Source organism: Emydura macquarii, unplaced genomic scaffold (assembly GCF_026122565.2).
Source record: "Emydura macquarii macquarii isolate MOO-44397 ecotype Brisbane River unplaced genomic scaffold, CSIRO-AGI_Emac_v2 contig_1876, whole genome shotgun sequence".
Taxonomy (NCBI): domain Eukaryota; kingdom Metazoa; phylum Chordata; order Testudines; family Chelidae; genus Emydura; species Emydura macquarii.
In genome coordinates, this window is record NW_027132013.1 from 10882968 (window position 1) to 11171325 (window position 288358).

Here is a 288358-nt window from a genome sequence, read left to right on the forward strand (position 1 = left end):
GAAGGGGCTGCATCCCACTTTCTCTTTGTTTACCTCCTGTGGGAAAGCAACTAAAGAAACAGTCCTGCTGTATATGTACTGGGAAACAGTGGGCTAATGGGCTAGCATACTAATGAGGGAGAGTGGTACTAGAGCAAGATGAGAGGGGGAAACACAGTCCTGAAAGTCCCAGTCCACTCAGTTATAGCTACGGGTGTTCATTCATTCTGGGGTTGCATGCTTTTGCTGAAGGACGCTGGAAGTAGAGTAGCTGGAAGCTCCCTCTCCTGTCATTGCTTTTGCTCCATTCCTTCCAGGTAGGGGAGGCTGGCACTGGAATAACTGGGAGTTCCCCTACAGCCTGCCTCAGAGATGCCCTCCCCATGGACATTGGGCAGATCCCATTAAAGCAATAAGGCAACATATTCAAAATCGTCATCTGCTCCCATCAGAATTTGGCCCAGCAGCACATACAGTCTGAAGTGCTGGAACTCCTCAAATTTGTAGAGTTACCCTATTCATGCAGATCAGCAGATGTACTATATGCACTTCTAATGCCTCCTGCCCCAAGAGTCAGTACTGATATAATGAGGCAAAAATGGAACAAAGAACTGGTAATAGTTACCCCTCCCGCCGCCCTTACAACACACGCACACAAGCACTTCCATAGTGGAAGAGAGCAATAGAAAAGGTTAGGGACGGAATCTCCAATTATGTATCATTCAACAAAAAATCATCTGGATCGATCACTTCAAAGGCTTTTACAAAACTAAAGCTACACCCAGTGATCGATAGTGTAAGGGTGGGGGGAAAGGAGCCACATTTCCACATACATTTTGGTCATGCCCTATTGTTGCAGGCTTCTGGGCTGGTATCAAAACCAGAATTACCATGATCCTAGAGACTTCACTTGACCTTCAGGGAGATACTTAAGTACTTGGGTCATATACCCAGCAAAGGGAGGCTATTGCCATGCCAAAGGGGATGGCCATATAGAGCCTAATTGGTTGTGAAACATCAAATATTGCTACATTGGAAAAGTAAATCGCCCTCCCTCCCATCCCCCAGGCATGAAGGCAAATATAATAGACTGGTGAAACTGGCTGTGAAAGAGGTAATCACATACAATAGACAACCGACATTGGAAAAATTTGGGTCCATTTATGACTGTTTCCTAGAACTGGACAACTACAGATCCCTGCAGGAGGCTTGGATGACAAGGCAGGAGACAAATCCACACACTCTCTCCCCATTCCTTCTTGTCTCTGTCTCTTCCCTCTGTCCTTTTCAACCCCAGACATACGCTGCCAGCAGCACGCAGCAGCTCCTACAGATGCCCTTCTCAGTGGCACATAATAAATTCCACAGATGTTCTCCCCAGGGGCACACAGAAGCTCCCCATGCTGTTCTTCCCATGGTGACCAGTGATTGATCACCTACAGGATGTGCTGCACTCTACCTATTCCTTGAAGGCCAGATGGGGATGCTGGTGTTCTCCTAACTGTCGTCGTGGCTAGGCTGATGCTGAGGCTGAGGGGAAATGTGCAGAGGACAATTTCTGAGCAGATTGGAGTTGGTTTTAATCCGTTTATTTTCAAGTCATAGTGTTTAGTTTGGGCCATGTGGGGTTTGATATGGGAAGAACATCTCTAATTGAATTTCCTGGGTCAGCTCCAGTTCACCCAGAGGGAAGGGCAGGGAGTCTGCCAAAGTGAAAGGTAGAGGCCATGGCTGTTTGTATGCACTGTGGAGGCTTTGGATTCCACCCCAAAAAAATAAAACCACAAACAAATAAAACATACACACACACACATACATCACTTGGGTCTTGATGAACTCAACATGAGTTCAGGGATACACCTACACAGGGCTCATTGCCAGGTTAGGCCTCTGTTTTATAAAGAAAGGCATGAAATGAACTCAGTCTGTCCCTCTGAGCTGCTATTCCACTTTACCACTGATGATGAGCAAGGGCCCAGGGCAGCTGGGAAAAGCTCCTAATAATTTCAGAGCTAGCTTTTTTCCAGAGAGAGACACTGTAGACAGCAGAGTAGCAGCAATGGCTGCTAGATGTCCTTTCCATTATTCCGTCCCCGGTAGGCCCCAGCACAACGGTTTTACCTTCCTCCCCTACCCTGGGGTCATGTGAACCTTTGACTGGGATGTGTGGAATATCTAGCACAGATGGGGAGCACAAGAGGAGACTGAGCTTGCACTGAGGAGTGAAGACGTGATAGCTAGGCCTGGAGGCAAAGAACAGAGCAAATTATTATTACAAAAATCAATAAAGAGCGAGCCTTTCGTTTATCTGCTGGAAACTGCCTCAGGCTACAATTGAGGGTGAAAGCTACAACAGTGTATGTGTTCTAATGGGGGATATTTCATCTGCCCCAGTTACCTCTCTTAATAATCCATGTTGGCTTCAGGGGAAACCAGCATTGCCTTCCTGTACAACGCAGAGCTAGCAGCTTTGCTCTAGCCTGATGCGATCGCCCTACAAAAGGGAAGCAAGCTGAGGAGCCACGGGAAGCCCCTAATTGCTTCCCCAGAATGCAAATCCATGATTGCTTTGACAGCTTGTGGGGCTGAGAAAAGCAGGGACATCCCATTGCCTGATGTGGCTCTCACTTCAAATAACAGCTGGCTGCAGCCCCACCTCCGCCAGCAAGAGAGAGGGAGAGAAACAGGCGCACATGAAAAGCATGCCTTGAATGGAGGTGCCATGGCAGCAACCTAAGGGCTGGCCTGAAGGGTCATGCTACTCTGAGTGAGCCTGAATTTCACTGTGCCTTGTGGGAGATGTGGCAGGCCTGAATAAGGCTGCCCTTTCTCCTGAATTTCACAATCTGGGCATGACTTTCCACGTCAGGTGTGCCACTTGAGCCAGGCTCACTTTCAGGACACAGACAGAGCTGTAGAACCAGTGGGGCTAGGGGGACATCACACTATTGCAGCGGCACAGCAGGGTGTTAAGCTGTCATCAAGTAGTGACGTAACTTCATGGGGTGCTGAATTTATCCCTCAGGACAAACGATGGGCAGTGGCAACCCCTGCCTGTAGACTCATCTTCCTCCCCCTATAATTGCCTTTTGCAGGTATCCCTCCAGTTGACGTGGGTGGAAGTTGGTATAGATGAATATGCATGGTGGGGGAAAAGGACCCATATATATATACACACAAATCCTCCTGCCTTCCTCCGGAGCTGTTTTATACTTCTTGTCTACTCTGAGATTTCAGCCTCAGGTGGAGTGCTCCTATGCAAATCTCTAGCGTAGATATACTTTGCATTGGTATCATTTATCCTGGTTTCAAGTGAGATTAAAATAAATGGCACAATGGTTAATATGTCTGAGCTCTGTCTTCTTTAGTGCTTCCACTGTTATTACTATTACTCGGCTGCGCTGGTATTAGTGCAGCCATAGGAGATTTACAAAAGAAAAAAAAGCTAGTTTAGCCATAGCTCAATGTCTGTTACTGATAAGGGATAGTGGAAGCTAGCTGGTGCCAGCTGCTTCAAGAACACTTTACAAGCCCATTACGTGACTTTGTGCGTCAGTACAAAGCTGACTGCGAAGAGTTACAAAGGGATCTGACAAAACTGGGTGACTGGGCAACAAAATGGCAGATGAAATTCAATGTTGATAAATGCAAAGTAATGCTCATTGGAAAACATCATCCTAATTATACATACAAAATGACAGGGTCTAAATTACCTGCTACCACTCAAGAAAGAGATCTTAAGATCATTGTGGATAGTTTTCTGAAAACATTTGCTCAGTGTGCATGCAGCAGCAGTCAAAAAAGCTAACAGAATGTTAGAAACCACTAGGACAGGGATAAAAAATAAGACAGAAAATATCATAATGTCACTATATAAATACATGGTTCACCCACACCTTGAATACTGCATGCAGTTCTGGTCACCCCATCTCAAAAAAGATATATTAGAATTGGAAAAAATACAGAGAAGGAAACAAAAATTATTAGGCATATGGAACAGCTTCCACATAAGGAAAGATTAAAAAGACTGGGACTATTCTTCTTAGAAAAGAGGTATCTAAGGGGGTGATATGATAAAGGTCTATACAATCATGAGTGGTGTGACATAAGTGAATTTACCCCCTACACATAACACAAGAACCAGTGGTCACCCAATGAAATTAATATACAGTAGGTTTAAAACAAACATAAGGAAGTACTTCTTCACACAATGCACAGTCAACATGTGGAACTCATTGCCAGGGGCTGTTGTGAAAGCCAAAACTGGCTTAAAAAAACAATTAGATAAGTTCATGGAGGACAGGTCCCTCAATGGCTATTAGCCACAATGGTCAGGGATGCAACTCCATCCTCTGGGTGTTCCTAAGGGTATGTCTACACTGCCGAGTGAAGTAGACTTACTTAAAGTCAACTTTCAGCAGTCGATTTAGAAGTCTCAGCAGCGCATACACACTACGCTGCTTGCACAGGTCTTGTGCGTCCACACTCACCAGCTTATTTCGACTTTCAACATAGTGCACTGTGATTTGCTATCCCACAGTGCAACTAGCCGCTGTGGCTGTTGGGACGAGTGTCATCATCCCATGATGCAACGCTGCTTTCCCCCTCCCTTCTTCCCCCAAACAAACAGGAAAACTGTTTTCGCACTGTTTTTTTACCCCGAGCGTTCACTATTGCTGCGGACACATGGAGCCAGCTCAACTCTGCACTATTATTGTGAGCGTCACAAATACATCAGAGCTTATCATCGAGTATTTTCGAAGTAGAGCAAGAAGCTGAAGCACAGGCAACAGCGATGCCACCAAGGTTGCACTGCTACAAGCCATCGAGCAGAACAATTCCCAATTGCTGCAGGCCATAACACGTCATCTGCAGTCCGTGGAGCACAGGTTCTGGTCCAGGGAAACAAGCACAGACTGGTGGGACCGCATTGTTATGCAGCTGTGGGATGATGACTAGTGGCTGCAAAACTTTCATATGCGAAAGGCAACTTTCCTCGAACTGTGCACTGAGCTGGCCCTGTCCCTGAAGCGTGTGAACACTCGCTTGAGACAAGCTCTGATGGTGGAGAAGAGAGTTGCCATCGCTCTGTGGAAGCTGGCAACCCCCGACTGTTACTGCTCGGTTGGGAATCAATTCGGAGTTGGTAAATCTACAGTGGGCACCGCCATGATTCAAGTATACAGGACCATCAATAGACTTTTACGAAGGATAGTGACTTTGGGAAATGTGCAGGACATAGTGGATGGGTTTGCCACAATGGGGTTCCCAGACTGCGGGGGGGAGCAATTGATGGGACGCACATCCCTATCTTAGCACCTGCCCACCTAGCAACCTGCATAAATTGCAAGAGGTACTTTTCCATGGTCCTGCAGGACCTTGTGGATCACAGGGGTCGTTTCACTGACATCTATGTGGGGTGGTCTGGGAAGGTGCATGACGCGCTTGTATTTTGTAATTCAGGGCTGTTCTCTAGTATGCAGGCGGGCACTTTTTTCCCTGACCAAAAAATTCACATTGGGGATGTGGAAATGCCCATAGTGATCCTGGGGGATCTTGCTTACCCCTTGCTCCCTTGGCTAATGAAGCCGTACACTGGGCACCTTGACAGTGACAAGGAGTGTTTTAATAACAAGTTAAGCAGTTGCCGAATGGTTGTAGAATGTGCCTTTGGGCATTTAAAGGGTAGATGGAGGAGTCTCCTCACTAGGCTGGACATGAGTGAAAAGAACCTCCCTTCTGTGATATCTGCGTGCTGTTTCTTCATAATGTGTGTGAAGCGAAGGATGAAAGGTTCCCCCAGGGTTGGGCTGTGGAGGCAGAAACACTGGCCGCCAATTATGAGCAGCCAGATGCCAGCAGTACGCTGAGAGCTAACTGCAGAGCATTTTGCATTCGGGAAGCTTTGAAAACCAGGTTTTGCAATGAGATGCAGGACTGATTTCTGTTCCTGTATGTTGTTTGCCTTTGGTGAACATCCCTCCCAATTGATATCTGTACCCTCCAAATCCCTCCAGAACAAGATATGATTTAATAAAGAAACATGTTGAAATGATGCAAACTTTTATTTATGAACATTCAGGTCTGTCCTGCCTCCGCTCCTCCTGAAGCTCCACAAGCCGCCGGAGCATGTCTGCCTGGTCCCGCATGATTCGCAGCATTTCCTGCGTGGTACTGCGATCATGCTCCTGCATTTCTCTGCGACTCTCCCTGTCCATGTCCATATTCTGGGACAAGGTGAGCCGCCTCACTCTGAGCTCGGTCTCTGAGTCTGCTGAGGCGTTCATGAGCTCGCCAAACATGTCATCTCTTGGGTTTTTTTTCCTCTTTCTAATGTGTGATAGTCTTTCCGCCGCATTTCTTGAGGGTGAGGCCAAGGCCGAGGTGTCTACAGAATGAAAAAAGTTCCACAAGGTAGCCATTGTTAGCAGAGTGAAGAAAATGATACAACTGCTACAATGTAGACCAGCGGCTCTCAACCTTTTTTTCCCGAGTACCAGTCGGGTCAGGTCAAGAACCACTGGTCCTGACCCGAGTGGTACTCCAGTAAAAAAAGGGGGGAGGAGGCAGTACTCTCCGCCGAATCCTGCCCGCCGTTACCCAAATTTCGGCGGCAGGGTTTCTACCATCAGCCGGAACCCTACAGCTGTTTGCGGCTTTTCGCCGGCAGGGTTTGCAGCAGGAGAGATTTCCGCGGCAGCAGAGGGGAAGCCGGCGGCAGGTTACGCGTTTTCGGCGGGGGATTTGGCGGCATTAGAGAATGCATATTCAGCGGCGGGGGGGATTTCGGCGGCAGCAGGGGTGCAGCCGGCGGTGGGATACTCGTCTTAGGCGGGGGGGAGGGGGGTTTCGGCGGCGGCGGGGGGGAATTCGGCGGCGGCAGCAGGGTACGCCTCACGTACCACCAACACGTCCTCCGCGTACCACAAGTGGTACGCGTACCACCGGTTGAGAACCCCTGATGTAGACAATACTCCCCATGCAGTGCACAGGGCAAACACAGACCCTCATTCCATTCCTGACATCCCAGAGGGGTCTGCTCACTATGCCCTTACATAGGGGGCTCTGCGGACAGCGCAGGGGAGGGGGAGATATAGTCTCTGCTTAAACCAAATAAAAGTGACTTGGTAGGACACAACAATGGGGAATACAAAGGTACAGGGCATCTGCTGTATAGCTCAGGTATTTTCAACATGCGCCGTCTTCCCTAGGTGACCATGAGCGATATCAGTCTCCTGAGGGTCACACACGAGGAAAGAAAAGATTTGCTGCACACAGCGGGGTAGCAGCTGTGTTCCACCATGATGCAGGCTCCCTTGATTGCAGCATGGTGCGGCAAAGTATCCTACCGTGGAGGGAAGAACAAGGCAGCCCTCCCCAGAAAACCTTTGCAAAGGATAACAGATTACCTACATGAAAGTTTCCGTGAGATATAAACTGATGATTATCGGAGCATATCTCATCACAGAAATAAACTGTTCCCTGGGTAACCCCCCAGTACAGTCACCGAAACGCCTGAAATCCCCTTCCTGCCCTCGCCCCTCTCCAATGTAAAAGGACAGAACTGCTAAGAAGAAAAAAGACTCACCAGATGTGCCTTTCCCAGGATCATTAGTGCTGTCCCGTGTGCTGCTGGACTGCTCTGGGGTCAGGAATAAGTCCTGATTTTCAGGGAGAATGGACACCCCACTCTCATGCACCCTGCTCTCCTCAGTCTCCTCCTCCTCCATGGATTCCTCATCATTGTCCATGGACTGTGACCTAGTGGAAGTATCGATGCTACGGGGTGGCACCGTGATGGGATCACCACCGAGAATTGCATGCACCTCATCATAGAAGCGGCATGTTTTGAGCGAGGAGCTAGAATGGCTGTTAGCTTCCCTGGCTTTCTGATATGACTAATGTAGCTCCTTGATCTTCACGTGGCACTGCTGCACGTCCCTCTTGTGTCCCTTCTCCAGCTGCCCTGGGATATCTTCCCATAAATGTCCAGATTCTTTTTGCTAGCTCCGAGCTGAGCCAGAACGGACTCCTCACCCCACAGCCCGATGAGATCTAAGACCTTTGGTTGACTCCGTGCTGGAGCACGTTTGGGCTTTGCAGTAGCCATGCAGAGTACAGCGACAAAGCTTTCTCCACGCTGGCAGCACAGGAAATTAAAATTCAAATCTTCCCGGGGTTTGAGAGGAGGGGACACTTCCTGATAGCATGACCACAGAGCAGCACAGCACGACTGTCCAGAGTGGTCAAAACAGGGCATTGTGGGATGCCTCCCAGAGGCCAATAAATTCGATTTAAGTGAAGTTGTGTCTACACTGACACTAAATCGAATTAACAAATTCGAATTAGGCGCTATGCCACTTGCAGAGGTGGTCTTATTAAGTCGACTTTTGCCGTGACTTAAGTCGACTTAACAATAGTGCCAATGGAGACGCAGGTGTTTGGAGATTGACGTAAGTGACTTTACGTCGACCTCTGTCACCAGTGTAGACCAGGCCTAAATCTCTGACTGCCAGAAGCAGGGTCTTAATGAAAGGGGATGGATCGCTCGATAAATTGCCGTTCTGTTCATTCCCTTTTGAAGCACCTGGCACCAGCCACTGTCTGCAGACAGGATACTGGGCAAGATGGACCTCTGCTCTGACCCAGAATGGCCATTCTTATGTTCTTATGTAATATTAGCTTTATGGGTGGCATTTGTTTTCAGGTGTTGGGCTTTCAGATGGCTGGAAGATGAGAGAAGGGAGGCAGAGGTGAAGATCTTAAAATTATTCTGAAAAAATAATCTTACAAAGCACTGCTTATTGGATCCAAAGAGGAATGATAATGATAGTAACGTGTATGTGTATTTAGATGTCTTTCATCCAAAATGATCCCAAAGAGTTTTGCAAACTTCACTAACGACTGAAAACAGAGGTAGGAGCAAACTAAGACTCTGGATTCAAACAGCCCCTTGAATGTTGGAAAAGTCTGGATCTGGATACAGTTTGGGCCTGTCTCTCTCTAATATATTGGAATTGGTTCACTAATTATTGAAATGCAGTCACTTCTGGGTGGACCATGGTAAGCATGGAAAAGCAATATTAAATGACAGCTTAGCAGGAAATGAAGAAAATAACATTCCATTGAAAGAACATTACAGGAAGTCAGTAGAATGTCTATAATCTTAGCTGGAGATGGAATTTGGCTGGTTAATGAAGTTAGCACCCCTTATGTTTCAAAGCCTGTATGGGATCTTTAATGACCATGAGTAGTGAGGATCCTGGTTTTACATCTCATTCAGAAAATGGTACCTCCAGCTGGAGAGCACCACTAGCATAGCACTAAAGCAGTGGTTTCTTTTTTGCCTTAAAGGGAAGAGGGAGACCTACTGAGTCACCAATACCACTTCCTATTGTGCTTTAGCTTTTCCTTGGAGGTCTCCCTCCAATCCACGTACTAGGCAGGCCTAGATTCTGCTTTAACTTACAGGAGCTAAGAAGATCACAGCCTGAAGTGATAGTGTGTAGTAATGAGGCATTTCTGATCACTCTGTCAGAAACAGGGGGATCTTGATTTCTTTTAGAGCCCCTTTGGGGTGTGCTTGCGAGTTGTATCTTGGCACTGCACTGGATACTGAGAAACCATCACTTTTGCTCAGGACAGGGCTGGGAGGATGACCAGGGAGAGTAACTGTCAGGGCTGCATGTTTATACTGCAGCATGAAAGGTAATGAGTTTACTTCTCAGCATGGTATTCTTGCAAATCAATTTGGGTCTGAATACTTTAACAGGTCATGGCACAGAATCTACCAACGTCTGTAGAGCTCACAACTTCTCCTGGTGTCTGCTGGAGCTAGTCTCACCACAAAGGTCCAGACTGTTGTGAGTTTTCAAAGCAGCCTACCCTGGGTTCTGGAATTCAAAGAGCTGGAGAGCCAGCTGTTGTGCTCCACTGGCATTTTTTCACACCCCTCTCGTAATTTCCCTCCCTGGAGTCCTTGAAATGCTCTCTCTGCATGTTGTCAAAACATTGTGTTCAACTGGGAGGGATTCCAAAGTGCAATTGAAGAAGTGGGTCACTCCTCACACAAACATACTCCTAGGCTCTTTCAGTTGCCCAGATTCTTACTGCAACATCATCAAAGCCTAGGAAGTCCAATCTCAGTCTGTTGCTTTCAAAGATGCCTGGAATAGCCAGCCCACATTAGCTTTAACAATTATTCTGTGTCTGTCCATCTGTCTACACAGAGAGATCTAGCACTGATCACCTTAGCTAAGGGTTAGTTATTAATTGGAAAATGCTGACAGAGATTTGTGTGAGAGCCCAGCTCTGGATGGGGGACTTGAACCGAGCTTGAAAACATCTTCAGCTCATCTCCCTGCCTCATTCTGCATTCCATGCCCATTTCTCTCGCTGCCCGGGGCCAGAATGTTTCAGAGACGTGGAGTGGGAATATTTTTTACTCATCCTGTTACATAAAGTTAATCACATATAGCAAAGCAGCTGTGTAATGTTTCGTATTTAAATCTCATGTCATCCATTGGGTGTAATTAAAATTCAGGTGATGATTTTTTTTATTACATTTTATTCCCCACCCTGCCCCATGCTCTCAAGGGGCCATTAGGATTTTGTCTTAATAGCTCTCCTACCTCCTCAGGCCCCACTGCACAGAGCTCTGCTCCTCTGATTGATGAAGGGTGAAGACTCTTTAGTGACTCACGCACACTGCAGATTAGTGAACTGATGCTGGCTCAGGTGATGGAGAGGCTGCTCTTTGGCCTGTGGCACAGGGTCTTGGTTTGGAGAGTCCCATCTTTCTTTGGATGGTTATTCCTCTGAAACACGCTGAAGCTCAGATGGAAGGGGACCACCTTCTCCGTCAACACTGCGGGCTTCTCAGCTCCTCTTGCTTTATTTTCATTTCACTGTCTGGCTTCCACAGATGCCAGAGTTCCCATTTCCACCCTCTCTAATGTGCCGCTGTTTGTGCCAGAGACATTTGCCGGCATTTTGTCAGGTTAAAGCGTGAGGTCTTGCCTGTCAGCCCCCATCCCTCCATGCCACACCCACACTGCCTGGCAGGCGGGTGAGAAACAAGCAGAGTGGAAAGAGCTGCTGATTGGACGTGAGCATCTCCTAAGAGACCCCAGCTTCTTCATCTCCTCCTATCCTGCCCTGCTGAGAGGCCCCGCTGCTCCCTAGCCCCTGCCACGACAGCCAGGTTCCCACCGGCATTCTATCCCATCCACCTTCTTTTTGTTTAAAAATGAAAACACCCTCGTGGGCTGATGTCCCAAACTCCCCTCAGCCCTGGATGGAGCTTTGCCTCCCCTCAGGCCCATGATCAGATCTTGGGTCCCCTGTGGACACCTGTGGAACCAGAACCTGGGGCAGATAAAGAGAATGTCAGAGGGAAGAGAGAGAGATACCCCTGATCTCTGACAGACACAGGGAGGCACTATCAGTGTAGCATAATGGTCTGTGGCCTCCGCAGCAACAGGGGCTGGGAGAGTTTGCTAGAGCTCCCCCAGCTTGACCTCTGACCACTGCATCTGGGCCCTGGCGAGTTCTGAATCCACAGGAGAACTGGATGATGATATCCTTTCCAGATGAAAGCAAAAGGTAACCATGGCAACTAGACAACAGTATAAATAAAAGGGACACATGGAGGGCAGTGACAGCGTCCCCAGGAGCTGCCCACTCTAAGGCCTTGGACAGGTGTGTGCTTAGTGTCCCCAAGAGGCACACAGCCTGGGGCCCTGTGCAGGCCTGAGCTCAGTGCTTCAGGGCCCAGATGTAGGTCAGGCGGGAAAACCATTATTAACCATTTGTATGGCAAGGCTCCTGCTATTCTCCCCTCCCCTCTCTGCCTTCTGGAAAGGAGCATCTCCAGCTCTGTTCCCAGGCTACTGGTCATCCCCTAAGGCCACTATGTTCAGCACTTCATGTTCTGACCTATGGAAAGGGAGTGAGGTCAGTGGGCTAGAGAATGAGAGAAAGAGAGTGAGCCAGAAAGGGTCAGAGAGGGGAATGGGGGTGGGGAGTGAGTCATGGGGAGAAAAAGTAACAGAGAGAAAAGGGAGTGAGAAAGTGAGGGTCACAGCATGAGGAAGAGAGGAGAAAGCAGATGAGAGAGAGGTCCTGTGAGAGAGACATGCACACAAAGCAGGAGAAAGGGAGAGCCTATACAGTGAATTAGAGACAGAAAAGATTAAGGGAGGGGATGAGCTAATCCAAGAGACGATCCTATTATTTCCCTCTCTCCTAAACTGTGCAAGGGTGATTGAGGCCGTGCTACCATTAGGGTTGGAAAAGTGGTTTGGATAGAATATCCACCCCTTTCCAAGTCTTTTGCTTGTTACTTGACTGAACCTTTCTTGATGTTCAAAACGGTTCAATCAATATTTCCCCTGGGTGTCTTTAATTTTCACAACAACCTCTGTGGGTCCTCGTTCAGGCCAAGGCCAGAAGCCTAAGTGTCGAAATATGTCATAAAAGGCTGCTCAGAGGTGCTGTTTCCAGCAAGACGGGAAGCAGAAAGTCCTGGGATTTCCCTGCCAGAAAGCCCACACAAGGCTCCAAATTTGTCAAGTGATTGATACACTCAACCATTTTAGAGTTCGAAAAAGGACTGGAGAAACAAACAGCTAGGGGTGTGTACGGGACTAGAACATGAGAACCTTTGAGGTTCACCTGCTATAATCTAAAACTGCTCTGATTCTATTCTGAGGATGTCTCAGAGAAAGTGAGAGGCAGGAAGACAGGTTTTTTTTCTCTTGCTTTGTTTCTTTAGTGATGAGTGTGCACCATACTTTAATCCCAGATAGGGACTAAGAGCTAAATGTATCTCTGGCATTATTTCATTGAAATCAGCATTGTTACACTGGGCATGAAGTTGGCTCTATCGCTCAATGCATCTATCTCTTCCTGATAGGAAACAGAGCCTTGTAACTTACAACTGTAGTTTAAAACATTCACAGCAAGTGTTGATCAGATAAGAGGATCTTCAGGGCTCAGATCTGTATTGTGCACTAGTCTATATGAATATACTTCTGACTGTAAACAAAACATATTGATGTATCAGTCAATACAACTCATCGATGTCCAGCCAGCAAAGCAGGCCTCATATTTAGGTGAGGGAGCCTTATTCTTAAAAGCATTGAGAGGGAGGAATCTTGTGGCTTGATCATAGGCCTGGAAGGCAGGAGCGCCTGAGTTCTAAACCTGATACCGACTCCTTCTGTAGCTTGGGCCAGTCATTTCACATCTCTGGGTTTCATTCAGTTCCCCTCACTGTAAAAATGGGCAATACTACCTACTTTGCAGGGATGTTGGTTAAGCAATAGCAGGTATATAGGATTCACTGAGAATGCTAACTTATTAATAACACAAATTAAAAAATAAGTCTTCAGATAGTGTATTGTAACATTGACCTCGAATCACAGGACAAGCGTGTATCGTCATTCATACCACAGTGCCAGAACCTCACAGCTTCATTTCCCAAGACATATGCCCTAAGCCTAAGTATATGCAAGACACCCTTTTGCAACCAGAAACACAACCCTTTTTATGTACATAGGGCATATTAAGGGCCTTTGTTATCAAAAAAAAAGAAATGGAGCTTCTGCACTTTTATTAATGTCCAGGAGATACGTGTGCTGCAAAGCAGTGTTGAATCATGGCAGCTGTGTCAGTGTTACAACTCCACTAGCAGCACTGTCACTGGAGGTGGAGTCAGACCTCAAAAGCTGGATCCAGATCTGGATCAGCTTGATTTTGAACTTGCAACACTCTGGGGGGTATTTGCATATAGTGTGTTGATTGATGCCCAGCCAGATTTAGCCATCACATAATGATGCTGCAACACAACTGCACAGTGTTCTGGGCCTGATTTTCCCAGGTTGCTCTTTGTGTTATCATTTACACCTGTACAAAGGGGGTATAAATCACAATTCTCCATTCACTTACACTGGTTGATGTATTTTACAGCTGTCTTGCTTTCATTTTGCACAGCTGTGAGTAATCACAAAGGTGCAAGGCAGCAGAGTTTGTTTAATGGGACACTTTAGGCAACATAATATTATGGGATGCCGAAGCCCCTTGCAGCCTAAGGAATCCTGTGAACATATAGCTTCTTTGGCCATGGGCAATGACCAGAGGATGGCAAGATGTCAATCAGCAGCTCCATTTGGGATAAGAACCTAGGCAGATAAATAGGCTTTGTGATGTTTGAGTGAGTTTGAACATCTGCCCCTTTCCCTAACTCCCCCACCTATACTCAGTGCATGCTCAGAAGAAAGTGGCTAGATGGGATGCTTTTCCAGCCTGGTTGTTGGGAAGCTATCACCTCCTGTATAGTTGGGGCTTCTTTGGGAACACAGGACTCTTGAGGCCATTTGCTGGTTCTTCGGAGGGAGTGGGTAGGGGGTGAAATACATGGCTGCATGGTGTCAAGTTGCTTTCCCCTGGAGGGTTCCATATGTTCTCAGCAGATGTTTAACAAGTTATTTCAACACAATTAGCTGTTCTGATGCATGTTACTGGGTGACAGTCTAACCACTGCTGTCAGAAGTGAAGTTTTTAGACATCCCGCTCTCTCTCCTGCCCCCACCATTTATTGCTTTCACTAACAGTTACTGAGCTTTTCCTCCATGTAGTTCCTAGTCAGAGAAACCATGAAAAACTCCAGTAGCCCAATAAAGTGCTAATTGATGAGAGTTTCTCAAGGAACAGTAACCCCCAAAACTGTTTGTTTGTTTAAAAAAGGGAGCAAATCGTTTTACCAAATCTTCTCAGAATAGACATTTCAGGATTTTAAATGTCATCTTAAAAAGAGCTTTTAAAAAGTATTTAAACCTTCCATATTAGGAAGCCATATGCAACTGCAGTAAAGTATCATAAAGTGAGAGGAAGGATGGTCTGGTGAATAAAGTATTTGATTGGGACTCAGATCTTTAGTTCACTTCCTGGATCTGCCACAGACTTTTTTGTGACCTTGGGCAAATCACTGAAATCAGTGGGAGTTAGGCATCTAAATAAGTTTGCAGAGCTGGGCCTTAGTCTCTTGCTGTCTGTTTCCCATCTGTTAAATGGGGATCATAATACTTCCTTTCTCCCACTCTTTGTCTGTCTTATCTTAGTCAGATTGTTAACTCTTTTACTATGTGTTTGCATGGTATCTTGGCACAATGGGTCCGCAGTCTTGGTTGTAAATAAATAAGAGAAAATGGAAAGGGAAACTAAGCAGTTGAGTTACAATTTTCAAGCCTAGTAAAGTGCAACAAGTATTGATGAGCCTGAGCTGCAAACTACAGATATGGATCTTAAGAGGAATTTTTTCAAAGTACAGTGCTGTTTGAAATCCTGTTTTTTGCCTTAAGCTCCGTTTTAAGAAAATAAATGGCAAGTGGCAGAAATGGCGAAGAGAAAATTAGTTTTTAATTTTTTTCACTTTAATAATATACAGCACGATGTGTTATTAATGATATAGATATGGCCATAGTTTTAAAAATATACATTTTATTCTGAGAGTATTCTTTCAGCACAGAGTGTTTAAATTATTACACAGCTCTCTTAAAAGAGTTTTCTTTCCTCTAAATTGAGTCCAAGGTTCATTCAATCATTGCTTCTGGAGTTTCGGTTCTAAGCTTCCTGAGAATTCTTCCATTTCATATCACAGCTTCAAGAAGACGGGGAAGGAAGGGAGGAAAAAGCTTGTTTAGCAAAATCATAATGCCTGTTTGTTTGGAAAGGATAACATGTTATTCGTAGAATCAATAGGCTTAAGAAGTAAAAATAGGAATTATGCCATAGACAAAAAATAAAGAAAAAGGCTATGAGCTTTCCAGATTCACGGTCTCTCCAGCTGACCCTGGGGAAACAGAATAAGGTATGGAACACACACTGGAAAATTTTTAATTATGAATATAATGATGAAGTCTGACCAAACCGCCTGCTACCAGTATATCATCTGTCCCTCGTGCCGTTTTTCCAGGCCCTGATGGAGAGGCCCCAGGAAAGCAGAGTGATGGTAAATGATGTACAATACCGATTGATGCAGTTTCTATCAGAACTGCAGGACCTCACCACCTTTGAAAATCAGGTCACTTACTTAGGTGCCCACCTTGAGAGGATCAAGTCTGAAAAATTTGTGGGGAGCTCTTTGAGGCAGGGATTTTGTCTGTTGTATGTTCTCTAAGGTGTCATATAAACTCATGATACAGTTAAGAATAATGTGTGATACCACCGGTACAGGTAGCTGGAGCAAGTTCCAGGAAAAATCTGGACAAAAGACTAATGTTCAAATTCCAGCAAGCAGAAGCCAGGGTGCTTCCTTCTGCTCACTGGCCTGTGCATTAAGCTGTGATGAGTACAAGTTCAGCACTAGGAACCACAAACAAACTGGACTGCAGTTGGGTCCTTTCTTCTTATGCTTTTAATGCAAGGTAGAAAAGATAGTGGAAAGAAATAGGAGGTGAGAGAGAATTCTGGAGGCATAGGAAGTGGGGGAGAAGATGGGGAGAAAGAAGCAGAGCAGGGAGACAGGTGGGGGAATAGGAATAGGGAAAAGAGGTGGAGAGGAAGGTGAGGTGTGAGAAGTGGGGAATTAAGGCAATGAAGCACACACAGGAACTGGTTTGTGAATGCTGAAATACATAATTTCATCCCTGTGATGTAACACCACTGAAATCAATGAAGTTACACTAGATGAATCTGCCCATTTTATTTTTGGAGTTCTCTCATTGCAATTTCTGTTTGAAAAATTGAAATTAATCAGCTATATAATGGAGAGGGAGAGGTTATTCAGATCATCTGCTCTATAATAGAGAAGGAAATCATTCACATCACTGTGAGTGCTGTGGCCCTACATACTTCAAGGGCTTTTGATCATAGTCTGGTAGCCTTGAGAAGGCTGTTTGAGTGGTTTGTACTGGATGGATTCAAAACCATCCAACTTTATTTCCTTGTGTGTGATTTTAGATGATTGATCATTTAAATCACCTAAAATTGTAATAAAAAACAGGCAAATATCCCTCCTGCATGTTTCATTATATCTGATAAAACGGGTTTTATTAAAGACTTGGTTTAAATTTGCAAAGGATGCATTTTATTCTTCATACACAACAGAGGTTGAAACCCTGCTTTAAGTGCAAAATTCAACTCAGCCCTAACTGGAATCACAACCAGTATCTTCAGGACAGTGTAAACACTCTTCAAGTCTCTCAACTCAGGGAGCTCATATTTCAATAACAGCCATGCCAACTGCATGGTAAAATGGTCCTTGTGTCTATGTAAGCATGTGCAAGATTCTGAAAACTAGGGTCACATTTAGTTTACTTTAGTGCATTTGCACAATGGGGTCCTCCAGATTCAGGATACAAATCCAGCTTCTGCTTATTTCCTTATACACATTTACAAAATAATCTCTGATTTCTATGATATCAGTAGGATGGGTTCTAGGAATCTCCTACAACATGTTGATGACCTCCCTCAAGAAGAAGAGAAGATTGTCTACATCATGTGGAACTGTTTAAAATGAGGAGGTAGTGGGGGGAACACAAATGTGATCTTGGACTGAAAGATCCATGATCTGTATTACAAGCTCTCCTCCTGGAAAACAACACTGTGGCACCTATCCTGTGTCAAATGAAGAAATAGAAAAGCCTGATTCCTCCAGCCCACAATGAATGGATAGAAAGAGTGTCATGCTGTGACACAACCAATAAAATACAAATGGAAAACCACAGGCTGAAATATAAGAAAATGTGGGATCCTTGAAATGATTTGACGGTGTAACAAAGATAGAGTACAATACAGAGAAACATACTCTACAAAAATGTACTGATTATGCAGTTTTGTAATCGTGCTCTGCTATTAGCCAGCAGTGGTTTTTGGGGGCCATATCTGTAGAACCCTACAAATCTGTGGATATCCACTTCATATCCGCAGATCATTTTTGTGGATTGTAGATCGGATGCAGATACAAATTTTGTATCTGTGCAAGGATCTACATGGTTGTTAAATGCAATGTGTGTCTCTATAAAACATTAGAAAAGACACTATAACCCCCTCCAGCAACCTATGAAGCTTCCAAATTCTCCATTACCAAATATACTTGGTGCTGTGTTACAGATGTACTTGTCTTTCTATTCTTTCTCTCCATTGTGTTCTTATACTTTCCTAGTGCATCGTTTTCTTTTTGAAGTTGTTCCTCTAAGCTCTGAGAGCCTGGACCCCTTGCCTGTATGAACCCCATGGAAGTAAATGGGATTCCATGTGAACACAGTGCTTGCCTGTATCAAACACCATGCAGGATCAGGACTTCATATTGCAAATTCTTTGGGCCAGGGTCTGTCTTATATTATTTGGGTACAGTGCCTAGCAAAATGGGACCCTGATAAGACCTCTGGGATCTACTGTAATTCAAAAAATTAATGATGGATGTTGGCGTGCAGGGGAAAGGTCACAATGTGTTGAGATAAGAAATCCTGCCACACTCCCCTGCTATCTATACTCCCTCCATGTGAATTACAGCAATTGCACCCACTTGCTGACCCATGACTTACACCCCCATTCCCCTTACCTTTGGTTTTGGCTCCCAAGCCACATGCCATGTTGCTTTATGATGTAACACAGGATTTTATGGACCCAGTGGGAAACATAATGCTACAAATACCTATCAGCAGAGTGCTAATATATGCACAATTAGCACTGGGTTCTAGCAACAGTGAGTTTCTTTCATCCCTGGTGTAACTGAACTGATTTCAGGGGCAGCAGTTACATCAGGGATGAATTTAGCCTACTACATTTTCTCCTCCCACCTTTGTGGCAGTTCTTCATAGGCCAAAGGTGTGTGTTACAAAGAAAGGAGACTGTGGCTTCAGTAAAGCCCTTTGGATGACCCTGGTGCCCCGTCCCAATATTTGTTCACCACTTCATTTTTCCTGTTGGAATTGCGGGGGGTGGCGGGAGCCGTAGCCTGGGTCCTCCCTTCATTTACCGGGAGGGTGGGACCCTGCAGACGGTTGGGGGGAATCGACAAAGTTTTCTGGGAGAGGCAGGTGTGGGGGAGAAAAACTTGAGAACGGAGAAGAAAAGAAACTTAGGTCATCGGGGGGAAGCAAGCAACTGGTTTGCCGCGGCGGGAGGAGAACCACCGAGGCGGAAAGTGAAGGACTAAACGACTCGAAGGAGAAGGTGAGATGTGGGGGAAGCAGGACGTGTCTGCACTGTGCAGGGCTTAGGGAACAATGCGATGAAGGGAAGAAGAAAGAGCGCAGGGAAGGGAAGCGGGAGGGGAGGGGGCATTGGCGGGGAGGTGGAGCTGGCTGCAGCTGGCTACTCCAGCTCTCCCCGGCTGCTGGGCACCGGATCCGGGATCCGCACAGCGAGTCAGAGCCGAGCGGCTCAACTGACCGGAGCTCACAGGCGCTTCCTGCAGCAGCCCCGGCGGCCGGAGCTTAGCGGCTCCCGAGAGCCCCAGCTGCAACTTGTGAGCCGGCGGCCGCCGCCGCCGCCTGCGGCTCCTCGGAAAGTTGGCCCGGCTGCCGGACGGTAAGGGCTTCCCCGGCTCGCCCTGCACCCGCCCCCGCCCCGTCCCCGGGTGTGGACCCCCGGTCCTGCCCCAGTCACCCCCTCCCGCGGAGCGCTGCCCCCCCCGTCCTGCCCCAGTCACCCCCTCCCCCGGAGCGCTGTCCCCCCCACGTCCTGCCCCAGTCACCCCCCTCCCGTCCTACCCTAGTCACCCTCCCCCCCCATGGGGCACTGCTTCCCTCCCCCACCCCGCCCCGTCTGCCCGTCTACTCCCACCGTTCCCGGTGTCCTGTCCCAGTCAGCAGACACCCGGGCTGCTGCTCCCCACTGGACTGCTCTTGGTCCCTTGCTGAGGTCCTTTTTCATTCAGTTCGTCCTCCTTCCCCTCCCGCCGTGCTGCTCCATTAAATCCCCCTCCCCCCCCCGTGCTGCTGTCTCCCCAGTCCCAGGGATGCCGCTGTCCCGGACGCTTTCCAGTGTTTCCTTTGTACCTCACCGCGCCCAGCCCTCTTTTTTGCCTGGGGATAAGGGACCAAATCCAAGCCGATCTGGGCAGGAGATTGCCCCCGGGTCACTCGGGCGGCTGCAGCTTGGGATGGGTGAGAGGAACCGGGAAAGGCGTGCTGGCTCCTTTCCGCCAGACGGGGAAGGGCTGTTCCTGCGGCTCATCGCCCCCTTTGCCCCGGCAGAGGGGAGGGAAGAGGCGCCCGTGTTGGATACTGGGCTGTAGGGGCTTGGAAGTTTTCTAAGTGCCAGCGGTGCCTCCCTTGCAGTTGCCCATCTGTTTCCTTCCCATGGCTGACAGTCATAACAGAAAGGTGGTGGTAACACATCTTTCCAAGCTCAGGTTCCCAGGGGGTGGGAGAACTCTTGTATACCAAGACAGGCTGGGCCACATTCATGCCGGTTGGAACTGCACTGAATTTGGCCCTGTTGTCTTTTCTTCACGCTCGGTATGATGGGTTGCTACCTTTAACAGCTCTCTCTGCCTGAGCCTTTGCTTCGTGAATCCTGTTACCTCCCAGCAATTGCTGAACCTGTTTGTTTCTCTCAAGAGTTAGGAGGAGATTGGAACGTTCTCTCACTTAAAGCATCCGTTTCTGGTCTTGCTAACACCTGACGTTTCTGATGATCCAAGTGCCCAGATTTCTGACTCCAATCCAGTACAGAAGGAACCGTTTAATTCAAGTTTTGCTAATTCTCAAACCATAGTTTAAAGGCAGCCCAAGAGTCTTTCCCCACTTTTCACAAAAGAACCAATGCTTTTAGTGAGGTCTGACATTACTAAAATGTCATTTTTATAAAATGCACAGCAGGATATTTGCTATCATAATATGAAGTTTTGTCACCAAAAAAGTTAACTCCAACTGCCACAATAAATGAGCTGACATTTTGTGATGCATCATCCTTGCTTTTTAAATGTTGCTTGCTTGGTAATTAATATCAATTAGTCCCTTGCAGCCTTTTCCCAGCCATTAGTGAAATGTGACTGTATGTTGCATATATTTATAGCATAACAGAACATTCAAACAGGTATTATTAATAGACTATTTAGCAACATATTTCATGTAATAGCCAGTGGGCATCAGAGGGTCAACTGAAGTATATGGTAGAATGACAAGTGGCTTGCTAGATAATTCTGAGTGCTAGTTAATGCCAGATTCTGAGCTCAGTTTCACCAATATAAATCCAGGGTAAATTCACAGAAGTGAGTGGAATTACTATAGCTTTATATCAGTGTAACAGAATGTGGCCCAATGTATTTTACAGTTTTTTTCTTCCTGGTTAAGGGGTCATTAAACATTTTCATAAGAAAACAAAGTTTGTTTTCTTTCTTTGCACTAAAAATATACAAATTAATGAGAGAAAAAAAATCTAGCATTAGAACAAGTAGATATTTTACTTATTCTTTATATTAAAACATATATTAGGTTCAGAGCTGCTTCTTTCTCCTCCACTTTCTCTGGAGTACTTTTGCATAGTTGATAAAATTATTTAAACGTATGCCGGTCCCTTGAAGGCAGTTAATGTTTCTGTATTTATTGCTGCCAATGTACTATTTTTGTTGGATGCCACTGGAATACTGTAGAACACAATGGCCATAAAATTAGTTCTTTTTACTTTTAATAGACATGAAGAGGGTGGGAAAAGGAAAGGAAGGTTTTTTGTTTTGTTTTTTTAACTTCTCCAAGAAATTCCAGACTGCCAGCAAAGTCCAGTTATAATGTCTGTTGATCTTCTCACATTTTTTGCAAAGGGGAGCCTCGCTTGTGAATCATCTGGCAGCAAGAATATGGACATGTTATTGAGTTAGCCACTATTGTCAATTACCAAGGAAAAATAACCCCTGAAAGTGGAGATTCAAACAAAATATGCATTTGAGGCCCATTCATGCTCCTGTAGCAGTCAATGGGAGCAACACTGGGCTTTTAATGGTTTATTTGAATTGGGCGTCTCAGTTTGCATAGCAGGTACTTGCAGGCAAGCGATGAAATTATACTGGGATAGAATAGTTTCAGATGACATTGAGTCCAGTTTTTCCTTTGTGATTTACAGAAAAGCCCTTTATTGTCTATAATTTGCAAAGATAAAATGTCACGAGAAGATCACAAACCCTTCTCCTCTGCAAAAACCTCAAACAGGTCCACTGCAACTTAATTTCCCAAAGTGGGAGTTGAGAGGGTTCATTTTGTTTTTCAGGAAGAAGTAGGATCTGAGAGTTTGCATTTCTTTTCTGTGCTGAAAGCATCTGATGACTCTATCTCTGGATGATCTCATTTTTGGCTAGTTGAATTGTATTATCCTTTTTGGGGTGGAGCTGGGGAAAAGGGAAACAGGAATCATTGTTTGCTTATGAAAACGCTGAGCTATCCTTAATTCCATTGCCAAGGTGTGTGTGTGTGTGTGTGGTATTTGATTCAAATTCATACATGCACCATTTTAGGTTGTTTTTTAAGAGCAGAAACAGTATTTGTAATCAAGAATAACACTGCAGTTCATAAAACAAGAGCAACATCTGTTACTGTGTCTTCAATTTATTTCTCTCTTTGGAGTAGCCAAGTTGACAGTTCAGATAGTTAGGTTTAATGTCCTGTGTTGGACCTTTGGTCCAGCTTAATAGTGACTGTGAAGAATCAATAACTTTAGCTTACGTTCAACTACAGCATGTCAATAGAGGAGTGAGAAGGGTTTAAAATTGCCTTATTTCATGGAGTTAGTCCCTGTTAACAGATGATGGTGGCTGATTTTGTATTTCTGTAACCTAGTTCCATCATTCAGGCTTGCCAACTTGCTGCACTTCCAGCATCAGAACGGGCTGGCGTCTTGGATTTCTATCAGAGCTATGGTTGAACAAGCTACCAGGGTCCTTAAAGCTGTCAGAGTTAGTATTTTTCATCCTTAGCACCCTTTTATGTTAATATATCTGAAGTAGAGTACTACAGGCATTTGAAGCAGAGACATGCCATACTTAGATGTTATTTTATTATCTGTAGCCTTGCCTTCTCTTACACAGTTTGAAGTCTCTGGCCCCCCACCCCAAAAAAAAAAAAAAAAAAAAGTAGAGATGGAAAAGTGAGTTAAATGACTTTCTGTTTTTGTGAATGAATTTGCTTTCCTTTCACCTTTTCCCCTCTCTCCTCACTGCCTTATGTAGGATCCTTCCATAATTAAAATATTATGACTTTCCTTATGGTAGCCCTTCACTTGTGGCTAGGCTCCTAATTTGATGTCATTGAAAAAAAATACTAGCAGATGACATTTCATCAGTTAGTGCATGACAATTTTTTTAAAACCACAGTGCTAAGACCATATGGGCAGATAATGAGTTTAAGCTGATAAACAGTTTACAGATTTGCCCAAATAAAGGACTTTCTTCCTAGAAGACACATTTTACTTCAAAATAAATAATCTGGTTCCTCTGTTTTATTTAATTATCTCTAGTCCTGTCTTTTCTCAACCTGCTGTAGGAAAACAGACACAACTGCTTTGTGATCATCAGCTACTATAGATATAGGGCTACAACTCTTATCTCAGGGAAGGCTTGAAACAGTGTGTTCAGATACTACAGAGATGAGAGACTTAAATACATGGATGGGTGGAAGGTAGGGTGGGCCCAAGTATTTCCCATGAAGTTCTGTGATGCAGTGCAGTTACCCACACCTTGCATATAGCTCATAGCCTGCTCCGAAGAGCATACAAGCCTAAAATCCACTTGGACCTGTAGACACAGGTTGCACCTCCATATTAAGGACGAGTGACTGCACTCTATGCTAATCCTGGAAGGTTCCTAATGAAGCTCTTAATTTGGGGGACCCCCATAAGACATCTGAAAGTTAACCTCTCAATTCTTAGTGATTTCTCCAGACAAATAATATCCCCTTGTTCTCGCATGGGTTTCTCTCTCTCTCTGCTTGTCCACTATAAATAGGAAAAATAGCGAGAGTCCTGTAGCACCAGCTTATGCCTGCAGAAATTGGTTAGTCTTTAAGGTGCTACAGGACTCTTGCTGTTTTTACTGTATATAGACTAACACGGCTACCCCTCTGGAACTATAAGTAGGGCATTCAGATGTGGTTTCAGCTTGAGAAGAAATGTCTGAAATAAAGGTCAATTTATTAGTAAAAGTTAATTTGTACTAAGCATGGGGAAGAGAGGCAGGGAGAATGTTTCATAAAGCTTCCAGACTCCTGTCTTTTGACATTGTCCTAGATGTTGTGCAAATGGGGGCACTTCATAGGACGATGACCTGAGACACACACATCACAAGTGTAGGAATTCAGGCCAGAAAACCACTGGGGAAGCTGAGCTTTTCATTTTAGGGACTGTGGATTTAAAAAAAAAAAACAAAACAACACAACCACTAAACACAAGAAACTGGGTGTGCAGATTACATCACTGCCTTGCACTCACAGCATGACTGAGTCAGATTGAATATTTGCACCCATGAGTGTGTCAAGTTAGCTATCTGCATGCACAGTTACATGCTTTGGATCCACATTTGTACTAATTGTTTCTGCATTTGGACACCTAATTTTATGACAACCTTAATGTCTGTTTCCTAAAAATTACTCCCTGATTTTTTTCTTTGATCTAAATAGCAAATGTACAGATGAAAGAGACATGGTAGAATATCCAGTTTATCTCATTCTCTTCAACCAGGTTTGTTCCCTACCAAACTCCCCCAAGTGTTGTCTTGTCTGAATGACTCCACTTCTTTTCTATCATCAAATTGACCTCAGTGTTAGGAAAATTTCTTGATGTCCAGCTCTTTGCTTTCCCATGGTCAATTCCATCCTGTTTGTAACCAAGATTACTGCAGAGAAACAAAAGTATTCAGCTTTCTTTTTTACTGGTTGCAGAGCTCGGCATTCCAGTCACATCACAAACCTGCAAAACATCCTCTCTGGTTTCTTCTTTGTTCTCACTTAGTTTTTGAGGTCCTGAGCACCACGTGCAAAATGTTGAGTGATCTGAACTCTTGTTGAGACCCAGAGTGCTTAGTGCTCTGAAGTGTTGAGCCCTTAGTGCCTTGCAGTATCTGATTCCTCCAACCACCGCACTGTAGTGGCTGTTCCTTTTTGCACGTATATTACTAAGTTTTTAAGGAGCTGACATGTTTACATTAGCATAGGATGCTCTTAAACTGAAAGAAGCATCCATACAAGGAAGTTGCACTGATTAAACTAAATCATTTCTAAACCAATTTAGAGAAAAGTGTATAACATTTTTGCATAGATGAGTCCTATACAAAAAAGTATGTTCTAGTGGATACAGCTAAAAAATCTCTGATTTTAAAGGGGGGATTCACTGTTGCTTCCTTGCCACTTGCTGACTCACTATGGATATCTTTGAAACTAACAATATTCCTTGTGCAGAGTTTAAAGAAGTATGGTGCTTTTTCAGGCAATTGGGTGCTGCAAGCACACCGTATGGTGCTGTCTCACACTCTTCCTCCTCAAAGCTGGAGGCGTGAGGTAACCTAAGGACACTGTTAGGATGCTTCATTTAAAGTGTGTGTGGGAGAGGACCTTGTGGTTCAGGCTTTGAAGGAGACACCCCTATAATATATGTAGAAGGACTGCCAAATTAGGTTCAGTTACAATGATAATGACAGGGCAATGAAAGTGTTCTTAAGGTGAAGTCAATGAGAATTTTGCCACTGACATCAGTGATTATTGAACTGGATCCTTAAATGGCATAGTAATATAGAGTTTTAGCATGAGATGTAAGCAGGGAGGTGAAAGGAGTTTTGCACAGAGATTCCCTCAATTCTGCTTGAGAAACTTCTTCAGAGGGACTAGAACAAGTAGGTCACTGCATGGACTCTTGCCGGTCCTTGTTAGCTATCAGCTGCTCCAGAAACAGGTGAAATTCCTTTATTTGCTATTTATTATTATTTCACATGCTCTAATGTGGGAGTTACCAGCAACCTGATAATAAATACATACATTTCAATTTATTGATTATACAAGTTCCTCAACCTAGCTGCTGTTTAGTAAATGTTGAGAGAGATATATCCTCTCAGTGAAACATGACCGTAAGTGACATGTACAGTGTTTGGAAAGTGAATGTTGTTATCAATGTACTAAGTAGTATTCGCTTATTTTAGTATTTTTGAGGCAGCATAATTCAGTGGATAAAACACTGAATTGGGACTCAGAATCTAGATTATTTTGCTGGCTCTGACACTGATCTCCTGCATGATTTTGGGCAAATCACTTCATCTCTCTGCTTTTGTTTCCCTCTCCGCCTTTTGTCTGTCTTGTCTATTTTAAAGTACAAACTGTTTAGAACAGGGGCTGTCTCCACTATGTGTGTGTACAGCACCTAGCACAATGGGTCTCTGTTCTGAATTCTGTTCTCTGTCATCAGGCACCTCTGTAACACAAATAAATGCTAATAATTCATTATTAATTTCTTCTTATTCCTCCACCTTCCATGACTTTAGTGTCAAGTCCAACTCTTTATGACTGTCTGTTGATTTCAGTAGGAGCTGGATCAGGCCCTTTAATGTAGAAAACGGTCTATTTTGGCAGAAATTACACTTATACTGTAAAACTTTTTTTTCACTTAAGGCTCATACCCGGCTTTAAATAAGCCTCACAATGTTCCTGCCACATAGCCTTTTTATAGTCTTTTAAAGATGGATAAGCTGAGGCACAGAGACGTGAGATGACTTGCTTACTGTGATTCAGTGGCATAGTCTGGCGTGGATTCCAGAAATCCTGTTGCCCAGTCCCTCTGGCACAATACAGAGCTGTATAAACTGGAGCACTGACATTTCTGCAGCACTTTTACTTTCCACTAAACTATATGTAAACTGTAGACCTAGCAGCTTTTAAGTGGCATGATGCCAAGTTCTTAAGAAGGGTGATTTTGGTCATGTTGCTAGACATACATTTTTATGGCCCTGATACATCTGTTGGTCTTTTTTTAGTTATTATGGAAACAGTTACTATATTTACTTTCTGTGAAAAGCTCAGTGTATGACAGTTAAATGCAGAAGGAATTTTAAAGTGATAGTTAGGGATTGTACTAAATGATGGTGCCTGGCATTTCTTAAAGAAAACATACTAAACGAAGAGAATGGCAGCGTGCCTGTTATTGAAACGTGATGCTCACAGAGCATCCATGTTTCAAACTGTAATGTACGTGGTGTGGGCAAAAAACATGGGATTTTTTTGCTTCTCCCTTTGCTTCTCTCTCTTGCGGACAAAGAGTGCCAGATCTACTTTTAGCTCTCAACCCATTTGTGGTCTGATTTTGAGAAATGCTGAGCAGCCACATATCCCATTGAAGTCAGTGGGAGCTGCAGGGGTACCTCACCTCTGAAAATCAGAGCCAAGATATCTTGGGTTGGGCACCCTAAAAATCAGTACTTACTTTTGAAAACTTGGGCCCTATCAGAGAGATGGCACTGTGAAAGCTGTGCAGTGGATTTGTGAAATGGCATCAGGGTCACTCTCAAACCATGTCGGCATTTTGTCCATAATCCTCATTTGAAAACTGATCATTTTCTGGTTTCAGTATTTTATGGTAGTGAATGGTGAGGTTCCAGTAGGGAGTGAGATGAATTTGAGTCTGTGCTGAAGGATAGTTGAGAGAGAAGGCTTGGGAACAATTTACAGAACAAATCTGGGTGTTGAATCTCAGGACCTGATCCTGCTCGGTGCAGTGTGCCTGAGTAATTCCTGATGAGTTAGGTGGGAATAGAGGGCTCTCAGAACCTCATGAAACTTCAGATCCTATGGGAATAGGTGTGGGGGCCTAGACAGCACCTCTGGAAAGGCCCTGTTTTATCTGAATTACTGTTTAATAGAAGATAAAAATAAAATCTGAAGCTAAAACACTTCCTCACACTTGTGCTGTGGATGCGCAGAATTTGATGATGGTTTTCGCAGGCACTGGTATAGCTCATTGAATGGGATCTTGTTCCAGCTCCTTGAGCTTTTGATAATTTAACACCTTTCTATAATATGTCACCCTGGACACACAGTCCTGAGAAAAAGATTTCAAGACTGATACGCACGTAAATGCACAGTGGTGCCTGGCCAATTAAAGAAGAATCTTTGTGTTTTTAAGTGTGTGAAAGGACGTTTCAGTCACGGGTGACAGTCTGGAGAGATTAAGGAGTAATAGGGTTTTCTGGAGTATGGCAGGATTAAGAGTTTTCTAACAGCACAGAAAGGAGCAGAAGCTTTAGTACTTCACATTCTGTAAGTTTTCTGCTTTGGCTATGTTGTGATTGTAGCAGGGAGAGTTGGATAGGAAAAATCAGAACTTAGTTTTTTTAAAAACCTCCAATTTTTTGAAAATTTGCTGTTAATGTTTTCAAGCTTTACTCCTTCCCTATGCATCTTGGATTGTTCACGGATCCCCATGATGTAACACCGATCAAGAGTGGCAACAAAGTGTAGCTGTGCCCATGGGTAGCGCAGACTAATGGGGTTGAAAGTCCAGTCCTTTCTCAGCACTGATTAGCACTCTCAGCATGCAATGGGAAACATGTTCTGGGCTCTGGATGGGGAACCAGGGGCACCTAAATTCAAATCCTAGGTCTGATGCAGAATTCCCCCGGGGCCGTGAACAAGTCACATCACATCTCTGTGCATCTGTTTCTCCAGCTGTAAAAATGAGCATAGTATCCCAGTCTTAGGGCTGCTGGGAGAATTCTAGTTAGTTCTTCTCTGTAAAGTGGCTTGATGATGAAAAGTGCCATGGTCTGTTTGCAAGTGCAGAAGGCTATGATGTCATAAACCATGGGCTTGTGACTTCACAGCAGGAAAAGGCAAAGCTGAGCTGATTGGGAGGGAGCCCTTGCGGTCTACAGAAACACAGTATGGGGAAACTCACCCCACTATTCTCCGTGTGATCTTATGCTCCATTTCAACTCTTAGCATAGGGCCTAAATGGATCTGCTTGGAGCTTTGTGCAAGCTGTCTGCACCTTCCCCTCCCGCCCCCAAAGTGATAAGATTTTTCTTAGGGTGTCCCATTGTCTTTTATGTTCTATTTAATCTCTCAGCTCCCTGGGTCCCAGCACCTTGTCATTCGTTGTGCTTTATACAGTACAATCTGAGCACTTAAAAAGTAATAAATATTAATAATAGGGTTCTTTGAACCAGTAGACTTTTTGCTGCTTAAACTCACCTGGTCCTGCTGCTTATCCTCTATTAAAAGTTATTATAATCCTCTGATTGTGACACCGTAATAACTTCCATAGCAATGGAAGGGAATGTGACATAGAGGATTATAGCTTCATGTGGGGAAGCAGCCTCTGGAGCAGACAGACCTCGAAAGATGCTGCTTTCCATTCAGACATTCCCTTGCAATAAAGAACAAGGAGTAGAAAATATGATCTGGGAGCAGAACTGTTCATCTGAATAGTACTTTTCAAACAGTTTTCCATAAGGTGTCAGCGACCCTTTTATGATAATCCTGTGTCATGTGTTAGATACTTTTATGAAAGAAGAAAATTTCTTCTTAGGAAATATAATACTTTTAAAAAAGACTACATTTTTAGTGACGCTTTGAGCCTGCTTGTGAGAAGAAAGCATCTCAAATCAAGATGATGGATTGCTCATTTGAGATCCTTCTGTGACATTCCCCTGTGTTCTTTTTTAATTCCCCCTGCAGAGAGTTACACTGTTTAGTTCTTTAAGTGGAATGGAAGGGTAAGCCACTGTTCACTCCCAGTTGAATAAATACTATCATCCACATAATGGATGGGCCAGGCTCCAAAGCTAACTTCCCCCCACTCTTGGACTGCCTTAGAAATCGCATGGGGTGGGGTGGGAGTAAAGTAAACAGGAATGAAGTGTGTGTGTGTGTGTTTTCTCCACTCCCCCCCACCCTTCATTCCCCTCCTCTCATCTATTTAATAATTTAAACTTCTGGCTGAGGAGAAATAAGCAGACAGCCCAGTGCAGGATATGAGGTATTTGGGCAAACTTTAGGAAGCCAAAGAGGTTTGTTCTACATGGTGTCAGCTAGCACTTGTCCAGAGGAGCTGGGTGGTGCCTAAACAGAAATTCTGATGGGTGTGTTGCTTTCAGGGTCTCAGAGACAAGCCATCAGAACAAGCCATGCTAGTAACTATTTGGGGTTTCCTCCCAGGCAGGCCTGATCTTTCCTCTCTAGCTCTAGATTTTTGACACCACTGGATTCTGTGTTTATTGCAAGGTGGAGGGAGGAGGCATTTTTGTGGGAGCACACCTCTCTGAGCTAAGTGCTAGATACTGCATGGAGGAGAATGACTGTGTCTAAAGCAATTACGGTGTTTTTTTTTGCGAGAGTCAGGATGGTGCATGTGGGAGATTGGTAGCTGAAGGATGAAAAGGCTTCTCAACTCCCCACTCTCTTCTAGGACTGTTGTTAGAAAAGGAACTTTAGTAGTCAAGGAAAATACCGCTGGATGTGCCTGGGCCATTGATGTTGGGCAGGGTCTGCAAAATAATGCTTATAGCAGGAGGTGAGCTTCTTGGAATGCATAAAATTCTCTTAATCTGGTGTGACCCCCAGTGCATTGGGACAAAGGGGTAGGGTAAAGCAGAGTTTGAGCAATTAGTCCTACCCCCCACTCTTCCCTCCCACTTTTTTTTTTTTTTTTTTTTTTTTTTTTTGAGGAAAGGAGAGAAGTGTTGTCCCCACTTCCTGTCCTCAAAGGCCCTGCTATACATTGGCTCCCTCAGGAGAAAGAAGCCACTGGAGGTATCGAGTAAGGCTAGGCTCACATTTACCCCGAAGGGCTTAGTTTTCTGCCCTACACCCCAGTTTTGAGGAACTTCTTGACCTGGAGATTTTGGGACAAGTCAGCCACCCAAATCCTGATCTCCTGAGTTCTTCCACCAGATTCCTTGGCTGGCCGCAGCTGAAATCTTTCAGCTGTTCCCTTGCAGTACATGTGCATCTGAATCATATGCACTAGGCACATGCTTGAGCTGTGATTGTATCAAAATTCCACTCTGCCTTTTTTGGGAGGATGAACAAAACACGCCTGTTTGGTTTTAAACTGCACATTGCAAGGGCTAAAACAGAACACTCCTTTTAAAGACAAAATATTCCAGGCTGTTGCAATGTAACTGAGTTTAGATAAAAGACCATCCCTGTTTCTAAGTAGACAAGTGCATCCACAATGGTCTCTTCAGACCTGTTTTGGAAAGTTTTTTTGTCGTTCTGTGGCAAGGGAGGGGAGGATTCTGAGCCTGTCTCTTTCCTTCCCTTTGTCCTTCCAGCCAGAAATGTATATGGTGTGTAGTAAAGTATGTAATATAGTCGAGCAACTTCTGGACATGCTGGAGATTCAGGCCAAGTTAAAAAATCTGAATGTCCCAGAAAAACCTGTAAACTAAGCCTATGGATACCCTTTGTATGCAGAGAGATACTATGGCATCCCTACAAAACCCTGGTAGGATCTTAGGGGAAAGGAGATGGGAGGGTGCTAGTGATAATAGCCAACAGTGGAAAAGCAATAAGGAACAGAGGGTTTCAAGAAAGAAGTGAAATGTAAGCCATTGTAGCAATAAATGACTTTTCCAGATATTCGGTGTGTTGTGGACATTAATAATATAATCCTCACAGCACCGAGCAAGGTGGGCAGAGTGGTTGCCATGAAAAGGGCAATGTTTACTATCAGTTTCTGCACTGTGAAATCTCAGACCCAAGAGTTTCTCTGTTATCTCAAGATTCCACTCTGCACTAACTCGTAATGGTGAAAGTGTAAGTATTACCCCCATTTTAAAGATAGAGAAATGAAGGCAGAGTGGTCTAGAGATTTGCCTAAGGCCATCCAGAAAGTGACTATCATGGTTCCTGATACTCCTGTGCACTTTCGGTCCCCTAGAACATGCCATCTCTGTATGGAGAGCTCTTATGACTATCTGTCCAGCCCTCTCCCGCATACAGAATAGGAAACTAGTACAGGAGAAACTATCATTTTTTAGTCAGGGCTTTGAAGCTAAGATCCATATGTGGGAAAACCATGGGCCTTTTGAATAGGGAAATCTGTTTTTCTTTGGGATGTACTTGCAACAAGAGCACTCCTGGAGAAATGGAGAAATTACTTTCTATGGGATGACTCCGGATTACACCAGTGTGATAGAGAGTAGAGTTTGGCCGTAGGTCATTTTTTCCATCTTTCCCACCCCTGCTGTATCCATTTTGGGTCATATTCTGTGCACTCACCCTGGTTGCTGTTATGTATTTTTAAATACATTCATTAATAAAGGTTTGTAATCTTTTTTCAGGGTGAGGGAAGGGATGTGAGGACATTGTGTCTAGTGAGGAAAATATTTCTGGAAAATTGGGTGTTTTGGATTCACTTTTGTTTGCAGAGAAACTCTGCATTAATTATACATCAAACTGGAATGTGGATATGCAGCAGTAATAAGTCTGTGGGGCTTCTACAGATAACTCCTAGAACACAGGCCATGCTGATTTCCCTAATTAATAAGTGACAGAGTCATTTTCAGAGTTGCTGCCAGTCTGATCTGCACTAGTGAGGAGTTTCTTGTAGAATCTCATGAGTCTCAAGAGATTCAGCAGAAGTGGCCAAAGAGGAATCTGAGCAGGGCAAAACTGCCTCCCATGAAGTCCTTCTATCTGGCCTGCAGGCATGCTCCTGTTTAACACAAAACTGAAGCCTTCAGGTCTCTCAGCATGTAACAGTGGTACTCTGATCCAAGTGGACCACTGCACACTTGACCTGCTTCTGGATGCCATGCCTCCTTATTCATTAAAAGGATAGCTTCAATCTGCTCCATTTTACAGCAGTGAGGTTTAGCCCTCCAGCTTCTGCCAAGTTTCCTGAGGCGGACAAAGCTTGGTCACTCCTGATTTTATGGATGACTGTGCTGTTTCTCTGGTGCTTTCATTTATTTCACTGTCTCTGGGTCTTTTTTCTTTTTACTGTAGGGAATTCTGACTTGTAGTAAAACTAGAGTCTGTCTAGACTCTGTATTGCTTAGTAAGGAAGAGGTGAAACACATACAGCCAATATAAACTGATGATACAGTAATTTTCGGCCCCTTCCAATAGGTCTAAATGGATTCTAAAAGGGATTCAATTTATTAGCAACATGTTACTATGTATAAATTCCTGGAGGTAAATCAGTGATTGACTGGTAGATAATAAAATGGTGCAGTGTGCACAGATTGGGCAGAGATCTGAAGTCGCCATGTTCTAGCCTATGAAACCAAACCTGTTGTTTGGAGTCCATACGTGTCAGACATAGCACCTTGATGTTGTGTTGTAGTCCCTGTTTTACTGTGTGACATCGGCTCAGATGGTCACTTATTCAGGAATCCAAACTGGTGAGACAAGGCGAGTTTGGATTTGCTAAAGATGAGACTAGTTTGAGCCTGTGCTCAATGCCCTGTGTAAAAGCTAGTGACCACAGCCAGGTTGAGCGCCCAAAATCACTAATTACTTTTGAAAGTCTTGGCCCTGGATTCTATTCCTGGCTCTGCCACAGACATTCTATGTGACCTTAGGCAAGTCACTTTAGGATTGGATTTTCTCGGGGATTTATACATCTATTTGCATCTTTTAGGTGCCTAAATAACTTTGAAAATCTGACCCTTAGTCACTCTGCCTCAGTTCCTCAGCTGTAAAATAGGGATGATGCTTCTTTCTCACACCCTTTCTTGTCTATTGAGATTATAAACTCTTCTGGATATGAACAGGCTCTTGGGGCTTGTCTACATAGGAAAGTTTTATCAGTTTTAATGAGCTAGTTAAATGCTGTAGTTATACTGCAGTAATTCCCCATGTGAGTGCTCTTATTTCAGAATGAGTGGCTTTTTTGATTTAGCTTAACCCCCTTCCAAAGCATCAAAAGATGCACTGTAAAAATAGGCACTCTAATTCTGAAATAAGACTGTTCACCCAGGGAGTTATATTGATATAACTATACTGGTTTAAATTCGCACCTTAGTTTATATCAGTCCAGCTTTCCCGTGTTTTGTAGCAGACTGATCTTTCTACTTATTGATTTTATCACTGATGAAACTTGACCAGAAAGGGAGAAAATCTCTTGGCAACTACATCCAGTAACCTGCGTTTTGAAGCCCTTCCCACATGGTACTCTTTCTGAGAGTAGAACTTGTTAATGTCTGGTTTCACATTCAAAAGAGCAGCATAGCTTTAGGTTCTGAATAATTGTATTTATATCTTAGGTACTTATATGGGCCCCATTACCATAGTATCTGAGTGCTTTACACTTTTCAGTAAATTTATTTTCACAACCTGCTCCACCCCTATTTTACAGTTAGGAAACTAAGGTACAGAGGGTGACTGCCTGTGGTCAGATAGGAAGCGTCTGGCAGGAAATTCAGTCTGGGTCTTCCAAATCCCACACTAGCACCTGAAATACTAAACCATCCCTCCTTATTTTTTTTAACAGTAATTGGAACAAATTCTGCTTCCAGAGATGGTTCTGACCTTTTAGCCACATAGAAAGCCAAATCCTGCAGTCCTCTTCCCATCCTCATGAGAGCAGAAGTCCCATTGACCTCAGTGCGGTTTTTAAGCTGTACCATCCTTTCAGATGAAAAATTGTACAGTGTATTCGCTAACAAACTGGGAATGCCCTAGACTTAATGGTGCATGGCTCTCGGAAAATTCAACCATGACCACTGCATGGATAGAATCCTAACCAAAGCTGCACAGCAGATGTAACCCTTCCTAAACTCATGTTTCCCCCCTCAGTAATGCTATCATAGATGGTTGCTTGTGGTGGCTGCTGGTGTGTTGCTGTAAGGTTGCATGATGGTTTATTATATAGGCAGTTTTAACATGCCCATCACCACAGTAGGGGTTGCTGGGTTGCTAATGCCAATATACCACAGGAACTGAAGCTCTTAAAAAATATTTTAAAAGTTAAGGCTTTGATCATGTGAGGTGCAGAGCAGCCACAATTCCCTGTGATTCAGAATCAGGCCTGAAGGGATTGAGCTGCAGAAGTGCTGAGCTCTCACAACTTCCTCTGAAGTCAGTGGGAGCTAGGTGCTCAGCACCTCTGCAGATCAGCTCCTGGGAGTGTGCAGTTTGAGCAGTGGTGCACGGATGCCAGAATCATTGAGGGCTTCGTGGTGTATGAGAAGAACCACATGAGTTTAATCAGATCTCCCTATAGCTGTTTGTTAATTAAACCCAAGCTGCTGTACATGTTCTTTCTGACAGGAGGTGCCATGCATCTCTGGAACTATGGTACTCTGTTTTTCCTCTTGCAAACTTAAGCCTTCCAGCCTGGCAGTTCCTTGGAGCCTTTTATCAAGGTATTAAAGAGCAGAAAACATGGTGGTTGCCTCAAGCTGAGGAGGAAATGCTGTACTTGAAGGATTAATTTCAGTGCAATGAATTTTAAAGACTTCTTGTTATACATGTTGTGGAAAGCTATCAAAATGCTAATGGTTCTGATGTCTTACCTCCAGCAGACTTTCATTTAACCCTTTCAATATTTGGAATATTTGTAAGGGGTGTGTATGGGGGGCAGGGAATAACTTAGTTTAATTGCACAAAGATAGTCCAATGAGTTACCAAAAAGTAAGTTTTACAGCAGTGGTTCCAAACCTGTGGTCCGTGGACCCCTGGTGGGCCGCGAGGCTGCTACAGGGGGTCGCAGAAAAGAAAAATATATAACATCCTCACCAAGGAAATGTACAATTTCAAATAAAATTAGTAGCATGCGGTGGTCCGCAAAAAGTTTGGAGGTTGAAAAGGGGTCCACACACTCGAGAAGGTTGGGAACCACTGTTTATAGCATTTGACCCAGATTTTCCATTCGCACCAGTTTTGCACCAGTGCAAATCTTTTGACTTCAGTGGAGTTACTCCTGATTACATCAGTTTAAGTGAGAGAGGAATCAGGCCTGAAGTTAGCAGCTTGGAGAATTGTATCGCTTAAAGGTGAAATAATCATGACCTTCTAGACAACAGAGCTGTCCTGATCTCTTGATAGAACAAGGAATGTGTGGACTCTACAAGGTTTGTTTGTCAATGGGGTTTATGAATTGAGCCCTGCTGCTTGGTTCACAGGGGTTGGAAGTGGATTAATCTCTCTGAAGGTTGGATTGGAGGTGTGATCTTGAAGTTAGACCTCCATGGAAACCTCTAAGCCACTGCTCCAGGATCTTCTCTCCTTATTTTTGATGCCTTTAGCTGTTGTCCCCTGGCTCATGTCAGGGGGCAAGGTTTACCCACTTAATTCATATCTGCTGAGCACACAAGCTGGAGCTAAGGTTCATGAATGCTTCACACCTTGAACACATTTATGAGAGTTTGAGGTTTTTGGCACATATTTTGCTCAGCTCTAGATGGGATGACTGTTGATTCACATTTTAATACAAAATAGCATCTTGTACGTGTTGGAGAGCTTCCCTCTTAAACCAGGGGTGCCCAACCTACGGCTCACAGGCCATACACAGCCCACCAGAGGGTTTCATAAGGTCCACAGCCTGCTTCAACATCATGTTAGTTTACACACATGTGTAAACAGACAATACTGTACCTAGAAATAACCTATCTAAATATGAAACAAGCTGAACTTAAGATTTAAAGTCCCCTGTATTGATTTCTATTTTATTAAAATATGTAGAATCTGTTAGGCCCACACAAGATTGTGGTCAGGTTTATGTGGTCCTCCTGTGTAATAAGGTAGAGCACCATTGTCTTAAACCATAATCTGCAGTTTGAAATAGAGCAGAGTCTGGGCACTTCAGTTTATTGAACATACAGCAGACCTCTGCACATCCCCAAGCCTCCGTTTTCTGAAATGGCTACACATAAGTATGTCATTTCCTGACCAGCATTTGCAGCCCCATTTGATCTATAAAACCTGCACAAACAAGTTTGGTCCTCAGTGGTTCTGGAGGTGTGAAAGTCTCTCTTGTTCTGTATCTCTGTCAGGAAGATAAACCAAGCAACAGAATAATTGTCTGCTGAAACTGTGCCACTCCCTGACATACCTTCCTGCAGCATATCCTCTCTGTAATGTATGTAAATGCCAGTACATGGACATCAATTAAAATACAGACAATTAGCATCCCAGGAGGGAACTTTTGGACAGTTGCTTTTGGGGTTTTGGTTGTGTTATTGACACATCTGTGTAACCCTTCAGAGGTCCCATGAACATTATGGTTTGGAGCCAGTTAAATACTTGGATCACTTTGGAAATATAAATAGCATAGACTGTGAGTGATTGTAAACCCTTGGGATTGTGTCATTCCATTAACCCTCCATGAAATATGCTGGAACAATGGATTTGTCTGTGTATACCTTTAATCATGCCTCACCAAGCAATTTCAGCCTCGCGGGGGGATCGAATGGTGAATTCAAAATCACCGAGCCTGACAGAGTTATGTTCACCATTAAGTCATTCACCTTTAGGTTTCAATAGACTTTGTACTAGAAAATTTTTTTAAAGCTAGTTTACCATTAAATGTTAGGTTTATATCAGCTTCCTTCTTGACTCCTCACTTCAGAGCAGCAACATGGTTTTACCTAGCTACTGTTCTCCCTATTCTATGCCTGGCTAATAGGCCTGCTAGTTCATTCCACTTTGGTGTAGGCCTGGGACTGGTGGGAGGAGGAATGCAGCAAAGATTTTTTTTTTCAGGTAGCACAAGGTATTATAGCAGTCAGCAATGGGAAGAAACCAAGCAAAGAGAAACAGACTGAATATCAGTGAGATTCTGTAAAAATTGAGGAATAGTTACTTCCCTTCTACTGTCTCATTTCTCACCCCCTCTTCCCCACCCACCAAAAAAGTAGTAGATTCTGTTTCATTTGGGACATTTTAAAACTGAAGCCGACAGGACACTAAAGAGCAGGCTTTAGGGAATAATTCTGCTTTGTCTGGGATTGGGTCATGTGGAAGCTGTAAATGATTTAAAGATCAGGATGCTTTGAGCACAGTACCGAAAATCAGGAACTCATGAAATCCAACCACACAGTTGACACTCACTTCCTGTGTGGCCTTGGGCAAATCATTGAATTTAATTACATTTTCAATAAAAAAACTATTAGTCTAGATGGAGGAGAACCAATAGACTTAATGTGTCAGTGAAACTGGGTTGGTCAATTTAACTTTTATTTATTGTCAGTTTCCATTGGGTTACACTTTCTGATTCTTGCACTTTGCAGAATGGTAACAATGTATGGATTTAGATACTGAAACCATTTCCCTCTGGAATTTTTATATTTCATGGGAGGAACATCTTCAGCTGAGATGCTTTGTAAAAGCTTGGGGTGTGTTTTGTTTCATGTATTATGTCTTATTTGATTTGAAAATTATACACATCTGTTTAAAAATACCAAACCTATCGTGGACAAGCAACAAACAGTTTTGACCACAATATCCTAGACTGCTATGCCATTTCCCTTTCAGATACCTGAACCTCAGTAACTACCTAGCAATCTACCCTTGCAGTTTATATATATATATATATATATATATATATATATGTATGTTAATGGGGGTGGGTAGGGTAAGGAAGGAGGAGGTTATAGAGTGAATATGGGGAAGGAAGGTTTAGGAGTTTAGGAGGTTTACATGACACCACACCCCCTACTTCTGTGGTTAACTGACCAGTTGATTTCTGCAGATTAAATATTAAACACAAAAGGAAAAATCTAAACATTTCTGAGGAAATATTATCTTGAAGTTGCACTCTGAAATGGGCCTGGGAGGCATCATTACCAAGCTGATGAGACAGTTGGAGATGTGCACACATGCTCTGGTAACCGTGTTTAATAGATGGGCTGACTGGCACAGTATGTCCCTGGGAGAGAACAGTGCAGGTGTTGAGATGGAGCATAGACCTGCTCCGATTGCTTCATTAAGAGCTGTCCTTGGGAGGTGTCTCAGTGCAGAGCAGAGCGGGAATGCTGCTGGCTTTTTCATTATTGTTGTTTTTAATTGCATGGGTAATTTGAAAAGCCCAGCCTCTCTTTTTGTATGGATGGAATGTTTGACATGCACCATTGCTATTTGTCAGGCACTACAGATCATGCATCCTGCAGCTGTCAGCCTGGTGCATGTGTATGAATTTGCACCTACAAGGGGAGATAAAGGAACCTATACCTTATGCTACTTTTACAGGATATGCTAAACTGCAAACTGTGTCCAGCCCATTGCATTGCTCCTTTGGATGAACATTGTGGCACCTGATACGGTGCACAATTTGGGTGGGTGGGAGGGAGGGAGGAACGATCTTTCTCTCCTCCCTCTTTGAGAAATTGGGGTTTGGAATACCCACTCTTGCCCTCTCCATGTTTGAGTGGAACAAGGTGCTTTATGGTTGGGTGGCTGGTCTCCACCTTTTCAGAATTAGTGGGACGTGACAGGGAAGCAAACTAAAAGATTGATCTCGTCCCCCAGTAAAATACATGGAAAAATTCCTTCTCGTGTTTTGTGTTGTGACTTGCATAATCTGGAATGAGGTTGGTGGGTCTTAGCCCACCTACTGTTGGACAGGTGTCCGTATCACACAAACCCACCTCTGCAGCTGGCCCTAACTGCCCTCATTGGCAGCCTCTGTGGAGAAACCAAGGACTGAATGGACCAAGCAGGCTAATCTCTCTTCTCAGTTGGAGTGTGTCCCTCCAGTTCATGGAGCACATTGACAGCACGATCTGTGGTGGAAGCCTGAATTCCTGCTTCCCTTGACATGTCCTGGGAATGAACAGAAGACTTCAGTCTTCATGGAAGTACATCTTAGCTGCATTGAATTCTGCTACAGTAGAAGAGGGAGATCTGTAATTCTAGTCCAAGGTTCCCCGGGCGACTTTTACATGGATTGCAAATTGCCTCATTTGAATACATACCACAGAGTGATCTGTCCCCAGCTTCAGTTCCTTAAGCTCTCCTCCTAGACCAAGACCTTCCCTAGGCACTCTAGAATTCACCTAATGGCCCCAATTCCTTTCTGTGTAGCTCTAGTGACTTCACTGGAGTTACACGGGGGATGAATTTAGCCCTTTGTTCTTCTAGGTATATTAGACATCACCTATAGGCAATTAAACATGTCTTGGCAGCCACATTTTACGTGTCTCCAGGCTGCCATAGTGGGTTATTGCAGTGAAATCATGGCCAAACTATTTGTTTGAAGGGGGAGGGAATCAGGCTGGTCTTTGTTCTATTTTAAAAACCCGCAGAACACTCAGCAGTGTGTTCCACCTAGTAACTGTTGCCCTGGCAGGATTGCGGCAGCACAGATTGCACTAGGAATCGCAGGTGGTGCTCAGTTCCTGTGGATAGCAGTGGGAGCCTGCAGTGTTCTGAAGAGGCTACGAATGACAGACCCGCAAACAGTGGGAGAGGGGGAAGATGGAAGCAATCTCTCCCCTGAGCATGCACTCACCCCAAATACTGATCTGTATGAGTGAAAAGTACAGTGGTGACAGGAGTCACTTTGACTTTGGTCCCAAGGAGTCATTGCCCGAGCTGGAATGAAACGATGGATGTGACACTGGTTGTCCTGCTACGACATTATTGGGAAAGATTAGTGGGGAATGGGAAAGATGCTTGCATCATTGTACTTGTTGGTCAGCCTAATCCTGCTCCTTTCCTTCAAAACAAGGCTGAAATTACCAGGAAGGGACAATAAAAGGCTTTTTCTCCTGGAACCTGGTTCATTCCCGCTCCATCCTCAAATCATCCATGACCATGTTGTGGCTGCTACAACTTGTTCCCATCCTCTTTGCCATCCCCCCGTCCTTTGCTGGGGTTTCCCAGCCACCACAGTCAGGATTTATTTCTCTCACATATGGGGTTTTAGTGTCTGTCATTTGTGACACGAATCACTGCATATGGCAGAATGCGGGTGCAGACAAATTCATATGCAGCTGGCTTGCCCTGCACAATGAAGATTTGGTTAAATGGGAATTAAAAATAAGGCTGGATTTAAATTTCTCATAGTTGGCTGGTAATAACCTAATCTCCTCTAGGGCTGCAAGTAGGCAGGCAGCATTCCACTCAAGGCAGTTTGTGTTTGCAAAACCAGAAAGAAATTGAATTTTGATACTGAGATGGCTTTAGTCAGAGCCTTTTAAAATACAGCATATGCACATTCCATTGCTATCTCAAATGCAGCCATTTAATGTCTATAATGTATGACAGTCACCTAGGCTCCCAGGTCTGATGGACATTTGACAGTAATATTCTTTTGTTTCATTTTGTAAGAGCTAAGAGCCTCAGATCAGCTTTCTAAATGTGTAAATTACATTCTGGAAGTTGATAAACTGAAGTCTTTAGACAGATGGAGAGAAATGTTTGCACAAGGCAGTGAGTGGTCTGTAATTTAGAGAGAGTTTAGGTTCCTGAAAGCTCTTTAGGTGGCTCAGAAGAGTGGTAATGGGATCTGTGGAGCCTTTCAGTATTGTGGTGTCAGTTCAAGTCCCATCTGGCTTGGTTGTTGCTGTGTGATAGAGAGAGACGGTTTGGTCCATGCAGTTCACAAAACCAAAAAGTGCAATTGAGACTAAGGCCCAACTTTTGAAAATGTGATTGTGTGCCTCCACTTTTTACATTTACAATTAACTGTGACTACAGTCTTACCCCTTGACCTCTGTGTATCTTATTTTCACACTCCATCAGCGTATTTAGCCACCTAAATAGTAAGATTTGCACCTGCAATTAATTGGGGGGAGGAAAGGGGGAAGTGGGTATAATTTTTCAGGCTTAAAATTGCATCTGTGAAAAGGGAGGCTGGGCTGAGGTTTGCCTGAAAGTCTACTCTAAATTTCTCTTGTTTCAAAGAAACTTGACTGACCCTGCCTGAGTCTAGGAGAGCACCTGGCAAAGGATAGCTCCCTGCCCTCTACACCAAGTGAAGCCCAGCAAAGGGGTAAAAGAGCAGAAGATGAGAACCAATAGCCACTTGCAGCTTCCTGATTATCTTCCCCAGCCGTGGCACAGATTAGAACAATCTGAGAACTGCTCTAACTCGCACTAGCTAACAAAGGTACCCTACTTACCATCCTCCAGCCGCTCCCCTTCACTGTTCAGCCAAGGACTATAAATGAGCGACAGAGCCTGAATGGGGGTGTGAGGTACATTGACAGGGAATGATGTGGGGAAAACTTGCCCTGCCACTGTTCATGCAGTACCAGCTCTGAGAATAAACAGAGGACTTGCTTGCAGAGCTGTCAGTGTACCTTTAGGCAGAACTAAATCCATCCCATATTTTTTATTTTATTTAAAATCACCCCTTAATATTCTGAATCTCTCCTTCTGTTGTCTTTCAGCATCAGTTCCCTTGTTTGTCCTCCTTGCTAAGGTTGCTTTCCCTCTTCCGTTGCCTGCTAATGCAAAAACCTGTTATCAAATCATCATAATAATCCTCTTAAAACAGATACGCTTCAAAGCATTTACTGTCATCGTCTCCTAGGCCCGTATTACCATAAAGCATGAGGCCTTCTCTGAGGTTTGAAGTTCCTCTGAATAACTTAGGTTTATTCTACCAGCACTCTCTGTGGATTTGAAGCATAGAGACACATTGAAATTCTGACTTCCCAGAGCTCAGGGTTCATATGACGACTTGATTAAGATTTGAAAAGCAGCCGTTTTATTTCATCCATTATTTCTATGTCTTCCCCCCCTCTTTGTTCATGGGGAATGGGAAAGTGTCAGAAATATTCAAACAAATGGGATTCCGATCTCGTCAACAGAGCTGCGGCACCATGTGTCCCATGCCTGGGAAGTTTGTTAGTTTGAAAACAGTGTAATGGAAAAGATCCTATTTTAGTGCCTTGTAAAAAGGTCAGAGGCCAATTTAATCCTTTATTTTTTCACTCATTTTATTTATTTTCTTCTGCTTCATAGAGAATAATGGTTAGGAAAACTGGATAGAGAAGGAACCTGGAGGAACTTAGCACCTGGCAGTGAAGGGAGGGAGACTATGCAAACTGCACCAGCAGAAGGAGGTTTGTTTGGAGGTATTAAGAGGATCCGGTCTTGTTTGATTAAGAGCCTTTAGACTCAAACAGGGGCCATGGAGCCTGGTTTATGGGTGTGCAGCCTCTCAGTGCCTCTTGGGTGTGCTACCTGTTGTTTTGCTTGTTATCTCAGCTGACTGGATATTTTTTGTCATGATTAGAGGGATGGGCTAGAGATGGCAAAGGTTGCTGTGAAACAGACTGAGTGATGAGACAGCGCTACTTGGGAATGGGGTCGAATGCAGACAGAGTCACAGAGGAGTTGGTGCGGTTCCATGATTTCTACATGTCCAAAAATCTAAGGGGATCAGACATCACCAGTGTCATTACAATTAAGACAGGGAGCAGCTAAACTCCTTTGAACAGAACCGGAGGTGTGAGACTTAAGGCTAAATTGGTTTTATAAATGACTGTGAAAGGGCACATGATTTTTTGCAGACTCTGTGTGTGTGTTTTGCATCAGTGTTCTGCTGCAGCAGTTCTCTGAGCTGTAGCAGTGGAATGTTTCCACCCCAGATGTGATTCAGCGTGGAAAAGGGTGATCAGACCACAAGTCCTGTGGCTCTGCAATGAGTACCCATTAGGGAAAAAGTGGCACATGCAGGACACTAATGAAGGGCTGAGTCCCACCATCCTCACTCAGACCAAACCCAGGATGGAAGTCAGTGGGCAAGGATGGCAGGGCTTGGCCCAACCATTGGAATTAGAATGTATTTTTCTATAACGTCTTTCATGCTCAAGGTGTTTTTTGCATGGAAAACACTTTGTGACAGACATTGACATTTTAAAACCTGCTCTCTACTGCTACACGTTCTTGTGTGTGCCCTCATCCCCATATTAGGGGGACACACTGAAATTTTTCCACCATTGCTACCACTGATTCAACTCCATGTATTGTGGTCATTTTGGAAGCTCTAATATAGATAGGCCATCAACATTTCAAGCAGCATGACGTCTGTCTCTGCTCAGAGCTGGTCTAGCTGACACCATGTTTAAAGTGCCAGCAGTCTTGTCTACACTAGGGCTCTGTAACTGGGCCAACCACCTCCCATGTGCCCCTTTGTGGCTATACTGCAGGCAGCCTGCCTCAGTTTCCCCTTTGGACTGTTCAGTAAACTCAAATCCCATTTTGTCCATTCCCACCCCTTCCCAGGTTGTGCTTTATTAATTAACTAACAAATATTAAAAATAAAATTTTCAAGTCCATGAAAAGGTCCCCACAAAACTTCCTCCTCCCAGATAGTTGCCGTCTTTCTAATTGCTGGTAACCAGACCTCAGAGACCCCACCCTCTTCTCCGCCTCTTCCCCCAAGGCCCCATCACTTGCTGGATTGTCTCCACCACCCTGCTTCCCAGCTGGGCTCCCTCAGCTCCAGGGCTGGGACAGGAGCTGCTGCAGCTGACAAGGAGCCTGTGTTCAGGTAGGAGGTGGCCCCAGCTGAGAAGGGCTGGTGTAGGTTAATGACCTGGTGCCTCCCCCATCCCCTCAGTAATTGGAATTTTTGTGTCCAGTCAGTACATCTGACTGGACATTGCCAGGTCCCCAAAAATGGGCACCTCGTGACCCTAAATGGCACTTGGACACAGAAGCCAAAAACTGGACTGTCCAGGTAAAACCCAGATGGCTGGCAATCCTATCCAGGCCTTCCTTCCTGGGGCCTTTCCTGCTTTGGCAGGCCACTCCCAAACCCTAGCAGACTTGAGTGTCAGTCCTAACTTCCAGGACTCCCTGTTGGAGCCTTCTCATTCCTAGTAGTCTCAGATCCATGAGCGTTGCCTTCTTCATTCTAGCCTCCTGCTGTTCTTTATAGGACAGCACCCTGATCTCTCCCAAGTGTGGCTCATTCTGTAATCAGGAATGGCTAGCCCCACTGCTCCAACCCTTCAGGTAGGGTGACCAGATGTCCTGATTTTATAGGGGCAGCCCCGATATTTGGGGCTTTGTCTTATATAGGCGCCTATTACTCCCCCCACCCCACACACACACCCACCCTGTCCTGATTTTTCACACTTGCTCTATTGTCACCCTACCTTCAGGAGTGAGCCACCCAGTTACGGGCCCTCAGTAGTGGGAACATTTTGCAAAATTTCCCAAGTGTAGACGTGACTACCAAGTCACTGTACAAATCTGAGGCTGTGCTATACTGTGTTTTGACCAGTTCAGTGCTTTATGTAGATGAATGTGTTGGGATGATACATAACAAGTAGATCTGGCTGTGGGAGTTAAATGCATACAAGTTGCCTGTATTTTTTCAGGCTCAGCTGCTCCTTTATTGCTCCAGATAAGCGGGTGTATGATCTGAAGCGGAGCCATTGGCTAGAACTCAAGGCAGGCAGGAGTCCCATGTGTATAGTTTGGGGGCAGCTCAGTTTCTCTCCTGATAACTCCTTGCCTCTTGCGGCAATACACCGTGTGCTCCGCCTAAGCCAGAACGATAATCCTCTTTGCAGCAGGCGCTGCTATCCCCACAGGAAGCATTACCAATATCACAAAGTACGGAGACTTCATTGTTCCCCTAATCTGGAAAGGGAGTTGAGACAAGACAGAGGAAACTTTAACCTATTCAGTGCCTCTGTATGCATGAACTTCACTGGGTGGAGAAATTGAGAAGCCTCTTTGCTGAAGATAAACCGGAGATACTGTGTCCCACCAGCTAGTAACCTCACGGATTTATATTGCTGTATGGAATTCATTAGCGGGTGTGTCTTTGAACTTGCCTCCATCTGACATGCCCTATTACCATGTTTGGGAGAAATGAGTCTTTTCAAGGGAAACTGGAACATCTCAGCAGGTGTCTAAAAGGTTGCAGGGTTAGGAAATGAAGCACTTTTTGCCAGGGGTAGTGGCAACATCGTTGTTGTTTATGGACCAAGCCGGTGCAAAGAAAGTCCTGCCCCAAGGGGCTGAGAGTAAACAGAAAGAAAACCCAAACCAAAGAAGAACTGAAGTTGAAGGGAAGATGGCACCTGGGCACAGAGATTAGGAGTCTGCCCCAGGCAGAGGAGGCAAAAGGGAAGAAGGCGCACACATTTTTAAATAAAAATTGTTTTAATTATCACTAGCATTTCTGTATTATGAGACTCATGCCCCATGCTGGTTACAGTGATGCCATTTTTAACCCTGGCAATGAGAGCCTACTGTAAGACTGCAAACCACATTCCAACCTGCTGTCATAGGGTGAACATCACCTCGGCATGGAGGCCCAGCACAAAGCCTGTGTGTCACGTAAGCCCCACTGTGGCCGTAAGTGGGTTGTAAGTGGCACATAAGCCTCGTGCTGACCCTTGGCCTGGGGTGAAGCTTACTCATAATGGACAAGTTAGGTTCCCCTTCTCCCTCCATATCATCTCCTCTCTCAAATCTGCCTCATCTTATTTGCTTCCGAAGTGACTCTCACATTCTGTCTCCTCCTTGCAAAGCCTGGCAGGTCTGCACATAGGTTCGCTGTGGGAAGAATCCTAGCCCCTAGTGCTGAAGTTAATGATCTCACTAAGTGAACTCTCTGTGTGATAACTCGTCTGTGAAAGTTTGTTGCAGCCGCCTCTCTAATTAAAAAAAAAAAAAAAAAAAAAATCTCATAAATAGCATGAGATAGGGATCTAGAGGGTTTGCTTTTTATTTCTATCAAAACTCCCTGGAGATTTTTTAGGTAGGAAATGTAGCTCTCAAAGCTGAGATTTCTTTTAGACTTCAAAGGCCATCAGATGAGGGCTTCTTAGAAATGTCACATCTGTTTAAACGAAACTTGTGGGGGAGGCATTCCCCCCTCAAAAGTGCTTCAGAAAACATCTCTGTTAGACAGTGCTTGAATTTGCTTTTGAGTGTGGTAGACAAGACATAAACACTCAAATGCACCTCAGTGGAGAGAGATGGCACGAGGCAAAAAGATAAGATAGGAGAGTGGAATGCAAGGGAGTGGGAATGGTTTTGTGACATCCCTAATTGGTTCAGACACGTTCCTTATTTTGCTGGAGAATTAACAGCAAACTCCATAATCTCTGGAGTTTTAAACAAAATTGATTTGGGAGTCAGAGTCGAATGAGCCAAATGAAATTTAAATTTAAAAAGCATGTCCGCTCTTTGTAAGTTTTCAGTGTTTCAATTTTGTTCCCTACTGATACGCAGAAGGCTATTTTGTAATTAACATTACACGTCACTTTGCTTTTTATTTTCCATGTGCAACTGTGAAAGCTATGCTCAGTTTAGCTTCCTGATAGTAATATTTAACAATGTACTTTTAGGACCTGATTCAAAGCCTATTTGAAGTCAATGGTCTTTGGATTAGACCATTAAAATGGTGTAGAAAAAAGTAACTGCAACACACACAGTGCACATACAGTGGGAATTTCAAAAGCAATTAGCGTTAGTCTAACTCTGTTCCTATAGTGGGAATTAACCATTTACTTCAATGAGAGCAGAGCTGGGTGAATACTGAGGCTATGTCTACACTGACGGCGGCAAAGTCGCTGCCATCAGATCAACTTATCTGGATCGACTGAGCAGTCAGTGAAGACCTGCTCAGTTGATCCAGAAGTCGACGTTATTAATCCACCCCTGCAAGTGGCGTAGTGCTGCGTCGACAGGCACACGGTTCCTGTCGGTGCAGTGCAGTGAAGACAGAGCGCAGAAGACAAGCACAGTAGTCAACGGGAGTTATGCAAGTTCTTTGCGTACTTTGCGAACCTCTGTGATTCGGCGGCAGTCGACAGAAGTTAAGGGTAGACCAAGCCTGAGTGCTCTGAAAGTCCTATCAAAATTTTTGTTTAGTGCATGTGAACACAGTCAGTCACATATACTTTTCTCTATGTAACTGCCTCTTAAAAGTTTGAAAGTACAATTGCTTCCTCTGCAAGTTTTGTCCTCTTTCCATTTCATATTGAATTATTTCCCCCTGGGTTTCCCGTGAAACTTGAAATTAAAATGACAGTTTTGTTTATCGCCTGCCTCTGTGTGGTGGAGTGGTGTACATTGACCCTCTAGAAGTTCTTTTCTCTGTTCCTGTTCTGTAACCAGGCTCATTACTTACCTTTCCAGCACTGTGTTTTTGTGACATTTGGTATCTCTTATTTTCTTGTCACCGTGTGTGTACATGCCAAAGACACACTAGACATTGTAACTGCTCCAGGGCTGGACATGATATACTTAATCCTGCCTCAATGCTGAGGGATGGACTAAATGACCTCTTGAAGTCCCTTCCAGCCCTACATTTCTCCAGTTCTATGCTTTTCCAAACCAAGCCACCTGCTCCTTAAATGACACAAGACTTAAGCTTTTGAACAAATAAGAGGAGCAGTCTGGCTTCAGCTCTGCTAATCTGTTTAACCTTCATCAGCATGAATATTTCCTCCTGGCATTGAATAAGCAGGCAATATAATTCTGATGCTAACAAACATTCATTTGGAATGCTGGGGGAATGGTGCTGATTGACTAATCCTGAAGGATTGCAGAAATCCCCTGTCGAAATAAATAAATAAACCTCCTGTCTGAAGGGTTATAACTAAATAAATAACAGCTATGAGTTCAGATGAGTGAAGCTGGAGTATGGCAGTTGGCCCTTTCGTTGTGCGTGGTTATTTATTTGTTTTTAATAAGAATATTCTTCTCAGCTTAAACAGATGTGTAAGGAACAGTGTAAATGTTGATACTGTGCTGTTATATTAATATAGGGATAAAATTTAATTGTCTTCTAGCATAACTGCTAGTGACTATTTTACAGTGTTACTTATTCAAAAAACTTCCATTTTAATAGTCTTAAATTTTATTCTTATTGGGCCTGATTTTTAGGAGTTTTACCTAATCCATGTTAACAGCAGCGTGGGTCTTTGTTCCCCTTTAGTGGCTGGACCATATGAGGTTTATGAGTCTACTTTTGCCTTCAAACCAGTGGGCCTGGCTTTTAGATTCAAAGGTACTGGATTGAGTCCCCACAGATAGTTCAGCCAGGGATATCATTACACTGGGCATGCACAGCTTCCAGAAAAATCATCTGGAGTTGAGGCACATCTGAAAATCAAGTCCATCATCATTATTATTATTTGTATCCCTGTAAGCCCCAAGTGGGAATCAATGTCCTTTTGAGCTAAGTGCAATACATACAACTATCAGAGATTGAGCTGCTCTGACAATGTATCCCACCATTTTCATATATATTATTCATTATTTTAAAACAAATTTGCAAGTACAGGTGATCAGCTGAGACCGTCCCTGTAAGAATGTTACTTTAATATCGTTTGTCTTTGTCTTGGTCCTTTGCTTAGCCTCACTGCAGAGGTGCGAATGGTATAAACATCAAGGAGGGAGAGGAATTGCTTACAGTAGCCAAAGGGGAGAAAACAACTAGGAACAATGGGTTAAAATTAAGGAAAGGAAAATATAGACTGTGCTTCAGGGGAACTTCTTAACAGTAATGTGGATTGTGGATTATTCTACCAAGGAAACTGGAGGGAGCTCTATGTAGTGAGACTTTTGAGACTAGATGGCAAAAAACACTAGAAACTATGCAACAAGGAGTGGTCCTCCATTGGCAGGGAAATGGACCAGAGATCTTATTTGCCACTTCTGACTTCTAAGATCCTGTATAGAAACATAGCAGAAACTAGAAGGAACAATGTTCCCCAATGCCTTAAGGCCTCTGCAAGCACAGGAGACTATTAGATACGGCCACATGGTCCTAATAAATAATACCTGCACAGTGCACCAAAGAAGATGAAATTCCCCTCTCAAAGGTTCCTGCCGATATACCCTATGGGGAATTCCTTCTCTCCCCCATGCTATGTTAATCTATCAATTTAACCCTGTGCCCATGAGCAAGAATCACCATAACTAGGCTGCTGATCTCACTTCTGCCCTCAGATATGATCGCTATCTGGGTAATTGTCCATTTGTTCCCTGCTTGAATCCTAGCAGAGTGGATTGTGCCAGTATCACCTGTGGCAGAGAAATCCAGACATTGATTGCCCTCAGGAGAAGGAAAGAGAAAAGCTTCAATGTTTATTTAACTTAAACTTCAGCTTTTATCAGATAGGCCCAGGAAAATTGTGTCTGGAAATAGCCTGCTGAGACGTTGTACACTCTTGTAAAACGATGAGTTCTGGTTGGTCCTGGCTCAAGTCTTAAGTGCAGACATGCAAGTCCATATAATAAAAACTATGCAGTGGGATTTTCTGAAGTTAGTGCCATGTGTCAATGGGGCCGGCTGGAGCCCATTGGTGAGGAAAGGTCATGTCTATAGAGAGTGACTATTCTAAGGTGCTGTTGTTATCCCTTGGAAGATAATACCTAGCAATTCGTGCTTTTTCATTCATATCTCTCAAAGCAATTTACAAAGTTGGGTATGTATAATTATCCTGATTTTGCTGACGAGACAAATTGCAACCTCTCTACACCTTCTTTTTCCTAAGTCCTGCAAATCGGGTAGAATTGAGACTGGAAGTCAGATGTCTGAAACACCCATCCTACCCCTAAGGAGCACACTGCTTACAGCATAGCACCTTGTGCCTTCGCTAGTCCTTATGGCATTTATGAAAGGGGGGCTGTTTTATCATTTTATCAGTGAAGAAATTGAGGCATAATGGCCGTTGGATCCTGTGGAAATAGACACTATATAAGAATCTAGGGAGAAGGTTGACCCAAAGATGTGTTCCAAGTCAGTGACAGAGTCAGGAATAGTAAGTGGCAGTTCCTGAAACCTAGCTCTGGGTTCAGTCCTCCCAAATCATGCTGTATGCTCAGGATGACAAGAAAACTCTGATCCATGACCTCAACCTTGTTATTGTTGCAGTTTTGCAGGCAGACGACGTCTCGCTATAGCCACCCTGCATCCCAGGATAACTATCATTGTGTACAGTAACTTCCAAAGCCAGCTTAAAGGGCAAGAATATAGCACTGAATGGAATTTTCAAAGTCACTGAACCTGCCTACCCAATAAGTGATAACCACTGACACTGTCAGATTTGATTAGACTCCAAAAGTGTTGAATAAATGGACTGTTCTAGCAGATTCTTCCAGAAACATGTAGGAGTCATTTTTAGAGACCTTTATATTCTGATATCAGTGGCTTCTTCTAGCCCATCACCCATTCAGGATCTATCAGTGTTGGTGCTATAAACACCTTTTTTTGCAGTTGTTTGTAAGGCTATGTCTATGCTAGAGATCTTGCAGCAGCATAGCTGTACCGCTGCAGCTGTGCCACTGTAAAGTCTCCCGTGTAGCCGCTCTATGCCAAGGGGAGAGAGCTCTCCCATCAGCATAATTAAACCACCTGCCAATGAGCGGCAGTAGCTATGTCAGTGGGAGAGCGTCTCCTGTCGACATAGCACTGTACGCCAGCACTTGTCAGTCAGGGGTGTATTTATGCACTTATGTTGGTAAAATCCCACTGCATAGTTTTTATTATATGGACTTGCATGTCTGCACTTATGTGAAAAAACACACCCTTGACCAACAAAAGTTTTACAGACAAAGTGCTAGTGTAGACATAGCCTAACTCTCTATTCATCTGAACTGAACCTGGCGAATGAGCTTAGCCTGGAAAAGCAATGTTGCTAATTAATTAATGCAGGTGACACACTTCAGGCTGCTAAAACACTCTTTTTCATCTGAGGACCTCAAATTACATTGAGTTAAGCCTCATAACACTTGTCAGATTGATTAGTAGTAGTTATCCCCATTTTACAGACAAAGAAACTGAGGCACAGGGTGAGGGGAAGTGGATTGCTGAAGGCCACAAAGCATATCAGTGAAGTGGCCAGCAATCAGGGTTTTTTAATTCCCATTGAAGTTCTGGCTCCCAAACTTAAGCTCTAATTATTCTATAATGCAGGTTCCTACTGTTATTTTATTAGTATCTGTGTTATTTGGTGTCTTTTTTCCCCCCCGAGGAAATGTATTTTTAGCAGCCCTTGGTCCTTAATGGACTCTCATGAGCTCTGCACACTGAGTTTACTTTTTTATCTAGGTTTAAAGTGTGGTGTTCCCGTTCTCATTCTGTGAAGCAATTCATACATCAAAGGCATGTCTCAAGCTTCTTTTATTTTGTAATGGCATTGTGTAAACAGTCTTGTAATTTATTTTTATACTTTTGCTGCTGTAGCAATTCTGAGCCCTCCTGGGTGACTGCATCAGTTTCCTCTGGCTGCAGACTAGATGTTAGCAGCTACTTAACGTACAATCTTAGTTCATCTACTAAAACCAGACATTGGGGTTTAATGCTACCTACGATGTATAGCCCACAATGTATCTGATTTTAAAGATCAGGTAGCATACAATAACTATCCAGATAAATACTACCCTAAAATCTCCAATAGTCTGCGTTTATGTAGGGTGTACAGTTTCCCCTCCAATTTATTATGCGCTTGTTCTGCCCATTGCTGAGAATGTCACAGTTACCCGTTAACAAATACTATTCCCCAGGCTGTTTTGGCATCAGCGGTGACCAACGGAATTGTTCTGAAATAGGCATTTAAGAGCTTTAATTATAGTTACCCACATCTGGCCTCCCCTCATGCCCATCCACCTGCTGAAGAGATACAGTATTATACCAATGCAGCTCTGAGGCAAGGGAGTGAGCAACTCTTGGGAGGTGCGACGCATCCTCGGCTCAAAATTAGTGGGAGAGGAAGCTGCTCAGCACCGTACAGGATTGGGCCCATAGGTTGTACACTCCACAGTGAACAGGCCTGCCTCAAATGTCTATGGCTCAAACAAGCTCTAGCAGAGTAACCGAATTGTAATGCTGCAGCGTGTAGTGTGGAGCTGGATAGAGATACTGTCATTGCTTAGGCTAGGTACCATAAACATCTTTTCTAGACGTGATTAGCGAGTGAACAGAAGGAATGTCAGAGAACTGACATGCCCCACACTGTCAGTTAGGGTGCTCTCTCTACTCAGAAGAGCATGACATGACTGAGGCGTCCTTGTGTCTGGGCTGATATAAGGGTAATTCTCTTCCTTGCCTCTTTGGGCTGTGGTGAGGCATGCAAAGATCATCAAACACTTCTGTCTTCCTGTGAAGTGTTCCATTCAGTGACGAGAGGGAATGGCCACGTGCAATGGTAGCAGCAGCCATCGGTCTCACTAAGTAATAACTTGAAGAAAGGCTGCCGCTGAAATTTATACATGAGGCCAGTGCCTCATCCAGAAGGGAGACGCAACCGCTGTAAAGCTGCAAATAAAAGAATGGAAAGAAAGATGGATCTACTTATCTTGTAACCGTTCAAAGGTGCAGTAATAAGCTTTGCCTCATTTATTCAGCCTCAGACATCTAAGACAATAACATTTATCTCCTGAATTACTCTGTGAAGGCTCCTTCTTCACACATTATGAAAAGTTTTCATATAATATGTATATAAAACAATCAGACCAATCCATTTCCCATTTGAGTTTAGTAGCAGAATTCCCATCTATTTTAATGGGAGCAGGAGCAGGGCATACTATCCTGTCCTTAAAGGAAAATCTCCTTAAAGTGAAACAAACTCTGAATAAGTGGAAGGCTCCTGGGCTGCTCACATCACTGATCATGTGTGCAATCATCAGCGATGCTGGGCAATAGCAAACCAGGTCCAGTTTGATTCCAGGCACCCAGGAGAATAAGTCATCACTTGCCTAAAAAGCAAAAATCATCTCAGGTGGGGGACTTTCTTTACCAGTTCCCAAGAGGGCATCACTAACACTGAGGAAAGGAGTGGAAATGACAAACTATTTAAGAAATGTAGGGAGCAGCAGGGTCTCTTTGAAATGTTTCAGAGTGAGCTTTCTGGGCACAGCAAGATGCCACAAAAGATAAGCTCGCTGAGATGGAGAGACTTTGTTCTTTCTCTAGTATATTCAAACTACCTGTCTGCTGCCCTGTATGCTTAGGGATAGATTGCACTGACGTGCAAGGGAGAGGGAGAAAAGGACTCCAGGAAACTTCCCACCCACTTGCACTCTTGTAAGAGGCCAGGAGCAAACCTGGCTCTTGTACTCCCCAGCTGATTTCTCTCAAAATTTCCACCATTGTCACCAATACTTCACCTCCACTGGTAGCATCAACTTTAGTAGTGTCACAGTTCAGAGCAACTGAACCTTTGTTTCTCCTCAGTGACCCAGCATGGGCACCCATGATCAGATTTCCAGCTCCCCAGCTGTTGCCTCTCTCGGATGGAGTCTGACATCTCTCTCCCTTCTGACCAGGATGTTCCCAGACTGCACAGTTCCCTGTATTCAGTGTGTCATTCCCAGCATAGACAAGTTGCCCAAGAACACCTGCATGCTTTCTACTCTGAGGTGAATAACAGGTGTCATTGCTACAGTTATTAGGTATTGCACAACAAAGAACCTACACGTGCTAATAAGCTCATCAAACATCCCCTAGCATGGATTCTGGCAGGAGCAGTCCTTCACCCCTCCACTCCAGGGGATTCCTTGTGGTTCCCCGTTCGTCTGAGCTTCAGCTCAGAACAAACCTTAGTAGGCCCTGAGGATTGAGGCCCTCCTTGGACCTGGGATCTTGTGTGTTTGCTGGATAAGAAAGGAGGCCTTGAGCCAGTTTAAAACCAGGCTATTTATCCAAAACATCTTTCTTTGTCTGCTGGTCCATGGAGAACCCAGTTTGAACTACTTTATGCATATTTCTCTGGGGAGTGGCTTCAAAGGGTTGATAACAGAGAAAGTTCACTGGTATCCCCCCCTCCCCACTAGAGAAGGAATGTACAATGCCACAATAACATCCACAAGTGCATTTTTAGTAGACGGTACCCCAGGTGTTAGTCTTAATTCAGTAAGGTTTATCTTACTGTCATGAGGGTGTTCCAGGATATTACAGGATATGATCAGTCTGTCACAAGGAACACTAGTCACGTAGCCAAGGCACTGTCACGTAGACCTGCTGTGAGCAGGTTTAGGTGATGTGGTGTTTAAAGTGCTGGCAGCTACCTGGAGCCCGGTCTAGAGCAGGGCTGCCATCACCAGAACTGAATTAGTAGTAAGAAACTTCTGGCAAAGAAAGTCTAGACACGCGGCTCTTCCCCGCTTTCACCTGCAACAGCGATGGGCACCATTTTGGTTAGCACTGAGGATTGAACTGGCTGCTTCCAGACCTGAAAGCATAAGTATAGTTTGAGCTGAAGAGCCAGATTCTGGGTGAGGCTGTAACAGACAGACACATCCTCCATGGATCAGGGATTGAGAGGGTCACGTAACGCACTCATCAGTGGGTTACACAATGGCCATCTGTCTCTGACATCACCAGACACTTGGAAGGTGAAGGCCAGGTCACTCCCATTCTCACTGGCCAGTGGGGTTGGCCTGCCTGGCGCTTGGGGACTGCATAATGCACCTTTGCAAAAGGAATCGCAGCAGCTGTCCTCTGGCAGCACTCCCGAGATCATCACGCTTGCCTTATACATAGGCTTGGCAGGATTCGACTGTAATTGATAATGATCAATAAAGGTCGATTTCAGCTAATACACTGAAATCAACAGAAAAAAATCAGTAACAGTCAGTGTGCCTGCAGAGACTGGGTGTCACCAGTCCTCCCGCTGTGCAGGGAGCCCTCTGCTGCCCAGCTGTCTCAGACCCACTCTCTCACTTGCCAGCTGGGCGACTCTGCTCTGCCCTCCCCCCAAGATTGCAGTTTTCCCCGCACCTTGGGCCTGCATGGATCAGGTATCCCCAGTCCTGCGGCCAATCAGGGAGCCTGCTGCAGCTCTGCTGTCACAGCCTCGCTCCCTTGCTCATGATAGCAGGGCTGCAGAAGGCTCCCTGCACAGCCTTGAGGGCAGGCACAAGATGGCGGGGAGGCTGTGGTCACCCTGTCCAAGCAGAGCAGAGGCCCCCAACCAGGACTGCAAGGAGCAGGAATTGCCCCTGGTGGCAGGGGAGGCCACTTACTGCTGAACTGTTCCTGTTCGGGAACAATTCCACTCGCTTTTGATGGGTGGGTGGGGCGGAGCCGGTGACCTCCAATCCCTGCCGGCACCAGGTGGCGGGAAGGCTGTGGTCCTGGCCTGGCAGAGCGGAGACCCCTGGCCTGAACGACGACGAGTCGTCCCTGGCTGCAGAGCCATTCAGCAGCGGGGTTGGCCTTCCCCACAGCTGGGAATGCCTCCACCTCCTCAGGGCCTTGGCGGTGGGTCTCTGCTGTGCCCTGCTAAGATCTCAGCCTTCCCCGCATCTTGCACCTGCAGGGGTCCACTGTCACCAGCCCCACAGCCGTGCAGGGAGCTGTCTGTGGCCTCGCTGTCACAGCCTCACTCGGTCACTCACCAGGAGTGCGGGAGCCATCTCTAGGCAGGAACTGTTCAGCAGCAAGGTGGCCTCCTCCGTGGCCAGTGGCTCATCGGCCTCCTTACAGTCCTGCAGAGGGTGAGGGTCTCTGCTCTGCCAAGCCAGGATGACCACAGCCTCCCTCACACCTTGCGCCCTGCTCTCCTGAGCCCTCTGCAGCCCAGCTATGAGCACTTTCCTAACCCCAGCTATACCCCCCACAACTGTACAAATAAAAACAGTAAAAACAGAAGAAAAAGATCTTTAAAATAAAGCCGGATAAAAATTGTCAATTAGAAAATTGACAAAATTCTGCCAAGCCTATTTGTACAGAGAGCGTCTGAGAACTCCCCTCAGCTGTGTGCTCCAGACTAAAGGTACGTTTTAGCCCTAATGGTGCCGTATAAAGAATGGTTCAAACCCTGAGGTCTTCACTCAGGTATTTACTCAGCCCTTACTCAGGTAAAACTCTCATTGTGTTCAGTGGGATATTTGCCTGAGCAAGGACTTATTCAGGGACTGCTCCATTCACTAGTAACTGAAAATAAACTCTTGGTGACTCCTCTAATCCAAATTTTGTGCCTCACATCATTGATTCAGTGGGGTTGCATGAGAAGGAAAATTAGCACTAATTGAGACCCTTGACTGCATATGCAATATGCTGCTTCATTAGTCCTCGGCAAGAGAGTATGCAGCAGACAATGTGAACCCTCTCCCCTCCCCCAAACACACGGGCTGATGCATGACCCATCCAGAATACCCACAATCCCCCATGGTAGTGCCCCATTATAAAGTCTTTGATCAGTGATGCATGAGGCACAGTTAGACAGTGAGGTCTAGAATTGGGTTAATGAAAAGCTCTGGTGAAACACTGCCAGACTGTTTTTGTCTATCATGAAATGGCATTATTTCCTGCTAGTTGCCCCCAGGAAATTAAAAAAATTCCAGCTCTGGTAAGCATTGAGCTTGCCTGGAAACAATCATGTGTTCCGTATCCATGTATATTAGGATTCACCTTCCCGCAAGTACAAGGTAGGCTCTTAAGTCATTTGAAGTTATCCTTCCAGATTTTCCCTCACTCTTCTCAAACAGTTCATAGGCCTCTCTTCCAATATGTATGTAGAATATTTAACTGAGCCTGAGCCATGGGAGATCAGCACAGATCACTGAGACATTGGGAGCAGGCTGACAAAAGCCTAAGCATATTTAATTGGAAATCATTCTTCAGATATTGGGGATGATTTTGATGCTTGTACCTGTCAAGTTATTTTCTGGGAACCTTTTAATCTTGTTTTTTACGTGAATGTGAAAGTTACAGGACCCCCACCTCGCTCCTAACAAGGTTAAATTGCATTATAAAGTTCTAATGATTTAGCATTTGTTTTATAGCCTCCACTATTCAATACTTGTCTTCCTAGCCGATTATGGAAATCAGTCAGAGATGATGTCTTTATTGTAACATAGTGATCATTGTAGTCAGGGTCATGGGATAACTGACCCTGCACATTTGGCTTATTGTATTGGGTTAACATTGGCTATCCATTGAAAGTGCTCTCTTGTCTTTTCAAGGGTGTGTGAACATGGTAGGCAATTTAATTATTATCTTGTTCTTGGAATGAACCTGGACAATATGTGAAATTATGGACATTTAGCCCTGTTTTTATGCAGAAGATAAGCTTTTGCCCCTTCTTTCCTTTCACTCCCCAGCCCAAAGCCAAATTACACCATGCCTACAAAAAAAAGTTGCAGGGTTTTCTTTTAAAATCTTATGGACTATGCCAAGAGGCTGAAATCTAGAGATGGATGAAGTATTTCACTCTGAACCTGTAAGAACAGTGGGGCCCATTAAGGTTACCATGCTATCCTAACCTGGAAACCTCAGCAGTACTGGAAGCTTAGTTTAGTGGAAAAGTGTTAAATGTTGTACCAGACTATTGGAGATCTGTTAATAAATTAGCATTAAGCTTAAACCCGGCTGGGCGGTACATGCATGCACCTGGATTTACTCTCTGCTATGCAGCAAAAACTTTATAAGACACCTTGGGTCCAAATTCATTGTGAACTTTGTTCAGATCCAAGCACTTTCTGCGAAACTTAGGTACAATTTTTTTTCGTTCTCTTGCTATCTGCAAACATTTTGAAGCTTTGGTTTGCCAAGGTGTTTAGTGTTTGTGTTCACTGGGAAAAGTCATGTTCTTTTTCCAACATATCCATCAGTCCCATAACAAGTGGACCTGAGGAATGTGTTTGAACCAGGTTTCATACTGGGATTCACAAGATTTGATGATGGGGAATCCTGGTTCTTTGAAGCTGGAAACGTTGTGATCATCAGGGCCTGGAAACCAGAGTGTCATAAAATTCACAAGCTCTTTTCTAACCAAACGTGGAAGAGTTCATGTAGCTCTGCTAAAATTTAATGTAAAGTTTATTTTTCCCTTGCTTTGGGGTATTAAAAGAAAGGGTCAAATCTGAAAACCAAGCTATGTGAAAAATGAAAAACAAACTATATCCTGTTTCTGTCATTTAAAAACCCAGCATATCCAGGGAAAGTGGTAACTCTGTCGTAAAAGATGAATTTTTTAGATTTGGCCTGCTGAGCAATGGGACAATGATATTATAAACTATAGGATATTGCCAGTAAGCACTGGTTCTGCACATAAATCATTTGCTGCCTTGTTAAATCCTGCTGTCCTAGGGATAAGAAAGCTACCTGGAATGCTACAAGTTCTGTTCACACAATCTTGCTTGTTTCGGAGCAGATTCCACTGTAACTTCAGTACAATCACCTTGAGGCTCCTCCTGACTTTAGTATTCTCTGTGCTGTAGAAACAATCGTCATTTATCCTTGAGAGACCCACCAAGTCCCTAAGGATTATCTGACATTTTGAGTTTTGGGAGATTTGAAGCCTGGGGTTTTACTCACATTGAAGAAAGCTAGTTAGGTGGTGAAGTCAGCCGTGACCAGAAAAGCAGTCTAAGTCTGCTGTTCAGAAGTCAAGTGTTCAGTAAAGCCTCACCTTTCCTCCTCCCATTTCTTCCTATCCTTGCTCAAAAGTTTGTATTGGAGAGGACAGCACTTTGTTACCTGTGAATCATCAACTGCAAGTGAAATATTGTACATTCTATTCTGTAATGTCTGTACGCTTTGGAATACTACGTGGGTGACAAGTAATCCACTAGACTGCCAACTATATTGATGCCTGTGAAGATCCATTTCTACTGTAGATCTCTAGGGTCCAAAGAGCTTGCAAAGCATCAAAAAGTCCATCTACGGAGAGTCTAATTAGGAGTGAAGGAGAGAAAAGGTGTACAGTAAAATTTGGATAGAACGGTCTGTTTTCTCTTCATTGCGGCAACTATACTGAAATCAACGAGACTTGCTCTGTTGCAAATGAGAAGAGAAATACAACCAAGGAAGTGGAGAGGGATAGTGGGTGGGGAGGAAGCAGCACAAGTGATAAGTGAGTCGTCCTCCTATGGAGAAGGTAGAGGGACAGAAACAGGGTCAAGAATAGAATAGCTGAGTGGGTGACTGAGATTTTGGGTATGAGGTCGCAATGTTGGGTAGATTTCAAAAGAGCGATGAAAGTAGGCAATAGAAGGTCAGGCTCCACAAGGCAAAGTTTTGAAAACATATTCAGCAATCCATCTGGAGATGGATAGGAAGCTAGTATGGTCCCATTTCACAGTCGTGATTTGAGAGGTGAGTGGTTCATAAACCTTTTTGCCTACTTCATTAAAAAAAAATAATAGACTTTAAAATCCACAGGTGATTGTTATCAGGACATGTACCCTTCTCCTTACTTCCGTCAGTAAGCTCATTACATGCTTGCCATCCTTAATAACAAAGCTCCCTGACAGCTGAGCCCTCGGTAACTGGCCTGGATAATCAGAAATATAGTAGGAACTAACCATGGTTTTCCTCATCTAACTCATAGTTTCTCAACCTGTGGTACACGTAACCCTGTGAGGGTACCTGAGACACAGGCAGGGGGTACCCGGGGAAAAACAGAGTGAAGGGGAGGTGAGCGGCAGCTGCTGACTTTTGGAGAAGGCGAGCAGCAGCCCCCCGCTTCCCGCCCGGTCCCAGCTGAAAGGCAGGCAGCAGCCGCCAACTTTTAGGAAAGGCACATGGCAGCTGCCCACTTCCCGCCTGGTCGCAGCTCCCAGCTGGGAAGCGAGCGGCAGACCCCAGCTTCTGGGGAAGGCGGGCGGCAGCCCCCCGCTTCCCATCCAGTCACAGCTCCCAGCTGGGAGGCAGGCAGCAGCACCTTGCTCCCCACTGGGTCCCAGCTCCCAGGTGGAAGCCGGGTGGCAGCCTCCTGCATCGCGTGAGCTGGGCTCGCAGCTGGGTGGCAGCCACCTGTGCACTGGCTCCGAGCTGATGGACAGCCTCCAGCACCCCAGCCTGAAGATGGTCAGCAGCTGCCTGCCCACATCTCTGGGTCCCAGCCGGCGTGGAAGGCTCCTCTGCCTCAGTTCGGATTGGGTGGCAGTCGCCCACTTCCTGGGCTGGCAGCCAGGCGGCAGCCCCGCTCCCTGGCTCAAAGTCCAGTGCCCAGAAAACTTGTGTATTTCACTGCTCTAGCTGAGCAGTGAAATTGACAACTATGACAGCCCCAGATTTCACCAGTTACCCTCTTTTTCTGTGTCTCTCTCTCCCGCCCTCCTTCCCTGTCTCTCTCACCCCTTCCTCCTCTCAAATCTATGGCAAAAAATTTGGTACTGCGCTTATATTCCCCAGCATTGGCATGGTGCTCAAAGCCTCCTAGCTTTGGCCAACATCACCTCTAGCCCAGGTACATCTTGAGTTACGCACCCCTGGTGTAAAGGAGGTAACCCTACCCACACTAGATCTGACATCTGTCATATCACAGTCTTATATACTCAGCTCTTCTTCCAACATATGGCTCACATTAGTCTGTAAATATTAAATCCTGTGGAAAATTGAGTGTTGGGGTACTTATTAAAATTTTCAGAAGTTAGTGGGTACTTGCTACTTAAAAGGTTGAGAAACACTGATCTAACTAGTATCTCTGATCTTTATTTCCCAGTTCCTTGGTACTAGGTTTCCCTCATGTTGATTTTAACCACCAACTCAAAAGGGCCTCCTTAAGACTTCTCACTGGATGTTGCAAGGTCTCACCAGTGTGCTGCAGCATTTGGTAAACAAAGGCAGGAGCACAGAGTGTTCGTCCCATGCACTTTCTCAAGTGTCATTCTCCAAGAATGCCAGACTTCTCTGAGGAAGAGGTCAAAGTACTGCACTTGGCAAATTCAAATGTAAAGCCAGCCTGAGTCCCCTGGCTGGCTCTTAGTAACTAGAGACCATGAGGGGATAGCTGTTTATTGCCTCCTCCCTGTCCCACTTCAATGCACACAAAAAATGTAAGTATTTAGCTATTAAATGGTGCAGTGTGTCTTGGTATTACGTATAATCCTCCATGCAATCTGTGTCCCTAAAAGTTTTATAGAGGTGAGAGAGAGTTCATGAGGCAGAGAGATACAGGAAGGCTGTCCCAGAGGGTAGGAGTTGCAGAGCAGAAGATGTTCCATTGCCAGTTTGTTAGGAGGGACACAGTGTAGGTTGATGTTTTGATGAGGTGTTGGAGTAGAGAGCAACCTCAATGGAGTTACTCTGCATTTCCATCAGTGTAACCAAGCAGAATTTTGGTCCATGGGGTGGGTGCTCTGGAATAAATCCCTAGAAGACTTTAAAAACTAGGGCAGTTTTGAGCTGGATTCTGAAACGGGGAGTTTGAGAATAAGATGATGCGACCGCACTTCTTTGTACCTGTGAGAAACCAGTCGCAGCATCCTGCGCATGCTGGAATCTGCAGAGCTGGGGCTTGGGAAGGCCACAGAGAAAGAAATGACAGTGGCTGAGTTGAGAGAAGAAGGGGGTCTGCTGTAGAACACTGGCAGCAAAATACCACAACTGTTTATAGACAAAGATTTTCTTCTCTGCTTGATGTCAGTGTAACTCCACCCTGCTGTTTGTGCGCAACAAGGGGAGACATGGCTCCCACAGGTCCCAAGTTCTTTCAGCACTGAACAGTTTAAGATGCCATAGGTAGAATTAAAATATTCAGAGATTCCAAGGCCAGATGGGACCACTGTGATCATTTAGTCTGACCTTCTGTGTAGCACAGGCCATAGCACTTCTCCCAACTAATTCCTAGAGTATAGCTTTGGAAACACATCCAATCTTGATTTTAGAATTGTCAGTGATGGAGAATCCACCCTGACCCTGGGTAAATGGTTCCAGTGGTTAAGTACTCTCACCATTAACATTTTTTCAGCTTATTTCCAGTCTGAATTTTTCTAGCTTCAACTTCCAGCCTCTGGATTGTGTTATACCTTTCTCTGCTAGACTGAAGAGCCCATTATCCTATTTTATTCTCCAAGGTGGTATTCGTAGACTGTAATTAAGTCACTCTTTAACCTTCTCTTTGTTAAGCCAAACAGATTGAGCTCCCTGAGTCTATCACTGTAAGGCATGTCTTCTAATCCTTTAATCATTCTTGTGGCTCTTCTCTGAACCCCTTCCAATTTGTCAACATCCTTCTTGAATTGTGGGCACAAGAACTGGACACTGTATTCCAGCAACAGGTGCACCAGTGTCAAATACAGAGATAAAATAACCTCTCTACTCCTCGAGATTCCTCTGTCGTACATCCCAGGATTGCATTAGCCCTTTTGGCTACAGCGTCACCATGGGAGCTCATGTTCAGCCGATTGGCCGTTGCTTCCTGTGGGGACATGACTGTGATGCTGCCTGACTGTTGAGAACTGCACAGATCATTCTCACCCCAAAAAGTCTTCAAAAGTAGTTCTTTACTTAGTGAGAGGTTTGGTTGGGAAAGTGCTTTTTGGCTGCTGTCACAATGATCCCCTAGAAAATGTTCACTTTCCCTTTTGCAAGTGTTACGCAGCTGTAGTGATTTACTGTGAAGTTTTGAGGCTAATTGCCTCGTATGTTTAATTAATAACTGACACATTCTGTCCCTCAAAGAGACTAGAGAACTTCCATCTGGACCCCTAGTGATTACAGTCTGGAAGCCATTCATGTAATTAAGGAGCAGGCTATAGGAGGCTTGTTCCCATTATGAGTAATTATTGCACTTGCTACTTTTTCTTCCTCTTCCCTGTTACAGGACTGAGAAACCAGGGTTTGCCTGAAAGACAAGTCTGAAATTAAACCCCAACTAAAAAGATGCTTTGTACTAGCCCATGCTAGATAAACTGGGATATGTTTTGGTGCCAGCCCTTCTATCTTTATTAATAATCTGCAAGGCCACTGGCTGTTGAAAGGAAAATGCATCTTGAGAGACCAAATAGAAGTGCAAGTTGGTCAATGGCCATCAATAACAGCAGCAGTGGATTTCTGCGGTATCTGAACCTTTCTTCCTCCCCTCCTTCTCGCACTCCTCCATCCCCAGTTCGCTCTCTCAGTGGCTTTGACAACTGCCCATTTGCAAAGACTCTGGCTGGCTCTGAGGCCTCCAGAGTGAAGGATGCTGTGTCTTTAAGCCTTCCATGCAGTGCTGAAATGTTATGACAGAGCATCTCACACGGGGATGCAGTTTCCACGGCAACCCCACACTCAGATAAGCAAGCCGTATTTTTTGAAAGGTTCAAGAGCAGGGAAAGAATGAGGCGATCTGTCAGTGGGTGAGACTTGAAAAGAGGAAGCCGTGTCCATTAATCCTGAGGCCCCGGCTGCTTTGTGTTTTAATTAGTGAGCGTTATTGAGGCAGGGAGAGCGGGTGCCTTACCTGGTTGGTTTTTTTTTTTTTTTTTTTTTTTTTATATCCCCAGACCAAAAAAAGCTTCATTAAGGCTATGAATACAGGTCAGTAATAAAGGGCTGTGAAGAGCCTTTTCCAGAGCTCATGCCCCAAATCAGGGCTGGGAAACTACAGCCTGTTTGATTTCAGGGGCTGATGAGCTGAACTTATTATCCATAGATTACATAAATATAACCTTTCTGATTTCTGTAGCATCTGTTACATCCAGAGTGGTCTCTCACTGCCTAGATGAGGCAGCGATCAGACCATGACACCCCCACTTCCCACTTTGTACAGCTGATAGGGCTAGTAGATGAGCCATGGGGTGCTTGTTCTCCCCAACATCCATAGAGGCTTTGTGCATTATACATTTATAATGCTTTCCTCAGCTGCTGTTAGAGCAAAGAGGCTTACAGGGTCATTATTTGTCCCTATGTATGTGTGAGAGAATCACTTTGCTATTGAAATGTGACCACTTCTGGGATGGAGGACAGCAGGTAGGCTGTAGGCAGTGGTCACTGAGGCCCTTCCTCGGGCCCAGGCTCTGAGGAAGGCCACTGCACCATCCAAAAAGGGGAACGTTAGCTTCAGGTACGAGTCTGGCGCCCCGGCCCTGAAGCAGGGCGGGCGAGCAAACAGTGTCCTCCAGTCAGGAGAGCAGGGGACGATAATCACTCCCTGGGTGGCAAGGACAAGGGGGAGGGGAGGAGGACGCAGGCCCACCCGACTCCACTGCGTCCCAGCCCAGGGCCCTAGCAGTGGCAAAGGCATTGCCACTGAGTCGGCAGGACTCCCGCCGCAACACTCCGATGGGGTCTTGCCCCTGTCTCAGCCATGGCTATGGCTGTCCCTGGGCCACTTCCTCCCCATATCCCCAGGTACCGGTGTCCGCCAGGTCCTCGGGGTCGCTGGGGTATACGGCCCAGGGTAGGCCCGCCAGTCCCTCCTCGTCCACAGGCAGCAAGGCAGGGAGTTCCTCTGCAAGGGGCAGCTCCTCCAGGTCACAGGGCTCGTGGGATGGCTCGGCCTCCGGCAGCTCCTCCAGGTCCTGTCCTGTCTCTGGAGGCTCGGCGTCAGGCAGCTCTTCTAAGTCAGGTCTGGCTTTGGTCGGGATATCCCAGCCCACAGGCTCAGGGGAATCGCTCCAGTCACTGGGGCCCAGGGGCCTGGCCCGGTCCGGTAGGCTTAGGCCAGTCTACGGGGTCCAGGGGCCCTATCCAACCCTTAAGGCTTGGTCGTTTGGGCTGTCCCCACGTCCTATGCTTCGGGAGGTGCTCGCTTGGGGCAGTGGCCCGGCTGGGCTCAGGCCTTGGCTGCAGCCATTGAAATAGGACATCTGCCTCCAGCGGCAACCAGTTCCTCACTGAGCTGTGGGGCCTGCTCTTTATACTCCCAATCCCGGCTGAGTCTCCGCCCCTCTGTTGCTGGATTGGTGGGCCGGCGGGGCCTATCACTAGCCGGCTCCCCGGTTGCCAGGCAGACTGGGCTGCTGGCCCTTTCAGTGTCTGCTCTGGGTGTTGTGGCCCTTCCTCGGGCACAGGCTCTGAGGAAGGCCACTGCACCTTCCTACATAGGCGCACAGCTGATGCACAGCATAATAGTGAGGGAAGGGAATATTTTGGACTAGGAAGCCCTTTCCTACTCAGGACAGCATATTAGCAGTCGGAGACTCTTTTGGTAGCAGTCAATGTACCAGTCAGATATGAAATTATGTTGGTGTCTTGTACATATTTCATGTGTAGGAGTTTATTATGAAAAATGTTTTGACAACTTTTATTATTTTCAAACATTTCCGTGTGTTACCAGAAAATTAGAGTTAAAATACATGTTACTGCAGTGGTAATATTGTCTGCATGGCTTCCCTGTTTATCCCTTACTGGATACAATTGCCACACTTGTAGGGGTTTAAAGTACACTGCAATCTTCAACAGAAACGAAAGAAAGTGATAACTCCCAGAGAAGTAGGAATAAAGAGAACATACTGCTGGCTTATATCCCACAGGCAGGACTATACCATCATAGTTCAGGGGCAAGTGTTAACAGGGAGCTTTGTAGAAGACATATCAAGCAAAGGAGAGAGATGCTGCATGAACCAAAGTCCTTCAGTCAAAATATATTAAGTTAAAATGCAGTTCAAAGCAAATAAAGAAGCCGTGTGTGCAAGTCAAAAACAGGCTTTTCTCTTCAGTTTTCTCATTCATTTATGAAGCTTGATATTCCACAGTCCTAAGTGCCTTATCGATCTGTGTGCAGTATGGAGAGAGAATGAATAGTAACATACTTTTCCACTTCCCTGCAAGTGCCTCTATAAAGTTATTCAGTTGTGTTTAACTGCAACATGTGACCCTTTGCTGGTGATTTAAAGGATAAGTTCCAGAGGGATAGCCATGTTAGTTTGTAAACAGCAAAAACAACGAGAGTCCTGTAGCACCTTAAAGACTAACCAGTTTCTGCAGGCATAAGCTTTCGTGGGCTGCAACCCACTTCATCAGATGCAGTTGCAGCCCACGAAAGCTTGTGCCCGCAGAAATTGGTTAGTCTTTAAGGTGCTACAGGACTCTTGTTTTTCTTTTAAAGGATAAGGGAAATCTTAGAGTGGACAAAACATTGGAAAGTGTATTGTAGAGAACACTAGGTGTTTTCAGTCTCTAATTACTAATATACTTTGACAAAACCTTTCTGAATACCTATAAAATATTATTCACAGGTACACAGAATTCCATAGTGGATCAGACCAATGATCTATCTAGTCAGGAATACTGTGTATGAGGGTGGCCAGTATCAGGCAAGAGAAGAAGGTTCGAGAAACCCGATAGCGGACAATAATGGAATAGCATGCCCATAAAGGAAGTTTCTTCTTAGTCTCTACCTGTGGTTTGTACAACACCCGGCATGTTGGAACCTCAGTCCTGACTGGGGTCTCTGGGTGCTACTGTTTGTCTATCTCAGGTACATACATGGCTCCCATTACCACAATATCTGGGCATTTCACAAACTTTAATGTATTTATGCTGACATCTTCCCTGTGAGGTAGGAAAGTGATATCATCCCCAGATGGGGAAAGGAGGCACAGAGAGACTATGTGATTAGCCCAAGATCACACAAGAAATCTGTGGTAGAACAGGGAATTGAACCAACGGTCTCTCATGGCCCAGACTAGCATCCCTTCTTTCTGACATAAATATTACATACTAATAACACATGTGAAATCTGAAGATATTTCAAGGCACAATTCTTCACACAATGCACAGTCAACCTGTGGAACTCGTTGCCAGGGGATGTTGTGAAGGCCAAAACTATAATTGGGTTCAAAAAAATAATTGGATAAGTTTATGGAGGATGAGTCTATCGATAGCTATTGGCCAAGGTGGTCAGGAATGCAACCGCCTGCTCTGGATGTCCCTAAGTTTAACTGCCAATGCAGGGAGTGGACGACGAGATGGATCACTTGGTAATTGCCCTGTTCTGTTCATTCCCTGTGAAGCATCTGGCACTGGCCACTGTCAGAAGATAGGATACTGGGCTAGATGGAGCATTGGTCTTACCCAGTGTGGTGGTTGCTATGGTCTAAGAAGGGAAACCATCTGAAATTCAAGCAAGTGAATGTGTTGCAAGTACATCCCCAAATATTCAAACTATCCTCCCCCACATTTGAGATAGTGTTGCTAATTCTGGCAATCTTGTTTCAAGTGAGCCTGTGATCTCAACAGACTGATAAATAAAAGTTTCAAGAGAGAGAAATTGGAGACGGACGGGGACGGGGGCTGTGGAGTTGTTTGGTTCTGTCTTTAAGCACCACTTGTTCTGAAGAAAACATAACTCCTTTTGAAAACAAAGTTCCCTGTCTTCAAGGGATGCATCGATGGCAGCAAAGTTTAAAGCCAAACAAACACTGCATCTCATATTTGTGGGTGTGAGGATGCAGGGTTAAGGCATAGCGATGCATAAACTGCTGTAGATCCCTCAAAGAGGTGTTTGTTTCAATAGGACTAATTTATTATGACACTTGTAGGTTGAGTTAATGACCAAGCCAGCAAAGGTTGCAAGTGTCAAGAAGTGGAGTTTGTATCTGTCCATATATATGGGGACAGCTTGATTGCTCACATTCTTCTGATAGTGTAAGGTGAAATTCAGCCCCTTGTAGAGGGCCAGTCTCATTTTAATTGATGCATTTGCTTTGTGCTGGCCCTATGCACTGGGGTGAATATTGCCCAGAGTGAGTAGTAGATAAATTGCTTTTGACAGTATTTGTCCTACCTTTCCATAAGCCAAGCTTCTTAGTTCTAGAGCAGGCCAGCCAAATGCTCTCATTTTATGATCATCTCATCTCATACCATACCATCAAATCCTGCGATATCTGAGTACTGCTTCTGTTGTCCTACCGTGGGAAGGTAAGGTCAGCTGTTCTCCTCATTCCATAGACAAGAACCAGTCACTATCTGGAATATGTTCAGGGCGCTAGTACAGAAGGGAGACCATTTAACATTTTGTTGCCTAATGCAAATCCATGCCATTCATGCCTTTTAATTATCTTGGGACTGTAGAAATGCCCCAAACTGCAACTAATTGACTCTTGGCATATTGCTAGCTTCTCTTTGTGCCTTGAAGTAGTGTCAATTTTGAAATCCTGCCAAACAAAACTAGCCCACCTGCTTTGTGTCCAGATGTCTGTAGCCACCCATCCCTGGCAGCTCTAGCTCCTGGGGTGGAAATGAGATGGGAACTGCTCACTCTCCCACATTTCATGCATTCCCAGGATCTGTCTAAATCATAACCTGGCTTCCCAGAAAATAATAATAAAAAAAATCATAGGATGAATTATGTCCCATGGGCTGAAATGGGACTTAAATGCTGCATAGGGCTTATGTTGGCCCTTTACACAGGAAAGAATTTCTCCTTTAGTGGGCAGGTAAGAGAAACCTCCCTGCCTCTCTTTGCCAGTCTTGGTTAGTTTACATCACTGCTTCAAGGTTTGTGGTGGGACTGTACAGTCAGTCAGCATTAGGCTACAGTCTAATTCTGACTTGTGCTGTTGCATGGGACTGGCATTCTAGACTTAGGAGCTCTGTATTTTTATTGATTACTTGCTGAATCATCATTGTAACAGGGTTTGCTTATTTTTGTTTGTTTTTTCGCTTCTACCTCCTCTAGAGGCAGTCAGTGATTTCTTCATTTGAACTTCTTACCCTTGGATAATTCAAGTTACCAGCTTTTAACTACCAATAATATTCCACACGTATCTATTTCTCTCTTTCTGTGTATATAGCACGCCTGTCAAACAGCCACTAGGTGCATTTACAATAAATAACAATAAAGACATCAAGATGAAAAGGTAGCTAATGCAATTGTAGCCGGGAGGGGTGGTCCCCTCTGAGGAGGACCCAGAGAGGGAGCCAGACCCACCCTGGCTGACAGAAGCCTGCCCCAGGGAAACACCTGACGGGAAGCAAGGGGGCGGGTCTAGACCTTTAAAGGCCCCAGTGGCCCCACCTGACCGGAAGCAGGGGGGCGGAGCTAGGCCTTTAAGAGCCCGGCCGGCGAGCTCAGTTGGGAGGAGGCGGCCGAAGGGGAAGGATGCCTCTCCTCCGGAGCCCTTAGCCGAGGCTGGGCCGGGGAACCGGGCTGAGAGGGAGTGGCCGGCCGTAAACCCAGCCCGGGGATCGACCGAGGCCTTCCCCAGGTACCCAAAAGCCTGGGAGTCGGAGGGACCGTCGGAGACCCCCACGGTCTGGGAACCAGGAGAGGACCCGTCAGGGCTCCCCGAGGACTACGGGCCTGACGAGCAACCCCCGGAAACACCCGGGGCCTGGGAGCCGGGGACAGATCTGCCCGAGCCATGCCGAGCCTGGGACCCCGAGGACCTACCGGCCCTGCCTGAGGCCTGGGGACCGCAGGACCTAGAGGAGCTACCCTTCGAGGACGAGCCCATGGAGCTCCCCGATCTGCCGCCTGTGGACAATGAGGGCCTAGCTGGTCTACCCGACCTCAGCGACCCGGAGGAGACAGGTACCGGGGGTTTCGGGGAGGAAGAAGCCCAGGGATAGCCGCACGATAGTGGCTGAGGCAGGGGCAACCTGGGCGGTGTGTTGCGGCTGGAGCCCCACCGATCCAGCGGCAAACGCTGTTGCCGCTATCAGGGCCCTGGGCTGGGACGCAGTGGAGACGGGTGGGCCTGCGTCCCCCTCCCCCCTTCCCTATCCTCCGTGAGGAAGCCTTCCCCACCGTGCCGTTCCCGAAAGCGGCTTGCTCACCCGCCAGCCCTGCTTGAGGGCCTGGCCATAAACTGCTGCCTCGCCAGCCCTGCTTGAGGGCCTGGCCATAAACTGCTGCCTCGCCAGCCCTGCTTGAGGGCCTGGCCATAAACTGCTGCCTCGCCAGCCCTGCTTGAGGGCCTGGCCATAAACTGCTGCCTCGCCAGCCCTGCTCGAGGGCCTGGCCATAGACTGGTTGCCTCGCCAGCCCTGCTCGAGGGCCTGGCCATAGACTGGTTGCCTCGCCAGCCCTGCTCGAGGGCCTGGCCATAGACTGGTTGCCTCGCCAGCCCTGCTCGAGGGCCTGGCCATAGACTGTTTGCCTCGCCAGCCCTGCTCGAGGGCCTGGCCATAGACTGTTTGCCTCGCCAGCCCTGCTCGAGGGCCTGGCCATAGACTGTTTGCCTCGCCAGCCCTGCTCGAGGGCCTGGCCATAGACTGTTTGCCTCGCCAGCCCTGCTCGAGGGCCTGGCCATAGACTGTTTGCCTCGCCAGCCCTGCTCGAGGGCCTGGCCATAGACTGTTTGCCTCGCCAGCCCTGCTCGAGGGCCTGGCCATAGACTGTTTGCCTCGCCAGCCCTGCTCGAGGGCCTGGCCATAGACTGTTTGCCTCGCCAGCCCTGCTCGAGGGCCTGGCCATAGACTGTTTGCCTCGCCAGCCCTGCTCGAGGGCCTGGCCATAGACTGTTTGCCTCGCCAGCCCTGCTCGAGGGCCTGGCCATAGACTGTTTGCCTCGCCAGCCCTGCTCGAGGGCCTGGCCATAGACTGTTTGCCTCGCCAGCCCTGCTCGAGGGCCTGGCCATAGACTGCTTGCCTTGCGAAAGGCGCAAGACGGCTCCCAGTGGGAGGTAGCCGGGAGGGCTGGTCCCCCTCTGAGGAGGACCCAGAGAGGGAGCCAGACCCGGACGCTGCTCCCCGGTTCCAGGGGCACGTCCACAGCAATCCATTCGACCACCCCTTCCCAGCTCCATCCAAACTGCCTTAAACAAACTCTTCAGGAAAAAGCTTGGGTAAACAGATAAGCCTTAAGGCATGCTCTGAGGTTTACTTTCCTCTGGGTCTATAAGTGAATCTTTCCTTCCCTGTGTCAGTCTGCGCACATTTATTGCTGGATGCAGTGTTGATTGAGGGTCTAGTCCCAATGAAGTCAGTAGTGGAACGGTGCCTGGTAATATTTGAAGAAGCAGGCCCTCCAACTGTATGCTCTTTGAGAAAGAAAATATAAGAGAGTCCCTTTCTCTACAGGGTGGGGCATATTGTCAGCACATAATCACAGAATCACTGAAGTAAGTGTAGAACTGGGAAGGGACCTCAATAGGTCATCTAGTCCAGTCCCCTGCACTCAAGGCAGGACTACATAATAATTAGACCATTCCTGACTGGTGAATGAACAATTATTAATAACAAACTTGAGCTGAATAGAGCCGAGGTGGTGAGGATGGAGTTCAGAGTTGAGATTCTCCCCTGATAACAACATATGTAATTCAGGGGCTGGTGAGTCAAGCCTAACTGATGCGTAGTTTTTTACATCATCACAGAGCTATAGAAACTGAACACTGGACTCACTACAGACCAAAGAGAGGAAGCATGATCCAGTGGCTAGGGCACTAGCCTAGGCCATTGGAGACTTGGATTCAGTTCCCTGCTGTGCCACAGGCTTCCAGTGTGACTCTGGGCAAATCACTTAGTCTCTCTCTGCTATTGTTCCCCATCTGTGAAATGGAGAAATAGCACTTCCCTACCTCCCCGAGGCATAGTCGAGATAAACTTGTCAAAAAATGCAAGCTGCTCTGCTACCGCTATGATATGAATTGGATAAATACCCAAGATAGACTGAAAAGAATTTCACTCCAAGATTCATTAGCTAGCTTGGTACAGGCCACAGAAGAGCATCACATTTGTTTTCAAATATCTATTCATGTACAAACATCCAGTATTATTCAAAGAACCACTGGAGCTGGTAATGGTCACAATAAAAACATTTTCATGCACTCGCGCTTTTTCCACAAAAAACCTTTTACTGTCGAAATTACCGGTTATGCAGTAATTCAAAGAGTTTTTCATACATGTAATTTTTGCACAAAAGAAAAATGTGACTGAAAATACATTTTTGTTCTACAAGTCCCAATAACCGAAAAGTAGAACCAAGTGACTTCCCTGTCCAAAGTTGTTTACAAAGGAATGTGTGTCTGATCTTTGGTGAAATGGGATAGAAATCTTTTGATGTTGCCATGGCCCAGGACCACAAGCAAAATAGGATGAGAGTAGCTGGGTTGATGTGATTTATGACATATATGAATGCTTATATAAGGATGCTTTTGGACAGTAGACCTAATGGAAAAAAGGACCTGGTATTCCTTTTCAGTGGGGCCACAAGATAAGAGGGAGAGCAACAAATGACTTTGTTATTGAAGCCACAAACATCAAAGCTGAGTCAACTGAGAAATGGTCTGGCCTAACCTCCATTTGTTGTCTTTACCGTTATTGAATGTCGTATGGCATCGTACAGCTGAGACACCAGGGTATTTTTCCAACCTAAAGTTTTATGAATCTGATGAAATGGAGACTTCTCCATTTCACAGGCCCCTTGATCTTTGGATTAAACTCATATGTCTTAATTGGGATTTAAGTGGTACACAAACCTTGTGACAGCCCTCTTCACCAGGGGTGACTTTTTCACTCTTACTGAACAAAGACAGGAAGCCATGGAAAGTGGGGTGATAGCTGGTTGACTAGTGGATTTTTTTGTATCTGTGCATATCAGTTGGAGAGAATTGATAAGAGCAGTATCCATGTGCTCTCCCAACAACTCCACCTGGCATTATTTGGGGAAAACGGGATGAAATTGAAGAAGAGATAATGCCACATTGCTGCCTTTGTAGACACACAGCTCTCGTAAGATTGCAGAGGGCTTTGAAGAATGGTAATTTCCTGAAATGGCAGAGGATGTGAATGTTCAGATTTGTAATCTGTGATGCCACTTGTGGTGGCCCTCACTGACTCCAATGAGTGTCGTACAGCTAACACCGCTGCACAGTGCTTTGAAAATGTAAGCCTAGGACAAAGGCTTTGAATTTAGCCAAACCAGCCAGATCCTCGAGATCTGACTTAAAACTGGGAGGTTTTTTCTTCTGAAAAGAATAGTCATTGATTTACTATGCTATGGTGTTTAGCTCTGTTCAAACCTCTAAAATCATTATAACTAATTAGGTTAGTGTCAGCATTTATCATACTTACCTCGGTTAGTCTAGACCTATAGATCTTTCCAGAACTGTTTGCTAAATTGCTTGGTATGTCTTGTCTTATCTGGCTCTGTTAAATTATTATACACCATTTGACAAATCTAATCTCTTCCTTTCCTTCTGCAAAGAGAGAGACAGACATCCTAGAGGCTTTTGCTACTTGTTATACAGCAAGCCAGGGGACATCTTACAAACTTTTCAGAAAGACTCTTGTAGCTGCTGGTGAGGATTTAAAGGGATCCAGGTTTAGTGGAGGTGGAAAGTGGATTTTGTTGTCAGGATGGTTTGCTCCATTTTTATCTTCTGGTAGTTTTATCAGTTTTGTCTGCTGCCACCATCTGCATTTCAGTATGAAAGCAAAACAAAATAGAAAGCTCTGCTAAAATTTACAAGTTAGATGCCTGCAATCTGAGGTGGGTGAAATGAGCATGGTATCTATTAAATTTTGTGTATTACACACTCCGTGCTGGGGTGACTTATTCATGACCCTTTCCTGTGAGCCTATAAAATTACTGTTGCTTTTCTGGTTATTTCCTGACAGCATGACTAAACTGCACTTTAATGGAAAACATTTATAATTTTGTGCCTGATCACACTCTGGGAAGGGCCTGATTCTCCATTCACTTACATCAATGTAAATGAGGAGTAACATCACCAAAATAAACAGAGTCACATGGGGTATTAGTGGAAGGAGACTCAGACCAGGGAATCCTCATTTTATTTGTCCTACACCAACTTAAAAGATTTTTTCCCCCTAGGAAAACACATAGTTTACTGAGAGAGGGAAAAAGTTATGTTCAATTTCATTTATTTTCTGGTCTTCCCTCTCCTTCTCTATCAGGATATCAGTGGATTCATTTTCTCACTGTGGAACTAATGTTAGCCATAATCAGGGAAGTTAGGTTTTTTCCCCCTCTGTGTGTGCATAATTTTACATTATTTTTGCATAATTTAAATTCTGATGCATAATATCTCTTTTCACCTCCCCTACTTTCAATCTACCATGTGGCTCAGCTGAGCTGGAGGTTTCTTTGCTGCCATCAGGAAAAAAGTAGGCTTTTCCTCTGCATACTGTTTTTGTACAGGGACCTCTTGAGACTGTTTCTTCCTTGTGTAGGGTACATCCATGAGTGGTTTAATCCACCCTAGCTAGCATCAAGTAGTCATGGCATTTATGAGCCTCAGTGCCTCAAAACAATGGGGAATTTCATTTTTAATTTTCAAACGAGGAACATTTGGTTGGATCTGAACATTTCACCAGCTCCCTGGTTCCTAACCAAATGTATATGTACCAGGCTTTGGTGTGTGCACTCTGTGCTGGCTCCTCCCTACCTCTCTCTGGCTCATATTCAGCAAAACACTTAAGCATGTGCTTAACTTAAGCATTTGAGAAAATCTCATTCAAGTTGATGGGACTCAGGCTCAAAGATAAGCCTGTTTTTAAGTGTTTTGCTGAGTTGGAGCCTGAAATGATTCTCTGTGCTGGGTCCTGATGCACCATTGCTGTCCATTATCCATTCACTTGTACATGCTGTAGCCTGCAACAGAGCAGACTGTTGGAGGCCAGGCTGAGGATGTCTCTGTGTGGATGTGCAATGGGGAAAAAAGGCTCAAAGATCCTCTTTCCAATGAACCTCATCAGGGGCCAGTAACAATGTAACTGGTGGTGCAGCTCCAGCTGGCAATGTAGGAACTATCTGTCTGAAGTGGGGTAATCTCAGAACTGGGCAACCATTCCTCCCACTGCTTTGACCTGACCAGCCAAGTTGGCTGGGTGCAGAGTAGGAGGAGGCCCCAAGTTCTGTCCAAACTTCTCCTAGGTGAACTGCCTGTCACACAACCACTCCTCCTCCTGTAATAGGCCTGACAGCCCCAGCAGCGTTTCCATTAGATTTGGGAGCTGCTCTGGCTGGCACGGGCAATACTGCAAGATGTGATCTTGCAATCTCTTCTGGGAGTGGCGCTTATGTGCTGTGTTGTCCTGTGGAAGTCAGCTGGAGTGAAATTGAAAGTCACAGCCACAAACCTACCCCAAGCAGGTAAGTTTCCACTCCCACTATATCTTCTCAATGGAGGTTTACATAAAGGCAGTGGCAATGCCGGTAATGGCAGGGAGACCAAACTGAAATTCCAAATTGTAACAAATAAACAAACAAATATGAAGTAAAGACAGTGGTTTTGCCCCCTTCAAGAGTTCTAGTCTTTCCAATGCACTGAGTGCAGATTGCTTCTCTTTCCTCGTTGTGCAAGGCCATTATACACACAGCAACTTGGTCTGACACAGGAACCCTCCTTTATGTTCAGGCTAGAAACGTGACCACTCCCAACCTGATGCTACATTTCTGTGTAGTGAGAAGCTGGGGGAGAGGGGAAGTGAAAGGCAAAGAGAGAAAGAAGATGGGGAGATGATTCAAGGGCCGTGTCATCAGCCATGGGAATAAGCTAGTGTTTTGTGAGCTCTGGCGCCTTAGAAGCGAGGAGGGCTAGCAGGAGCAGACAATGGCATCTCCCTGAATGTTAATTTTAAGGACAATGACTCCCAGACTTGTCCTTCCTTGTCAGTCTTCTTTGTGTCTTGATGATGTAAGTCGATAAATTGCACTGATATCCTGTTTAATACCTACATTTATAAGGCATTCAGGTGTGTATGGATGCACTGGGCAGCTCAGCCAATTGGGAAGGTCTGGGCTTGTCATAGGACATTTAAGCTACACCTGAATGGTGCCAAGAGGATGGGAGAAATGCCCTGGGAAAGAGGTCTTGTGCTCAGATGCACAGCAGGTTTGGCCATTTGGCCAGCTCTAAAGTTGAGGTGGGCCACCAGGTCTCAGCAGTCTGATGGTCATGTGGCCAAAAGGAATTTGTGTGTCTCCCCCTTGGATGATTGAGGTGCAGGTCAGATTGTATGGGCCAGGGATGACTTCAGAGAAAATTCTGTGACTATACAGTGACCAGTTCTCTTATTGCTGCACATGTGACCTACCCGCACCGTTTCTCTTTTCCTCAGTGGGACTCAACAAAGGCTCCTCTTCCCTGTCATCCTTAATGCATCCTCCAGTGGGCAAATACCATTCCTGTGAATTTATTCCAACATGCAATGTGAGGCTAAGGGCTTGTCTACACTTACAGCGCTGCAGCTGCGCTGCTGTAGCACTTAGTGAAGGTGCTACCTACGCCGAAAGGAGAGCTTCTCCTGTTTGTGCAGATACTCCACCTCCCTGAAAGGTGGTTGCTTTATGTCGATGGGAGAAACCCTTCCATTGACATAGCATTGTCTACACCAGGGGCTAGATTGGTATAACTACATCACCCAGGAGTGTGGAAAATCCACAATCCTGATTGATGTAGTTATACTTTTATAAGTTTGTTGTGTAGACCAGGGCTCAGATGACTGCAGGTTAAAATAACTGAGAGACAGTTTGCTTTTGGTGGAAAAGACAAGCTTTTGATCTTACACAGAGCTCTTCTTCAGGTCTGGGAGAAGCCTGTATCTTTCTCCAAGAGAAGTAGGTCTAATACAAGATATTTACCTTCCCCATCTTATCTCTCTAATACATCTTCAGACAAATATGGCTACAACAACAGTTACAATAACTGTCTGTCCGGCACTGTGCTGTGAAAACAAATGAGACCTTAATGACCATCAGTTGAAATGTTATCACAGACACTGTGTGGTATGAATGTGAAGTAGCTAAAAGAAATACAGGTGTGTTCCTTTCAATGTACTGCTATCCGTTTTTATGCACAAACCATTATATTATCAGCAGTGTTTCGTTTTGGAAACACATTTGGGAATCCAAGGAGGGCTCTGATTGTTGTTTTAATTGGGGGAGAGGGATATTTGTCTCCTCGCCCCATGGCAGGTGGCTTCTGACTGCATGTTGGGTTTTTTTCATACACGTGTTTGTAATTTAGAGCAGGTTCGTGGCTGCTATTTTTGTGGAATCCTCTTCTTGCTAAGCTAAAGTGTTCTAGAATTTCAGGGCCTTCACTTTCCTTTTTCCTTTACTGCATCTAATTGTTTCTGCTGTGTGCTGAATTCGCCCTGTCCCTTCTGCAAGCACCCGTGTTCTAGGAACAAAAGCTTCTCTGTAGAATGACTGTGACAAGAACAAGCTGTAATAAGCAGGTGAAGGCGACATTTCATTGGACATACATATGTCACTCAGCACTGCCAAGGTTTTTATTCCCTATCTTGTTGACAGAGAAGACAGACGATTGCTTCTCTTATTCATTATGGGGGGAAGGTAGTTGCTTTGAGGATTCCCTGATTGTGGAGAACCAGGTGTACTTGTGTGCACCTTGGGTACTTCATTTTCAGGGCCCGAAAGTGGCAAAAGGCAGACATCTCTATGACAGATGTTCCCCTTGGAACATGGAGTCTTATTTAGAACTTGCTTTCTAGGGGTGAGAGCAGAGGGCTGGGAGCCAGGAGGAATCTGGTATCTTATTGCAGTTTGAGCCTATGAAATACCAGATTCTTTAGTTATTCCAGCTGGAAAAACTGTGTAAAAAACAGGGTCTTTGCTTAAAAATTTCTGTGTGCAGAATTTCCAAAGGCAAATGAATAATGATGCACTCCTCCCTCCCCTCAGCCAATCCAAGGGTAGGCACTGATGGACTCTGAAAGGAATTACCTCCAACTCCTGTTGTACTGGAAGGACAAATTAAACTGAACCAGGCCTCTGGAATTGGAAAAGGGGGAAATGGGGAGATTTCTCTCTTCTCTCAGAAAAGCAAAACATGTAAGGAAACAGTTGACTTCTCTTATATTAGAAGTAATGTCAAACTGGATTAACTAGTCAAATCCCAGGTGGAAGCTGACGGGGCTCAGGAGAGAATGAAGGGCCAAATCAGAATGAGAAGCAGAATCCTACAAACCTGGATTAGATAGAATCCCTGTTAATCTTTCTCTATCTGCGTAATATAAAGGTTAATAACCTGACTGCAAAAGAGCCGACAGGGGAGTTAAATATCACGCAGAGAGGATTATCACATTTTGAAAAGAATTTGAGAGTGACCATGACATAATAAATTCATTAGGTTCCTTTTCAGATCTGCACTCAGTTGTACAGAAGCACCAGTCACCCCATATGAGGGAGTGTGGAGAAGCTTGTTTTTGATGTTTTAAATACCAAGCAGGAGCTCAGAGTTGCTAATGAAAGGAGCCATACATTTTTATTATTCATTTTTCTGTCTTAAAGAGACCAAAAGGGAGTTGACAAATGGAGGGAGACACAGGGGTGAGAAATAAATTATTAGCATCTTCAAATACTCACTGCAGATTAATCTGGGGGGAAATGCTGGTGGTTGTTAAATCTCTTGTGTATTTCTCAGATGCATTTTTTTAACTCAGACAGTTCTTTTTGCTTATTTCCAACCAGTAAGCTTCCTTTTTGGAGTTTTAAAAGGTCTTTCAGTTGAGCAGAAATCTAATCTCACTTCAAGGAGCTGACTGACCAAACAGATACTCTTAGCCGATGTTTCAGGAAATGCTTTACACAAACTACCTTCTGATTTCTTCCTCCACTAACAGACACCCAAAGTTGTTGTCTCACGCTCACCGGCTGCCCACTAGCACTAAGATAGTTCAGCACATTCTCTTAGCATGGATAGCATCTCTGATTTTCAACACTGGAGTAAAAGTCCTTGGGGAGAACAGAGAATCCAGTTTCATTCTGTAGTGACCAGGTCTCATAAAGTTTGCAATACACAGATTTTATATCTTATGCAATAAAAGTAATAGAAAGAAAAACACAAAGAACCTCTCAGTAGAGAATAAAATGCGCTTTCTGGGTTGACCCATTGCCTCTGGTGGTGATCAGGGAGGAGGGCATATCTGACTGATTTTAAGCAGGGTTGGGTCTATATGCTTTGGGGTGGGAAACATCCAAGGAGAACCCTGGCTGTGATAGCATAGTACTGAATCAATGCTCCGGATTGGTTCTGAAGAGAACTGTTCTGCTGGAGGTACGTCTCTTATAGGAAACACAAAACCGCTTGTGGACACTAGTGGTCCCTTGGCACATGTTGCAACAGTAAGCATGTTAGGCATGATTTCCTAGGTAATTACATTCAGCCTGCCTACATTTCTCCTGTGGTCTCACTTTCTGTCCTACCTGTTGTATAGGATTGCTGTGTGACGTTAAATAGCTGCCAGTTTCCTCCCCAGACTTACAGTGGATACAGTTTGTGTGGTATTTACAAAGTGAGAGCCTGAACTTGAGAATCCTTGCTTAGAAGAGCAATCCTTACTCATGTAAATACTTCCATTTACTTCAATGGGATTACATGGGTAAGTAAGGGCTACTTAAACAAGTAAAGGCCTGTGGGATCAAGTCTGAAATCAGTAGTAAATGTAAACTTTATAGGATTTATAAAGTAAAACTCTTTATGAGGCTTCAAGAGAAAAGGCTTGTGGTTGCTTTTATAATTAACCCATTACTGGGTTGTTTTATGGAGTCATTACCCATAAATCAGCACCTTCAGGGACTTTCTAAATGAGGAATAAAGTCAATTCAGTGGGAAAAACTATACTGAAAACAGCTAAAGATGGTGTTTATTTAGCCATTGATTTGCTCTTAGTATGGTGAGGACTTTTTTTTCTGGTGATCTTTCAACTCCCTTTTAAATGAAACATTTTTTTTAAATTAACTTTGCCTCCAAAATAAGCAAAATTGGATATATTGACCTAGTATCTTGGTGGCGGAAGGGAGCTGCAATATATTAGCTAAATCCCTTCATTTTCCATGTGGCAGAGGTATGATCTTGTGCTTAGAGCTGAAGATTAGCAATCAAGACCACTGAGGTTCTAATCCCTCCACTGTGACAATGATTCCCAGCTATGTCCTCAGGTAAATCATGTCCTCCTTCTGTGCCTTAGTTTTCCCGACTGTAAAATGGGAATAATACTGACCAATCTCACAGGGTTGTATTGTGTTGGGAAGATTAAACTTTGAAGAAATAATGGTCTGTGTAAATGCTGACTATTATGATTATTTTATTTTAGTTTTTGAAGAGTGGTAGTTGGGGACAGCATTCTGGGAGGCCACATCCTGACCCCAGATGATCTGGGAGCCCCACTGAAGTGTTCTGAAGGCAGATTCCATCCAGTTGATGGAGGCTGTACAAAGCAGCTGGGTTGCTTGCAGAAGTGGCATGAGAGGAATGATGAAAGGAGCAACAAAGGAGTTAGAATAAGGGAACCAGGGAAGTCTGGCTGATGGCAAGAGGTAAACAGAGAAATTGCAATGTTGTATATCACTAGGTCTTTTACTCATGTCTGAAACCTCAGGAAATCATCTGGATGTCACTGAGATCCTTCCACTTCTCCAAAACTATTTGTCTGTTTAAATAAAACCCCAAAGGAGGTGCTCACTGTCTGGGGGGTCACCTTTGATTGGTCACCCAAACAGAAGGAGAACAGGTCACAGGAAAGCATGTCACAAGGACGTGCCTGAATGTGAAATGTAATATAATTATTCTTAACTAGCAAGACCATCAATGCCACTTCCAAATCATTGGGTTCTGTATTCGTCCTGCAATATATTTGTAGCCACTATCCTGTCCTTTTCAATTAACTTCTCTCTGTCTCAATTCCAAAGGCATTAGTTTTGTTTGCACGCTTCATTATACCACACTCATGTGCTAGTGTGGGGTGTAATCCAACTCTTCTGCAGCATTTACTATCAAATGAATCTAATGCAAGTTAGGAAAGGATACCCTGTGTAAATGGGAAAAGACCTATAGAAAAGAGTAACTAAGTGCTAAGATTTCCCGCTAGCATTCTACAGTGATCAAGTAACATCCAAAAGCAAGTTACTAGATGGGTCACGTGCCAAGTCTAAGGGAGACATTGCTATTATCTAACTCTGCTTTTAAAATACCTGTGTTACAAAAAGAGGAGGGTATGTTTAAGTCTTGTGATCATTCAAATTCCTTTGAAGTGTAACTCACGGAAAGGCATAGAGATGTGACATTGCAGTGCTGAGGTGAAATAAGGAGAGAGGATGGTCTTTCCAACTGGCAGATGCTCCCCGTTAATGAAGGCACCCGATACATTGCAAAAACCACTGCTGCTAGCTTAAAGTTAAAATGGGAGCACCTCCTTTTCCTGAAGGTCTTAGTCCCATCAGTTAAAACGAGGTTGTTTATTTAGCAGATTTGACTGGTGCTCACCTAACCACACAGTGTGAAGCTGTAATTTCAGTCAGGTTGAAAGATATAAAGCCTTATGAATGAAAACAAAGCGTGGGAGACACTTGCTACGCTGCAGTGTTATGGAAACAAAGTGATTCATAAAGCAAACAAAGCCCAAAGTCGATGATAAAGCAAAGCCATTAAACTGTTATTATGAATTGCAAAAACACTCCAGTAGCTTCAGCTCCTGCCACATACTAACCAGCGCAGTGACTCTAGGGAAACCTAATGTTTTTACAGTATCTGGCTTTTGGGACGTGTTTCCCAGACTAGGACCCTTCCCCAAACGTGACACGAACTTTTTCTGTAACTCCCTGAGCAAATCTTGGCACAGCGGCATGTAGCTGCCAATTCCCAGGTACTGTGACCCATTGCTTTCCTGAGTAAATAAAAAAACTCAGGAAGCACAGACTATAGGCAGCAATTACCATCATGGAACTATTTGGATAGAACGTTCCTGGTTGCGCCTTACCAGGAATGCTGGGATCCAAAATATTTTCTTTCTCTCCATCTGCACTTTTGTAAGAAGTGTGAATAATCTACTTTACCTCTCTGTATACAGAGAAACACAAGAGTAATAGCGTGACTTGTTCATACGCTTTCTTTCCAGCTCAAGTCATGTCCAGATCTGGACCCTGATCCTGCAACCCTCCTGCAATAGGGGCCCTATTGGCTTCAGGGGGAATAGTTGTGTAAGAATTTGGCCCACTTTTTAAAAGCGTGACAAAGTTAGCAGAACACAGATCCAAAATCAGAGACCATTGAAATTCATAGCAGAAAGAAGACTCCTGTTGCATTGAATTTAGAGGCTTAATTTCTTTTGTGCATTAAGAGGATGGAAGTATTATCTGCACTTTATCCCATAGACATAAAGTTGAATATTAACATTGTCACAAAATTCTGATTCTTTATCACCAGTCACTGTTAAAACTTTGAGAATTGCCAGAATGGATCAGACCAGCTGTCCATCAAGTCTATCTTCCTCCTCCATCAGTCATCAATACTTGATGACTTTAGAGAGGCAAAATTTGAAGAACAAAAAGCATTACCATAAACACCTGTTTTATTGTGCAATACTATTCAAGAGGATGAGGAGAGAGACAAATTACCTTCTTGACCCTTGATTTAATTACCTATCTCAGCATGCAAAATTGTAAATGTTGTTATTAAAACTGGGTGAAGAATTTGCAGCAAAAAATTTAATGAATTTTGTCTGTTTTTCTATTGGCTATTGTCCACGAATAGCTTGCAAATTTCTCAACTGTATTTATTTAAAATGATTCACAACTATCTTTGGCTAATTTGTGGTCTGTTGACTGTCTACAAGCAGTTCACTGTGAGTATTTAATAGGCGATGCATGAAAATTCAGCTGTCATTTAGTTTTGATTTAGACATATAGGTCACCTGATACTATTTGTGTTCCTTGACTAGATGAGCATAATTCTTAGGGTCAGGTTTCTTATATGAATATGTGCACTGAAGTTCAAAATTCATGGTTTCCAATATTTGCTTAATATTAATTGTTTAATTTCCCGCTGGCAACCTCAGTTGCTAAAATATTGATGGGTATAAATGTAGCTGAAGCAAACAGAAAGTTTAGCATTGAAGCAAAACTGTTATTAACATTTGAAGGAATAACCAAGGATTTTTATGGTATTTGTTTATCTCTTTACTAGTGATCATAAACATAGTCTTCTTCAATGTCTATGTAAATCTGTCTGGTTATGTGAACAAGGTACATGTCTGTGTTTTTTACTAAAAAGTAAGCCTTCAAATGTAATCATCTTCTGTGAAAACTGCATACAATGGCCCCAGTCTGCAGGTCTGGCTGAGCTCGGTTTGGCTCTGAGATACCTGATTAGGGTAGGAGTTGTACCTTCCAATGTACTAATTGATGGTACAGGATACATCACGTCTGATGGTTTTTAAAATCCCCAGAATATGCCTTTTAAACATTGTCCCTGTGTTCCTTAAAAAAACCCAATAAAACCCCTACAAACCTCTCGATAATCACAGTGACCAACCAGAACTATGAGATCAGCATATGCTAGCCCTAAGTGTGCCCTTTACTCCTCAAAACCCAAGTACAATCATAGGTCTTCTAGTCCTGTCCCCTGCATTTATGGCAGGACAGTATTATTTAGACCATCCCTGGTAGGTGTTTGCCTAACCTGCTCTTCAAAATCTCCAGTGATGGAGATTCCACAATCTCTCTAGGCAATTTATTCCAGTGATTAATTACCTTGACAGTTAGGAAGTTTTTCCTAATGTCCAACATAAACCACCCTTGCCTTGCTGCAATTTAAGCCCATTGCTTCTTGTCCTATCCTCAGAGGTTAATGAGAACAATTTTTCTCCTTCCTCCTTGTAACAACCTTTTATGTACTTGAAAACTGTTATCATCTCCCCCCTCAGTCTTTTCTTCTCCAAATTAAACAAACCCAATTTTTTCAATCTTCCCACATAGGTCATGTTTTCTAGACCTTCAGTCATTTTTGTTGCTCTTCTCTGGACTTTCTCCAATTTGCCCACATCTTTCCTAAAATGTGGTGCCCAGAACTGGACACACTATTCCATCTGAGGCCTAATCAGTATGGAGAAGAGCAGAAGAATTACTTCTCACGTCTTGCTTACAAAACTCCTGCTAATACATCCCAGAATGTTTGCTTTCTTTCTTTCTTTTTTTGCTAAAGTGTTACACTATTGACTCATTTAGTTTGTGATCCACTATGACACCAAGATTCCTTTCTGCAGTACTCTTTCCTAAGCAGTAATTTCCCATTTTGTATGTGTGCAACTGATAGTTCCTTCCTAAGTGGAGTACTTTGCATTGTCTTTGTTGAACTTCATCCTGTTTACCTCAAATCATTTCTCCATTTTGTTCAGATCATTTTGAATTTTAATCCTATCCTCCAAAGCACTTGCAACCCCTCCCAGCTTGATATCCTTCGCAAACTTTATAAGCATACTCTCTATGCTATTATCTAAATCATTAATGAAGATATTGAACAAAACTAGACCCAGAACTGAACCCTGCGGGACCCCACTTAGTATGCCTTTCCAACTTGACTGTGAACCACTGATAACTACTCTGAGAATGGTTTTCCAACCATTTACAAACTCACATTTATAGTAGCTCCATCTAGGTTGTATTTCCCTAGTTTGTTTATGAGAAGGTCAGGCGATACAGTATCAAAAGCCTTACTAAAGTCAAGATATACCATATCTACCGCTTCCCCCCTATAACAATGCTTATTACCCTGTCAAAGAAAGCTATCAGGTTGGTTTGACATGATTTGTTCTTGACAAATCCATGCTGACTGTTATTTATCACCTTATTATCTTCTTGGTGTTTGCAAATTGATTGTTTAATTATTTGCTCCATTATCTTTCCGAGTACTGAAGTTAATCTAACTGGTCTGTAATTCCCTGGGTTGTCCTTATTCCCCTTTTTATAGATTGGCACTATATTTGTCTTTTTACAGTTCTCTGGAATCTCTCTCGTCTTCCATGACTTTTTGAAGATAATTGCTAATGGCTCAGATATATCCTCAGTCGGCGCCTTTCATATTCTAGGATGTATTTCATCCGGCCCTGGTGACTTGAAGACTTCTAACTTGTCTAAGTAATTTTTAACTTGCTCTCTTCCTATTTTAGTCTCTAATCCTACCTCATTTTCACTGGCATTCACTATGTTTGACGTCCAATTGCTACCAACCTTTCCGGTGAAAATTAAAACAAAAAAAAATCATTTAGCACTTCTGTCATTTTCTATTTCCCTACATTTTCTATTATTGTTTTTCCCCCCTCATTGAGTAATGGGCCTATGATATCCGTGGTCTTCCTCTTGCTTCTATTGTATTTGTAGAATGTTTTCTTGTACCCTTTATGTCTCTAGCTAATTTAATCTCATTTGTGCTTTGGCCTTTCTAATTTTGTCCCTGCATACTTGTGTTATTTGTTTATAGTCATCCTTTGTAATTTGGCTGAGTTTCCACTTTTTGTAGGACTCCTTTTTTTGGATTTCAGATCGATGAAGATTTCCTGGTTCAGCTAGGGTGGTCTCTTGCCATACTTCCTATCTTTCCTATGCAGTGGGATAGTTTGCTCTTGTGCCTTTAATAATGTCTATTTGAAAAACTGCCAGCTCTCTTGAACTGTTTTTCCCCTTAGACTTGCTTCCCATGGGATCTTACCTACCAACTCCCTGAGTTTGCTAAAGTCTGCCTTCTTGAAATCCATTATCTTTATTGTGATGTTTTTGATGGGCTTTGCTGTGTGTTCTGGAGATCAGCAAGTTCAGTAAATGCATTCCAGAGTTGAGGGCCCCTTACAGAGAACGTCTTCCTGGAAGCGCTCTCTCTTTTATTCCCAAGGTAACAGTAAAGATATGTGTACTTTTGTTATTTGCATATAGGACAAAACTGTCCCGGGAAAAGCTAAAATATTATAGCTCAGAATATAAGATTCTTGTTTGTGTCTAACCACATGGGAATGTCTCAAAAATACTTCTCATGGTTTTCTCTCCAAATGCTAACAAGCCAGTTAGGTGTTGTGAATCAGGCCTTTCTGAATTTGCTTTGCTGTTTTTTTCTGTTCCTTTTGTTGGTCCCTGAAGCCTAGCACCTTGTTTCCTTTCAGCTAGGGTCTCAGTGTTTTCCTTCAAGAGTTCCTTGCACAATTTGGGTTTGCTGATTGCAGTGTGGTGGAAAATGGCCTACTGGGTTTTAACCCAGAGTCTGGAGCTATGCTGTTGCTGTGCATGATTTTTTTTATGAGGTGTTTCTTCTTTCATCGTTGGGCAGACACGTGCTCATCTGAAAGAAGACAACCTGCTAGAGAGCACACTAGTTTGTCTGACTTAGCAAATTAACTCTTAAGAGAGAGCAGAGGGAACTGTTATCTGTCTGCTGGTTGAGCATAGCAAGTTATTTCTCCTCTGCAGTGATGAAAGCCAGTCCTTCAATCTTCTGCATCCCTTTTACCGATCCCAAGCTATTTCTTTTCCTTAAGTGATGCCACTTCTCCCATATTGAGGGTTGGGGCTGGTGCTTTAGCATCATATATCCGACTCTTGAGGTTCTGGCAAATATGTTGTAGGGCATACTTGATGGCCAGCCACGCCATTTCCACCTTTTCATCTATCATGGGACTCAGAGTTGCTTATTTCAAGTTACAGGAGGCATCTGACTCTTCAGTTAGACATCTTTGAGCTGAATAAGTAGTTCTGTTTGAGTAGCTTCTGATTGCAAAATCTCCAAGATTTAAGCCCTCTGCCACCATCTGGGCTCTAAAGCATGGTTTGGGCTGCACATTTGCAAAAAAGTGAGTTTGATGCAAGCCTCGTGAACCCACATCCTTCTCCTGATTCCTGGGCTGACTTCCCATGCACCTGAGAACATTTCTCAGCTGGTTTAAATGACTTCTTTATAGTCCTTGCCTTATCTGTCTGCAGACAGCTGTATCTTGCCAACTGGTAGCCAGACGCTAGTGCTAACTTAACTAATGATGGATTGGTAGGCAGCAGTTTTTCCCAGGTGAGCCAAAAGAGAGATTTCCCCTCTGAAGGAGCTCTGCTCAGCTTACAGCATCTGGAAGTAACTTTCTGAAGATCTTTTAAAGTTTTGGCTTCATCTAGAGTTCATAAAGAGTATAGACTTTTAAGAGAGTTACCTGCTTTCGTGGCTGGGCAGAACTGTGCTGATATTATTGGGAGCCTGATTTCTGTATGTGTCCAAAACAAATAATTCAGCAGAGAGTTCATGAAACTGAATGTTTTTGGTTTTTTTTCCTCTTGTGGTTTGTTGAGACCAAGCCCTGCCTAATTAGACCATATTCTGCCTGCCATAGACCATAAGTCTCGTGGAATGGTTTAGACAAGAGCTGAGCTCTCTTAAAAGCTAATGTTTTCAGGCCAATAGACTCCTTTTCGTTCACACCCTTCCTCAGTCAGGATTGCTCACTCTCTTGTGGGCAGTGTAGTGCTCTTTGCCATTCTCATTGTTTCCAGCACGGTGCGAAATGCTGAAGTGCAGAATGTGACATTTATTGCAAGTGTGGGGGGGAAATATCAAAACAATTCAAATTAGGGAGAAAATGGGCCAGGCAGCAGTGAAACCACGCTCTTGTGCAGTAAGAATTCACAGGCAACCCTATTAAAAACAAAACAGGATGCACAGCCCCACTTGTGAGGGGTGACCCTATAATAATAAATCTAGTAGAGCTGGGAGAATTTTTTTCAGACTACATGTTTATTCCCCCCAAAAATGCAGTTTTGGCCGACCCAAAGTTATTCACAAACTCATGTCAAATTTGCCAAATAGCGCTGGCCAAAACTAAATTGTTCAGGTTAGATTCGTAAGGGGACGTGGGCGCCATTCACACAACCAAAGAGGAGCAGGTGGTGGTGGTGCCAATGCTGCCACCTTTTTGCCCTAGAGCTCATTGGGTAGAACACTCACCTGGGATGTGGGATACCCACCTTCAGGACCTCACTCTGCCTGATTTGGAGCAAGGATTTGAACACAAGATTTCCATAATTTTCCCTAGCCCGGGTGAGCACTCTAACTAACAAGTATAGTGTGTTTTGAGGTAGGTCTCTTCCAGTCTCTCCTGCTGAAGCTGTTGCTTTTTGTATAAATACTTCACTATTAATTGGGCCAGAGAAAGAGACTGAGAATCACTCTGTAGCCTGGTGGTTAGGGAATTCACATGAAAGGGTGGACACCTGAATTCCAGTCCCTTCTCCAGTGAAGATTTAATTGTTTATATGAAGTGGAACAGGAGAGATCTAGAGAAACCTACTGCAGAATAGCCAATAGCCTGATGGTTAGACCACTCTCCTGGGAGTGGGAAGACCACAGTTCAAGTCCCTGCCCCAGAGCAGAGATTGAAACTTGGGTCCCCCCATCCTCGGTGAGAATCCTAAGCACTGGCCTACTATGGTATAAAAGGGGTCAGCTCCTGCTCCTTTTTGTCCATATCCCAAAACAAAATTTCTTGGTTTCAGATGACCCAAATTTTTTTTCCAGTGTTTTGTTTTGCTGAGGAAACTAAAAAGTCTTTGTTTCGGGTCTACATAAAACAAAAAATGTGTTGACATTTTTTCATTCAGCTAGTGAACGAAAAAATCAATTTAGCTTTTCTTTTCTACTCTCTGGAGTAGACCATACAAATGAATAAATCAGCATAATGGAGGGAAAATAAATTGCTAAGAAAACAGTTTTTGGTGTCAAGCTTCATGTGTTATAAACACATGCACAGAGAACATGAGTTTTGAAATCTGGGTATTAAAATAAGGTATTTGTTCTGATGTGGTGCCTTAAGGGATGGAGGGGGCAGGGTATAAAATATGGGCTGGATTAGCAAGACAAAAAGCCCACATTTTCAAAAGTGTCTCATGATTTTTGGGTACTTCCACATCTGTGTGCCCAACTTGAGACCACTTAAAGGGGCAGGATCTTCAGAGAGCTGGTGCTCAGCATTTTTTGAAAATCAGATCTCTTCAAAGTATCTCAAGTTGGGCACCCAAATATGGAGAGTCATTAGTCATTTTTGAAAATGTGGGCCAAAAGGTTTCATTGTATGTATAGACAAATGTTCTTTGGGGACTCAGTTCTGCTTCCACGGCAGTACTGTAAGTTGGATTTTTGCAACTTATTTCAATGGGAGCATAGTTCTTTTGATGATTTCTGCACCGCTTCTGTTCACCAGCTCAGAATTGCTGGGTTTTTCACTCGCCTCCAAAAGATTTGCATTGCATCACTCCCTGCCTCTGCTGTTGTAGCCCCCCAAAACTTACTTCTCTAGCTTTAACTGTACAACAGGTGATTAGCTCCAGAGTCTGGGTGTTGTGAGACCAGAAGAGCGACTCTTTCACTAATACTCTGTGACCATGAGCAAGACACTGTTTCTCCATCTGTAAAATAGACATAATCGTAATTGCCCATCTTTGAAAAGTGCTTTGAGCTCCTCTGAACTTTAGGAACTGGGTTCATTTGATGCTGCTGGAGAATTAGCAGGGGCATCTCACTGTGCTATGTATATGTGTGGTGTAATTTATAATGCAACATTAACCAAACTAACTTTCCAGTTCCACACTTTCTGGCTTCTATTACACTCCTGGGTTTTCCAGTTATTTAAGCCATTGAACAAAGAAGGACAGAACAGCAAATTCTGGGATGGGGTGGAAAGAAAAAGTGAAGAAGAACTAATGAAAAACAGTTGAGAATGGGAGACATGTGCTAGTAATGTAAACTGGCAAGAGTTCTCAAGAATGCTGCCATGAGAAAGTAACAACAGGAAATAAACAGCCCTCCCCCCCCCCCCCCCGATCCCTCTTGCATACTGGAATTTCACTAAATGCCATGCAGCGCAGAACTGCCATAAGGTGCTGTACAACTGAGCTTTAGCTGGGGAAAAACATGACCTCATCTTTTCTTTTCACCACATGCTGTGGTTGCTAATAAGTTTCTTGGTAGTTATACATATATTTTCGTCCAGTGAACACTCTCTCGAGCATTTTCTATTCTGCACTGCACACACACACACACAAAAAAAGTGGTGTGTTATAGTTGACTGTCTCCTGAAGGATTTGAGTGTTAGGAAGGCATTACACCTTTTTTAGATGCTGTGGGGTTGTAAAAGCTGCCTTTCTCCTGGAAATGAAGTTTTCATTTTACTGGCAGGAAAAGATAGAATCATCCTATCTCCCACCATCTTGTTAACGTTGAATGCTTCCATGTACTGTCTGGTTCATGGTGCATTGTTTTTCTCCAGAGGTTCTGTATCTTCACCCCCTTCCAGCTACTGGGTGGCCATCCATGATGAATGAGGGTGTATGTGTTTGGAAAGCCTCAGAGGAATGTGCTCCATCCACACAGATTTGTGCTATCAATAGCATCCCTCTCAGCTCCTGGCTCTCTCTTGTTGATGATGGTGCCAGAAGGCTTGAAAATTCTGAGACTCTTCTTCCCTTAGGGCCCAATCCTACAGCCTTTCCTCAGCGAGTAGGTCTGTTGCATGGTTGGACCCCTGATCAGCTAACACTAAAGCTGGAAGGTGTAATTCCCAGTTTGGGCAGATGTACGCATGCTGGCTCTGCCCAGGTTAGTCAGCTAAAAATGGCAAAGTGATGGCAGCAGCTAGACTCTCGGCCCCACTGTGCACTCAGATGGGGTTGTGCTTCGGAGAAGACTAGCCTGAGCTGCTGCCTGTTCCGCTACGGCTACACTGACCTTTTTACCTCGCTAGCTGGAGCAGAGCTAGCATGTGCATATCCGTTTTTAGCTGGGAATAGCACTTCCCTGCTGCAGCCTAGACGTATCCTATGTGTCTCTATCCATTTACACACTGTATATCTAATGCAGCTTAAGCCAGCATGGTCTCTCTCTCTCCAGCAACTTGTTTATCCGACACCAGAGTTGTCACTGTGATCAGCCAGAACATGCAGCGTACAGTTGAATTAATTTCCATTGGATGGATCCCAAAAATGAAACTCAAAATATGTTCAGTTTTCAAAAACCAAAACTTAATGCTTTTTTTCTATAACAAATTAAACAAAATAATTGTTTTCGTTTGGTTCATCGAAAAACTGAGACTCTCCTTCAACTGAGATTTTATTTTTGTTTTGCTTGACATTTTTTGCAAAAAATCCTTACCATTTTCAACCAGTCCTAGTTCACAGCGTTGGGAACCAGGTTCATGTCATACAGCTGCAGCGCCAGTAGGGAATCTCTCATACGCTTCCTTATTTTTTTCTAGTGGACCCACAAAAATGGAAGCATTCTCCCCACACCTTTTACATTTCTCATATAGGGAGGAGTGTCTTCAAATATTGAGGCTCTGGAGTTCTTTCCCCCTAAAATCTGTTGCAATTTCAAGGTGAACCAAACTTTCCCCAACCTACTTGACAGCATCCATTTTACATTTTTGAAATATTCCTTCTTACAATTTACCTTCACTATAGGGCTTGATGTAAAGCTGCCTTTAATACAAAGCTGCTCTAATCTGGTTAACTCCCATCAGCATTTGTTTCAGGAATCTTATTCATACTGTGCAGCCATGTTGATCTGTCCCTCTAGAACAGTAGCTCTCAGCCTTTCCAGACTACTGTACCCCTTTCAAAAGTCTGATTTGTTTTGCGTTCCCCCAAGCTTCATTTCATATAAAAAATTACTTGCTTACAAAATCAGTCATAAAAATACAGACGTGTCACAGCACACTATTACTGAAAAACTGCTTACTTTCTCGTTTTCACCATACAATTATAAAATAAATCAATTGAAATATAAATATTGTACTTACATTTCAGTATATAGTATATAGAGCAGTATGAACAAGTAATTGTCTGTATGAATTTTTAGTTTATACTGCCTTCATTATTGCTTTTTTTGTAGCCTGTTGTACAACTAAGCAAATATCTAGATGAGTTAAGGTACCCCCGGAAGACGTCTGCGTACCCCTGGTTGAAAACCACTGGTCTAGAACAGTCTAATGCAGAGGGAGACTGATCATTTGAAAGTGAACTGTGGCAGATTACTTCCTTTTTCTTTTTAAATTATGGATTTATTTTTTGTGGCAACAGAGCTAGGACTATCTTTGATTTTTGTAGAGGAGTTCATGAGGGATGGATGGGTGGGGCAGGGAGTTGGTAAGTGGCAAGTTTGTGGGCTAAGGGGTTTTAGTGTTTTTCTTTTGTGCTTGGAGAAACAATTTTCCCTTTTCTTTTGCACTTGGCATTCTCATTTTATGCACTGACCACAAAACTCATTGGTCTGAATCCGTTAAATCTTTATGCTTAAACCTTTGAGCCATGTTCTAGGTATTTGAAACATGATGAAAATGCCAAGACTCACAACATGTAATAGCTTTGTTTTGTGGTCAGAATGGTTTAGATTGAGATGGAGGGGTGAGAAGGGAATTTCACAGGCTTTGAGTCTTCATTTCTAGAGGATAATGGAACGGCACCGTATATCCTTTTCCATAAATACCTGCCTGTGGCTTTCTCCTCAGCCTCTATCATGCAGTTATAGGTTTGTTTGAGCTTCTCTCTCTTGAAATATCATTAAGTCCTTTAAAATTGTTATTTCTTTGTTTTTCTTTTAAAGAAAAATATTTGGATCTTAAGAGGAATGTTGTGTTTGGGGGGGAAGGTTGGCATTTGTTTAGAGAAAGGGGATCTGAAGAAGATATGAACCAGAGATACAAACAGTGAGGTATTAAGCATGCATTCCAAGAGAGAGTTGGAGAGATACAAGGCTATAAAATATTCCCTTGCATACCAGTTTCTTTCAGTTGGAAATCTCTTAAAGCACTGAAATAGCAAAAAAATTAGGCTGGAGATGCCCAGAGCCTCCAGTGGAACAAGCAAATGGCAGTAAGTTCCAAAAGGGGGAATCAAAACCTGGCCAAAGTAAGCTCTCTGCCACTGGATACTTGAATCGCTAACAAAGCAGACTCAGACCCCTGTTGTATATTGTCTGGAGCTCAGCTTTTTCTCGGGTGCATCACTAATTCTTGGAAAATCCTGTCTAAAGGTGTCAAGAGACATCATTATCGTGTGCTTGCTTGGATGAACGTGAGGAAGGAGCTGCAGCAGGGAGAAGAGGACCTGAGAAAATGAATGATACAGAGTAGACAGATTATCAGAGCTAATAAATTGAGCTTTGCAAGTGAAAGCACAAGTGCCAGAGCCTCATAATTCCAAACAGCACCCAGTGGCTGCCACCTGGGAAAAAAAGGGAAAAGCAATAGCAAATCTAAAGTAACAGAACTTCAAGATCACAGAAATTGCAGCGCCTGAGTTAGTGAAGGAATAACTTTTAAAAGGGTTACACTGAAGGTTGTTCTTTATAGAATCCAGATATTTCAAACAGAGAAAAACAAAGGAGGTGCTGGTTAAAAGAAGAACATGTAAAATGAATGGAAATTGCCTTTAACAATGTATATGCTTTTGTTAGGGAACCTTTTCCCTCAGAGTAGATAATATAATCCTACCACTTCGGAAACACTGTCAATTTCTTTCTCCAATAGATCTTGGGTTAGGAGGGCATTGGGATTAATGAGAGGCAGAGATGGTGGGAAAATATTCCATTATCCCTACCCTTTGGCAAGCCTGGATAATTAATGAAACCTTTGAAAGAAATATTGTTCATTTCAATGTAATTGCAAAATAATTATCTCATATGGTGATATGTTGTGTTGATGAATAAGGTACAGGTAATATATGAAACATCTGCTTCAGGAATACATGCACTGCAGCATTGTTCCAATTGGTCAGGTCAGCAGAATGCCCTGCAATTAAATATATCAAAAACTGCATTGAATGCTGGAGGTGTTTGCCATACACTGGGCATATGACATGAAGAAATTGGTCTCCCTGGGGAGGTTTCTGTGTGCCAGATGGGAATTCTTTGTTCATGATGATGTCAGTGGATTTGTGATGAATTTTTGAGTATGGGTGTTTATGCTTAATTACAGAACATCATGCACAACTAATAAAAATACAGAGGGAAAGGCAGAGAATGGGAAGGGAAGGATGATTTTCAAACTAAACCACTGGTTTGAGGCCAAGGAGATCTTGGTTCATTTCCCATCTCTGATACAGAATCCGTGTGCGCCCTTTTGGGCAAGTTACTTCCTATATATCTCTGTCTCTGTTTCCCATCAGTGAAATGGGGATAATAGTACTTTGTTTCTCCCACCCTTTACTGTCTTGTCTAGTTAAATTGTAAGCTCTTCACGGAAGGAACTATCTCTTCACTGTATGTTTGTACAGCACCTAGCAAAGTGGAGCCTTATCGAGAGCTGATCAGAAATTTTCTGATGAAATTGAGTTTCTTTGGAAAATGTCAGTTCATTGAACCCTAATTTCTTATTGAAAGCAAGTCTCATTTGACAAACTTTCACTAAATTACAGGCTACATTCCAAGGATAAAACTGTCACGTCAATTTCACTCAACAGCTGGCAGTCCCAGAGAACAAATTTCCTTTTGAAGAGACCAAGTGTCAGTGTTTCCAAAACACATTTTTGGGGGATTTCCAGTAAACACAAATTTTTTAAAAAAGTTGTTTCATTTTGATTTAGAATACCAAAATTTCTCACAAACAAGAAGTCCTGAGTTTTGGGCAGCATTAGCCCTATCTCAGTTGGAAACCTTAGGTACTACCATGGTACAAATAGTGACTGTAAGACAGGAAGGCCGCCCTTTGAGGCCATCTTTTTGGAAGGTGGTCAGGAAGATATGTGGAGAAAAATTCATAGAAATTCCATAGCCGCAGTAACTCAGAACAGCCAAAATGTTCCCAAAATAGATCTTTAGTGAGTAATTTGAGAAGAATTGGTTCAATAGTGCCTTCTTGCTGATCATGCTCCATGTCTTGACAGCCACTATTGCAGATGCTGCCATTAAAAAGTCGTCATGTTCTGTTGAGTGGCATCTGAGCTAATGCACAGTATTTTCCTATAGGTAGAATAGGAAATAACTGCATTCTTAGGTGACGCTGAGTGGTAATCAGTGAGCAATGTGGTCTTTTTAATGGCAGGCAGCATAGGGGAATGTAGTGGGGTAAAGGAAGTAGACTTGTTCAGCACCTGATCAGATAGGTTGGGTGTACTCCAAGTTGCGGGTCATCTGTTCACTATTATCTCCCCCTCTGCCCTCATTTTTTATTCCTCTAATACAAGGGATGGCCAAAAACAAAAGTTCAGGAACAGCAGCATGGCCCACTTTCCTCTTCAATAAAGTGTGCTACATGGAAACTATGAGCCTGATTTTGCTTCTCGCACTGGTCTTACACCAGAGTTACCACCACTGACTTTAACTCAGTGGTTTCTGACTTGCGCTGAGAGCACAGTCAGGCCCTGCAATATGTCTTGTAGTGTATAGTGCAGCCAGACTGCTTGGATCAAGGAAGAGCATTGCAACATGAGGCTTCCAGTCTCCATGGGCTCAATTCGCATGTGAAAGAGGTGGATTGCTGTAACCTGGTTCATTTTATGCTGGATATGTGTGAGCCTTTGGGCTTATTGCCAGCATCACCCTTCGTTGGGCAAACTGTGTTTTGCCCAGTGTCTGATCCGCAACTCATGCTGCACACGCCACTGCTGGGATAACCAATTCTTGTACCAGGTATGGAATGCCAATGAGTTCATATCAAGCTGTTAATGTCTGTGTGCAGGTTTTTTTACTCCTCATTACCAACCTGATGAAAAGCTAATTCCCCAGCTGTTCCTCCAACCTGTGGGATTTTATCCACTTAATTCACTTTCTATCTTGTTCAAGAAGATCCCCTTTTATGCGCAAGGAGCTGTGCACAACTTGTGTTCAAGGGACTTTTCTTGTGTTCATATCAAAGGGACCAAGGTAACTGAAGCTGGTGCAAGGGCTTTGAAGTGAGTGGTACTGCTGCAGAGGCCACATTTGGAAGTGTTATCTCGTGTCCTGACAGCAAATTGTTGAAGAGGAGCCGAGTCTGTGATATGTCATGTCTGAGGCACAGAGGTGACATCTCCCCCTCCCCCCACTCCATCCTGAAGGAAATAAAATGGAAACTGGTGACACTGGCCAGAGAACCCACTATGCGGTGTGCCTGATGGCGTGCTTAAAAACACAGACCTTCCATATACTTCTCAACCTTTCAGTGTGTCAGTGAGCTGTCTATATAAATAAATACACACATCAAACAAGGAGCAGACAGCTTTTTACCATGTTTCGGGCTGAGCTGTTGATTTTTGATGCAGCTCATCTCAGCATCTGTCAAATTAGTGCCAAGACCGTGGCTGCATCTTAGCTGTATTTGATGTACTGAGATTTACATCATGGTAGCTGTAAAATGTAATGAGAAGTTGGTTGGTTTTACATCTGTTTGGTGTTGCTCACAATTTACAGAACGCTCCACTTTAGATGTGTGTCTGTTCATCTTCATCTCTGTCTCACTCGCTCTCTATTCATTCGCCGCCTGGTTAATTGGGTTTATATGCCCATGAACATCATTGTGGAAGTATAGAGGGATCAGAAAAACCCATGAGCAAAGCATCTGCCCCTCAGTGCCTCAGGGCTAACAAATGGTGAGCAGCAGAAGGATCTGTGAGCAGGGTTGAATAAGACACTCATCTCCAGCACTGGACTAAGCTGTGCTCTTTAAACCAACATGAGGCTGGGAGCTACAAACACCAAATTTGAGGAGGATATCTCAATGTGGCATTGTGTAGGGGACTGTGTGAGCACACTTGGATTGCTGGGCACAACTCTAGGAACCTTTATTGTGCTCCAGGCTGTTCTAGAAACAGCAATGGTACAGAGAAAGGGGGAGCGTAGATGAGGAAATTTCACTGAGGTGTGTACACAAGGGGGATTCCTTCTTACTCCACTGGTATGAGAGCTGTTGGGCAGGATTTGTGGAGCCTGCACGTGGAGGGGGCACCTGCACACTGTACCACATCACTTTGATGTCAGGGAGAGCTGGGCCTTGAGCAGAGAAAGACTGATGGATCTGCTTCTGCACTATTTCAGTGCCATTGCCCTTATAGACTTCAAGGTGTAGCAGTTACTTCCAGCCTGGTGGGGGAGAACTTTGCCCCATTGCATCTGGGCATACTCTGTCCACTTGGGCTGCAGGCAAGGGCACAGGATTTGAGGGAAAGGGTACTGCAGGAAGAAACTACAACTTCTGTCTACTGTCCCAGCTGGGGCCACAGAGTGAAACTGAAATTAAATTCCTAGTGCATTTACCAATCCAGACAGTACAATGACTGGATTTAATTACCAAAGGTAACAACTGGACAAATGGCTATAAAAGGAATTATAGACGTTAGCAAGATGAAAGTGTGTAGAGGTTGCAGCGGAGTCTGACCTCCTAACCCAGGGGAGGGGCAGATTTACTGTAGCTGCCTTTGCTGTCGTCTTATAGTACTGATGTCTCCATAACCCACATGTATTATAGGTGGGCTGGGAGCACCTAGGAGTGAAGGGATGAAATTAATGTGAGGAAGATGTAGACCATTTATATGAGAATTCCCTAATCATGTGATGTGGTAGACTTTGCAGTGATCTCCCAAATGAAACAAGGTAGTCCCATTGCTTCCATCATTCAGAACTGGATTGGACAAAATATTGGACAAAATATTGGACAAGGAAGGACACAATCTTTCATTGGTTAGGAGGGATGGACTAGGTGATCCAATAGGTCTTTTTCTATCTATAATATTCCATGATTAGAGATGTCTGAAGATACATGAATAAATACGTCTCTCATGAGAACCCATAAAACTCAAAATGTAACATTAGTGATTATGTTACAGACCTCTGCTTCTGTTTCTAGCGGTGCATCAGTTGAAATAGCCTCAGACAATGAACAGTCATTACATACAAAGGCAGCACTATACCTTCCCAATGGAAAGGGAAATTTGTTACTAAAAATGTCACTCAATCAAATTTTTGATGACTCATAGTAATTTGCGCACCTGCCTATGACACATTCCATCTGATAGTCTCACTTTACAAACATGAATGAATTAAGCCTCCCAAGAGACAGGAAAATATCCCTATTGTACATTTGATGAAACAGGATTTAAAGAAATTAATGGGGTAGATTTCCATGGGCAATTTACTCGTGTGCATGCACAAAATTGCACACGTAAGCTCTTATGCTTACACTTTGCACATGCAAACAGCTGCACTCATGCCAGTACTTCTTGTCTCCCTTTAAATAGTCTAACACTTGCACAGGTGCATCTGTCTGGAATATGTAGCAGCCTCAGTTGCTTGCACTTGTGAAGTGCAGGGAGCATGTATGTTTACATATGTGAAAGCCAGGGGGAGATACAGCTGAAAATGTATCCCTAATTAACTCGCCTAAGGTCACATAGCAAGCCAGTGTCCGAGCCAAGAATAGAAGCCAGACTTCCTGACTGTTTGTATAGTGGTTAGACCAGGGGACTATGCTATCACTCTTATGAATGCCAAATTAACAACACAGGAGGGGTGTGTGTGTGTCTGTCTCAGTCAGTCAGTCACAAGTCTGGCTGTGTTAGACCCGATCCCAGCATTTAGAGTTCTGTTTTCAGATTTTCACCCTTGTTAAAAATCTGGGAAGTCTGAATAACACCGTCTGCAGAAGGCAAAGTGTGTTTGGGGGGGGTGGAGAGACGCTGATATCTGGATCTAATTGAACACAGCCTGGTGTGACATTAGCACTCACCAGCTTGCTGAACACTAATGACATTTACATTTTGCTGGCTAGCAAAATAAATGCTGTGCTAGCGCATGCTGGCTGGCTCATCCAGAGAGCACAACAGAGAAGGGAGGCTTGCTGTGCTGTGCCATGCCATGCCATGCCATGCCGTGCCCCCATCTCAGTGTGCGTCACTGGCATTATCTGATGGGTGATTGAAAGGAGCTTGTCTTCGATCTTTTCTCCTAAACCGTGAATGTGTTTATTACACACTCTGGCCTCCTATGCTGTAAGAGGCTAAAACTCCAGACAGGCATGTGACATCTGGCACTGGAAAGGGCACTGGGGATGCCAGAGCTGTGCTAGGCAGAAGAGAGGGGTGGTAAAGGGGGAATGTGAGGAGAGCAAGTGAAGCCCTGTAATCACTCTGGCATAGATTTGTGTTGCACCAGTTCCTGTCTGAATCCCATCTGTTAGGAAGAGTGTGATCCAGATCCAGTGTTGCTCAGTAAAGAGGGAGAAAGATGCAGAACAACTGCTCTGTATGGCATGTGCTGCTCCTCCCTCTCTGCCCAAAATCGTGCTGACTTCTCCATGGGGAAAACTGAGAAGAACTGGTATGACCTTCCTCTACCTCCTCTGCTTCCAAGAGCCCTTCCTCCTTTACGCCAAACACTGACTTGTTCACTATTTACACCCCCACACACACACACAACCTTTCCCATTGAACCCAGTCCTTCCTGGCTAGTAATGTATCTTTTCCCACTCTCACTGCCTCCCTACACCTTCACCATCAGCTTGCTGCCCTCTTCTTACCATTTACAACTACTACTACTCTGAAACACACAGCCAGAAACGTGCCAATCTGACTTCTGCCCTCCCCGTACCAGTGAACCTACTGTCGCCAAGGTCTCTAATAGCTTCTCCCTGGCCAATCCTTGTGGCCATTTTATCCATCCCCTTCCTTGTGGAACTTTCTGCAGTGTTTGATACTTCCCTGATAATCCCTCCTCCTTTGGCTTTTGCAGTCTCCTCCTCTCTTGTTTCAACTCCTATCTCTAAATGGCTCTTTCAGCCTCTCCTTGACAGTTCCTCTCCTCTTCCATTCTCTGTGTAAGTTCCACAGGGTTTTGCCCTGGATGCCCCTTCTCTTCTCACTCTACTTCATCCCTGAGAGATTTGATCCATTCAGAAGCATTCAGCCTTTGTTTCCTGTCCTGTTTCCCTGTAGCCAATCTGTCTCCCATTATCTCGTCCTGGATGGCTCACTGGCAGCTCTAATTTAAAATGGATAAAAATGAGATCCTTATTGTTTTTCCCCAATCCCCTCTCCACTTTTGCCTTTCCTCCACTGTGGTAGACAGCAGGACTCCTGTAAATCACAAAGCTTCGCAACTCTGGGGTTATCTTTGACTCCACCCTCTCTAACTCCCTACCTGTCCAGACTGTTACTTATCAAATCTTATCACTTCCTCACGACATACTGAAAATCTGTTCCCTCCTTTCTGTCCCAGTATCAAAAACGATTCCCCTATGGTCACTATAGCATCCCTTCCTCTCCAGCCTCCTTGTCATTCCTTTCACTCCGCTCCAGCGCATCCAAAATACAGCTGCTAAAATTACCTTCCTTGCCCAATCAGATCATCCTACTTCCTCTTTCAATAGCTCCACTTGCTCTCTCTGCCACTTCATTTAGTTTAAACTTCTTGTCTTCATCTTTCAAGTGTCTGCCCAACCTACATCTGGGATCTCATTTATTGTGTTCTCCTTTCCTTCAGCCCACCAGCTGTGCTAGCCTTGATGCTGCTTTCTTTCCTTTCATCCTCACCTTCCTGCCTCTTTCCATGCTGACCCTCTGCCTGGAGGTCAGGAAATCCAGGACTATGCAAATGTGCTAACTATGAAACACCATGTAACCTCAGAGGAGGCTGCTGTGCTGCTAAAGAGTCAGTAACAGATTCAGAGCAACTCGGTCGCTGCTCCATAGCCTTGGTGGACAGATTCTTCCTTCTCCTTAGCCTCACAGGGCCCATTGTGCCCCGGCTGGTTATTTGGGATGGCATTCAGGAGTGAGAGGGGAGGAGAATTGCCCCCTTGGGGAACTGGCTGCATTTATGCTTGGAGAAGTTTTGTGTTTTCATTGAGCTCATTCAGGCATGCAAGAAACTTTTGACCTCTGCCTACATAAGCAGAAGTGACTAAGTGAAGGCTGAAATCTTCTCCTGATTCCTGACACTCTGGTATATTTTTGTTTTGTTTTATTTTTTGTCCCTGACAGGTCAGCCAGTCCAGTAGCACCAGCAGGTTGCTGAAGCAGGGGATCCTGACTGATGCATGCTTACCTCAACCTGACTTCTGGAAAAGAACAAGTATTGCGCTGAAAGCCTGTCACTGGGCAGCAGTCTGGTAAGGGAGGGGGCTCTGTTAGCAATTCTAACTCTGCCGGCATCAGGCTGAAGCTCTGAGCCGTGTTCGTTCACTGCACTGCTTTCAGCTGAGGAATCGTCCCTGGTTTGTCTCTAGAGTGCACCACTATGTAGCTGTAGGGGGTGAAAACCCTGCATTATGCTGACTCCTGGAAACTAGAGCTAAAAAAGATGGCGCTTTCCGGCCTAATCCCCAGCTAGGGCAACATAGGTCCTTTGCAATGTATTCCCTGTCTTGTTTTAAATGATGGGATTTTCCCTGTTTCTCTTGAGACACTATTCCAGAGTCTAATAGAATTAATCTGTTTACTTCCCTCTTAACCCCTGACCGCTGCAGAGGCAATTAGTATCACGTGATGGGTGGACTCCATTTCCTGCACTGCACTGTGAAGGCTGGCCACACACAGCTCCTTGTTTAATGCAGGGGTAGTCAATAGGCGGACCAAGGGCCAAATCTGGACTCCGACACTTTTGAATGAACCCTGGAATCTTTTTATTTACTTATTATTATTATTATTATTTATTATTTATTATTTATCCTCGATATTGGGTTTTTTTTTATCATTTTCTCTTGAGTCTGGACTATACCTTGACCAAGAAATTTGGACCTTGACAAAAAATAATTGACTACCCCTGGCTTAGTGTGAGAGTGTGTAGGGTGTGTGTTTCAGACCATAAACTTTAGTGCTCTCTGCTGGGCATCTTGTATCTGCCCCTAGTCACTGGTACCCACAAACTTTTCTCCTTAGGAACACAGGAGCCAAATACAGAATACAGAATAGAGGCAAAGTAATAGAATAGAGGCAAAGTAATGCAACTTGTGCTGATTTGGCATGTATTCAGGCCTGTTCAGGGCCTGCCAGGGCAGAGAATTATGTGTTAGATGCCTGTAGGAAGAACAGTATTGCTGGAAACTAAAGAGTAATGCAAAGCTGTTGGATTGCCTTCTCTCACTGGAGACTATCTGGGGCAGTTTTGTCAGTAGTACTGGAACACTGTGGTGCTGGACCCTAAGCTGAATTTCAGTTTCTCTCATAGATGAGTTGACTGGACTGTCTGAACTTGGTGTCCTCGTATCTGGTTTGACATTGCTGGAGGATCTATGTGCCCCTCTATACATTGGCCCCAGGCCCTTCTTAGATGAATGCTGTGGCCTCTGGCAATATTTAATGCAGAGACTTGGTGGAAGAAGCAGTTGAACACAGATTCAGAGAAGTTAGAGCTGGAACATCCCTAACAGATCTTGTTTAGTCTATCCCCCATCACCCTGCACACACAGGCCAATGAAGGATCATTCCCTACAGACCTCACCAGAACACTGTCCAATCTAGTTTTAGATAATCCAGTGTTCAACATCCTAAATGTTCCTCCTGGATGGAAGCTTTTCCTGATAGTCAGCCTCTGTTTTTCACTTTCCTGTCCTTTTTTCCGTGTATGCAGGGAGTGTAGACTGTCGGAGCTGAATTACCCTCTGTGAGCAGAGAGTAAAATTTTACTCTTGTTGCTTCATATCATTGGGAGGATTTGGGCCAATTTCAGTAGCTGGATCAATCGCTTTCTTTCTAAAGCATCTGGACTGGTTTAAACACCAAGTAAGCCACTGATATCAAGATTTATTGGCCAAGACAATTTAATATAGCCTATAAAATTCTAGTTTAATGACTGTACTTATCAGAATAGTATTTTCTAAGCCTTGGGGATAGAGTTACGTGGATTTAGCATTCGTTGGGGAAGAAGGGTTGCCTGTTGAGTCCAAAGCCAAATTATCCATTGATTTTAAATGCCATAACCAGTTACAATTCCCTTTCAGCTGACTTCTACTTGGAGGTTGGCTGTTGCATGTCTATTTGTAGCATGTCTTAGAGGAGGAGAAAGTGGTGACTAAAGCAATGTGTAATGATCCATAGAGCTGTACAACATCTGCATCTGGAATTGTCCTTCCCTGGTATCTATGCCAGACCTAACTCCTTTGGGAGTTTCAGATATCCTAGGAAGAAGAAGAATTGCATAGGATATGCCACATATAATCTCCCTTTCTCACTCTCACACACTTCTCTTGCTGCTAGCTTTTTAAAAGCTTTTTAAAGGATTGTATTAGAGTTGGCCTTGTGGAGCGCAAGACACACTTAAAATACAAATCATGGTGGTGGTCCTTTCAGAAGCTGCATTTCTTCAGCTGGGAGCCATTGATCTCTTTTAGTGCAGACAGAAACAAACAAAAACCGGGGGAAAAAAGGAGTGGGGGCCAATGGAGAGTCTCTTGTTTTTCAGCCTTTCAGTTTACTCAGCCTAACCTATTGTTTGAGACTCCACACAGGGCACTTCTCAGCATAAGGGAAAAGCAGCATCTTGCAAAACTAATTCAAAAGATTGATTTTTATAGTCTGCTTCTTTCCCTCTCTTCATGAGATTTGTTCTGCTTTTGTGCATGGAATATGTAGACAAGAGGGATCAAAGTGGACTTCAGTGTCTGTCTGTCTGTACGGTGCATGCAGTGGATTTCACTTTGGGTTTCTAGTCCCAGTTTACTTGATCATGCTAAGTAACAGAAAGTATTACGGCTCGGCTGCAGTGTTAGGAGCAAATGTATATTGCTACTGTGAGTTTTCCTGTATCCTTTTTGTACCCAGTAAAGATCCTCTTTCCATTCATTTTTTCTTGTTTTAGAGATGAGCAGCTGGCGAAACTATTAGCACAGTGACCCACTTGCAGTCTCCTCTCTTCACTCTCAGTTTACAGTTCCTGTATGACCATTTCCAGAATTGGAGAACTCTGTTATAACTTGGTTCTGCCTTTGAAAAGAACTTGCCATCTGTTTACATGATACTCCCAGTCCCCACCTTCATTAGATTAGGCTCATACCTTCCGGTGACATGACAAAGCTGAATGAAGTGCCACTGAGCCAAGCAGTACTTGTTATCTCAGTTTGCCTTTGCTGCAAACAGTAGTAGAAAGAGGAGAGATGCAGTCCCACATCCTTGGCTAACAAAGGAAGCTAAGGGTTAACACTGAAGATCATGGATCCCCCCCACCTCCCCCAACCTTGCTTTATTTGTAAAGCTGCTTGAGACTGAAGTTCTGTGCAATGCAGTTTGGTGGCTTGTGTCACTTTTGGCTGCCTACCTGTCTGCACTTCTTGTGTTCTCTCCATTCCATTCTGTGACAGAGGCTAGTTCCACTGGCACCGGATCAACCCCATTTCTCCAGTGACAGCATGGGGTACATCTTCACTGCAGAATTAACTCCACTGATTGGCACCCAGGTCAAAGTCCGGGATTAAAGCTCCACTAAACTAAAGGTGTTGTGTATTGGAGGAGTGGGGGGTTTAGGGGCAATACTCAAGTAAGAACTCAGGCTAACTCTGCAGTGATGACATATCCTAAGGTGATGGGCTGCTGGGTCTGCACACCTGAGCTAGCCTTGCCCAGGTCTGAGTGTTCCCGCACCAAAGCCCTAGCCATGTTAATGTGCTCTCACTGTTTCAGTGCTTGCCTGTGTATGTGCATGCTTCATGAGTCTTTGTGCTGAGATGCTCTGGGATTCCCCCCGTCAATTGTGTCAATGCGGGAGAACTTGTCCATCCTTTGAGGGGATGTCACAGGGTTGCTAGACCCTTAAAGCAGAGTTTGGTCCCAGACCCAGGCTACACATGATGAGCTAATTTAAAGGGAACCAGCTCATTTGGGTGGTTAATTGAATAATGAGCACCTGGGCCTGATAAAAGGCCATCAGGGTTCAGTTGTGGGCTGCATTATGTGCTCAGAGAGAGAAGCTCTCCTAAAGAAGAGGAGCCCTAAGAGATCACAGGCCCTGGAGAGGAGGGTTGTGCAAACCCTGAGCCAACAGGTGAGATTACAGGCCAGAGAGGTCAGGACTGAGAAGCAGAGGTTCCAGGGAGGACAATTGTAACCCTTGAGCCCATGGGGAGAGACTTTGTTTCAAATGTATTTGTGTTCAGTAAAGTGGGGCCCCAGTAAAGGGATTTTTTCTTACCCCCTTTTGGACTGTGTGGAGTTCTTAAGGGGCTCTGAGAGAATTGAAACTGAGGCAGTGAGTTCCTGCAGTGCTACATTAGGTCAGGAGGGGACGCTACAAAGCAGGCATATCCTGCAACAGGGGAATAGTGGGAAGGAGGTTGGTAGACTATCTACACTACAGTGATTTAGCTTTTGTCCTCATTGCAATGTGGGTAATTTTCAGTCAGTTTCATTGGAGCTGGCTTCTAATGTACCCCCAGCTGGGTCAGCTAGCCAGGGCTGAAAGCATCTCCAAACTTGGGACTAGCGGTGGGGTTAGGGATAAAAACTAGCTAAGAGCCCAAATTAATTCTGCATAGCCATAGTTATAATGTTTTCACACCACATCCCTTCCCTTGGAATGGCAGGGAGGCAGATAGTGTTTGAACAGTCAGCTGAAATCACAGACAACTGTGATATTTAGCTGCTGGGGCCTGTCTGGCCTGCCAAGAACCAATTTGAAAGATTGAGAAGGACTTCGAGAGTCCTGTAGCACTTTAAAGAGTAACAAATTTAATTTCTGCAGGTGTGTGTGTGTGTGTGTGTGTGTGTGTGTGTGTGTGTACACATCCCAGGGTAAGGAACAACAATGGGGAGGGTAGGTGTTAGCAAAGTCCATTCAGTTAGAGTAGATGAGGCTTATTCACAACCATTGATTAGAAGGTGAGAATGTGTGAACAGTGACAACTAATTCTTGTAATGAGATAACCATTCCAAGTCCCTATTCAGACCCAGTTTGAGTGTGTCAAGTTTGCATACGAGTTCCAGCTCTGCAGTTTCTTGCTGAAGTCTGTTTTTGAAGTTTTTTGTAGAAGTATGGCAACTTTCAAGTCAGCTACAGAGTGTCCTGGGAGATTGAAATGCTCTCCGACTGGTTTATGGATGTTTCCATTTTTTATGTTTGATTTGTGTCCATTTATTCTTTTGCATAGTGACAGTCCGGTCTGGCCAATGTACATGGCAGAGGGGCATTGCTGGCACATAATGGCATATATTATATTAATAGATGTGCAGATGAATGAGCTCTCCTTATGGTGTGGCTGATGTGGTTAGAGATGGGTGAATGAGTCAACCTCAGGAGAACTTGTACATACACAAGGGAGCAGTGGCAGCAGGTGGAGAGAAGTTCTCTGTGTTTTCTTGGGCAGGAATAGCTTGCTGATGAACAAGAATCGCCTGCTCTGAAGAAACAAGCTCCAACCCAAACAAACCCATTTAGTGATGCATGTAGAACAGCATTCAAAGCAATATTAGCATAAATAAATCTTGAATCTCCTGACTCCTGAAAAGAGCAGGAGAACATGGAGGAGAAAATGTGTAATCAGCTTTAAGAACTCAGAGGGTAGGCAGTTTTTGGGACTGTTTGTGTGTGTATTTGATACTTCCCATATAAGAAGAGTCAGAATACAGTCTCCCCAACACTTCAGGTGCAGCTTTCTAGTATTGCCAGCCATTCTGGCTTTTCCTGAGACAACTGTACTGATTTCAGTGGAGTGAATCCATCCAGCTGCCAGGATGTTAATAGCTCTTGAAATAACATTTTGGGGTCCTTTCATGACCTTCACATTGTGATATTCAATTGCAACCTTATTGCATTGCATTCTGATTAGAACAAATTAAAAATGGAAAACCTTTCCATGAAAAATGTTGGAAGAGACCAATATTTTTCTTGACTTCTTTTTTTAAATTTGCACTGAATTTTTTGGGTCTTTCTTTGTAAAACTGAAAAAAAAAAATTGGTTGCTTTTGAAAACCAACAGGTTTTTTTCAGTTTTTGGTTTATGTTGAAAAGCTAGAAATTTTCAAAATATGTGAAAATGTGCCTTGAGAGGCCACTTTTTTTAATAAATAACTAAATTAAAGCAAAAGTTGTTGACAGCTCTAGTCATGATATCATGTAGAGTGAATTTCTCTGTGATGAGACTGGCAAGGTTCTTTTGTTTGTAATTCATAGCCCTATCCAGCAGGGATTTGTAGACTCTGAGGATCCTACAGAAGTGGGCCACCACATTTCAATTATCTGTCTGTGTTTTTATAAAAGGGAGGGGGAGTGGAGAAGTGGCTAGCCACAAGTTTGGATGGGGATCTTATTCCCCATTTCTCTCTAGATGAGGAGTTGGTGGGGAAGACAGTGTTTCACTTCCACACTATCCCCCCCCCTCCCCCGCCCCACAAAAAAAAAGGTATTCCACCCATGCGAGTCACTCAAATGAATCACTTGCCTCTGAGTCGATTGTGCTGCTGTTCAAAATATGACTGTGCTTGCTCTCTCAGCTCTTCTGGGCTCCTTCAGCTTGGCTGCCCCTCAATGGGGCTTGAATGTGCCCATTGGCCAGGCTAGAGACATTGGGGTTGGGGGGAATAAGTGTTGGTGTCTCCCACTTACAGAATCAAAAGGAGACATCACAGAACGGTGACCTTTGTGCTCCTTTCTCACAGGAGGAATGAAATAGTTAACAGTGTTGACATTTGAATTATCGTCATTGAGCATCAAAGTTAACACCCATTGGGATTAATGGGGTAGATCGCACCTCTCAGAACTATTGTTCCAGGCTTTCTGCAGACTCATGTAGACCATCTCTGCGCTTCTACTGAGTTCACGTTTGTGAGGTTTTCTTCACAACCACAACAGCTAGGGACAGGGATGCTGGAATAATTTTTATAGTGAGGCTGCTGAGAGACCTTGACCTGGACTATAAACCCTGAACATAATGGAAACCACTTCAAGCCAGGTGGTGCGAGAGCATGCCCATCACCCTGGTTTTTTATATAAATGAAAGCTGAGAGCAGAGAAGAAGAGTCCCTTCAGAGAGATGTCTATATGGAGCATGGCTACATACCTGCTCAGTCTTCTCTGAGAATTCCCTTAATGGCCATCAAGACTTTCATAGGCTTTTGATTCTCACACCGTTAGCAGCTGCCCATGCTCTGGAGAAGTTTTGGATGTGTCTCCTTGCCTATGGAACGGGGAGTTCTCATGGTATTTTTAAATGGGAATCAATGAAGAGGAAGTAATTTGCCACTAGACACCTATTTATTAACAGCTAGAGATAATGTTTCCAAAACTAAGGTGTTAATAAAATCATTTCATGTCTGATTATATCCTGTGCAAAGTGCTTTGTCAAGAGGAGTTCACGCAAAGTGACAGCATAGGAAAGCAGAGCTGCTTTTCACATCACACAGAATCCTGGGGGAAGCTGCAGGACATCTGTCACTCAGAGAACTAATAAAGGCTTTGAATTCTTTGATCTGTGCAGACAGATTTGCTTTTGATTTGTGAAATTCAAAAATATTGAATGAAGCTGGGAACTTACTTTAATGGCAGTCAAGAATTAGTTACTCTGTTCCCTTAGATCAGTGGTTCTCAACGTATTTACCATTGTGGGCCACATCCACTACTACCTGTATGGCTCTGAGGATGTCACATGGGCCACAGCTGTGTACTTACTGGGACACAAGCAGCCTGCAGGTTACAGGTTGAGAACCACTACTATATACATTTCCCAGGGAGTGGAGGAGGAGGAGGAAATGGGGAGGGGGGGGGGGGGGCTGTCAGAAAAAAGTTTGGATCTGAAACACTGAACCTTCTCCTAGTTCATTTAAAGCTCAGATCAGCAGTCACTGATATTTATTACATGCAAAAATAACAAGCAAGGAAGGATGGTTTTTTGTTTAAGGCACTGAACTCGGACACGGGATATCTGAGTTGAATTCCCAGTTCTGCCACAAACTTCTTGTGTGACCATGGGCAAGTGAATTAATGTCTCTGCCTCACTTTCCCATCTGTGAAATGGAGATAATAATTAGAACTGATCCAAGGTTGTTTTTTCCATTGAAAAATGGCCTCTTATTGAAAATGAATTCTTTTTGCACACATTTTGACTTTTATATTTTAAATTTTTTTGGATGAAATCTGAAAATGAAAAGGTTTTTTGGGGGGTGGAGTCAATATTTAGTTTTTCTATTTTTGTGCTCTCAGTGACAAAATGGAAAATGGTGGAAGGAAGCTGTAATGAAGACAATGTGCAGGCATTTTGAGCTAAGTGATACTATAGTAAAAATGCCTGCGCCTTGTCTGTGTTACAGCTTCTGCCAGTTGCTATTACTGATGGAGAACTGCACGTCTGAATTTTTGGTTGTAGATGCTCCATTAAGGATAAACTCATCAGAACTGAGAAGACATTAACAGGGTGGCTATGGGAGAAGATTGCATTGTTGCTGCCAGGCATGCACATGTTCTTTGGATAACTTGAGGACCTTTCACCACCATTAGGTTTCTATTTAAAAATCAAAACATAAAACAAGTTTTTTGATTAAAGGAACAAACCCCACAGCACTGAGTGCAACTGAAACAGATTTAAATCAAGGCAGTTGAAATCCTGCTGTTAATAACTTTTTGGTTTCCTGTAATTTCCCCAAAACAAGGAAACTCTCATTAGTTGGTAGCTTTCAAACAGCCTGTAGCACTCTCTGTGAATTCTAATGTAAGCAAGAACTTTGGCAGGGATATAAACCCTCTTGCTTTAGGACATAAATCAAGCATTAAATATTGAAGGTTAGGAGAAAACTTTCCTTATGAGCAGATTATTCTATAAGTGCCCTCTGAAGTGTTTCTTTCGCCTTCCTCTGAAGCATCTGGTACTGGCCACTATTTATGACAAGATGCTGGACTAATTGGAAACCTTGTCTGTCCCAGTATATCAGCTCCAATATTCTGCTATGTAGCTGTTACAATTCCAGTGTAATGACTATATAGCTGGGTAACATGTATTCTGACTAAATCCACATGCAACACGTGCTGATTTCAAATAGGAAGTGTTGCACAGGTGAGGTGTATGTCGGCAGAATTTGTCTGAGTAGCTCAGCATATTGAACAAGATATTTAAATAACTCTACTAATGTCTAGTGAGTTTAGCCTTTGTGACAGATGGTTGTAAATTCAAGTGCAAGATTTTAACGGGTCTAAATTTTAAGCTAGAAAAAAATCCACTTAAAATAAAACAAAAACAAGTAGAACAAATGTTTTTGTTCTTTTTTTTTAAACCATTTATTCTGTAAATACTCAACAAATAAGAAGCAAGGGAACAGAGTTGACCCTCTAATTCTCATATTTAAACATTGGACTTGCAGAACAGAGCAGAGGGTTTATCGTGAGTTACTGGCCCGCTGGCTGAGTTGGGTCAGTATATGAATTATGTTACTGGAAAATATTATCACTTGCCAGAGCTGTCTCTATTTTTCCATTTCTCCCCCCGATTTCAAGCCCGAATATCTACACTGCAATTTTTAGCCCTGCAGCATGAGCCCAAATCAGCTGACCCAGGCCACCTGCAGCAGTGCCACAGGTCTTTTATTGCCATGGAGATGTACCCTGAACTTTAGGCATCCATGTCTGAAAACGCTGGCCTCACTCAGTGAGTTTTCATATGATTTTACTATGTGATTTTCCTGTTTCTTGGAGTTTCTGCAACTGATTAGAGTAGCTATAATCATCACAGTCTAATGGATTGCTTTTCCTGCAAATAGGAGATCAGCTATGTTGTGTAATGGATCCCTTTTCTCATCCACTAATCACTCCTTCCTACTAAATCAGTTTTACAAAGTGGCGTTAGCCTCCCCACTGGGATGTAGACTAAGGAACTTATTTACTCTCCTTTGTCTAGACAGAGGAAACATTGTTGATGACCCCATGTTCTTGGCAGAATGATGCAGGTCACAGGGATTATTTATTGGTGGGGTGGGGAGGGGTAAGCGCATTAACGCTTACATCTTGTTGTTTACTCACCTTCATTACTCCTAGTCCCAAGGTTGCAAATAAATCATTTTCTTGGTGCTGTTCCAGTTCCTCCTGTTACAATTGACCTTGTAAGTTACTGAGCACCCTCTACTTCAACTCACAGGATACGGTCCTAAATTCTTCCAGTGTTTGTTAAATGTTGTCTGTGATAATTGTTCCTTCTATCTTCGAGTGATTGCTCATATCCATTCCAATATAGGTGTGTGCACGCCCACAGTGTACGGTTCCCGGAACTTTTTTCCCCTTAGCAGACCCCGTAGGGCCGGCTCTGGTGCCCGCTGGAGTGCCACGCCCATGCCGCAGCACATGAGGCACTGCCGGCCCTACGCCCCCTCAGTCTCTTCTTTCCACCCGTGATGGAACTAGCACTTGCTCTCTGCAAGTGCCATTCCCCTTCTTTGATCTCTTTGTTAATCAAAGTACCTAGTTAGTTTAAGTAGTTGTTAAGTGTTGTAGCTTAGGAAAAAGTCCCTGACGGACTTAAGGTGGCCGGGCTATGTCCCGGCTGCCTGGGTTTAACCCCCTTCTGTCCCCCCCCCCCCCCCCACTCAGTACCTTAAGTGCCTGGGGGGACAGCAGAGAAGAGTCAGATATGCAAAGCTTTAAACAGTGAGCAGAGCAGAGAGATCAGGTTTAAAGCCTTGCTCCTAGTGCAGCGCTCCGCTCTGTGTCCGGGTCGTCCTGCTCCCCCTCGGTGCGGAATGCACCGTTGGCACCGGATTCCACTCGGCAAGGAGCAGCATCCCCGGTGCCGACGACGAGGAGAGCGCATGGAGCGTGGACACTCCCCTGCGACATGGGTACGGGCAGGGTCGAGGACAGAGATGCACCAGCCGCAACCCGTCAAGTCTCCTCTGGGTCTGCATCTCTGTGCAGGGGTCCACCCCCGACTCTTCGGAGTGGGAGAGTGCCCCTGCCAATGCGGAGGCTGGCGGCATGAGCCTTGTTGGCTGGCCTATGCCACCTCCGAACCCCCACCCCTCCGCCGAGGGAGAAGGGGCTGGGGTCCCAGGATGACGAGGACAGCGCATGGAGCGCTAACACTCCCCTGCACCGTGGGTACTGGCAGGGTCGAGGACAGAGATGCACCAGCCACGACCCGTCGAGTCCCCTCCGGGTCTGCATCTCTGTGCAGGAGTCCACCCCCGACTCTTCGGAGTGGGAGAGTTCCCCTGCCAACGCGGAGGCTGGCGTCGTGAGTCTTGTTGGCTGGCCTATGCCACCTCTGGCCCCCCCCCCCCCCCCCCCCCCACCGAGGGAAAAGGGGCTGGGGTCCCGGGGCAAGCCCGCGTGGGTCCCCCCGAAGGGCGGTGGAGATCACCGGTACGGGGAGGAAGATCTCCCACCAGGTGGCCACCAGGGGTAGAGCGAGGACGCTCTCCCAGCAGGTCGGCACCGGAGCTCCCGGCTGCAGCGGGGCTCTCGCCAGCTCCGCACTCCCCGCCGGCTCCACAGCCCCAAGTGGGGCTGGAGCCCCTGACGGCAGCGGGGCTCTCGCCGGCTCCGCAGCCCCAAGCGGGGCTGGGGCTCCAGGTGGCAGCGGGGCTCCCACAGTACCACAGCCACACACCAAAAAAAAAGGCGGGCCGGAACTCCCGAAGGCATCGGGGCTCCCGCAGGCAGTGGAGCTCTACCGGCACTGCAGCCCCAAGAGGGGCCGGAGCTTGCAATAGTGACGCAGTTCCCCGCAGCACCGGGGTCCACACGGCACCGGGACTCCATGCCGTGCTGCAGCTCTCCACAAGGTTGAGGCACTCTTTGGAGCTCCCCTCAGCGGTAGGCAGCGGAAGCACGGTCCCCAGCGTGGGCAGGGCACCCGGGATCTATGACAACCGCCTATGTGGCGGCTCGGGTCCCACGGGGGGGCAGTTGTCGGAACAGCTGATGCCCCCTCAAGGTGTCCAAGCAGGCCGCAAAAGTGCTAGTAGGGGTACAGTACGTGCCCTGGCACAGTCTGAGGCCCATGAACACCACTCCTCGGTTGAGGAGTCGGACCCCGTGGAGACACCCTCGTACGGGTGCACCCCTTTGGCAAGGGGAGCACCTGCAAGACTTGCCTCGGTAGTCCTATTACCCCTTCCCGGACGAGGCAGTCTCCGGGGGCCACATGGCACCACTGAAAGATTTCAGGGCGCACCAGGAGTTGTCCAATAGCGGGGTCCCTACCTTGATCTGCCATCCTGCATGGAGGAATCACGCTGGCTAAGGCAGCGCTTCAAACGTCAAACGATGCTGCTGCTGCAGCGGGTAGGGCCATAGCCCCCACAAGTTCCATAAGGAAGTGCTCATGGCTGCTACCATCAGGCCCGTCCAGGAGGTGCAGCAATCTATCCAGAATTCCTGGATCCAGGAGACTAGTATGCCGCCCTCGCCCTACAAGGACGCATACTTTCATGGGTCCATCCTCCAGAGCCAACAGGGGCTGGCTCCTACTACTAATTTACAGCCTGCCCCTTGGCCTATCTTCGGCTCCAAGGGTGTTCACAACTTGCATGGCGGTAATGGCAGCCCACCTCAGGCGAAAGGGTGTGCAAATCTTTCCCTTCCTGGACGATTGGTTGATAGGGGGTAGGTCCAGGTTCCCAGTGCAGGTCAGCGCAACTTACACTGCTCCACGTGCAGCAGGCTGGGTCTGCTCATAAACAAACAGATGTCCACTGATCCCAGTGAAACACATCGTGTTCCTTGGGGCCACCCTGGACGCTCCCCAGTCCAGAACATTCCTGCGTCAGCCATGTTTTCAGGTGCTGGTCTCTCTCATCTCCCAGCTGCACCGATACTCCACGACAACAGCCAGGCACTGCCTACTGCTGTTAGGCCACATGCCAGCCTGCACATACATAGGGAGGCTAGCTCGCCTGAGGCACAGGCCACTTCAGGCATGGTTGGCCTTGGTATATGTGCCAAGCAAATATCCACTGAACTGGGTGGTCCAGTTCCCCACCTGCCCTAGCCTCCCTGGACTGGTGTAGATTCCCCAGGGCAGTAGGGAAGGGCGTTCCCTTCATGGAACTGATCCCGTCGGTCATCTTAAGTTCCGACAGCTCGTATGTGGGATGGGAGCCCACATAGGTGCCAACCTGAGCACTCGGGGGCTCTGGTTGGTGGAGGAAAAGTGCTTGCAGGTCACCGTGGGGGAGCTGAGAGCCATTCGCCTAGCATGCAGGCTGTTGCTCCGATCCCTGACAGGCACTGCCGGACAACACTGCAGCCATTTCACATGAAGAGGCAGGAAGGGGCACCCTCCCGGCCTCTCTGCGAGGAAACTACCCATCCATGGGGCTTTGCCAGGAGGCACGACTCTGCTGGAGTGCATCTCACCTCATGGGGGTGAAGAGCGACGAGGCGGATCGCCTCAACAGGTCGTTTCTACCCCACCACGACTGGTCGCTGCACTCAGGGATAGTGACTGCGATCCTCCAGAAGTGGGGTGTCCCCCAACCGGATCTGTTCGTGTCGGTTGGGAATGCGCAGTGCCAAGGCTCAGCTTGCGCCGGGGTCTTGAGACTGGGTTGCTTTCAGATACGTTCCTCAATAATGGGACGGGGACCCTCAGGTATGCGTTCCCGCCCACTCCACTCCTGTCAAAGGTCTTACTGAACATAAACAGGGGCAGGGCGGATGTCATATTCACTGCTCAGGCCTGACCGAGCCAGCGCTGGCTCAGCATGCTGCTGGACCTTTCATGCGCCCCGCCCATGGGGCTCCCGAGGCGGCATGACCATCTCTCCCAGGACCACAGTGGCCTGTTGCACCCAGTCCTGGATTCCCAGCAGCTCACGGCCTGGAGGCTCTGTGGCTGATGGAGGTAGGGGGGGCCTGCTCAGTGCAGGTCCCACAACTCCTGCTGGGCAGCAGGGACCCTTTCTACACAGGTCGTGTATCAAGCTAAGTGGTCATGGTTTACCTCTAGGGTGGAGTCCCGGGGCATTCCACCAGCCTCTTGCCTCCGCAGGCGACCCTGGAGTACTCCGGGGTCTGGTGCTGGCCTCGTTGACGGTCCACTTGGCAGCTATTTTGGACTTCCATTACCCGCTAGTGGGGAGATCCCCGTTCTCCCATCCCACGTTGGTCAGGGTGCTCAAGGGGGTGGAGAGGCGGTATCCCCAGGTCCACAACCTGGTGCCTCCCGGGGATATCAGCCTGGTCCTCTTGAGACTCATAGGGGCCTCCCCTTTGGAACCCATGGCTTCACGCCCTCTGCCGCGCTTCGTGGACAGTAGCCTTCTGGGCGGCCATTACCTCAGCTTGGGGGGTCTCCAAACTTAAGGCCTTGACCTCGGAGCCCCCTTATACACTATTCTATACGGATAAACTGCAGTGGAGGCCATGCCCGGCCTCCTAGCCTGGGTTGGTTTCCGAACCTCGTTGTAACCACGATTGATCTCTCCCTGTGTTTCCCAAACCGCGCGGTCTGGGTTTGGAGTTGGTATTCGCTAGACGCGAGACGAGCCCTGGCCTGTCACATCGAAGACACGGCCGTTCCAGAAATTGGCGCAGCTCCTCATCGCGGGGGGGACTGGATGAAAGGATCACCGGTCTCCACCCAGCACATCTCCGAGTGGATCACATCCTGCATCAAGTGCTGCTAGGAGCAGGCGAATGTGCCGCTGCCGGGTGTCATCACAGCGCATTCACCCAGAGCTAAAGCCTCATCTACGGCTTTTCTGGAGAGAGTGCCCCTGCAGGACATCTGCAAAGCAGCCGCCTGGTCGTCGGTCCACACCTTCATGTCCCACTACACCATCGTTCAGCAGGCGAGAGAGGACGTAGGATTCGGCAGAGCCGTGCTGAGGGCAGCTCACTGGTAACTCCTACCCACCTCCAAGGTATGGCTATTTAATCACCTATATCGGAATGGATATGAGCAATCACTCGAAGATAGAAAACAAGGTTACTTACCAGTAACTGTTGTTCTTCGAGATGTGTTGCTCATGTCCATTCCACAACCCACCCCCCTCCCCACTGTCGGAGTTGGCAGAAAGAAGGGACGGGGGGCGCAGGGCCGGCAGTGCCTCATGTGCTGTGGCATGGGCACGGCACTCTAGGGGGCACCAGAGCCTGCTAAGGGGAAAAAAGTTCTGGGAACCATGCACTGTGGGCGTGCACACACCTATATTGGAATGGATATGAGCAACACATCTCAAAGAACAACAGTTACTGGTAAGTAACCCTGTTTTTCCTTTCTTTCAATGACCCCAGTGACTTAGGGAGATCAGTGCAAGAGGTCTCTCCAGCCAGTGATAAAATGACACCCTCACCCCTGGATGATGATATTCACTGTTTGGCTATCTCCTGCCTGAAGCATTTTATCAAGTGAGCAATTCCCCCAACCCCAGCCCACTGATGGTATTACTGAGGAATGCATGTTGGATGGATACCATAGTACAGATACTGCAGGTGCCCCTGGATTTGGGATCTGAGCTTGATTTCCAGGGAAGATATGCGAGAAGAGAATGAGGGATCCAGGTCTCAATGCATCACAAAACCACTTAAAATATTTCTGTCAGCCAGGAAGCCTGTAAGGACATGGGAAGGTTGGGTGAGTTTTTCAGAAGTTTCCACATGGTGGAAAGTGCTGATAAGTGCCGATGTTCCAGGCACATATTTCTTAATGTTTCTTCTGGGAATGGGATGCCAGGCATAATCAATCAGTGTTTCTCTTTGTTTCTGTCCTGTCTGAGCTGCTCTCTACCTCATTCCTTTAAATGCTGCAATCTCTCTTTATTTCTCATTTGTGAGCAAGGGATTGCAAGCGTTGACTAGCACCATTCAGAGAGCTTGATCCTGCAAGGTGCAATAGGGCCCTGGTCTGCCAAAGCTCTTGAGCACATGCTTAACTTTAAGCATATAAACACTGTTTAAATCAATGGAATTACTTAAATGCTTTGCTGAATTGGGGCCAGAGTGCTCAGCACCTTGCTGGATTAAGCCCAGAACGTTGGAAAGTGCTGTGCAAGTTGCCCTGTGTAGTTTTGCCAATACACCCCAACTCTGACCTGTGGCACTCCTGGCTGTCCCAGACCTGAGCCTCCCCACCTGCTGCAGCTCCGCCTATGCACCTCAACTCCGACCGGTAGCACTCCTTGCTCCCCCTTCCACCACCTCCACCTCCAGCTCTACTATGGTAACGCAATCCTGAAACATGCAATAGCATTTATCTTTCTATTTGCTTCTCTCTGTGGCCTTGCAAAACCCTTTACAGAAATGGCCTGTTGGGGGGATGGGAGGGAGGGAGCAGGGTTTTAAGGAGAGATTTAAAGAGAGGAAGTGAACCAATGGCCAAGTGAGTTAGATTTGTATGTGTGTGGGACAATCTGGGTAGACTGGGCAGCACAAGTGAAAGAGGCCTCCCTCTCCCGCACCCTTGTGAATCAATGGGCAAATTGGGATGAGAGTCCAGGTGTTCCTGATTGCCCACCCTATGCACATTCCACTAATCTCATACAGGTAGCTTGAAAGTCAGGCTGATTAAATGGAATGGTTTCATAGGGAGCTCTGAGGTGGATCTGGGAAGCCACTGAAAGTAACAGAAGGCATGGGGTAAATGTGGTCTTGCTTCCTGGAGTGAAAGAGCTTTGTCTATGGCAATAATCAGAATTACAAACCATGAATCAGTCTCCTTGCTGACCCAAATATAAGGTGTATTTTGCCCAGAGTCCCTACTGATGTGCCATATTATTTCACAAAGGAGTAAAGGGGAGCTATGCTTATTTCTATGCCATGCCTAATTTCTCTACAGTTCAGATGGCGGTGATGCTGTATTAAAAGAAATATCCTCATTCCCGCTGCCTTCCCATGATTTGTAACTTTATACAGTACTGTCTCCTGCAATAATAGTTACCACTATTAGAGAGGAAACAGGGGGATATTTGACCAGCCTCGGAGGCTCCATAAATTCCTCAGAAAGAAAGGAAGGCAGCCGGCAAGCTAATCTCACACAAGAGCTGTGAGAATTTCCAGCTCCAACCAGTGCTCCTGAGTTTAGTGTTTGTGTGCCTCTGTGTCTTGTGTTTGTAATATTTCCAGTCTGAAAGAAAGAAATCTTGACTGGGACCGTGTATCAGTGTTGAAATTATTTGAAATGTTCTCAGGTTGTACATCTTGTTCACTGGAACTTGCATGGTATCATGTACCATGTTCTCAAGCTTTTTCATAACATGGATCACTCATAATAGAAGGATTATTTCATGGTTGGCTCCCATCCCGTCCATGGTCATGTATCCCATTCCCTTCGCCAGGATGTAATGCCCATGCAGCAGCTACAGCAGTTGTTTGTGAGGAAGGTAATTATTAGGAAAGTTTTTTCAATGCATCTTTAGCTTTCTTTAATGCAGTTTGGCAGCTGGAAACGAGGAGGAGCCAGGTCCTTTTGATCAATCAGATATCCAGGGGGTGATGGCTTGAGAGTCACTGGCTTATGGGTTCCTTGCTATGGGCACTGAATGTGGACAACAGCAGAGAAGCCAGGGGACTTGGTCTAAGAGATTTGTAAAACATCCTGTTTTAAAGAGTCCTGATTCTTCATAGCTTATTACTTTATGGTAGGTTTTGAATCTTTCTTCAAACATCCCCTGGTGACTTCAGAGTGAGACTCATCCAAATTTCCTCACATGGAGGGGGTAAGCTGAAAAGAAGTAGAACGGAGAATAAGAGCATCCTGAGGCAACTTGCCCAAAACACCATGCGTGAAATCCTGTGCCATTGAAGTCAATTGCAAAACTCCCACTGACTGTGAAGATCAATGGACATTTGTTTTTACCTAATTTTCCCAAGCTCTCTCAATACTTAAAGGTCTAAGGGCATGAATGCATGCCTATGTGCATCTCCGTGGTCTCCATGTGGTGGTGATGGTGATCTTGGCATGCAATGCACTGCCTTCTTGATTACTCCCCATCAGACAATCTCTGAAGAATCCCCAGGAGAGCTACCAGAACCTAAGAGGGGAAAATGTACTTCACTGGGAAATAAAAGGAAGAATCAAACAAATGGTGTTTTTAATGACACTTAACTGATAGGTGGGCAGCATTGGTGAATAATTGATAGTCCAGGGAAGGGGCAAGGAGTTTTTCTTCTCCTTCAGAAGACAGCTTGAAATCTTAATTTATTCTGGGTTTTTTTTAAAGCTGCAAAACTGAAAATTATCCCCTCTGTGAGGGGTGTGGGGAGATCTTCCCTGACTTGTCCTAATATGAATTGAACAGGACTTGCAAACCATTCGCCTGTTGCCTGGATACAATGCAGCTTTGCTTCCCAAGTCCCCCAGGTATGTATGCAAGAGCTAGGAGGATGCAGAGAGAGCAGTGGCTGAATTAAGCTCAGTGCACCTGTAGGCAGGAGCATTAAGCCCATCTGGTGCAGCTTGTAAATTCAAAGCTTCATTTTATTCAGCTGTCATTATGTCTATTTATTGAGTTCTTTATGACAAATGTGTGCCCCAGCTGCTCGGTGCCTTGTTCTGAAGACTCCTACTGGGAAGCACATTGTGCCATTTGCAAAGCCAACCCCCATGCTATCTCCAGAAAAAGCCTTTAATTTCAGATACTAATTCTGAGCCTCCTCTTGTTGCAAGCCACCATAAGCAGCCCTACTTGTGAGTGCAGGTAACATAGTGCCAGACGCTGTGAACCAGTTTCCATCTCGCTGAGATACTATCAGAACAATGCAAAGAACGATGCAGCTGTTGAATATTTAAAATAAAATGTTTCTTCTTAAACATGAAAAAGCTCTTCCCACTTCACAGACATGCAACAGCAGATGACAGTGACTAGGTGATGCATAAATTAGACTGATGCCCACACAGGGCTCTGAAAACTCTGTTGCAAGAAATAACCTTCTCCTTTTCTGAATATATACAAAGCTGACCAAGCCACTTCATTAATAAGGCGCTCCCTCACCCCCATTCAGCAAAGCACATGCACATGTGCTTAAATGCTTTGCTCTACTGGGATTAGAGCTGGTCAAAATGTTTGATTTGAGAACAAAATTTGATGAAAAACGGCCTTTTGAAATTTAGTTTGCAATTTTCCAGTTTTTGATGCACTAACAAAATATGGCTTTCAGATGTTTTTGGTTTTCTAAAATTGAATTTTTAATTTTTTTTTTTTTTTTGTTTTCCATTTAAAAAAACCCCAAAAGAATATCAATAAAAAAGATTCCAACTGAAGCTTTTTTTTTTTTTTTTTTTTTTTTTTTTTTTTTTTTTTGCCAAAAGTGTTCACACACAATACTTATCATTTCCTGCCCTGCTCTAATTTACAGTTTGTGGTCTTTCTCTCTTTGTAAAGAACAGGAAGGTTTTCTTCAGGTACCTGTATAGCCCAATTGCCATTGCCCTGCACCTTGTATGATCACTGACTGCAAAGTAAGTGCAAAGTTTAAAGCCATTTTGCACTGGTGTCAATGACAACACGACTCAGGGGATGTTGGATTCATAGTCTTTGTGTTGACTTGGGTCAGGTCTTAAAATACCTATGTTAGTAGGTAGACAGTTTCCACATTCAACTTTAATTGAAGCATATCTTCCCTAAAGCTTTTGGGTCACAACCTGGCAACTCTTTTCTACATTGTTGGTCTCCAACAAAGCATTAGAAAATTAGCCCTCAGCATGGTTTTGATTGTTTTCAGTGGATGGAGCTGAGTCACTCAACTGAGGGGTCAGTTCAGAATTGCATAAAGAATGCCCTTTCTTCACTAAGCAAGGAGGGGCAGGTAACTTTGACTAAGCTTAATATCCTAGAAAACTAGAGAGACAAAACTGGGAAATACAAAAATCATGGGAGATATAATGGAGGCTCAAAACTACTAGCTTAAAACAATGACTGAGGTCTATGGCCTAATTCTTGACCACCTGGCACTTGTTTAGTCATTTATACATGTGCAAAGTGGATTTGAATGCCACCAGTGATGTGAGTGGAAAATTCTGATTTAGTAATGTTTTGTACCCATTTTTCATTTCCTTTGCATACGTATGAATTACTACACATGATGCAAGGTATTGAAGAGTGAGGCTTCCAGTGTCTCATTGAATAGATACTTGAAAACTGCAAGGCATAAAATCTCCTTGTTCTGGACACTTCAGAGTGTAATGAAACCAAGGTAACATACATTAGACACTGAGAATTTTCATCAGAAAACATATTTAAAACAGTGAGACCCTTGTCTATACATACCAGTTGTACCACTTTAGCTATACTGGCATGGTTAAATCAGTACAACTGTCCTAGTAGGAAACTAGTTAAACTGGTCTAAATGTCCTTAGACTAATATAGTTTATTCCTGTATGGAAGGAGAGTAAGTATAAGGCACCTTTATACTGGTAAATGCAGGGAGAATCAATGTAGATGCGGATGCGTTGTCCTGGCGTCCACAGGCATTGGACGTTGCTGTGATTCCTATGGAGAGAGTGAGAGCTATTTGCAGTGAAAGTTGTCAAGAGTCAGAGGCCCATGAAAGTATTCATGGTTGTGTTGCAGAAACTCTGGGTCTGCCCCCTGAAGTGTGTCACCTGCCTCAGTGAACTATATTGTGTTGGACCAATCACCGTTGCCCATGCTCAATGCTGCCGACTGGCAAAAAGCCCAGCTGCAAGATAGTGACATTTGAGACACACTACTTGCAAAAAGTGAGGGGTGAAACCTGCTGCAATTATTCCTTCTACCCTCAAGGGTAAATTGCTAGTGATGGAATGGCGCAAACTAGGACTGATACAGGGAGTGTTGCACTGAATCACTGCAAATCCTTCACAAAATCAACAAATACAACTAGTGCTGCCAAAAGAGTTCAGAGCCCTGGCCATGCAGACCCTGCATTTGGGGATGGAGAGAACCCTAGAACTTATTCGTAGTAGGTTCCATTGGTCCCAGATGGCTGAGGACCCTCACAAGAAATGTGAGACATGCACTCAATGTGTTCAGAGAAAAACTGCCCACTAGAGCAGAGTATCACCAGCAGGAAACCTCTGGAGCTGGTATGCATTGATTTCTTGTCTTTAGAAGTGGACAGGAGGAATGGGGGGAACATTTTAGTTGTGACTGAGCATTTTACACGGTATGTGCAGGCATACCTCACATGTGGCCAAAAGGCTACCACTGTTGCTCAAGTGTTATGGGAGAAATATTTTTCAGTGTATGGATTCCTGGCTCAGATACACTCTGACCAGGGATGGGACTTTGAAAGTCACCTTTTGAAGGAGGTCTGAAAATGGTAGAAATTAAGAAGTCCAGGACAACAATTTATCACCCAGAAGGTGACCCTCAGCCAGAGCAGTTTAATTGAACTCTGTTGGATATTCTGGGGACTTTTTGTCCAGAGCAGAAGGCAACCTGGAGCCAGCATGTTGCATTTTTTATGCATGCCTACGATGCCACAAAGAACGATGCTACAGGAGTCGCCCCATCTCTCTTGATGTTTGGGCAAGAACCAAGATTACACATAGACTTGTGCTTTGGCATATCAGAGGATAGAGATACCTATGAGACACATCAGCAATATGTTTCGTGACTAAGAGAAAAGCTGCAGGATGCTTATTGCTTAGCTACGGCTTCTGCCCGTATGAACTCGGATAATTACAAGCATCGGTATGGTGCTAGGGTGCGTTTGCAAGAGCTCCAGCCAGGGGAGAGAGAGCTGCTGTGAAATATGGGTGTTTGCTGGCAATCACAAAATAGCCAATGGATGGAAGGCAATACCTTACCCGGTGATGGAGAAGCTGATCGATCTGCCAGTCTACAAGATTAAACCTGAGATTGGGGGTAGGGGGAGCAAGGCACATAAAGACAGTACATAGAAACCTCTTACTACCTGTGGGGGAATTGGTAGGTGCCCCTTATGGAACAGACCATGACATGGGGCCCGGGCAAAAAGGGATGCTGGACCAAATCCACCATCCAATACATGCAAGGTGGCCCCCTGGGGTTAACTCACCCCTGCTTAGTGCATCTGAGAGTGAGTCTGAAGAGGAAGGTACTGACCATGGTGTACCCTAGGATGGAGACCAGATTCTAGCCTTGATCAGCTGAACCCGGTGAGAGTTCCACTTAAGCCCTAAGCCCCATGGCAGAAACATTTAGACTTGTTGCTGGTGCCCACACCAACAATGAGACCAGCCTGGGTTAATGAGCTCATCCCACCAACACCCCCAGATCTCCTGGAAGGAAAACAAGCCAGTGACGTCACACCTAGGCTGTTGGACAGTGGGGATATACAGGTGGAAGATGTCCCTGGGGCGCCGGACCTTCCAGTACCAGGACAGGAGATGCAGGGGCCTGTGCCAGTAGCTGAGGGACCCTCATGGGAGCCCTCACCCTTCCTACCCCGAGAAGAAGTCCCCTGTGCCCCTGCTAGGTCCACTCTCAATAGGCACAACAGGGTTATAAGACCAGTAAACAAGTTAACTTCTGATGCACCTGGGGTGATTAGTGAAGAAGCACTTAGCTCACAGGCTTGTGGAAGCAATAGTAGGTTTCCTCAGACCCTCTGGGGAGAACTCACGCAGTTGGTATAATTCAGAGTGTGATTTGCTGGGATGACAAATTCTCTGCTGGGGGGGAAGATGTAAGCAGGGTCTGAATGGATTCTCCCCTGTCGAGCTGGTATTTGCATGAGCACACCCACCCTGCTTAGGTGCTCAGCATGATGGGATGGGACCGCTTTCCCCAAATGATCCCTTTGGCTGGTGTTGGGTTACAAATCACGTTAATGTTAAATGCAGGGGTAATTAAATGTTGTTCCCCTTATTGCATGAGCAAAGGGCAGCAGAACTGTGCTTAGCCTGTTCTGATTGAAGGGTCACTAGCATCTGAACCAAACTGGCTAAGCAAGGAGCTCGGATGCCAGAGCCCTGTGAAGGTTGATAGGGGGTGAGGACAGGTATTCCTGCCTGGAAGTGTGGGTTCTGCCTAAGAGTCCCAGGCATGGCTTAACCTCCCGCTCCCACTGTTCAAAGAGAGAGCTAATTAAGATTCCATTAGGAGTCTTTTGTTTTAATTGCTCGCTAGAGCTAAAATCATCTGTGGGACAGGGCTTCTGCCCAGTTTCAGCACTGAGGTTCACCCACTGAGAGCTGAGAATCAGAGAGCTGGGTAGAATCTCAAGAGACCAACCCACAGAGGTCATAGTGGAGCGGAGTGGCTCGCAGGGCAACTAGTGGACGTCTGGCAGAGCAGCCCACAGAGCAACAAGCAGCAGGCATGGTGTCCAGAACTTAGTAGCCAGACAGCAGAGCGAGCAAGGTGCCTTCTTTCCTCCTCCCCACAACCAGGGTGGGAGGTGAACTCCGCAGTTGCACCTCTAGACTGTGGGTCTGCTCTGACTAAGGACAACACCTATGAGTGGGGTGCTGTGAAGGGAGGGGCACATTAAAGGAACTTCTTGTTGTTGGACTTAGGAACCTGAGGCAAAAGGAAACTGCCCGATGTACTTTAGGGTGGGTGTTTTGTTCATGCAAATACCAGGTTGGCAGGAGAGAATCCATTCAGACCCTGCTTACATTAAAAATGTACATCTTTTTGAAAAAAAGCTTAATTCCATTTCAAAGAGGAAACGTTTCTTCAGAACTCTTGGCAATGGTCACTGCCTAAACTCTTTGTGAAGGGCTTGAAACAGCCTTGGCTGGGGATTTTTATTTAATCTTTCCAAAGGTGTAATATTCCTTCACACACTTGTCAATCTGCTGAGGTCCAAATAAATAAATAGGGAGACACTGGAGGAAAAATATCGCTAGAACCTTTAAATGATATACGGTTACTTTTGTTGGCATAAAAAAGTCTGTAACCTAAACTTCATGATTCAGCCTTTCTGATGTCAACAATTGATAGTAATGAAGGGGAGGTGGTATAAGATAGGTACATGGGAGCCAATGTGGGTTTAAAATGATTGCTTTCCCTCCAGATGTGCCACAGCACAGATCTTTGTTCCTAGTGGCTTTATTAAGAATGCTCCCTTCCCCCTGCCATTGGGTCATATGGCAAGAGAGGGACTTTACAGCTCTACTGAGGCATGGCCTCTGGGCTTTTTGCTGCTGTTCTGTGACGTCACTGGAGCATCTTCCAATCCTGTCACCCACAATCAGTTTTTGTTTCTTTGAGACCATTCGCCTGGAAGCCAAAAGTTCTTAGTTTCCCTCAAAGTGATTTATGTGGTGGTGATGGATTAGCTTAGTGGAGACGCAATATAAATATGAACAGAGCTCGGTGCCCCTCTATTAAGAGAGAGAATATCAGGCTACATGACTGAGAGTAACTTCAAATCTCAAGTTAGAAAAAGCAGCTTAGAATTTAGTGCTGAGTTTTGTGGGTTTTGCAGTTGAAAGATCAGCTTCAGTAAGATTTAACCCACGGCATTAGAAGAATGTTCACTCTAAACAATAAACCCAGGGAGGAGCTGACACTAAGACTCCAGACCTTGAGGACAGCCAGAGAAGCGTGCATCTTGATGCATCTCTGTTGTATAGCTCTCTTTGTGTGTGTGTGTTGGGGGGGGGGGGGGGGGGGGGCATTGCATCTACATAGATGGTCAAATCAAGGGTGTTAGTCTGTGTCCTTACCATTCAATAGCTGAGGGAAGAGCATTGACTGCCAGTGGGTGCAACCTGCAAGTGTGTGGCCTACGTTTTCCAACTGGCAAAGGGAGGAGTTACAAAAGCCTCACTTACAGCCTGTAGCAGCACATGTGATTACTCCATATCTGAAACAATTGAGCTTTACCCAAACATGCCATGGAAGGTCAAAACCAGGGGGCTGGACTGTTGGATCTGTTATGAGATAGGTGCTCGCTGTGTCTGAAGCTTGTTCTTGCCACTTACGTGCCACCTGGAGGTGGTATTGAAGTTCCTTAGGGGAATTGCATCGCAGTGATCTCCAGGGACCAATTGAAAGAAGTCATACAAAAGAATGATGGCCTCCTGCAGCACTGTGAATGCCTGCAAGCTGGAATTTTCATCGTGGTTAAGAAGATTGAATAAATATAAAAGATTCTTTATTGTGGCTGCTGGATGCAGACAAATCCTGTGGCGTTCACTAGTTCTCAAACTAACGTAGCCTGTGCTGCTTAGTGTCAACGTGCAGGTTCCCTAAGGCCTGGCCTGGACTAATAATAATAATGGAGGGGACTACACCAGCCATTGGTTCTGTGGTGCAGTGTAGTGGGGTGGTGTTATCTTGCAGATAGCACAAGGGCAAGGCAAGCAGTCTTCATGTTACCACTTTGTGAATTCTCAAGAGACTAGTCATGACCCACGTTTTGTGTGCAAATGTGTCAGTTGTTCCTGATGTGGGTATTAAACTGTTGCTCAGTTCTTGCTACTTCTCTGGCCTGAACATACAGGTTTCTCAGTGAGTTTTAATTCTCCTGTAGTAGGTCTTTGTATGGGCATCAATTAAAAAAAAATGGAAAGGTGGGGAAGGCAGAAGAAAACTGAAGTAGGAAACGCTAGTATCTAGGAAAATAGTTGTGAAATGAAAGATACTATTTAAAATAAGAAGATCCCAAAGCACTTCTCACACTAAACTTGCAATCCAGCAGTGAAGTGTGGCCACCTCTATGAGGGTGGCACAGATATCTCTATGAGGGTGGCCTGGTAGAGGCCCAGCATATGAAGAGGAGAGGCTGCTGCACGGGTATCAGCTGTGCAGTTGTGGGGTCCCAGGGCTCAATAACAGGAGGAGCTATGGCTCTGTGCATCTACAGAGCTGTGCGGGAGGAGCCCAGGACTTGAATAGCTACACATCAGGATTGCGATACGTCAGAAGAGCTGTGTTTGGAGCCCTGGCACTGCAATAGCCTGGGGTACCACATCTTGGGGTTCAGTTGTATCAGTGAAGGCCAAAAATTGGAATAGACGAGGGGCTTTCATTCCAGGAGGGAAGTGGATCAGCAGAGCTGTATTTCTTAAGCTTGAACAAGCCTTGAATGCTCTGACTGTTTCTTTCAGCACATTCTTTTTTTTTTCTTTCATGAGCAATAAAAATCAATTATGAAATTATGAAAAAAAGGAGAGAGAAGATTTATTGAAAATTGTACTCTAAGTGGATGTTTAAAGTACATTAATGATAAGCCAACCCAGCATGCTTAATAGAAAACTCAGGATGCTGAAAAATAAATTTTGCTGAGCCCTCAATGTCCTGCATGAGTCACTAACTCCCTAGGGCTGAAATAAGAACACAAGAGATGTTTGTTTTCATTTAGTGAAGCCAAAACATAGCCAATTCTGAATTAGGATGAGTCCTCCTGGGAGGCATATCCTTTCACTTTAGTGTAACATAGGGTGAGTAATGGTGAATGAGTCCACAAATGTCGAAATCCAGAGGCCTCATTCAATTTTTGCTAAATCTTTATTGAGGGAAAAAAAGGATTAATTTCTATGAGAATTTTGCAGGAGTAAAATGCATTTTGTGACTTCAGGGTTGCACCCCCAAATAGTATTGCGGCACCTGATTGCTGGCACAGGGAGGGTTTAAATATGTGGATCAAATTCTCTGCTGATATAACTCCTCTGGAATTACATAATTGTTAGTGGAATTATGCCAGCAAGGAATTTGTCCCTGTGTCTTTCCATCTGGGTTAGCATTTGTCACCACTTTCAAAACCCTCATCCTTCATATTGCCTCTTTGGTGCTGGTGACCAGCTTTGCACTGTATCTGGCAGAGACTTCAACATCATATGCTTTCTTGAAATAATATGTAAGACTCATGAGGGAAACAGCGGTGGTGTATGTGTCCAGTTCCCTGAGGCCTTATAAATACTTTTTCAACTCAAGGCAGTTTATAAGCCCGTTCGGCTCCAGAATTGCATACATTTGATGGAAATTTTTGGTTTGTGATGGAATAAGAAAGCAGGGAGGTCACAGCACATTTATTTGTGCTAATAAACGACCTCTGGCTGGAAGCTGTCTGTTAGTGCTGTTAAATGAACTACTGTTGTGGAACTCAGGGCTGGAGTCAGAGGCACAATAAAAGGTGCATTATTATGATTGTTCAGATAATGCCAGACAATTTTGCTGTTCTAATTTAAAGATTTAATGGTTTGTTAATAATGTCTGATTTGGGATTACGGTATAGAGTCTATCGGGAGGGGCATAATGGCATTAATAAAAGTAATTGAAATTGTTGCTGTAAACTTGTTTGCTCTGGTTTGTTAATTGAACAATCACTTGTCTTAATGTGTGATAGAATAATTGTTCATTCGTATGTCTGAGGGTTAAGAGGATATGTACTGGTCCATGTGTCTTTGTGGTTTTGTACGTATATCAGTATGGTAAGCCTAGGGCAGTGTGTATGCATGTATGTCAGAGTAGTGTGACTAGGGCAATGTGTGTATCTGTGTCTTCAGCATGTCATGTGACTGTGCCTCTGTCTATGCTAGCATGTCAATGTATGTGCAATCTGCATGTGTGTTTAAATGTATAATTAATTACAAGACATCAAAGGTAAAAAAGGGAAATGAGAAACTCATATTGAATGTTTAACCTTGGAGAAGCAAACTTTGCATCTCTTCTTTCATCAGTGCCCACACACAACTGCCATTAACATTAATTATAGAGATACTTGTGTGTAACACCTGTTAACCCTAATTAGAGTTAATGGAAGATATGTGTGGATATTAATGGGACAAGAAACAAAGTAGTCTCCATTTCCAAGATTAAATATCCAGCAGCTTCTCTCATCACTTTTTGACATCCTGTAATTATATAGTCTCTCCCTCACACACACACACCACTTTTCCCCCTCAGTTTTTTCAGTCACATATTATTTGGAATTAACAATCCAAAGAGCAAACAGGATTGCAGCAGTGACTTCAGTTACCCTTATTAATGCCATTATTCCACCCTCCTTGACTGATAGACTATACTATACTCCTGAATCAGACTTTATTAAACCATTAAATCTGTAAATAACAGCAAAAAAATGATCCGTTGTTATTTGAACAGTAGTAGTAATGCGCCCTTGGCTGCCCTATTATCAATACTAACACAGTCACACACAGGAGCAGGGAGAGCTTCCATTTTGTTCTAAAGATTGACATCATTATGATAAACAAGGAGCTCAACATCTGTGAACAAGGGAGTCTGCATAATGTCCAAGATGTCTCTGTCTGCCTATCTATACAGCTGCCATCACAGTGGTATTTTTGAAGCTGTGAACCAAAAACCTTCCCTAAATCTGTATTTATTTGTCTGACTCTCTTTAGTGTTTCTAGGACTGTCATCATTGTAAAATCGAGGCTTTAGATTTATAAGTATCCTTGTATTATTATCCTTCTGAGAATGGAAAGCTAATGACCACATGCCAAGCTGTGTATATATTTCACTTCTGTGCTGCCATTTAATGTCCCTGCGGACAGTATCTCGTCTAGGCTGATTTGGCTCATAACCATCCTTGACAGCTAAGGGCCTATCCTTGAAGATATATATATAGCCCCACATATAGCTCAGCACACTCGCGCTTGATCCCAGTATTTTGCTGCATTTGGAGACTGTGTAAGTGAGGTGAGCATTACACCATTGTCATTGACCAACTTTTGGATTATAGGGTGGCATGATGGGCCAAAAGTGACTTTATTTAGTGTCCGATTAGTCATGCAGCTTTTTTCCCCCCCTCTTTCCAGTGTGATCCATTCGTGCCTTTCTGGATAAATTATTGCCATGCCTCCTCGAAGAGCACTTAGAAACTCCAGGATATGCAATGTGTGACTGCTTGGATGCTCCCTGGATGCTTGGTAGCTGTAGCCACAGGAAGCATTTTATACCGGTTTTTCAACTGCAGTGGCTTCCTTTTCACTTCTATATGCAATTCGTGGTATGAACACTGATCTGTGCTTGGCTTGGCTGCTGGCTGTCAGATAAACTGACTGTGTCCACAACTACCTTAACATTTGCGATCAGCGAAAGTGCTTGTGTTAATAGTCCTTAGATTTAAAAGTGTGTGTAGTAGAAGGCAGAGCATGCTTGGTGGAGGGTTCTCAATTCTGGAATTTGCTTCCCCACTGGTCTGACACAGCTAGACTTTGTTGACCATTAGAGCACAATGTGAGACCCATCCCACTGCTCAGCATTTGCTTGAGGACAGGTTTGATTTATTTTGTTGACTTTTTTTTTTTTTTTTTTTTTGTCTATTGGGTGTTTTTAAATATTTGTTCATGGACTCTTTAGACCTTGGTACTTAATTAATTTAACTTAAAGCAACGTTTACCTAAGGCCTGTTCTATGCTAGTAACTTTGGTCAATATAGCAATGTTGCTTAGGGAAATGATTTTTGGTGACATTTTTATATTGGCTAAATCCCTAGCGTAGGTGAAGTTATACGGTCAAAAAGTCTTTTCGCTGTTGTAGCCTTATTCGGGGGACCATATAAGCTAAATTGGCAAAAGTACTCTTGCTGCGTCTCCAATAGGAGGATTTGCCAGTATTGCTAAAAGCAGGCAAACCCTTTCTTGTGTAAACGAGACCCGAGTCTCTTCTGCTAGCTTGTTGAAGGTTGAAGTAATCCACTAAGGCCATGTCTACGTTAAGAGCATTTAACCAATATAAGGATACCAGTATACTATACTGGCAAAGTGCTCCTATTGTGAATGCAGCTATACCAGCAAAGTTGTACTCTGTATTGGTATAGTAAAATCATCCCTCCATGAGTGAATCAAGCTATACTGATAAAAGTGCAGCTTTGCTGGCATAGCTTCATATACACTAGATAACTCTGCTGTTTTATCTACACGAGCACAGTTAGAGTGGCCAAAAAATCCTAATGTGGACACAGTTATACCAGTAATAGCTTATTCTAGTTTGGGAAGTGGAATAAGCTAAACTAGTATAAGTCACCTTCATACTGCTATAACTATGTCCACTAGGGCTTTTACCAATATAACTATTTCGAATTATACCCCTAACTGAAATAGTTTTACTGGTAAAACTATTAAGTGTAGACCCAGATCTAAGATACAGTAGGAGAAAAGTCAGTTCAATGAAGGGAACACAACTATTGTGTTTTTTCATTTTTAATTTAAACTAGGAAAATGCAGCGTCTCTTGAAACAGGACAGATGATTTCTAATGAGGCCTTGCTCTTGTGTGGTTGGGAAAGTGAAATACAATCTGAGGGTAGATGTTGTCAGAGCCACTGAGGTTAAGCACCTCTGGCCCCAGGCAAATCCCCTTGTTTTTATAAGCCACTACAGTGCGGCTGTAAAATATTTTAAAATGGGTGACTCAATATAAGTCTCTAAACAGTGCAAAGGTAATAATATACCTTGGATGGTGACTTGAAGCTGGCTTCATAAACTTAAAATCCCACCTTTGTTGTCTTTAAATTTAGTAGGATATTTATAAACTAAATCCACCCCAAATTAAAATACACATAGATGTAAAAAACATTTGAGACAGACATTTCAGTGTTCAACCAAAGACCTGCAGAGTGGAGAGCTTAGTTACAATGGATTCAATTGGTAGAGTAATTGCTGATATAATACTCTCTGTTGCTGCAGCCGTTCCTTTCCTGCCTAACCGCTGAACAAGAGCATAAATAAAACAAAATGATCTCCAATGTGGAGTGGGAAAAATTGTCAGGTTCCTATTTTTTCAGGGGTTTGAACCAATTTGGTGGCAAAATAACACCCCAGCTGTAATTTGAAGATGGGACCAGTTTCAGAATCATTGAACCAACAGTAGGGACTTAAGTGGTGTGAAAATAATTATTCTGGGTCTTTGGTATGGGGCTAAGCAGCATTACAGTATTCCACACAAATGAGTTCTCCAGCAGACACAGGTAAGTTCTGTAGTTACTTGGTTGCCTATGACTTGGTTGCTGTGCCAGAAGGATGCTGCTCTGAAACACATTGCAGTTAGTGAGCCCATCTGCAGCACCGAAGTCCTGAATGGTGTGAGACATGGCAGAGAAATTTTGGCTCAAAACTGGGGTTGTTTGCCTTTGCTGCTTGTTTTGGCTTAAATCTGTGGATAGATAACATCACATGAGGAGTCCCTTTCTGTCACATGATCTGGAAAACAGCCTGTAAACACCAGTTTTTCATGATGGTAGCTGATGTTTTCAGGCAGGATATTTTACATTGTGTCAAAAAGAAAGAGCTAGAATTTAAGCCTCACGTGGGTATCAGCCATTATTCTTCCACTTGCTCTGTTGGATTTGAATAGAGCTAAAGCACTCAGCAGAGGACACTCAGCTCCCCGTTCTTTTGGGTATCTTTGAGCAAAAGCAGTTGTTCCTAGAATACAATGCCAGTGTGTCTTTGTATGGTACACTTTACAGAGTTTAATAGTATAAGGCAGTAGACTGTTTGTGTAACATGCATAGTATGTGATGTGGCTAATGATGTAAAGACGTTTCATTGCAGAAGAGGGAAATTAAGAGGTATCAGCGTGGGAGAAAACATAGCTTTATAGCTGTGAGTTAGTGAGGGGGAGACATGCAGGAAAGCTCGTGTCTGGGAATCATGATGGCTTAGTCAGGGCAAGAAGAGCCTGCACTGTTTTCACCAGCTGCACAGCTCTCCTTAGAAATGCCCCATCTCTTAATTCTTCAGTCCTCTCGGGGCTGATCAGGCTGAAAGAGTGGACATTATCTCTGTCACCTACACATGCTCAGCCGTTGTGAGTAGAAACACACAGTGTCAAAGTGGACAGCACAGCCTGCAAGCCAGGTGTGCCTCACAGAGTTTTACAATGCAGCCCAGGGTCATCCCCCCCTCTTTGTGAGCAGATACCAATCAACGAGTGAGGGGCACATTGGAAACAGTGGATAGAAATGAGTAGGCTCATTAAACTACAGCCACCATTGTACAGCACTCAACAGAGTCTATCTGTATATCTTCAGTATACAGTAGATAATATTCTGTCGTCTAGTCTTAGTCGCAGCACACTCATCACTATAGCACTTGGTTTTGCTATTTACAGTAGTGGAGATTAAATTGGATTCTTAATGTAGAATAAGGATGGTGCTGATAAGCAGAAGCAGAGCAAAATTATTTTTAGGGCTAATTAATAAGAAATGAATCTGGTGTCCAGAGTAGCAGTTCATGTGGGTCACCCAAAAGTTAAAGTCAGGCCAGCTCTCTCAGGGGATGGGAGTGAATATTGGAATGGCCTCTCAACTAAAAGGAGTTTTTCTCTCAGTGTTTGTCATTTTCAAAGTGAGCTGAGTGAGAGCGCACAGTTAAAATCCTTAACAAAATCAATTTTGTTTTAAAGGCTGGGTCCCATTTCCGAGCTACTTCTGAGAGAGCAGCTGCACACCCTGTGTTTTCTAAGAGCAGAAACAACCCTTCATGATTTTATTAGCAGTCAAGAGCCTGAACTTTGACCCTTGGTGCCCTTGGGACACTTCTGCTGACCCCTTTGAGGACCGAATGCAATTTGCTGCCACTGAGGGACAACTGGCAGGCTTGTAGCCCCCTGTAGTGCTTTCTCTGGTGGCTGGCATGTAGTCATTGGATGAAAAGTAGCAGGTCAGTGACATCTGGCATACACATGGCCCTCCTTCCAGGGTCACTTGCAACAACCAACATCTTTTAGCCCTGACACTGCTGCTTGGCTTTTGCTACTTACAGATGCAATCTGAGGGGGAGAGAGGGACATGCATGCCATGGCTGTGAAAAGAAAACATTGTTTGCTTTCAGAACATTAATGTTTCACAGCTATGTTGTTTTTGCCAGTCACCCTTGGAGACCCTACACTGGACCTTTCCCTGGGCACAAGCTAAGTGCTTTGGCTGGATTCAGCTTAATAGCTTGCAAGAAGGCAATGGCTCCAACGATGAAAGTGAAATCTCAAACAACAGCTTGTGTTGAAAATCAGGCCCAGACCCTTCTTTCAGGTTTGGATGAGGGAGGATCCCCTTTCCTCCTCACATACTTCTCAACCCTCAGGGTGGCAGCAGCTCCTTTACTGCCAAGGCACGTGGTCCTGCTTTTCCTCAACTCTCTTACCACTGGAATCCAATGAGACCTGACAGGTTCTGTTCCACTCCAACGCCATGGCCCCACTCCCCTCCTGTGGCTTCCTCTGTTCTTGCAAACCTACAGTAACAGCACTCACTGGCCCCTGCCAGGCTCTGGTTTGCCCTTTGAATTGTGTGGCCATGCCGTACAAGAGGATTGTGAAGAGGGTCCTCAGACAGTTCAGCAAAATGTTTGACTGCTTTCCCAGGCCACTGAAGCTCACCCCTACTAACTGAGCATCTGCTCCAAAGTCATCCAGGGCTCTACATGATGAGAAACCTCAGCTCCATCATGCCCTTCATATACAGAAAGCAGGTGGTTTGCGGTGACACAATTCATAGCAATACAATATTAATTCTGGAACCTAATGATGATTTAATGGTGTGATTTGGTGAGCCTTCTGTGAAAGGAGCTACTGTTGACTTCAGTGTGAATTCTGCAAGCAGGGAGCTTTCAGAATCAAATTCTAAATGTTAATATTAACATGTTGATCGCATCAGCAGAAACTGAGTTGCTTTGGGATTGTGAGCAGAGCTTAAGTAGAATGTCTCCATTTTTTCACCTGACTTATCACCTGCAATTTATAGCCTTTTGTCATTCAGTGTATATGAAGGAATGAACTTGTATTGTATTATGGCACTCTAAACTATACTGAAAGTCATTTGAAAAGCTTATTTTGATCCATGTTTTGAATCCTATGCTTCCGTGAGCTTCCTTGCTTTTCCCTAGTGCTTTCCACTAGAAATCTCAAAACATTTAACAAATACAGTAGACACTCATTAGTAGCAACATATCAATGCCTTTTTGCTATGTTGCTCCTAAGCGGCTGTTGCTGTTATGGGGAGCATAGACAACTCACAGTAGGGGAAATGTTGCTCATAAGCGGCGGTTGCTCTTACAAGGTGTTGTTGCAAACAAGTGTCTACTTGTATTACTAGGTCTTGTCTACACTAGAGTGTTGTTGACACAAGTTACAGTGATGATCAAAAAGCACTCAAATTACAACGCTTGTGCCTGTCCACACCGCACTCATTGTCTCACCACAGCACATCCACAGTTGGTGCTCTAGCATTGACACTGAGAGCAAGGCACTGTGGGCAGCTATCCCATCATGCAACTCTCCAGCTTGTGCCACTAGGAGCCGGGGAAGGCAGAGAGGATCGCAGTGTATCATGAGTGCAGGCTCAATGTCCCATGATGCAGTGATTTCCATCCCGTCATTCCATGGGTTTCCAATTCCTTTGCAGCATTTTTCAATAGCTCCAGTTTCCTATGCACCCACCCTCTCCATCTGAAAGGATGGATCCTGCACTGCTTGCCACTGTTGCCGTCAGTGTTCTGAACGCATCGCGGCTGGTCATGCAGTATATCGTGAGTTCCCAACTGGAACAGGAATCCCAGGCGCCTGAGCGTGTAAAACAAGCACTGCGTGGTGGGACCGCATCGTTATGCAGGTGTGGGATGACGAACATCCTGCTGCTCTCCATACGCTTCAGCCTAAACCTAGGCTGCTTTGGCCAGTTGCCCTCCAAATCTGGTTTTGATACTTATAAAAATTAAAAACAATGTTTTAGAAGATTGCAGAGTTGCTTTCTAATTGCATGTTGAGCAAGAAAAGAGACATCACTGAACTGGGATTAAGGCTCCACTGGTGGTAAAGATTAACTATTTAAAGCTTTCACTATTACATGGATCATAGCACATGTCACTTAGGCCCTTCCTAACTGAGGTGAAGGTTGGACTGTGTGATCCCAGAGAAACTTTTCAATCATATCTCCTATGGGGCCTGCAGAAGGTCCTGTTTTTAAACTCGATAGCTACATAAAAATTGCAGTTCTCCATAAAAATGTTTCCAGAACTGAAACCAATGCAGGTCACGGTAGACGATTCAGCAGCATAGGCAGTGTCAGACTTGATCAGACCACAGCTCCAAGATCCAGATTCTGTTTCTGACAGTGGCCAGTGCTAGGTGTTTCACAAGACAGTGCAAGAAACCTTATAATGGACATTTATGGACTCACATGCCCCTTTCTTCCTAATCTCTGGCAATTAGTAGTTGGTTTATGTCCTCACTTGTGTCAGGTCTAATGAGGAAGGCTTCCCACTTCCATTCAGTGACAGTGAGTTTCTTCTGCTGTATGGATATGTTTGCTGCCTCCTGAGTAATGTTTCAAATCATGCCCTAACCATTATTAATTACATTTGGGGCAAGTCATGCTCATGCTGATTTCAATTAGATGTACTTTGCATTCTCTGCTTCCAGTGCTCATCTCCTAGCAGATGACACAATAATAAAGACTGTGCAAATTAAAGTTCATTTGTATCCAGAGCATTCCCCCCTTACACTCTCTCTCTCTCTCTCTCTCTCTCACACACACACACACACACACACACACACACACACCCCTCTCTCTCACACACACACTCACTCTCTGTTTAGTTTTTTAAAAAGAAACTCCATACAGCTCTGTTGGCCCATGCCTGTTCTTATGTGTTTTTAATGACTGATGTTGGTTCAGGCTTTGCCCTATGCTATTCCCAGTCTGGTTTTATATGTTTCTAGTGAGGAGGTTTCTGCTGTTGTTGTGTGTTATGTAGATTAAAGTAGAGCCAAAAAAATGTGCTCACTCTGAAGCAGTTTCCAAACACAAAAGAAGACACTGTTTTAAAGATTGTGAGCTTCTCAGAGCAAGGACAAAGTCTCCCTTGACTTCTGCAGTGTATAAACCTCCATGCTGGGAAATATTTTGCAAGCCTCTGATTGAAAGGATATATTGTGCTTTAACCCATAGCCAGTCTCCTTGGGAAGAAATGGTGTTTCTGTTCAGCACTGAGATTTTTTTTTGTTTAAAGCCAAAAGTATAAGTGGCCTGTGTAGCCCATTAGCTTTCTGAGAGGAGACTTCTCTATGGGTGAAATTCACCCATTTGCAGAACTCCACCAGAAGCCCTATGCGCTATCTAGTCCTCACTTGAGAAATACATAGGCCTTGTGCTGACCCTGTACATAGGATTGACTTTCACTCAGTGTCTGTCCACTTAAATCGTGCTTAGAAACTCTGTGCTTAAGGTATAAGGATGTTTCCGGGAGATGGTATAGTTCCTCTTTGTGGCCTGGTCTGCTCTAGGAAAAAGTGTATTCTTCACACGAGTAGTTAATGAGTAGAGCAATGTCTTGTTTTCACTAGGATTTTACCTCATGTTGGCTAATTGAGTTGAGAATACGTATTTTTTTCAGAATGAAGGCAAGTCCTATGAGGCTGATCCAATGCCCAGTAAAGTCCATAGAAGTCTCTCCACTGGGATTTGGATCAGGCCTTAAGCACATAAGGAGTAAGGACATTTCCAAGAGGAGACGCAGTTCTTTCTCCGCGCATTGGGCAATAAGAGGATATTTCAGTGGCAAAGGGAGTAGGTTGCCACTGTCCCAGCAGAACCCAACCCATTATCATCATTCAAAAAAGGGAAACCTACAGCTACTTCGGCACATGCTAGAGTGCAGCAGCAGCCCTCCTGCCACTTTAGCAAACTTTCTCAGGGATGTGCAATAGATGCCTGCTATGTCTGAGCATTAAGGTTGATGCACCACCCTCTGGAGTGGTGTCACTTGGCTGCAGAAACTCAAGACACACTCTCAAGAGTAAATGAAGCAGATGGTGCCTTGAACCCTGAGGATGCAGCATTGCAGCAGCACAACAAAGGAAGCCCTATGTTCACTTCAACGTTAGCCGCCTGATCTATGGGAGCTACAGTGCGCAGCTTGTCATGTCACTTCATAAACATGGTTAAGGCTTTTGCGGGAGCAGCTTAATTAGGCCCCTTTTATTTCTTAATTCCTGGAAGTGCTTGGCTGGCCTTGACGGCAGCAAGAATCCCCATGATTTATTCTCCGAAAAGTGGAGGTGAATTTGTTGCCATGGCACTCTGAGGTGTCTCCAAAACCCACAGCTCCTGTCAGCTGAATGGGCTCCCAGCAGCACATCCTAATTGCTATTGTGCACAACAAAACAAATGATCAGAGATTTCCACAAAGACTATAATCAAAGGAGCATCCCTTGCTTTTTAATATGCGCTGAATGGGTTCGTTTATAAGCTTATTACGACTTCAGAGAGAGAGAAGCTATTAGGACAATCATTAGGTGCCTGTGAAAATAAGAGGATAAACCAGGACACATTCTAGAATAACCTCTGCTGAAATATTTGTGCATTAAAAGGTAACCACCCTACCAAGGAGCCATGTTCATTTTTCTTTTGCAGGTGCCATGAATTAAGGACGGGGGGGAGGAGTAAATTAGACACTTTCAAAATAAGGTCAGGTTAAAAAAAAAACAAAACAACAACCTGGGTGTTTGGAAAGCAGCAAACTGACCAGCACTGATCTTACCTCTCAATAGTGTCTGTCACCCTAAGGGATGCCAAAGCATTTCTGGGCCAAATCTGGAAGTCTTTATGCCAGTTGTACCCAATCTATGCTCCTATTGTTTACAAAAGACCTCATTGCTGTCTGGTTTGGACCCATCATATATTACACCAGTGGTTGCGTTAGACATCTCTTTTAAGGGAAAGTGGAGAAGGGAGCATTCAATAACTCATATGTTTTAATATACCAAGATGGAAGGGCTTAAATATATCAACTCCAGTTTATTTTCCTGGAAAACTTATGAAGCTTCAGTCATGGTTATCTATATCTATATCAATATTTTACTTTCTTTCTTGACTGGAATTAGAAATACCTGTAGTAAATCTTGTTGTTGAGAGGGATTGTACCCTTGCCTAATTCAGGCCAGGTGGCTGTAATCAATTGCAGTTGTCTTTAAGATCACTGTCTCCTTGGCTTGTCATGGTGTAAGATACAGGGGCCATTTACAGTGAATCTACATTTACAGTGAATCTGCTTGGACTTTATGGTGTGTTTGCTGGTTCATCTCCTACTAATCAAACTCAAACTCAATTCCACCTCATTCACCGCATCATTCTAACAAACTTTTTTGCCAAGTCCCACCATCCTTATCTCATTTAAATCCACCGTAAAAGCGCACTTCTGTAGATAAACCTTTCAGATAGAGCTGTTAAATAAGTAACATTTGGTCACTAAGAAATATGCGTCAACTACCTGAATCACTGCATAAACTCATGTATGAAACTGTTCCCATCCTATTCCTTCCCCTCTCTAGAGCTGTCTTTGGAAGTACTTGTATAGCTTTCATCATTGCCCTGTTGCTCTCACCCTTGTTTCTTATGTCATGTCTTAACTCTAAATTATTATCTCTTTAGGGGAGAGACTTTGTCTGTATTACATGGGGCTCCTAGAACGCTTCTGGAGGGATTAATCTTACTAATGCAGTACTATTAATAATACTACTACTAATAATAATAATTAATAATAATAAAAGGGTATTTAGAACTTCAGAAAAGGTAAATACCAAAAAATTCTGACACTGTTATTTTTTTAATGAATTCCCTCTGCCTATGTCTGGAATGATCAAACTTCTCCATTTGAATATGGAGGATTTTTTTGATCCACTATTATTTTATTCAGAAGATTTGGGATGGTCACTAACCTTTACATTTTAGACTTGGTTTCTCTATTTTGCTTTCACATCAGTATAGGCACCATCTAGAACAGAGTAAGAGAATGTGCTTCACTTTTTATAAATAGTTTATGTACTGAGAGTTATGTTCATTTGGTATTTTAAAATTATGAAGACTATTAGTCCTCCAATTAACTAACCAAAGCTCTGCCAAAGCTCTGTCTCCATCATTCTTGGCAATCTCCGCTGCTCTTCAGATCATAATTATAAATGCATATCAATCCATTTCATTTTAAGTGTCCCATCATTGCTCATTCACTTGGTGTGCATTGGAATGGTGCTGATTGCAAGGAACTCAATTGATTTTCATATGCAATGAATTTATTAGTTTCCATGCTGGCCTGGGTTTGAGGATCCCAGCCAAAATGTCTGTATGCAACTGGGAAACCTGGCAAAATCTGTAGAAAGAGCAAGGAGTAAGGGGTATATTCCTTTCGTGAAGCATGTGTATAATTCCCAGCAACAGTAATAGGAAGTTATACATGCATATCAAGGGGCAAATAGATCCTTTGGTTAATGTGGCAAACGCACCTCCTTTCCTCCTTAATCTGAAGAAGGGAATTGAAATTGCCCAATAAATCCCATGCTATGAATAGGGAGTTGGCATCTTACTACAGTGAGATATGTGTGATGATATTCGGAGCACTCCAACAAAGTAAAGAGCCAAAGATCTTTCTAAATAAGGCAACGTACACCTTTTTTTCAGCTTTTTGTCTAATAGTTCAAGGGGTAGGAAATCTGCTTTATGGCTCTAGCTAGCAATTCCTTGGGCTAGTGTGGCTGTGTATTGCCATATGTCGTGTGATGCATACACACTGCTCAACAACTGGGCTGAATCATCAATTACATGTTGTTGACGGTTTCATTGTGGACTGCTGTTGGTGGGTCAGTTAAACTTGGGAGATAATTTGTTTCTTCTTTGCATGCTGGTCCCTGTGTGGATTCCAAATGTGGGTGTGCATGTGTGCCATGCACTGGAGCCAGAACTGTTCGTAGCAATGTGCGTCGTGCATTGGCCATGTGGTGTCTCCGAGGTCTTATGGGGCTGTGTGGGTCGACACCTCTCCAGTTCCCTCTTAACACCAGATGGCCAGAGTCGGAACCCTCTTCCAATCTCTGTATTGGTAACCTTCCTTGCGTTATTGTATAAAGTTTTTGCATAGTTAAGCACAGTTTTAGCAGTTAGGAATTTAGTAGTAGTTGTCCATTTACCGCATGCAGGGCATCCCACCCGCTCAGGAGTGCTTGGGTGAAGACCATGTTGTCGCCTGCTGCTCTATCTGTCACTCCTTCCACCGTGGACTCATGAGGATCGGGAGCTCCGACTCCCCAGACATCTCATGGAGGAAGCAGGTCGCCCGTATGTGCACTCGGATGGCATGCCGATGGATCCACCGGATTGTCCGGCCTCACCACTGGTAAGTGCTTTGCCAGCTCCACACAGAATGGCATCCTTGGCTCTGGCACCACGGGTGGCACTGGCGGCACTGTCAAACCAGCACAATGGTCATAGGAAGCACACACATGGGCACAAGGGTGGATCCCTGAGAGGGACCACCTCAAAGTGCAGAGTTGCCTCCCCGAGCCAGACTAGGTGGGTGAGAACTCGACTGCCCCATCACGCAAAAAGTCTTGGATGGAGCACAAGTCTAAACACCATAGAAACCAACCAGTGTCATCTTCAACTTCTATGGTGGAACTGCTGCCTCCACCCCGGCTCCATCCATGCCACCAAGACAATCAGGGATCCCACACCTGGCCACATATCTCTGCTGACACCTAGGGCTGAGCTGCTTCTTCCATATTCTGGTTTCCCACCACATCCCAGATCACCAGGAACCATAAGCCCTCCATCACCGGTGGATGAACCACTCCTGTTGAGCCACTGCCCTGAGCCTCTTTGCAATGTCAGAGCAGCAAGTGAGCACAGCTTTGCAGAGCTGCTCCACACTGCCTCCAGCCATTTCAATGGCACCACCATTTCTGGACCACCTTCCGACTTAGAGTGGTCTTTGGAACAGGAGCCCGCCTTTTCACCAGCACAATCCTACAGCCCGGAATAGCAATGCCTGCCCTACATACTAACGTATGGCCCTCCCACCGATGCATGGCTATGGTACCATTATGGTCCACCGGCACCGGTGGATCCACAAGCTTGGATCTATTGGCATCATTGGGACCCATACTATGGTTGTGGGGCACCACTGCCAACTCAACATTGCCCTTCCCCGGTTTATACAGCTCCTCCCTCGGATTAAGAGGAAATCTGAGATGCTACATTGTCGGCATCACCAGAACCGATGGAACCACCAATTCCAATGAGAATGTCTTCCTCCTCAGATGAGGCACTTATCCTGTCATCCCTTTCTTCCCTGGATGACCATGGTCAATACCAAAACCTGCTCCGGCGCATAACGAGGGACCTTAACCTACTGGTGGAAGCTGTAAAAGACCCTCAGGGCGAGTTCCTGGACATCCTAAAAACGACGGGACCATTGCGCACCACTCTTGAAGTGTGCTGCTTCAATTAGCTCAGGCAGTCTGGCATGCCCCTGCATCTTGTGTGCCTACACCTAAAAGGGCAGAACACAGATATTTTGTCCCTGCAAAGGATACAGATTTTCTGTTTACACACCCACCTTCAAATTCATTAGTTTGTTAGGCATCAACAGAGTGTGCTTCACAACGGCACTTCAAGTCCACCTCCCCAGATCGAGAGGCCAAAGAACTTGACCTGATTGGCTGTAAGGTCTATATTTCGGCAGGCCTGCTATTCTGCATAGCCAGTTACCAAGCTATACTTCAAGACTCTCTTCTGGAGGATAAATAGGCTGAGTTTCAATCTCTGGTCAAGGAAGACAAGTTGTTAGCTAAAGTCACCCTCCAGGCCGCAGTAGACATGGCGGACAAGGCATCCCACTCCTTGGCCTCAGGGTGGTACTACACAGGGACTCTTGGCTACAGACATTGGGGTTCCCAAAGGAGGTCCAGACCATATTTGAGGACCTCCCCTTTGATAACCAAAAACTCTTTAGTGATAAAACTGATGAGAGCCTACACTCACTTAAGGACTCTTGCGCCACTGTGCGGTCCTTGGGCCTTTGCACACCAGCCCCAACTCGGTGTCAGTACTGGTCCTCTTTCTACCCCTAGTACTCTGCCTGGGTTGCCTACCAAGCTTACCCTCCATGCCAACAGGATCAACCACATCGACATCAACGCTTGCAACGGCCGCAATCCTCTACTGCCACTACCTCATCCGCTGCTTCTTCTTTCCCACAACTCCCGTCCAAACACCCATTTTGACTCCTCCCTCAAGACCCAAGAACCACCCTCCCCTTCTCATGCAATCTCTCCAGTTATCTTCAGGGGCCGTCTTGGTCAATTTGCCCTCAACTGGAGCAAGATTACTACTGATCGTAGTTTTGAACATCGTACACTGGGGATATCTCATAGAGTTTCTTTCCTTTTCCCCTTGTCAGCCCCTCCCCGTGGGGCAACAGGAAATCCTCTTGGAGGAGATTGTGTTGTGATGGAAGCAAACCTCCTCCTCCGGAAGAGCACAATAAAATGTGTTCCACATCAATATTATGGATGTGGTTTTTACTCCCTCTGTTTCCTCACATCAAAGAATGGGGGCAGCCTTCGCCCAATTTTAGACCTCTGGGCTCTAAACCACTTCATTTGCAAGTTCCAATTCCACATGGTCACCCTCCCCCCCCGAGCCTGGTTCATGGCTTTCAATATGAAAGATGCCTATTTTCATGTAGAAATACATCCTGCCCAGCGCAAATTCCTTCACTTCATGGTAGGCCATTCACACTATCAGTTCTGAGTTCTGCCATTTGGCATAGCCATTACTCCACACTTCTTTGTTAAGGTCTTTGCAATAGCGTTGGCCTATATGAGATGTCTCGGCCACTCATTGTTCCTGTATCTGGACGACTGGCTACTAGTCGCGCTGTCCTGGGAACATCTCTCAACCACCATCTGCACCCTAGGACTCCTCGCAAGCCTGGGGATCTACGCCAATGAGGAAAAGTCGACCCTCATACGTGCCAGTGAGCTCATTGCACAACTCAGCCGCTGCACTCGCACTTATCTCCACCAGTGCCTCTCCCGCCATAGAATCATAGACTATTAGGGTTGGAAGGGACCTCAGGAGGTCACCTAGTCCAACCTCCAGCTCAAAGCAGAACTAACCTCGGCTAAATCATCCCAGCCAGAATTTTATCAAGACCGCTAAGGATTGAGATTCCACCACCTCCCTAGGTATCCCATTCCAATGCTTCACCACTCTCTTAAAGAAAAAGGTTTTCCTAATATCCAACCTAGACCTCCCCCACGGCATCTTGAGACCATTGCCATATGACAGCCTGCAGCTCAGTGATCCCATATGCATGCCTGCACATGCGATGTCTCCAACTGCGGCTGCGTACCCTCTACTAGCCTTTCCACAAAAAAGTACTACTCCCCCCTCAGTCTTGACTTCCCTCTCATGGTGGTGCAACCCAGCCAAGCTCATGGCTGGCACTCCCTTAAGGCCTCCTATATCCAGTACCACCCTCACTATGGATGCTTCTCTTGTAGTCTGGGGTGCTTTTCTGGAAGGCCACACTGCCCAAGGACTATGGTCCCCCAGAGAGGCCAGGATGCACATCAACATCCTGGAATTATGAGCAATCCGTCTCACTTGTCAGGCATTCCTACCCTTCCTCTGATGCCATCATGTGCAACTCCCCTCAGATAACATGATGGCTGTCATCTATATAAACAAACGGGGGAAAACCGGTCCCCAACCGTTTGCGTGGAAACCATTCATCTGTGGAACTGGTGCCTCAGGAATGACATAACACACTCCACGCAGTCCATCTTCTGGGGACCAACAATACCCTTGTGGACACTCTGTCACTCCTGCTTCAACAACCATGAGTGGGAGCTCCAGGACCCCACTCTCTAATCCATTTTCCACCAGTGGGGCATGCCATGCTGGGACCTCTTTGCGACTCCTGACAATCGCAAGCTCCTCCTTTTCTGCTCCAGGTGTGCTCTCGGACGAGGCTCTCTGGGATGTACGTCTCCTCCCTTGGTCACCCAAATTGTGGTACGCCTTCCCACCCATATCGCTCCTTCCACAGATCCTCTGCAAAATACAATGAAACTGTTCAGACTTCATCCTCATCACTCCCTTCTGGCCTCACCAGCACTGGTTCACCGATCTCCTTTCTTTCTCAGTTTACTCGCTGATTCGCCTTCTTCCTCTTCCAGACCACCTCACGCAGCACCACGGCCGTCTCCGACACCTCAACCAAGGACCGTTTCATCTCACGGCCTGGTATTTGAGTGGGGCTCACAAGTAGACAGCACATGCTCAGCATGAGTACCTGAGGTCCTTTTGCATAGCAGTCACCCATCCACTAGAGCATGTTATCAGGCAAAGTGGAAATGGTTCATGGTATGGGAAGCTCATCACCATCACCCCCTCAACCCAATCTCTATCCCCATTATCCTCGATTACCTTCTCCACCTTCGACTGTCAGGTCTTGCCCACTCCTCCATCTGGGTCCACCTAGTGGCGTCTTCCTCCTGACAGTGGATGAGTTCATCCGTCTTCAGTCACCCTACCTCAACCCATTTAATCTGTGGTCTCCTCAACACCTTCCCATCATTCCAAAAGCTTATGCCTCCCCACCCCTGGAATCTGAACCTCCTCTTCTCAACACTCACCAAACTGCCCTTCGAGCCTCTGGCTAGTTGTTCCTTTGCCAACCTCTCCATGAAGGTAATCTTCTTGGTAGCAATCACATCCAACCGACAGATTAGCGAGTTGGCAGCTATCAGGGCGAACCTGCACTTCACAGCCTTCCATGAGGACAAGGTGTCCTTATGACTTCATCCCAAGTTCCTCCGTTTCATCTCAACCAATCCATTCACCTCCCAGCCTTCTTTCCAAAACTGAACACTTCATAGAGAGAGCGCACTCTGCATTCCCTCGACGTCTTTTGCATGTTGGCTTTCTAATTCCAGTGCACGCACAACTTTCGTACCTCACCCAAACTTTTGGTTCCCATTGCAGATCATATCAAAGGCTGCACCCTTTCCTCTCAATGTCTCTTCAAGTGGTTCTCTTGTTGTATTGAGGAGTGTTACTCCATTTCTCAAGTCTCTCCGCCACCTGGCATCACTGCTCATTCGCCATGGGCGCAAGCAACCACACCCTCCCTCCTCATAGATGTTCCTTAGCAGCACATTTGTAAAGCAGCCAGATGGTCCTCTATCCACATTTTCACCGCTCATAAGCTCCATCGGTGGCTGTAGAGGATGTGGCAGTTGGCTGCACAGTCCTGCAGTCTCTCACTTCTGGTGAGCCCTCACTCCCATCTCCACGCTGAGCACTGCTCGCTACGCTATCCACTTTGGAATCTACATAGGGACCAGCACTCAAAGAAGAAATAAAGGTTACTTACTGTAACTGGAGGTTCTTTGAGACGTATGGTCCCTATCTGGATTCCAATCCCTCCCTCCTTCCCCTCTGCTATGGGTTCTATGCTTGTCGATAAGAGGGACCTGGAGAGGCGTTGACCTACGCAACCTCATAAGACCTTGGACGCACCATGTGGCCAACTTGTGATGCACATGTGGGTCAACAAACACTGCTACAAAGCATTCCAGCTCCAGCACATGGCCCACATGCACTCCCACGTTTGGGGACCACACATCTTGAAGAACCTCCAGTTACAGTAAGTAACCTTCATTTCTGTTTGTTTTTATTATGGTCATTCAAATAGACTGGAGTTAGAGAAAATTTGGAGGTGTCCCTCTTGTTCCTTTTTTGGGGTTGGGGAGGGACACAATCCCCGACCACAGCCCTGTGTTCGTAAGAACATGTTTTTGTGTCTATACAATGTTCTATCACAAATGGTGTTTGTTCTTATCTCCTCCTGGAGAAAAATATTAAAATCAAAAGTTACCACCCTGTTCTGTAGCACTGTTCTGTATTAAAGCAGATAATAAGAGCATGAGGTTCCAAAATCCCTGCCAGAAAATTAGCCTGCTTATCTGGGGCTTTTGGAGGACGGGAGGGCAGGGGGCATTAGCATAGTTGTGCTAGAGAGAGGAGTCTGTGGCTCATGGTGTGCTCCCTTTTGATTGCCTGTTTGCCTTAAAAATCAATCATTCCCCCTCCGTCTGGCCTGAAAAGTATCAGGGAACTTATTAAGAGATTAAAATTCATGGTTTGTGGTACACAAGGTTGCCATGGCAACTGCCCTATGTATTTTTGAATGGATTACTGCATCTCTCAAACAGTCATCAACTCAGCAAGATATTGAAGCATTTACTCCAAATCAAAAAACACTGAGTGACTGGGAACTAGGGGGAAGGGGAGCAGAAAAGAGTGTCAAGGAAGCAGTCACTATACAAGTAAGATCTGTTTAGGCTAAGAGAAGAAGAGGAAGAGCTTTTATGTGTGATGTCAAGTGCTGCAAGTTTTGGGAGTCCCTAGGAAGCGCACACAGCATTTCTGCACCTGGGGGGAGGGGGCTGGAATTATGATATGTAATGTCTTGTTGCGTTTAAAACCATTGGGTCAAATTCACTCCTGATGCAATTTCAGTAACTTGCACCCAGGGTGAATTTTTGAAGGCCAACATTTCAAACCTGGGTGCCCAAAGTTAGGATCTAAAACTATAGTTAGATACCTAAATAGATGTCTTCCGTGACAAGAAAATGTTCTCCAGAAAATGTAACAAATGGACCAGATTGTTTCTCAAGGAAATGACAGAAACATCAGTGGGCCTGTGGCTGAAGGCATCAGTTTGGTCTGGTAGGTAGGGCGCTGTAATGTATGTCCATATACCTGGGTTCTGTCCTGATTCTACCATTGACCTGGCAAGAACTTTCCTCCCTCTGTGTCTGTTTCCTCCCCAGTAAAATAGGGATAATGATATTTATCTTCTTTTGTAAGGTGTTTTAACAGCATGGGAGTAGCCTAAGGCTGATTCACCACTCCAGGCATACTGTAAGCTTCCCCACAGGAGTCAAATTGGGGAGATAACTGATTAAGGACTGGGTGATTAACCAGTCAATAAGGGGATTCAGCTCATCAGCTAGGATGGTTGAAAGATGGGGGAGGAAAAGGAAGGCAAAGAAACCGAAGATCTCAGAGAGGTGAGGTCTCTCCCCCATCTCTGGCCCTGTACCTAGGGAATAGGGTGAAACTTGGGGAAAGACTTAGGCTGTGGGGACACAAAACTGTACAAGACTCTGTAAATCAAGTACGCTGTGCTGAACCTACAGAGGAGCATGTGAGGACTGATTGCAAAGTGAGATGCAGGGTTGCAGGAGCACACCCTATGACAGGCGCTTTGAGATCTTTGTGCGAAAAGCATTATGCAAGAGCTAGGCATTACTTTTATTTATTAAACTATGCTCAGCGCTATGAAGCCCTGAGTGTAAGCGCTGGGGCAATGAGTTAATGTTTCCCTAGTACTTAGGAAATAAAAAGCCGAAAATTATACATATTATTTCTATTCCAGAGCGGCTGTACTTTATTACAGATTCCGAAGTGTTTCAGTCCAGCTCCTTCTCTTCCTTCCCCATGTTCCCTAATGATTCAGTCCAAATGATGGTGCACTTGTGACAAGAGTTTCTGGCACAAGGCATTACATGGTCTCTCTGTTGCATAATTCTGACTTGATTAATAGCAGAAAGACAGGAACCAGGAAAGACCAAGGCCTGCTGAGCTGTTGCCCGCAGTGCTGTGCTTTTGAAGGAAACAGTCAGGACAGCATTAGTGGTAGTTCAATTTCAACTAAAATCATAGGGGGAGTGGGGTGGGGTTTAATATTTAAGAAGAGTCTATCAGGTTAATGTTTTAAGGGATCCGTGTGTTCCTAGGGACCTCACAAAATCAGAGCAGTTAAACGCAGAGCAGGGAGCTCACTTGTCTTCATTGTTGCAAACTGAGACAGTTGTCACTGGGAAATGGGCCTGTATTATAGTGAAATTAGCATTTTAATGCAACTAAAGAGGAACTAGATTGACTGTAATTTAGTATCTAGTTCCGTGGCCTTATGCAGTCCCATCAATGCTGCTCCATGGAGGCCAATTGTACTTACACAGTGTACTTTGGAATCTAATTGGATTTGCATGCAGCAATGTTTTCATGTCACAGTGATGACTCCACTATGTAAGCACTATAAAATTCCAGAGCAATTAGTTATTCATACAGTGGCTACCGTTACAGGATAATACATGGGGCTGATGGCCCATGCAGGCTGTAATGCTGTCAAAATACCATATGGTTTGCCTTTTTCTGAAGCCTTCCAGTCGGCAGAGTTAGCGAGGGTTTAAGATTAAACTGGGCCCAGATCCATGAAAATTTCTCCCTCGTCTTTTCCATCATAAAGGCACTGACCTCTGGCAAACATCCAGAAGGCACATGTCTCCTAGCTGCTGCCTGCCCCTTGAAGGGGCATTGGACCAGGTGTATGTCTCCATTTCCCTACCTTCTGCACAGACTGTGCATGTGGTGGGAACAAAGGGACTGGCAGCAGCTGGTTTGCACTGATGCTCTACTGCACCAAGATACTTTGTGACTGCATGACCCAAAAGCCAATCACCTGGCCTTAGCCCTGCTCTATGAAGTGTCTAGGAGTCTATGGAATTATATGTGGCCTAGAACTACTTTCTCCACCCTTGTGACCTTTATAGGTTTCTTGTTTCACTTACTGCCAATTTCCCAAAGCAGCCGCTCCCACTCCGTGAGCCCTCTCTCTTTGCTCTGCCTCTCTTACTGTCCTCCAAGGGGTGTGACAGTAAAAGGGTTTAATATATAAGCTTAGCAGTGTTTCCTTAATCAAAAACCCTTCCAGGGCACTGAGCTCAAAGCAAAGGATGGGGGAGAAGGGGAGACGAGCAGACTGATAAACTGATCAGCGAAACTTGATGCAGTGGTGTTAGGAGCTGTGTGATGTGATAGGATTGTGTGTCGACAGTGTACACACTCACCAAGACTAGGCAGGGTGGCCTTGGCATTGAGCCTTCCAAACAAGGAGCCTTCCATAGCTCTGGCAACTCCTGTGTTTCTCCCAGAAACTCTAATTAAACCACTTCCTGCTTCAGTCACAATTAGGCCCAGTGGTTTTACACTTGCTGTAATTTGCCTTAATGACTAAATCATAGCTATTAACCTGAAAGAGTCTGTTTGGCAGGGACTTCCTGCCCTTCCAGACCACAGAGTGAGAGTGGAGCCTGGCTCTTGTCTGTCATCTATCACTTTCTTTCATCTCTAGCGACACAGCACCTGCTGCTACCTACTGAAGCATCTCCGTTTTTCCTCTGTGTAGTATTGTTATTCCTTTAAAATATTGTGACTTTAGAAAAAATAAAATATCCCCTCCCACGCAGGCCTCTGTAATTTGTTGCATGCACAGCAGGAATAGGAATCCTATCAGTCTCGTTATTTTCTTAATGATAGGTTTATATAGCACAGCGACATCTCCAAATGAAAAGTTAGAGCCATCTTCTCCACCAACCGGCAGCTACCCCTGTACTTTTGGTATCACGTGGTGGAGTGAGTGAAGAAATATGCCACTCAGACATGTGCAATATAAAGGCTGAAGCAGCACAAGAAAAAGAGAGAGTGAGTGAGCTACTGAGGAACAGAGAGGGACAGTGTGAAAGCAAAGGGAATAATGCGGAAGAATGTGAATATTAATTACAATTTAAAATTAATTTGCTTCAACCACATTGAGCCCCTTTTGTGTTCACTTTCCACAAATATTAAGTGATAGAGTATTACTGGCAGAAACATTCACAGAAGGCAAATTTCAAAGTCACATGCACAAGTATTTGTGGAAAACTGATTTTAAATTTGCAAACTCAAGTATGTACCTTTATCCGGTCAGGAAACAGGAATACCCCCCATACGACTGATCTGACCACTCACAGCTAAGCAGCTCATCTTGGGTTTAAAAAATCTGTGATCAACTACAGACTAAAAACAACTTTGAAAAGATTAATTTGAATTACAGTGATGCCTAGAGGATCCAACAGAGGATCAGGGTCTTATTGCAGGAGGTGCTATACAAACAATTATAAAAGGCAGTCCCTGCCACTGAGAGCTCACTGTCTCAGATTGTGACGAAATTAAACAAGTGGATGAAACTGGTGAGAGGGTGAACAGAAAAAGTAACAGTAAAACAGGCATTTTTGCATAATTGTAGTCTTAGCTCACCACCTGCCTGTGCAAAAGATGTTTACTTACATTTGAACAATTAATAGATCAGAGGAAGTTGTGATCTGCTTGCAGATACCACATGGGCAGAAATGAAAAGGTTAGATTCACTGAAGAAATTTGTTAATTGTGAATTATTTGCTCAGCTCTGGTATGTCAGTCTGAGTATCTAGATGTCTATCTGACTGTCTGTCTTTCTGCATACTCTTGTTTTTATAAGGCCTTTTATTCAATATCTCTAAGCACGTAAGTAGTAGTATCATTTTCTCCCTTTCACAGATGGTGAAACTGAGGCACAGAGAAGTGAAGTAATTTGCCCAAGTATGCATGAAAAGTAATTTGCAGAATCAAGGATAAAACCAAGGAATCCCAATCTGCCTCTCTAACAACTAGACCACACTTCACACAGAAACATTCTATAGCTACTCCTCTGCCTGTTTCATTTTCCCAGTAAATGGCTTGTAAAGTTGCTGCAGATTAAAATTTGCATCAGGATCCTGTAAAATATTGAAAGTGCTGCTGTTATTAAATCTAATACTGTAGTAGGGTTTATGTATGTATGTATGTGTATGTAGATATGATCTTTGGATATCTAACCACCCCAAAGAAATTGGATGCTTTGCAGGGTGCTAAAAGCTTTTCATTATTGCTAATGTGCACCAAATTAAGGATGCAATTAGATGAAGTGTAAACATCAGGTTGGTGTGTTTTAATAAATGGTTTCTTTAATATGATTGTATTTTATTGACTTTTGCAGTAATTGAATATTTATTTCTTATAGGACGAGCTTGGCCAATAAAAGATACATGGAGTGCACAGACCAGTAGAGGTCAGAAAAGGCATCGTGTTTGAAGCCCCAAGATCTACATAGGTGAAATTTTTAATTTACTCTTTTCTTCTACAACCCAAAAGGCTTTCTTCTGGCGTCTGATATGTATGTGTCTGCTGTTCTTCCTAGAGGAATATTTCTGCTCTTGTAAGAGAGTTTCATGGAAGGCACAAACAGGTTATAGCGTGTTCTCTTGTGAGAGATGCAGCTAACCAAATCCAGTCCACTTCGCATTACCAAAGTGGCATAAAGGGGCTGGAGACAGGTAACAGAGAATTCCCATCTCAGTGAGGAACTCCCTCCCTGCTGGTGCAGGTGTGCTGAATCCGATCACTGTGCATTTGTGCCTCTCTCTCACACACCTAGGTAGAGGAATTTGAAGAGGGAGGGAAGGGTGACCTTATGAAACAATTCTGGGAGGATGTTTCATGCTTGAGGAAGGTACAGAGATGTCTGTACAAGATGGGTGTCTGAGGCAGAGGACAATGTGATAAGAGATGAGTAGAGAAGCAGGGAGAAACCAAGTTCTGAAGAACCTTAAGGTGAGCTTGAATGGTGCTTGAATTTGATGTAGTGAAACAGAGGGCACCAGCAGAGGGATCAGTGAGGGGAATGATCAGATTAGTGGTTTTCCAACGACTAGTCCATGGACCCGAGATCTCCCTGATATAATTTAGGAAGGCAGCAAGCCAGTCCCTGGTATCAAAAAGGCTGAGAAACACTGTATTAGGCACCTGAGTTTTGAATGGATTAGAGGGGGCGATGTAGAGGTTACAATAATAAAGACTGAAGATGATGAAGGCCTAGATGAGAATTCTGACTGGGTGGCAGATCTTAGAGACATTGTGGAGGAAGAAGCAACAGGAAGAGTTGGACGTGGCCTGGATGTGTTGGGCAAGAGGGAGAGTGGGGTCGAAGCTGAACACCAGGCTATAAACGTAAGTGACAGGGAGGATTGTGACAGTGACAGCAAATGGGAGTGTGTAGGGAGATTTTCAGAGGAAGAGATAAGGAGCTGACTTTTGGCCATATTTAAGTTTAAGGTGATGAAGAGACATCCAAGAAGAGATAGATGTCACAGACAGAGAGAGTGATATGTGGAGTTTGAGGGAGGAAGATAAATTGGCATAGGAGGAAGACAAAAATGCATCTAATTTGAAATACTGAAATTTGTTCCAAGCTTACTGCAACACTTGGGCCACATTTCCCGGCTCTCCTGCTTCTCTGTAAGCTTCACCACCATATTGTAAGGCACAGTCCATAGAAGGGGAGACAGCAAACAAAGTAGCACACACATAAAGATAAAACAGTTTGAAACCATGAAACCACATTTTGAATAAAGACAAAAGTGTCATGTAAATAGGAGTTGGAGACTGGACAAATTAAGGAAAAGGGTCTCTTATCCACTGACTTCTAGAGCTCTGTCTGGTGCTTAATTAGAGGATCATGTAACATGAACTCCCCGTCTGCAGAAGATAACTGAATCTGTAGTACATTTAGGGGAAGAAGACATCTCTATGGGGTATAATAAAACCTGGGGACAGAATATGCATTGTGTGTGATTAAAAAAGAAATGACTTTCAATGCGTCAGAAATGACTTTCAGCGAGGATAGCCTCAGTAATTTGTCAGTGGTTTTATCTTAGGAACCTATCATCAACAATTTTCCACTAAAAGCCTCAGCTTCAGTCAATATGCAGTAGTTGTTAAAAAAAAATCAACAGTCACCCTATGGAATGATTAGAAATCCCTCACTGAAGTACAGATGTAGTACTGCAGATACCACTGTGTTGTAACTCTGGATAGTTGCAGAGAGTCGAATTCAGTGGTATGCTCTTTGATGACACAAACCATTCGTAAACTCAGTTTAACTGGCTGGATAAACCAGGATTATGGTTGACTCACATTGCTGGAGCATTCCAAGCAGACGAAGCACTGTAGTGAATATGGCCTGGGGTTTAATGGTGATCTCTTTCAGATTGGTATCTGAAATGGAGATTTGATATGGCTCTCGAAGTTAGAGTTTGAGGGTCTCTGCAAGCTGCAGGCCTGTAGAACAGCATCCTGAACCTAGCACTGACCCTTTCTCAAATCCATTCAGTGAGGTGTTTGAAGGATTGCCTTGATCTCAAATGACAGATGCTGGCACTAATATATTCTGTTCTTGGCTTCACCAGCAGAGACAGAGACTGTTGCTGCTGACTGAACATTGAGTTGAAGGACTTTCTGAATTTGTAAAGGCATACTGTGTGTGTTCCCCATCTCACAGCAGTGCCAAGTTGGCCCTCTTGTTTTTGTTTGTTGTGCTTTGTGTGTAAAGCCAGGTGGCACTGAGAACTTGCAGAGGTGAATTCAGAGCCGAGATTTGCCACGAGCTTTGGGGGTGCTGGTTGCCCTAGTCAAATTAGAAAATATCTACCTGTCAGAACTTATTCAGTAAACATTTTTGCTGCCATAGGCCACCGCCTATTCTGACTTCACGTGGCAGCTGGCCCTGGCAGTCATGTTTTCAAGTCTTGAATACTCATTAGATATCAAGTCTGGCTGCCCTACTCAGCAAAAAAAATGCTATAACATGCAGAATGGGCATAAATAAATAAAGAGCAAGGTATGGAATTGTCAGTTTAGCTTTAAAAGAAGAATAGGCCAGATCCTCAGCTGTAGTAAATCTGTAGAGGTCTGAAGAATTCACTTCTTGGGCAGTAGGTAAAAATAGATGGGGAAAGTGAGACAGGGAGGTGAAGCAGGTTACCCAAGTTTACATAACATGCCAATGTCAGAACTGGCATTAGACTCAGGAGTTGCTGGCTCTCAATCCTGTGCTTAGACCACTAGGCCAAGCTTCTGATGGGGTCTGTGCTGTGATGGAGGTGTGTATAAAGCAGAGTTGCTGTGGCTAGAGTACAGCTAGGTTTGACTCCCACCTTATCTCTTTTTCTACTAGATTCATCATAATTTAGAAGGCATGGGTAGGCATTGAACTTGCAGGATATTAATACATTTTGCAGGGCATCCAAAGATGAACAAGAGAGTCCAAAGTCTCTCACGATTTACAGAATTGAAAGCTTTAACTAGCCGCCAACCCCCATGGTGAAGTTTTGCTACCTAGGGAATCTGCTGTCACAGAATGCTACAATCGATGAGATTACCCGTCATACAGCTAAGACCAGCTCTGCATTTGGAATGCTGTCACACCATCTGTGGAATGATAGAGGCGTTCAAATAAGCACTAAGCTAAATGTGTATCAGGCAGCCATGCTTACAACATTTCTACATGGTTGTGAGACATGGACAACATGTTGCCACCACATTAGGAAACATGATTAGTTCCATATACACAGTCTTTGTCTGTTTGCAGGGTCATGGTAGAACAAGAGTGGCAATATCTAAATCCTTAACTGCCGTTGGATGTCTTGCATTCAAACATGCTGATAAAAGTTCAAGTGCATTTGTCTGGGCATCTCATTCATATGACTGACTCAAGAATATCCAAGGCAATATTTTATGGTCAGCTAAAGCATGGCACTCGTTCCCAGGGTAGCCAGTACAAATTATATAAAGACACACTGATGTCAAACTTGAAAGCATGACCTGTTGACCCCAGCAACTGGGAAGCAATGGCCCACAACATAGCAAGGTAGGGTCATGTCTCCATTAACTGATTTGAGGTAAGGCACATTAACACCTTATGAACAGCACAAAGCAAGGATACAATAGCCTGCAATAGACACAGACAGTCTTGTCTGCACCACATGTGACTGTGTTTGCAACTCTTGTGCGGATCTGACCTCACATATGTGTGTTCATTTATAGCAGTTGCTAAATCCTTGTACATCGACATTGATGTGAGACTCCATCAAGCCGTTGTTGGGGGGAATAGTTACTTTCCATATCAGTCAGTGAATCAGCCTTTTCAGAAATATACTGGCCCTGATTCTCAGGGCCACTCCAGCTTCTGTGTGTTGCTCCAGCAGCACAAAGTAGCTGCAAAGCTGATTTAACTGGTCGTCTGAAGAGTCTCTCTGAGTAGGGGAAATTCCAGGGTGGTATAGAGCCAGCATAGTGGTTCTCTGCCACGCTGCTCCCTGCATAGCAGGAATCCAGGGGGAAAGCAATTGTGCATGTGCCATAGCACCTTTGTGCTTTTTCGGGGGGATGGAGGGGTGTGCACGCACATTTCAGAAGTCCCTGTTCTTCTATTATAAAGACAGGAAGGGACTAATTTAATTTTTAAACTAGTTAGACACTGTGCAGCAAACAAAAACACTGTGTGACCTCTGTTGTTTACCTGAGGCTGCCCCTTGCTGGGAGAGCAGCCTGCCAAGGGCTTCTCTGAGCAGCTTTGCTAAAGCAGATCAGTTACCATGGTCACGGAGGAATGGACCATGCTGCAGCTATACAGCAGCTCCAAGTTCTATGGATTAGTAAAAACAATGAGCGAAAGGAGAGGATTTATTGCTGGGTCTGTGAAAATTGTTCCTCAATACCTTGGATAATGTGTGCTGGGGCGGGGAAAGGGAGGGGGGTTTCAACAGGCTCAATTCAAATATAGTATGTAGTTGGAGGCAGGATTTTTTAGAAACAGGGAAGAGTAAAGACTCTATAGGCTCATTTCCAGTTAGGAGTATACTTCAGGGAGCCAAGTAAAACCGGGCACCTATGTGTTTGCACACATGTGCATGCACCTGCATGAGCTGCACCACTTGTAATTCCTTTGGCCTTAATAGGGGCTGCTTTATTATTATTTGCTGTGCCATTGGGGTGCTCTGTGATGTTCACACGTATGTGGAGACACCATCACCTTGTTACACTGTAAGCACTTTGGGGTAGGGGTTTTCTTCCTCTGTGTTTTAATAGCACCTGCTTGCTACAAGAGAGCCCTGATTGGGCTGCTAGGTGTAAATACTAAATAATAATAAATTGCTGGCGAGGAGCTTGCGATCTAGTTCACACATGGAGTCACACAGCCAGTTCAGGTGCCCTTTGTATTTTCTCTTACGAACAAATCCTGCCACATCTGTGTCCTTGGGCTCTGCCCGCAACGGAACAGTGCAAGGTGGCGTGTGGTGGCACCAGGACTTCAGTGGAGCTAGGGCAATTTATGCGAGCTGAGAATAAGGCCCCCGGCCTGAGTACACAGGCTGTGGGAAGGAATCACCGGATTCCAGATCAGCTATTGCTGATCTGTGAATCCTCTGCCCCTGCTCCAGCAGGCTGATCCTCCTAGTCCTGGCTCCATCATCCCTGCTCCCACTTCTCCCTTAGCGTCTAAAATCTGCCCTGAACATTTCCTCATCCCTGTTGCCATTCCTCCACCAAATGAGCCTATACAGAACTGAGCTTCATGGTATACAGGCATTGCAAGCCCTCTGAATGCGCTCCACGCTCCCTATGCTCTGCTTCCATATGGTTGTGTTGAAGTCAATGGAGCTATGTCAATTTATGCCTGCAGAGGATCTGACCTAGGATTTGCCTGTGAGTGCAGGATTCTTAGGCCATGCAGTCAGGTGTGCACAGTGCCCTGTGTATTGGTAAGTGTAGTGTGTCCCCTGTAGAGGGCGGCACTGGGGACTCCCCCTTGGAGTCAATCTCAGAGGGAGGCCACACCTCCCAGCGCCTACGGCTTTGGGGAGTCCAACTTAAGGAGCCATCTCCAGCCCTCAGTAGGGCGAGCCTGGGCTCAGGTCGCCCCTTTTTGGGAAATAATCTCTCTCCCACGGGGCGTGCTACCAGTCTATGGCCCGGCCCTCGGGCAGGGACGGGCCCTCAGTGGGAAACAACCCTCAGCGGGGCGGGGAAGTGGTTTATAGCCTAGCCCCAGGAAGGTAGATAAGCAAACACATGCAGGCTCGAGCCCTGGGTAGGGTGAGCTGCAGTCTATGGCCCGGCCCTTGGGCAAAGGATTGTTTTGGTCAGTTGCAATCTTCACCTTCCCTCTCCCATTCCAGTCCCCACACTCTGGGGAGAACATGCTGGATATTAGCAGTGATCATTACCTCCTTTTACCCTGTAAGAAATGAGCTCTTCTGCGTAATGAATTGCATAGGGCCTTGGGGAAATAGAAGGCGAATCTGGCTTATGACACTCAGGTAACAGGAGTATGTGCTAAGAAAGCATTGTTGTTTTGAAGGAATAATTGGATCGAGCAACCTGGAGACCATGGAAGGGGATTGTCTGAGCTGCATGAAGTACCTGATGTTTGTTTTCAATTTCTTCATATTTGTAAGTATTCTGGAAATCTCTCCCCCTGCTGTCTCTCCCCCTTGCCCTCTCATTTTCTGTCAGTCTCTAGCTCCCTTGTGTTCCTTGTGGATGGGCTGACAGGACCTGCTGTGCTTTGGCAAAGTCTCCATGATGCAGAAGATCCCTTAGGCTTTGTATTAACCATGACTGAAAAGTGTACAGTTCCACATTCAACTAGCCAGCTCAGAGTTTGACTTAGCCGGCAGTGAGCCCACAGAGAGAATACTACTGCCAACATCTAACAGGGCCTATGTTTGTAGTGCTTAAGGAATAAGGTTCTAGTCCAGGCTGGTGTAACCACTGGCTGTTTCTTCCTATGTAGGGAAACACAATAACTGTTGAGGGTAGGATTCCTTTCCCTCCCATGTAAATATAGTGACTCCAGCTGTGCACAGAGACGAGGACTTGGCCTTGTCACTTTACGTAGGGAGTAATAAACAGCTGGAGCAGGTGACATGGTAAGTCTTAAGAAACAAAGATGCTGCTTGCTTTATGTGTTCCCAATAATGGAAAAATGAAGGGAGAGAGCTGTGGGAAGGACTGCACTGTTCATAATCAGAATCACCCGCTTTGCAGAGAATGTGCTGAAGAATCCAGTCTGTCATCAGTTTAATAACTCTCTCCTCTTTTCCTCTCCTGCTCTCTCTCTCTCTCCCATGGTAGCTGGGAGGGACCTGCCTGCTGGGCGTTGGGATCTGGGTCATTGTGGATCCTACCGGATTTCGAGAGATAGTGGCTGCCAACCCCCTGCTCTTCACGGGGGCGTACATCATGCTGGCCATGGGAGCAATGCTCTTCCTGCTGGGCTTTCTCGGCTGCTGCGGTGCCGTCCGTGAGAACAAATGCCTCCTGCTTTTTGTAAGTGTCCCAACGTTTCCTCAGTCACTCTAGTGTGCTCACAAAGCATGGGCTATGGTGTTTTGTTGGGGAGGGTGATCATGTGATGCTGGCACAGATGACCATGTCTCATTGCAGCCTTTCTTCTGTTACGCAGTTAGTAGGGTTTAAAGCACTTTAATACACAGTCAGAAATGCAAACAACTTGATTCTCCCCTGTGCCCAAGCTCTGTGTGAGCTCGTGGAGACGGGGTCTGACACTCAGTTGCCTAGCTCTGGCATAAGTTATCGATGCAGGGGGCAGTTTTAATTTGTGCCAGTCATGCAGTCCCTCAAGAACCTTATGCTAGTGGAGAATCAGGTGTAGTGGAGCCTCACTCTACCACATCTTCCCTTCCCTCGCCTTCCTTGCAACACCCTCTTCCTTCCCTTCCCTTTATGTGTTCCCAATAATGGGGAGTTACAGGAGATGCTTCTGCCAGCTTTGAGCCAGCAGTGATTCTCCCTGTGCACGGGGGGGAAATTCTCCTGTGGGAATCTCGTGCTGTTTAAGTTTACTATATACCAAGTGACGAACTGGAGAATCAGTCCCAAATCTTCAGAGTGGAGGAGGAAGTCCTGGCACCATTATCACAAAAGGAAATAAGCAAAATTAGCCATGTTCTAAATGAATGAAAACTATCTCTGGAAATTGCCAGACTTGGCCACTGTCCGATCTGCAAAGGCATTGAGTTCCAAAGAGCAGAACCGCCAAGTGAGAAAGCAGTTCTGCCTGTTCCAGTGTGTTCAGCCACAGGGGCCATCAGCAAGAGCATCCCAGCCAACCTTAATTGCTGTGATAAGATGTGAGGTAAAAGGCAGGCTCTCAGGTAAACAGGTCCCAGACTTTAAAGATTGTCCCCAACACCTTTGAATTGGTAGCAAACAGGGAACTTGGACTGGAGTTCTGGGAGTGTAGCACCAGGCCCAGTTGAGAGGGTATATCATTTTACACCTGTGTATTAAGCACATATGCCTGTTTATCCTCAACGCAGGCTGCATTCAGGGATGCACATTCATAATGTACCAAAACTATGGCCACCAAGCATTTTTAACTCCTTTGTGCATTATGGTCTCTCAGAATTTCATGGCAGCAGCAGAGGAAGAAGTCTCATCTTCCCGCTTCAAAAGGAATGACCTCTATTACGTGAGCTAGAGGAGAATCTCCTTCAGCTTTCTGTAGTAATAGGGCCCATCACACACATCTGAGGAGTTCTGATTCCATCTAGCAGAAGGCTGTAGTATGAGCTCACCCACGGATGAGCCAAATCATTACGACACGTACTCATGCACATAGAACTACAGATTGCCCCCACCCATTCCCTTCTGATGTAGAACATGAACATTTTCCTTACTCTGAGCATGGGAATAATTAAGTAGCCCTTACAAGCATTTTGCAAGCCAAATTGGGCAAGTCATGAACTTGAGTAAATTTCCTACTGAGCCACTTCAAATAAAGGGAATGTGCAGAGTAGAGTATCTGTAGCGAAGTCCTGTCTGTCAGTATAAACCTCCTAGCTCATATCTGCTTGGTGGACTTTCCATTGCATATCTAGATGGGTGGTTAATCCAATATACATCCTCTCCACTTCTTAAATATCCCAGATTTAATAGCTTCATTGACCAATTTTCCTATGAATACAGGGTTAAACCTTAAACTCAGCGTGAGCATCATGCACTGTTTAGAACCCTTTCACCACTAAAATAGCCATTTTTTACTTCTGCCGCAAGAACTGATCCTGCAGGGTTTCCTGCCATTATCTCTTACTGGAAAACATTCCCAGTTACATGACTGAACACAGAGCTCTGTTGTTTTGTTTCTTGTTTTTATCAAGTTCAGCCTTCTGTTTTTCCCTCAGAGTTTGTTGGTTGTTTTTAAATCTTGATTTTCCAGTGTGTTTTGTAACCATATCTTACTCACAGAGCCCTGCAGAAGCACCAGGAGTCACTCCCCCTTAGCACAACATAGAAGCCTGTCTCTAATTTTACCAGAATGTGAACATTAAACTGGCCGAAGGAGAAGCTAGCAATATCCCTGGAGAACTAACAGACTCCACTGAGCTAAATTCTCCTTTTCTTTCCTACCCAACCCCTTCCCAAATTCCTTCTTTGATAACAGCACTTGCTCCCCTTCTGGGAGTCAACTGGTTTGATCCTTCCTTCACTCACCCTAGTGAAGACCAGGAATAAATCCACTGAAGTCAATGGCGCTACGGCATGAACTTGATGTACTGAAGTGGAGAATCAGGTCCCATAAGTAAGAGACTAATTGAAACCCAGTCCTTATGAGATTTAGAACTTCAGTCACATGTGAGGAGAAATCTTGGGCCATTTTTTGCTATGTGATTGGTGCAGTGTCTTTTTAATTTAGGACTATCCAGGCTGTGTGTCAACCTGTGTGCTCGATGAGACATCAGTGGAGTTACACCATGGCTGAATATTGTCCCTAGTGTTCTAGTTATATTACAGTGCAGGCAATTTCATAGTTATTATTTTTCTGTTTCTCAGAGATAATTCTGAGCCCTGCTGCTTTATTTATTTGCTTTTATTATTATTTTATTTTACACTGGGAATCTGAGAAATATGTAGGGTGGAAGTAACATAGGGCTATGCAGCAGTGATAGTTAAGTGTAACCATCTCGTGAGGAATTAGCATGTTCCCTGGCTCAAGATAATTCGAGATGTTTAGGTAGCAAAGTCAAACTGCTGTTTAAGAACCTTTTATCCTATTATTGACTACCAGCAATAAAACACCTGTTTAGGTGGGTGTGGTGATGTCACTTTAGTATCAGATGCATTCCCAGCATATACTTTGGAATTTGGAAAGCTTGAAAGAACTGTGGGAACCAAGAGTCTGGAGGGAGTTTGTCTTTAGGTGATGGAAAGGCAAATCTGTAAATGTATCCCTGTGAGACTGGAGTATCCGTGCAGGAGTTGGGGAGGTGTAGTTCCAAAGGCAGTGGGTGGGGGTTGGGAAGGGAAGGTACTTGATAAAATCAAGTCCATGTACAAAGTTGTTCAAAAATTGATGAGTCAGAACTGCCTAAGAGAGATTTCACACTGATGCATAATGCATATCTGAAGCTTTTAGCTCCAATGTAAACATGAGGCAAGAGGATCACAGAGACAAGGGTGAATGAGGGAGACGCTCCTGCAGAGAAGTTCTAAGTTTTGGTCTCTGTTTTTGTGGAACCTTTTGTTTTTCTTGGTGCTGTTCGATATCGGTAAGAAACCTCGCTGTTGTATTCAACCTGTTGCACCAAGTGCTTCTGGACGCATCAAGCTATCTCAGCATTTGGACACACAAAGCAGCATGCTCAGGCCTTCTGCACATTAGAAACAAACTAACCTGTGGCATGCTGCACAAACTGCTCAGAGGGAATGTTTGTCTGATACAAGTGCATGAATACACTTCAGGATTTTTTTTTTTTTTTTTTTGCTTGTGAAGAACATTTCCCCATTGGGCCAAATTCAGCCCAGGTGTAAGTGGTGCAAGTTCTGTTGACTTCAGCTGAGTGGATTTAGCCAGATGTGTGTATGTATACATATATCATCCTGCCTCTCTTTAAAAATGATGCATCATCAGTCCCTCTTTCTCTCCCTCCTCCTCCCCTCCCCCCTCCCCCGGCGTGCAATTGTCACCCTGAGGTTTGTGTCCTTTGACTGAGAGATAATTGCTTCCTCTTTCAGATGACAGGGGACTGTATTGCTGAAGTTCTAAAAGAGCTAAAATGTCAACTAGCAATTGAGATGTAGTGATAAGAAACTGAAAAATGCCAATAAGTCAAAACGGAAAGTGTTTATGGAAGCATATGATTTTAGTTGGGAAGATTTCTCAGGCAGTCAAAACTAGATAGAGAGACTGACCCCAGAATAGCAAATAGCAAGTTGCCTCGTGCACTCATCTGGGATGTAAATCATGCACAGCAGGGACTTGGACCTTAGTGTCCCACGGGGCTGTTGGCTGTTCTGGAGTGGGTGGATGGCTGTTCTCTCCCCCTTTTCACAAAATTTTTTAAAAAATTCTATTTTGCTCTGATGGGGACAAAAACAAAGTTTAAAGCCTCTGTTTTTTCATTTTATTCTTTTTAAATAGAACTCTTGTTTTCCAGCCAGCCCTAATGATCACTATTAATATTTTTACAATGAATGTGGAAAGTCCAAGAGGTTTGCGCTGTTCAAGTGTAAGCCAGTTTGGGGATGATAAATGACACATTACAATTGCTTAGATAATTTGTGAGCAGCTGCATCCATTGCTGTGCTGGGCCTGCACTAGAGTTTGGGTGAAGGTGTGTCTGCCAGTAATCAATAAATGAATAGATAACTAATTCAACAATGCTGCTAATCACACTCAACTAAAAAAGCACTTGGAAATCCTTTGATGGATGGTGCTGCAGATTTGCACAGTATCATTCTTTCTAATCACTACCTCTGGGTTCTCCTCTCTTGTGAAGTTAAGAATAGAAGCAATTTTCTGAATGGGGGAGTGAGTCATTTTAGCAGCCAATAAAAACAGATTATATAGTTAAATGGGCCAGTGGGTGAACCAATAGGAACTATTAGATTTAAAACCCTGCTCCTCTAATCACTCCTGTTTTGTCCTCTGAACTCAGGAGCTGTTTCTTTTGCTTTCCATTCAGTCAGGAGCAGGAAGGGAGATTGGAATGGAGGCAGTGGATACAATCATCTAATAGGAAAAATCATCTACAACTTTAATAATTGACACCAAAAAAGTGATCTTGTCCATTCCAAGGAGGGAGTTTGAATTCTCTTTCTACTGCTGAAAAATATTGCTAAATCACAGGCAATATGTTCCAGACATCATTCATAAAAGATTGTCTAGGGATAAGAAAAAGCCTTCTGACCCCATCCACCTTCCTGCTGTTTCAGAAAGTCCCTCAATGCTCTCCTTGCACAGAAACAATTCCAGGTGCCACTTGAGTTCATTTCTATTTATTGCTGCAGCCACCTGCATTGGTAACTTGTTCCATATGTTTATTACCCTCTGTGTCGTACAGTCCTGCCTGTGTCCACTATTTACTCTTCGCTTCCCTATATCAGGCCAAATCCTAAGTCATTACTGAGTTCTCACTCCGGCATTGAGAACATCTTGAGGTTCTTAAATCTTGAAAGAATTACATTTACGCTCCCTTTAAGGATGAAGCCATGTAAGGGGGGGGCCTACTGTGGTGAGAATCAGGTCTTAAAGTCTTTGAATCCCAATCTCCTTGACTGCTATGGTTGTGTTTGTGAGTTAGGGCTGTGGGATTTAGCCCATTTAGGACTAATCTATATACAGTCTTTGTACCACTTTATATCAGTTTAGTAATCAATGTAGTTGAAGTGGCACAACCCCCAGTGTGGAAATAGTTCTGTCACTACAAGGAGCTCATATCAGCCTATACCTAAATTTACAGGAAAAAGGTGTACCGTGTGAACACCTTTATACTGGTATAACTTCATCTGCACTAGGGGGTGGTACTGCTTTAATGATATCAGTTCCTAAGCCAATACAGTTGCTGCGGTACAAATGCTGCGTGTAGACCAGCCCTAGGGTATTCCCTAGTTTTTATACCCTTTCACTGACACAAAATAAATGTTTTGTTCTCCGTTTCTCTGTCACTTTGGTGATTCTGAAAACCTTTGTTCCTACTGTTTGTGGCACATACCTAATGGCCGTCTGCCTCTTTTCTTTTTCTTCCAGTTCTTCATGTTTATTTTGTTAATCTTCCTGGCAGAGCTCTCAGCTGCAATCCTGGCTTTTATCTTCAGAGAAAACGTAAGTATTATGTGGTGGACATGACGGAAGCACTCTGAGCCCCAGAGGGGTTTTGCCTGTGTGGAGCTCAGCTTTAGTTTGTGTGTCTGCTGAGCGAGTGTTTGTTTAGAATATCACCCAACCAGCTTCGTTATTACCCTCGGTCTGAAGAATTTCCAGCCAGCCAGTGATATAAACTAACCTAACATATGCTTGGTAGGTGGTTTATATACACAGGAGGGATGCTGGGGAAGTATTTAACTGCTGAATTTTTCAGAGTCCAGATTCTTCTGCAGGCATATCACTGTATCGGAAGTCCATTTTGAGCCTGAGCAGCAAAGTTTGGATTACACTTCAGTGTTGGACACTTACTACTGATCTGAGAAGTGACATTTTCTCAGACCACCTGAGGGAACAAGTAGAGCCCACAGAGTTGTTCGTCATCTCTTCTGTTGCCTGTTGTCACCATCTTGGACTCCACACTAAGGGGGCAACAGCCCAAATAAGTACACCACTGAAAACTGTGGGTGAAACATTGGTTGAGAATTTGAAGGGGGTGGGCGTGTACCTCAGAGGGGAAGCATGAGAGCCCATCATGCTGCATTGTCATTAGCTATCCTAGAAGAATGACCCTATTTTAATATTTGTACTCTATATTGTTTTAATTGTGGGGTGCACCTAGCATGGCAGGTGGGCCCTATAGAATCCAAATAAACAAATCCCAGTTAGAATTAAGTCTGACCATCAATTCTAAGAATGGCTACTGCAATATGTACTCCAGCAGGGTGGCTGCCTTCCTTGTGCACTCTTGTCTAAACCATGGCTTGGAAGGAAGCGTGTTATCTAGCGCTCGTGATCAGAAAGGCAAAGCATCAAGTTGAGAATGGCCTCCAAGGAGTGTTGTGAGAATCAATTAGATGATGTCATTGCATCTCTTTGAAAATGTGTATAAAAGAAGACAGGGAGCTCAGGATGTATGTAAGGTGACCTTAGATCTAGAAGGTATTCAGATACCATTGTGAGTGGTATAGTCTGTGCATGGAGGAATTTGGATTGATTAATTGAAAACCCAAAATCCTCTCTCTAGACTTCGTATTGTGAATATTCCTTTCAAAAAAGAAAGTGTAGTTTATCCAGCGAGCCTGTTGCTCATCCCCATAGAAAAAAGAGCTTTACAATGAAGTCCTGTTCAGGTTAAAATATCTTTCTTTTCTGATATATCATGTACTAATATGTATATTGAACCTACCCTTCCAAACTCTGTCCACACTGCTAATTTCTTGTGCACGTCCTCCTCATATCTCATCTTGTACTTCTTGCGGCCTTTCTGATGCTCACCTTGTCCCCCTCTGGCCCATTCATAATGCTGCTGGTAAGATCATCTTCTTGGCCCATTATTCTGTCCAGGTCAACCTCTCTTTGGGTCCCTCCACTGGATCCCCTGCACCACCACACCCCACACACATTTATGGTACTCACTCGTAAAGCCTGATCTACAATACAAAGTTAGGTTGACGTAAGTCGCCTTGTGTCGACCTATTAGTGCGTGTGTCTACACTCAAATTTGTCTCCGGCTGATGTATGCACACCTTTATGGTGATGCAATAACACCACCTCTGTGAATGGAGTAGAGCCATGGTTGACCTACTGAGATTGATGCAGTGTGACTGTAGACGCTGTCTCAACCCTAACAGTCCTGCAGCAGCTGTCCGACAATGGTCAATAGTGACCACTCTGGTCACAACTGTGACCTTTATTGCACAGGAATCACAGAGACCAGAAACTGTCCTCCTCTTATTTTGAAATGCCTTTTCCTGATTGCCCACCTTGGTGAGCACACCTAGCAGCTCTTCATCGTTGTGTGTCACTGCCCAGCTGACCATGCCTACTCCATGCTCCAGACACACCCTGGCCTGGAGTAGACAGGAAGTATTGGATCTCCTGGGCTTGTGAGGAGAAGAGGCTGTGCAGGTACAGCTACGGATCCAGTCCTAGAAACGTAGCATTTACAAAATGATTGCCTGGGATGCGGGTGAAGGGGGACAACAGGGATCAGCAGCAGAGCTGTGTGAAAGTGAAGGAACTGCAGCAGGCATAGCACAAGGCCGGGAGGCCAACAATCTCTCTGGTGCTGAGCTGCAGACTGCTGCTTTTACAACAAGCTGCACGCCATACTTAGCAGAAACCTTGCCAGCACCCTGCAGATCCCCATGGATACCTCAGAAGAGCCCAACTCACAGAATTGTGCCATGAATAGCAAGGAGGAGGAGGGGGACGGGGCAGAGGGGTCCAGCTACTCTGTGAGCTGGGATTCTTTTTGAGACTCCTCAGCAGTCTAACCAGTCCTGCCAGCTGAGCACAAAGGATCCTGATGCAGGGGAAGGAACCTCGGGCAAGTGCGTGCACACATTTTTTCCTTACCATGTTTAAATGTAAAGACGTCTCCTGGCCCAACCCCAAGTTAGCAAGACAGACACATGGGCTTTTCATCATTTTACTCATGCGAGAAGAAGTAGCTGTGCAACAAACAGAGGTAGAGTTGTGATCGGCTTTTCGTTCCCCTGTAGTGCTACGTGGGGGCTCCACGCAGAGCAGTTGGTTTATGTACAGAGGGATGTCCCTTCTGAGAAATCTTGATGAAACTTTCATGGAGGTACTGTGCACTCCTCTTCTGAAGCTTTCTAGGGATAGCAGCCTTATTGCTTCTTCCGTAGTAAGACACTTTACCGTGCCACTTCGCGATAACTTCGGCAGGCACCATTGCATGCACAGACTAGAAGCATACAAGCCCAGGTGACTTTGGGATGCCAGCAGCAGCTGTGCTCTCTCGCCTGTGTTACCCACAGCTAAAATTACCACCGCCTATGGAAACTAGTGCCATTTCTCACTGCCATTGCCCTGTGCTTGTACTCACTGAAATAAGGGCCGAAATTATATTGTTTCATGCAATTGAACAATTCCCTCCTCGTTTTCCTCTCCCATTCTTTGCCCCTGGTGGGCCATACTCACCATGGCTGGGATTGGAGAGCAGTGCTGTGCAGAGGCAACCCAAAGCTGAAGTGTCAATAGGCATGTGTGACAGGGTGGACTAGGCACAGAGGCCCCTGGCTGGAGAACACAGGATCCTACCACACCCCATCCCAGAAAGGAGCAGTAGAGATGTCCTCCAGGCTGCCTAGAGTGGCTGCGAGGAAAGCAGCCAATTGGAGAAAGGCTTCAGGGAGCAGTCAATCAGGACCCAGCAAGGCCATATAAAAGGAGTGGCAATACTTAGAGACAGTCAGTTGCTGCCTGGAGCTGCAGGAGTGAGGACTGTGTTCTAGCTTGCTGAAGGAGCAGCAGAATCATGGACAGCTCAGTTGCTGTCAGGGTCTGGGGGAGCAAGGGGGGTGCTCGTGTATTGTTCTGGGTTGTTTGGACTGAGTAAAAGCCCTACAGTAAGGATGAAGCATTTGTGAAGGTGCTGGGGCCATGGGGAAGTGGCTCAGGGAACTGTAACAGCATAGTGACTAGTTAAAGGGGACATAGCAGCACATGGCTGCTATTCATAGGGTTCCTGGACTGGGACCTGGAGTAGAGGATGAGCCTGGGTCTTCCCCCTCCCTCTCCTCCCCACCAAATCAGCAACTAGGGAAGTGGCATCAGACCTGAGAAAGGGAGTTGAGAAGGCCCACAAAAGGGGATGAATGTTGAACTGTGGAACACCCCTAGAAGGGGATCAAATGGTTTAGTGGCCCAGCTGGGGTCAGTGAAAGGCCAAGAGAAGGAGAAGACAGTGTCTCCAGGATGGAAGCCCTGGGGGTACGGACCCATACCAGGGCCAGGACTATTTAAAGACTGATCCCGGGGTGGGTTATGGAGATACCAATGGAAGGGTCCTAGGATAGGCCCCTGTTGGATTGTATACCCCAGACAGGGTCTGTTTTGTTTCACATACAGAGACAGACTGTGTGTGTGACTGGGCTGGAGGGCTGAGTTGTTGAAAACCCACTTGAGAAACCACCAACAGAGGTCAGCACAGTCTAAGAGTGCAGGCACATGTACCTGGCCAGGGGGCACCCCATTACAGCATGTCTAATTTATAACTTTAATGGGAATAAGGGACGGGAGCTCTGAAAATTATCTTTCACTTTCTTTTGTGACTGTAAATGCGACGATACATCTGTCTGTGTGGCTGCTGCCATTGTGGTGCCCCCTTCACACCTGCAGAACATTTGACTCTGCTGGGGAGGAGAAAGAAGAGGACTAGGGAGGATATATTCAGCAAGCCAGTGCTGCATTGGACCGTGAACAAGAGGGCCTGGAGGGTGAATATGGCAGACAGTATGGAGAAGAAAAGAGCAGACAGGAGAGAGTCCCGACAGGAAAAGGAAAGGGAGATGCACCAGGACATAATAGGGCTTCTCAGGCAGCAAACACAAATGCTGCAGGCTCTTGTTGACCTAAAGGTACAGCAATCATGTGCTTGCCTCCCTTTGCAGTCACTGGGGAGCTCCATTAAAGCACCTCTCTATACCCCCCAACATTCCACATGGCAATAGAGGCCCCATCCCTACCCCTCCCAGCTGTGAGACAGTAAGGGCAACCGCAGCTTCACGTACGCTGACCTGTGAGAGCCACAGTTGGTGTATGGGTAGCCAAAATGGACTGAAATGGATAGGAATGTTTTCTACCTTTCTCATTTTAAAGTTCTGTTCCATTCATTTATTTTTTAGGTTTGTATTGTACTTGTTTTTTTAATTACACATGATTGTTGCACTGTTTTTGAAACACAATACATTTCTATTTTGGGGAAATAAATTCATCTTTATTACTCACAACATGTACTTCAGAATGCCTAGTGCTACTCAAACACCCAGTACTTGTAATTGTACAGGACCACAGAACTCATATGTTCAGTGAAAAGCACAGTGTAGTAATTATAACTGTATCTCAAGCCCCACATAACTCATAGGTGCATTAAAAGACCCATAGGTGCATATAAAAGTGTTATGTTCATAAATGCACATCAAGCACTACACCATTCTTAACAGCCCCCAAAACTTCATGCTTAGGTACAGCACAGTCAACCATACCACATTATGGTGGCTAACCATGAAAGCGCTCTTGCGAGGCATAGCTCCGCGTTAAATTCTTCCACTCATCTTTGTGTCTGGATCTTCAAACTCAGCAGACAGCTGTTCCACCTCCACCTCAGTAGCAACTTTTCCCCTCTTTGCTTGCAGCCACTGTGCAGGACACAACCACTGGGATATTTTTCTCATTGAAATCAAATCTTGTGAGTAAACAACACCAGTGTCTCTTCAATCTACCAAAAGCACATTCAACTGTCATTCTGCTTCCTGCTGAGCAAGAGGTTGAATCTTTCCTTGGTGGTGTCAGAGCGTCCAATTTATGGCTTCACGAGCCAGGAGAGCAAAGAATAGGCTGGGTCTGCCTGAATCATTATTGGTATTTCAGCATTGCAAATGACAATCCTCCGGCAATGAAAGAATGTCCCTGCCTGCAGCTTTCTGAACTGTCCTTTGTTCTTGAAGATGCGAGCATCTTGCAGTTTCCCTGACCAGCCCACACTGATGTCGATGAAATGTTGATGATGATTCACCAATGCTTGCATAACCACAGAAAAGTAGCCCTTTCTATTGATGTGCTCTGTGGCAAGGTGGACTGGTGCCAAAATACAGATGTGTGTGCCTTCTGTACTTCAGGAACCCCATTGCTGCAAATCTATCAACTACGTCCTGCACATTGCCAAGAGTCACAGTCCTGCATAGCAGGGAATGTTTAATGGCCCAAAACACTTGCGTGACAACGGTCCCCACTGTGGGTTTTCCAGCTCCAAAATGATTTCCCACTGACCAGTAGCAACCAGGCATTGCAAGTTTCCACAGTGTGATCGCCCCTTGCTTCTCCACTGTCAGTGCAGCTCTCATTCTGGTGTCCATAGCTCGGCACGCAGATCCAGGAATCTGGCCTCTGGCATATGAAAGTTGTGCAACTACTGCTCATCGTCCAGACCTGCATTATGATGCAATGCCAGCACTCGATGCTCATTTCTCAGACCTAACAGTTGCCCAGCACCATCTGCAGCTGTTCTGTGAACTCCACCAACATCCTTGAATTGTTTTTTGCTATGTCTGCATCAATCTGTCCACAAAGAAATAGACATGCCCCTATTGCTGAGGTTCTTCCTGCAGCTCTGCAAATACTGGAGGATTGTTCATCCTGTGTTTGCAACATTCATGAAAATAATGCAGAGCTGTGTAGGCTTCTTGCTTCTGCCAGAGATGGTGGACAGCGAGAAGTGACACACAGGTTTGTGGGATCCTAAAAAGGTGTGAAAATTATGGGATATGGATGCCATTATGGGATTGAGAAAGTTGCATGATGGGACTTTGACCCCTCACTCCCAGTGACCCCTGCTCAACTCATTTCTGCCCCACCATGCATTGCCTAAATTTTCCAAAAGACAGTGCACTATAGGATGGTGGGTGGCACACTGGGATGCCTGCCCATGGTGCACCACACTGTGTATCAACACAACCACTCCTGGTGAATATATGTAGTGCCAATGCAAGGAACTAAGTCTGCATGCACACAAGCGATATAGTAACTGCGGCAGCTTTATGCCTACATAGTTTACATTGACCAGTTTGTAGTGTAGACATGGCTTAAAGCTTGTCACAACTTAGCGCCTTCCTCCTTAGTCTGTGATGCTTCTATTGCATTGCCCCCTGCCTACTATGCTCTATCTGTGATTGCAGCCTCCTTTACCTGTTTGTCTGTCTCTCCTACAAGTGCCTTTGCATTTTCTTTCATGTTTCCCTTGTGCATTGAACACCTCATTGAACTAGTCCATAAAGGCAAAATCATGTACCCCTTCAAGTCCCTCCTCAGCTCAAAACTCCGCTGTGATGACCATACAAAGCTACCAGCTAATAGTGGATAATCATCAGATGGCCACTGGTGATGTCTTGTATTTATCTTATTTATTTTGCCTGTGCAGACTCACCTTGTTGTTGGTTCCTCATTTTACTTCTCATTTCCCTTCCAATTGTTTGTTACAACTCTCTGTTGTGTCTTGTCTTAGACTGTTGGGGGCAGGGGCCTCCTTTCACTCTGGCAGTGCAGTGCCTGTCATAGTGAGGCTTCTGAGCACTCCTGCAATATACACATTAATAAAAAATGTGTACATTTGTCACTGCTCATATACTGAATGTAGCAGAAACGAATGAATGAGCAAGTGGAGAAGGACCTTGTAATATGAGGAGGCCTATTTGATTTACTCCAGCCAGGCTACATTGTTATCTGTAAAACAGTTTTATAAGCCAAGGAGAGAGGAAATAGTTAGAAAGCTGATAGCAAAACATTACTATATTTGTACAGTAGAGGGTTGTCTGTGGAGAGAGAAAGGGGTAGACTTTTTCCTTTTTTTGTTATAAGCGGGTGGTCTTTGTATCCTTGCTTCACAACCAAGCAGTAGGGAAAGAAGAGTGCTTTGTAAACAGTGCGGGTCGCTCCATTCCAAATGAGAGTGAGATTGTGCCTTAGTGGGAATAGTTGCAGTTTTGTAAATAGAGATTACACCATGGGGGGTCTGGGAGGGTCTGGTCAATACAACTCTGGTGTTATGAGTTCTTTAGAGGATTCCTCCAGGAAAGCACAAGAAGTGGACCTCACACGTAGAAGTGCTGCCTTCCCCACCGCACACTGCTCTGCAGATTCAGGTATTGCTACTTCAGGTTTATCTTTATAGGGGACAGATAACTAAACATTAAACAGTAGGCTCTTGAGGAGATAAGAGACAGCGTGTAGTGACTGACTGCGCCCAGCTCTGGAACAGAGTATGGGAAACTACCAGAAAGTAGATAAACATTTGGACCTGATGCTCCTTTCACTTACACCAGTGTAATTCCATTACCCAAGTGGAGTTTTATTCCTGATTTGCATGTGTAAGTGAGAGAAGAACCAGGGCCCAGTGGGTCTGATCCTTTAGTCCTCATGCAGGAAAATCTCCCGCAGACCTCAACGTGAGTTCCATGTGTGGAATGACTGCAGGAGCAAATTCTTCGCTCTATTCTCTCTTGCTGTGCATATGTAATTTATTATTGTCACTGAGAGTCACTGGGTGAGCAGATCCCTAATGTAGCTTGTCAGCCTGTCTTATTCCTGTAGGGCTCAATCCTGCCAGGTACCAGTGCTCTCAACTCCCACTGAAGATCAGCCCATTGGCTGGTTATTTTCAATAGCAGTGGCTTCGAATGGGACTAGTGTGTGAAAATCTGATGAAGTAACAAGAACCAGATGAAGCTCCCATCAAAATGGCCAGCTGAGACATGAACAATCTTTTAGAAAACCTATTGTGTCTAAAGGTGGACATCTCCTACTGCAGTCAAATTACTGGTTTATGAACAAGAAGTTGTGAAAGACCTTAGATATTCTACCCGTTTCCCATTCATAGACACTGAGTCACAGGAGACCGCTATCCACATGTTAAGCATAGTGTTTGTTCTCTCCGCAGGCTTCTTCTGAACAAAACCTCATTTTCTGTTTTTTTTTTTTTTTTTAAATAGTCCCACCTTGTGTATGTTGTGGTTTGGGAATTCTTTGTGACTTGTTTTATACAAGGCTGGGTGGCTGGATAGCCTGCCTTGTCTGCCAGAGGGACAAGGCTTGATCTCTGTTTGAACCTATGTCTGGAGTAAGTCTTTGAACCATTTGTATAAGGTAGTGCTCAGATACCTTTTCTCTCCCCTGGTATTGAGGCACGTGCAAATGATGGGACAACCCAGACATGGTAGCAGAGATGTAGGAATGAAGGTCAATGTTGTTGAAATAGCTCATTTCAGTGACAAGTTGTTCAAATGTTATCCTGAGAAGCAGCAATGTGGTTACTTTCCAGAGTGCGATGTGGAATGCAGATGCACGCAAATGGCTTTTCTTGGAAACTTCTTAAATTGAGTGATGCTGTTGCAGTCAGCACTCTACTCTGTATGACCACAGTCGCTAGGTGCATCAAGTGACACAGAAGTAATGGATAGACTCCAACTGCTCCCTTTGCAGACAGTGCAATACAACTTTATCTTGTAGAGTCTCTTGGCTGCAAACTAGCTCCCAGAACACTCTACAGAGTTAAATAATACAGTTATGGAGTTAAATAATTAATAGTGGTGGGAGAAAAAGAAATGAAGAATCAAGGCCAAGGGAGGAAAAAGTTGTTTTCTGCTGAGATTTGAAATGAGATGAAGAGTTAGTGAGGTGGAGAGAGAGAGGAATGGGGTGTTCCAGATAGCCTCCTTCTCTGCCACTCCTGCTGTCACCTCAGCAGCAATGGGAACTGTGTGAAGTGGACAGAGAGGGAACTGGATCGAGAGGAGGGGAGGGGAGAGGATAGAGAAGAGAGACCTGGTCTGTGAGACTAGTTGAACACAAGAAGGGAGGCTTTGAAGTGGATCCTGAAATGCGTGGCGATCAGGAATCAGACTTGTTTTCCTCACCTGTTCCAGGTAGCCTCAAAGTTTCCTCTGGGAGGCAAGGAGGTTTGTGGAGATGCAGCACTCCACTTCATTGTGGTGCTGGTTATCCCACTCTGTATGATCAACACCTTCTGTGAAGAACACATTGAGATAGAAACAGAGCCCAGACAGTGCCTTGTCTTTTGCATAGGACCTGCATCTTCTCTGCCCCTCAAAGGCCTGGGTGGGAGGAACACGGAAGGAATTCTTGATTTTTTTTTTTTAATTTTTTTTTTAAATAAAGACGGGGCTTAATGTGTTGTGGGTAACAGCTCCCCATGGAATGTCTTTCGTTCTCTGCAAGATGCGTTCATGTTTTAGTGATAATATGTTAGCACACATATTAGAGAGTCAATGAATTCCCTCACTGGGCAAAAAAGGGGGGGCAATGTAGGCTAGTCGATAAGGCACTGGGCTAGGAGTCAGGATCCTGAGGTTCTATACCCAGCTCTGCCACTGTCCTGCTGTTTGACCTTGAGCAAGACACTTCAACTCTCAGTGCCTCAGTTCCCTCAAATTGGAAAAATGATGCTTGCCTTCCTTTGTAAAGCGCCTTGAGCTCCATGGATGAAAAGCACTATGTAGAAGAGAGGAGATGATGATGATGATGATGATGTTGCTGCTGTTAGGGCCTTTGCTTCCACCTGAATAGCTCATGGTATGATACTTCAATGTGCAGAAACCTCATTGACCCCATTATTAGCCTCAGACAAAGGGGAAAATGAATATGGGGTCAGGAACATCTTGCTGACTTTTATCCTGTTTGTTTTTATGTATTTATTTATTTATTTAAAGAAGAAAGTAGATCATGCAGCCCAATATTTAACATTCATCTGAACTTCCGATGTTTGGGACAAACTACAATTTAACAGCCACCAAGGGGAATTGGTTATTTTTCTGGAAAACATGCCCTGTTCTAGCTTTGGGCTTTGTTTTAGGCCAAGTCTCATAAAAATCACACACAAACGCTGAACAATTTCCTCTGGGATCACTGCTGTCAAAATAAAGGTTTCACTTTATATTCAAATGACTCTTCTGTTTCAGACCCAGCCAAAGGCAGTCAGTTAGGATTATTACTAACTATAATATTAGTTTCAAAGTCTGCACTTAAGAAACAGACAAGCTTTAGTAAAAAGGCTGTGCTCTGTCTCCATAGGATAAGTGCCTGGGTGGGTAAATTATGCAAAAGAAAGGAAGGCAAGCAGAATGCTGAGCATATGTTTTTCACCTTCTAACCCAGCAATCCCCAATGTTCTGGTTTCTCAAGGGAAAATCCATATCCTGTCTGATGGGTGGCATTCAGATTCTTTAAAGCACATTAGTGACTTAGCCTAAATCAGGGGGGAGGGGAGGGGCATTCACAAGGGAGACTTAGGTACTAAAATGCTGAGACCTCTCTCAATTTCCCCTGTTGGAGCTGTTCACCTAGGTGCAAATAATTATCTATTAATTGGAGCCAGGGGGACTGGAACCTGGGCCTCACACCTTTAAGATGAAGCCCTAACAACTAGGCTACAGAATCCTTCTTTATCTGACCCAATGAATATTTGTTTATCCACAGTGGAACAGCTTCATCAGGAGAGACCTGCCCCAGAATCCCCTGTAGCCCAGTGGTTAGGGGGTACTCCTAGAAATGGGGGAAACCCAAGTTTAAATCTCTGCTCCACATCAGGCAGAAGGAAGGGGTTGAATCTGAGTGTCACACATCTTGGGTGCATGCTCTAATCATTGGGCTAAAGGGTGTAAGGATGGGGTGGGGGAACCACCACTTCTTCCTCTTCCTGGTTATTTTGTGTGGGTTTAGATGTGCTGAGAGCATGCCTACCAGATCAGGCCTTACAAGCAAGACCGGCAGGGGAACACCTAAATTAAGCCCCAAGCTGCTGGGTGATGTCCGGGCTAAGTGCTGGGCACATGCCCAGCTGCCAAAATTTAGGCACCTTGGAATTTTAATGGCAGAAATCTAGGTGCCCATAGATTAGGTATTAGCAGAGCAGGGGCTTGTGAATGCCATTGGCACCTAAATGTTGGACTTAAAGTGGCATTTATGCAGCAAATTCCACCTTGGAATCCCACCCTTTGGAGCCTACAGGTCACAGAAAATCAGTGGGACTTGGACTCTTCATTTTATGAAAATATTACTCAGGGTCAAGTTGTGTTTTGGTTCATAATTTTGAATTTTAAAACAGGCCTCTCCAAACCCTGTCAGGGAACAAAAGTAAAAGGGTGAAATTCTGGCCACATTGAAGACAATAGCAAAACTCCCACCGACGTCAGTGGGGTCAGAATTTCACTTAAAGTTTCCATTAAGTTTTGTCATAAAGTTCCAGTGGAAACAGTTGATTTTTAGAGAAATACACACACCTCTGCAGTGTTTGGAACCCACACATTGCATCCCTGAGAACCTGAAAGCAAACTGACTTTTGCTATTATCATTTATTATATTTACAATTATTTGTGTCACCTCCACAATGTGTTTGGCACTATATAGTGCACAAAACAAAATCATTCCTTTCCCAAGGGGTTTACAGTCTTGGGCCCTGATCCAGTAGTATATAAGGTGGGGTCAGATGGCTGTACCTATGTGAGATCACAATGCAGGATTGAGGTCTTAGAGAGAGAAGACAAGACCTAATGGTGCAAAAAAAAGGATCCTTTAAAGTTTTTATCATGAAATAACAGCAGGACTGTGAGATTGCCACAGTTTAACTGGACTGTTAAAACTTTTTTTTTTTTTTTTTAACACTGTTCCTCAGGAAAGAGGTGATAACTAAACATAGGATTCGATTGTTTCAAGGTCTCTGTTGTTGGTTTTTTTTAAGGATACTTTGAGGAAAATTATTATTATACTTTTTCTATTTTACAATAAACAAAAGTAAAACTGATTTCTTTGATTTTCATTGCCCAAGCTGAAGGAAATGTAAAAAATAAACATAAATGGTGGAAATTCAAAATGGATTTTTAAAATGGTTTCTTTTTACATCATTGTTACTACAATTGACAAATAAATGTTTGTTTCTAATATCTGATGTTTAAATTGACAGTGACCCTTTCTGTTTTATTACATGGATTTTTATCCATCTTTATTCACAGAATGATCAATATTAGGGTGTGATTCTGATCTCACTCACACTGGAACAAATCTGGAGTAATTCTACTGAAGTAAATGGAGAGTTATACTGGTGTAAAACTGGTGTAAGTGAGGAGAGAATCATGCCTTAGATATGAATTTTCCAAGGCCTGGTAGATTTAACTGCTCTGTTTATATGGGTTTTCAAATCTGTCTTTGGTGGGCATTTTAGTCCTTTGTTATATGAAGCACTTTTAAATAGCTCCATATATAAAAAACTTAAAAGAGAATGTTAACTTAAAAATATACATATAAATCAACTTTTAATTTTAAACAAGCCCAGCTGGTTTTAGCGAACGAGTGCCATTCACATGGATAAACCTAAGGTGCGGTCAGCATTTTATAGGTGTCAGTGCTTTACCTACACTTTATAAAAGCATGGCCACTCACTTTAAAACTGAAGTTGCAGAAGAATCCAAAATGAAGGATAGGGAGCCCTGGGTGCAAAATCCTCACATGCTAAAAGACCCTGCCACATGCACAGCTTTCCAGCCCGTGCACATAGTGCCATCTAAACCCTGCATATGTAATGGGCTTTCCACACAATGCATGAACTTGTTTAGGGCCCAATCCAGCCACCACTCAAGTCAATGGAAAGAATCCAAATGACTTCATGGGGCATTGCGTTAGACCCAGGGTAATCAATCTATTTTTTGTCAAGGTCCAAACTTCTTGGTCAAGGTATAGTCAAGGTCCAAACGCCAGAGAAAATAATACAAAAATAACAACGATGAAGATGATAAGTAAATAAAAAGATTTCACGGTCAATTCGAAAGCATCTGGTGGTCCGGATTTGGCCCATGGTCCGCCTATTGACTTCCCCTGCATTAGGCTCTTGATCCTTTGCAGGCTTCATCTTCAGACCTGCCTATAGCTGTGTTTGAATTGAAAGGCAGACCTGTTACAGCCTGATCCTGCAGGAGGCTGCTGGAAGCTGGTGAGCATTGTTCACTCCCACTGAAGCCAAGGGGACTTGCGGGTGTTCATCACCTTCCAGGAGATGGTAAGCACTAGCATCTCACATTGGGCCCATAGCTTCTTAATTGGGCAGCAGGTGCATTGTGCACCCTCAGAGGATGCAGAGCTAATGTCCATGAGCCAAAGTAGAATGCCCCTGGCATAGCAAGTCATCTGAGTTTCATTTGTGAGGTGCTGACTGCATAGAATCTTGTTTCTACCCTTAGATTTGTAATGAAAAATAGCATTCACAAAGAGAACGTTGAATGGAGGTGCTGATAATATTCTGTGTTCTGTGTATTTCAGCTGACCAGGGAATTCTTCACCAAGGAGCTAAAGAAGCACTATCAGGGAAACAATGAGACTGATGTCTTCTCCTCCACCTGGAATTCGGTTATGATCACAGTAAGCTGATTTTCTCCTGGATCTCCTGCTGGCAGTTAGCTCTGTCACTAATATGAAGGGAAACATTGCTCCAGTGCTGCAGCCTAAGGTCATGAAGCTACTCTGAAGCATATCATGCTGCATACAAATCACCCTGATTGTATTAATCAATTAGGAGTTAAATTAAAATTCTACCAGCAGCACTCACCTTGCTAAAGGTGATGTAGTATTTGAGCTGCCAGCAGAAGTGGGAGAGTATAGTGTTGCAGACAGCCAACTAGCTGGATGGTACAAGGGATGGGACATCGCTATAGACTCTTCCACCTCTAGGATTCTGCTTCAAATCCATGTTAGATCAGCTGGGACCAAAAGTGGTTACTTTCTCATGGATTTTCAGTGGCCCCTGTGAAATGAGTTTGTGGCTGGTAGTTTGCAATGTTGTTGTAGCTGTGTTGGTCCCAGGATATTAGAGAGACAAGGCGGGTGAGGTAATATTTTTTATTGGACCAACTTCTGTTGGTGACAGAGACAAGCTTTCAAGCTACACAGAGCTCTTCCTCAGGTGGCTGATAGTCTAGTTATTAGTGCGGAAGTACTGGCCATCTTCATTAGAATGCTAAGCAGGGAAGTCAAGGATTGCTATGGAGTCTGAATTCCCCTATCCTCTACTAGAAGTTGTCCCCCACTCTCTTCCCCAGTTGCAGGAAGTAAGGGCTGTGTGTATGGAAAGTTTGCACTAGCACACCCCACGCTGTGCCTATTCAGCAGATGAATTGACAGCTGTGGAGGCTGATGTCATGTATTTAGTTTTAAAATTAAAGAAGAGTGCTGCCCTTAATGCTGATTCAGGAATTTAACAAAGAACTTGACATTTTGTGCATGAAATGTTTAAACTTATTGCTGCTTGAAAGCTGGTAGACACAGAGCATCACTTGAGTACTTGCAGAGGACTTTCAATGAATCATCTAGTGCATGGGAAGAAGCAGCAGCTTCTTGGGCATTGACCACAGGGAGAACTGGGGAATAAGGAGCCTGGACGGTATTCTGCGCTCTGCCACTGACTCACCTTGTGATCTTGAGTATGTCTCTTTGGACGTGCTCCAGAGCCCACTGAAGTCAACAGCAAGATTCCCAGTGGGCTTTGGTTCGGGCCCTTAATCTCTGGGTCTATGTCCCCATCTGTAAAAGGGGATAATGATACTCTTATAAAGTGCTTTGAGATCTGTGGATGAATAGAGATGCCAGGATAAAAACACAGATGTAGTCACATTGCTCTCACTCTCCCTTCACTGAACCCCGGCCCCCCCATACCTCACAAAACCATGACTTTGAAAGGATTTGTGGTGCTTCATTTCAGAAGTGACAATGTGGAACCTATGGATTTCTGTCCTTCCTGTGTCCCTCCCTAGTTCGGCTGCTGTGGAGTGAATGGACCGGAAGATTTTGAAACAGCTCTTCATTTCCAACGCCTCCATTCAGATGCTTTGGTACCGGAAGCTTGTTGCCGGCGAGATCTCCAGACCCAGGATAGGGCATTTGTCAGCAAGGAGGAGTGCCTCAGAGGGAAGCACATATACCAGAACCGACAGGTAAAGGGAACTAATCCCATGGCTGACAAATGCTTCACCATGAGCTTTAAACAGACTGTGCTGTGGGAAGTGATGGAGTTTATGGGTTCCTGCTATGGTGACCATAACTCAGACCCTAAACATCCCTAAATGCCTAAACAAATAATGCATTTACACTGCCAGCTCTTGGTATCAATGTACAACCTGAGTCTTGTTTTGACAGTGTCCTTTCGCTATATGGGCTTTAACTATACTGCAGCAGTACGACTTTGTGTCATCAACAGCAATTTGCGTATTTCCCCAGATCTAATGGATAAGATAGTTGGTGGATCAAAGGATCATGTAACTTTTTGTTGCATTCTCCAACCTTAAATCTGCAGCTGAGAGCTCAATTCCTGTTCCTCCTCTCTCTGATTCTTTCATCTTCTGCCATTGTTACTGCTATTTACATTGTACCAAGTATGTTGGGTCACAAAACACAGGAAAGGGCCATATATGTAGTTATTTGCTTAAAAATAAACCCTAAATCACTGCTTTCGAATATGATTCAGACTCTGGCACTGCTCCTTTTGCATAGATAGCCAGACACCTGGAAGTTAAATTCAAACCCAACCTAGGTGAGTAGTGATTGAGCATCATTGCCATCTATTGGCTGTTTACTTGTGCAGGTTCAGAATGACTTTTATGAGTCTTCATTCCCAGCAAATGAATATCAACATCACAAAAAAAACCATGTCCACAATCAGAACTTATTGTCCCTTTTTGGCCCTCTCAACGGAGAAGCAAAGGATCAAATCAGCCATAGAGATTCAAGTCCCTTCTCACCACTAGTGATGGTCCCTCCAAGGCAGGAGACAAGCACGTTGGTGGAGTGGGGAGAGAGAAGCTTGCATTGCTGTGCTCTTACCATTTTGGTTCTGGAGATAAACTGAAATAGTCTGTCTCCAAAGCTCTCAGTGTAGCACTTTTCATCAGCCCAAAATTTAACAAGGAAATTCAATATAATGTCTTTTTTTCCCCCCCTGGCTTACACTTTACTGAGCCTCCTGGTTAGCCAAATCTACACTCCCTACCCCCATCTCCTCCAAAAGTATGAAGCCCTCAACTTTGAGCAAAACAGGATTGTACTTGCTTGATTGTTTTCACCCAGCATTAACTGTATGAGATACAGCCTCCCCATGTTCTCCCTCTAAGCAGCATGGGTCCCATTTCCAGCACTTGACAACAGATTGTGAAAGGGAGCAGATGAGTTTAGAACCAGTCTGTAAACTGTTCCCCAGTCTGGGAGCTGGAAAACAGTGGCTTGGGGCACTGTGGGTAGGAGATCGTAGTAGACCCTGCTTCTGCCAGGTCTGATTGCCTCAAGCACACAAGGGAGAGAGAGAAGGAACAAACAGCTAAAAGGAAAAGACATCAGTCTTGAAAAACAGGGCTAAAGAGGACAACAAAAATGTCTCTCTTCCTATGGTTGCATTTTTGTTTATGGTGTCATTGCAGCATATTGAGTCCATACATTCCCATCTCGATCCCATGGAAAGGGAGATTTTTGTTACTCTGTGCGTGTTATTACAACGTATTGACTGGAGAAAAAGCACATCAGACATCTATCAGAAATAGGCCGAACCAGGTATTTTTGTAAAGAAGGGGAGAGGAGTTTGAGCTCAAACGTTCCTGGATCAAAGTCAAGTTCTTGGAGCGTGGAGGTGCTAGGTGGATGTTGGCCTAGTTTGTGTTGAGAACCTCTCTTGGCATGCTGAAACTACTGTGCAGCAGGGACTGTTCAGAGGCGGCTACAGCAGACCCCTCAGAAGGGTGAAGTTGGAGTTGTGTTTGAATAAGCACCCAAAACTTTGGTTGCTTGGTTGGATGCTTGGTTCTGCCAAACTGAGCTGGAAATCAGGCAAGAACTGGCTTTCTACAGGGCCTTGTCTTCTCTAGGAAAGTCAGCACCAGTAGCATAATAACTACTGCACTAGGACAGCTGCCACTGTACTAGCTGTAGCATAAGCATCAGCACAGTCCAGGCTGAGGAAATATGACACAGTGGTAAAAGCACCTGAGTCCTGTCTACACTGGCACTTACCTTGCTGATAGCATTGGTGCCGCTGCACAGCCTCTGATAAACCAGTTCTAATTTTCCTTGTATAGATGTCTCTCTTGGCTCCAAGGTCTCTGAACAACTAATGTGTATAAAACACCATCCAGAGCCCAGTAGGATGGAATGGTCCAGTGGTTTTCTGAGAGTGTCTTGTACTATCATATTGTAAAGGTCTCAATCTGGGGCTTGCAGAATAGCCTTTTGACCAGTGCAGGGAAGCGCCATTGATGGACTCTGGAGAGAGCCGTAGCAAGCAGGTGGTAGGCAAGGCCACCACAATACAAGTAGGGGAATACTGAAATTGGGGGAGAGTGGCAGACTTTGCCCCATCTCCAGAAGGGAAAAAAATCTCTCTCAGTTAACACCATTGTAGGTTAATTGCCACTGAAAAGGAAATCCCTGCCCTTTAGCCAAAGGACTTAATAAAGCACTTGAGTCCTTGTAGAGTGCTGTCAGATACAGCAGCGCATGCGGAAGCACTATATAAATGCATGTGTGCATTCCTTCCACTGTCACCAGTCTTTAGCTTGCGAGTGTCTTTGCCCATCTATTGCTCATTGTACAGTTTCCTGTGACAAGGGCATGCAGCAGTTTTGCTTGCATTGTGCTCCACATGGGTGTTTGAGATTTTTTTTTTAAATGTTCTTCACCCAGATGACCTTTCCGTCATCTCTTTATTTTGGAGGGTATGGGTGAGAGAAGAATCCATGTCATGCTCAGTAAGGCCACCTATTTTTTTTTTTCTTTTCTGCTGAAGAGAAAAATTAGCTGATGAAAACAGATCTGGATTCCATCTGTGCATGCAGGTGTGCAGGGATGTGTGGCTAGGTGTACACTGCCCATGGAGGCGTGCGCATGTGTGTGCATACATTTAGATAGGTGTTTCAGAGAAATGTTCAGTAGGAGCTGTGCACATTTCTATGGAACAGACTGATGTACCAGTTCCTTTTCACACGACCCATCTGCAGAAATTTGCCAGTTTGTTGGGGGATTTTGTGGGCTAGGACAACTGAGATTTGGATGAACAGGTGCCTCTCAGAAGAGTTCATGCAGCTTTTCTCTATACTGGGGCTTTTACAGATGCTTCTCATATTAATAATTAATACAAATAATAAGTAACATCAAGGATGATGAGATTTACTTTGCACTTCAGTGTTCCTAATTATGCAAGGACCTCAGAGCTCTTAACAAACATTAATTCTCCCAGGAGGTTGTTAGGTAAGTATGATTTGACCCATGATATAGACGGGGAAACTAAGGAACAGAAACAGTGTGACTGGCCCCAGGTTGTCCAGTGAACTATTGCCTAAGCTTGGAATAGAACCCCAGGAACCTTGACTCATAGTCCCTTCCTCTAACCCCTGCTGTAAAATGAAGCCTCAACCAAACCAGCTTAAATAATGGGAGCCCATCTGTCTTGTACTGTCTGGTTTTGTCCATCCAGCCATCTCAGCCTGTCCTATCCCCACTGCAAAGTGAAAGCTTCTCCACTGCTGCTCTTGTCTGCTCTACTGGTTATGGCCAGTGCTGGTTAGCAATGGGTTATAACTTTGTTAGCCAAACCCATCTCCCATCAACTCTAGCCTCATACTGAACCTTCAAGGGGCTGTCCTCCCTCAAGGCCCCACTGAGTGGGTCTCTGTTATTCACGGTCTGTTGACTGGAGGTCATGTGTCTGGTTTCTGGGTCTGAGATGCATCAGGTACGCAAACAAGGGCCGTAAGCAAATGTTTACAGAACAAAAAAGGCTGCTGCTTGGCTGTGTCTCACAATGGTTTATTCTTTCCTAGGGCTGTTACACTGTGATCCTGAACTCCTTCGAGACCTATGTATACCTTGCAGGAGCTCTCGCCATTGGCATTTTGGCCATTGAGGTACTGGAGCAGTGAGCATGCTAAAAATGCTATATCTATAGAAATGCAGCCAGTAGCATGATCAGGAGCTGCACATTCACCTTTCAGTGGGACTCTTTCCTATCAAAATGCAGGCAGATTATAGTTTATTAGTAAGTAAGGGCTGGATTTTCTGTCCGTCTGCATGCAGGGCAAAGAAATCCCTCATCGTACAAGCCTGCGCTGCCATCTGGTGTTAAGCCTGGTCAAAAATTACAGGCCCATAAAAATCAGAGGCTTTAAGGAAGCCAGCATTTTTCCCAAGTCTGCAATGACTGGAAAGAAATAACAGTCATGTTATTATTTATTTTATTATCACAGTAACACCCAGACGTCTCAAACAGGTCCTGTTGTGTGTTTCTGCAGCACAGACACATAAGAGATGGTCCCTGCCCCATAATGCTTAAAATAAGATGAAATGAGTGAGTGTCACTGGAGGAGAGGATAATAGTAATACAACCATGTGGTCCCAGAGACTACCTATGAGCACATCTTGATTATTACATTTCAAACTGTCCTTTTTAGGGGGCCTCTGTTTAGAGTCTGAAACTATAGTGGTCTGAGACCTTGCCCATATATCTCCATTATAGAAAGCATCAGTATTTGACTCTTGAGACTAGACCAATGATGCTCAGATCTTAGTGGTTCAGGAGCCAAATTAGCAATTAACATTACCCGAAAGAGCCACAGTAGTGTGAATTCATTGTTTCATTTTTTACACACACACACACTCTCTCTCTCTCTCTCTCTCTCTCTCTCTCTCTCTCTCTCTCTCTTAATATATATTATTCTTACAGAAAAATGACTGACCAAGTATTTTATTTTATCAACTACAATTGGTTAATACCCTGGCAAACATATCCTGATTGGTTAATAAGTTAGACTGATTAATAATTGAATCACAGTGTTTTAATAACATGTGCTGCAAAGGAGCATATTAAAGAGCCACTTGCGGCTCGTGAGCCTCAGTCAGAGTATCACTGGGCTGGACATAAGCAGCGACAGGTTTCCATCAGAAAGTCACACCTACCTGAAAGGGAGGCAACTTTGTGACACTGTCACAGGGACTCGTGGTTTCCTGATACACTGGCAATGTGTGTGGTTGATGCACTTGGCTCTCTAGAGGGGAGTTTCAGGGAGTGAGGGTGGCTTGCCTTCCTGCTGAAGGGAGCAGCAGCTACTGGGAAGAGCAGAGTGCTCCAGTACACCAGTGGGAGCAGGGGAAGGTGCAGACTAAACAACGGGAGCCCTGCAGGTTGGCAGTGTCTACCCTCAATTTGGAAATGAGCCCCGGTTGCTGCGGTAGCCTTCATCCACTCAGATGTATTTGCTGACAGTGGGTGGGAACAGGGTTTAAAGTAATGAGAGGTGGGGGAGAAGTGCGGTTTCTCCTCTGCTAAAACCCTTTCCTCTCCCAGGCGTGGGTAGGCAATGCTTTGCCTTCTCTTTTTTCCTGGCTGGGGTGGTAAGAGCTCCCTCTCCTCGTTCAGTGTACATAAGTCAGGGCAGCACCATCCCTAGGCCTAAGTAAGGCTTTTTCATTGTTCTCTAAGATGTGGCTGATGGCTGTGTTTTGTTTGTCCTTCTCTTTCTCATCCCTCTCCAGCTGTTTGCCATGATCTTTGCAATGTGTCTCTTTCGAGGGATCCAGTAGGAGGTGCCCCTTGAGCGACTGCGATGCTCCTATGTACTTGGAAGACCAGAAAAAAGAGGGGGGGAAACAAACCCTTTATTTTTTGTAACAAAATGGAAACAAAAAAAGGATTGTAATATATGAATGACCAAAAGGATTGTACTTCAGGGGCTGGAACTTTGAGGTGCTGTGCACTACATGACGACACATCGACCTTCTCCCAGAGCAACCTGCACAACCACTGATTCATCAGGAGCACAGTGCAATCGCTTGCCCTGGAGACTGACAGCCTGCAGGGTGGCTGGGAGGGAGGGAAGGCAACTAAAATGGTCCCCATCAGAGCAGGATACTGCCTAGAATATTCACAACTGCATTGTTTTAGATAGGGAAGAACTGTGTAACACAACACAGGGGCTAGGTTCAGTTCCATAGAGGAAGCAGGTCAACCACAGCATGTGGGTGGAAAGGTCAGGCTGGTTTCAAACAACCAGATAAAAAGGACTTTTGATACCCAGAAAACTGGCAGCCCGTTGTTTACTAATTTTCATTTCTGGTCCAAAGTGTAAACTGCCAGCCAGGAAATGGAAGCACATTTTCACTAAAGGAGGGTCAACTGCCATCGCTTAACATCTCCAGGAGAATCCCTGGACTACTGGGACTGGGGCGTGCCTTTCCCTGGAGTCCCACCACAGGGGATGAGGTGACCCTGTCGGAAATGAGGAAGATCCTCCCCTGTTGGGGGCTGGGAGAGGCCTGAGATGCAATCAGAAGTTTGGTGCATACCTTTCCTTATTTACTCTGTCTCTTTGGCTTTCTGTTCAGTGTTTTATGAGAGAAGAGCAAAGGGTTCCCAAATCCTGATCTGACCCGTCTCCTCTTTAAAGATGATTGGCCTGGCCAAGAATAGCTGACACTGCCAGCCTCAGGGCAGGGGCATATTGTTTTGTCTTCTAAATCTTGGCCATTCAACTCCTACATGCAAAATTGTAGTTTGTACTTTGTAGTGCTCTGTTAGCTTAATTATCTGCATTAGGTTCCAATGTGCCTTCCAGCCATGTAGGCAATTCGCAGACATGGTACTGGTAGCAAAGGGGCCCATTTGTAGTTGTTGCCCACGCTGTTTCCCTTTTGTGACCCTTGTGGCTTCATTTCTGATCTGAGAATTTCTCTTTAGCTTGTTCCAAGGGGCTGAGAAGAAAGAGAGTGGAATCAACTGAAGTCATTTTAATATAGCCTCCTGTTTTATAAAGGTTTCCTCCATTGAGGTGCCACTTTGACATTTAAATAATGTCATCCATTTAATCATTTAAAACCAACCTGATAAAAATGCCTGCATAAGTACCTTGATTGAGGGTTACAAAGAATAGAACTGAGGCTTCAAAACAGGCAGAGCATTTACAGTGATAGAAGTGGGCCCAAGTCCTCAGAGATTTCCTAAAAAGGACTCTGCAGATACACGGACCATGTAAGCCATAGTAAAGCCTACTAGGCCTCGTACTAATAGGCAAAGGACCCTGACTTAATATGCACAAGGGTGAAGAGTTAAGCTGCTGAAGGATGGGAATAGGACATTGGAACCTCACCTACAGCATTTCTGAAGACATGTGGAAATCTTTCGGAGACATGAGTCTAATCATCAGAGAAATCTACATATGGACATGAAGAAAATCTGTCCCCACCCACAAATGAAGTCAGCAGTGGAGAAAGATAGAATAAGGGCCAGGATTGTTGAACAGTGAAAGGCCTCAGATACTGTGTTAAAGCGTTCTTGAGACGGCTTCTAGGCAATTTCCCTGAGGAGCCATTTTAATAATGCATTTTAGAGTTAAATTCTGTTCCATTGTACAGTGAAGAAGGAAAGCAGCTCTGCTAGCAAAATTGGCAGTGTCCGCCCTGCTGAAAGTCTCTCTAATTTGTTCCTAAAACTCAGAAAAACTCCTCCCATGATAGACCATTAAGTGCAGCTGATTTTTTTGTGGGGGGGTGGTCAACCCACCATGCAGTGTGCATGGAGGATCTGACCTATAGCATTGTGCTATTCCACTGGGATGGGAATAGACCCCATAATTGGTGTTCCTCTCTAGATACAGGCAGACCAAGGAAAAAGGTGCTCCTGGAGAAAGGCTGTGACCCTGCACCAAGAGATGGTCACTGTCCGCATTGGAGAGAGAACAATTCCCCAGGGAGGAAAACAACTAAAGAGTTGGTAATGGGGGTGGGGGAAAATAAGTAGCAGCCAAAACCACCACCTGTTACTCAATTTATAATAGCCAGAGTCTGTAGCTGGCAATAGAACCAGAGTAGCTAACATCCAAAAAAGAGTGTGTGCTCTTGTCCATTGCTATCTGGATCTCTGGCTGGGTGGCTAACATTTGGCAGCTAGAACTCTTGGTGTCTGGAGGAGCAACCCATCTCCTTTGTTTTCTGATTCCTCCCCTCAGTACCTTTAATTTCTTGCTCTATTGTGAAAGATTCCCTTTGGTCCAAATCTTGAAATTTAGCGATGGAGGGGTGGGCCTGCCTGGCCTGGGGTTGTGTAATTGAAAACGAAAAGCACAGCTCTCTGCTAAAAGCACAAAGAATATGATAAAAACCCCAAAATGGTACTCTCTGGGTGTGCGCTTTCCTCTCAGAGCCAGGTGGGGTCTCAGCAAGTGCACAGGCCGATAGAGGAACAGGGATAACTACAATAGCAAATCCTAAATGTTGCTTTTCCAGACTTATTCTCCTCCGGTTTTCTCATTTCTTTGCTACTTTCTTCCATCATCTTCCTTTTTTTAATTCCCTCCATTTCCTTTCTTTTTCCTCCATAATGGCTGCTCTCTCTCCTCCCCTTCCTTCCCCCATTTATATATTCTCTTATTTCTCTTCTTCCTGTATCTCCCTTTTTCTCTCACAGAACTTTTCTTTTTTCCTCTCTCTCTAATCTCACTCGTACATCCCTCGTCTCGTCTCGTTCCCATTTTTCTGTCCTCCCTGGCCCTGCTGTGCAGTTGCCGTCCCCATCCCACCCCCATTCTCATTCTCCCCTTGCTGAAACCTTCATATCCTCTCTTTAAAGGGATAGAATCACAGAAATGTAGGACAGGGTGGGACCTTGATAGGTCATCTAGTCCAGTCCCCTGCACTGAGGCAGGACTAAGTATTATCTAGAGGACCATCCCTGACAGGTGTTTGGAGGTTTTTAAGAACAGGTTAGACAATGGCAGGGATTCCACAACCTCCCTAGGTAATTTGTTCCAGTGCTTAACTACCCTGACAGGAAGTTTTTTTCTAATGTCTAACCTAAACCTCCCTTGCTGCAATTTAAGCCCATTACTTCTTGTCCTGTCCTGAGTGGGTAAGGAGAACATTTTATCACCTTCCTCTAACAACTTTGTATTGCTTGAAGACTATTATCATGTCGTGTCCCTCTCCCCCGGCTTCTCTTCTTCAGACTAAACAATCCCGATTTTTTCAATCTTCCCTTGCAGGTCACATTTTTTAGACCTCTAATTATTTTTGTTGCTCTCCTCTGGACTTTCTCCAATTTGTCCATATCTTTCCTGAAGTGTGGGGCCCAGAACTGCACACAGTACTCCAGTTGAGGCCTTATCACTCTTGAATAGATTAGAAGAATTACTTCTCATGTCTTGCTTACAAAACTCCTGCTAATATATCCCAGAATGAGGTTTACTTTTTTTTGTGACAGTATTACATTGTTGGCTCATATTTAGTTTGTGATCCACTATCACCCCCAGATCCTTTTCTGCAGTACTCCTTCTTAGGCAGTCATTTCCTATTTTGTTTTTGTGCAATTGATTATTCCTTCCTAATTGTAGTCCTTTGCGCATTTGTCCTTATTGAATTTCATCATATTTAATTGACTATTTATCCAGTTTCTCAAGATCATTTTTGAATTCTAATCCAGTCCTGAGACACAGTTGAGAAATCAGGAAGCAGCACCCTCCAATAAAGAAATGGAAATCACTGTTAAGTGATGCACAAACCCCTCATGCAGGGTCCAACCATCTTGCATCATCTGAAATGCTGGGGACTGATGGAAGTGAGGCACAGGGAGAGGTGAGGCATTTCTCCCATGGAATGTTAATGAGTAGGAGACTCCAGAATGGGGAATCCTTTGTTACTATGAGAGACACAAGTTTTGTGTTTTGACCACCATGATGTGACACTGCCTTTACCTGCTGTATCTTATGCTGTATATCAAGAATTCTGGGACTTCTTCTTTCCAGAGCTCTAGGCAGGAGGAACAAACATTCCCTCCTCCCCCCTTTTTAGTTTCTGCTGAGTTGTTTTGAGGGTAGGGTGTTGAGGTTTAATCACTCCTGTCTTGAGAGCTCTGTGTAAGAAAGCAACCTAAAGTGAGTCACCAAAGTGCTGGCCTTCATGCTGTAGAACCAAGCCCAGAGCCCATGCACCTTTCATGTAAGAGCAGTTTCTTTCTGTATGTCCACCCCCTCCCTCATCTGTTATTTAATTCTTAAATTACTGTTGTGAGTGCTTGGGAAACAGCCTGCGTGTGAAAGAACAGTGAAATCTATTTTAAAAATTGTAAATGTTCCTTTTATTAGATAGTGGAGCTAATTTATCCTGTATTGCCCATTGTAATGCTTCTTTTATATTGAAAGGATTTTTTGTAATATAAACCAGAACACAAGCCTGAAGCATTTTGCACAGTTTGTGTGCGCATTTCTTAAAAAAATAAAAAAAATAAAGATATTGTGACTGAAGTGGGATTGCTTTAATTGTCACTATTCATGTGGTTGGGTTTTTTTGTTTTTTTTATAGTACGTACAGTCATTTTCTCACCACAGGAGGAATAAACTCAGCTACAGCACCTAAAATGAGTTATCTGAATCCAAAAAGACCTAAGAAACAGAAAAGCTGGCTGGCTAAGAGAGGCTCTCTAGTCCCACTGCCACTTTCTCCTCTCCAGTGCCAGCCTGCTGGAAGTCAGTAAAGGCTGAGCAGGGAAGTGTAGGGACCTGCTTGAATTTTTGGCCTCTCTCACCCTAAATTGGGGACTCTGTGAATCCAAGGTGTTTGGTTCTGCTCATATCAGATACAGGAACCAGGCACAAAATTCATTTGCAAAAACCCCCATGCAAATGCAGGCTCATCTCTGTTCAGAACGCAGTCAGCTGGAAAATAACTCTTCAGTTATGCAGAGGGCTACACCCCAAAGTCAGAGTCATAATCCATATTTTATAGATGGGGAAATTGATGCCTGGGCGGTCAAGTGACTTGTCCAAGGTCACCTACCTGCGCAGTGGCAGACCCAGGATTAAAGTCTAATAATTTTTGCCTCCCAGTGGTGGTCGTGACTGCTAGTCTATGCTGCCACTTAGCAGCTGACGTTGTGCTTCTAGGCCCAGTCCCCACCAAGCTTGTGAAAACTCAGCAAGGTGCTGCTCTGTGCCCCCCACTGCAGCTGCCCAACCCACCTTTATAGAGTGAAGGGAACCACCCCGCCATGGCTCTTACATTGGTCATCCCTGCTGCTGTAGGATTTAATTCTATAATACAATTATCTGTAACTTCTAGCAGTGCTGCTGGTGCTATGGGGTGGATCCTTCCCCCTTACGGGCACCCACAGTGCTCTAACCCTTATCCTGAAAATCCCTCCCCCTGTTCCTTGGGGGCTCAGCCACTCCCCCTGCTTACTCATCACTAATGGCAGCATGCCCCTTTCAGCCAGGATCCAGTGAGTGCTGGGGTGGATTGCACTCACCCTCTCACCTAGGGTATGTCTCTCTATCTTAGAGCTCAAAGGTGTAAATTCCAGCCCCGTGAGACAGCCCCACTCTTGCTCTAAGAGCGATTTGATCGAGCTGGTGTTCTGGAAGTGTAGCTAGAGCAGCATGGCCCCAGCCACCCCAAGTCCATACACATGGGCTCATCCTCAGTGCAGCAAGGCCGTCCTGCTGCTTGCAGTGCTGAAGCTCTGCTATTCTTAAGTGTGTTCATTTGATCACACCTAGCACTGCTGTGTCTCTGCACTGGAGTTTACACCTTCCAGCTCCAATGTCGACATCCCCATGCTGTCAGCATAGGATCCACTTGTGTTTATATGCCTCAACACTGTGCCCTCAGTCCTCAGGGATGTAGCTACCAACTTGCAAATTACTTCCCTCCTTTCACCTCCCCCTTCCTTCCCTGCCCCAGTCCTATGGGCCCATTAACACTTGGTTATGGGGGGGGGGCAGGGGGAGGAATCCAAAACCAAGATTTAAATAGACATGCTACATTCAATAGGCATTGCATGGCCAGTTGATTTTAGGCTCCTTCGTGTCTGTCTGTCTCTTTGTGGGAGCAGCACATTATATTGATTTGCCCCTCCTGGGCTCCAGCCCCTGCCCCCACTCCCACTGTTCTGCTCTCCCCTGCTCACTTAGTCCAGAGGGGACAAAGAAACACTAGAGGAGGGAAGCATTTGTGTCAGCCACCCATTTGTCACTTGAAATTATTACAGCAAAAAACTTGACATGCTGATGCAGGAACCAGCGTGAGGGATGGGATTCTATGGGCATACAGGTGCTCTACCACCCCTTTGGAAAGTCTGAAATAAACACATGCTGCACTCCAACCCGCAGTGAGCAATGTGTGTTGGATGGTTTCATGACCATAAAAGAAGCAATGGTGGGGCCTTCTTGACACTGGTTCATAACTAACCCATCAATGAGATCTGGTTTAACAACACCCGTATAGCTGAATGAATACAAGCTCCAGCCTGATCAAGAGGGAGAAGACGTCAGTACAAGAAATCTGTAGCTCCTACTGCCTGCAGCCCCTCTTCTAATACAATCACTGTGCTCAGATTTACCTGCCTTTGTTATAGTCCCGTGGTTTCTTTCCCCAACCCCATCTGTCAGCCTGGTTATACAGTACCTTGCCTTTGCGGTTAGGCTATGCTGAACCTTTTCTTACTCAAGCCCATAGCAACACTAACAGTGCTGGATATAACATGCACACAGCCATGCAAGCTGCATTTGCCCTTAAAGGGGTGAGACACAGGGCCTACAGGTCATGCTGGGCACTGCTCTATATTGAGCAGAACAGCATGACTTGGGCTGGGTTGTTGTCCTTTTCTTCCTCTACCCCAAAGAAAGATCCTTTCCCAGCCCCTGCCTGCCTTTTCCAGCTGAAAGGAAAGTAACCCAAAAACCCAGGATCCACTGAGTTACAGTTCATTTCCAGACCTGAATTGAAGATCATGATGAATTTCAACTAGCATCTTCTGGCTACGCTAGAAGGTAACACACACCAGCATCAAGTAGTTTAGCCTCTTGCTGCGCTTAGCCTGTGGCTGCTATCACTATTCTTTTTAATGATCACATTGTTTTAATGATCACATCCTCAGCTCCAATATTTTCAGCATTAACAAGACGTTGCATAGCCCAGATGTGCAATGCATACAACGGCCCAAGTTCATGCAGCTGTTTATAAATGCCAAAAGCAGGTAACAGAAACAGGCTTTGGGGAATAGTTGTATGGAAGAGGCAGCAGGCTTTCCCTTGAATGCTCATTGGATGTCCATGTTAACTTTCAGCCAGAAAAGAATCCCTGATTATACTAAAATGTGGCCTTTAATGTCCTTCAGCAGAAACCTCAACTGTTCAGACAGTTCTGCTTCCCAGAAGCCTGCACATGCTCATTTCAGATCTGTCAGCTCCACTCTGGTGCACAGACTGGTCCAACCCAACAGCGCCCAATGTTCATGCATGAATAAGTCCAGGTCATCTATCCCATCCTTCGGGCTTCAGTCGAGTGGAGAACAAGCAACATGATAGTGGGAGGTCTATAGGGCAAGATAGTCTCTGCTTCATGCTTGTCACTAGAAGAGTAAAAGAGCTAGTACTGTGGAGCAAGGGTTAAGTCTTGCTTGGCCTCCAGAGTAATGGGAGGAAGTGGTCAGTGCCCAATGAAGTCCTATTATGCCTTCAGCATGTTGGGAGAAGGCACCATGTCCCTAGTGCTTTCCCCTTCCTGGCCATTCTTTATCCCAGCCATATAGGATCCTGAAGACTTCAGGATGTGGTCCTTTTTTCTGCTGAATCCAATAGGCAATTGGTAACTATACAATAGGAGTGGAAAAGACTAGCTGGCTCATCCAATCCATCCCTTTACTAGAGTATGATTCATACAGGTACCCCCAGCCACAGTGATGTATCCACTGTCATCCTTATTGACGCTAGGCTTTTCCTCACTCTTGCTAACAGGGTGCAGCTCCACCGGCAGCAGCAAAGATGGGTGCTCTAGCATAGACGGGACATAAGTGGAGTATTTTCACTATCACCACCAGCGGGGGAGCTACAGCAACGGGAATTAAGAAGGGCAAGCGGGGGAGGGGGGAAGCAGCGGCAGCACAGCCTATGGATGAAACCTTCAAGGCACGGAGTCTTCTTCATACTTAAAAGAGACTATTGCCCAGCCTCATACCTTTCTCCCCTAATGCAACCCCTGTGTTCTTTCTCCATCCTCCTATTCCCAGGGACATCGGTTTTGCACCACTCCCCCTGAAGAGATCCCCACTAGTCTAGACTTGAATGCAGCTTGGCTTGGAGTTTCACCGGTCTTGGATTGTGCTGTGATTGGTGGGGGAATAAAGATGTCACCCTCTGTTCTTGTTGTAGGTAATCCAGGCTTTCCTGCCACCATTTCCATAGTGGCTAGCAGCAATGTAGATAAATTGTGTGTTACTGCTACACGCCACCACAATACCCACTTGCAAATGGAGTTGTACCCACAGTCCTGGCTTAAAGGGGGAAAGGCTCCAAATGTGTGTGTGTTGGGGAGGTTAGCTTAAAGGCTCCCAGCCTGCAGGGCATGGGTTGAGTCCTTAACTGGCTGCCTTTGCTCCCCCTCCCCTCGGGGATTTGGTTTTTATGTGCTGCTCTTATTGTGTGCTTTGCTCAAAGGTTTCTGAGCTTGTGATTCCAGTGGCCAGTTTCCTCCATTTTCTCTGAGCCTGGCTAGTCCTTACATTTTGTCAGCCTTCGCTGCTGCGTTCTCTTGCCTTCGCTAGACAGGACATGTGGGGCAGGAGGGCATGGGTTAGCAATCCCCCTGCACCTCCCCTGGCAATGGCACCAGCACCGGGTTTACACACTGATTCATGCCAATAAGTGGAAAAGAAGGGAATTGCTTGAGAACAAAAAGGACCAACAAAAAATAAGAATGCAAAATTACCAACAGAAACCCCCACCCCATAACCCAGAAAGCATCAGGGATTAGATTTTCTTGGGTCGCCGTCCAACTTGGTAATAATAATAAACTGTGATAAGGATGAAGAGGGCCCGGCTGGCGAGGAGGAGCATGGCACCTGCAGATATCCGGCCACTCTCGATGAGGGTGATGGTGGTAACTGAAGGAAAAGAAGGCACAGGTTGATAGCAAAATAACAGAGTTCATTTAAATAAATACAGTGCAGTTCTCTAGCGCCCTTTAGTGGGGATTCTCAAAAGATGATTTACCCATCCTGAAAACTACAGGATAGCTTTACCATTTCATAGACTCATAGAAGATTAGGGTTGGAAGAGACCTCAGGAGATCTAGTCCAACCCCCTGCTCAATGCAGGACCAATCCCAACTAAATCATCCCAGTCAAGGCTTTGTCAAGCTGGGCCTTGAAAATGTCTAGGGATGGAGATTCCATCACCGCCCTAGGTAATCCATTCCAGTCCTTCACCATCCCTCATAGTGAAAAAGATTTTCCTAATGTCCAACCTAGACCTCCCCCTCTGCAACTTGAGACCATTGCTCCTAGTTCTCTCATCTACCACCACTGAGAACAGCCTAGCCCCATCCTCTTTGGAACTCCCTTTCAGGTAGTTGAAGGCTGCTATCAAATCCCCCCTCCCTCTTCTCTTCTTCAAACTGAATAAGCCCAGCTCCCTCAGCTTTCTGCCCATCGATCCTTCTTTCTGCTTCTAACATTGGTGCCCCAGTACATGATTCACTTGGAGCATTAAGAAACTGATTATATATCTTAAAACAAATATAATGCTGGGGCCACACTCGAGTAAATTACATATGGGGTATGGACAGGATCCCTCTATTTTGTGATTTCACAGCCACAGAAATGGCCATGGTGTTTATCCTTTGCCCAGGACCAATGCACCATCATTTAAAATAGAAAAGAAAACTTTATCTTCTGGCACACTGCCTGAAATACCCTACTCAGTGTTAATTCCAAAAATCTACAGCTGACAGGTTAAATAGTGAGTTTGTTGATTTTTCTCCAGAGCAGAAACAAACAAACTGCTCCCTCAAGTAAAAAGTTGCAGTTATTCCCCTCCCAAAACTTGTTACTTTCCCCAATGGCTACTCTAGAAAGCAGTCAAGGCCCCCTCTATGGAAGAAACCATGGTATATAGGAAACAATGTGTGAACAGTGTAACATATATTGAATTTAATATCAAAACAGAGCATGTTGTGCCAAATGTTTATAGTTCATGTAAATTAAAATGGAGGATTTTTATTAAGTGACGCTCTCATATAATTTCCAGTCTGCCACACCAGAGCACCACCAAATCTAGAGATCTATCTACAGAAGTTAGTTCCACCCTGCTGTGGAGTGCATGGAGCCTTAGGGGGCAAGCAGGTGGGAAAGTGGGCGTTAGGGGCAAAATAGTGTTAGTTGGACCAATCTGGCATTCCATGGGTGTGCACACAAATGTAATTTGCCCCCCATGTAGAAGGAATAGGGGGAGGGTAGTGGGAAAAGAAACAGCAAGGAGGATGTAAGATTCTGGGCCCAATTCTCCACTGCCTCGCGCAGGCATTTGTTTTGTTCCCCCTTTCCACAGGCATGCTACTGTAACTACTTTAAGAACAGATGTTTAGGTTGGATAGTGGGCCTCATCAGACCCAGCTGGGAAGATGTCAGATGAATGAGGAGCAGCTGATGTCTGTGAAGGATGAGACAAAACTACTATAAAAAGCAAATTAGTTCCATGATAAAGTGATTCCCAGCCAGATAGTCTATAGGCAACTTGGGGGAAGAGCTGACAGGAGTATAGAAGCTCTGGTAAGTAAATCCCTGGATCAGAGTCAAGGTAGCTGTTGGATTTATGTTGAACTGTTTGAAGGGGGAGGGGTTTGTTGAAAATTGTTGGCATAATCAATAAATAGTAGCCTGCAGAAAGGGCCTGAACAGATGCTGGGTGTGGCATTTAAACCCTTCCAGGGCTGGTCAGGGATGTGACTGGCCTGCAGCCACCCTTGTGACTTTGTAGAGCTTTATGCCCTCTTTACCCTCCTATGCCCAGTTTGTAGATGACCACACAAGAAGCTAAGTGGCAGAGAATCAGACCCAACATGCCCAGGAGGGCTGAGTATTACAGCAATTGTTGTACCAAGTGTCAGACCACATAGATGACTGCCTCCTCTGCTGTATCCTCTCTCTTCAGCCCTCTGGCTGGGTAAGTTTTGTCCATCTAGACCACCAGGAGCCCAGTGATGGTCCCAGCTGCACTACAGTAAGTCTAGGTAATGCCACTAAATTCACTGAGGTGACTCCAGAGTTCCACCAGTGTAAATAAGAGCATAATCTTTCCCCTGCTGAATGCCAAATCGGTGCAAGTTATACTGCTTTGCCATTTATAGCATTCCCTTCTTTCCAGGTAGTTGTGTGAGGAAGGATCATGTGGCCAATTCCTTCTGCTTCCTCCTCCCCTACCTCTCAGGAGAGCTACTCACCTAGGAATTGCACCCCAAAATAACAGGCTTCTGTTAGCAGGGTCCAACGGATGACAACCTTCTCAACGGTGTACAAGGCATTCCACATGATAAGGGAGATACCTGAGACAAGAGCACATGACAGAACTGCTAGACAGACAGACATTGTAGGGGAAAGGGGCAGCTGAGACACCTTCCCCCCCCCCCTCCCCCCCCCCGCTCCTCTTCTCCTCACAGGGAATCTTAGAAGCAGCAACAACTAATGAGTGAGGCCACAAACAGCCATGACAGAGTTGTGCTGGTGGCCCCAGGTTATGGACTGGGTTGCTGCAATGTATTCTGGATGGATCCACCTTCCAGGCTTGACACTCCTAGACTGTCCCAGCCTCAATCCAGTGACCTAGCTTGTCTCTGCACCTAGACAACATGGTAACGAATGCTTTGGAAATGCAGGCACACCAAACATAGGAAGATGGGATGGGGACCAGAGTGACCCATTGTGAACAATCCTGGGGCCAGGGAGATTGTTGACTGGGACATGGGTATTCATGACATCCCCATGGGGGAGAACCAGCTGCAGCTCCGTGCCCACCTCCCCACATGATTGACCAAGCTGCTAAACTCCCTCCCCCCACATTCCAGATCTCAAATAAGCCAGCTCCAGTCATGAGCCTTTTCCCTTACATGGCTCTGAGTCATGTTTGTGCCCTTCCCAAAAAGCACCACTGTTCAGCAGCTCTGGGACAGAGGGAGGAGACAAAGGGAAACCAGGGCCCAGAAAAGGGGAGCTGTATTACAGCATTGGGTGGTTTCAATAGCAGGCAGCCCATGCTGTGCTTCCATTCTGCACCGCCAGGTGCTGCTACAGGCTAAGGAAAGGAGATGGGCAGCCCATAAGCCCAGAACAGACTTTCCCTATGTACCAGAACCCCTGATCCTGCTGCCCACGAGGCACAGCACCTTGTATAATTCTTGCCACCATGAAAAGAAGGTGAGAAAGACCTTGCACTGTTGTAAGCAATCCCCTCTCTCCAGCCATAGCTCCCTCTGTTCATAATCCTCCGCATCAGAGAGAGAGATTCACAGAGTGATCTGACCCTGTGGGCGTGGCATGTGCAAGTTTAGGGCTAATGAAAGGCAGCAGGGAAGGCTTCTCCCCTCCCCACTATATATGCCACCCTGGGAGTCTGAACTGAAGTGAAACCAATTTATTCATTGTCATTCCAAAGAGAAATCTGTTAGCACTACACTCTCCCCAAGTCTCCCACCTTCAGATCCTCCACCCTCCAGCTTTGCTGCCACCACCACCTCCTCTTCCCCACATGGCACTGAAAAAAAGTGTTCATTAGTGCTCTGAATTTTTCCATGCTTGCTAAGCCTGGAGGTTGCACAACATGAAGCCGGGGAGGCAACCCCACTTCCCCAAAGGATTCCAGCCTCAGGGGGACACGGGTATTGCCACAGGAACAGGTCAGTGGCTGGTCTAGCTCAGTATCCCCATCTCCCTCGTGTTCTGCATCAGGTCAATGGCCCATCTAGACTGGTGTCCCCACCCTCCTGCTGCACCAGTTTGGACCAGTGGCCCATCCAGTCTACTATTCCCTTTCGGGCAGCATGGAATCTCCTCCGCTCCCGCTGTGCAATACAATACTAGAGAAGGTATGGAGGGAGGGGATTTTCTTGATCCTAGAGCTACGAGGGAGTTGAGGGAGTTGGACCTCTTTGCAAAAAAATAATTTTGTTGAAGTGGCAGTTTCCTTGATATTGCCTAGCTCTGTCCTACCCAGCTCTCAGGTTATGTCTGGTGCAGAACTTTCCTTCCTCCTACCTGAGGCATTATGATTCTTCTGAGTTATCCAACATCTCCCCTCTCAGTCCCACTGACTGAATCTCAAAGCTCAGTCTGCACCTTACTTACTGAGAAGGGCTCCTCCGTACAGCCTAATGGGAGTCTTGCTGTTGACAGATTCCTCTTCGAAGACGGCATCATAGAGCTGATCAGGGAAAGTGAGCGCCTAAGAGGGGCAGGACAGAGAGAGAGAGACTCAGCTGCTCTGCATGAGATAGGGTCACTTGGGAACAATGAACAGTAGAACCGCAGCAGTTCCCCCTGGGATGGAGAGAACACACTGTGCAAATAGGGGTTCTGCATGTGTTTTGGGTCACTTGGGGGAGGGGGAAGGGAGATTTCAGAGGAATAGCTTCCATGCTCTCCTCAGTGACAGACCCCTGCTGCCAGCTGTGGTTTTATGAACCTGCTAAAAGAGGCTGGGACTCAGGTGTTAGGAGGAAGCTGTTAGGGAAGCTGTTGGTAAAAACCATTACAGACACAGTGCGATCACAGGCCAGGGAGAGAAAGCGGCAGCAGCTGTTGGAGGGCAGTGACGACCAAATAATGCATAGGAGCATGCGGTGTCAGGACTGTGCTTTGGCAGCCAAGGGTTGGGCTCTTTCTGGGAATGGTTCTCCCACTTACCATGATGGCGACCCCAGAAAATATGATGGCAGAGACGAACTGCCAGACCCTGCATGGGAAGAAACACAGATCAGAGGCACAGAGATCCTCAGACCCTTACTCTTCCATCTGCCCAAGCAGGGTGGCCCCAACTGTGTCCTGGAGAACACCCCCACCCAGGATATCAGCTTGAAGGTAATTCAGTTCGTGATCCTTCCTTTATGTTGATGGAGAGGCTGTCTACTGAGGAGAAACCAGTATGGAATAGGGATAACCAGCAAGGGATTTCCTGGTTAGCTGTAACACAATCAGTTTGGGGCAGCTGACCGAGGAAGCCCCTACTACAATTCAGCTAGACATTTGAGGCCTGATTGTGTGCCACTGAAATCAGTGGAGCAGGGACAGGTATCCTTTGGGCATCAAGGGGTAGGCTAATGGGCTTGGGTATTACACATTCAGTTTCTCTCCTTACACCACTCTTTTAGGCTTCTCTATATAGTCACAAGCTTTGGTTTAGTAGCCAGTCAGGGCTGGGTATCCAACTGGAGCATTCCCATCAGCTACAGGACCACCTTAGAACCCCTGGCACACCCCAGCTTACCCCCAAACTCATCGGCTCATGAAGCCCCCACTATTTGCCTTTACTCCAGACTGCCTTTCCTCCATCCTGACTCGTTTTGCACACCTTTCCACCAAGATGCTGCACTTCTACTTGCAGCCAACAGGCTGCAGTGTCTCCCAGATCCTTGTAGTCCCTTAAGTTGTGTCCCCCAGAAGGAGGAAACTTGCTCACAGCTGCCTAAAAGAGTCTACAACTAAACCCCCCCCCCCCCCCCCCCAAAAAAGCCTCCTCTCATAATTAATCCATGCTATCACAGATACCCCAATGCACCTTGGGACACATGAATTAGACTCACAGCTCATCCAGTCCACAGTTGGGACACTCTGGCAGTATACAGCCCTGCCTTATGACAGAATTCACAGGTCCAAAGCCAGCCCTGAGGTTTCTCACCCTATATGAGTCACTGGCTCAGCAACACCTCAAAAGGCAGCTTGCCCCCTTTTAATTTAAAGTGCGTTATATCCACATTCAAAGTTCAGAGATAGGCTAGGCCTCCGCCTCCATGGTTAAGATCCCAGATGATGTTTAAAACCAGGAACTCTGTTCCATAACACAGGGGAGACCCTCCCAAACACCATACAAGAGTATGAGCCCCCACTCGACCCCCCCATTACACAGAGGAGGGTCACCTAGGCCCAGATCTCAAAAGGTATTTAGGTGCTTACCTCCAATTATTTCAATGGACGTTAGATGCCTAAATAATTTTGAGAATCGGGGCCCTAATGCACAAGGTGAATGGTATCCACACAGCACATCACTGGGACAGGCCCATCAAAGAGGTTGGGATACCAACACACCTCACACAAGGGAAAGCCTCACTTCACAGGTGAGAAACATGCTATGCATGGTGCAGCACTCCACCCCACCCACTCAGCCTGCACAGGGCACACAAGCCACCCGTTGCAAAGGAAGCATCACCCAGTACACTCCTTACTGCACAGGAGGCATCCACCCGAATATTGCATGGGTGAGCCACCTCTTCACCGGAGATCCTCATGTTCAGGGTCATCCTGGCAGAGCCTGTACACCCATCAGCACGTGTCCTGTTCTAAGCAGTATCAGCCTCCCTGAACACTGTGTTGACAGAGCCCCAGGTGCACCCTTCTGTGGCTAGCCAGGCTGAGGAGGAAGCAAGGCTGCAAATGGTAGTGGGGAGAAGGCAGCAAGCCATGTAAAGATTTAAGCCCCAAACCTCCTTTCTTCATCTCAGCACTCCCCTCCTAACCGGACAGCCTGAGTGCTCAGACTCTTCATGGAAACTTACCTGAGCCCCAATGGTTCCCGCACAGCAAATTTTATTTCATTGCCCAGGACTTGGCTGATCTGAAATTCAAATGAGAGCATGTGAAGTGTCTGACCAGCCTATCCCCACGCTCCTGCAGACAATATCCATCTGCCTGAGGAGAGGACATGTCTCCAGCCCCACATGGGATCTCACCACTTGGTGGAATCACTTCCCCTTCATCAAGATCTGTTGGCCCCCTTTGGTAAGTTCCCAAAAGGTCATTTGAGTCTTATCAGGAGCCCCACACTCTATAAGGAAACTCCCTCTCTTAATAGTGTCTCTTCCTCTCACTGGAATGAGATGCAATATTTTCCCCTTGGTGGAGGGTCTCCTCATTGATGTGTGGGAGGGAGCAGCTCTCTACTTACACAGACAGTGGTTGTTGGCTGTGGAGATGTGTATAGGGTAATGATTCTCCAATAATGTCCATTTTGTAGCAGGTTTCCTTCATTAGAAACAGACACACACACACACCCAGATCTCACTCCCCTTGAAGTATTCCATTCTGTGGACCACCAGGAAGTGTCCTCCAACCACAGTTCAAGAGGCAGTGTTCTAGGGGTACCCATAACCAGGTATGGGGGAAGGAGGGTTGAATACCCTGAGGAATTATGGATTAATGCAGGCAGACAGGACCCTACAGCATTATCCCTATTCCCTCTGATTTCACAGCTTCATGCTACTAGACTCTGGATAACATTAAAACGTTCTCTCTACATGTCCCCATCAGGATGGGAGCTTAGCTGAGTGCAGAATAGCAGAATAACTGTGCCATGTTTGTGGCACAGTTACCAAGGTGCCTCCATCTCACTCAAGGCTCCTCAGTCTTTTCACAAACCATGCTCAGCAAATCCCACCATTACAGCCGCACAGCCTCAGATGCATTCAAGAATCCAATGGGCCACTTCCCATGAATTTCAAAGGAGGTAACCTGAGAATGGGTATGCTGGTTTATGGGGTGCTCCCAAACACCTCAGGAGCCAGTTGGAGTAAATGAGCACCAGCAGGAGACTGGAGGCAGGGAATGGGAGCAGAAGAAAGGCTAGTTACAGGTGGCCTAGCATACCTCAGATGTGAGACACAGTCCCTTCCACTCTCCTGGGGATATTGAACTGTCTCTGCTCCAATGGGGATCCTGCTGGCAAGAAGCCATTTAAAAACCACTTAGAATAAAGGCATGTCTTCGGAGAGTCAAAGGGGAGGTTTCCTAAACTGGATCTGTCAGATTGGTATCATCTAGTCCAACTGGCATGGCTGTGGGGAATGAAGTTAAGGAGGGAGCCAAAATTCAGTACTCTTATATCAAAAGATGTGGGGGCACCGGAGGAAGCAAACCCAAAAGGTGTCCATCTTGTTCCAGAGCTGATCAGGAACTCAGCAAGGGATCATTTAGGAGATTAAAGGAGAACCGCAGCAGAAAGGCCTCCCTTTAGGCGCACAAGGCAACACCAACAAAGGGGGCACTATGCAGAGGAAAGAGAGACCTTTACCAAGCAGATGAGAACAAAGGTGACACAGGCAGCCCTGGTAGCTTCCTGCCTGTCTCCAGCCAGCATTGTCAGCTGGGGAGGAAAAAACAGCTTTGCATTCCAATCTGTGTTGTTTCCTGCATGTAGGGAAAGGCAGGGGGAAGCTCTAAGGGCTGCAATGTGCTACTTACAGCTGAGACAAGTTTAGGCAAGCACTCTCTTTCTAAGCCCTCCAGGGCCAGACTAGTCCCAGGGGGTGTCCAGGGGGCAACTCAGCAGGATAATGTTCCAAGGGAAGACTTGGCTCAGGTGGCCTTCCAGAGGAGCACTGGGCAGTTCCCTGGATCTGTTGGGTTTTTGTTTGTCTGTTTGCTTTTTTTAAAAGAACAAACAGACTCCACACACCCATTTGCAACCCAATCCTCTTTGGGCACCAGGAGCGTCTTATAAATAATTGCACCAATTTCCAAGATACCTGCATCAGTTTGTGCTGAGTAGATTGACTGGATGTGCTGAGTGCATAAAGCACAAGCTCAAAGTCACCTAATGGGTACCCTGACAAAATTCCAGCAGTGGTTTAGTAATCTGAAGACTGAGTTCATATCCATTAATGTCCATAGCAGTTTACAACCAACTTTAGCCCATCAGAAGAGCATAGTGCATTGTACTTAAACTGCTTCTTTATTCATGCCATGATAGTCCATCTCCATGCTTTGCAGAAGTCTGAGGAAAACAATAGCAGCAGCATTCTCTGGCAAAGGGATTCTAGAAATTAAAGTAGAGGTGGAAGGAGTTGACAGTGAGAGATCAGTGATCCCTTCTCATTACAGTCCAGGTGGCTTTCAGCTATCAAGTTTCCATTAGCATTTTGGGCACATTTCACCCCCTGGTTAATGCACCAAAACTCTTTTCATATACATAGATTTGTTTTAAGCTCCAGGCAAAACATAATGACACATCTCTCTGGATCAGACATACCAAGGCAGCAGACAACTTTTGTGAATACCCAATTCCAAGGGATCTTTTCCTGTGCAGGTTCCCACCCAAGGAAGTGTTGCTGTTCTTCCTCAAGCATTGCCAATTGCCAGTTTCCTTCCCTGCTACATCTCACATTAATGATTCCAAAACAGTTACCTTGAATTCAACTTTCTAAATTAGAATCAGGAACTGGCTGTGCTGGGGTGCATGTATCAATCCGGTTCAACTCTTTCAAAACAGAGGGTCATTTGTCAAGTTCAGAGCTGGATTTGAACTGTGAACACCCCCAAAGGTTTGGGTGTGCTTGTATGTGGGGTTTTGATTTGTGCATGCCTCTCAGATTAAATGAGCCTCAAAAGGGCAAGTCTGGACTGATATGATCAACTGGACAGTCCTTCCAAGCCCAGCCCTAGCCCTAACATTTTGAAAGTGATTGAGGGTACGTCTTCACTGACGGCAGCAAATTCTCCGCTGTCAGATCGATCTATCTGGATCGATTGAGCGGTCAGTGAAGACCAGTTCAGCTGATCCAGAAGTGGACGTGTTAAAACCACCCCCTCAAGTGGCACAGCGCAGTGAAGATGCCACGTAGAAGAGGAGTTACAAAGTCAACGGGAGTTGCACAAGCTACCGGTCGACTGCTGCTGAATTTGAAGGTAAGTGTAGACCAGGCCTTAGATAAAGGATTCAGGTACAATTAAATGTGGACAATGATCTACTGAGGGTGACCTGATACTATATGTCTTTTTCATCTCTTAATCCCAAGACTATGGGCCAGATCCTCATCTGTGACTAAGTCCTCTTTGTGCAACTCCAGTGACACACTCCTAAAGGACAAGTTGGGGGTTCTTCTAATGGAGAGGAAGCTCCTGGTGATATAAAGTTACCCAAAACCCCTTCACTTTCCCTCCCTACTTGGGGCATTCCAGGGCATGCCAAGAAAGGGAATGTGGACTGACAGAGGTGAAAAGGAGTGGGGGTTGAGTGTACTGTTTTGTCAATCCTGGGCCAATGTTATGAGCCTTAAGGGGACCATTCTTGTGGCTGCTCTGACTTGTGTGGGGGCTGATTCAGCCCCAATATGGCCCTGATATCAGGGGAGGTCTCAAAACCGCTTCTGTCTCCCCCGCTAAGCTGCACCCAGCATGAGCTCAACCGAGGATCAAGCCTAACGACTAATTCCTTCAAGCAACTGTCAGTGCTGCTTTTCAGTGTCTTGCAGTTCCCATCCTTTGCAATCCCCTGTCAAAAGATTCTGTGTTATTTCTCTTACACAGGCACTGCTGACTATGGAGAACTCTGTTTCTGTATGAGCAATACATGGTTGTGTGTGTGTGTGAGTGGGATGGTGACAGAGACAAAAAGAAAGATGAAGCTGTGTGTGTGTGTGTGTGTGTGTGTGTGTGTGTGTGTGTGTGTGTGTGTGTGTGTGTGTGTGTGTGAGAGAGAGAGAGAGAGAGGGGGGAGAGGGAGGGAGGGAGAGAGATGGATGTGTGTATATCTGTATTCTCAAAGGGAACATAAACCACCCACAAAGTTATGCATATTCCCAAATTTATAAAGCACCATCTCTAATAAGGTGAGAAGAGCAGCTTGAAACTCCAGGCCCTGCCGCCTCCACATGCCTGGCAGTTCAATTCCACCCACGGCTTAGATGCTTCTGTATACCACACCAGATGTGGCTGCATCTCAGTTGCAAAGCACTTCCTGAAGGGCTTGATGCATTAAAAGGACAAGGAAAGATTCAAATGGTCACAGAGTGACTCTCTCTCTCTCTCTCCAGAATCTCTCACTGGGTGTAGGTTCCAATGATTATTACACAGCAAAGATAATATGTTGTGGTGATCTGGGGGATGGGCTATTATTAATCTTACAGATAAGCAGATGCTAGGATTTCAGAGATCCCATCCTAGTTTATAACCAGTCCACTGCCTCTCCCTACTTCCCCTTTTCTCTTGCCCTGAGCACATTCTTTCCCATTTCCCCTCCTCATACATGCCTCTGTTGTCTCCCTGTTTCCTGCCCTCTCCATGTATCTTACTCCTTCCCCCTGTCCCATCACATTTCAGGTTGCTTCACCAAGCAGGCTATTATTCTACATTCACAAAGGTTTTTAGAAGTAGACATCCCCTTTGCTCAGTTCCTTTCCCCAGGGCAGGGACTGAGCCCCACCATCCAAACAAGTCTTCCCTCAGTTCAGCTTGCATCTGCTAGAGAGAGGTCTGAGCCTCAGATTGTCCAGCTCTCTGTCCAGAATTTTGGTTTTGCCCATCCTAGAAACAGGCCCAAACTGCACGGTTCAAATTCAAATCTGAATTTCCCCAAAGTTTAGGATGTGTTTGATCTGGGGCTTTTGCTTTGGGCTCCTCCCTCCCTACTACCACCACTTTGTTTTTATCTCAGGCAGAAGAAAGGAGAGTCTCCAGCTGAGCCTCATCTCACTATTTATCTGGTCTTTGACATTTCTCACATTTTTTTGGCTACTCTTCTGCGGTGAAATGTCTCTTTAGTGACCTTTTCATTTAGCTGCATGCCACAGAAGATTCCTGATGCAGAGCATCTCCCAGCTTTGGACCTCCACAGGTCTCTGCAAGTCTTTTTCAGTAGACCATTGCTAACATCTATCCAGACCCAAGGAACGTAGGATTCAGAGATGGATTGCCAAGTTGTTCCCCCTCACTTGCCCTTTCCTCTCTCCTTTCTCCATCAATGACGGTTTTGCTCAAGTAATAACAGCATGATTGTGCCCCCTGCACTTGATTTGAATTCCAAACTGGCCTGGAACCAGTTTTCCCCTCTTTGGGCAGAGAGATGGCAATGAGGGGCACAATGGGGGAAGGAGGTGCAAGTTCCCATTCTCCCCAGGGACAACCAGTGTCTGACCCATTGCAAGAGCCTTTTTCAATCCCCCTCCTCCAGCAAAGAGCATAATCCCCACTCTCTCCATTTAGAACCATCCAAATTCCTCAACCCGCACACCCAGAATAGCGTTACATTAGCACAGTGCACGGAGGTGGTTCTTACCTTAGATCTATGAACTTCCCCATCATCATCTTCCCCTCCAACCCCCAAGATCTTCCGTGTCTTGAGTCGGCTCACCAGGTCTGTTTGGCTGTGCTTCTTCATTAGAGGTGGGGGCTGTTTGGTCGCCATGGTGGCTCACGTGCAGTTTCTGGCTTGGGTAGAAACTGAAAGGACAGAGGAAGTCAGGAGTGCTGACAAGGAGCATCCCTTGAGAGATAACATCCTCCCATTAAAGGAGTTGAAGACGCTTAGCCCCTCTCAACGGCACACAGCACCTGGCAGGAACAAGCTCATTAGCTGGAGTGTGCCGTGAACAAGAGTGGGGCATTGCTGTTCTCATGACAGGCCAGACTAGATTTGCCCGCAGCTGGGCAGAGAGAGGATTCTTGTTACTTCATTTTGAACTAAGGAGCAGCATTTCTACCTATTTCTTACCTCCATATCTATTTGAATGAAAGCAGCACCAGGGCTTGAAAAAGGAGACTCATTTTATATGGGGCAGGAGGCAACCAGTTTCACGTGGCTTCCATAGGACATCTAGGAAGGAGGTTCTGTGGCTTTAATGTATGTACTTTAGTGCTAGTGACAGGTGCCAGCCTTAGGGACTGATGTCCTCTCGTCCCAGAACAAGTCAAGTACAGGCAGCAACAGTGCAGACTGGCCTCCCCTCTAATTCCCTGACCAGGAATGACCCCTTCTAGGAGCAAAGGAAGTGCCGTGTCTCCATGGCCTGTTCAGTCTTAGGCCTCTCTATGAGCATGGAGTGCCATATGGCCCATTGTGAGGGTACTTTTTGTAATGTGGACATGTGTCCCCGCAGGAACAGAGACCCACCAACTCATTTCACACTGGTAACCGCCGGGGAGCTGCCCATTAGAGTTCCAGTGAACAAAGCAGCAGCAGCTGCAGCCCTAGACACCCCTTCCTCTTTCACGACATCAAAGAGCCAAGGAAATTCTGTCCACAGAGAATAAATTCTACATTTTGAGTTTCCTCAGAAGCCACAAAAGTGGCTCAAAAACCATAGAAGAAACCTGCAGCATAAACATTCTTTTCATGGCTGCTCCAATTAAACCCCTGCTCTGTGTGCTTTTATCTTCCTAATTATAGTGGGTGGAAGAGCTTTGTTATCAGCTGGGAGCCTGTCTTCGCTCCAGATGACAGAAGAAGGGGGAGCCCAGCCAATCCAAGTAGGGCTAGCTGGTACTAAATGCTCTTAAAGGGACATTGCCTGCCACAGCACTCATGCTCATGAATAGACCACATTAGCAAGGGCCTGGGTAACACAGTCTCCTCTGATATCTCACCATAAGGTCTGACAGTCCTTCATTTATGCCATCTTTCTGTGATTACATATTCTCTCACTAGGATCCCCTCAGAAAAGAGGATGGTACTGCAGAAGGCAGGGGTGCTTGAGCTTTGTTTAAGTGAAGGACCATCATGCGATATGACTGTGGGGAATGTAGTGCAGACAGACAGTTCTGTCAACGTGACAGAGACCCTAGGACTTCACCTAACTTGTGTCAAAGAGCAGATTGCAGCCACCCTCATCTTTAATACAGACATGCAAGGAATAGACTGTGGGGACTGGAGGCCCCAGGATGCAGTGCTCCACCTTGGTCTGTGTAGCATTGCATGCTGGGATGTGTGGTGTCTTCCAGCTGTTCCTCTATATTAAAGAGGACAGCCATGAACTTAATGGAAGAACCATGGCAGTGCATTTGGCCTGCGAGCCTCACTTTGTTCATCCTGGCATAAAGTGATGTTTGAGACAGACTGTGAAATCAGGAGCTTAGCATCTTCTCGCAGAATTTCCCAACCTAGAGGACATTAAATTAAATTGCTCTAGGGAAGCAGTTGGGGGTGAAGAAAGCTGCAAGTAAACAAATGGGGATGCACAGCATGGGATATGGGGAACTGGCATGTAGCTCATTTACCTTCCCTTCCTGCTTCTGCAGCAGATCCTAATGTAGCCCATGTGTAAAGAGCTACAATCCACCAGTTCAATCTTCTCTTCCATTGGCTGAATTGAGTTCCACAGGAGCACAGTCCCATAAGGTCACTAGAGATATGCCCACTTTGAAAAGTATGTAGCCTTTAAGGAATGGGCTGGACAGGAAAGGACAACCACAAGGGGAAAGAGGAACAAACAAAACAAAAACAAAGAAAACCTAGAAAAGAACAAAACACAAGACTAGGAGAAAGGAATGGGGAGGAGGGACAGAGACAGAGAGAAAGGGAAGCATCTGTCCTATGGAGGGCGGGCATGATGTCTCTGTCATTCTCCTCACCTTCCCCCCCCCCACACACACCTCCCACACACCTACTACAGTTGAAAATTGCTTGGCACCTTCTCAGACAAGACAGTCTCTCTGTCTTACTTGCCTTCATTCCCTCTTGGCTTGGTCTAAAAACAAACATTTTTTCTGAGCAGGGATGGGACTCTAGTCTGGCAAATCCCTTGCTCAGTCCAGATTTCCCCACAGCTGTTCCCAGAGAGTGGAATCTGTGCTAGGGTATATCTACACTGCAAATGGGCGGTATGGGTCCCAGGGTGGGTAAATGGACACATGCTAGCTGTGCTCAGCATAGCATCCTCAAACAGCAGTGTGGCCATAGAGACATGGGTGGCAGCTCTGACTAGCCACCCAAGTATGTTACCAGGAGGACAGATGGGTTTGGACTCTGGCAGCTAGCACAAGCTGTCACAGTCACACTGCTATTTTTAGTGTGTGAGCTTCAGTAGAGCTAGTGCATCTGTCTACCCACATTGGAAAACACCCTCTCGGCTGTTGTGTAGACATAACCTTGCTGACAAAAGGGGATGGGGCTCCTCAGAATATCCCAGCTGAGATGTTAGCTGAAGGAAGCTATTCTGGTGTCAGGTGTGAAGAAAGTCCCCCCAACTGTAAGATTTCCCTGGTTCAAGCTAGGTCTTCATTGCATGCTAAGCACAGAGTAACCATTCATAGGGTAAGTTAACCAGTGAAAGCCCAGTAACAGGGTCCTGCTGTCACACCCTACATCTGCACTGGTACTGTATCTGGCCAGGACAAGCAGTACAGTGCCACAGCTCATGGTGCTGTTCTATTCTCTTTGTCAAGTTAAAGTCATGGGTTTTGCTCAGTTCAGCCCAAAGCTGCACCAAGGTTCAGGTGCATTCATACAGCCAGGTGACAGCATGCTGATGCATGGGTTTGTTAGTGGCCATTGATCTGTATCACACATCTCCAGCATTTGAAGCCAGAGAAACAGCTTCCTGCAAGCAGGAAGCTGAGCAAAGGCCAATCAATAGTTTATTTCCAGTCCAGGGGCTATGAGGAGGGATTGGAGGGCCATCATGCCTTGATTGTTGCAATGGTCTGTGGCTGCTGTCACCTCAGGGTAGCAATACACCCTAACAGCTACCTCAGGGTCTGCCCTATAGCTGAGGTAGTAATGGCTGCCTTGCCATATAGCACACGGCTGTGTGAATGTGGAACACGTCAAGTGGAAACTCATGGCTGAGCCTGAGTTAAGCATGTAATGAAGATAAGTCATCAGATGAACAGTGCTCTCTAGCAGAGCCTATGCTGGTGACAGATCAGGAGCCAACTGTTGCTCTGGTCTGGGAATTCCCGAAGAGTGCCAACTATTTCCAGAACACAAACCCACAGGATCTTGGGTTAAAGGTCATGGCAGTGGCATACTGTGAGTCTTGTATTTGTGCCTTCCTCCTCCACCCGCCATTGGCAGCAGCAGGAGGGGTCAGTAAGTTGATTTCCTGCTCTCCCCAACTCCCTCTCCCTTCCCCCCCCCCACTGGGGGGGGCAGTGAGTACGGCAGGGAGCAGGAGTGACAGGGGCAGATGTCCCCTGGCGGCAGGGGGTGCCTGGCCCCTGCACAGCCCGAGTCCCCACGGCTCTCTCACTGCCCAGCACGGCGGCAGAAGGGCTGGGAGAACAGGAGGCAGAGGGGACGGGTCGGCACAGCCACCCCACATGTCAGTGGGTAGCGGCTCCTCCTTCGAGGGCCCGGCCAGCACCCGGGGACATGCCCCCCCCCCCGGCCCCTCGGTACATCACTGGGTCATGGCTGACTCCTGTACTCAAAAGGAGTTAAATGACATGGCTCTGACCAGACTATTGGCAGAATTCTTTCCACCTACACAGTTCTGTTGTTTATTCTCTTCCAGACGCTCCTTTTGCAAAAGTACAATCCAAGGTTTTTGAGCTGTTGAACTGGGCCTAGCCCCCTTCAGTCATCCTCACAAGTAGCTGCAATACAGCTAACTGCAGCAGCCAGAACCTAGAGAGATTTAGCCAGTGAGAAGGGAAATGGGAACCAGGATCCCTTTCCCACACTATAGGACAAGCCAGGCAGGCTAAAGCAAGAGTCTAGAGAAGCAGTTTGGAGTAATTAACTAACTCGGATTTTGCCACCATATCAGATCCAAATGGTCACAAAATCTGAACTAAATCTATGCCCAAAACTTGAGTGGAACCTGTGCCCCCAAGCCTCCCCCCCAAATCCAGGGCTCCAGAAACCTCAGCAAACATTTTTATCATTTCCTCCCAGTTCCTGCTGCCTCTACTTCCTGGCTGGACACTAAAGCACAAGTACTGAGATAGTTTGCTCCCTTGGCATTTCCAACTTGGCTGGAATCAGGAAGCACCTGAGATGCCATTGGAAGGCCTGTTGTGATATTTCTAGCCCCCTGTTCTGATCAAAGGCACTTTGATCAGTCTAAATAAGTGTCTGGGCTGTCAGATGCTCCTCTTGTCCAAAGTGAATCTCAGGACTGTTCAGTTTCCATCCATCACTGGATGAAATGAGTTGGAGAACAAGAAAGACTGAATGAGACAGTCAAGACTCAAGGTTGTCACTAACTAGTGAAGAGCAACCACACCAGGGCTGGCTCAGTCTGAGGAGTCTCACGTTACAGGGGCTAAAGCCTGAATCTTCCCCTGACCTCTCCCTGAAACCTTCTGTCAAAGGATTCGTGTGTGACAAGGCCAAACAGCCTCCCAGAAGAAAGGAGGAGGTGATGGTTTAGTGTGGATGGGCTGGTTAGCAGAATCGCTGACACTGACAAATTAATGGCTGTTAACATTAATGTTAAGTGCCTAATGCTAGCTCCCCAAAGCAAAGGAATCCAGAGTTGTGCTTTGTACTTCTGACCCCATTGCCCCTAGGGATATGGCTGGGGATAGTAGAGAGAGGAGCAGTGCAGAGCCTTATGGCTCAGCCTCTCAGAATGATTAATGCTCTCCTCTGCGGAAGCAGAGTTGCATGTTTGAATTATTCATCCCCTCCGATGTTGGCTGGGTGGGGGAAGAAGAAAGTGGGAAACTTGCTAAGACACACAAAATCTGCCAGAGGGAGAGGAATTGAGCCTAAGCAGCAGCATCTCCTGGTTTCCAAACATATAGAAGCCCTTCCTTGTGAGCTTCATAGATTTGGGCTCATTAGTTTTAGTGAGGGGGGATGCATGGGTGGGGAGTCACTCCACACAACATCTCACCAGGCCCCTGCGGCTATATCGCAGAAAAAGAATGTTGATCCTGCCTCCTGCTCTCTCTCTCTTCCTGGCCAGAGGTTTCAGAGGAAGGATATCTGGTTTTGGGTTTGCTTGTTTTTTTTTAAAAAAAGAAGATGAATAGAGCTGGAGGATATTCATCACCACATTGTTTCCTAGGGTGAGGTAGATAGGATTGGATGGCTGAGGGGACTGAGCATGTGATATGGAGCCTTTTGTCTTTAGAGCACCAGTTCATCTCTGACCCAAGGCCAACTGAGACCAAAATTCATTCTCATCCGACGACTGGTCAATGGCCTCTGTGAAATGAGTTGCTGGGTCTCAGTCCAATTCTTAGTTGATGTTTGCTCACATCACCATTAGTACTATGTACCCTGAGGCTGCTCTAAGTTGTGCCAGGAGACTGGCCAACAGCCAAGACAACACTGGATTGGGCAGGAAGAATAGAAAGGCCACTTAAGGCAACATGTGTAAATATACCCAGACCCCAACCAAAAAACACAGCTTTGGCATGGCATAGGATCTGGTTCTGTGCCTCATCTGGAAAATAATTTCTACCTCCCAAAGGCAATAAGAGGATCACTTTGTTAGTGTTTGTAAAACACGCCTCAGGTAAAAGTTAAGAAATTTAACATTTATATTTCTAATATCTATTAATCTGCCCAGACACCAAAGAATTCAGAAGAGAAGTTGCCTTGTGATTCCACTTGCCATTGCCATTTGTGCACTAAATCTTCACTCAGCCCAACTGAAACATTTCAGGGGCATGATGAAGATTTCCCTGACACAGAAAACGAATATAAGATGCTCAAAGGCAAAGCCATTTCTCCCTTGTAGAAGGCCCAGCATTGCATTATGTCTGCAAATAGCTCAAAGACAAACACAGACACCAAACTTTTTATTTCAGCTTCATTTTCATTTTAACCAGGGGAACTGGCTGAGTCAGGGGAATGGAATACGGTTCTTTTAGCTTCTAGGTCGTCAGCTTCCAACTGACATGTCAGCTGTCACCAAAAGTTGTCACCATTGGACAGGTGTTCAGTGGCCCCTGTGAAACAAGTTTGGTAATCTCAGTCTGATTGCAAGGGGGCAGGTTTTGCTATTACAAGGAGCACTAACTGGCCCTCTTGTTGACAGTCTCAGGACAAGTGCTGAATGGGCCGGGAGTCAGAACTCCCTTCTCTAACTGCTAAAGATGGCCCTCTTCCAGTGTGATATTTTTATTTGCTATACTTCAGCTATTCTCTTTGGGAAATTCTCTTTCAAAGGTTCTGCAAGGAGCAGACTTCAGGTACCTGGATACCAGGGTGATGAGCACATTAGACAGACAGGTAAGTGATAGTTAAGATAGACAGATCTGTCACAAACGTGTTGGAATTCATTTCTCAGAACTACAGGCTCTGTGACCATTTCTTTTTATCATGACACTCTCTTATGAAGGACCTGATAGTACCTCTTAAGTGATCAGGGCTCAGCCTCAACACATCATATAAGTCAACTGCCTGCCATCTCTATGTAAAGAAAACTACCAGGTAGCATTCCCTCTGAGGGGGAGGGAACACAGATGGGGGGGAGATAGAGATTTCAGCAATCTGTAATGAAGAAGTGCAAGGTAGAGTCTCCCGTAATGGTCCAACAAATCACACCCTGCACAGCAGCCATGTTATACTTGATTCTCAGACACGGGACTAACGCCTGCAGCTTTTCTCTTGCTGCCTCTTCTTGTAAGGCCTCAAAGACAGTAATTCACTTATCCAGCTCCTCCGCTGCCTTTCCCAGGCTCTAGTGTACAGCAACCATAGAATTGCCAAGTTGAGGGCACGCTGTCCTATGCACTGCAGCCAGCATGGGACAGTTTGGGCTTGGGAGCATGGAGTGACCACAGGGAAGTGTGGGAGGATGTGCAGGGTTAAGGTCTATTATGCTCCAAGAACAAGACTAATTGGAAAGGGGGAGAGGGGAGAAATAATTTTCCATATAATATTGTTACTTTGTTAAACCTCTAGCTGCCAGATGCTGGGACTGGATAACTGGGGATGGATCGCTTGATAATTGTTCAGAACCCTCTGAAGCACCTGACATTGGCTGCAGTCGGAAGACAGGATACTGGGCTAGATGGACCATTGGTCTAACCCACTATGGCTGTTCTTACTGTTAAAAAGATTTTAGGCCACAGCAACCCATCTGTCTCATGTACTTATATGCGCGCACTACCATAGTACTTAAGCACCTCATAATCTTTACAGCTAGTCTACACTAGAAGCGCTACTGCAGCGCAGCTGCGCCGATGCAGCTGCGCACCTGTAGCACATCTGGTGAAGACACCATGCTGCTATCCACACTAGCGGGTAGGTCAGTGGAACTTACATCGCTTGGGGAGGGGGTGGCTTATTCACACCTGAGTGACACGAGTTATCCCGACATAAACAGTAGTGTAGACCAAGCTCTCATGTATTTACCCTCACAATACCCCTGGGAGACAGGAAAGTGCTATTATACCATTTAACAGATAGGTGCTCTCTGCCTCCGTTCCCTAAGTGCCTTGTCCACGGTTACACAGGAAGTGGAGCTGGGTCTCTAAGCCCCAGGCTAGTGCCTTGATCACCAACCCACAGGAAATGACAGAGAAACAATCAGCCCCAAATCCCCACTCGGATTAGAACTAACTCCGCTTCCTGATTTCTATGGCTATACCTTCACTATACATAAAAAAGGTTTGTTTGGGGGTTTAGTTTTGTTTTTACAGCAGGATAGCTAATGCAGCCTAGCTATCCTACCGTAAAATCCTAGTGGAGACAAGGCACCTGTAGTTTTTACCAGAAGAGAACAATGCAAACTCAATATTATACTCCTGCCTTATTTACATTGCAGTGAAATTTACAGTGCCTTGTCGTCCCTAGGCATTACAGTGGTTATCCTGTGGTAGAGAAACCCCTTTTTGGGGAAGAGAACACAAACCCTAAGTAGCAACAAATATATGTTACAGTGGATGGGGACCAAGAGATCTGAGATGAGGCTTCACTCCGATATTTTGATTTGTTTCTCTCTCTGCCTTCAGCCAACCATGCCAGAGTATCACTCACTATCCACCCGCCCCCACCCCAGTTGCGGCACATGGAATAGCACACTGTGGATCAGAGAGGCCGCTCTTTCCCTTGGCTCTCTTTCCAAACTGTCTCTGCAGGTGAGGCTGTCACAAAGGCCCAAGGAAATGAAATCAGATCCAGTTTGAATGGGACCAGCCATCAGGAGTGGGGAAAATAATTAACTCAGAAGCATTACAGGACTACACAGTGTGACCAGTCTGGCATTGGTAATAAGGAATCACTCTGCAATTCACATCCAGTGACTGAACTGGAGACGTGGCATTCCTTTCTTGTAAAGCAAGCAGGTAACTATGGAAGAGGAATGTCATGTGCCAACAGGCCTCTGAATGGAGGAAAGGGCCCACCTGATGCTGTCAAGAATGGGTAAGGGGATATCTTTTATTGGACCAACTTCTGTTGATGAGGGAGACAAGCTTATAAGCTTATACAGAGCTCTCCTTCAGGGCTTGCTAGAGTGTCATTCCCTATAGTAGCGTAGGGTAGGCAGTACTGTGCTGTTTACCTCAGGAAGAGAGGTGGAGTGTTGTGTGTCTTCTCTAAGAGCACAATAGAAGGAGCTGCTAGTTAAACACCAAACAAGTAGGGTGATGGGTCTTCAGTCTGTGGACTGCTTTGTAAGAAGAAGCTCTTCTTACCCACCAGATAGTTTAACTTCATAAAGCACAGTCATTGGGGCTGAAGCAGCACAAAGTAACAGCTAGTAGGGCCTCCATGGTACTGCCAGGTAAGCAAGATGGTCTGTATAAACTAGGAAGCTTTAGAAAAATAAAATCCAAGGTGCTTCCTATCAATTCTGAAGTCACCTCTCCTGTCCCCCTACATGCTGAACTCTGCCCTCACACACATGCTTTCCATGCAGCCTCCTAGCTATGATTTTATACAGCACTCACCGCCAGGACACTCCCAGCTAACATCCTTCCCCCCCCCCCCTTGCCCTCTATTTACCACCCATGCTCCCACAGATCCTTTGCTCTACCCACTCTCCTTACGCTCTTTTCACTCTCTACATTGTCTTTCCTGTCCTCATGCTCTGTAGTAGCGATACATGGCCATTTGCACATGTCATCGCTTTATAATTTGCTGCAAAAATCCCCTAAGGGAGGAAAGCAGCAGAGAAAATGAATGTATCATGGTTATTAATAGCAAAACCAATGCACACCCCCATCTCCTTAGAAAAGCAAGCCCGGGGAACTTTGCAGTGACAAGGCTGTAAGCTGTTCCAAGGGCCTTTTGGAGGTACAAAATTGCTGGAGCACAGAACCACCCCAACTACTCCTCCTCCAGCCCCTGGCATTCTTGCTGCACCAAGGCCCCCTCTATAGAGCCACAGAACAGGCATGTATTCCCTCATGTGTTGCTCTCCAAACAGCTGCGGGAAGGGAAGTGAGAGCAGCTAGAGGAATGGAGTAGGGCTTGGGAACAAGATGGGGCAAAGAACAGTGCAGAAGTGGGAGGGGCACAGGGGATATATAGGGAACATCCTATCTATACATCTCTAGCTGACATCCATTTCAGGCTGTGGCAGGTTTTAAGAGACAAATTCAAATTAAAAAAACAAAAACAAATATGGGAAGGAATTTACCACACAGAACAAAATTCCCAACAGTCTTTTCTGGTGCTGACTGGAAGAGATTGCCAAAGCCACAGGTTCAGGGAATCTTCCCCTTTTTCTCTGGAGGGGAAGCGGTTGGATCTGAGGAGCCTAGCCTCAATATTGCTTGCCTGCCTTTCTGTAGTCTTGCTTCCTTAGCTCCAGTCTGGAATTTTCAAATCCATTTTCCTTGTTGCAGCAGCTGAGAGATACATCTCTGTCTCAGGGATTTTATTTTCTAAGTTTTTCAGCTTTCTTTTGAGGGGAGCCAGGAAGTTTCCTTCTGATTTTTTTTTTTTTTTTTTTTACACTTAGTGTGAAAGAAACTTTTCAACTTCTGATTCATTTTTTTTAAAAGGTGTTTTGTTTCCCAGTATGAGTTAAAAAGCACTCAATTATTTTATTAGTTTCCTTAAATATAAGCTATAATTATACAGCACCCACGCAGCTACATGGCTGATAACGGCCACCTGCAATGATGCAACAAGCCTTCCAAAGATAGGAAAGGCATCTGTGTCCTATCTTGAAGAATAAACACTTTGTTGCACCTCATATCAGCTTTGCTAAACATGCTGTGTGGCACACTGCACATGCTGTGTCATAAATTGCATGTACTCTGCCACATACATGCATGCTGTCACATACACATGTTGTCAGTTATGTCCTAAAGTTTAGTCAGGGTGTACACTTTGTCACATCTTACTCATGCTGACAGACACACACTATCACACATTGTCCATGCTGTCATGCTTGACAATACACATGCACAAGCTTATACATTCAAATCACATACACCAGATATGCTCTACCATGCTAATTTGCTTTTCAGAAAGATCAACTGACTGCCCCTTGCTACGGCCGAGTGTTTTAACTGTAATATAAAGTACACAAGATGCAATCTGCCAGTTCAGTAGCTCCGATTTCTAAGCATTATTTGCATAAAACACTCAATTCCCTTCCACTTCTTTCTCTGATAATGTGGTAGCTCTTAGCACTGAGCCAACTGCAGCAATCCATCAGCATAGAACTACTGTAGCTCGAATGATTCAAACAACTGCATAGCCCATCTCAAAGTAGCTCCAGAATCTAGAGCATCACTTTAATAATCGATTGGCCTGCCATGCCAAACAGCACAGGGGTAACTGCCTCACCATCATGCTTAGACTGGGAACTCTTACACGGACTGTACATCTCCAGAGTTGCTAACAGATAATAATGAGAGACAGGTGGGATATGAGCTTCCCTCATGCAAAAATGCATTTAATGTACTGCTCTCCAGCTACACTGAGCGATAATCAGATGACTCAGGTGTCATTAGCAGAATACTCTAAGCAACAGTGTTCCCCAGGGCACCAGGGAAGGGAAGAAGAGGGAAAAAATATAATGGAATAGTCACTCCACATGCTCTTCTCCTTTAAGAGCACCAAGGGCATGGGATGTGTTCCTCTTTCATTTGTCTCATCCAGCCCTGCTTTGTGTTCCTAGAGTACAATCCTGGAATCTTAACACATCACCTATCCTAATTTCTATTAAATAACATCACACACACAAAAGTCACACACTTTTTACAGGATAAGAATTTTGGTGGATTTACCGTCCTGGCCCTTCAAAATCCACTGAAAGGGTCCTTTCAACACTGCATAAGAATCGAATATTGTCCAACATTTTATTTCTGCTCACTTGAGGGAATACATCGGGTCAAATGAATCAAAGGGATAGCAGGGAAAGATACCTGCCACATATTGACTGGTCCTTTAAGGAGAGTTGGGCTCAGCCTCATCTGTGATAGACCAGCTATACTCACACCCCTCCCAAACTGATCCTGATCAGCTGGGGATTAGATGATGTGGGTCAATTATTGGGTGCAGCTGGGAAGGAGTTAGGTGATGTCCCTAAAAGGCTGGGAGAGCTGAGTAGAAGGATGGTTGTTCCTGTGACTAGCCTTCTCTCTAGTGAAAGAGCTGATGGCCCCTCAGAAAGGTTCTGAGGGAAATAATATAACCTAGGAAGAGGCAGACAAGGGGAGGGATTTCAAGATACCAAGGGCCATTAGTCTGGGAGGCAGTACTCTGGAAAAAGTGGGGAAGAATTCTGCTGTGTCCAGGAGATGATGTATCTGCAGACAACTGAGCCCAGGAAGGGTGGTAGGGCTTTTCCTTGTTTTGGACTGTGGGAAGAGAGACTAAAAAGGAGCCCAGGTGGGCTGGAAGACCTTGTATTTGTTACCTTTAATTTGTTTGACATCATTGCTTTTGGACATTAGTTCTACCTGCTTCTGGCATACCCAAAGAGTGATATGGCTTGAAGACCAAGTCACCATTCCCACCCCCTAATGCCTGAAGGTAGAATGGGGCACAGCTGCAGCAGTGCTGAGTCTTATCATGAGAGGCTGCTTCCAGAATGGTGAATCCTGTCACAATAACCCCTAAAGAAAATTCTATAGTAAAAGTCTGGAACACGGTATTAACTGTATTCTAGCAGTCCAAATCATTACTGAAAAAAGGTTAAGAGAACCAATTTTACAACTAGTAGCCTCAAACCCATTCACTTTTGTCTTTTGTGACCTGAAAACCATCCAGTTTTCTTCATTAAATTTACATCCCAGAATCTTGTATGCCCCATTTCCTAGAGTGCTTTCAGTGTTTCAATAAAAAAAAAAAAAAAAAAAAAAAAAACACACTAGTAAGTGGTGTAGAGAGCTGAGTTCATTGGGCCACGTGATCATAGTCTACCTATACATTTTGGATAATTTCACATTTTAAGAATTGATGCATTCTCATGAATTTTTGACTTCTACATCCAGCTCTAGCTATATAGTTAGTGATGACTAGCTTCACTAACATGTAACATTCAGAAAGCTTCTAGGCTGCCTTCACAACCACAAAATGTGTTAAGTTTAAAAAAGTGCAGACTGTTGTGCAACGCCCCTTCCTCCCACCATCCCAAAAAAATAAATTGCGTTCTACCCTGGGGTTCTGACCAACAATGCAAACAGTTGCTTTAGAATACTGTTGTCACTTTAAAGGAATTTTTTCAGATTCACTCTTCAAACATGTCACTTTTTTTTTTTTTAAACACCTCTAGAGGCAAAAACTCTAGTGATATTTACAAACACTTGCCACTTCATAAATATTGAATCGTGGTCATGACAGGCTCAAACGTGTTCTGGCCAAAAAAAATGGGGTGAAGGGAGTAAAAGTTTAACCAAAAGACTACTTGAGTGCCAGGCTTGGTGATCCTTGTGGGCCTCTAAGCTCCAGGAATCCACCAAACACAGAAGTTGACTTCACCAAAATGTCCACAGTGACTTTGAATCACCCCATCCCTTAAAGGCCCAGCCAGGTGTCCAGCTGCCCATTGGTGAGCAGGGAATTCCCCCTTCAATTAAATAAGGTCCTGAGATATCAGGCCTTAAAAATGATATGCATTTTATGCATAGAAAACTCACTTGTATTACTCATGGAATAGTAAGAGCACATCCATCCCAGATTCATGTCAATAAAATCATCATGTACATGCCAGAGATGTACCCAAGCCCTCTGGTTTGAGTCCAGATCAGAGCTTTCCCTAAGATCAGGGTGTATTTGAATGTGGGGCTTTAATCTGGGCCCATTTCTAAAGATACATATTAGCATTTAGATACTGTACTATGGAGAATGCACATTGAGATTGCAAACTGATACAGGCTGAACGTTGCTATAGGATTAAGATTGATGCTCTCTGTGCTCTGATATGGCCCCACGGTGTGGAAGATTGCTTGGCATTAGCTTTTAGTTCCAGGCCCTAGTAATTCCCCTGCATGCCGGAGGCGGGGGTGGTGTGTGTGTGTGAGAGAGAGAGACACACACACACAGACCTGCAGTGTGGTAACATGCTCTTACCTTCACCCTAAACGACTCAACAGTATTAACTGCCACTCAACTACGTTTCTGAGGCTTATCACTCCCTTGTGGCTTTTTATGCACAAACATACCATTTATACACACATACACGTCTACCCTCAGCGAGCTGCTTTGTAGAAAGCAGTGTGGAGGCAGCAGACTAATAACTATCATCTGGGGACTGGGACCAGAAGGTGTAATTCAGCCCTTCCTCCCCACCAAACACATCCACCCACATCACTGCACTGGTTTGTAGCCCGTCCCCAGCTGGTGAAATCGCCATCATTTTTCTGACACCATCATGGTTTCTATGGCAACAGGCTGATGCTAGAAATGGCAGATTTGAAACTCTTGCTTGAGAGCACCCAGTGACAGAGGGTGGATGGAGGTGGGGGGGTGAGGGGAGGTTGACTTCTGATGGTGCAGAGAGAGCGCTTCAATAACTCACAAGATGAAGAAAGAAAAATGAAAGTATTTGAAAGCCGTTTCCAGTTTGCCCTTTTAATTGGGTTCTGTAAGGGTGGGGGAGGGAACAGGACTCCTCAGCAGAATATAGTCCTGCAATATCCAATAGATCAGCAAAGAGTGACATGCAATCATGCTCATTCTGAGGCCTTTGGGATGGAATGGTATTTTTACAAGGACACGAGTACTGTTTAGTGGATAGAGAAGGGCACTTGGGGACAGGAGTTCTGGGTTCTATTTCTAGCTCTGCCACTGGCTTTCCATGTGGCCTTGGACAAGACACTGAGCCACCCCATGCCTCAATTTCCCCACCATTAAATCAGAGATAATGCTATTAAGATTAAATATCTGAAGTTCATTGAGCTGTTCAGAGTTAGATCATTGATCCCATATGGCACAATCGTGGTATCTAGTTGATAGTCCGCTCACAGTATGATCAGTGTTTCAGAGGAAGGCTAAACACCTCTAGTGGCGTATCTGGCTAATTATACAATACTGATCACAGACAAAGTCCCTCCTGACCTCGGCTTTGAAACATGAGCTCTGCTACAGGCAGAAAGAGAGTGGAAGTGTACAGAGCTAGGCAAATAACGGACTTTTCGGTTCACTGACCATGCTAAATGTTATTTTGGGTCAGCCTCAAATGAAAAGCTTTCAGCAAAATGAAAACAATTCAAGTAAAATGAAACATCGTTAGGCCTGAAACACTGTTTGAATTTAAGTAAAACCTGAAGTTGAGAGTAATTTTGTATTTAAAAAAGTGATGTGTTGAAAGTGTCAATTTTAAATTTATTGTTTTGACCAATACAATTTGGAAAATTTGCCATGAAGTCATCAGGTGTTTTGGTTGACCAGAAACTGCATTTCTTTTGGTGGAAAAGTTTTGGGTGGAAAATTTTGCCCAGCTCTAGAAGTTATCCTTGAGTGTACCAGAATAGGAATACTTCACACCAATATCAACTTCAGATTTTAAGAAGCTCTTTGAAAAAATCCCCACTTTCTGGATACCATCTATAGTTGCCATAAAACTAACTAGACCATGTATAAAACAGTGTGGTCATGTGCCTTGAATTCACTGGTGAAGTCTTAAAACATGGTCTTCCCCATTCAGCTCTTGACACAACCAGCTTTGAGGTACCCACATAGCCTGTGCTCCCAGTAGAGCCCAGTCAGCATCTAACACAAGACTGATTTTGCTTTTACTTTCTCTATTAAATCAGGGAATATACTTGATATGTGCATGCGCATCCCATGAGCTGTTGCTCTGTATACATTTCTAGTGTTAACAAGCCTCTGGATTCCATTAGCATGAAATGTGTGTCGCAATCTCACCTCCTTTTATATTTCATAACATGCATCAGCAGCAATGGGTATTCAGCACACAAGCATCTTTTTAGAACACCATTCATCAGAAAAAGGAATAAATAGAAGGAACTTGTACAGACTGAAAAGGACAATGTTTCTTATACTGCCAGAGGGGACTTCCCATACCTGCAAAAGGCTGATGCAAGATCCATGTATGGAATAAGGAAGAGTGTTCTAGTAGTAGTAATAGTATTTCAAATGTATATTATAGTACTGGCTAGAAGCCTCAGACATGTTGGGGTCCTGTTGTCCGAATCTCCTAATGGATGATCCTTGCATCATTCATGCTCTTTTGCCAATATGGATTTGTATAGTGGCATAAAGAGAGAAGTGGGATGGTCCCTTTTGCTCTACCAGATGTTAAGGAGCCATGTTCTACATTGACAAATCTTGTTTGTCCAAGTGTGGAAGGAATAAACTGTCTAGAATTAGGGAATAAGGTTCTTAAAATAGAAAAAAATTAAAACACCCAGGAGGGGAGGGAGATGTGGACTCATCTTCAGGTCTAAGTCTCCCTTTTCAGACCCCATATCTGGTGACGTCACATTGATATCCAAAGAGGTGACTTGGGAAATAATCCCCTATACTTGAGCAGAATTTCTGAGATTTCCCCACCTCACTCCTAATCCAGTTAAGACATCTGAAGGTTTAAAGTTTTAGCTATGAGGAAAGGGATACATTATGGGAGAAGTCTCAGGTGAAGTGTGGCAATGACATGCATGCTTTTAGTTTGTCCTCTTTAGGACATTAAAACTCCAATCTCTGAAATCTCTATGTCCTGAAGATAGCCCTTCCTCAAATGGATTTCAAGAGCTAGCCCATTCCACATGAACAATGTGGAATCCTCCTGTGACAGAGTGCTGTGGTCTTGGGAGGAGATTCTCCAAGGGATGTCTATGGGCATTGGGACTAGGAGGTAGACTCAAGGGTAGCAGTGGAGAAGATGGAGGTTGTCAGGTGTCTTACACTTCAGGGGTTATCTGAGTCATCTTTCATGTTTCCATGCCTGAAAAGTCCACATGCTGAGAATGCACAGGCATGAAGGAAATGCATACAGAAAATAAGATGCCCATTGGCAGAATCTACTGCTGGCAATTGCTATTCGTAACAGACTACAAGTTATGCTGTGGTAACATCTTACAGTAGCTATAGATTCAGTTAGGATTGACTAAAATTCTTAAATAATTATCTGCTGTCAGTAGGTCTATTTTATGGGAAAAACAGGTACAATTCTCTGTTAACCATTTGTTTTTAAGATTCTGTGTAACTAGATATCTTTTCCTTGAAATAATTTTGGCTAAGTGAGAAACATACTTTTACCAATTAGCAATACAGCACAGTAATATTTTCTTGGAAATTTAAGACTTACTTGTGAAATGATGCACTGAATATCTCAGAGGAAAGTGTACACACAATTTTATATAAACTAGAGTGACATCAGTGTAAAAACTGGAATTTATAACTGCTTGGAGGAGGAAACAGGAGTCTCAGATTTCAGTTGATACTTTCCTTATACCTTTTTTCTGTGGCTTCAGATAGCATCAGCCTTGTGAGTTATGTTTTGTTCTTTTCCTCTCGCCTCAAGTACTTGCCAGGCACCAGTGAAAAGGGGGAGCGGTCATTTGTTTGCTTTGTTGTGCAATTGGAGCAGTAACCTGATTTACTCAGGACATTTTAGCTCAGCTACTTCATTCACATCTTTGGCTAAGATCAACCTTTAATCCATCCCGAGAGATTCACTGGCCTCACCTGGGACATGAGTAAAAGAATGGGCTCATCAATTCCAGCCCATGATGTGATTGCAGTGGCTGGGTTCTGTCCAGCACACTAGACCAAGGGCATGTTCAGACAGTGCAGTGTACACACAGATGTGTTGGGTGTGTATGTATTACAACTGTCCTGTGCTGATTGGTATGTCACATCTGAGCAAGTGTGTCCTACACCCTATATTGCCATTACTTCCAGAGAGTCTCCACCTTCAAGTGCTAAGGGCCTATGCTTTGGCAGAATCCTATTCCCTCTGTCAAAGCCCTGAGTGGCTATGGATCTATTACTACATGCTCAAAACTTTTTCCCAAGTTTGTCTTCCACATTCGGTGTGGCCCTTGAACTCCTGGCAAGCTTCCAATGCAGCCCTGGGCAAGGTGAAGGCTGTGTGTTCCTTTATTATTAAGCATTTCCTGTAGTAATTTCTGTTCCAGGGCACAAATAGCCTGAACTTATTCTTTACTCACATGGCAAATCCCCAGGCTTTGCAAAGTGAACATTAGCTGGCTCCTCAGGAATCAACAACAAGTTCCTGCAGTTTTACTCTCATCTCTTGGGAGGACAGCTAGAGCCCTGTCAGTCACTGGTGTGCACGGTGTATATCCCTTCAGCTGCATGACACTGGGCATGTACTTAAAGGGTGAGTGAAAGGTATTCAAAGTCTTGCTAAGCCCTGGAATTCTGATAAACTAACAAATTCCATGCTTTCCAGAATGCAGCACTCTTTAGTGATTGACTTGTCTCTAGTGCCTTTCATCCTTAAGGATCACAGCTGTTCAACCTTTATACAGTATTGGAATGTCCAGCTCTACAGAGGAATATGGCAACTTAACAGCACCTGGTAACGCTACTTGAGAATGCTACCTTAACTTGTGTGCCACCTCCTCCATTATTGTACTGGATGAGTGCCTCAATCTTTAATCCATTTATGCTCAACATCCCTTTGTGGTAGGCTAATAGATTCCAAGGCCTGACTGGGCCATTCAGATCATCTAGTCTGACCACCTGTATAAACATAGCACTTGCCCAAAACAATTCCTAGAGCATAGGTTTCAGAAAAAAAACATCCAATCTGGATTTTAAAAGACGTCAGTGATGGATAATCCACCACAACCCTTGGTAAATTGCCCCAGTGGTTAAATCACTCTTAATTTTTCACCAAATTTCCAGTCTGAATTTGTCTAGCTTAAACTTCCAGCCATTAAATCATGTTATACTTTCCTCTGCTAGATTGAAGAGCCCCTTATTAAATATTTGCTCCCCATTTGAATACTTAAACTAATCAACCTCTTAACCTTCTCTATTAGATTCAAGGAGCTCCATCTATTTAGCTCATCACTAAAAGGCATGTTTTCTTGTCTATGAATCATTTGCATGGTTCTCCTCTGAACCCGCTCCAATTTATCAATATCCTCCTTGAATTGTGGACACCAGAACTGGACACAGTATTCCAGCAGCAGTTGCACCACTACCAAATAAATACCAAACACCAGTACCAAATAAAGGTAAAATAATCTCTCTACTCCTACCCGAGATTCCTCCATTTATGTATCCCAAGGATTGCATTAGCCCTTTTGACCAGAGTTGCACACTGGATGCGCTTGTTCAATGGATTATCTATCAGGACTCTCAAATCTTTTCCAGAGTCACATCTTCCCAGGATAGAGTCCCCCATTGTATATGTATGGCCTACATTCTTTGTTCCTAGAAATATACATTTAGCCATATTAAATGTAACTTGCTTGGTAAACTGGCACAAGAAAATAAGCCAGAGTTCTCTGTATCAGTGACCTGTCATCTGCATTATTCACCACTCCCCCAATGTTTGCATCATCTGCACATTTTAGTGATTGTTTTCTTCCAGGTCATTAATAAGTGTTAAATAGCATAGAGCCAAGAACAGATCCCTGTGGAGCCCCACAAGAAATACATCTGCTTGATGATGATTCCCTGACAATTACATAAAGACCTATCAGTTAGCCAGCTTAATCCATTTAATGTGTGCCATGTTAATTTTACATCCTAGTTTTTAATCAAAATGGTGTGGTACCACACCAAATACCTTACAGAAGTCTATCACGCTATTACCTTTATCAACCACATTTGTAGTTTCAGAAAAAAATTGTTTGACAGGATCTATTTTCCATAAGCCCATTTTGACTGGCATTACACCTTCCTTTAATGCTTTATTAAATTGAGTCCCATATCAGCTGCTTCATTATCTTGCCAAGGATCAAGGACAGACCTATGACTACCCAGGTCATCCCATTTCACTTTTTAAAATATTCTCACATAGGTGAGGAACCGAGACACTGAGTATATAAATGACTGTGCTAAGGTTACACAGGAAGTCTGGGACAGAGCTGAATGTGACCCCAGGTGAACAGTATATTCAACTGAATCTGCAGATGGATTTTGAGAAGCATGATGGAAGTTGAGTCAAACACCCCCTCCCTAGAGTCTTCAAGAAAAACACAACAGGATCTTTTAGTGACAGTAAATCAGGGCCCATGATTCTTATTTCATGTACAGGGCGGCACCTCTAGCAACACCATGCCCCTTAGTGCTATGGTGGTTCCTTGACTGAGTTCTCAGTCAGAGGCAAATGCACCAGCTGCTGAGTCACCAACATAATTTTTCAAGCTCTGAGGGTTCTCTTTGTAGGCTCAGTGCTGACTTGTAAGAAATGACAGGAGTACAGCTTGAAATGGCGTGGCTGCAAGCCCCGTGTTCTTGACAGGCACTGGGCCAGGCTGCTGTCCCTGTCTGGCTTCCCCCCCTGCAGCTGTGTCACACAGTTCAGGAGATTACCTGGTTTTTTAAACAGGTAGAGGGATTTCTCTATGGTGTAAACAACAGAAGGAGTCTGTGAACGGGGCTGCATTCTAATCTCCCTCTTAGATACAGAACCCCTCCATCAGGCTACTGCTGGCAAGTCCAAATGGACACACCTGTATGCACAGCTGCACGCATTCACACTACAGCCACTGCAGAGCACAGCATAGAACTGTTGCTCAATTTAGGCTCAGTTAAGTCAGAGACACAAGAGACAGTGGGGGAAAAAAACCTGTAGCCCAGACTAAAATCCCAGGGCCAATGCCAATGAAGCCTATAGTAATAATGTGGTTCCTAGTCTCTTCCTTCTGAATTTGGCCCAGTAAATTTCAGAGCCAAACTTCATCCCCCTACCTACATAAGCTGGTTTTTGTAGAAGAAACTGTTTGCACATTTCCCAGACCATGTAAAGCTGCCTGTAGACATACAGTTCACCACAAGCATGCTCTTCTTCATCTTTCACCAGCCCTTGCTGTGATAAACTTGCCTTTTTCCCTCCTCTTGATGACAGATGTCACTAAGCTTCTACCCCACAGCCACATGAAAAAAGACGGGCACAGACAGCATGTTCTGGCAGAATAAGCAGAGGCCTGGGATTCTGGAGGGCTTGGGAAAGCGACTTTCCCTTTCTACCACCATTTACCCCTTTGTAAAATGGGATAACCCTTATCCATGCTTAGCTTATGAGATAGATCAGTCAGTCACCTCTATCCTGGAATTTGACTGTGAAAATGTGCTAAGTAGGCACTCCCGTGTTATGGATATTTCCCTAAGGGGAAGTTAATGATTCATGCCACTGAAGCACCCATCTGTCATTGCTGGTCATATGGAGAATGGGAAAGAGAAATACATCTCCACAGGCCCACCAAGAGCAATTCCGGGCTCCAGGAAAGAACAGTCAATAGCCCCCTAGAAAGGGATGGCTGAGCTACGAGTGGGCATCTGCTGGATGTTTTTACTTATTTATTACATACCGTGCAGGGTCCCGGGCAGCTGAGGCAGCAATATCTGCTGCTCAGCTTCCCAGTCCTTTGGACTCCCCAAGGAAATTACTGATGAACCCGGGAAGCTGATTAGCAGATACCACCTCCTCAGCCACCCAGGAACCTGCATAGTGCATAATAAATAAGCTCAGCTCAGGGGAGATGCAGAGAGCACAAACAATGGGGGCCTTGGAGGAAGGGGGCAGAGTGTGGAGGAGAGGAGGATACGTATCTATCCTCCCAGCCACCCAGGCCCTTTTAAATCACTGAGCAATTGCCCCTCTTCCCCCCCGGTGGGCCTGGATCTCCATTATGAAACATTACTGAGTTTAGTCTAGTGATTTAAGCAGGGATCTGGGAGTCAGGACTATCAAGTTCTTATACTGACCTTCTGTGTGTCCTCCAGCAATGGGAGAGTGAGGTACATCAAGTCACTTCCCAATCTATAAAATGGAGATAACTGGCTGCACAGAGAAGCTGAGACACATAGTTTGTCTTTATAAAGTTCTTTCAGATCTGCAAGTAGAAGGCACTGGAGAAAGACAACATACTACTAATTTAGCTGAATACATGAAAGACAAAGCCCTTAAGTTCCAGTTTGATTTTTATTCTTTAGAGGTCTTTCAGCACCATGGGTGAAGTGAACTCTTTGGTGGCTTGGGGAATCCTAGTTAATTCAGCATCAAGGAAAAAGCTTATTTACAGAAGTTACAAGCTTATGTGAAATGGAATCTTGTATCTCTGGTTCCCTCCTACGTGACATTTAATCTGCTCTAGAGAGGTTCAGTGGATTTGGAGGCTTGTATCTCTTTCTAAAGGTTTGTTTTTATGCTATTATATTTGAAATGTGAAAACAGAATATCTGCTTTCTATAAATACTGTGCCCATAGTGCCAAGACCTTTCCTGTTGGCTTCAGGCCACAAAAGCCACCAAAACAATTTTTTTTTTTTTTTTGGGTGCATTTGTATTTTCAATCAAGGGAAAGAAAACAAATAACCTCAAAGCAAAACAGAGGCACAGAAGATTTGCAATACCATATCAAAATATTGGTCTCACTGGTCTGGTATCATTCCTGCTATTCCAGTTCAGACCAACCATCCAGCTAGTCATTCCAAAACATACCAGTTCATTGGTCTGCACTGTGGTATCCTGCCTCCAGCCATGGGAGACTTATTATTGTATTGCAGTAGCACCCAAGGGGCTCCAGTCAGAGATTGGGACCCTAGTGTTAGTCTGAGCTGCAATGTGTGCTGTAGAATCTCTTCCTAAGAACTTGCAACTTAATGCTTCAGAAAAAAAATTAAAGCTCCTAAAATGCCTAGCTAGTGGTGCTACACTCTTCACAGGGTTTGGGTGTGGCGATGGAGTCCTTCCTGATCCCAGCCTCTCCCCTTCTTAGTACTGAAGATATTCAGACAGCGAGGTTTAAGGGTTGACTGCCTCCAACTCCTATTCACTTCAATGGGAGCTCCTGGTGCTCAAAAGGCAAAAAATGCATTTGGTCCAAAGTGAACAAAAAGCTGCACTAGGGGACTGATCCAATGCCCAATGAAATCAATGGCAAGATTTTACTTTGGATGGGGCACAAACCTCAGAGCTACGGGTTTCTTTTTTTCTTTTTCTTTTTTGGGAAGGGGGCGGTTTGGCTGAGCCAGTGGAGGTGCATGGTGGGGATCTATCTCCCCTGTGGCCAAAGCCACATGCCCCCCAAACACCTTCAGAGACATGCCTGTAAAAATGCACCTTTGCCCAGAAGGCTCCTGTCCCCTACAACCAACACATTTCCTTTAAAGCTAAATAAAAAAAAAAAAAAAAAAATCCTCTCTCCTCCCTACCAATGAGAAACTGCAAAACTCCCAAAAGACAAATCTGCATGAAAGTTGCTGTGAGGAAAGAGGACACTTGCCCTGAACTAGCACTGAGAGAATTAAAACAACGAAACCAGGGATATAGTTGGGGAGTGACTGCATCGTATTCCCTTTGATTATCATCTTACCCTCACCTCTGCAGACCCCCGGGGTACGTATCAGGAGTCAGTGGTTAGCGTTTGTGTCTATCGGTGCATCTGCACAGAGTTTTAATACATGCTTTCTGAGCCAGTTACGGTTGGTTAAGTCTCCTCCTTAGTGAGTCTAAAGATTTTAATTTCTTTTGACTTCAGGGCTTTTTTGACAAGTTTCCTCTTTCTGGGGAAATCCCCCTTTCTAAAGTGTAGTGTTAATTGAACATTATATTGCAGTCTCTGTATCTAGCTGAGCTACTAAGGGTTACTTCTTGAACCACCACCTATGTGTTTGTTTAGAACAAAGACAGTAGTCCCCAAACTTTTTGCCCTGAGGCACCCCCTTACTCTGTCCACGCCGCCCACCCCAGCTGGGGCTGGGAGCAGGGCCACACTTGGGGCTGGAGGCTGCACCAGGGCTTCTGAATTGGGAGCCCCACAGTGACGGGGGCTTCCCACTGGGAGCCCTATGGCAGGGCCACAAGGCTTCCCCGTTCTCAGCCCCACGGCAACAGGGGCTCCTGCTGGGAGCCCTGTGGGGGGCCCCCAGACTGGAACATTCCTCCTTGCCCTCCCCCTGTAACATTCCTGCAACCTTCCTCCCCAAGGGGGGGCATGCCCCACACTTTGAAGACCGCCAAACTAAGGCAAGAATGGCCTCTCCCCTTGTGTGCTCTAATAGTTTGTCAACGCTGCAATGAAATGCCCACAGTTGGCCAGTGCCAGCTGACTTGGGCTGTGGGGTTTTTTAATTGGGATGTAGATATTCGGGCTCTGGCTGCAGCCTGAGCTCTGGGACCCTCGAGCCTGGGCTCCGGCCCGAGCACCCACACAACAGTTGACCAGCCCCATGAGCCCCAGTCAGCTGGCGCAGGCCCACTGCAGGGTAACATACCTAACTTCTCATCATCCAGCAGCACTGGTGGCAGCTCTAGTGTAGATGAGGTATTGGCAGCTGCTAGGCTTTTTAACCACCGTACCCTTGAGGCTTGCTCTGTGCCCTTACAAATGACTCAGTGATTTAGTAGATGTGGACCAGTGGGAGCCCTGTCTACCTTTGCACTCCTATGGTTAACAGGGAGACATTTTTCAGGGAGAATAAAAGCTTGTGGACACGATCCCAGGGAAGTGGAGAATGAGACGGAGTGGGCTTATTCAGACTTGATTTTTAAAAAGTTCACACACACACTGAAGTCCAGCTAGCGTAACTTGATTGGAAACCCTACCTAAGCCACCATTAACTCACTTTATCGCTTTAGCTCCATTTTAGAAAAGCAGGTTGGAGGTGTTAATATTGGTGAAGAGCGCCTATGCTATGGCAGTGGAGAGAGAGGGGGGCAGATGAGCATCTAGAAGCCCAGCTGCGTTCTTTTTGCCTTTGACTTAATCCTTCCTTCGCCCTCCTGAATCATAACCGATAACCCCATGATTTTTCCTGCTTTCAGACCATGAGTCTCAACTCCTCTTTTTCCTCATGTCCAAATTATTTCCATATTCTGCAGCTGCTTCCTGTATAACAACTTCAAAATTCATCCCTATGTATCCCTGCCCTGCCTCTCTCTTGCTTCGTGCTATATCTTCCTTTTCCTCAGCCTCCTGCCACCCACCTAGCTCCTCCACCAAAATACCAAAGGACAAAACTAACTTCTGGCTCTGACTATATCACACAGACCTCAGCCCCATACAAGTCCCTTCACTGTTTCCTACGCCCCCTACTGCATTTATTTCAAATGTCTGATCCACACAGCCAAGGCTCTGCCCCCCCATACATCTCATCTGTAGTGAACTGCCACTCCCTTATTTGGGCCCTGCACTCTGCCTCCTGCTTTCCACCAATTCCATAGTGTTGCACATTACAGCGGCTGAAGACAGTCTCCACACCAAGGAACGGACAACCTAGGAATTGAGAGGATACAGATAGTGCCTTCCAAGCAATGCTCACGCAGAATAAGGTGGTTCCTTCCTCTCTCTCTCTATCAGCCCTGCCTATTATGTTCTTCAGCATCCAGTCTCCTGCTCAGTTCAGATTGTGGGACAGAGACCAGGCTTTGCTTCCTATGTAAAGTGCCATGCATACTCTCATTGTGCTCATGCAGATGCAAAATATTAGTGCCCCTATTAAGGACTATACAAATGAAATGGAGCTGACACGGATGAGGAGAATGTCCAAATCCAATTCATTCTCCCACAGCTAGATGAACTCTGAAAAGCAAATGTGAGTGGACTAATCTCTCATCTGTTGTAAAAGGAGGCAGTGACTAGGAGATGCATATGGAGCAGCTATGTTAAAGTGTAATTTATACATGGGAAAAGGGGGTTTTTATGACCCTCACTTTAAAAAGAGTTGCATCTCCCAGACATAAGGAGCTCCACTTTCTAAAGACTGGAATAACCCAGAAAAACTCACTGCCAGCTTCAGTTGCCTTTGTCCACCTCAAGGGTACCCTCTAGCAGCTCTTTGGAGCTGAGCTGTTACAGGATGGAATGTGTCAGCAGCAGCAGTGGGAGACCAGCCCTGTCCACAAAGGCCATAGCCACTCACCTCTTGCCACACCACCACTCACGCTTGGCAGGGTAGATGCCCTCTCCTACGTGGCTTAGAGAAGTTTTCCTTGGGAAATCTGGAAGTGGCTCCAGCAGTAGAAGAGAAGTTGCTGATTTGCATCAGGAAACAGAACTAAGAGGCAAAATAAAACTCTACATTTGGATTTTGATGCCTTCCAAGCAGGAGCCTGAATGGGGAAATAGCTCAGATTCTGCAGCTGGGGATTCTCAAAGTAATGCTATAGTTCACAGCCCTGTCACTCACTGATGGTTCCTTGAGACATAAAACAGGCCATCTTTACTGTAACAAGCAGAGCAACAACTAGCAACAAAGGAATCCCCCTCCCACCCCAGCCTCCACTTACAGGCTGATTACAGGCTTCCTCAGAGACATAGGGATGTCCCTTTTCTGCTACATGTAGCCCTGTCCCATGTCAAAATGCAAAGACCCCTGCAACCATAACACGCAGGTGTACATATGCACATACAGGTCAGTCAGCGGGGGGGTGCTGATATTTTTGTAGGACTACTATTATACAACTCCCAGGCCAATAGAGTCCTACGCATCTCTACACACCCAACAATTGTTTGCTAAAGTGACTTTCACGGCAGTACTTTGAGAGGAATAAGCAGTTTGTGCGACTTGCTCTGTTCGCGACAAGGCTGAAGTGAGAAATCTCAAGGCATTTACCATTACAACGCTTCCCCGAGCTATTCGCTGCCCGGGAGCAGGAAGTGGCTCTGAACACAAGCCCACACCAGAAAGGATTTACCTTGCTTTACAACTTTCCAGCTCCAAGTCAATGCAAATACCGGTAACGGGGAGGGACGAGACAATGCCCCTCCGTCCACTAGCACAAACAAGCCAGCGGCAGGTACAAAGACAGACAAGCAGCGCAGCAAAGAGACCTCCGAGTTCCCCCAAGACGTAACCTGTTTGGGTGCAACATCGTGGTACCTCTTCTTTGGCTCTGACCCAGGGAAACCCCTAAAAATAGTTCCTGCAACAGCGGCCAGGCAGACCTGCTCTGACTAGCGAGAAGCAAAGAAGCACTGTTCGCAGAGAGAGAGATCTGGGAGTGCTGGGCTAGAAACTGTCAAGAGAGGAAAGTAATTGCACGGAAAGAGAGGAGCACAAACTTACGGCCTTAGAGCATGTTCTCCCTGGAGTGGGGGGTCGCGTGGTCTGTCGAACGCCCCCCCACGTGAAAAAGAATGTCCACAGCCAGACGGAGCCACGTTCACATCGTGCTGGTCGGCGGCAGAGACAGAAACTGACTAGACTGAGAGAGCAGCAGCCGGGGGCCCTTTGTGCAATCTACACTTACCATAATAACAGAGCCAAGCCTAGCACCTCCTCTACATTACCATACTAAACCAATCACACGCCGCAGCGAACAGCAGCACTGCTGCGCTTTTGCCACCCACACGCTGTGGTGATCAGCTTCAGAGGCAGCACGAGAAACTGAGCGCCTAGAAATCAGGTCTGCAGGATTCACGTTTACCGTAATTAACAGCGCACACGTCGCAGGGTTCACCCCCCCCCCCCCCATTTACTGAGTGTGGTACCACACTAACTGTAATGCTGTAAATATTCCAACCACATTGTTATACTGCTTAGTTTTAGAGAGACAGCACGAAATTAGCTTAGCCCACGCTGATTTAGCTTTTGCCATAATAGCAGGAATAATGCACCCTTACCCATGAATTATTTATGTGGCAATAAATCCACTGGACCCTTTGATGACACAGTGTATATATAAAAAAGTAAGAGTTATACTCAAGTCACTAGACCCCTCAGATTGAATTGCAGCCTTTATTGCATTAAATAACACACACACTTCCTCTTCCAAATGTGCACACAGAGTACAGCACCTGAACAAAGAATCTATTGCCCCAGTATGTCTCTCTTTCACCTCACAGTCGAGTTCTGGATTTCAGCCCCCTTCTTCCTCCATTTTTTAGCGTCCTCTCCATCGCTTGTCAATATTTCTTCATTCTTCCTCTTGCTTTAGAACACATGTCCCTATCCCGTTTTGTAACCACCTCCAGCACTTTCAAAACAAACAACAGCAGAACCTGTTATGGCACAAAGCCAAACTCAAAGCACTCCTCAAACTACCAAAGAAACTCAAAACCGCATCAGACAAAAGCTTCTGCAAATGGATAAATCTTGCAACGTCCTTTGAAAGCTGACACAATTAGAGTGTGTCAAAACCCTTCTGATATATATATCAAACATACATTATTAAATGGCTTTAAAGGCACTGTGCCTTAGTCTTGACTTCTTAGCAGCCTGGTTATAGATCTAAACAACAAGAGTTCTGTGGCACTTTAAAGACTAACAAATTTAATATTTGCAGGCATAAGCTCTCGAGAGACTTCAGCTCTCTTCTTCAGATGCAGTAATACAGAAAATAGGTAACACAGAGGCATCTTATAGATATCCAGGTGCATTGAGAACAATGGGGGAGGTGGATTCCGGTACTTAAGACCTAATGACGACCATTGAGTAGGAGGTGAGAATGGGTGAGCAAAGTAATTTACCTTCGGTAGTGAGACAGCTAACTCGGCTACCCCTCTGGTTATAGATCTGTTGCCTGTGTGAATACTACTCTTCTAATGAACCACAAACCTGAACATCAGAAACCTTAGTTATTCCAGTCTTGTTCCCCCTCTTGCCATCTTCCACAGGCATCTCATTCCTGATCTGCAAAGCCCACTGTTGTTCCAGTCCTGGGTTCCCCTTCCTACAATTCTGTTGCTGCACATTATTTCTGACTTATAGCAATCTTTGCTATTCAAGTCCTCAGCAAAGACTGACAACTCTGGCAGCTTTTATTGATTTTTTTTTTTTTTTTTAATAATTATAAGCTGGAGCTCAGTTGAGACCACCAGACTCATTGCATTTACAATCCAAACAAGACTCCAGTGAAGCCAAGGGCTTCAGACTAATAACTAACCCACTGTTCTCCCATTCCCTGCCCCATGTTCATTAATGTCCAAACTATTTGTGTGGCATATCACAATCCATGGATTATTTAAGAGTCTAGCTAAACACAACAAACAAGAACAAAGAAGGTCATCAAAGGCCTGATTCCTGAGGAAAGAAACAAAGAACATGGTATCAACATGAAAATAAATCTTTTGTTGAGAATAACAAAACTACCTCTTTACTCATCCTGTGGTCCCACATATAAAACCCACCAATGAGATTCAGTTTTATTTGTGCATTTTTTTAAAAAGATTGTCAGATCCCAATGTGGACTAAAGGCAACTGCCTTTCAGGTGGTCTCAAGAGCCTCTTTTAATAAAAAGGAGATGGAAGGCAGCTCTCTTCTATGAGACTGATATTCTCTTTTTCACATTTTGAACCCTGTTATACAATTCCCTCTTAAAAATAAAACATGAGAAAAAAATCCCACAAAATTGTTCCAGTAGAATGTATACAGGTGAAAAGGGCTAGAGACTAACCACACCAGGGACTCCAGCCCTCAGAACAGATGGAGCATTATCAGCAGCTAAGCACACTTCCTCATTCTAACCACAACCAGTAATTCTCAAGCCTGTTCTGGTGGAAGACTCCCACTAGCATATCCAGCCATATGGATGTTAGGAAGCTAGTCAGACACTTTTTATTTCCATTGCAGTACATTAGATTCGGGGTTACTGGGCGGAGGACAAAATGGGGAAATGATCAAAAGTTTACAAACATTAGGGGCAGTTAGCATGTCTTCTTAGGGATCAGTAGAAAGTTCCATTTCTATAGCCAGTTTAATCTTTGATGTCCCTTCTGAGACTTCCAACAAGGTGACTTCATCATTCCACATGAGCTGGTAGCTTTTGTGATTTGAATACTTACTGGGAACCGGACTTAAACTCTCCCAAACCTTTCATTTCACATAGGCCTAAGCTGGTTAGAACATGGAATTTCCATTCTATGAGAACTCTGACATTTTGATTTTTTTTTTCTAATTCTAAATTGAAACAAATATCTGAAATTTCCCATGGAACAAATTCCAGAAAAATGTCCATTCAAAACCATCAAAACATTTCATTCTGATAAATCAAAACATCCAGAGCATAATACAAAATATTATGATATATAAAATGTTAAAAATAATATATAGAAGCCAAAACAAAATGAAATGTTCATCTTGTTGAAATGACACATTTTGACATTATCTAGGCAAAATTAATATTTTTATCACAAATTTACCTTAAATCCACACAATCAATGGGCCCTAGGCTCCTAAGTGTCTACATCTCTTTTGAAAATGGGACTTAGGAACTTTCGAAAATTTTGCTCCTGTACTAGGTTTGAATCCATAACCTAGAGGCCAGGTCTACACAAAAAGTTAGGTCAACATAGCTACTTCCCTCGGGGAGTGAAAAATCCACACCTCCTGAGTGACATAGTTAAGATGACCTAACCCCTGGTGTAGACAGAAGTAGGTCAACATTCTATTGACCTAGCTACCACCTCTCAGGGAGCGGATTAACTAAAGCACTGAGAGAACCCCTCCTGTTGCTGTGGTGAGTCTACACTGAAGCATTACAGCGGCACACCTGCAGTACTGTAGCTGTACTGCAGCAACATTTGTAGTGAAAACATAGCCAAAGTCAAAAGTCTCTTGCCTCTATTAACACACTGAACCATCCAATCCTCCCACCTACCTACTCCTGTATGAAACCATACTAAGGCACTTAAAGGACCAAGCGCAATTTGCATCAATTTGGTGCAGTCTTTAAACTGTACCACAACCATATTTCAAAACCAAGCCTGAGCTATGCCGGTGCTTAGTCTCAAAAACATCATCTACAGTGGTGAATAACCATGTGTAATTTAAATAGAAGTATGGACCAGTGAATGGTCCTGATTCCCACCAGGGAATGGACCACTTAAGTATGGACCAGTGAATGGTCCCCATTCCCACTAGCGATTTCATTTAGTTTGCGTTTATCCCTAGGTTCACATACAGCAGCACACTACATTGGTGTATGCACATTGCCTTCTGGAAACCTATCCCACGGCTTCTATCCTGACCCATCTGTTATGTGCAATAGCTTGTGGAAGTGACCAAATAAGTGACTACACTGTGTATAGTTATGGGAAGACCAATGATAATAATGTGCAGGCTAGTTTGCCAGTACTTTCCATCTGCATGGCAGTGTAATGTTATAAAAGTAGTAGTATTTAGGTTTATTCGCAGTAAGATTAATTAATATATGCAATATAAAGTCACCTTTACAACATTTGTATCAAATTTGTGTGATGGGAGGCTAACCAGGTGATTTTATTATTACTCTCCAGTATAAAGTAGACCATATACATTCTGCGTTATCAGCTCCCTGTTCCCCTGGGAACTTCATCAGATGCACTAAATCAGCCAAGGGAGAGGAAGGAGTAAAACATATCCTCCCAACTGTGAAGTTAACCTCCAAGGAGAGGATGCAGGTGTTGAAAACAGTGATGGAGAAGAAGGAAAATAGAGAGCACTTGGGAGAGAAGATATGGAATATGGTTTTGGCTGATGAGAGACTTCAGAGAGACAGGCTAGTGCATTGGATTGAATGGGAAGAGGCTGATCAAAGGTGGGGAGGGAGATGGTGTGATTCATCATTACAGAGATGGTAGCTGAAGCCATATAAATGGGTGAGATTGCCCTGAGGTAGAAAGTAAAGTTAAAAGAGCAGAAGGCAAGGATAGTTCCCTGGGGTACAACCACAGACAGTGAGAAAGGGGAGGAGGAGGACCCACTGAAAGAACAGTCTGAAAGGTGGGAGGGAAAACAAAGAGGAGAATGTAACAAAAGCCCAGAGATAAGATGTCAAAGAGGAGAGAGAATGATTAATAGCAGCAAATGCAGCAGGAAGGTCTAGACACATGCTTAGCCCTCCAATGGCCTACAGTGTGCACCTGCCCACTGATGAATCATTTAATTACCACCAGCGGCTGGGTCTAAGAGGTTAAACCCCCTACACACCATATGTTCTGCTGGGGTGCTTCAGAACTGCTCTAATAAAGAACTGGCTAAGGAGATTCTAGCATGGGAGAAAGGCAGCATAAACCCAATGGGAGAAAAAAAAAACGTATTTCACGTGTTTGAAGAGTCTTTGATCAAACATATGGCACATACATTATTTAGACAATTTTTGGGTCACATGCAAAACTGGCCTATTTTAAGATCGCCAGAAAATACAGCTGCTTAAACGTGATGTATCTGAAATGTGTCAAGGGGACTACACTAATGGGATCTGTTATATGTAATATTTAAAGATATAAAAATGTATAGCCCTGGAGGAGATTTCTTAGGAGCCTACGCATCAGCTATTAAACACTTTTAGACCATATATAGAATAAAATTCCACTCACACTGAGGCAGAGCATAGAGTCCCAGCAGAGGTTACGGAAGTTTAAATTCTTTCATCTGATGCGTTAGAAATGTTGGTTGATTAGATGTATAAACCATATTCCACGAGGCAGCACTACCTCGTGTCTGAGGATCCTAGGTTCTCATGTTGGCTGAACAAGCTTGGTTAGTGATGTCATCTATTCACTGGCCACTGGATATGATGCCATCAATTAGTGATGCCTCTAGCTTTCATGATAATATGAACGCAATGGAGGTCACCCTGCCTCTGTGAAAAATTTCAATATACAGGTATATATACAGGATAGCTAACTCAATGCTTTAAGGATTCTGTTTGTACAGTGCCTAGCACTATGGTGCCCCGTTCTCAACTGGCCCTTAGGCACTAAAACAACAACAATAATAATGATTAATAAACCACCCCAGATACAAACAGCTCCTACTGAAGAGCACCAGGATTACTGGAGAAAGGGACAAAAGAAGAAAAACTAATAAATAGTTTATAAATCTGTCAGTTTTCCCATCAACACCTCCCACATTGCCACACGCCATCTCCTCAGGCCCCTGAGTTGTCAGAATGTGACCCTAGTTGTCTTGTTGGAACATACATACACAGACAGCAGTTCTGAGGACTCTGCTTTGTCTAATTCTTCCAGAGGGTGTGGCCGGAAAGTGCAGGCAGTGGATGGGGAACAGTCTTAATTAACAGCCAGAAACCAAACAGGATGGTAACAGTAAACTGGGCCCTTCTTCTATAAACACACTGATATCCAGTGCAGAAGTGCAGGGTGTCTGAATCTATTCAGGGCGTTCTTCCTTCAGGATTCCCTGATGCTAACTGGTCAACTTAGTTAGCAGGACAGCGATTGTAGAGGCATGACCTCAGAGATTCAAGGAAGTTGCCATAGTGTAGATGGATATCAACTGGGCATAACAGAAACATGTTCAGCGATCCACCACAGGCAGCTCACTTCTGCTCCCCACTGGACTTAAAACAGCGCAGATGTCTCAGCACTGAATCCTTCAATCTCAATAGGCCAGGGACAGCTTCCATGGACTGCAACAGAGGATCAGATCGAGATATAGCAGGAACTTTTTCCTGTATAACCCACTCTTCCCCATGACCTCCACTGGCCTCCTGAACAAGTCATCCTTCACCTTCACTGACCTCTTATCCAGCTCTGAAATCAAAGTACCCACTTGATTTTCAAAACTCCATGATGGATTCCCTTCTCTGATGTTACATCCACTTCTTCCTCTGGCCATTTACTCCATGCCTCAGACTGGGGCCTCCTGTGTCACACTCTCCATATCCAAGAGTCACTCGTTTATTTTATGCTATCTGAGATTCTCTGACTCGCTTCGTAACATGCTGAATCACTTGTGCTCTTTAATTCTAATCCTTTAGCTCACCATTTCTTCTCTCAGGGAAGCATTCTGTGATATTTTCTTTGACAGTTTATTTTTCTATAGTATCCAAGTTCCACATTTGGGGACACATATGGGAAAGAGATATTTTTGCCTGTGAGAACAAGTAAAGACACATTCCCTTCTCAACAGAGCTGAGCTTACAGTGATATACACATCACCCGGCTGAGCCTCTCAGTCTGTTCACTGTAATCTGAAGGCTACACACGTCCCAGTTCCTGTACACTCTGTATTACAGTCATGCGTCTACATTAGACTTCACTGTCCTTTCTTGGCACTGAGACTCCCAGTCGTTTAACTCAAGGAGTGGCTTTTGGATCCAGAGGTCCCAGGTTCAGGCCCCACAGATGACCCACAAGGGAGCACAGTCATAATAACATACCACACCCCCTGCATGGCACACAGGAGTCAATACATGAAATAATACTTTACCCTTCTCTTGGGCCTTCTCTCTGAGTGTCTCAAAGTGCTTAATAAATATCATATGACCCACAGTGACACAGATGAGTAATATTATCTGCATTTTACAAATGGGAAAACTGAGGCTCAGAGAAGTTAGGTGACTTGACTAAGGTCACAGCACATCCGTGGCAGATCTGGAAATAGAAGCCAGGATTGCTAGTTCTCAGACCTTTCTGCTAACAGAGTGGCAACATCTCCCCTATCTGTGATAGCACTGTGGTCAGAGGTTCTTCAATGTAGCAACACACTCAAATTTTAAGACACCTGCCCCACCTCATCCTCCTCGTGCTATAATTGGTCTGAGGAATACCCAGGGCTGTTCCAAGCCGGTCTGGTCACTCCCTCCTCTCTGAGCTCTGACTCCTGGCTCCTGCAGCAGTCACTCACAAGTGCAGTCAGGCTGTGATAAGCAGCGTTCTCCACATCCTGGAGAAGGGCTCCCTAAGGGCCCATAAAGCACCTATTGAGTTTCTGGGGGTGGGCGGGCACAAGCCCACCTGCATCTAAAGGCCCCTTCCCCAGCCTAAGGGGAGGAGCTACTAAACCCAGGTCTCAGCTGAGTTCAGGGCACAACTAATGAAAAATAGGCATGGGAGTGAAGGTCACAGGATCAAAAGCAGGGAGCCAGAGAGGGACACAGAACAGAGAACCCCAGACAGCACCCACTGCTCCTCAAAGGCATCCAGGGAGCCAGTGGACACGGTCCAGAGGAACTCTGCCTGGCTACATAACCTGAGGGAGGGTCAGAAATAGGCCCCACAGTCGCAGAGCACCTCCCCGTCCAGCATCCTCCTCCTGGTATGGTGGATGGCCACGCTGGCCAGTGCCAGGAAGAGGCTGACAAGGAGGTTTCATGACATAATGGAGCCACAGATGGGGTGAGTGTAGAGCAGGAGGTGTGGGGAGAAGTGCAGCTGGAACCTGAGGAGAAGTTTCTGGAGGAGCCAGAAAAGGGGCTGCAGCCTGGGGCACTCGAGATAGATGTACACCAGGGTCTCCCTCATGCCGCAGAAGGGGCAGGAGTTGGGAAGAGGGGTGAACCGCATCAGGTACATACCTGTGCTCACGGCTCCATGAAGGAGCAACCAAGTAAGATCCCCAGCGGGCTGCGGGACAAGGGTGGAATATAGATTGGCCCACCAGGGCTCCCTGCTCTCCACAGCTTGATATCGGGGTGGGACATGAAGGTGAGGAGCACGAGTGTGTACAGCTGTGTCCTAGGTATGGTTTGGAAATGAACCAGCTGCAGATCACGCAGCCAGCTCGAGTAGTGTGGAGGGGATGGCTGGTGGCGGCTCACAGGGCAGGGTCCCAATGGCAAGGTCCTGAAGGCCAGGGGTGAGGGGTGGACGGGTAGCACCCTCCCACAGGACCCGCATTAGGAAGGCCTGAGAGGCAGGTTGCAAGGCTGCCCTCATCTCCTGGAGTACGTGCTGGAGGGACATGAAGGTGGAGAGCCCCATGCACTGGTCAAGCACCAGGGGATTCACCCAGTCCCTCCAGTTGTAGTCCAGGAGATCTCTGATCCTGGTAGCACTTGCCAGGACCAAACTCTGGTGCACTGAGGGGGACTCGGGCACCTGCACATCGAGCTGGGGATTGCATAGCAGTTGCTCCATGAGGAGATCTTCCCCCTTGGCAGCTGCCATAGACCTGGTCACTGAGTCCAGCTTCCAGGTCCACAGGAGGTCCTGATAGAAAACCAGCAGCTCAGAGAGTAGAAGAGCTGCTGGTTGTACCGGAGTCCTCGGAGGTGGAGGAGGAAGATTTGCACCAGCGTGCTCCACTACCTGCACCATAAAGGAGTCTCTGAAGGCCCTGGGGATGGAAGATGTAGACCCTTAAAGCAGCTGAATGGACAGAGTGCTGGGTACTCAGCAACCAATGCACATCCCTATTCCTAAAATGTAAAAAAAATTATACTTGCACAGGGAGAGGGCACATGAGCACAAACCCTCAGAGGAATCAGGGCTGGGTGTTTCTGCCTTTGCAGAATAATTATTCTTGGCTACATTAAGGAGCAGCAGACATGCTAGGGTGGCTTTTCGTAACTTGTATAATAACTATGTTCTCAGATGCTGTGTCTGACACAGGTACTGTACTGACACCTGATATGAGTTTTATATTATATTGTCATTATACCTGGACTGTGATTATATGCTGTACTATATATATATATATATACACATCCCGTCCCTGTGATTAGACCTGCTCCAGGCAGACTTGAGTGGAATTTGTAATGGAGTCAGCTCTGGAGACTGTGTAGGGATCTGCTCAATTATGGAATATCAGCCCTTGTTCAGTTCCATTTCTATGCAGCTCCAGCGCTACATCCACATCTGGCCAGATTTTTGCATTTCCAGTTTGCTTTGCCATGTCTCACAGTATGTGACTGAGACACAGAATAGCCTGAGTCTGGGATTACCTCTGCAGCGAAGCATGAAGGAGTGCAGCGAGGCCAAGGAGGAGATGGGATGAAAGGGACTGGCAGTGTAAGTTGGCACCTCCAGGGAGTTCCCGCAGACAGCTGTCCCTTTGGTGTTTTTTTGCTGGAGCCTAAGGCATTTAAGAAAATGAATGTTAAGGAGACACCATGTAGCAGGTGATTCAGGAAATAAGCTGCCTGATTGTTTTGATTTTCATTTATTGACAGAGACAGGGGGACACACACAGATAAACTTCTCTGATTCCTGTTTGAGTTTCTGCTCACAGCCCTGTGATTCACAGGCGGGTGGCTTCCAGCTGAGAGAGAATTGCTGTAGGGGGGAGAGGAGTGGAACCTGGCAGAGCTGCTGCCTGCATTTCTGAATTCTCTTTACTAGCCTCATACAGTGGATGCCCTGCAGCACCCTCATACTGCCCCTTCCCCTGCCCTGAGAGGGGACAGTCACTGCGATGGCGGCTCTACAGAAGGAAGATGGGGAGGTTGTAACAAGGGAAGAAAAATAGGAAAATCCCCTGACAGAACCTCAGGTGTTCGTCAAAGACAGATCACAAGCAGGGCTGGGGTAGCACTTCCCACAAACCAAGGGGACTATGGGGGGAGGGGTCATGCTGAGAACGCTGGGTAATCCCCTTGCCCAGCTGAAAGGGTGTGAATAACACTAAGAAGTCCTGGCAATAGTGCTATCGAAACAAAGCAATACCACAAACTCATAGGGACAGACCTTCCCTCCAGCCCACTCCCCTCTGATTTGAGCTGGAATAAGAAATAAGAAATTCGCTCCTGAATCCCCTTCCTAAGTCTGACTGTTCCAGACTGAGGCTGCAACGGTCTCTTTCCCCAGCGGCAGACCAGCCCCGCTGTCACCTCTGTGGAATTACTAAGGATGTGGTGTTTGTCTCCCTGCCTCTGAGCCCCTGGGCTGCACACAAATGCTGCCTGTTAGCCTCTGGCTGCAGGGTCGGTTTTTAACATCACTGTGTGGGCCGCAGGTGCGGGTTCAGAGCAGCTGTTTTCAAATCATACACTTTTAAGAAGCTCCTGCCAATCTGCCAGGATGCAATTACGTGAACTTGCTGCTGTTTCTGAACTCTTTGGCCCCCCTTCCTGCACCCCCATCCTTAGCGGATGGCATTCTGTCTGCTTTGATATTTCATGCCCCTGATGATCTCAGATCCCTCGGCTCCTTTCTTTCCTGCAGAACAAAGATTGTCTGTAATGTCTGTAAATCGCTTTGAAGAGGAAAGGTGCTGTGTAAATGCCAAGTAGTAGAGTAGGAGCAGAAGTGGCTTCTATACTGACAGGTACAAGGTCACCTGAGCATTTCCATTCTGAACCCTTATTTCTAGTCGCTTATATGTTCCTCATCTTTCACTTTACAGGCTGACATTTCTTGGGCTTAATCTCTGTCTGAAGATTACATGACTTTTCTTGGATTGATTCATTTTGGGGAAGGTTCAGTTAAAAGGGTCCAGCCGTATCTGAGAAAAAAGAAACAACTTTCCACATTCTAGAAAAGATTCTTTCAGCCTCTTTTGAAACAGCTCTAATATCAAAGTGGCTAGGGATAGAAGGCTGACATTTGGCAGGGAATAGCTCTCATCAAGGAGAAGTGCCGAAGAGTGTTTCATTGTAAATTGGGTTTGATTTGACTGAGGTATGTGTATGGAGCGTATGTACTGTGCATCTCACATGTTCTCTTGCTAAGTGTGCAGCGAAGGAAGGCCATGTTGTGCATATGTATCTAGTCTAGTCTAGAGAGGTTCTTATGCCATGCTCTCCCCAGTCATATCTGAGCACCTTGCAGCAGTGCATGAAGTGGCATGACTAACATTTGTTCCATGTGGTTTGTTCTTTCTCTCCCCACTTGTGTGTGTGGCTAACAGTTGCATGCTGAAAACCATGGAGCAGTTGCACAGGGAATAAAGCAAGCCCAATCCTTGCCTCGCTGGGTGTCTTGTGAGCTGCACAGTGACTAAGGGCTAGTCTACACTTAAAAGTTACAGTGGCACAGCTGTGTCAGTACAGCTGTGCCCACTGTAAGAGCGCTTGAGTAGCCGCATTATGTCAATGGGAGAGACACCTAAATGAGCAGCGATAGCTTTGTCAGCGGGAGAGCATCTCCTGCCGACATAGCACTGTCCATGTCCACACAAGAACTTATGCTGGCAAAACTTGTCACTCGGGCATTTTTTTTCCACACCCCTGAGTGACAAAAGTCTTGCTGGCATAAGTGCTAGTATAGACAAGGCCTAAGGCAAGGTCCCTATGCACCTCATAAGGGGTGAAAAGGAAAAAGGGAGGATTCTTCTGCATTTTGTAATATGCATAGGAGAGAGATCTGCTCTGGTGCACCTTAACAGCTAAAGTTCATAGGAGTAGGGTTTCCTGCTGCAGACTTCCTAAGGCAAATGATACAGGGCATTTCAGTGGTGTCTATCTGAATGATTCCAGACTTTGGCATTTGCACCCACTATTGCCAGTTTTCAATTTACCAGCAGATCTCCAAAGTTCTGTAGAATGAGAGTCCTTTTTATGGTTTTCTTTTTTCTTTCCTTTTTTTAATTTGGAAAAAAAAAAAAAAAACCTTGGAAATTCCATTAAAACAAGTATGTTCATAAATTGCTACAGGCTCTTAAGTACTCAGATGCCAAGAGATGCAAATAGTAAGTATAACCATACCTCTGCTCCCTTACATGTATGCTGCATGACAGCCCTGACTTGAATTACATACTATTTCTCAAATATAATATTATTTATCAATTATTAATCATGTTTATTACTGTTGTGACTAAGGGCTTACCAAGAATGGAGCTCCGCTGAGCTATTTGTTATATATAATTTTTCTGCAACCTTAAATATACTTGGGTAGCATTTGTAGTGCTGCGTATTATTCTTTATATTCCTGAGAGAGTCCAGGTAAGTAGTTTATATGAGAAGTACAGTCAACCATACTTATACAACATATACAGATTAAGCAAAATGTCAAAGAGTAATAATGAAAATTTCTTGGCATACATAGGCCACACATTTTGCAGCTACATTTATCTTTGCTGTTAACTGCTTCAGTCTCTGAATTGCATGTAGGGAAGGCTGTGCCACTACACAAAAAGTAGTACATAGCTGCTGCTCAAGACCCCTATGCTGCAATCAGAGCAGCTATCACAGCCCCCTGAGTTCATGCAGCAACTGTAGGGCAATTAAAATACACAGGGGAGGGAGAAGAGAACTAACATACCATGTACACATTTTCTTTTTAAAAAGATACAAGATAAAATCTGGTTAAAAGATAGGAAACAAAGGGTAGGAATAAACAGTCAGTTTTCACAGTGGAGAGAGGTAAATAACAGCTTCATCCAAGGACCTGTACTGGGACAGTGCTGTTCAAAACATTATAAATGATCTGGAAAAAGGGGTGAACAATGACGTGGCAAAGTTTGCAGAAAATACATAATTACTCAAGATAGTTAAGTCCAAAGCAAACTGCGAAGAGTTACAAAAGATCTTACAAAACTGGGTGACTGGGCAACAAAATGACAGATGAAATTCAATGTCGATAAATGTGATACACATTGGAAAACATAATCCATACAAAATGATGGGGTCCAAATTAGCTGTTACCATTCAAAACAGAGATCTTGGGGTCATCATGGATAGTTCTCTGAAAACATCCACTCAGTGTGCAGTAGCAGTCAAAAATGCTAACAGAATGTTAGAACCCATTAGGAAAGGGATAGATAATAAGACAGAAAATATCATCATGTCACTCTGTAAATCCCTGGTACTGCCATACCTTGAATACTGCCTTCAGTTCCGGTCACCCTATCTCAAAAAAGATATATTAGAATTGGGAAAAGTAGAGAAGGGCAACACAAATGATAAGGGGTATGAAACAACTTCCATCTGAGGAGAGACTAAAAAGAGTGGGATGGTTCAGCTTTAGAAAGGAGATGACTAAAGGGGAATATGATAAAGGTCTATAAAATCATGAATGGTGTGGAGAAAGTGAATAAGAAAGTGTTATCTACCCCTTCCCAAAAGACAAGAACAAGAGGTCATCCAATGAAATTAATAGGCAGCAGGTTTAAAACAAACATAAGAAAGTACTTCTGCCCACAACGCACAGTCAGCCTATGGAACTCATTGCCAGAGGATGCTGTGGAGACCAAAAGTATAACTGGGTTCAAAACAGAATTAGATAAGTTCATAGAGGACAGGTCTATCAGTAGCTCTTAGCCAAGATAACTAGGGATGCAACCCCTTGCTCTGGGTGTCCCTAAACCTCTGACTTGTAGAAGCTGGGATTGGATGACAGGGGATGAATCACTTGGATAAATAGCTCTGTTCTCTTCATTCCCTCTGAAGCATCTGGCTTCACCAGCCACTGTCAGAAGACAAGATACTGGGGTCTATGGACCATTGGTTTGACTCAGTATGGCCATTCTTATGTTCTTAGGGCTGGAGCTGGGAAAATAGTGGATTTTTCAGTTCACTGGCAATTCTGAAAAAAAATTAGGTTTGGGTCAAACAAAATATTTTATTCAGATTTTGAGCATTTTTTTTTTTATGTTTTCTTATTTTCTTTTAATAAAATGAGGGAAATTTTTAAGCAAATGTAGATTTGACCCCCAAAATCAAAAAGCTTCATTTACAAAATGTTGAACCAAAATGTTTCTATTTTTTATGAATTTTTTTAAGACGGGGGGGGGGGGGGGGGGGGCGGTGTGGATTCGGCTGAAACAATTCCGTAAAACCGACTCAAATTCTCATTTTACAGTGTTGCCAAATCCTTATTTTTCACTGGGGAAAAAAAAAAGTTTCAGCCAAAATATTTCACCACAGTCCACTCAGGGCTTGCTGGTTATGAGACTGACAATGCAGCTTATGGAGCAAAGAAGCTCCTGGCCCTCAGCCACAGTTCCAAGCTGCTTTCCTCCTGCTGCCCCTGCTCTCTCCAAGTCTCCCCCACCCCGTTCAAACATTCACACTCCCACATGAAATCAGGACATACATGCACAACTCACAGATTTCATCAGGATAATAACATTTTATTTAACAGAAACATGGAAATAAACAGTGAACAAAATTGGAGTCACTGCAGCTGCTTCAAAATAGGAAAAGGACCCAAATTACTCATTAGGATCTAAATTATTACATCTAAATACATAAAAAGTGCTACTTAGTGTCCTTCAGCCGGCTGGGATCCAGCAAGGTTTCCTCTCCTGCTTCTGTCTGAAAACAGAACAATGTTGGTTAGGGACAGGCTGCAAAAGATTTCCATGCAGTTATTAAAAATATCAACACTGTGTAAGGAAAAGATGCTTCCAGAAAAGATGTGTCAGGTTACAAAGAGGTGCTGTCCATCTCTCAGTACTTCCTCTCGCTGACTTTGCAACCTATCTGTGCCCTGCTGGGCATATCTGACACACAGGTGCTTGATTGGGGAGATGCTACCACAACCTGTGGGGACTCAGGGCAAGAGAAATCTTGGGCTTTATGATACTGTTCTGCTGGAGAAACTAAAGAAAGGGGAAATTATCTCTAAAGCAATCGGTATAGATTAGAGGAAAGATTCTCTGAGGCAGTGTCTCCTTTGCACTGCAGAGTGGTGCAAAGGGGCCAGAATCTGGCCACAGTGGACTGGCTGGGAATTCCCTTGGCAGGTACATGGAATCTCTTAGCTATCACAAAGCCAACAGCTGGCTTCTACACCAACCCCAACTTCCACAGTGTAGAGGACGTATGGAGTGGGGCAGAGTGTAACTGTGCACTGTCAGTTCCCATGTGGTATAGGGACTTAGCCAGCTGTGGACCATAGCCAGATGTCATAAATTAGAGCACCTCCATGTCTCTAACATACGTCAAACTGAGGTTGGAGCAGTCCAGGAATCTGAGAGCTGTAGTTGGCTTCCTGCTGGACTCCCTCCCTCACCCCCCCCCCCCACCTCTGCTTTTCTGGTGCCAAACAGATTTTAGCACAGGAAAGAATCTGACCCTATATCATGTAATAATAATAATAAACCACTACATTAATACAGAACACCTCATCCACAGATCTGGAAGGTGGATAAATATCATCTCAGGTTGACAGATAGAGAAAATGATAGCTTTCTTTGTTCCATATAAGACCTGTGATGTATCCTTCCCATAGCATTTGCAGCATTCACCCTAACCATAATTCACCTGGGGCCTTCAAAGAACTCCCCTGCCACCTGGATCTCCACAGCCTTCATCATTTTCAGCTCTCTAATTAAACATTAGTGTATATATAACATGCTTGATTAGAGTGTTGTGTCCGTGTAACAGCCTACCACTGCTGCTAGCTAATGGACATAATTCTTTGGCTCAACTGGTAGAGATCTATACTTCAGTGCAGATGGTCCTGGCTTCAAATCTTGGTAACGATTTATCTTGGGGATCATTACACATAGCGCTAAGGAAATAGAGGGCATTCAGCACCTTGCAGGACTGGGCCGTAAAGGCATCTCACTTTGGGATTACAGTGTGTTGACAATAATCTCAGCAGGATGGAAGTGCTCCCACTGACTTTTAGATTTATAAATACAATGTTGTTTGGTACATTTTTAAATGGCACGAAATGACTTTGCCAACTCCCATATTTTCCAGCATGTTGAGCACTGTTCTCGGTATATTTTGCCAATCTACTAAACATGTTTTCATTCCCACTAGGGTAAATAAAAGGCTTTCTGCATCTGGCCTCTTCATGTCTCTGGGTGCTCTGACAGCCGCTCTTAAATGAAGTGTATTGCTTATTCCAAATGAAACTATTCCAATATTCCAGTTTCCTTACTAAGAGGCAAGAAGAAACAATAGCGTCTCTGGCAACTAATGGGGATTAGATGCTTAAAGGGAGAAAGACTCTGTTAATTTAGGTTTATTTTAGAAAAAAGGGAGTTCAGAGAAGAGAGTACAAAAGTTGATATAAATAGAAATTGGTTTTACCTAAAAATTGTCAATGAAAATACTGTTTTCTCTCCTTCATTTAAACACCACTTTGCAATCTAGTGTCGGCAAACCAAGGCACATTGCATCAGGACAAGAAAGTGAAACAGACTGTCAACAGAAAGAGAAATTGATCATTTTAGATCCAAATCCACGGTGAAATTAATCCCGTATTGCAAGGGCCATTTTAAGGCCGATGCATTTGTTTAGGACTAAATTGGAACTTCAGTGGTGCATAAAGCTTGCAGTAACCCTCTGCACAGGAGTGAATTTCAGCCTGAGTGAAGTAAAAAAATAAATAAATGGCATAAATGGGGAAAATTGCATTTACTTTTTAATAATCTAATGTGTTATTAGTGACAAGGGACAAGGATATTTTAAGATACAAGAACCAGATCCTCAGCTTGTGTAAATTAGCTGATTTAGTCTAGCTGAGTGTGACATTGATCTCCAGGGGAGCCATGCTGAGATAGTTTAATAGGGCAAACTGCAAAGAATGGCACAGGCAAAGCCCTAAATACTGGTGGTTTTTCTTCCATAAGATGTACCAAGCCAGCAACAAAAAGCTTCTGATGACCTCACTCATCATTCAGTAGACAAAACACAGTTCCCTTAAAACTATCCAGCCCTTTGGCTAGCACCCAGACAGCCAAATAAATATGCTGGGGATTACTGAAAATCTTTATCCATCATGTGTAAAAAAATTCTATCAATCCCAAAGGATCGGACGCATTACCTAACAGGTCAATGAATAATTCAGGTCTTACCCAAATACACACTTAAAGCCAATGCTTATTAACTAAACTAATATTTATTTTAAAAAAAGGAAAGAGTAATGGTTAAAAGCTCAGTATACATATACAGATGAAAATAAGCTCTTAGGTCAGTTCCAAAGTAGAAATGATAACTGTGTTGCAAAGTTCTTAAATTGCAAAGTCTCTGAAATTACCCAAACATCTCGGGGTCATCAATCCTTGTTCAGTGCTTCTTTGTTAGAAATCCAGTCCAGAGAAATGAAGACTATGTAGTTTACAGAGTTTGTTCGAATTCTCCCATGAGAATTAGCAGGGTGATTCCAGGCTGGTGCTGGGATCCCAATATTGCGATCCAAACCTTCCCTGACAAGCTTGGACAGATTTGAGATAAAAAGGATCAGGCCTGAAGCTTCCTTTATAGTTGAAGCAAGGTGGGCACTTGCAGGTAACTCCTTCATGTGGGCTTTGATGAAAGCAACATTTGATCTTTGCTCAGTAGGTCCTTCCTCAGACAATACAGTCATCAATAGTCATTTAAGCTATCAAGACAGTCTACAGATACTTTCTTTAGTGGAGAATATTAATGTATATTGTCCTTTGAAGTAAAACCTTCATCTCCTAGGCGCACATAGGTAATTAGCTGCATTAGCACAGTTAACAGACAGTTTACATAAACCTCAAAGAATAATACAGGCAAATGATATGGTTACACCAAAGGTCTATCTAGAGGTTAATATTCCCTTTTGACTTCTTAATCAAATAGAACAACTGTAATAGACAGGAAAGCAGTTTATCTACATTGCTAACCTCTAACAAGATATATGTAAACAACATCAAATAACTACCAACAATATATTTGCATATCAAAGCTCTAGTCTACTTGTAAGGAATGACCCTCACTACCACTAGATTTTCCTATAATATGTCTCTAAAGGTCAGAGTTGGGTCATACAATTTGTAAAGTTGCTTGGCTTTTTCTGGCCCAGTGTCACACGAGGGATCTGGCCCTATGGCTCTGTATATAGTATATTATTTTATCTAGACAGCATCCAACCTTACATTGACTCACAAAGTAAAAATTATTGTCAGGTAGGACTCAAGTTTAGAAGGGGCTTTGGGAATTTGACACTACTAAACGGATTACCCTTTAAGATCAGTTTCCTGCAATCACAGGACTGCCCAATGGTATCACTGGGGAGCCTTGTTCCTTCCTGTTTTCTTTTGCTGTCTCCGTCATAAAGAGTATAGGGAAGAGCAACTAGAAGTCCTAGGATGACGTATTTTAATAAAGGAATATGCATAATATTGAGGAAAAGATGTCAGTGGAGGTGAGGTGTGTGGACATGATTAGAGCCATGGATCTGGATTCAGCTTTTTATTATGTCTTCTTCTTCTTCACTGAGCTCTCAAAAGATTGGTAGGCTCCATCCAGTCTTATCTGTATAAAAAGACCAAGTCCGGGCCCCAGGGACCTTACAATCTAACTAAGGCAATTTACAGGCAAAGAGCTTTCAGCTAAATGGGGAGAGGGATACAGTACATTCCCAGAAATGACTTAACTGAGCCATCCTTTATTCTCCTTTTTTGTTACTTGATCCCCTACTTGGCTGTCAGTGCATCCATTTTTATAATTACTTAATTTAGTGCATTGATTCTCCTTTTTTGCACAGTGTGAACCACCTCCCAGCAGCAAGATGATCTTGTTGATCATCTTCTTTCCAGTTCATGACTGAGCAGGCCACTTCACCTCCCACTGGTTACTGAATAGCATCACTGTGGCAACTACAGCAGTTATTTACTTGGGAGAACGATGGTAGGAAAGAAAAATATTTAGAATATTTTAATGTGATTTATCAGCCAGAAAAAATAGGAGTCAGCAGCATGTGACTAGCCAGTTCTCCACAGGTCACCAGGAAGTATTCTGTGGACCACGGATAGTCAACAGACCACACCTTGGGAACCACTATCTTAGCCTATTGTCTCTTGGTTAGTAGTTTAACCCTTGCATTTATTTAAATCTATTTGGTCATCTGCTTATTTTATGTTTATTGACCCATGTCTAATTGTATTCCTCATTATGCACTTGAAGTTCCTGGTGCTTTTAGCAAGCCTGGGATATATTTTCAGCAAACACAAGCCAGGAAAGATTAAGTTAAATGGCAGGAAAAACATCTGAAATGTTACAAGAGAGAGGCCTGAAGCGGAACTTCAAATCTTCAAATCAAATCATTTTTCCCCTCTAACATCTTCTGGAAGATTGCATCTAAAACCAGAAAGGGACTGTTCTCATGATCAAGCCTAAAACTGCAGAAATCTTATGAAAAGATATTGAATGTTAGAAGGTTTCCACCTGAACCTCACAGCCTAAATTTAATCTGGATCTAGCTCTGCAAAATTTGGGTCTTTAATTGCATGGGAGGTTGAGGCAGGTCAGGCAAGCATCCATGTGTGTGATTTGCATGAGGCTAGTGGTTCAATGCTTAGGCAATGATTGTCACCAGTTTCCTCATATATGTGCTTCACAATCTTATTATGTCACGTGTCAATCTGGATGGGGGTAACTAGAGGTATTCTGAAGTACCCATATAAGTCGAGAGTATCTTCATTTGGCTTATCTTTAATTCAGATATGAAACCATTTGGGAGACAGACTCAGTGTCACCTTTAGTATGTGCTCTCTAGTAATATCAGAGTTGTTTCTTCAAACATCTTTAAGGGATATTTTTCTGAGGCCCTGAGAGGAGGGTAAAACCAGGTAGTCAAGGAGACAACAGGCATAAAAATTAAAATAGATAACAGCAAGATAAAAGAATGCCTTGCAAGAAACACTGTATGCATTTTAGAAAAAATTCCATTAATATTCTTCAACTCTAGCTCTGTGGAAAAGACAAACTGTAACAAGTGAGATGCTCATGCCTTCTAAATAGCCTGTTAATTGGGAGGTGACAAGGCAACTTTTGTGGCAGGGGGGTATAATTACACAGTTTATCATGTACCTGCTGTGATGTCCATTTGAGAAATGAAATCAGGCCTTTATATGCCTCTAATGGAGACCTTTCTCCATTGACACTGGCACTGTAGGCCAAGGCATCTTCTATCCTCAAGGGCAGTGATTGCCCTGGGATTCTCTTCTGCAGCCAGGACCCAATTTTTCTCCATCCTTCTGGCACAGAGCATGCAGCAGAGAATGAATGCTGCTTCATTCTTCATGATGTTTCCTACAGATGGGCTGCAGTCTTGGGGCTCTGGGACAGTACACAAAAACTCTGTTTAATGTTCACTCTATGCAAATACAAACTTTTCAAAAACACTTTCTCAAGCTCCCTGCAGTTCCCAGCCATTCTTGAATAGGACAGTATTAGGTGTAATTGTACTAGCCATTAATCCACTTAGTGAATTAACTTGTCAGCATGGATTCAGCAGCAGGAATCCAGCCACGGTGTTGCATCAACACAGAGGTCACTATTAAGGGCAACTCATGCAAAACATTTATCTTGGAATAGAGAGCCAAGTTTGATAAAAAGCAACCCAGTTGCATACAAAAGACATGATGGGACGCATGTGAGCCTCTGAACTCTAAACATTTTGGGTCACTTTGCAGTTTGATTCTCTCCTCCTGTGTTTTATCCAGCATTTGTATCACCCACAAATATGCTGCTAGTTGAATGTACACCAAGGCAGCAACTAATGAATATTGTAGTGAGATGCCTATTTTGCTTAGTTTATTTGGTCAAAAAAGCTTCTAGAAACTCTAAGATAGTCCTTGATCAGGCTACAACTGGCAGCAACTATCTCTGCCTGATGAAACAGGGTAGTATTATTAAAAATGCCTACGGTCATGTTTGTACTAGGGTAAAAGGTGTGTCTTTAACACAGATGAGGTAATATCTGTTAACTATCGCATGATAAAGCCCTAGTGTAGACAAGGCAAGCTGCACTTTTAATGCGTGTTAGCTGGTTGAAGTAAACTCTGGGCCAAATGTGAGGGGCAGAGGGAAGGGAAGACTCCTGAGATGGAGTCCGGAATGGCAGGGGAGCAGACAATCTCAGCACACTCCCCTACAATCACAAGGCCTGTGATGGCAAGATATTAAGGCTGAATGGATCTAACAGCCAAACAATGGAGCAACCTCCACAGGGACATTCTCTTAGGCCATGTCCACACTCCCACTTATGTTGGCAAAACTTATATTGCGCTGGGGTGTGAAAAAACCCATCCCCGGAGCGACATAAGTTTCAGTGGCGTAAGTGGCAGTGTGCACAGCACTATTTCGGCAGGAGAACTTCTCCCCCCAACATAGTTACTGCCACTTGTTGAGGTGGTTGTATTATGTCGACGGGAGAGCTCTCTCCCGTCAGCATAGAGCGGCTACACAAGCCGCCTTACAGCGGTGCAGCTGCGCTGGTACAGGTGTGCCTCTGTGAGCTCGCTAGTGTAGACATGGGTTTAGATGGCCTGACTGGGCAACTGGGGAAAAAAAATCTGAAAAAGGAAGACTTCACAGTGAGCCCTGTAACAAAGGCTATTAAGCAATATGGTAATTGAGCTCAGGCACACACAGGGAGGGTGGGGCTTAGAACAAAATGAGATTTCCTTGAGCACACACTCTCTGAAAAGAAAACAGAGACAAGGATGAGTCCCAGGAACTCCTGGGCTTCTTTAGAGAATGCATGTTGGGTCCATTTGTTTGTTTTTCACCCTGTAACTCATGAGGGAAGCCCTTTTACTTTAGCTTGTATTGAAACATAAGATTAGATGGGTCTAACCATGCATGTAGACAGTTTGTTGTTTTGAAATCTCTCTCTACTGCTTTGTTTCATTTGCTAATAAACAGGCTATATAACTGTTCACAGGTTCCCAAAAGGAAGAGATACAGATGACCAGTCAGACCTGCACAGTAATAAGTACTTTGCCCCTCAGAGAAGATAGGGAACCAGACAGAGGCAAATCTGTCCCCAGAGAGAGGAACCAGAGAGATAGGCAGAGCTGGCAAATCCACCTATCAAAGAGAGAGGAGCCAGAAAGGTAGGGCAGAAGCTGGTGAGGAATGTTGACCTTGGCCTTTGAATATTGCTACATATGACAACAAAACAGATCCCTCTACAGATGAGTGTTGAGGTTCCCCCTTGGCACTTCTTCAAAGAAAATCTGTTGGGCAACACCGTGCAGGTGGGAGGTAACTGCTGCAACTTCAGAAGCCTGAGTCAAATATTAGATTTTGTTATTCCCTGGACTGCCAAAACTGATTCCAATGAAAGGCTCTTCTTGTTGGCTAGAGCTGGGGTTTTCAAAAGCACTCAGTGGTGACCAAACCCAGCTCCCACTGCAGAGTTAGGCCACCCCCAAATCCGAAAAACCATGGCCAATGCTCTTCAGCTTTATTCCCGTCACACACAGAAGCAGCTAAAAATCTTCATGTCCATAAAGTGGTCTGTTTTTCTTTCCAATCTGAGAGTGAGGTAATGCTTATTATTGGAAAAAGCATATAGAAGATCTTCTGTGATTCTTCCTAGTTTTATTCATTCACCAGTAACCTAATCTACTGCTGTGTTCAGAATGCATTTTCAGGCTCACCAGCTGTGCTTAGGTACAGCAGGGTTTTATGTTAGTTAGATTTTGGGATTTTAACTTATCGGTTTGCTTCTTTTATACCAAACTTTATTGGTGTTGTGGAGCTGCTGCTCAGATACAACTCTACTGCACAAACCACTGGTCACAGCCCAGTTCTCAGGATTAATCCCAGAGCTGGTGCTAGGCATAAGCAGAATAAGCGATTGTTTAGGGCCCCCAGCAGCTCAAGGGGGCCCCTATTTGCTTTTTTAGTATGTATGGGGGGGGGGGGGAACATTCCTGCTTAAGGCCCCCAATGGGCTAGCACTGCCTATGATAAACCCTATAACAACAAACTAGCCTATGCAGCCCTGGACGCAGACACAACTGTACAATAACAAGCCACCATCCAGAGCCTCACACAAAAACAAACCCATATGTGCCAAGTATCAGCCCTCTGAAATAAACGTAGAGTGTGTGAGCATGTGTGCATACTTGTTGGGGAGATTAAAATATTGTCTAAGGAACCAGAATCTCACTCTTAAGCTTCCAAGTGGTAAAGTTACCTGGCATCACCTTTTTAATCATAAATACACCTTGGGGAAAATTGATGTATATGAGGAAGTCCAAGACACAGCTGGTTGAACATGTGAACAGTGGACCTAGTACTGTGACGAGAGGAGAGTGAGACCCCAGCAGTCAGCATGACTCAAGCATGTAGAGCTGAGCTTCTCTGGGGTTAGAAGCTGCTCCAGCTGCTACCACAGAAGGATACCAACCCTCTTTTTTCTTGTTAAACTCCTCGAGTCAGGCAGTTTGGGGCATGAAAGGGAATTTCTCTTCTGAGCTGAATTGTTAGAGCATAGAGTAAACTGCAGGCAGCATTCAGAATTAGGAGTCCCTGCGGAATTGTATGAAGCAAAATCCTCTTTTCCCTTAACATTAACAGCATGGCCGATGGTGTGAGCAGGATCTGGGTGTCAGCATGAGTTACCACCAGAAAGATCCCTGCAGATGTGCATGTCAGCCTGTCTGTGAACTGCTGGGATGGGGAGGGGACACAAAAGGGATTCAGCCATCTTATGCCAGTGGAAGCTGAAGCAACTATTTTCTCCACTAGATAAAACAGGTGAGGCGTGGGTGCGGAGGGCAGATGACAAAAAGTATATGGGGTCATTCCAGCCCCTGTTCTGCTCACTAAAAAACCTCTGTGGCAATGTATAAGAGAGGTAAATAAATGAGCTACAAAGGGATGAGGGAGCATTATTCTGCTGCAGGAGCAACCAAATGGCCCTATGTGGCCCTCTCCTGCTCCCCTTCCATGCTAGGGGCAGGAGGGGATGTGCTGGGAGCAGGGGTTGTTTTAATCCTGGGTTTTGCTTTAATTTATGCCTGGGTTCATTTAGTTGCTGTTTGGGACTCTACACCTGGCAATGTAACAGTCTTGTTTATTGGGTTGGATATTAAACAAACTCTATTCACTGCATGGTATGTTCATTGCATAGAGTATTCGCTCGCTATTCATTGCAGGGGGTATGTGAAGCTGAACCTGGTGAGGAAAACTGGGTATTGAGTGAGAAACTTATACCAAAAGGGAGATACTGTAAGGAAGATTGGGTACTGGGTGGGAGGGAGTTACTAGCAGGGAGACTCAGCAATGGATGAAAGTTTGATACCGAATGGGGGAACGGGTCAGTATTCATGAGGAGGTCGAGCCATGGTAGTAGCTGTAGGTGATACCTAGCCGGCAGCTTGCCCTATCTGGGATGGGGATAAAGGCAGGTGGATGCTCGTCATTGTACCATTAGAATATAATTATTTGACAGTATTCTAACCGGTTCCCATTGAAGTCTATGGGAGTCTTTCCACTCATTGCAATGGGAATTGGTCAGGACTGTAGAGTCCTCACGCTGCATGTTGTTAATTTAGAGTGTGCTGGAAGGGGTTATTCTCTAACAATGTTTCCAATTACTGCTGGTGAGAAACAGATTTAAGGCACTTAACTGAAGTCTATTGAGGTGATATGAATCAGATTCACTAAATGAATCTAAATAAATTGCCCCTCAAAGAAGAAAGGGAGACAGGTAGAGGCAAACCTGCCTCCAGAGAGAGATTTGGGCAACAGTCTATGAAAAGCCTGGTTAATGAGTCTGAGTGATGTCTCCAGATTGAAGGTATGTGAGGGGGTGGTTTGTGAAGGGGCCTGGGGTGTTTTTGCTGCACACTGCATACAATGGCCTTGTCGTATCTCACTCTGCACAGAATGATTTTTCTGTCTCTATTCTGCAGATGGATGTTCAAGCAGCTAGTATTTTATCCCACAACCAAAAATGAATATTGCAGCTGTGTGAGCACCACCCACCCCCTCCTGTCTGGAATAAAGGGCTCGAATTAAATGAAGGGTGGCTCCAACCAGCAGACAAATTACATTACAGAGAAAGAGAGATTCAAGCTTCTCATGTTTGGTGCCAGTTCCTTTATGGACTGTTCATTTATTTAATCCTGCAATCTCTGAGGCTGGTTCACTGACTCAGCTGGTGTTAACCCTAAAATCTCTGGAGCTGGTTCACTGAATGAGTCAATGTTAACTGTTAACCTAACCTCTGGGGCTTCTACTTTGAATAGGTCAGTCTTAACCCTATAATCTGTGATGCTAGCTCACTAGTAAACAGGTGTTAACCCTATAATCCTCAGTGCTGGAAAAGACCGTTTTGCCCAGATAGCATACCAATCCCAATTCTGAATCTGAAGAGACATCAAATTGTGTGAAATCAAGAATGAAATGGATTACCATGAATTAGCAACTCCATCTCTCTCTCTGGACTCTGGGCTTGATATGACAGTCAGATTATGTGTGTCCTTCTATACCTACTTGAATCTTTCCTGGGGAAGCATTAAAGGCCAGCTGGGATAGAGTAGGAGAATCAGTCACTGGCAGCAGTATCCAGTATTAGAGATAGGGGATCCCCCTCTTTCCTTTCCATTGTGAGTCATAATTGGGTTCATTCAGAATCTGTTTTAAAGTCTTTCTGTATTCTGATCTTCTTTTGCTGGGAACTGAAGAGAGATAGTTTGTCATCTAGCCTTTCAATTATGTCATCGCTGCACAATGGAGTCTGAGACAATGTGTAAAGATTCATTAGATCACTCATTGGACACTGGTGTTTCTGTAGGGGAAAGCTGGAAAATGGGGTGAAAGTGTAAAGGATCCATGTCTGAAGGGCATAGGACACCCCAGATTTCAGAAGTAGCGAATGTATGGGGATATTATTATCCTGAGGTTGATTAGATAATACGCACATGCCAAAAAAGAAGAAAAATACCAGAAAAGACACAAAAATAATCAATGGTTAAAAGGCAATTAAAATAGAAACTACATAAGAGTCAAACAATGAAAATGAGGATGCACTATGGTTTTTTAAAAGTGCATATTGGCAAGAGTTATAAAAATAAATAGAATGAGGTAAGGCTTAAAAATAACTAAATATTGAAAGTAGGAAATGTTTAACATTTAAAATTATAAAGACAAGAAGTAAGGATTAAAAACTAGGTAACAATAAAAGTAGAGGCTTTCAACAGAACAATAACCTCCCAAAAATTAATAGCAATTAACAATGGGCAGGTGGTAGGCTAATGGGAGAGAGAGAGAGAGAAAAGATTCCTAATTCTTTAGTTGAAATTAACAAGCTATATGACCAGCCTCACTCTGAACTAGCCTGTGAAAGCATTACTCTCTGCTTTAGTCTCCTGGGTGAGCAGCTGCTCCCATGTGGAGTCCCACTGAAATCAATGTAGGGATAATGCCTCACCAGTGTGAGCAAGGGCTTCTCAATTTGTCCCTCGGCTTACATGGTGTATCTGTTTCCTTGCAGCCTACATCTGTGTGGTGATTTTTGTTTGTTTCTTTGTTTGGGGGGTGGGTTTTTTTGTTTTTATGGTATTGCAAGCTCTACAGGGCAGAGCCTGTGTCTTGCTGCTTGTCTCTGCAACATCTAGTACATTTTGAGTACTCCTGTAACAAATTGATGATGATGATCATTATTGACGTCGGCCTCTTAATTTACCCTCTTTGCTGGAATTTATATTAATGACTGCTATTAATATATGTTCATGTTATGTATTTATGTACCTGTGTACAACAGGGCCAAATTATGCTTTTAGTGAAACTGGTTTAAATTAATAGTAACGAGGTTGAAATCGGGGAAATTACTCTGGATTATGACCTGTGTAAATGAGAGCAGGATTCTTAACCTTGCACTCCAACAGAGCTCTCAAGGCCTTAGATCTCATGCAAGGGACCACTGAGATGGAAACAAGGCACTGCACCATCCTCTGGCATCTTCTGCAAAGTAGCAAGACTGTCTGACACATTAAAAATTACAGTGTGTCTATCAAAAAATGTTGCAGAAAATAAAATCCAATCAATCTACTCCCCTCCCTCCACAGAAACAAGTTAAAGGATGTAAACAGGACTGGCTGAGCTCATGGCTGTTTGTGATCTGCATGAATCAATGATGCCTGGGAGTCTGTGACTAACTGGATTACCATTGGGTCGTGCATCACCAGGCAGGAAGATGTACTAACTGTGATGCATCAGTCTGTTTCCTTGTTTTTGACCCCCATAGACAAGAATGTACCGGGGGGGGAGCATGGATGGGTATAATCTGTTCAGGAAGGACAGGCAGAGGAGAAAAGATGGAGGAGTTGCACTTTATGTAAGAGAGCAGTATGACTACTCAGAGTTCCAGTATGAAACTGGAGAAAAGCCTGTTGAGAGTCTCTCGGTTACGTTTAGAGGCGAGAGCAACAAGGATGATGTCGTGGTGGGAGTCTGCTATAGACCACCAGACCAGGAGGATGAGGAGGCTTTCTTCAGACAACTAATGGAAGTTTCCAGATCACAAGCCCTGATACTCATGGGGGACTTCAATCACCCTGACATCTGCTGGGAGAGGACTACAGCAGAGCACAGACAATCCAGGAAGTTTCTGTAGAGTGTTTGGGACAACTTCTTGCTGCAAGTCCTGGAGGTACCAACTAGAGGCTGAGCCTTTCTTGATCTGCTGCTCACAAACAGGGAAGAATGGGTAGAGGAAATAGAAGTGGGTGGCAACCTGGGCAGCAGTGAGCATGGAATGGTCGAGTTTGGGATTCTGATAAAATGAAGGAAGGAGAGCAGCAGGATACAGACCCTGGAATTCAGAAAAGCGGACTTTGACTCCCTCATAGAGCTGATGGGCAGGATCCCCTGGGAGGCTAATATGAGGGGGAAAGGAATCTAGGATTGCTGGCTGTATTTTAAAAAAGCCTTATTAAGGGCACAGGAACAAACCAGCCCAATGTGCAGAAAGAATAGCAAATATGGCAGGCGACCAGCGTGGCTTAACAGGGGCATCTTTGGTGAGCTTAAGCACCAAAAGGAAGCTTACAAGAAGTGGAAGCTTGGACAGATGAGTAGGGAGGAGTATAAAAATATTGCTTGAGCACGCAGAAGTGAAATCAAGAAGGCCAAAGCACAATTGGAATTGCAGCTAACAAGGGATATGAAGGGGAACAAGAAGGGTTTCTACATGTGTGTTAGCAACAAGAAGAAGGTCAAGGAAAGCGTGGGCCCCTTACTAAATAAGGGAGGCCACCTATTGACAGATTACGTGGAAAAAGCTGAAGCACTCAATGCTTTTTTTGCCTCTGTCTTCACAGATGAGGTCAGTTCCCAGACTACTGAACTGGGCAGCACAGTAGGTGAGCAGCCCCCAGTGGTGAAAGAACAGGTTCAGGACTATTTAGAAAAGCTAGACATGCACAAGTCCATGGGGCTGGATGCAATGCATCTGAGGGTGCTGAGGGAGTTGGCTGATGTGATTGCAGAGTCATTGGCCATTATCTTTGAAAACTTGTGGTGATCGGGGAAGATCCCAGATGATTGGAAAAAGGCAAATATAGTGCCCATCTTCAAAAAAGTGAAGGAGGAGGCTCTGGGGAACTACAGACCAGTCAACCTCAGGCCCTGGAAAAATCATGGAACAGATCCTCAGATAACATTCTGAACTCCCTGCCAACCCTAATCTTCTATGAAGCAGGGGCACGGCTCCCCCCCCCCAGTAAGAAGTGGGGCCCTGGGGCCCAGAACTCCTCCTGCCCTGGGGCCATGGGAGAGGACTGAGCTCCTCTGGGCCCCAGGGCCATTGTGTGGGTATAGAATGTGCCTCTCCAAAAGGGGTCAAAGTTTTATTCCTGCGCACGCCCTTTCCCACAGACAGAGACAACTGGAGTGGCTTTGCTTTTAGTCCTTGAGCTTGATAATCCTCTACTTGTAGCATACTGTCTTCCACCAAGGATGCAGCAAAGTTTACCACAACCTGCCTGGATCTATCCCCAAACTACTGTTGGCAGGTGGTGGTGGTGGAGATACTGATAGAAAAGAAGCTGCCTCTTCAGACTATGGGACTCAGATGGCAGAGTTCCTAGGGGGGATTTTCCTTTCCCTGCATCATGGGTCATTTGCTGGTTTGAACTAGCATAAATGATGGATTCTCTGTAACTTGAAGTCTTTCAATCATGATTTAAGGACTTCAGTAACTCAGCCAGAGGTTATGGGTCCATTACAGGAGTGGGTGGGTGAGGTTCTGTGGCCTGCGATGTGCAAGAGGTCAGACTAGATGATCGTGATAGTCCCTTCTGACATTAGAGTCTATGAACTGATCTGTGTGATTATATTGTCATCTGCTGCTGCTTCAGCTCACATGAACACACTGCATGTGAGATGGAATATTTCAGTGTTTTTACTAGAGATGGGTCCAAACCACAATCCTGGTTTTGAACACATATGAACCTTGGAAATATTTAGATCCTGTGCCAAACTTTGTTTTGGATCAACCTGTAGTCATTATGGAAATAATGCTAATGAAGTAGGTCCCTCCTGGAAGTCTAAGGTCACATATGGTGTTCACTAGTTACTAGGAGTGGGGTAGGAGGTGTCAGACTAATACTCAATGGGCACCCAAGTTGCAATTATGCTCCTACCTGGGCCATACAATTGCACTTGCACATGTGCTGACACAATAGATGGGCCTATAGTGCAAAACACTGTTTCACATGCTGAATGCAAGAGCAGGAAAAACTTGGCTAGGATGTATGATCTAATGCTCTAAGCATGGGAGTGGGAGTCATGAACTCCTGAGTTCTAATCCCACCTCTGAAATTACTTCTTTCTGTGACAGTGGTTGCAAGTTGCTTCACTGCCCTGTGCCTCAGTTTCTCCATCTGTAAAAAGGGCATAATAATATTAACCTAAGGGGAATTGCAAGGGTTAGTTAATGTTTCTAAAACACATGGAAGATAGTAATTGTGAACTATTATTACAAATGATACTAACTATTTTTCTCTTTCAGTATTCAAATGTATAGTAAACAGAACTAAGAAACAACAGTAATTTCATTTTGAGTATCTTTTTGTGTGTGTAATCGTAAATATAATTAGGACTTTGAGATCCTTAGTTGAAATGTTTCAAGTGCAAAACATAGTTATTCATTTTTATTATTCTTAAAGTGCTTTACTAACAAATGCTAATCAGTTAAGCTTCACAATATCCCTGTGTATCATTTCCTCCATTTTACAGATATGGAAACTGAGGCAAGATTGGTGACAGGAATTACTGAAGGTTATTCAGAAAGTCCATGGCTGAGCTGAGCTCCTGTCTCCTTTTAAGTCTAAATAACAGGGGGGAAAATTCCAATGAGAATTTCATCCTGACTGAACACTGAATGAGGGATGTGAAGTGACCCCATCTGGCCAAGATGGGCAGAAGCTTGAGGCTGATATATTCCTAAATCTCAGTAATGTCCATTCACATAGTCTAAAAATTCCATTTGCATTGCAGGTTTATTGTTGGTGGGTTGTTTGGGTTTTTTTTTTTTTTTTAAATACAGCTCGGTCCAAATTCTGCTGCCACTGAAGCCAATGGAAATTTTGCCCAGGATCAGGCTCTGTGTAATTTAAGATGCTAAGACTGAAAGGAGCCCAAGAGGGAGAAGCACTCCATACCGATACGTGGCTATTACCACCTGTTTAAATAGATTAAACTATTACATACTGAATTGAAGATAAGCATAATGTCTGTGTGGTGAACTTTCTGAGCACACTGAAGAAATAGTAGAAGAGAAAAGCAGAGTTGTTCTTCCTAGCTCTCATGACTAGGAAACTGATCATCCCACAGGGTGTTCAGGGACCTCAACTTCCATTGTCTTCAGTGGGAACCTGTGATACTCCTCACCCTCAGGCAGTATCCAGCATATTGCAGAATCAGGCCTAATACCCCTGGCACAGTGCAGGTGCACATACAGGTTTAGTTACCCTAAACATAGGAATGTCTAGAGCACTGGTTCCTCTTGTTTCTCTCTTTCCATCTGTCTTACATTGGGATTTTCTATAGCTCTCCAGCACTGTAATAACTGTGCTGAACTAACAGGTACATTAGATCTGTAGTTTGAGGTTCCGACTGGACTTCGTGGAATCTTTGGCTCTTCTCCTTCCCTGGTAAAGAAGGCTCCACTTCGGATATTTTTTCCCTAATCCTTCTGGTTATCATGTGACACCTTTCTTAAAAGGGACATCTTGTAACACGCCCTGCGATCACATTCTGTGCTATGACAATCACTGTTGGGGAAACCCAAATAATTTCCAAATGTAAAGAGATTTCATAAATTTAATAAGGGAATGATACTGGCTTTTTCTTAGCAGCACCCAGGGAATCTCTCTTCTGAGTTGCTGTAGTCACAAATCATTAAACTGTTTTCATGATGTAGTATCCCTGGATCCAGCACAGTGCAGGTGGAAAGAAAAACACTCTTGCTTACACCTTGCCTCTGCCTGGAGCTCAACAACTGAGCATTGCTATGAAGTGCGAAGACTACAAGTGCCACTCATTGTAACAATCCCCCTCCAAATCATACTGAATGCATTAACACATGCAGCAGCAGTGGCACCTCAGGTTCAAGAGGGACTTCTAAAGCACCTTTCATAATGAGATGAGTTCTGCAGTGTTGCCGGTGTCACCCAGGAGGCTTTGAAAAACTTCTGATGGCATTTGAAAACCATTCTGTGTGTGTAGCACATAGCTGATGCATTTCTCTTCACCCCTCCTTTAATACGAAGGAAATTTACTTGACAAATTGGGTCTGCATTTCTCGGGTGCTTGTGACCCATCCATGCCTAGGGTAGCCCATCTAAAAATGCCAAGGTCAGGGGAGACTGCAAAAGGAAAGCAGATTCTCCCAACACTGGTGGGTGCCACTGAAGTCAGGCTTCCCAACCAGCCACAAACAGTGCTTCTGATTCCCCACACCGGTTATCAAGAAGCCAGTACACAAATACATAGCCCCCTTTACTGCATTTCAGTCTCTGGCTCCCAATCAGCCACTCGGTCCAGTAAAGAGACCAGTTATTTAAACTCTATGCTCTTTACCAAAAAGGTTCACCCTGACCCCAAAGGGTCAGCCACAGTACCAGATCAATATAAGTTTGGATCTTACCCAAAATACCACACTGCCAGCCAATCCTTTAGTAACTAAACCTAAAGGTTTATTACAAAAAGAAAGGAACAAACAATAAGAGAAATGTTAAAGGATTAAAGCAATCAGATATATACAAATGATTTGAAAGTCCATATACATCAGGTTTCTAGAAGAATTGTGGAGTTTGCAGGCTTGTATAGTCCCTCTGGTGTACATCCAGTACCTGGATGGGCCTCAGTCCTTTGTTTCACAGCTTCATTTATAGATGAGTTGATCCAGAGGTAGATAGGTGGCTGAAGCTGAACAGGATTGAAGACAAAATGGATTCCGTGCCCCTGCCTTTTATGTCCTCTGGCCCTTGCCATGCTGCTTGTGGAATTTCACAGGAACCAAAATGGAGTCCAGAGTCACATGAACAAGTCCCGGTGACTCATCAGGTATATCCCTGGCTTCTCCCCCTGGGCCCCTTGCACCTGTGAATGTCTCAATGGGTCATTAAGCAGGTTTTTGTTCTGCAGCCATCCTGTCTGGGGTGTTACCCAGACAGCATAATTTGAAATACAGATATCTCAAACATATCCATAACTTCCATTACACATATAACACATGAACATAAACATTATCATCTTACTAAGCACATTATAACCTTTCTACCAATACCTGACATGGCATATCTTACATGAATTACTATGGTTTTGACATACTGATGTCAAACAATATAATAAATGCTCCCCACCCCCAATCCAGCCAGTGTGACACCCCCAACGCGAGATTGGTGTAGAAGGGAGTAATCAGAGCTCCTGAATACACCTCAAGGGCCCCCCTGATCCAGCCAGCGTCACACAGATCAATATACATTTGGATCTTACCCAATATACCACACTGCCAGCCAATCCTAGTAACTAAAACTAAAGGTTTATTATAAAAGGAAAGAAACAAATGAGAAGAGAGATGTTAAATGGTTGAAGCAATACATACAAATGACTTTAAAGTCCATATATATCACATTCTCAGCAGAATTGTGGAGTTTGCAGGCATGTTCAGTTCCTCTGGTGTACATCCAGTACCTGGATGAGTCTCAGTCCTTTGTTTCACAGCTTCAGTTGTAGGTGAGTTGATCCAGAGAGAAGAAGCAGGAACGAAGATAAGGTGGAGATGGTGCAGCTGCATTTTATAGTTTCTGCCATGAGACTTGTACTTCCTTTGTCTCAAAGACAGCCACATAGCACATGGCATGGAAAAACCTCAGAGTCCCCTGTCCATAGGCATGTTCCTACACATCTTGGTGACTCATGAGGTGTAGCCCCTGGATTCATGAGTCTTTCACTGGATTCATTGCACATTTCATAGAATCATAGAATATTAGGGTTGGAAGGGACCTCAGGAGGTCATCTAGTCCAAGCCCCGGCTCAAAGTAGGACTAACCTCAACTAAATCATACCAGCCAGGGCTTTATCAAGACGGGCCTTTAAAACCTCTAAGGATGGAGACTTCACCACCTCCCTAGGTAACCCATTCCAGTGCTCCATCACCCTCCTGGTGAAAACTTTTTACCTAGTATCCAACCTAGACCTCCCCCACTGCAACTTGAGACCATTTCTCCTTGTTCTCTCACTTACCACCAATGAGAACAGACTAGCTCCATCCTCCCTGGAACCCCCTTTCAGGTAGTTAAAGACTGCTCTCAAATCCCCCCTCATTCTTCTCTTTTGCAGACTAAAGCAGCCTAGTTCCCTCAGCCTCTCCTCATAAGTCTTGTGCTCCAGCCCCCTAATCATTTTTGTTGCCCTCTGCTGGATTCCTTCCTGTAGTGGAGGGCCCAAAACTGGACACAATACTCCAGATGTGGCCTCACCAGTGCCGAATAGAGGGGAATAATCACTTCCCTCGATCTGCTGGCAATGCTCCTACTAATGCAGCACAATATGTTGTTAGCCTTCTTGACAACAAGGGCACACTGCTGACTCATATCCAGCTTCTTGTCCACTGTAACCCCCAGGTCTTTTTTTGCAGAACTGCTGCCTAGCCAGTCAGTCTATAGCAGTGCATGGGATTCTTCTGTCCTAAGTGCAGGACTTATTTCCCTTGAATTTCCTTGATGGGCCATTAAGCAAATTTAGTGCTGCTGCCATCCTGTCTGGGGGTGTGTCACCCAGAAACACAGCACAAGTTTGAAATGCAAATATATCATACGTATTTAGAACTTATAATACAAGACTGATACCTACACATAAACAATATTATTATACTTACCAAATTATAACCTTTCCAATGGTACCTGACATAACATATTTTGTAAGATTCGTTGTAATTTTGCAATATTCATATCAGTAATGTTATAAATGATCACTTATATTTCAGACAGCATCACAGTGCTAATCTGCTCCTCCTGCTTATTCCACCTACCTGAAGTCATGACCTTCGGGTTGTAACATCATAATTGCAATTGTTGCATCTGACGAAGTGGGTTGCAGCCCATGAAAGCTTATGCCTGCAGAAATGTGTTAGTCTTTAAAGTGCTACAGGACTCTCGTTGTTTTTGCTGTATACAGACTAACACGGCTACCCCTCTGGAACTTAACATCCTAATTGGTTGCCATGGAGGCGATTATTATGTCACAGGCAGAGGAGTAAGGAGTTCAGGATGGAGAATAACTAGCAGGAGCAGATAACTGAGCTCCTAAGAAATGTGGATCCTGCTTTCATGAACATTTCTTTGGTAATAAAGAACATAGAGAAGGACATATAGGAAACATATACTGAACTGTGACTGAAACAGGGTGGTTTTTGCAAAATCCCATATAGATTTAAATTCTGATATCAGTGACAACCCCTCTGGAGCCAATGAAGACCAATGGTCCAAGTTAGAGGAGAATCTGGCCCATCACTTTTAAACACAAGTCTATTTACATTCACTCTTTCCCCGCTTCCTAGGATTCCATGCTCCGTGAGCTCTCCAGGGGATCGGGATTCCTGTGGGGAGAGGGGAAGAGTGAGTTTTGGAGACAAGTGAACTGTTGAAGTCACATTGCATAGGCTGGCAGGGCTTATGAAAGCTGAATCTGCGTATCTGGCGTGGGATCAATTCTGTTCTGCCTCTGTGAGGGAGCCAAGCCATGTAAAGCTAAAGGAGGCATCCAGCAGGACTTCCTTGCCAACACAAGACCTGGGGGAGTTGGGAAGGAAGGATGTAGTTGAATTGCTTTCACAGGGCTGCGATCCAGTGATTTGAAGATTCAACATCAGCTCTCCTTGGCTTGGCTTTGCAGCTCTTTCATGCCAAGTTTCAAATGTGCACAGACAATAGCAAGTGCTATCCCAAGACACGCAGTTCGGCATCCAACGCTCGCCTGCACTGGTGAACATACTAAAGAGAACAGTCCTGTACAGGGAAGGCAGGTACATTAGATGGGGCAAATAGGTCTGTCCTAACCATGGCTGCCATCAGCCTATGAATAACTGATCAGTGTCATTTGTGGGGTAGGGGGAACAAATGCTTTCCCATTTAGGTCACTACACAAACATTTTGTACGGATGGATTTGTGGGTAAGACACAGGGCCGGGACTCAGGAGATTGGGGTTCAATTACCAGCTGTAACACAGACTTCCTGGGTCAAATAGGGCAGGCAAATCCCTTTGTCTCACTAAGCCTCAGTTTTCCATCTGAAAAATGTGGCTACTAGCACTCACCTAGCTTCTAGGAGTATTGTGAGGTAGAGCTGGGGAAAAATAGTTTCACAGAAAATGAAAAGAAAAGAAAATGGGTTTTTGAGGCACAATCAGAAAATTTCTACCCAAATGAAAAATCTAAAACTTTGAGCTCTCTGTAGTGTAGAGAGAGACACACACTAGTTGGTGTGCAGTGCTCAGACACAGCAATAATGAGGGGCATAGAAGTAACTAGTGGTCAATGGTGCAAGGTACTGAGCTCTCTAGTCTTGATCCAGCAAAGCACGTACTCAACTTTAAGCACTGACTTCAATGGGACTGCTTACAGGAATGAAGTTAAACATGTGTTTGGGTGCTCAGGGAGGGCCAGAGTGCTCAGCATCTTCCAGAATTGAACCCCTAGAGAATGACTGAAGTCTGCTGTTATGCCCAGTATTCCCAATGGCCAGAGCACTATAGCTTTAGAGAGGAGCCAGTGTGGTTCTTTTCAGCATTTCTCCATGTGTGTTTAGAACATAGTACAGCTTTCTGCACCATAGGCAACTGCCTGCTCCAGTCAATCTAAACCAACTATCTGTAGGAGCTATTAAGTGAGACCTATGGCAGCAGAGTTAGCTCTTGGTGCCATAGTCCTGATCATTTTCACAGACTCTCCGATGGGAAATTAGTACATCATTTTTTTGCCATTAAAGTTGGGGCAAAGCTGCTGGTTTCTGCTCTGCTGTTCATTTCCTGTCAACTTAAAAGGCTTTAGCCTAGCAATTAATGAAATAACAAACAACAGGGGCCTTCAAAGCACTCAGCACCCAGCCCATCACAACAGGGCACCCATGTTCTGGCATATAAACAGCTGCCAGCTTCCCCTCCCCTGGCAGCAGGAGGTCCTGGAGGACTTGGGGGAGGGACCAAGTCTGTACTTTGCTCTCTAGAGAATGCTGGAGCTTTGCAGAAGCTTTTAATTACCCAGCCAGCAGCTGAAATAATTAAAGAACTTTCCAATGCAGTGGAAGGTGCTGTTATATGCAATATAATGGAATTTTTATAATAGTATCCAGAGAATGCAGACAATCCCTCCTGTTTCTTTTCTAAAGGCCGTGCATATTCTTGGAAGGCAAGGGAGAAAAAGAGGTTCCTTGAGTTTTTGAATGACTTGGAGGGGACTAGCCCAACTAGAGGACTCAAGAAGGCCAAGAGGACACTAAGCATCTGCCATTTACAGGTTAGAGAAACAGCGTGACCTAGGGCTTAGAACAACCAACCAGGAAGGAGTCAAGACTCTTGGGTATTATTTCACTTACTCTCTGAGGAACCTTGGGCAAATCATGTCATCTCTGTGTGCCTCAGTGTACCCAGACGTACAGCTGGTATAATATCTCCTTCTCAGTGATGTTATGCAGCATAAACAGTGAATGAATATTGAAGAGTACTTGCAAAGTTTTATTAGCGCTTGGTGCATTTATGGCACTACACAGATGATGACGATGAAATATTTTTAATTTTTGGTACAAAATCAGGTCAAGTTGCTGATAATTATTGTAGTTAAAGATAAACAAACAGCATCAACAGGGGCTTGAGGAACAAATTATGTACAATGAATGAGACTGTTTGAGGTGTAATTTCTTTCCTCATGACACCTCAGAAGATCTGGTGCAATATGAGCCATATGTGTAACGTGAGGAAAGCCAAGCTCAGAGGCAGTGTTAAGTCTGGTGAGGTTCCTGTATCAGATGGGGGTAAGGTAATTGAGGCAAAAAGGGGTCCTATGTCCTGACCAGAATCACTCAATGAATTAGATCTCAATTTCCTTTTGACTCCCAGTCCTTTGCTGTAACTGTTAGACCCCCTGGTCTCAGAGTCCATGGGGTTGGAAAAGAACTCTGGGCCCATATTCCTCCAGGGATGCAGGATTCTCCACTGCAATGAATCTCTCTACATGTTTTCACTAATCAACTTATTAATATCTCCAGTATTTTAGCCTCCCCTCAGCACAATGTTCCATTGTTAACATGCTGTCATTTGGGGGAGTCTTTTCCTGACACTGCTGTCTGTTAGGCCTGTTTCTGTTGGCCTACTAGACATCAGACCCATTTTCACTGGGGACCTACACAGAATCTTAGGCCCATGTCTCCACAGTTACTGTCAATACACAGAGTGCCATTAGCCACCCCTCTTTGTTACTTCTGACCTCCCACACTGTCCCCTCATTGAGCTGACTAAAGCTACCGAGTCACTGCCAAAGCACCATTTATGGTACTCACTTTGCCACCCGTCAATAAGCACTATCTTATAAACCTCACCCCAGCCCTTCCATCTTATCATCTATAGCCCCCATTTATGTTCATTAGAGATTGGATTGAATCAAAACCTCAGATGAGCCTAAACCGATAACATTATATCGCTACAGTAGGTTGTATCAAAACCCTGGATCTGACTGCTCTTAAATTTCAGGAATTGGGAGTGAGTTATATGGATTCAAACTCTGGATGCAGACATTCCACAAGATCGGGAGTGGATAGAGTCAGTGTTTGGATTTATCTCATTAAAGAGATAGATTTGAGTTGTGAACCCAGATCTTTGCCAAGTACTAATTCGCCATTTCTGGTGTTAATGATGCTGTCAGAGGCTGCAGAGTATTTTCAGTGGGTGTTATTTTTTTTAAATAAATGTGAAGTTATAACCTTTCCCTTTGAATGACGTTCAGGCTTATGAGGCCCACTACGTGTGGTTAACTGCATACTAAACAACACTGATTCAGCCTAGAGATTATCCTTGGTCTCTAAATAACAAGTCTGTCTCATTTCTCTTATTTTGTGACATGTCTAAATCATTGGAATTGATGCAAAATAGAAAGCACAAGCTAACGACTGTAAATAAAATAGGAAATTTGAGTCAGATACACCCTACAAGTCAGTGGAAACAAGCTAGATACATTCAGAATTATGACAAATGGAAGCTGACAGGCCCTGGCAGCTTCGATGTTGGTGATGAGGCCAATGGAGCAGAAGATTGGCTAACAGTGTCACACTGGGCATCCTCACTAACTTGCACACAGGCCAAGTGGGGGGAACTCTCAGCTAAATCCTCCAGTATGACAAACAGAAGAAGGCTTTGCCCTGCAGTGCAGCTGGGAATGGATGGATGGAACAGCAGTGAAATGGCCTTCACCTTGTAAGGAGCTAATAATGAAAAAATGAACAGAAGAATTCTTTTTCTCCCCTGCAAAATGACTGGCATGTAACAAGCAGCATGAACACAATTAATTGGCTTTGTCTCTAGGACAAAGATTTCCTTTCTGGAATTAGACAGTGTGTTTGTAACAGTTTCTAAATAAATGGCTCAGTAAATATTTTGTAAGGCCTATAGATGTGCAACTGTGTAATGGGCAAATAGCCCATCCCTTTTCCAAGGCTTTGGGGCTGTGTCACTGGGAGCAGTAGCCACAGTGTTTTGCTGGTTCTCCCATTTAACCTTGAGATTGTTGAGGGCATTAAAAGGGTATTTCATCTTAAGAGGAAATAATATTATGGGGCATTTTAATTAAGGGGATATAATAGCCCACTTGGAATAGAAGCAAGGTACCGCCCTCATTTTAAACCAAATAAATGACCAGTGGCCAATTTGGCACAATCTATACAAACTTTCATGTGTGTGGGAAGGAGGTGCTGTTGCCTGGAAACTGGCCAAATCCTGTACCCTCTGTTCACAATGGTGTGAACATCTCTGGCAATTGACAGTCTCATTTCTTTGCTCCTTACTGAAATACTCAGATATCTTTTTAAACTCCCCTAGGGAACTGAATTTTTCCACCACTTGGCCATTTTTTGTTCTTTTTAACAAACTTGTTTTGGGGGAGTAGGGGAGAAATATTCTGACAGGTACTGCTGTTACTAGAGTTAAATAATAACAAGTTTGTAACTGGTGAATTGATCTAGGCTGCCTAATTGGTGCTATTTCTGTAGGTCTGTGCACACAAAGCTTTCCATGGTTTCCCTTTCTGAATGAATAAAGCTAGAGACGTGTGGGTTTCAGTTTAACAACTGCACATTGATTCAAATTCAATTTATATAAAACTGACTTCAGATTTGGTTGGGTTTCCCCTCCCCCTTTCTTCTTCAGCTATTGGTGTCAAGCCTGATACACCAGCACTCACATGTTAAGGGGGCGTTATCTCAGGGATCAGTTTTATGCCCGTTATCCTCTCTTACTTTTTTTTTTAACTTTGTTTATATAAAGTTAGAGGCCACGGTCAGACATGAAGCACCAAGTAACATGGGTTGATGGTTTGAGTCGACAGAATATGCAGAGAAACAACATATTTCAAAGGTAAGGAAATCTGTAAATAAGCCAGAGGGCCCAGTTCTCCCCTGTCTTGCACCCTGTTGTGTCGTTTTGCATTTGTGCAAAGAGAACACAAAGTGGGTGTAAAATACTGCTGTTCTGATTTAGTATCATTTTACCCTCACTCTGGATAGGTGTGAATGATAATACAAAGTGCAAGGCAATGGGGAACCAGGACCAAAGACTTCAACAAAGCACCAAACAGTTCCCAACTGGCTCCTGTGAGATCTCATGATTATACAGACTTAGTGCTTACCAGTGTCAATAGTCTGCTTGAGACTAGAGGGCTACTTGTTTGAGTAAAATGAGCTGGGTTTCCCCCTAAAACTTCAACCAGAGGAATTTTGGCCCTCATGTGTCTGTTTTAACCCGCTCAGCTGGATTTCCATACTCAGCTGGCGCTGCTAATTGCTCAGACATCTGGAATGTGGGATGCTGCATGGGATTTTTCATTTCATGTAAAAGTGGAGGTCCTCCTGCACCCTGGTTTCTCTTGTGATTGTGAACATGCTATTTGCCCTGTTGCACCAGGAGTCAGAGAGGCAAAATTGGATATTATGTATCATTTTGTCTGCCTTTGTGTTATGATGTGAGTCTAAGGAAGCTCATTTTGATGAGTACATTGAGCTATCTTAGCCATCACTCCCTATTTGTGGGTGATGCTGTTGTTTGCCTTTGTTGCAGAAGGCATTGAGTGATTGAATTTTAGCCCATTATCCCTTTTCAACTGGGTAAGGGTAGCAGTCTGTTTTTGCACAGTGGCTGATAGCTATTCCTGCTTTTGTAGGTAACAGCCCTGCTTTGGCAAAAAGCTGGACTGGGTGATCTCCTGGACTTTTTCTAATCCCTAACGTTTTTGATTCTTGCATGTTGATCTGCTACTAATTCTTCTGTAATTGCTTTTTTGTATGGTATTTCTCTGTACTGGAAGTCAAGTCTACCTACCTTGTGTGCTTCTCAGTCACAGATATATATTTAAAGACAGATATTAATGGTGTATCATGTAATTTTTGCATTTTTCTTTGAATTTGCTGCTGTATTTGTCTTCCATGAATTCTACAAAATAAGATGCAACGAAACAGGGGTTTATGTAACTCCTCCTATACTCAAGACATCTCTAAATCTTAAAGCAAAGCAAAGAGTGGGATACTAGAGTAACAAATCCAAGGGCTTCAGAGAAAAGTCAGGATTACTGGTGAGGACCGACATGACCCTAGGATGCCAAAATCAGGTCCTTGAATCTTCAGCTTCAAAAACATAGACCTCACCTACCTGAGCTAAGTGAAATCTGTTTCAGCTGGAGGCATCTTCTCCATAGGACACATACACACAAAGTCAATGTATTACAATAGGCATGCAGAGACTTTAAGCAAATGTGACAGCGATTTTGCCTTGTCTACATTGCAGAACTCACGTATACGTGTGTGTACATGTACCTGGCTTAACATAGCTTCATGTCCCTTTGTAATGGTGTGATCACCCCAGCATGGAGTTCTGGCAGCCGCAGTTTAGGGAAAAGGTGCAGAAAAACTAAAGAAAAGGCAAAGTGGGGGAGGGGGGGACGGAAGCTCAGGCAACAAAGAATGAGACACATGAAGAAATACTGAGAAAGCTAGATTTATACAATCTGCAAAAGAGAAGAGTTGGACGGTGAGGAGGGAAACATGATCACAATCTATATATACCCCCAACACAACATTATACATGAAGGAAAGGGAATTAGCGACAGTTGAAGACGACAGTAGGACAAAGAGAAATGGCCTGCAGCTAAGTAGGAGAGAGTTTAGAGTACATGAAAGGAACAAATTCCTAACAGTAAGAATAATTGGGCAGTGGAATAGGCTCGTTGAAGGAGGTGGTCAGGACACCAGTATCCCAGAGAAGCTGTCTGTCTAAAGATGTGTGACCTATTGTGCTCATCCCTCTGGTACCTGAGCACCTGAGATTCAGGAACTGGTAAGACGCTAGTGGAAATTATGTTGAGAGGAACTCTGGAGATTGCACAGGACCCAACTAGATGAGACAAGTGGCCATGTCTGGCTGTACTACCTGCGGGCAAAACAGGCTGCAGTGCAACTTTCAAAGTCCCCTTTTGGGGAAAGCAAGTGAGGAGGAGGTCTCCTGCTTTACAACTGTTCAGCGTTTGTGACTGTCTTTAATAATACAAAGAGGAATAATGAATGCTTGTTTTCTTTCTATTTCCAGAACATTAAACGACCAACTAATGGCTGTCCCAAATTAGCAGGCTAAGACCATACAGTGTGGGAGAATGCCACCCAATAATGCCTGCAGTACTGAACAGCTCAAAGGGATCCTGGGGAAATCATTGTGTCTTCTCACTGGACAGTTCCATTGTCCCTGCACTCGGAGTGGCCAGGTAGCACGTGCTGTGGCTGAGCAGGATGCTCCAGTGCCGCCGGAAGCATTACGCCTGTTCCTGGCTTCCATAGGCAGAAGGTCACCTTGCCCAGGGGACACCTCCAGGGTGCCACTCAAGGACCTCATTGCAGCCCCAGATGATGGAAGAGTGTGTGAGCTCTGCCAGGCTTCCCCATGCCTCCTCTCTGGTGAGCAGTTGCCAGGCTCTACAATCACATTTATCCATGACATTCATTTTTTCCTTGACAGCATGACAGAGCCCTGCCTACCTGCTTGTCAGAAATGGTAAATGTGAATTATCCGCAGCATAACCCGAATGCAGCTCTGGGCAGCTCACTTCATTTTTAATGAGTCTGGCAACTCGTGTTCCCCAATCACTTGCATGGATTAATCAGAAGCACAAGAAACAATCCTCTTGTTAATTACATTCTGCATGGAAAGGAAAGCTAGTTTCCCTAGAATAAACACAGTGTTATTGGCCATGCAACCCCCCGACATTCTGCCTAGAAAAAGCCAATCTGTCCATCATTTACCTGTAGCTTCACTTGGGGACATTACCATGGAGTGACAGGGCACGTAAGTCACAAAAGATACATTGGTATTGTGAGCATGCTCTGTCTCTCTTGCTCCCTCCCCTTGACAAATGAATGTGCCACAACATCTAGTACATGATTAAACTCAATCCCCCCCTCTCCCTAATTCACATTATGTGGAAGATTACAGTGTTTGCAGCTGTAAAACTGCTATTCAGAGCCAGTCTCCTTCATTTGATTGGGAACAAGATCACTCCCAGCTGGACAGTTTAAGCCAAATTATTATGATTATTTATTATTTATATAATAACCCTGCTCACCTTACTCACACAAAACCTCAGCTGGAGTCAGTCCTATTACCAATAGTTATTGGCATAAACCCCACATGCCACTAAAAACACTCTTACCCTCTGTTCGAATAGGCCAAATACCCAATAGTTACTTGGTTTATATTTTTACTCTGTGTCAATAATGGATCCTGCAGATCCCTGGGCAATTACGTTAAATACATACACAAGTAGTCATTACCATATGACCGGGGTGCCCAGCATAGCTTCTTGAAGAATCAGAATATGTACATTACTTCCAAAATGAAGCAAGCGGCATGCAATGCATCCCTCCTTCCCCTCTTGGGCCCTGATCCAAATCCCACAAAAGCGGATAGAGAGATTTCATTGATTTCTATGGACTCTGATCAGGCCCATAATGCATTGCCAACTGTTTCCTCTCTTATGGAAACTAACTTTGCCAGTCCATCATCCCAAGACAGTATTAACATCGTCTTCTATATTAAACTGGGGAAACATTTTTATCTGTGTATTAGTCAGGCCACATTATTAATAGACCTTTTCACAGCTTGAGCTGTTTCCTGGTGGAGTCTGGCTGCACACCAACCAGACCATTTGCTTGTGCTCTACCCTCTAACACACTAGCTGCATTAACCACCTTCACTTTTATACATCTCCTGATCCCTGCAAAAATAACACTTGAGCATGGGTAAGTCAGAGCCCAAAAATAAGACCTGACCCTGTGCCAAGTCTGGAGAAGCCAAAGAGAAAACCCCACAGACCCTTATCTGGAGAACATGCCCATGCATTGCATGCAAAAATGAAGTGTATGGTTTTGAAATTATGTTTGCAAGCACACGACGTACCTAGGGAGGTGGTGAAATTTCCATCTTTAGAGGTTTTAAGCTGCAGTGTGACAAAGTCCTGTCTGGGATGATTTAGCTGAGGTTAGTCCTGCTTTGAGCAGGGGGTTGGACTAGGTGACCTCCTGGGGTTCCTTCCAACTCTAATCTTCTATGATTCTATGACTTACACATTGGGACTGATTCCCCTCTTGGATCATAATCATCAAATTTTTAGTTTTCATTTTGTTTTGGTGGGGGAAAATGCCACTCTCTCTCACTTGGGAGGCTTTTAAAAATATATATTTCCCCCTTTGGGCCTCTGAATATAAAGCCCCTTTCTGACTTCTAAATCTGGTCAATTCTAGTCAATTCTGAAAATGTAGGTCCATGTCTCTAAATCTGTGCCCATCAAGCTGTTTTTCACACATAAACCCTATGGAGCAAATTCTGTCCTCGTTTACCCCCACTGAGGCTGTTCCCATTTCCTTTGAAATGTGTTGGTGTCTTTCAACTAACTTTAGTGGCAGTTAAATCAGGGCCACCAACCTCAGTGGGAAAACAGTGGTGGAAGTGAGAGCAGCTTTGGGTTCATACTTTTCAATAGACTTGTTAATGGCAATGTTGCTCTGTGCCTGACAGGAATGTGAATGTACACAACTTTAAAGCCAGAATTTACATCGCTTTATAAGTCCCCTGTGGCTTTGAACTGAGGTTAGGAGACATTGAAACACCTGACAATTACATTCTATTACCACCAATGTACACACATCAGGAAATGACACCTTTCACACAGTTCCTTACTTGTCATCTCTGAGTGGAGACTGTGTGCTGAAGCTACACTTAATGCATGTGATCTTTGAGTCATCTCACTTCATAAGTAAGTTTCCCTATTCTGAGGTGAGAGAGATAATGAACCATTTACAGAACTACTATTAAAAGATGTATTGATTTCCACTAGACAGCCCCATTCACACTCCTGATTGTGTGTATTTTGTTCTCCTTGGAATTGGAGTCTGGCCTGCAGCCAGATCAAACGAAGAGATGGAAAATATTCCATGAATAGGTAGCTAATATTTCCCTTTGTTGAAAGTTGCCACAAGGGTAATGGGAAGTTGCAAGACACAGCAAATCATGCAAAATCCTTGAGCAAGAACTGTTAGACCTGCCCTCAAAATGATACTGTCACAGCACGACTGAATCTTTAAGATGGGTCCAGCCCCACCTGTGACACACTTAGCTCACACCCCCATGTGAAGAAAATAAGCAAAGTTACATGGCAGACTGGTCAAGTGGCAAGACAGACGCCTCTGGAGAGCCAAGAGAAGAGAGGTACTGTGAAGCAGCAGAGCTTCACAGTATTATATAAAGTAATTTGGGCTGCAAACAAGTTGTGGTAATAATGGGACCAAGCTGTGGGGCAGACACACCTTCCTGTGCCAGAAGGGAGCGTGTTCCAGGGATCATGCCCTGCTGCAGATACATTGTTTGCAGCCTTATTTTGCTCTAGAGAATAACAGGAGACTGCTGCAGCACCTTCCATTCTAGGATTTCAAAGCACCTTCCAAATATTAGTGAACGAAGCCTCACAACCCTTGTATGAAATGGGTTAGTATTATTGTCCTCATTACCCAGATGGGGGACAGAGAGGTTCATTTCTTGTCCAAGGTCACAGAGCAAGTTGGCAGAGAACCCAGGAGTCTTCTACCCTCACCAAAGAAATTGCTTTATTATAGTATTGTAATTGTTATTTATCAATAATGTGTTAGGTGCTTTATAGCCAGGTATGAAGAAAAGGTATCTGCCCCAAATTGCTTGCTATCTACCCAGACTTCCTTTCCATCCAGGCACTTCCTGGCATTCCAGGCACATCCTTCATTGTAGCACCATGAGGTATTATCCCCATTTTATAGATGGGGATCTGAGTCACAGAGAGGGGAGTGAGCTGCCCCAGTCAGCTTATGGCAGAGCTGGGAATGGAACCTAGCTCTCTTGAGTCCTAGTCCAGTGCCTTAACTAGAAAACCAGCATTCTTCCTTCATCATAACTGTATAGTGTAAGATATATAATCTATGCAAAAATAATGTGCTCTACTTTTATTTTTCTCTGTGTACTTAAAGCTAAAGGACAGTTTCAGCTTTGTTCATCTCCCCTTCAGGGCCTGAACTTAATCTCCTTGAAGTTCAAGAGAGTGTTAAAAGACCTGTGATATATCAAGAAGGGCAAAAGGGATCCTTTCGTAATGCTGAAGAATTCTTCCCTGAGTCTCTTGGCAATCTCTGCTATTCAGCTGCTTCAGGAGGCACCAGGGCTCAACACATCCAAGCTGAGAACATATCATGTGAAAAAGAAAAAAGAAAGCCCTGTGGCAAGAAATAAGGGCCTCTGTTACTAGTAAAATAGTTATGCTGTAGAGCTTTCCTTGAAGGTGAAATTCAACCCATGCAAATGGCCATCGTGGGTTTACATAGGATACGAGTGATGTACTTCCCCTTTGCACAAAGTTACATTTCACTCTTAGAGAATAATCATTTCCGTTACTTTCTTGCTAAAGACTTTTGCATGTTTATTCTGACCAGAGGCTGCACCTTTGATCTGTCAAAAGCCACGAAATGTTGGTCTGAATTATTAATAGTGATTTTGTGGTTTATTTTATTTAGATCAAGTTCCTTTTCTTCCACGATCTCAGTTAGTACTTCTGGCTCGTCCCTTTCTGAGTTGTTATCCTTATAGAGACAGGACTCTTTGAATTATGGATCTGTCTCCAAAGAAAGATTTTTCCCTTTGCTTGGAAATCAGATTTTCACTGAGTTGGTTGTGCTTTCCCTCAAGGTCTTGGTTAAGAAGTCCCAGCAGTAATTCACTACACCAGCAATACATGTAGGTGAAGCTGAAGAGGTTCCAATGAGCAGCTCAGCAGGCATCTATCCTCATCCACTTTTCATTTGGCTCTCAATAACTGAGCAATATTTTCTGAAGATGTGTTTGTGATATAGACCCAGGGCAGCTGATCTCTGGTATTATGTTCATCTTTGCGAGTGATGAGAGATGGATGAGCATATGATCAATGCCACAGGGGAATGGCCATCATATATTATATGTGTACGGGATATTCAGAGCTTTGTTTTCCTCTCACCATTCTGGGCAGCAGTTAAGGAGAATGGGAAGTGCTTGGCTGATTTGTGGAGGAACAGAATGCTCTTTGAATATACTGTTAGACTTATGATAAAGACTGTGTTATATAACGTGCTAAGGCAATAGGGGAAATTAACTCAGCTTGTGTAGGAGCAAATCGTGTTTTCTAACTTACTAGAGTTTTTTAAAGTGTTTACCTAAGAGATGATAGAGAGGAATTTGTGGATGTGATTTACTTCAATTGAAGCATAGGAACATAGGACATGGGACTAGAAGGGATCTTCTGCGTTGAGTCCAGTCCCCCGCTATCACAGGCAACTCTGTCATTTAATCCTGTTTGTAAATTAATCAAGCTCCATCCAGAACCCATGTTAGGTTGTTTGCCCCCATTACTTCCATTGCAAGGCTGTTCCAGAACCTCACTCTTCTGGTGGTCAGAAACCTTCTAATTTCCAGCCTAAATTTATTCATGACCAGTTTATATCCATTTGTCCTTGAGCCAACATTTTCCTTTAGCTTAAATAGCTCTTTTCCCACATGGTGTTTACCCCCTTGATGTATTTTTATAGGAAGCAATCATATAACCTCTCAGCCTTCATTCTACTAGGCTACACAAGTCAAGCTCTTGAAGTCTCCCCTTGGAAGATAGCCTCACCATCCTCCTGATCATCCTAGCAGCCCTTCACTGCACTTGTTCCACTTTGAATTAATCTTTTTTGAACACAGGTAACAGGACCTGGACACAGTATTCCAGATGAGGTCTTGCCAGTGCTTTGTACAGTGGTTTTATATGTCTCTATCTCTACTGGCAATATCTTATCCCGTACATCCTAGGATTGCATTTTGCCTTTTTCACAGCCAAATCACATTGATGGCTCATAGTCATCCTATGATCAACTAATACATCTAGATCTTTTTCCTACTCTGTCATTTCCAATATATGAGCCTCCAGTGTGTAGCAGTAATTCTTATTGTTAGTCCCTAAGTGCATGACTTTTCACTTTGTCCTATTACTCCACTCCTCCAGGACATCCAGTTTTTCCTGTGTAATATTCCAGTCCTTCTTTATACTAATTATATCTCCCAACTTTGTGTCATCAGCAAATGTCATTAGCACACTCCTACTTTTTGTGCCAATGTCATTACTGAAAATGTTAAATAAGGTAGATCCCAAGACCAGTTCTTGAGGACCTTTATTAGTAATCTCCCCCACATCCAACTTTTGTCCTTTCATCACAACCTGTAGTCAATTTCTTATCAGTATTAAGATTTGTGTACTAATCTCCATCTCCTCCATTTTAACTAATTATTTCCTATGTGGTACCATGTCAAATGCTTTACTGAAGTCCAGATAAGTTAGATTTACTGCATTTCCCTTGTCTAAGAAATCACATATTTTATCAAAGAAAGATATCAGTTTAGTCTGGTATGATCTATCTTTGATAAACACGTGTTGCATTTTATCCCATTTTCCATTTAACTCCATGTCTTTAATTATTTTTTCCTCCAAAATTTGTTCAAATGTCTTGCATGCTATTGAGGTCAGACTCATGGTTCTGTATTTGTCCAGGTCACACCTTTCTCCCTATAGGGACTACATTTGCTATTCTCCAGTCATATAGAATCCCCCTTCTTACCCTAATTAGATGGATTTATTAAAAATCCTTGCTACTGGACTTGCAATATTACGTGTCAATTCTTTCAGTTTTCTGGGATGGAGATTATCCAGTCCCCCAAATTTGAGCACATTAAGCTCTTTGAGTTCTCCTTCCACCTTTGATGTGTTAACTGCCATGTCTATACACTCATTCCCGGAGCCATCTTTCTTTGCCCCTAAGTTCTACATTAGAATCCTTACTGAAGACTGAAGCATCTGTGCCATTCTCGCTGCACAGTGGCCCCACTTCTCTTCTTCTTTTCTTGTTTATATGGCTAAAGAACCATAAAGTGATGATCATCACAGTATAAACACCTACACAGAGGAGAGGAGCAGAGGCTGACCAGCTGGGGCAGCAACACTGCCAGGTTCCCTAGCCCCACCCTATCAATATCCCTCAGCTCCATCCTGGAGACACCACCTCTTGATATGAGGTGGCATTTCTGACACCTTTATCCATTCAATCCTCAGACTTTCTGCTGAGACTGCCAACAAGGAGGCCAATATACAGGCATATGGACAGTAAGAACTGGACTGAGATCGCCTAACTCCTATAGTCAGGCTACTGAAGAGCTGTTGGGTTGTAAAAGCTTTTGTTGATTTTTTTTACCTATTCTATTATTCTATTCCATATACGCTCTTATACCACATTGTGAAATTGTATCAAAGACACAATTTTGGACGGGATTGATTCTCTTTTCCCCGGACCTTAGTCATGGAATTGGAAGTCAATCACCACACCTCATACATTGTAGTTATTTTTCTTATTAATAATACATTTATCAGTATGCTAACTCCCATGTTCTTTCATAATGGAATTACTAAATGAGTGTGTGCAAGAGAAAGAGAATCCATGCAGCTGGAAAACTTTGTCTTAGAGAAGACATGCCCAGTTATCCAAAAATAATTTAGTTAGTGCATGAACCCTGGTTTCTTTCAGGTCAACAGAAGCTAGAAGGCCAGAGTATTAGGGCTGCAGAATTACTTAATATTCTTGTTCAGCATTGTGCTGTGCCACTCTTTGTTACATTGTATCATTCATATTACTTCTTGATGTGCTGTGACATGAAGAGACAGTGTAAACTGACCCATTTTTTAGACCATCATATAACTATAAACACGAGTAACAGAAGAAGTGACGTGTTCTATACTACAGCAATTCCATCAAAGTAGGTCTGATGACTAGGCCTGCTTCCAGCAGAAGACACCTGACTGCTGATTGGCTATGTCATTTCATATGACCATCATAGCTATTACTTGCACCCTGTAACATCAGAGGGCAATAAATGGTTTTGTTTGCCATCTATGATGTCAAACAACAGGACTGCAGTATACAACTGTATGAACTTAAGTGAAGAACATATCCTGTTTACTTAAAATATTAACCTCTCAGACACACAAATGATATTATATTGGCATCTATGTCAGAATTAATTATCTTAACATTAGTTTATGCTAGTAGCAGCCCTTTGAAGATGTAAAATGCTAGAGAAGTGCTAAGTATTACTATTAACTTGTGACAGAATCTGTGTAATAAACAATACGTACATCTGTTCTCTGAATTACAATACAGACGCTGGACCAAATTCATTCCTGACATAAGCAGACACTAATGAGAGTTGTACTCACTTTCAGCAGAGATGAATTTGGCTCACAGAAACATACACACAAAGCATATACAATTAGGGCGATTATTAACATTTGGAACAAACAATTAAGGGAAGTGATGGATTCTCCATCTCCTGAATTATTCAGATCTAGACTGGATGCCCTTCTGGAAGATATGCTTTAGATAAGTACAAGTTATTGGGCTCATTACATGAGTAAATGAATGAAATTATATGGCCTGTGTTATGCAGGAAGACAAACTAGATGATCTGATGGCCCCTTCTGGTCTTAATGGCAAATTAAATTCAGTAATACTGTTTGACATGACAAGCTTCCTTGCTTTTGACTTCATAGTATTTTTCACCATGTGTATTATGTCTAATGGATTTGGTGAAAGCCTGCTTTGACTTCGTACATGCCTCCTTTCTCTAGTCTGCAAAGTGTGACCTCTCCCTGCAGGGATCTGCAGATGTTCAGCTTGGTGTTTCTTCTGTTTTGGAGAAGGTTGTTAGCCCCTCTGATCAGGAAGTTAGTGTTGCTGAGAGCTAGGAGTGATGTTATATGAGAGTGGATTGTTTTCTGTTTATTCATTTTTTGATCCTTTCATGCTTTGCAGTGCAGGGTATGTCTGCTGCTTTGGTTATATTGGAACCAGAAGTTCAGTGTTCTTTTTCTGTTTGCTGATTATCAGAGGGGAATTGACCCAGTTCTGCCCTACAGCCATAGTTGCTGGAGTTCCTGTACACATATAGTACCATATTTGTTTGCAGAATTGAAGAGGTGGTGTTTCTAGAGGAGCACAGCAGACACCATACTGGATTAGACAGAGGGCCTTCTAGTCCAGAATACTGTCTCCAGCAATGACCAACGATGCTTCATAAAAAGGTGAAAGGAAGCTTACAATATACCATTATGGAATAACCAATCCACAGGGAAAGATTTTCCCCTCAACCTCCATTTGTTAGTATTTGGCTTATGCCCTGACGCGTGAAGGTTTATATCCCTGCCAAAACTCTTGGGTTTTTCACATTGTGTTTTTAATTCTTATTATCATAGCTCTGGATGTTCTCATTTCATATATTAATATACACTCCTCTTTGGTATTCTGCTAAGCTCTTGGCCTCAATATCTTGTGGCAGTGAGTTCCACAGACTAATTATGCACTGTGTGGAAAAAAGTACTGCCTTTTACCCATTTTACGTTTTCTGCATTTGTATCTTTCAATGTCCCCTTGTTCTAGTATTATGAGAAAGTGCAAAGAGAAGGATTTACCTTTTCCAGTCCATTCATTATTTCTTGTCAGGCTAGCATGTCCCCTTTTATTAATCATCTCTGTAAAGTAGACAGTTCCAATCTCTCTTCTATTCAAGTTTTTCCAGCCTCTAATTGTTCTCATCATGCATCTCTAAACTCACTGCATTTCTGCTACATTCTTTGTCAGATAGTGACCAGAACTGAACACAGTATTCCAGATGGATACATTCCATTGATTTATATCATCAGGACATTATATTTTCAGTATTATTCTCCATCCCATCCATACATATATTTGTTTGTTTGTTTGTTTGTTTTACTACTGATGCATATTGAGCTGAGATCTTCATTGAGCTGTTGCCCACAATGATGGTCAGGTCTTTTTCCTGAGCTGTTACAATAATTTGGAACCCAATAGTGTACCTGCGTAGTTCAAATTACTCCTTCCAAGGTGCCTTACTTTGCATTTGTTTTGTCCGAAATGATACAGTTGCTTGTTAAAGATGGGCTCCAGACTTCACTCCCATGCAATAAATAGTGTGAGTTAAATTATCTGTTGAATAATTTTGACAGTAGTTTTCTGAGATGGTTGTTATCAATATTGTGTTTTCTTAGAATGCTTTTGTAGCCAGTCTGAAGTTCTGATGTATCTAATATGAGGCTTGGCTATATATAATTTAAGGATGCACTGAATATTTATGACTGTAATAAAATATTTTTGTGATTTCCAAGTTGGTATACAGAATTCCTGTGTTGCAGTGTGGTTTTAATAGGTGGAAACTCCTTCAGAGACCAATTTGCATAGGTGGTAACATGATCGGGTTATCAGCATGGGCTCAGATACCATGGTGATGGGCAACCTTTTAAAGTCCTAGATGGATATAACATACAGTAGGCATTTTCTGAGAGTTGTTTAGTGAGCACATACAAATATACACATGCAGAACAAGAGAGAATATATACCTAGCCTATTATAGAATCCCTCTGGCTTTCATAGGAGACCCCTATTTGTAGACACTGAAAAATATTTTGTAGTATCATTTCTACAGGGTAGCAGGCAGAGTAAGCTCTCCAGTATTTGATGCTCTGGACACACTGGGAAATCTCTGCTCTTCACAGCCTGCAGTGATTCCCACTGTAAACTTTTGCACCTGCATGTATGATGTAGCAGCTATTCCCACAGAGAGGGAAAACTTGGGGGATTGCCACTAGTAACTAAATCAAAGTGTTTTATCAAGTAACACTAAACAAGTAACTAAATCAAGGGTGTTTGCTGTTCTCCTGTGGCTAGGGAACTCAGAGCACCTACAGGGAGATATTTCCTTTATTAGCAAGAGGGTACAGATTTTGCAGATTCACAGCTGATTTCTAGGGTTTGGACACAGCTTGTTGCCTTAGACAGCTTTCCCCCCTACTATGTCTTAAAGCAATGCTGTGATGACACAGATTGTGTAAAAGAGTCAGAGTTGATCTGGTTACTTTAGCTAGCTTGGTAAAATATCTGACAGACTTTAGTTTCCTTCAGCTACATTTAAAAAACTGCTGGGGGGGAGGGCAGGTGGTTTATTAAAGTTAATTAGTTCTAACTGGGTCCACCTGGATTGACTAACTTGTCTAATTATTCTAGCCTGGTTCATTGAGGGATAGAATTGTTCATGTTTATAGTTGCCTATGACAATGAGAGAGATTATGAGGACAGGGCTGCAGGTGTGCTCATTGGCAGCAAATGTATAATAAGCAGGAGCCAGGCCAAATCAGGCACTTTGAAAACAGGGAAGGAAAGAGGAACAGTGGGTTAAATGTGGCAGAAGCTATAAATTAGGAGGGAAAGAGGAGGACTGCTAAGACAATATCATGCTAGTCTAGAGTGC

General features: G+C 44.6%; 2 protein-coding genes and 1 long non-coding RNA gene across 6 annotated transcripts; 2 read left to right on the forward strand and 1 right to left on the reverse strand.

Moving 5' to 3' along the window:
- Positions 1-19055: 19055 nt before the first annotated feature.
- Positions 19056-190446, forward strand: TSPAN18 (tetraspanin 18). Of its 3 annotated transcripts, none has more exons than XM_067557600.1 (10): positions 19056-19158; positions 101112-101239; positions 151627-151716; positions 157804-157895; positions 158580-158774; positions 164497-164571; positions 178459-178557; positions 179946-180125; positions 183993-184076; positions 185701-190446. In XM_067557600.1, the coding sequence occupies exons 4-10, from the start codon at positions 157833-157835 to the stop codon at positions 185746-185748; spliced, it is 744 nt and encodes a 247-aa protein (XP_067413701.1). In that variant the 5' UTR covers positions 19056-19158; positions 101112-101239; positions 151627-151716; positions 157804-157832; the 3' UTR covers positions 185749-190446. The 3 variants fall into 3 exon arrangements, with proteins under 3 accessions (XP_067413701.1, XP_067413699.1, XP_067413700.1); XM_067557599.1 differs by lacking the exon at positions 19056-19158 and adding an exon at positions 19402-19515; XM_067557598.1 differs by lacking the exons at positions 19056-19158; positions 101112-101239 and adding an exon at positions 19376-19515.
- A 2356-nt stretch (positions 190447-192802) lies between these two features.
- On the reverse strand, positions 192803-234617 carry TP53I11 (tumor protein p53 inducible protein 11). Of its 2 annotated transcripts, none has more exons than XM_067557601.1 (7): positions 234443-234617; positions 207240-207403; positions 201748-201806; positions 199883-199931; positions 199325-199421; positions 197428-197529; positions 192803-195091 (listed from the first exon to the last, which is right to left on the reverse strand). In XM_067557601.1, the coding sequence occupies exons 2-7, from the start codon at positions 207366-207368 to the stop codon at positions 194958-194960; spliced, it is 570 nt and encodes a 189-aa protein (XP_067413702.1). In that variant the 5' UTR covers positions 207369-207403; positions 234443-234617; the 3' UTR covers positions 192803-194957. The 2 variants fall into 2 exon arrangements, with proteins under 2 accessions (XP_067413702.1, XP_067413703.1); XM_067557602.1 differs by lacking the exon at positions 192803-195091 and adding an exon at positions 196170-196637.
- Positions 196706-201891, forward strand: LOC137159388 (uncharacterized). Its single transcript, XR_010921624.1, has 3 exons — positions 196706-196756; positions 196998-197150; positions 201795-201891. It is a non-coding gene; the product is annotated as an uncharacterized lncRNA (long non-coding RNA).
- Positions 234618-288358: the final 53741 nt, after the last annotated feature.

Bases quoted from the DNA above. Each gene is read 5' to 3' on its own strand.
- TP53I11 (XM_067557601.1), bottom strand. From the start codon at position 207,368: ATGGCGACCAAACAGCCCCCACCTCTAATGAAGAAGCACAGCCAAACA. The intron at 201,807-207,239 runs GTAAGAACCACC...TTTGAATTTCAG, and splicing joins GGGAAGTTCATAGATCTAAG to ATCAGCCAAGTCCTGGGCAA. The intron at 195,092-197,427 runs GTGAGTAGCTCT...CTTTTCCTTCAG, and splicing joins TTTTGGGGTGCAATTCCTAG to TTACCACCATCACCCTCATC.
- TSPAN18 (XM_067557600.1), top strand. From the start codon at position 157,833: ATGGAAGGGGATTGTCTGAGCTGCATGAAGTACCTGATGTTTGTTTTC. The intron at 157,896-158,579 runs GTAAGTATTCTG...CTCCCATGGTAG, and splicing joins TTTTCAATTTCTTCATATTT to CTGGGAGGGACCTGCCTGCT. The intron at 164,572-178,458 runs GTAAGTATTATG...TGTGTATTTCAG, and splicing joins CTTTTATCTTCAGAGAAAAC to CTGACCAGGGAATTCTTCAC.